This window comes from Peromyscus eremicus, chromosome 3 (genome assembly GCF_949786415.1).
Source record: "Peromyscus eremicus chromosome 3, PerEre_H2_v1, whole genome shotgun sequence".
In the NCBI taxonomy this organism is placed as follows: Eukaryota; Metazoa; Chordata; class Mammalia; order Rodentia; family Cricetidae; genus Peromyscus; species Peromyscus eremicus.
This window is the reverse complement of record NC_081418.1, coordinates 155350770-155639127: the sequence shown is the minus strand read 5'-3', so window position 1 is coordinate 155639127 and position 288358 is coordinate 155350770. Positions and strand designations below refer to the sequence as shown.

Here is a 288358-nt window from a genome sequence, read left to right as displayed (position 1 = left end):
TTTTCTCTTTGAATACATTGTAATAATTATCTTCAATATGATATACCTAATTAACTTTGCAGAAACCACAGCAGTGCTGTGTTAAAAAAGAATGGTTTCAGCTCTGTAGAGGGAGAAATGGAGGCACTGATAGGTGGTCCTCCGCCAGTCATTTCTAGCTATTGCACAAGACAAGGGCCTCTGTCAGGTTTGGAGTTGTCTTAGAATACACAGAGTCAGCCCAAGGTCACAGCAGAAGCAGCTGCTGACCGTGGTGGGTGTGGATAAGCACGGGTCAACTCTGGTTTCTTGAAGGTTTCAGGTCCCTTCTGGACTAACTGACATGCTTCTAGACTAACTGCATCTCCTCAGCCCCTGTGGAAAAGGACAGGAGGGCCTTTTGTAGAACTGCCCTCAGTGCCAGGCGAAAAGCATGCCAGAATTTTCAAGGAAAGTGGATTTCCCTTGTGTGTTCTGGCTTACGAAATTTGTCTCATTCATTTTAGGAATAAAATTGTCTCACCTTCTAACCAGCAGAATAGGCCAAGCTCAACAGCCAAAGGCTTGTTTCTCTGGGTGATTCTGAACACCTTGAGAAAGGGAGTTGGGTGGAAAACAAACGTATGAATAAAGAATCAGGAGGCTGACTCATCCTCCTGCAGTGAGCACTTCATCTGTCCAAGGGTTGCCCCATTGTGAAAAAATATTATTTTGTTTAGGATACAAAGTGTTGGTAGGGTAACAGAATCTGAGGCATCTTTATTCAAAATGGAAAATAGACAGGAGACAAGCAGAGCAGTGCCTCCACCCATGTATGGCTCAAAAGCAGGCTAGGGACATTGGCCCAGTCAGTAAAGTGCTTGCTTTACAAGCACAAGGACCAGAGTTCAATCCCCAGAGCTCTCATAGAAAAGATGGATGGAGCAGCAAGCCCTTGTAATCTTAGCAGTGGTATGAGAGGTCCCAGAGATGTCCAGTCCCTGGGAGCTCTCTGACCAGCTAGCCTAGCCTACCTGAAGAAATTCTAGGCCAGTGAGAGGCTATCTCAAATAAAAAGTGGAAGGCGCCTGAGGAACAACACCTAATGTTATCCTCTGACCTTCACACACAACCTCCACACACCAGGCAGGCAGATAGGGACCCTGGCAGTTAAGTTCTTGGGGAACCTAGATACACTATTATACGTTTCTAATACTGCTAGTTGGTGCTTAAAATCCGCCAGAAGTACCGCTCTTCTCCATTTATGTTTCTGTACATAGGCATATGTGTTTGTTTGTGTGGTCCTGTGGTCTGTGTTTGTGTGCACACAGAAGGATCCTCAGAGTGAATACATAGCAGTTTCTAAGTAAAGATCTGCATTAACCAGAAGATGCCAAAATGCCAGAAATTAGTAAAGATGGAAACCTGAGGATTATAGGAAAGCAAAGAAATCATCGTGGCTGGAAGTCAAGTCTTTTAATGTTTATCTTCTTCTAGGTGAAATCAACATGTGTTACTTTTTTTTTTTAAATGGAAAGAATCAGATGACATTTTCTTGTTGATGTGATAACTGTCCTGCTACCCCACAACCATGCAGCGGTGTTTCCACAGCACAGAGGGAGAGGTGTTCTAAGAGAACTGTGCTGAAAGGTTGTAACAGAGCTTTATGCTGCTTTGGAAGCCTGGCACCACGTGCTTTGTCTGACAAAATGCAGATTGTGAGGATACTTCAGCACAATAGAGCCACCATTTATATGCTTTCCTGTTTTGCTTTGCTGTTCTGGAGATCCAATCCAGGACCTGGGAGATACCAGGCAAGCCCTCAGCCACCAGCAACACCCCAGACAGTCACCTGTAATCCCAAGACTCAGGAAGCAGAGGCAGGAAGATCAGAAGTTCAAGGCCTTCTGCTTGAAGACCTATGTTACATAGCCATCATGAGATTCTGCCTCAAAAAACTAACAAACCACTAACACACATAAATAACCTATATTTAAATAACAGTGATGGAAGAGCCCAGAAGAGTTGAGGAGTCCCTCCTTAACAGTCCAAGCGGGCTCCAGAGGTTACTTCTTTTCTGTCATTTCACATAGAAGCTTTTGACTTTTGACTCTTATTTGTAAATAAACGTAGGCTACACATTTTTAGGGTCTGGGTCTCTCTGCTGCATTTACCAATGCTTCTTGGCAGTTCTCAATTCTCCTCCTGTGTTCCTTCTAAAACTACTTATTGAGTAACTAAGTCTTAACCAAGCAGCATGAAAAACCAGAAGCCCCAGGACTGAAATGACTGGGTGACAGGTTGCAGGGTGCACACACAAAATGACCTTTATGCTGTGTAAATTGTTCCTGGGCAAGATTTGAAAAAAATCCAAGTTTCCCAAAATGATTGCACCATACTTGAAACTTTCAGTCTGGAAGGAGGAAAACTTCTCGAGGGGCTGAATTCATAAGGGAACACAGTGTCCCATGGAACAGAAAAGCTGGCATGATATTCCTCTTCACTACCTGTACTTGGCCAGCCCCACGTCCTGATTTTGTTGAAGGTAGTGAGATGTCTTCTGTGATTGTGAGGAGCAAATGCAGAAACATGGGTTGTGTTGCCACACCCAAGTTTGTGCTTGCTTTAAACCAGTAGGCTGTGTTGGTGTTGCTCTTTAAAACAACTCACATATTTATTTATTGATCCACAACACTCACAAAAGAGCAAAGTACCTCAAAAGTCCCAATGAGTTTGTTATACTGTTTCTTGTGGCACAATAGCAAATACCTGGGATGCATTCCAAAGACACTAGGTTATCTCCAGAAATCTAGGTCTCACTGAGGACCAGCTCTCACAGTACTGGGAGGAACTCTGCAAGCTGCCAACAGAGAAAAAGCAATCAATAGTCCTATGCAGGTGGAATGCTGATGAACCACAATAATTACTAGAGCTATAAGTTATTCCAAAATGTGCAATAGTGACACTTATATCTTGGGGGTAACCAACATCCACCTGGATTGACAGCCCACTCAATAGCTGGTAATCCATACCTGAGACTGTAAAAGTAGTTGACTACCAATGGCTGGTGAGGCCATGGAACCTAGAGAATGATGTCACTGCCACTTTTCTAAACCAGGATCAGTTCTAATTGCAATCTAGGGAAGTAGCTTTATGCCCACAGAGTATATTTTTATAATAGATTGGGATCATTATAGAAAAGCCAAAATTGGTCAAAATGCAGAGAACAATGGTTGGTGGACTTCCTATCCCCAATTAATATATTTACAACACGGCCCTGCGTCTAAGGCTCAAGGAACATTGTAGAAGAAGAGGCAGAAAAATTGTAAGAGCCAGAGGACCAAGACATCTGCTTGAAAGTAATTGCAGAGAGAGAGAGAGAGAGAGAGAGAGAGAGAGAGAGAGAGAGAGAGAGAGAGAGAAAGGGTGCCAGTGTGGAGGAGAGGTGGAGCTGGGAGGAGCTGGGAGTTAGGGGAGAAGTGGAGGCGAATTTGATCAAGGTACATTGTATGAAAATCTAAACGAATTAATAGATTATTATTTTTTAAACTCCAGGACCAATTCCCAAGCAGACTGAAAGGTCTAGGAAAGTTTACAGATACTCATTTATGATGTAATTACCACCTCACTGTGGAATAATAGCTCAGGCCATTTTTGTTTGGTACCTGGAACACTAATGGGCTATCTAAATATTGGTGAATGATTAGGTGGAGTAGCATGACCTTTACCCTTCCTTCTGATTTGTTTTTTTGTGCTGTTTTGTGTTTTCTATTAGTAGAATACTATGATAGCCTACCCATGCCCTTTCTGTCGTCCACTGCTCCCTGACTCTTCTAGCCCTTCAACAGCAGACAAGCCCCACTCTCTGGAGGGTCAGCTTCAGCATTCCTGCCTTCTCTGTCCTATGGCTCACCACAATTCAGATGCAGCAGCTCATCCCACAGGGCACATAGGACAGGGCAGTAGCCTCAGGCTGTAAGCTCACACCACTCCCAGGAATCACTGTACAATGCCCCATGAATCTATGAGTGGGAGATGCCAACACAGTCCCCCTGGGGTCCTTTGCAGAACTATTGTGAGTGTGTATCTTAAGAGCACTCTGGGAAGATGGTTTGCTTCCTGGCTCTTCAGGGAAAGTCAGCTAGAGTGAATAATTGGTTCTGCCACATGAAGAGTATTGCTCTTCACAGAACATGGTAGGCTTGTAGAACGAGCTTAGAACCAAGGATTCACAGAACTGGGACCAAATCCTATCTCTACAAGCTTAGTAAATGGAGAATTTAGCTTTCCAAGTTTCAATTTCTTCATCTATGAAACGTGAAGACAGAAATCTCCCAAGGACCCTTGTGAGATTAAATGAGAGAATAGGAACAACCCCTGTGGATGAAGGGGTTGTTCTTGGCAAGTGAGCTTTCTGTCAAAACACTCCAAAAGCATATGACATTACCTGCATGCATCTCTTCTCTTCCCAATCCCACCACGACATACAATCCTAGTACCCCAGTAAGATGCTTCTAATGATTTTATTTCATGCCACAAGATTTGGCTGTATTTTAAATATAATGAACAATTTCAGCCTAGTTCGACTTAATTCCACAAATATCAATGGGAACACAGCTGTGATGGCATGGGACAGGGCAGGGAAACACATGGAGCTCATGGCAGGCAGACATCCTGAAGAGACTCTCCAAGGCTCTTCCAGTACCAAGTACTGGGGTCTCTCTCCATCCCTCTCTCTTTCTCTTTCTCTCCCTCCCTCCCTCCCTTCTTCCCTCCCTCCCTCCCTCCTTCCCTTCCTCCCTCCCTCTTCTCTCTTTCCCCAGCTAGCTCTCACTCTCCCTGCCCTAACTCAGTCAGGCTGGGCAGGTTGTCAAAAGTGATAGAACACCCACCCCAATCCCTGATGCTCCACTCTCCCACCTGGTCATCAGCTCTCAGAAAATGTGTGGCTAGCCTGAGCTCAAGTTAATCCACGCTAATAAGATGCTGTCGACCTCTGTACTGTCCTGGAGTCAAAATAGTTTGGCTTCAATTGAATTTAAGAGAGTAAAAAAAAGTTGGTAAATCTATATTGCTCCATAAACAGGGCCTTGCAAAGTCGGTTGCAATTCTGGGCAATTTTCTGTAATCATGTGTACTTAAGTGAAATTTACATTATCATCACAGCTGCTGCTATGGAAACGATTCTTTTAGCCTGCAGCTATTAGAGCCACCCCTGTGCCAGCACTCGGTTGTCAGCACTAAGGGAAGCAATTTAATCAGTTTCTTTTTACAGCACACGGCTCCTATTAATGCTTCTGCCTCCTATTTTGCTTTCCTTCTCTGACTCCTGAAGTTTGCCTCTGAGTGGAAATGAAAACAATTTCAATAATGAGAAATTTTAGCTTGTTGCTAAAAATATCCCCAGTCCTCAGCAGGGGAGGCAATCTCCCAGCCACTTGCAACAAAGATGACCTCTGCCAGGCTTGGCCTCCATCTGCGAGTGAGCTCCTTTTCCATGGGCTTAAAAACAAACAACCAGTTCATCTGGCCTCCCTCCTTGAATGGAGGCAGGGAACATTCTGTACAGGAAAGGCTTCTCCCATCAAACTGGGACCAGTCCCGACCGAGTACACAGAAGCATCTGATGCACCGTGAACAGGAGCTGCCTTTAATTACAGGTGCTCAAGTGGCCCAATTTTAGTGTTTTCAACCCTGAGAACTCAGCACATCCAGGTTATTCAAATGATCATAGTAGTATACTATAATATTTTATCATCTTAAAAATAAAATCAAAGACTTTTTTCCTACATGAAGTCTTCTCTCCTTTTAAATATAAATCTCTCCCAAGATTATAGAAATACATTTTCATATTAGAAGTCATCATGTAAGCAAAAGCTTGGAAATGAATGCCAAGTCCAGAAAAAAGTCATATTTTTAAAAGTTTCTATCTTTAAGGCTGGCAGTAAAATTTACATGGCTGAACCAGCACTCTGAAACATTGAAATCACATAGATCCTTACCCCAGGTATCACTACTGTGTGGGAGGAAGCATGCCACAGATTCTCTTACATAGAGAGAAACTGAGGAAAAACACCCCAAGGAGCTAAGAGGATTAAGACCCAAAGTCCCTTGTTAATCTCTTCAAACTGATAGTTAAGTTCTGACGGTAAAGACAGTGAGGCCACAGAACTGCAGGACAGAGTCAGAGGTTCAAAACTCCACCATCTTTCTACAAAGCAAAATGGTGTCTGTCTTGACTCCCCACCGTGCCTGATGCTGGGAAATTCATTCATTATCAGTTCTGTTCTAGTGTAGCCAGACTTATGCGCTTTATCATCAATAAATTCAAAGCTGTCCCAAAATGGTATTCGGTGGGGTATAGCAAACTGTGTGCATGGATATGAATGGAACAAGGAGATGTCCATCACTGCTCATGTGTGCCACAATGAATCTGGTTCTCCACTGTGCTGTCCCTGGGCATAGTGTTTTCTGCGATGCTGAGCTCCGACCTGCTGAGGGAACCCTTTGCCCTGACCCTGAGATCCTCCAGTCTTCAAGCTCTAAGCACATTGACCACTTACCTTGATGAAGCATTTGGCTGTACCCCAATCTCTGGTGGAGTGTGAGGTGCCCTGGAAAGATTCCCCATAAGCATGCTATGAACTTATTGAATTCCTCTCTCCGTTGTCCCAGTAGGTTATAGAACTTGGGACCTTGTCCACCCAACCCCCTGCTCTTGCAGGGTACTTTGGGAAGGTCTGACTCGAGCTTTCTTCTTTTCTTTCTTCTTATACTTCCTTAAACTTAAAGGTCTTATTCTAACCCAAGGAATTAGGAATTCTCCAGCTGTGTGATTTCCTGTGTGATATTTTATTAATTTATCCTTTCTGTAGTTAAATTTGATTGTCAACTTCACTGAATTAAGAAACACCTAGGGCATTAGGGAAGCATCCTTTTGTGTATATGAAGGTGGTTCCAGAGAAGATTAACTGTAGGGAGAGACCAACTCTGAATATGGTTTCAGAGTAAATAAAAATGTGGAAAAAAGGAAAGCAAGCTAAGTGCCAACATTCTCCTTTGTGGGATACCTGACCCACCAGGATGTGAACAAGCCATCTCAGGTTCCTTCTGCCAAGTCTTCCCCACCATGGTGGACAGCATCTCCTGAACCATGAGCCAAAAAACTCCTTTCTTTCTTAGGTTGCTGCCTATCCTGCAGACATGTGGACACAGAAAAAGAAAAGCAACTAACGCACCCTGTGAGGAAAAGATCTGGTTTGCCCTGACATGCTCCTGGTTATTTAACACCTCACAACACCACCCTGACACAAGAAGAGATTAGAGGTCATTAAGACCAAGTACTTTTACTATCTTGTTCTCCTCAAAGAATTATTATTGTTGTAAAACTGCAAAATAATGTAAAAAGGAGAAGTGCTAGACAGAAATGAAAATTTTAAGGATATAAACATTACTTTTATGTCAGTGAGCGTTGCCTTGCATGTTACTCCCGGCTGGTCTAGTACTCACTATATAGACCATGTTGGCCTAGAACTCACATAAATCCCCAAGCTTAAGCTTCCTGAGTGGGTGCTTGGATCACAGGCATATGCCACGATACACAATCTTATTTTGAGTTTTTCTTTTTTAAATTTAGGATACACTCTCCATACAACCTTAATTTTTTATTTTCATTCTTTTATCTTTTTTTCTTTGTTATTTTTTTAACAAAAGCATTAAAAGTGGACATCAGATTTCCAGAGTGAAGGATATAGATATTGCCCCATGGTATTTGGGTTGTTCTCCTCACGGCCTTGATTTTCCCTTGTTTCCCTTTACTTATCCCAGTACTTTACAGCCCTTTCTCTCCCAAACAGACAATACTTGAATCCTTCACAGTAAGGGATACATGGACATCTGTGAATCTACAACAGCTCCCTGATGGCAAGGAAGCTGATATTCTGCAGTAGCTGATTCTGCTCTGAGACCCTAAACCTCAAGGAGCGCATGCGGAAGACATGATCTAGCCAACCTCACACCCACTAAATCTGCTCATATGCCCTCCCTGAAGTTCACAATCTCTCAGAAGGCACACAGGGGCCGTTGTGACACCCACCTCACCCCTTGTCTTGTACTATCTTACACTATTATCCATTTGGTCCAAGGATGGGATTGTTCTTTTTAAAAATTTTGTAAGATATTTAAGGGCATACATCAAAAGTTTAGAGGTAAGATCAGCCCCTACCACCCGAAACCACAGCTAAAAGCACTGTAGTTATTCAAGACTTTTGTGAGAATAACAAAGCAGTGAACTGAGCAGGGACAGAGTCACATAGCTAGACCATCATATACTTGGGAAAATCAAGTGATAAGTGCTGGGATTTACAAAGATGCTCTCAAGAAGCATACATATAAGTAACATCCTACAGACTGACTAGGTTGTATCTCTACATTTAGGGATAGATAAATACACATATATGTGTGTAACAATAATTAATGAAAAAAAAGAGGCCCTGGATTTGAAAGAGAGCAAGGAAGGGGTCTGTGAGAAAGTTTTGATGGAGGAAGGAGAAGGGGAAAATGATGTAACTATATTAATCTAAAATATTAGAAGAAATAAATTTTAAAGATTCTGCTTTTAGCCAGGCATGCTAATGCATATCTCTAATCCCAGTATACAGGAAGCTGAGGCAGGTGGATTTCTGTGAGTTTGAGGCCAGACTAGTCGACATAGTGAGTTCCAGAACAGCCAGGGCTATGTAGAAGGAACCTGTCAAAAAAAAAGCCAAAAACAAAACAAACAAACAAAAAACCCCACAAGAAACAAAGCAAAACAACATAACCCTGCTCCCCTTCCTCAAATAAAACAAAACAGATTCTGCTTTTAAACAGGTCTATTCAGTAAGGCTTAACAGCGTGAGGGCTTTGGTGAGAGCAGCCAAGTGCCTGGCCACGCTCTCTCATCACACAAGCCCCTCTGTGTTTTGTCCAAATATGGCTTAGTAATACCACAGAGGGTGGAGGCCCGGCTCTCGAAGGTCGCACTCCTCCATGGCACACCGCCGAAGTGTGGTGCATTTCTCAGCTTTACTTACATTTTTGAAATATGAAATAAGTTTCTCTTTATCTCATTTACTGGGAAAGGATAAGGAAAGAGAAGGACTGTCCCCTAAAAAGGCAAAGACCTCAATTCAGGAGCATATCATAATCGTTTCCTTCCAAACCCATGAATTTCCTCTTTTATACAAATATATATGTTAGGCTATATCCTTCATAACATATTTTCCAAACTAATTTTGTTAGAAATTATGAGATCGAAGGCTGCACTACTCAGTGACCTTGGCGTGTTCTATGGTTCAAGAGGCTGCCATTGCCACACACCCTCATATTTTGCAAGAAAATTGCCCCTTTGAAAGGTGGATTGGCTTGAAACAATTTTTTTTTATTTTGTTTTTGTTAAGGATTGCGATTCAGTGTTTCCCGAGTAAAAGAAAAATCAATAATGCATCTCAATTTCTTTGGCTTCTACAACATATGAAATTACATATTCTAGTCTGGTAGCAAAAATGATACACAGCGTGGGAGAGTATGCAGTGGCACCACTGGCGACCCAGTTGCCCTTTATTTCTTATGTGCTAATAGGACTCTTGATTTGGGGGGGGGGGCAGTCAGAATATGCTTACTTTTACTCAGTGAGTCACAAAATTTTAAAGTTATTTTGTGTATGTGCAGGTTGCACACACATGGTGTGTGTGTGTGTGTGTGTGTGTGTGTGTGTGTGTGTGTGTGTTAGAGGATAACTTTCCAGAATGGGTTCTTGCCTTCTATTTTGTTGAGGCAGAGTCTCTTTTTCTGCATCGTGCTACAGACTTCAGGCTTGCCAAAAGGAGACAATAAACCATCTATGGAAGAACTGTATGGGTACCAGATACCCCGTTAGAGTGTGGATTTTCATACTCCCTCTGCTCTTAATTTGCTGATGGTCAAAATTAAGATGAAGCAAGCTAGTGATGGGTGAGGTTAGTTTCCTAGGCTCATCTGCTGAGCTGCTGACAATCTTTTTATTGGTGAGGGCTGTGGCTCTTTACTAGGCTGTCATCATCCTTTTCATCAAACTGTGCACATGACAGGGAAGGCCCCGCTGGGAAGCAGCCTCACTAGGTGGTCTAATTGCTGTTGTACAGGCAGTTGGGGCTGTCAGTTCCCCATGTGCCTACACATGCATTTATGTGAGGAGATATTCATGTGTGTGCTTGTGTGTGTGGAGGTCAGAAGGCAACCTTGGGGTGTCTGTCATTCCTCAAGCATCTTCTATTTTTATTTGAATCAGGATCTCACGTCAGCCTGGGACTTCACCAAGTTGGCTAGTCTGACTAGCTTTCAGGCTTCTACCAGTCTCTGCTACCATCTTGCCATCATGGGACTCTAATTGCATGCTTCATGTCCAGACTTTTATGACAGTTCTGGAGAACCCAAACTAGGTCCTCATGCTTGTAAGTCTGGCACTAGGGACCAAGATATCTTCAGTCCTTAGTCACTGGCTTTCTGAAGGCGTTAACTCATATGTTCACTGAGTTCTCACACAGATGCAACAGTTACCAAACTGGACATCATTGCATATTAATAGCCAGATAATTGTGAAGATCAAAAACCAATACATTTCCTTTACTACAGCAGTGTGTGATCCAAACTGCACTCCAGATAACTCTGACCAGCCACTGTCATGTGGAAGACAATGCAGAACATTCTAATAATTAGCCCTTTGAGTAACTCCTCTCAAAGTGAGCCACCCTACTCTGAAATAACTGCCTTATTTACTCAGATTTACACCAGCTCTGGTCAAGGCCGGTCTGCTGCCCACAGCTTCAGCATGTTCCAAGCAGTGAAGTACAGAAGCACAGGGGATGAGGCTCGTCACCAGGGGCTGGTGCAGCCTTCACCAGTTAATGATGTCCACTCTAACTGAGCCTTTCCTGATTGGCAACCCTCAGAACCACATCCCACTTAAGAGGCAAATACACATAGCTTAGGGTGACCGTTACTCTCAATTTATCAGAGACAAAGGGTTTCCCAACAGGCAGGAACTTCAGCACTAATATTGGAAGAGTTAATTACAGGCAAGTCTGGGTTGATATCTACGGTGGTATTTTATTTGTACTGAAATGTGATTTTAATTGTATGTTAATAAATAAAGTTGCCCGGGGGTCAGAGCTATTAGAGCCATAGCAAAAGCTGGGCGGTGGTGGTGCACGCCTTTAATCCCAGCACTTGGTAGGCAGAGCTAGGTAGATCTCTGTGTGTTCAAGGATACAGCCAACAGACAGTGACGAGGCAGTCATGTGGTTGGGTTTACAACCAATGAGAAGGCAGAACAGAAAGTCTAAATAAAGACAAACAGACAGGAAGTAGGTCTCTTTTGGAGAGGTCTCTTGGCTGAAGAGGCTAGCTACAGCAGGCAGGTAAGGCTCTTAGCTCTGATCTCTTGGCTTTCTTCTTTGCATTGGTTCTGTGTTTCTTATTTAATAAGACGGTTGGTTACATCTACAGATCTCCTATACAATATTGTATAAAAGTGTGTGTGTGTGTGTGTGTGTGTGTGTGTGTGTGTGTGTGTGTATGTGTATGTGCGCATTTGAACCAGGGTGTTGCTAGGGTGGGCGCTCTGGGAAGATACTTGGTATCAGAAGAATTGAAGCAGAAAACAAAATGGTTCATTCAACTAGGGAAACCAACTGAGGGTCCTTCAAGTTGTTTTCTCTGCCTCCATACATGTCACTTCTCTCTGGGTGTGTGCTTCACTCTCTTTTCTCTCACTTTTTATTGAGACAGGAAGGCCAGTGGGAGGGCTCAACCGAGCAGGTGATTCCCACCAAGCTCAGGACCTGAGTTTCCTGTGAGAGACACACATAGTGAAAGAATTGACTGCTGCAAACTTCCTCTGACCTCTGCTTATGCACCATGGCACATGAACACACACAAATAAGTAAATAAATAATGAATACATGTGAATACACAAACATGTAAATAAATAATGACTAAGAGTAGTTTTTAAAAACTCAGTGGAATTTTAGAATTGAATTCCACATAACATTAGACTTTCAGGGTTCCTATGTGAGAATCCAAACTTTTCAGTGTGTTCCAATACATTTGAGTGTCTAAGAATATTGCTTAACCTAAGAAGTAGAGTCTAAAAATGCTCATATTGACCCCAGGTATATGTCATAATCTGAAACTGTCCATCAATTGAAACTTCTGACTGTATTATCTGTCATCCATATGCTTTGCTGAAGAATGAAGGTGCCATGCAGGCTCTTTGCTTCAACATGATGAAACCAATGCTAACAAATGTAAACAGGGTCGTCTTCCTCAACTCCACCTGATCGTCCTTCATGCTCGTTCTCCTGAATGTCATAAACATTAGACTCAACTCGTTCTAGAACAACTACATAATTCATGTAAGACATAGACCTCAAATCTCATCAGCTCTTGGAAGCTCTGGCTATTTCAATGACAACCTTAAGAATTTGTTGGCCTATCTGAAATTCTTTTTTGTTTGTTTGTTTGTTTTTGTTTTTTTTCAAGACAGGGTTTCTCTGTGTAGCTTTGCGCCTTTCCTGGAACTCACTTGGTAGTCCAGGCTGGCCTCGAACTCACAGAGATCCACCTGGCTCTGCCTCCCGAGTGCTGGGATTAAAGGCATGCACCACCACCGCCCAGCAAATGTGTAGCCCAGGCTGGCCTCGAACTCGTGATCCTCCTGCCTCCGCCTCCTTCAGCAAAATCCTACCGGCGTGTGCCACCACAACCGGCCTGAAATTCTTATTGTGAGCTGTTCTCTAAATTATTAGCTGTGTTTAATGAAAACACAGTGTGTTCCATGGAATTAACAAGCCATTCTCAAAATTAACATGAAAAGCACAAAGTGTTAGCAAATTGCACCCTAGCAACTGCTTGAAGGCAGTAAAATAATTCATGTTTTAATTTTCTCTAATAAGCTGTTAGAAAAGCCACAAAAAATATATTTTAAATTAAGTTTTGATTGTAAATGATGTTGTGTTATAGTTTAATAAATAATCCCTGACCAGGGAGCTGTAAATGAATTTTGCTCATTGGTTAGAAGACATTGCTCAGATTCCCTTATTTACACTGATTTTACCCTAAAGAATCAGAAAGGCTGTATTATAATGTTTTTTTTTAATCAATTACTTTACCTTCAGATTACCTTTACTGATTCAGATATAAGTTTTTTCACTTATCATAACATAAAAAGTTTTCAGAAATTTCTTATTGCTTTGACTCTGCTCACACTCTTCCTGACACCATGCTCATGTTAATAAAATGTCGTTTTATTACAGGGTTGCATATCAGAACTTAATGTCAATGAATCTTGAAGTCTTATGGGGAAAAAGAAGCAGAGTCCTGGTCCACCTCTTACCACATATCTCCAAACTTCAACTTTGCAGATTTTCCCATTATGTGTAGATTTTTACCTTGGTGTGAACAACCTGATTTACTACCATTTGTTTTTATAAGAATTCAGTAGTAGTTACTACTCTAATTTTTCAATATAAAGACTTAGAAATCTTGCATATTGCCTTTAGCCTTGCTCCCCACATAAAAACATCCTCCCACCCATCCAATCCACAGAGCTGTGATTTGTGGTTATATCTGCACGCCAGGCACTGTTAGGATGACTGAGTAAGTGTTATTCACAGATGATCTATGAGAAATGCTATGATTATATTTGTTTCTGCCGTATGTGTGTGAGAGAGTGTGTGTATGAGTGTGTGTGTGTGTGTGTGTGTGTGTGTGTGTGTGTGTGTGTGTGTGTATGACTTGGTACACATGTGTTCAGAAGGGCAGATGGATGGGTGTGTGCTGTGGGATGGTCTGTATGTCAAATGCTCTGATTGGTCAATAAATAAAACACTGATTGGCCAGTGGCCAGGCAGGAAGTATAGGAGGGACTAACAGAAAGGAGAAAGGAGAGAACAGGAAGGTGGAAGAGAGACACTGCTAGCTGCCACCATGACAAGCAGCATGTGAAGATGCCAGTAAGCCACGAGCCATGTGGAAAGGTATAGATTTATAAAAATAGATTCATTTAAGATGTAAGAACTAGATAGCTAGAAGCCTGACACGGCCATACAGTTTGTAAGCAATATAAGTCTCTGTGTTTACTTGGTTGGGTCTGAGCGGCTGTGGGACTGGCAGGTGAGAGAGATTTGTTCTGATTGTGGGCCACACAGGAAAACTCTAGCTACAGGTGTGCTCACATGAAGGTTAAAGATCAACCTTAGATGTTCTTCCTCAGGTACCGCACACCTTTTTTTTTTTTAAGGCAGGGTCCTTCACTGCCTTGGAAAGTAGGTCAGGCTGGCTGGTCAACAAACTCCAAGGATCCATCTGTCTCTACCACTCCCACCACTGGGCTTATAAGTTCATGCCAGCACATTCGGACTCAGATCCTGTGCTTGCATGGCAAGATCTTAGCTGACACCTTATATATCTGTTTCTTACATGACAATTTCTTCCTCTAGAGTTAATAGCTCACTAGGATTGTTTTGTTATTTATTAATTGATATACTTATTAATCTATGTATTTATTAATCTGTTACATGGCTCTTAACTTGATTAACCAGTGAATTGTTTTCCAGAATTCCTTTTCCTCAATAGTTTCAGGTTAGAGTCAGCCCAAAAAGAAACTTGTGTGAGATATTGAATGTGGGGATGGAGCGTTAGACATTAGCTCTAAGAGATCTTGTAGGCAAAATTATGATAAATGCAGGAGAGCCTACTATGTCCCAAGAGAGCCCCTCTGCTCTCCATCCTGCCCTTCTGAAAAACAGTCACGTCAGATGTGATGCCAACGCAGAGGGAGAGCTTCCTGGGGCTTTCTGAGAATACCCCACCTCACTGGGGCTTCCTGGGCATCTCCGATTCCCTGCATAAGTGGTTAGGGCTAGTTGACACAGCTCTGATTCTTCTCTGCCACTCTAGAATTCCCATCTAGCCTCTCTTCTACTCACAGTCTAAGCCTGTAATTATCCCTAAACACCCATAGCAATTGTATTTTCCATGAATGAGTCTAACTGTCACTTCGTTGCTGACTCATCCAAATCTTGAGAGAACTATAAACTCTTCTTGATGTAAACAAGTGCTTAGGAGGACATTCATCTCTGCACCTTTTAGTCCTTTGGTTTGTTTTGTTTAGAGAACTCCACTTGGGTCCTTCTGTCCTAATTCTACTCAAGTTGGTTGCTATGGGCATCATGCCCATGTCCTATGTGGAATTCCTCTCCATCCCTGCCCTGGAAACTCACTTAAGTCTCTAACAGGACCCTGTCTTCCTCTATTTGACACGGTTTCTTGTTTCAGTAACCAGTCCACTGTTGTCTGCAAGCGACTGCTGAGCCTGCCTTCTCAAGGAAACCAACCTTACTTCCTGGAGCCTCCGTCTCTTCTGCCATTTCTTTGTGCCCTGTCATGTTAAAGCAGGGCTCCCAGAGTTGAGCACAGCTGGGCTTCCAATGGTACTGGCTAGAAGAGTGAATGCTCTGGGCAAATGATCTGGGCACATGTGCAGGCAGGGCTCATACTCTGACACTAGATGTTTGGTTTTTTGACTGTCTGACTTTGTTTTGCTGTGATTGATTTTTCAGAGTCTCATATATAGATTTAGGAAACCACATTTGTGGCCTGAGCAATCTCACTCTGTTAAGAGAATATTTATTCATTCTCTGCTCATGGTGCCCATGAGAAATGGTCTTGAGTTGTTCTGTGGAGTGCACTTTTCAGATGGTCTTCAAATGCTATCCGGGCTGGGTGTGGTGGGACACTCTGGTAAGCCCAAGGAGGATCTTAGGCTGAAGGCCAGCCTGGGATAAATACTAAGTTCAAAACCAGTGTGAGTTACATACCAAGACCCTTTCTCTAAAATAACTACTGAGGACATAACTCCACAGTAGTGCACTTGCCTAGTGTGCACACCACTCTGGGTCTAATCTCCAGTGGCGTGCGCGCGCGCGCGCACACGCACACGCACACACACACAGTCCATTTATTAAAAAGCCATATAAAATAGTTGGAATTTAAGATACAAGTGGAAATGCTAGCCCTTGACTAAGGATATGTATAAGAATGCTATTTAAAGGGAAAGCATGGGTCTGTTCCCTACCTCAGCAATCCTAAAATATAATTTTCTGAAAACTAAGGCATTTTATAAACAAAATCTATATGTTCTGTCCTAGAAAGCATGACATGATTTCTTTACATAGCTGCATATTTAATTCTTATCTTTAATCTCTTTCTGGTCTTACTACTTGTTTGTAATTGAAGTCTTATACAATTCCTTTAAAGAAAAATTCATGAAATTGAGTGTTTAGAAAAATCCAAAGGGTCGGGGGAACCATCCCCTCTCCAGGTTTTGCTTCAAGGGTGTCAGAGTTCTAAGTTGCCAGAGTTTGCTAAGTTGCAAACAGTAAGAGCAGGTCAAGGCCTAGACTGAAAAGATGAATGAGCAAAATAATTCCCTGTTCTTGCTGTCAAGATCCTTGGAAAATGATAAAGAAGACACATACATCTCTCTGACAGCCAGACTCTGTCACAATGGCACGCACCAGAGGCTTACAACAGAAGAAAGCAGGCTGGTGTGGTACTCACATTACAGGCCTAGCACTCAGGACGTAAGGCAGGGTTGCCACCAGATGGAGGCCAGTCTGGTTTATACATTGAGTTATATGTCAGCCAGGACTACCTAGCAAGACTTGCTTCAAAAAAACAGAAACAAACAAACAAAAAGAATAAAACAAAAGAAAAGGTTTGGTTTGATTCAGTGTTCAAGGTTTCACAGTTCCTTCATCCTGTTACTGTTGAGCCTGTATCAGGGCATCATAGGATGGGGAAAGCCTGTGGCCTGGCAAAAGTGCTCACCAGGAAGTGAAAGAAAGAGGAGAAAGACAGGACCAAGGTTCCCAAATCTTGTTCAGGTCACCCTTAGTGATCCTAAAGTCTCCCATGAGGCCGCAACTCCTAAAGTTTCCAGCTCAGAATCAATCCATGGCCTCCATCATAAAAGGGGGCTTACTTTCACAACTGAAAAGATTGCAGATCATATTCTTTCAACTATATAACATTCTAGAGAAGATAAAACTACAGAGAGTAAAGAGACCAGTTACTTTCAGGAATGTAGGTGGAGAAAAAAGTGGAGCCCAGGGAATTTAGGGTGATGGACAACTTTATATGCTGTTTGTTAAAACCCAAGCAAAGAATGACTCCTCATGTGAACTATTAATGATGATGATCAACAGTGGCTTGGGAATTATAATGAACACAGGACTGTAGCAGGAACCTTAAAAGTTCTTATTAATAAAATCAAACCTGAGGACAGTTATTGGGGTGAATGCTGGAAAATCAGAGAAGCAGAACAAGCCACAGCTTCCTCACCTTGACAGTTCCTCAGCTGATCCTGTTTCCTCAGACTGGAAGCTTCTGTGTCCTCATCCCAATGGCTCTCAGCTGAAGTACTGCTCGAAAGACTGAAGCTTAACCAGCTAAAAGCTTAACCAGCCAAATGCTTCTAGTTTCTGGTCTTCACACCTTATATATCTTTCCTTTCTACCATCACTTCCTGGGATTAAAGGCTCACTTTCCGGGATTAAAGGCGTGTGTCACCATGCTTGGCTGTATCCTTGAACGGATGGATTTCTGGCTCTGGGATGCTAGGATTAAAGGCATGTGCTACCACTGTCTATCCTCTATGTTTAATATTGTGGCTGTCCTGTTCTCTGACCCCGGATAAGTTTATTAGCGTGCACAATATTTCAGTGAACATAATACCACCACACAGGACCTTGCAGAAAGATAGGAGTGTGAGAAGGGACACTTGTGCATGTGAATGGGGCAAGAATACAAATGGAAACTACAGTTTTCAGTAATTTTTCTGCAAACCTGAAATTGCTAAGAAATTAAAATTGATTAAGTTTTTGAACCAGAGCTAAGTGTGGAAGCCATTTGGGATGAGTGGATAGATGATAGATGATGGCCTTGAATGGGGTTGAGTCCTGGAGGTGTCTGGTGCTGAAAGAAGGGAGTGGGAGACCATGCACATATCCACATGCAGTGTGCTAAACAAGCAGCACAACCAGAACCAGTTCTGTAGACCTGGAAAGTCCTCATGACAGAGCAAGCAGTGGGAAAACAGATATGACTTGGGGAAGTCAGTGAAGAGGCTGTCACAGGAACTGCTATGGATGTCTTCTCACTGCTTGTGTTTTTATTTCATGAAAATATTTCATCTTTGGGCACACATATAGCTGTGGATGGTCAGGAAGATGACTTCTGCTTAAGCTGTATAATTCTGATAAATAAAAATAATATTAGAATATTGTTCATAACTGACACAGGAAAGTAACAGTATTCTCAGTCACAAAGACAGATAATTTTAGACTTCAAAACAAATTTAAAACAGACTAGCTGCCTCTACAGAGAAAACACAAAGACAAATTCCCAGGTGTTTATTGCTAAATCAAGGTCAGACAAGAAGCAACCTTGGTAGACATAACCCTCTGCAGAAATTTTCTTTCTGCACGTACTCCTACCATTCAAGGTTCAGCCAACTAATTGTTATTGTTAAGTCCTGGATTTCAATGCCACTTTCTGTCTGGGTAAGAGCTATGTGCATGGCCAAGTGTTACTCACTGGTAGGTCAACGTGACCTTCCTAGCCTGAGAGAAATGGTGTGATTTCTTACCTGTATCAGTTTGGCTCTGTCTCTGATTGTTTACTTAAGAAATGGTTTGTGGCCCTGAAAATGTAACTCATATTTGTATAGAGTTTGGCTGTGAGAGGAGCAATGTGAAGGAACTGTGTAAAGAGCTGTGTAGTGAGTGAGTCAGTGTGTGTGGGTGTGCAGAGGGAGTTGAGGAGGGAGGATGAGGAGCTAGGCAAGAGAGAGAACAAGAGAGATTTTCAGAAAGGATTTTTTAAAGATGACATAGAGAGAAAGTTACCATGAGAAAGTGTGTGTGTATCCTTGTTTTCCCCTCAGATAGAAAAGGTCTAACCCTTGCCACATTCATGGATTTTTCTGAATATTCTAGTGCTAACTGGAGGCTGGCCCTCCAGTTACCAATAAAAAAATGTCATAATGAAACATTAGTTTGTATCCTGACATAAAATTAATAATAATGATGATGATGATGATGATGATAATAATAATAATAATAATAATAATAGAATCAAGGCAGGAAAATGTAGATACCTAGTAGAATAAATACCAAATGATGATGGTAGCACCTGAACTCTGATTTTCCTGAGTGCAGATGCTACTGTTTCTGCCACTAATACTAGGAACTAGCAAGACTAATATTCTCTGCAGGAGGGTTCAGTAACAGAGAAAGGCTGTGGGCAAGAGAACAGAGAGAGGATCCAGATGGAAGCATTCAATTAAGCAGTCCAAATTTAACTTAAAGATCTTTATCACCTGTAAATATTTAAAACTATAAAAGAAAACTGTTAGAAACCTTTTGGAATAAATAGAAATCCACTTCCACAATAAAAAAAAATTGTCTCTGGAAGCAACACTGAGAGCCACTCAGAGCATCCTGCTATCAGGGAATGATCTCAGAACCATATCTCTCAGTATGGAGAGATGTTCCATCAAGATAAGCATCCAGAAGCATGCCAGTGGCATCTCAAGGGTTTTTTTCATATGCAGTTTATTTTATTATAGCATTTTATTATAACAAACAAAAGTCTTGTTCAATTCTATATCATGGAATATTTTAGTATTTAAGTTTGAAATAAAAGACAAAAGACTAAAAACACAAAGTCTAAAATTGTCACAATCTAGACAATATAAATAAAGCAAGAAGAAAATTGGCTGTCATATTATCTGTCATATTTATATTGGTCATTACTAATGTGTAAGCTGATGATGTCATTGCTGAGCTAACCTGATTCCAATGACTAAACTCTCACTGTGTTTAATGACATTTTGGCAGATTACTTTGGATTTTATGTAAGTAATGGGAGAGATGATTTTTATGATTTCACCAGAATAATTTTATTCCTAGATTCACATTTAGCTGGCTAATCAGCATAATGTCCCACAGGCATACACACAAACTAACCTAACCTAGATATTCCCTCACAAATGCACCCAGAGGTTAACCTAACCTAGATGATCCCTCACAAATGCACCCAGAGGTTAACCTAACCTAGATGATCCCTCACAAATGCACCCAGAGGATAACCTCACCTACATGATCCCTCACAAATGCACCCAGAGGTTAACCTCACCTACATGATCCCTCACAAATGCACCCAGAGGTTAACCTTACCTACATGATCCCTCACAAATGCACCCAGAGGTTAACCTAACCTAGATGATCCCTCACAAATGCACCCAGAGGATAACCTCACCTACATGATCCCTCACAAATGCACCCAGAGGTTAACCTCACCTACATGATCCCTCACAAATGCACCCAGAGGTTAACCTTACCTACATGATCCCTCACAAATGCACCCAGAGGATAACCTCACCTACATGATCCCTCACAAATGCACCCAGAGGATAACCTCACCTACATGATCCCTCACAGGAGTGCCTGAAGGCTTGCCTCCTAGGAGATCTAGATCTTATCAAGTTGATAATTGACACTAACATCACACCCATTGAAGGACAAGACCTAGAGTCTCCCATGGCTGATTTCCTTAGAGTTCCTACAATGACTCTGTGAATCAGAAGAGACTCCACCTAATCCACACTGTCCTGAAACGTGAGTGAGAAAACTCTGGGAATGTTTGTTACAGCAGCTACTACTATAACTTACCATAACCAATACAAAACCTAACATGAATTCTTAATCTTTTTTAAAAGAAAATTCAAATGTTATTAAAAGACATAGAGGAGCTATACTGTATTACCCATGTAATGGTATCAATGATTAGAAAATTAATATGATCTGAGCGGCCTGTGCTGCCACTAGGTACCATGGTGAAGTCTGGACCTGGGCTATAGCTGAGGACCATATCTGGGTCCATGATCCTACCACAGCCAGGCTCTGTGTTAATAGCTGTAGCCAAAGTTGCCATCAAAGGCCACACAGAACCTACACTGCAACCCGTGGCCATGTTGGCGCCCCGGGGGCCATGCCACTGCCAGAGCCATGCCAATCTGAGTGGCCTACACTGTCACAGGTTCCGTGGTGTAGTCCAGACCAAGGCTGCTGCTGAGAGCCATGTCTGAGTCCTTGGCCCTGCAGCAGCCAGGGTCTGAGTTGATGTTCATTTCTCCTGCTACCATAAAGGGATATACAAATGCCAGGCATCTAGTCAGCCACCTGAGACCATGTTGGTATACAAGGGCCATGCTGCCACTGGGGCCATACTGATCTGTGGGACCTGTGCTGCTACAGGGCCATGATGAAATCTGGGGCCAAGCTGCTGCTGAGGGCCATGCCTGGGTCCATGGTTTTGCTGCAGCTGTGGTTTGGGTTGATGCTCATGGCCCATGTTTGTAGTGGGTAGCTGTTCTAGCTTTGACCTGGAAGTGCTACTCCCAGTGAGGCTTCCGGTAACTATCAAGCCTACCTAGGACCTGCCCCTGAGGTGGGGCTGAGACAAGGAGCCCTTAAGACCCGAGATCCAGATGCTGGATGGTAGACCGAGCAGAGTTTTCCGGAGAACACCACTGGACTGCACTTCACCTCTCCCAGATCCTGTAACCAATCCCTTTTCTTGTTGTAAGTTACCCCAAAATAAACCTCCCTTTTAACTACATGGAGTTGCCTTAATAAATCTCCCATTACATGTTACCACTGGGGTTCATAGGAGTCATGCACACTGAAATCCAAGGGCCTTGTTGAGCTGACCCCAGCCTTCACTGGCCCTGGGATAGCTGGCCCTGCCTCTCACTGGATACTACAGCAGGAGAGCTGACCCTACCCCTCATGGGAGAGCTGGCCCCTTGCATTCCAGAGAGATAGGCCCACCCCTCACCACAGATGTAGGAGAACTGGCCTAGCAGACTTGGCTTGACACCTCATCTGAAAGGGGCAGTCCCAGTGGCCAGACCGACTAGCTTAGCTACCACCCAGACCCACATCCTAGGCCTTGGGTCGGCCCACCCTAACATCTGTCCCATCTATGACCTGCTGGAGCATGTGAAGGGACTGGTCCTGTAGAAAGATAGCCACATAGGATCTCCATAACTTGGAGCATAGTAGGATATCCAAGAGGAGTTTGAGTGAGGGTCCAGTGATGATGGTATGCCAGAGGCCTTGAACTAGACCAATGACTCTTTGCAATGAACATTTGTGGGTGGGGATAATTGGACAAAAAGATATACTACGCGACACACCACAGCTCCCAATGCCATTAGGATGAATGAAGAGGTACTAGAGAGACAGGAAAGACAGAGGAGCAAGGTCAGGTTTTTGTTGTTGTTCACTTTTTTTAAAATTTTTTTTTTTGGGATTTCCTTTTGGGGGAGGGATGCTGCAATGGTGAGGGGCAGATATAGAGGGATGGGGAGGTGAGCAGAATTGGGGTGCATGATGTGAAATTCAATAAAGAATTATGTTATTTAAAAAAGAAAATTAATGCTGGGCAGTGGTGGTACAGGCCTTTAATCCCAGCACTTGGGAGGCAGAGCCAGGAGGATCCCTGTGAGTTCAAGGCCAGCGTGGGCTACAGAGTGAGTTCCAGGAAAGATGCAAAGCTACACAGAGAAATTCTGTCTCAAAAAAACAAAAAAAAAAAGAAGGAAAGAAAGAAAGAAAGAAAGAAAGGAAGGAAGAAAGGAAGAAAGAAAAGAGAAAAGAAAAGAAAAGAAAATTAATATGTAAATTCATGTGGGACTAGCAGGACCGGAGAAAACTTCAGCTACACAAAAATAATACATCATAGAAATGCAAAGCATTAATGGATAATCAAGTTAAAGGGTAAACAGCATAGAAAACACTGAAAAGACTAAGGAAGTATGTGATAGTATTGTGTTCCCCCAAATATTGTGTACCCTAATAAAATTATCTGAGGTCAGAGAACAGAAAAGCCACTAGATACTTAGGCTAGAAAATGTTGGCACTCATGCCTTTAATCCTAGCATTCCAGAGGCAGAAATCCATCTGGGATCTCTGTGAGTTCAAGGCCACATTGGAAACAGCCAGGCATAGTGAAACACACCTTTAATCCCAGGGAGTGAGCCATTAATCCCAGGGAGTGATGGTAGAAGGCAGAAAGATATATAAGGCGTGAGGACCAGGAACTAGAAGCATTTGGCCTGGTTAAGCACTTGGCTGGTTAAGCACTTGGCTGGTTAAGCTTTTAGGTTTTGAGCAGCACAGTTCAGCTGAGAGCCATTTGGATATGAGGACACAGAGGCTTCCAGTCTGAAGAAACAAGACCAGCTGAGGATCTGGCGAGATGAGGTAGCTGTGGCTTGTTCTGGTTCTCTGATCTTCCAGTTCACCCCAATACCTGGCTCAGGTTTGATTTTATTAATAAGAACTTTTAAGATTCCTGCTACAGAAGAGGAATACCTGCTCTAAGAGTGTTCACCAGGTGCTGATAAAGGGACTGTCAGTTCTCTCCAGCCCCAAGCGTTCAGCCCTAAACATACACACGCACACACGCACGCACGCACGCACGCACGCACACACAGTGTGCACACACACTAAATGGACTCTGGGTTTTACAGACAGATATAGATACGTGTGCATACATATATTAATGACCATAATTAAAGAAGAAGTCATGAATTTGAGAGGGAGTTTAGGGGGCATATGAAGAGTTGAAGGTGGGAGAAAGAGGGGTAGTAATGAGATAAAGTATTCATGAAATAAAAATTTTAGCAAGACCCTATCTTAAAATAAAACAAACTTTAAATAAAAAATATAAAATAAAATTTAAAGCTATTCAAACTAGTACAAGTTTGTGATTAAGAAAATTTAATTGAATAAGATGAAAATCAAGGTCAATATCCATGCACATATGCAAATTAGTTTATGATAAAGGCAGATTGGTGGATAAAGTTATAAGAGAAAACATATGAAAGAGAAATTTGATGCACTTTCCATTCAACAATAATATGTTGGCACTCATAATAATATGATTATCCAAACTGAAGCTCGGTCACCCGGCAGAAAGATAATATTAAGATAATTGATTTCCCATCACTATAAGAAAATACTAGAAATGACCAACTGAAAACTGAATGCTTATTTTCTCCCAGCTGGGGGTTCTCAGTCTGTGGCCAGCTGGCCCACCACTTTGGGGCCCATTCCTAAGCAGCACTGCACAGTGGGAGCATGCAGAGGAGAATCTAGTTAACCTACGGTGGCCGTGAGGCAAAGACAGAGACCCAGTGTCCAGAACACCATATAGACTGCAGGAGCATACCCCAGTGACCTAACCTCTTCCAACTAGCCCCACTCTTTAAGGTCTCAGCGCCTTCCAATAGAACCACCAGCAGACAACAGCCTTTAGTGCATGGACCTTTGAAGAACACCCATCCAATGTCCAGGGGCCTCCCATGCTTTCCTTCTGGAAGCAAACAAGCATAAGCCCTAGCCTGTGGGAGGGTAGATTTTCAGAAGAGGAAAGGAGCCCAGCGCTCCCCAGCCTTACCTTCCCCTTGAAGGCTTATATTCCAAACACATTCCAAAGATGCTTTATATCCCACAATGCTACTCAAGGGTCTGTCAGATGATGTTCGAGGAGTTCCCAACAGTCACAAGGAACTCAGCATCTATATTCCTCATCACGTGTGGCACTCACAATAACTGATGCTATTTTTCACGTAGGAACCTGGAGGAGATCCAAGTTAGAATTTTAAGATGAAATGATGATCCTGCCTTGATGTTGCCAGAAAACAGCACTTAAGGAATTTTCCTCTTCAGGCTGTTGAGTGTTGGCTCAACAGGTAGAAGCACTGGCTGTGAAGTCTGAGGCCTGAATTCAATCCCGAAACCCAGGTAAAGGTGGAAAGAACCAAGTGCCTTCACATACGGTTGTCCTCTGACCTCCACAGGCACACCAGTGTGCTTGTGCACACACACACAATAGTAATAGTAATAATAATAATAATAATAATAATAATAATAATAATAATAATAAAATTTTCAAAAAGGTATTTTCTTCCTAGATAATGAGGGCAGTTGCACTGGGTGCTGTATATCCTGGGCCTCCACATCCTTCTCTAAAAATATGAATATAAAAGTTCATTCAGATTAAAAAATCTAAAAGAAAACAAATTTCAAAACTCATGAGAATCTATGTCAAAATTTAGATGGAATGGATGGTTCCTTAAGTGACCCAAGTTAAAAAAAAAATATACCTAGTAAAGAAAAAACAAGAAACATAATAAGAACACAATTAAAGATATTAAGTCACCTTCTCCCAAAGGAACCAGACACAGGTTGTAAATGGATGAATGTCTCCTGCCCACCTGTTCCTGAATAACCACTCAGAGACTTATATTAATTATAAATGTTTGGCCGATGGCTCAGGTTTATTACTAGCTATCTCTTACATCTTAAATTAATCCATTTATATTAATCTATATTTTGTCATGTGGCTGTGGCGTTACCAGTTTGCTGACATGTTGCTCCTTGGGTGGCTGGCTGGTTGTTGTTTCCTTTAAAGTAACTGAATCAGGTATGTCAGTGATGAGATTGGGTAAATCTGGGAGATAGATGCATGTATGTCATTTCAATATTCTCCATATTTTCTCTGTGTCTAAATAATGCTGCATCTGAGCATCATGTGAAGGACAGAGTCATCTCAGCATGCAGAGGTGACTGCCGTGATTTCTGATTGACCACTCACAGTCATAAGCATCTAAACAGTTCGTCATACTGTGGTGCAGAACAGTGACAGGGTGAAGGGGCGTGAATTAGAAGTGATGTGTTCTAATGTATCTAACTAGCTGTTCTCCTGTGTAAATTAGAATCCAAACAAAAGACAAAAAGCTCGAAGTGTGCCCACATGGCTTGAAGAAAGCGCTTGTCCTCCATTTGTCTAATTGAATTAAATCTTTCCCTCCTTTGGTATTTTCTTCAGTAGAGTTCATGTGGTTTGTTGTTGTTGTTGTTGTTTTGGCTTCTCTGTAATGATTCATCAACCATATCTCAGGATTTGGGAAATAATTTCAGACAAACAATCACTCCTCAAAAGGAGAATGCCCCAAACCAGGACAATGAGCACTGTGGATAGAAAGAGGTACCCATGGCTTCTGATTTCAGGTTTCAGCTTGAAAGTTACCTTAATACCAAGGAAAACACAAAGAAACTAAAAGTTCTATAAGAGAAGTGAGACTAAAAGACACACTACTGTTCCCTAAAATGAAAGTGAGAGAAGAGAAGAGAATGTCACAACCAACCTGTGCACAAGCCTCCGTGTACCAATGCTGGGCAGAGAGCCAGAGCTCTCATGGACAACCTTGTGGAGGTTTAGTACAGGGTCAAAAACTTTATGGGGATCAGTCATGAAGGGCTCACATGCTTGCCAAGTTTTTTTGAGATAGAGTCTACTATAGTCTGGGTATGTCTCAAAGTTGCTATGTAGTAGTCAAGGATGAACTTGAATTTCTAATCCTCCTGCCTCCACCTCCTTGAATGCTAGAATTAGTGGTTCATACTACCATACCTGGCTGTGAATTTTTCTTCTGAGAGATCTGTCAAACTCTCACAGTGAACAGTAGGGAAAATTCCCCTATTTTTCCCCATCAGGATGAGGCTAAGAGGAAAAATCTCTACGTGCCATACAGCGTCCTCTCTTAACAAAGTCAACGCAGCAGAAAGTTTTCAACAGCAGCCTCTCTTGCTGTAGTTTTATCAGTCCATATTTGGTCCAGAGAAAGGAAACTTTAACCATAGCGGACCCTGGCCTTCCTGGCCCACTTATGGGCCTCAGGTCAGGGGATAGAATGCTCTTCAGAAGCTCATAGTCCAGAGGTACAGGATATGAAAAGACACAGACAAAATCCTAGAGAGTCTCCTTTTCTACCATTAGACCACCACATCACTAAAATGTGGTTTATAGCAGCTGTTATCAAGCCCCTCATGTTCGCTATTAAATCATTTGTATGTGTGTGTGTACATGCACATTCGTGCGCACACATGCGCACACACACCTACAAGCCAGAAACAAAGTAACAGGAAAGCCAGACACAAATACATCAACAGTGGTGGAATTAGACCTAGGGTTTTAAGTGACTGGCTTTCAAGGGCTCTTACAGGTTAATCCATGGGAAATTTAAGCTCCAAGATGAAAATTCTAAGACTGAACTAATCTGAAAAAGTTAGTACTTAAGAATACCATAGCAGAAATGAAGAATGCCTTTGGTGGGCATATTAGTAGCCTGCAAATAGCTGAGGAGAGAATCTCTAAGCTTTGGTGTACCTCAGTAGATACTTAAAACATAGCACAAAGAGAAGAGGGAAAAAAGCAGCATCTCTAAGTAGTGTTGACTACAGAAAGTGTAATGCCTATATAAATGAGAAGGGAGGAGGATAAGAGAAACACTTCAATAATCATGATTGGGGAAATGCTCACATATATATATGACAGTGACCCCCAGATGTGGGAATCTCAGAGAAAAGATAAAGCAGGACGGATGTTACAAAACTTCTACACCTAGGAACATTAGAACCAAATTTCAAAGACTAAGAAAGTCCTGAAAGAGGCAATAGCAAAGGTAGCAAACCCAGCTTCTCCTCACAAACCTCACTAGCAGGAAGACAGTGGAGTTAAGTATTTAGGTTTGAAAGAAGAATGTAAAAAAGGAAGAGGAAAGAAAACCTAGAATCCTGTTCCCTGTGAAAACGTCATTCAAAAAAAGTTAAGGGGAAAGGCATGTGTTCACCATCAGACAGATTGCTGTCCTTACCAGACCAGAATCTTTTTTGTCTTCTTTGTCTTCCAAGACCTGTTTCCCCTTCTGTGTAATTCACTAAGGATCCACTTAGCACTTGGAAGATTTGGGAAGCTGAGCCTCATGATAAAACCAAAGACAAGCACCAGAAAAGCCAAAAGAACACTGCTTCTCAGAACCACCTCAGCAGCGGTGTGCTGCCCTCAGAGACACCAAAGGTACCAACCATTTTGGCTTTTCTCTGCCATGTCCCATAAAGAGCAATTGTCACAGGGAACAATGCAATCAAATTACAAAACGAAACAAAAAAAGTAAAAAATAAACGATGGTATCTCCTAATGGTTGAAGTAAGTTACACTTTGTGTTGGCCATCATTCATAGCTTTCCTGGATGCAATGTGGCTGCAACGTCCTGGGTCAGACAGGAAACAAAATGACTTAACCAGGATAGAAGCCACTGTCTGGCCTGCACTTCCTGCTTTGGCCCTTGGCAGATCTTAGTCCTTGACTAAAAGTCTCCTTTTCTCTAAACCTTGTCTACCCTGTTCATTCAAACAATTAGTATCAGGAACAATCCATTGTCCCAGCACAGTACTCAGGAGCACTTGATCAATTCCATGGCCACCCTCTGTTGCTCTTGGTTTCCAGGATGGCCTTTGGACAGCAATGTGTATTTTACAAGAGATCCCACCACACATATAAAGATGAGCATATACTCTATTGACAATATTAAATCGTGCAGGCTGGTACTAGCACTGAGGAGCGGGTGTGAGGAGAAAGGCATCAACAGGGATGCTGTCATTCCAGAGTTTCCCCTTGACCATGACAGCTAATGAGAAGATGGTCTGCAAAGCTCTTAGAAAAGCCACCCTCTCCAGCACAGTGGACCCCAGAGTCCTTGAATGATGTGTTTGGTTTGGTCTGGCTTTATTTCTGGTGTAATTTAGTACATGGAAAAGTCCAAGGCCCCAGACGCAGAATGCACTGCTCTTCATCCACATGAAGTTAAAAAGAAACTACACTTTCCTGCTTATGTTATGCCAACCTGTCATTTAAAAAACGGAGTGAAATTTTCACTACCTTAAAGAAAGGCTGTAAAAATGCCCCTGTCTACTAACTTCAGGAAGAAGTTGTGCCACTGCCATTTCCTAACGTGGTGAAGCCCCTGCCTCCCACAGCCTCCCCCATCCTACCGGCTCTCCAGTAGAAGGCTGCTTGGTAAATTACAAAGAAGAATGTGGTCTTTTCTGATATTTTGGCTTAGGAGTCCCAAGCACAAACTCACATCATTGCTACTGATGAATGATTTTATTCATTTTCAAGTATTCGTTTTCTTTTATTCAAATACACTTTTAAAGACATGTAACATACCAGGAGGAAATGGAATATGTGTGTTTCAGAAGAGAGATTTACATGAATGACCACATCTACATTAAAAAGATTAAAAATTACCCTGGCTAAAATTCCATTTGAAACTGGACTAGTTTCTGCGGATTCCACCCCAGAACATCAAGGTGTGTGTGGGTGTGTTCTTGTTTATGGCTGTGTGGGTCTGGTTTGTTTAGGGAGAGGTTCCACTTCACACTGCCACCCACTCTGCCTCAGAACCAAAGGCATTCTGAGGCACCCCTGGTTACCTGGAAGCGAATCCACCACACTTTGGTACCAGCATGTCTCTCCTCCAAATGTAGTTCAGGAGCCACTAAAAGAAACCACACAGTGTTAAGACTAAACATTCCTGAGACTGCCTCAGTGATGGTGGGTTCAACAGCCCAGCCACTGAGAGAGCAGTTACTGACATTTTCCAAATAAATAAAGCAAACTAGTTACTTCGGGATGGAGTTCACATCTATATGATTTATAGTCCTGGGAGCTGGTCCATTGAGGCAGAAGGAGCCCAGTGAACCAGCAGTAAACTAGAGGCCACCCAGGCACTGAGAGCTCCCTCCAAGGATGGAGTTCATGTTCAGTCACTTATTGAGTCCTTCCTGGGAACTGCTTTTGACAGGGAGGCAATGACTCCTGTAACATCCGACGAGTCTGACTGGCTTGTACTTAATCACTGGGCCTCTAAATGGGTTAATATTAACAGGAAAGAAAAATAGGGATCCTATTTAGAGGCTCCTGGCAGCAATCAAACAGAGAAAAAAGTGATTTCTCCAAAATCAATGTTTGCTTTGCTGAGGGCCTCCTTAGGTGGACATTGGAAACAATTCTGTCTAGAGTTAAGTCACCCTGAAGCCTCTGGTGCCAGCCAGCAGCTCTTGGCCATCCAGAATCAACAGGTTGCTGTGGTGAGTGCTACCAGGACATGCTGATATAAAGGACTGGAAAGCTCCTATGGAACAGAGTTCCCCTGATAGATGCAGATGATAATATATGAGGAATCACACTTCACAGAGTCCTGTCTCCCTTGACCACCACCCTTCAGTCTCAACTCAGATACCATTTCCAAGGATTATCACAGCAAAGGCTATGCTCCTTGGATAGTCTTCTTGTGTCTTTTGTCAGGTACTTCTAAATCAAAACACATGTTCCCACATACACAAACATGCACACACCACAGAGTTTATACTGTATTGGAGGATACTTTATGATCATAGAGAAATTGAAACACACTTAACTTGTGTTCTTACAGCCATACCTCCATGCCTGGACACATATTCTACATGTATAGAGTTGGACAATAAAACATATAAAGGACATAAATTGCTTTTGATTCAATTATATCATGTATTTTCTGGCAAAAGGCCCAAACTCATGCAAATTGGTTAAGCATGAATTAATACCACCCAATTGTTCAATCTCAGACTTCCATTTGGATTATGAAGTGCCTAGTCAATTAAGTATAAGAAAATTATGCATAAAAAATGTATACATGTATTGCAAGGCAGCCAAATGAACTACATCAGTCTAATAGCATGATACATTTTTTAATGGTAAATGACATTAGTCATTTATCTTTCTGTTGTAGAAAATGAGCCAGAACTTGCTCCTAGACAAAGTTTGTGACTGCTGGTCTGGGCCAGGTGTTTTCAAGCATTTGGTCTGTTACCCAAAGAATTAAAAAATAAGAGCTCACACAGAATTGCAAAAGAATCAAGACACTTATTCACTCTGAACAAAGCGATAGTTCAGAGCAAAGAATACACTGTCAGGAATAATCACGGTCACAGGAGTAAGTGTTCTCAGGGTCCAAGATACAGCCTAGAACCTAGAGCCTCTTTATTCTCTCCAAGGGAAGGCAGGCTGTTACTATGGGGTGTGGTCTGAGGGGTTCTCTATTTGCATGCTCCTTCCCATAATGCATTTGATTGTAAACATACGCACAGCCAATTATTTGTAGGCGTGAGATAGTAAATAGGAGATTCTCCCTAAAAGGTGACTAGAGGACACAGTTTTGCCTTACTGTACATGTAACCCCAGCCAGTAGCTGGATAAGCCCTTCTATTCTGCATACCTGAATACAAATTATATAAAACTGTCTAAATTTTATTGTTATCAAGTGCAGAGAAACTTGTATGTGTAGCCTGATGCAGAAGGTGAAGGATGGGTGTCAAGGGAGTTCTGAGGTTGCTAGGAGTAGTATACGGAAAGGAGTATGTGTTCATAGTACATGAAGGTGTAGGATCTAGGCGCCAAGTGCATTACTGTAAGAAAGGGTATGTGCTTAACTGTAGGGAGTGAAGTAAGTCCTGAGTGAATATATGCTGTTGACATGGGCATGACCTTATCAAGAATCCCATAGTCTCAGGATAATGCAAAAGTGGTGAATCTCCCAGAATGAGGCTCAGGGAGATGGCTAAGTCTTCTCAGGGGTCCGAGAAGTGCTGAGTTTCCAGGATACTGCAGTTTCTTCCTCAGAGATCCAATCCACCATCATGGCCTTCTGTCTGTGTGTCCTTGTATCTGTCTTTTCTTCATTCCTTCACTTACCCCAGTGAGGCCCAAGTCCCTGGAGCCATTCAGTATGCAGCACATAATCTAAAACTGAATAAGGTTCCACCCCGGACCACCCTTACCTGTGAGTGCATCACATGGTCCTGGACCACCCTTACCTGTGAGTGCATCACATGGTCCTGGACCACCCTTACCTGTGAGTGCATCACATGGTCCTGGACCAGCCTTACCTGTGACTGCATCACATGGTCCTGGACCACCCTTACCTGTGAGTGCATCACATGGTCCTGGACCACCCTTACCTGTGAGTGTATCACATGGTCCTGGACCACCCTTACCTGTGAGTGTATCACATGGTTCTGGACCAGCCTTACCTGTGAGTGTATCACATGGTTCTGGACCACCCTTACCCGTGACTGCATCATTTTTGTCTTTGTTTCACCATTCATTAATACATTAATACAAATTTTTAAAAATTATATTTAGCAAAGGAAGTTCTACCTCATGGAGAAATAGAAGCATAGGAAGAGATGATAATAACAGAAATAGTTATAAACATTTCAAGTAATAATCAAATATCCATCTCAGTGAGGTATTCTTTGAGCACGCCAGGCACCCATGTGTCCTTGACTCTGTCAGATAGCTGTGTCTGTATACATACATGTGTCTGTACCGTTTATCTGTCAACCTGCTCATGGCACTCTGTTAAAGAGGCAGGGAAGAGAAGCACCAACAACGTAGCTCTGTGTCTGCTCCAGACACACTAACATTTGGAAGAGTCACATGTAGAAGAGTCCACACAGAGCTCCTTTAGTTCACTGGACCAGAGAACTCCAAACAACTTAAGAACAGCAAAGAACTTAGGCACAGGTAAGAGTGTACAAGTTACATGCAGGGATCAAGTAAGAACCATCCAGCAGGGTCGGGACATCAGCACACACCCCATGGGGTTCCCATGAGTGCCTTGAAAGCCAAGTCATGGGAGTGTGTCCATAATTATTATGGAGCAGAGGTCCTAGAGGGGCCATTACAAATACATAGCCTAGGAAGAGAAACATCTTTGTTGCAGTCTGTCCCTGGGATTTGGAGGAGGAGGGTTGTTACTGCAGTAAAATTTGGCTTATCCTTGCTGATCCAGGGAGAGTAAAGAATATTCCATTTTCCTTAGAAATATTCCCATTGTTATCATTGGCAGGCCAAGGTAGGACTTAACTGTGTAAACACACACACACACACACACACACACACACACACACACACACACACACACAGAATTACACATATGCACACAGATGCAAAATTTGTGTGTTTTCCTTCAATCTACCTCAGAATTATCTAAAACTTGGATGAACCTGTATATGATTCTGGAATGTAAGTGTTTAAAGATGTAAAATGGCTGCAAATCAGACGACCCTCCCTGCGTTTGACTCACTGAGAGAGCAGTGAAGAGCAAAGACTGAAGGTAGGCAGATCCAGTCGGGATCCCCACATCAGGAAATGTCATGACTTCTGGGGAAGTAGCTGGACTTTTCCCTTACTCAGAGAATAGGAATACTACTAACCCGTGTGTTGTGGGGCTGTCAGAAGGAGTAGATAAACTGGTGAACATTCCTGATCAACTGTATCTGATGCAGTCCCTATTCAGAGATGCAACCAACATCCATTCAAAATTATTCAGTAAAAAAAAGTTATAACACACACAACCTTTCTCCCTAAACAGTACAGCATTGACTGTTTATGTCACTGCCCTAGTGTGCTTCCTGTTGCAGTGATAACACCAGGACCAAAAGCAACCTGTGGAAGAAAGGGTTTATTTTACCTGACAAGTTACCATCCATCCCTGAGAGAAGAGGCAGGAACCTGGAGGCAGGAACTCAAGCAGAAACCATGGAGGAACTCTGCTTTCTGGCTTGCTCCTCATGGCTTGCTGAGCCTTATACAAGCCAGCACCCCCTACCCCCACCCCCAGGGATGGTATCACATCCCTGGACACTCCTACGGCAAACACTAGGAAAATGCTGTATGGACTTGCCTCCATCTGATGGAGGAAATCCCTCAATTAAGCTTCTCTTTTCCCAGATGGTTCTAGTTTATGTCAGGTTAGCAAAATGAACCGGTACAGTTGCATCCTGTATTATTAGTGATTGAGCAAGGCCATGGGTGTCAACGAGAGGATGCACAGGTTATGAGCAAGCGCTGTACACTTCACACACAGGACTTGAACAGCTGGGGCATTGTGTGTTTACCCAGGGACGATAGCATAAAATATGAATTAAGTAATCAACAAATGGCAGTAATCCCATCAAGAGACTCTTTGAAGAAAAATGACAATGGACAGAAAGTCAAGAGTGACACACAGATGCATCGAACACCTGTCTTGATTACCGAATGCCACATTGTATCCTGAGAAAGAGCTGAGTGCTGGAGCTTGAGGGGGAAAAGTATGTGGAAAATTTTTCAAACATTTTATTTATTCCTTGACAATTTCACATATGTACACATTGATTGTGTCCACCCCAACTTGCCCCCCGACTCCTCCCACATCTCCTCCATCTTCATATACGCCACCAGGTCCACTTAGTGCTGCCAGGAGCAGTATTGACTGATCTTATGAAAATGGAATGGAATGTAAAAAAGAAGATAACATACAAATAGACTGGGAAACAAGGGGAAAAAAACCTACTCTTTTTATCTACCTGAAGACAGACACTTAAGTTGAGGAAAAGAGTTTATGGGCATAAGAAGCCTGGAATTCTAACGACGGAGGTTACCATGAACTCTTCCTTTGGGGAATCATCCCTGTGGGTGCTCCTCAGCCTTGTGCTAAAATCCAAGTTTCAAGGTAGTGAGACCTTTAGGTGAGGAACACATTGAAACAACCTTGAAAGGAAGTGTGCAGAAAAACTGGAGATTAGATTGGGAAATAACGTTAGTTGTTCAGCTGGGAATGAAAGCTGTCACAGGAGTGGGAATGATTCAGGGAGAGATGCTGGGCAGCCTGTCCACCTGGACACTACAGTAGCTATGAAAGCGCGTGGGCAGAGAGAAATGGAGCTGGGGGCATCCTTGAAATGCGATTGAGGCACAGCCCGGGTGCAGGGAGAATCTTCTAAAGAGGTGCTCCTGTTCGGGAGAGAAGCCTTGTGGGAGTGAGTCTCAGCTGCCAGCTGAAGCTCTGCCTGGAAAAGGCTTGTCCGTCCCTCCTCTGCTCTGTGTGTGAAATAAAAAGTTCTAGTCCATCTTTTTGGTTATTTTCAGTGGGCCTCCATCCAGGGCACTCCAGAAATCAGAGAGATATCACAATCAAAACTCAGCTTGAGTACCACGTGAAGCAAGGCAGGGGTTTTCCGTGCACTGGGAAGTCTTTAAGAATTTGTCTCAAACACAGTGCCCGGTTACGTGAAGAAATTGATTTTTTTTAACCTTAAATAACTGTTCCAACTGTACATTTGCTCCATTTTATAAACATCAGAAGGGCCCCACTGACATCCAAATGAAAACTCCTCACCTGGGGCCAAAATGGCTCCACAGGAAAACAACTTCGCTACCAAGGAAAACTGTCCCGCCCCTGAGTTCGGGGGGGAATCTGGGCAGCAGTTAGAGTCTGCGCCTACCTCTGCAAAGAAGCAGAGAAGTTAATGCCAAGAGGCAATCGGGCTTCTAAATTGCAAGGACGCCAGCTTGGGCAACTGTTTTCCTTCCAAAGTCGCCCTGAGTGCAACCTCACCTCACACCTTATCTGTCTGCTCTCCTTTTCAACTGGCCCTGGGCAAACATCTCTCCCTCCACCCGCAGACAGTCCCCCTCTGCTGGCCTCCTGATCCCAGGTCCGGCTACAGAGAGCCCCACAAACAACATGCACTTGGGGCTCAATGATCTCCACGCCTGGCAGGGCCAATTTTTTCAGGGGGTCTTTATGGCTTGGCTCTTACTTCAGTGAGCAGCAAAGGCAAGTGTTCCTGAAAAACACTGAAAGGCCTTGGACAGCGATTGGTGGCTGAGGTCATTAGAGAGGACAGCCAATGGGGCCGAACCCCCACTCCTTTGGGGTGACGATCTTCTCCTAAAGTATGGTATGATAATGTCAGTGCCCACGTTACATTTTACAAGTAATTTGCCATTTTCTTCTGATTCATCAAATACTTAGCCCTGATTTTAGTCACCCTTTGGTTTGTAGATTTCTGTGGCCTATAATTCCTAATGAGCCCAAAAAGGACACAAAGCTAACATTTACCCATTACATCCACACAGAGTGTATGAAGAAAAACACCCCCTTTAGGAAAGACATAAATTCTGACCGGAAAAATTATTTCAAGGGAAATGGCATGTATCCATTCCCTTGATCGTAATGGCAATATTATCAAATTAGTTTGTGTTACCTCCAACTTTAATATTTTCATTTGGTTCTTTTTCCCCTTAAGTGTACTAAATAAGAATAATTAATCATAAAAGGAGTGTTACATCTGATTGAGGAAATTCATTACCAATGGCTGACAATGTAGGTGGGAGACTTCATGCTGCTGGGCTTTTTGTTGTTGTTGTTGTTGTTGTTGTTGTTGTTTTTCATGAATGAACCACATAAATGGAGCTACAGAAATATCACAGAACCAGAATGCTGAAAATTCAGGAGGAAAAGTTAGTTTAGCATCCACTGCCATCATCGATGAGCAAAGCTGAGAATGTGTCTTTTATTTAATTATTTATAAATTATTTAATGGCTCACCAAGTGTTCTGTAAACACTGAGTGTGCATCCAGGTCCCCAGATGGATTAGATAATCACCGTGGTATTGTACCCATCCCAGGAAGGGAAGCTGAGTCAAAGTGGGTTATTAAGACAGAAAATTGTCCTCCCAGTTGCCGGGTTCATTTCTGGGGTCACGGATAAGGAGAAGTCGTGGTTAGAGAGAGAAAGACTTGAGAGCAGGTACTCTGTAGCCAGGATGTTTGGTGTAGATGCCCGGTTCAGCCTCCTGGACACCTGTGTGAACAATGGGGAAGGGTTAGCATCTCTACACCCCAGTTTCCTCAACCATAAATCAGGTATAATAACACCACCTTCCTCAGGAGTCCATCTGAAGATGGTTTGAGTTAGTTAGAACTCACTTCCCATAGTAAAAGCCAACCCTGTGTAAGTGGTGAACATGTTTGCCAAAAGTATTGCTGGTGACATCCCATACTGTTATATAATACTTTAAGGAAGTAATGAAGACAGGCAGAAGGTGGACATTAACCTGGCCAGTTCCATGTCTTTCTATCCTTGGCTGGTTGAAATGCTGAGTGGAGGTCATTCTTTGTTCAGAGTCTTTCTAAAGAAAGCATTCTCAGTCAGAATGCCTCAGTCTCTTGGCTGATGCTAGCTCACCTTGGATGATGGACGGAAAACCTAATTTTATAGTGTGTTCACTGCATTGTGAATGGAACTTAGAAACTGGAAAGTATTTCTGTTTCTGAGAATTTGGTCTTTACCCCTGAGCCAAGCTTTGTGTCCTTCACACTCAGTGACCTCACTCCATGGTCTGGTGATCCAGGGTGCAAATGAACTTGGCACACACCAGGCAGACATATTTTCTCCACATACCCAGAGGTATTCAGTCAGTTCACTGTGGGCCACAAGCTCCCATCTGTCTCCATTCTTCAAAGCAAGATTTGAAGGTCAAATGAAGAAAATGTTCCCCTAATTCATCCAACTCAGACTGTTTCTTCAAAGTCGTTATGGGGTGATGAACATGTAGCTCGGTCTACTGAGTCCCTTTTCCCATTTGTAAAATGAGGCTGCCCAAAAGTCACTTTCCCTCCATGGGAGCTCCTGCAGCTGGTCCTTCAGGACCTTTGCATTTCCCAGATAAAGAAGAGACTCATCTGTGCTGTGGGAAGTTCTGTATGGCAAATGTGTTGCTAATTAGTCGATAAATAAAACACTGATTGGCCATTGGCTAGGCAGGAAGTATAGGCGGGGCAAGGAGGAGAATAAAGCTGGGAAGTGGAAGGCTGAGTCAGAGAGACACTGCCAGCCGCCACGATGAGAAACAGCTTGTGAAGATGCCGGTAAGCCACGAGCCATGTGGCAAGGTATAGATTAATGGAAATGAATTAATTTAAGCTATAAGAACAGCTAGCAAGAAGCCTGCCACGGCCATACAGTTTGAAAGCAACATAAGTCTCTGTGTTTACTTGGTCGGGTCTGAGGCTGTGGGACTGGCAGGTGATAGAGATTTGTCCTGACTGTGGGCCAGGCAGGAAAACTTTAGCTACACATCTGTCTGATTCCAAGGAATCTTTCTTCTAGCTTTAGGTCCTTTTTGTCTGTTTGCTTTATTATTTTCCAGGAAGCCCACAGCCTGGACCTTTGGACACCCTATCTTCACACATGATCTGCTCTCAGTTCTAGGCACACTCAATGGCCTATGAATTCTTTTCTCCCCCGACAGTTATTCCAAATCTCATCCTGACCCAGGTTTACCCATGGTGAAATACTGGTTTATATTCCCAATGTTTAGCTTTGCATGAACTGCTTCATTGGTGGTGGGTTTTGCCCTTTTTTATATAGTGTTTCTGCCCATCTGGTAAGTTGATCTATAGCCCAGGCTGGCTTCAAACACATAATGCTCCTGTCTCAGCCTCCCAAATGCAGGGATTCCAGGTAGGTACCACCAGACCTGGCGATGAACTTGTCTTGTCATAGAAAGCTGGAAGTGTTCCCTATTGAAAACCTGCTACGTTTCAAAATGACACCTATTTCCTGTCTGAGGTGTAGCACCTACTTAAGGGTCACAATGGAGCAACAGGACATCTTTGGAGATTCAAGACTCACCAGCTCAGACTTAATGGTTCTCAGGATGCTCCCAGGGTCATCACTCATACAAAAATGAGTAGTTTTCCAAAATCATACCATTAAGAGTTTTAGAAAAACAAAATGCATTTTAAAAATAAAACAGAAGTCAACACCTGTGGTGTTCCACTTTTACTAGTTTATAGCATTTTAACTTTCTGTTGTCAAAGAAATATTATGTTTATTGAGAGGCTAAGACCTTAGTTTACTCTGGATGATTTAAGGAGGGAAAACAATTACCTGTGGGGTATCGAGTAACCCATTGAAAGACTAGAATGGAAAAACATAATCAGAATTACAATACACAACAAGTGGAGTCAGAGCACCAAGGAGCCATGTCAGAGCTCACACTGTGGATTCCGTCAGCACTGAGTCATGTGGAAGAGGACAAAACAGGGAGTAGGCCTGACAGGCACAGCTTGGTCTCAATGGCATTACAAACCCGCTGGGCATCACTGCAAAACCATGCTAGTCACATTGGTCTCACTCTGGACAAAACATCACAGAGGTTCATCATAGACAGAACAACACCAAGCATTCTTCCCCTTGCCACACAGCAACTGCTGTTTCATTGCTCAGTAAAGCTCCGTCCTTCTCTGTCTACCTTCCATAAAATGTCATTGACTTATTAGTCACAGAATCACCTTGTCTTCTGGCAGTATTCTATCCAGAGTAAAGCCTCCCATCCTTGATTCTCTGCAGGAGAATCCACTGCCCCCTTGCTGAGACTTCCTGTAATTTTCATTAACAGACTGAACATCTTCAAAAGTTGTCGTCACTGCTGCCCCAAAGCTGTTGTCATCACCATTGCCTTGGGAAGGAATCCTGGCCCTTCCCACTTGATATGCTTCCAGTTCCAATTACAGATGAGCAGTTGGAAGGACTCAGTAAGGGTGGGGGAAATGTAGAATTGGTGTTTGGATTTCTCTACCTCCCACCAAGACCCAGAGAGATTGCTCAAGTGTAGGAATGAGGTTGAAAAGAAAAGGAAAAGGAGAGAAAAAAAAATGTGAAGAGGAAAAGAAAAAAGAGGAGAAAGTAGATGAAGTAAAGGAAGTAGAAGATAATCAAGAGGAAGATGATGGGAGGAAGTAGAAGATAATCAAGAGGAAGATGATGGGGAGGAAGGAGAAGATAATCAAGAGGAAGATGATGGGGAGGAAGTAGATGATAATCAAGAGGAAGATGATGGGAAGAAGTAGAAGAGAAGAGGAGGAGGACTAGGAGAACATGGAGGGGGATGAGGGAAGAAAAGGACAAGACTGACTTATATTTTCCGACATGCACCCTTCCATTTGATCTCTAGAGAGTTGGGGACAGAAGTAAAGCAAGATGGAACAGAATCTGTACCATCCTGTGTTCTCTAGGGTTCCTATGGCAGTAAGATTTGACCTCATACGTTTACCCTCACTGTAGTTAGACTTTCTTTTGGACCGCCAGCTCCCAAGTAATGAAATGGAGACTTTTTATTAATTACGAAACCTTGGCCTTAGCTTAGGCTAGTTCCCAACTAGTTCTTATAACTAAATTAACCTGTTTATATTAATCTATGTTCTGCAACATGGCTCGTTACCTCTCCTCACTACCACATATCCAACTTGCTCCGCTTCTTGCTGGAGCTGCCTCTCTCGTTCTTTGCCAGAGTTCCTATCTCTGTCCCAAGTCTTGCCTATGCTCTCCTGCCTAACTATTGGCTGTTTGGCTCTTTATTAAATCAATCAGAAGGTGCCTTGGCAGAGACACACCTCCACAGGGTAGGAAAAGATTATCCCACAATACTTCAAAGCCCAGAAAAGCACAAGCAGCTGGAGTTGAAACACGGTAAACACTTCTTGTTCAGGAGCAGCCTCACTTCTCTGTCAAACTTGAGCATCTCACATTCCCCGTCTCCTGAACTTTACCCACAAAAGTAAAAAAAGAAGCTAAGAAGTCCATCCTCAAGCTTATCTTCCTCATTCAATTCCAAACAGACAGCCCTCATACATCCAGTTGGCCACACTCAAATCATGGCATACCTTGTTGAATGGAGCAGAAGACATGCTGGGAAATCAAGGCTTTGAGGTGAGCAAAATACCAAAAAGAATGAGAGAATGAGTGAGAGGCAATACCTAAGGATTCAAGACACAGCTCATTTTGTGTTTTTCCTTTATGTAAACATACTAATATGTGTGAGCGGGTGGGCCTGAGTTATGCCTGGAAGATCAATCACTCACTTTCCAAAGCACACAGCCAGTCAGCACTTTGCAATAATTGTTAATAGTGTCTGATTAATCAATGGCCATTAGGTTGGGTCTTTAAGCTTCCATTTCAGCCTTGGTCTGTTCTTCACAGGTCAGTTTTTTCAGCGCTGAAGAAGTTAGAATAGTAAGCTGACAATCTTTGCAATCCAACAAAGAAGAGTTAGGAAAAACAGTGTAAGAAATAAATGAAACTAACAACACATACAAGTCCCATTTAATCCTTTCTACTCTCTGCCAGAATGCACATTAGCAGAGGAACAGATAAGTGTTTCAAAAACATGGTCTTGTGGCTACTAGCAGTCTTATGTGTCCTAGGTGGTCCTGTGGGCCAAATACCAAGACATTCAAAAATATCAAACTGTGTTTTTAATTTATTTTAATTTTGTTGTTGAATTTAAATTCAAATCAATATTTTAAAACTGTAGCCTCAGCAATGATCATTACTTTTGAGAGGATATTAATTGAAGAGTTGGGGTAGGGAAGGAGGTCCAGTGGGTGTTGCTTGGGATTCATAAAGCAAAGTTTTAAAAGGTTGGGAGGGTAGGGTCTATGTTCTTCAGTAGAGGGTGACTCATGGGAGTATAATGTAACACAAATTGCCAAATGGTATTATTAACAAAAAAAATCCAGAGCCAGATACTGGGGCAAAAGTTGAAAGATCAGAGAAACAGAACAAGCCATAGCCAAACTCACCTTGCCATCTCCTCAGCCAATCCTTTTTCCACGAATCCTCAGACTGAAAGCCTCTGAGTCCCCACCCCTGAGGGTCTCAGTTGAACCGCTGCTTAGTTCCTGTCTCCTTACGTCTTATATACCGTTCTCCACCCACTCATGTCACTTCCTGAGATTAAAGGCATGTGTGCTGAGATCTCAAGTGCTGGGATTAAAGGCATGTGCTACCACAGCCTGACTCTGTTCCAGGTGTGGCCTTGAACTCACAGAGATCCATATGGAAGTGATAGGATTAAGTGTGTGTACCATCACTATCTGGCCTCTATGTCTAATCTAGTGGCTGGCTCTGTCCTCTGATCCCCAGATAAGTTTTATTGGGGTGCACAATATGTCTCCTAAAATAAATAAATAGACTAAAATAGATAATAAAGACTCAGTAATGAGCTTTATCTCAAACTGTGGGGAATGATGTAAGGACCAATATGGTAAGATGGGTTGAATCTTTCATTGTGATTTGGAGTCATTTTGTTGATTATAAAAAAAGGACAATGAAGATAATTTGAACATGTAGCCAAGCAAGGTTGAGGATGAACATGTAGCCAAGCTTGAAGACCCTGATATCATTATTAGATGGGGGAAAATGGGTTACACCAGGGGAGTTCACAAAAAAAATCTTTGGGAATTAAGGTAATTTTAGGCATGTAACTTTTTCAGAAAAGCAGTTGTGCCAAACTCCCTATTAGTTAGTTCAGGCATGTCCAACCTATGACCTACAGGACACATGAGGCTGAGGAGAGCAATGAATGCAGACCAACACAAAGTCATAACCTTATTAAACATTATGAGATTTGGAGTGGTTTTTTGTAATGGACTATGTGGTTCTTGGGTGTGAACTTTGTAGGTACATCATGTCAACATGTCGAAAGGCTGGATACTCCTGGCCAGAAGTCGGGTTTTGCTGAACGACATGCTTCTAATATTGTCCAACTCTGCTTTAATTCTGGATTTTCAGAATGATTTTGTAATTGCAGCTTGGATTTATAAGTGAATATCAGCCAGAAGAATCAGGAATCCAAGGTTATTCTCATGTACACAGTTAGTTCCAGACCATTCTGTGCTAATGAGATCCTGTTCAAAACATACAAAAACAGGTTCATCAATCCTTGACTGATACACACACACACACACACACACACACACACACACACACACACACACACACACACAGTTTGGCACATGGGCTTCAAAGTTTTTTACTTTTAATTCATTCTTTGAATGATTCATAGAGCTTCAATGAACACCTAACTAGCGCTAGACAATGTGTGAAAGTCTGGAGACTCTATGGCTGTTTTTTTTGGAGAATAAATTTCCATGAATCAAATTTATAACACATGAATAAATGAAGTAAAGGTCACCTGAATCATGGATGACCAGCCTAGTTTACCTGATTCTGTGAAGTCCTTCCTGAAATAGGGCTTCTGTCTTCTGTCAGATCACCTAAGAGTAAACTTCTTTAAAAGCAAAACCCAGAACACACTCTTGTGATTAGCCTCTTAATTTGGGATCTGACTTTGAGACAGAGCAATAAAAGGTGGGAATAAAATAGATCAGAGAAGGAAATAAATTTGGTCACCACTAGTAGAAAAAATAATTGTCTTGTAAAAACTCTAAAGACACTTTAAAAGGTACATCTGCATGGCTTGCCAGGGGAAATGATAGGAAATCATTTCCCTAACAGCTCACATCCCAGCTTGGGCAACATTAGCTCTGGAGCAGTAGCTCCCTGAGCTTCCAAAATCTGCATGCATGAGAGTCAAGGCCAGGGCCAGGAGTGTTCCTGCCATCCCATCAAGGGAGCCTGAGCAGTCAATATTACCCAACAAAGATCAAGTACACAGCACCTTCAAAACGTATCTGGTGAAGTATTAAAAGCTCCAAGGTACTGGTTGTAACAAAGACACTTGTGGCCTTCAATGTTTGCAATAAGATGATTCCAGGAAGATTTGGGAAAATAGTACACATCATAAATATCTCTATGCACCAGGCGGTGGTGGCGTACACCTTTAATCTCAGCACTCAGGAGGCAGAGCCAGGTGGATCTCTGTGAGTTCAAGGCCAGCCTAGTCTATGGAGCGAGATCCAGGACAGGCACCAAAAACTACACAGAGAAACCCTGTCTTGAGAAACAATAAATAAATAAATAAATAAATAAATAAATAAATAAATAAATAAATAAATAAATATCTCTATGCGATTTTGTGACGATGGCTATTATTAAGGTATGGTGATGATCTTAGTTCCTAGAACCAGAACATCTGGCATGATCAGCTGCCATCTCTCCTACCACCACTTCTAGCAACTCTGACCATCACCCTCACCAATTTATCCCAACAACTTCTATCACTGCCTCCATCACCATCACCACCACCATTACAACCAACTCTACCATCACAGCCACCACTACCATTACAATCACTACCATCATCACAACCATCACCATCATCTCCATCACCATCATCACCACCACCATTATCATTATCACCACCAATTCTACCACCATTCCTTCTATACCTCCACCATCACCATCGTCACCTCGGTATCCACTGCTAACACCACACTATCTTTCCTACCACAACCACCACTAACTTCACCACCTCCCACCACTATTGTATCCATCACCATCACCACCACTACTTCTACCAGCACTTGTCCACTGTCATAACTACTTCCCCTTCTTCACCACCACCTTGACTACCTCCACTGCTGCTTTTCAATAATATAATTTCTATTGCATGATTCATAGTTTGGTGGTAACAAACTTGGAACTGCTTATTGAGGTTCCAATGAACTGGCAAGTATTAAAAATGATCATTTTGGGTTTATGATCTTACTAGGTAGGGTCTTCAGAGCCAGGTCTGCAGTTTACTATCTCTATCACACACTCTGCTACAGTGACAGCTAAGCCAATCTTCTTGAGCATGAGGCGGAGTGCCCATCCTTGAAGAGCCAGATCACATGGGACTGAGAAGCCAGCACTCCCAGCCTGGTGCTTCTTTTGTCCAATCACTCTGGCTTTGCTCTGGTGTGGCATGATTAGCAGATGCCTCTTCTCTCTTCTTTGCTCAAGCTAAGTGTCAACTTCCTGCCATGACTATGTAGAACAATCGGTTGCTTTAATATGTACATTTTCCCTTAACTGATTAATAGTTATTTTCTGCTGCACAGATCATGACAGGGAAGTTGACTCCAATTGGCTCCACCTCTACAGCTGAGGAGTTCCTAATTCCATGTGCTACTTTTTAAATGGTGATTTTCTCCAGTCTGCCAATTCCCGAATAACCACTCAGAGGCTTATATTAATTATAAATGTTTGGCCAGTAGCTCAGGCTTATTACTAACTAGCTCTTACATTTAAATTAACCCATAATTCTTATCTATGTTTAGCCACATGGTTTGGTACCTTTTCTCAGTATGACATTCTCATCTTGCTTTCTCTGCATCTGACTGGTGACTCTCTCTGACTCCACCCTTCCTATTCCCAGCATTCTTAGTTTGATTGCCCCACCTATACTTCCTACCTGGCTACTGGGCAATCAGTAGTTTATCAAACCAATTGAATGACAAATCTTTACAGTGTACAAGGAGATTATTCCACAGAACTGCTTTACATAAAGGCTTCTTCTGAGCAAGGATTAGTGAATCATGATGAGATCTTCTTGCCCAGCACAATGTTCAATTTATATTAACTAGGCAACAATATGGTTCATACTGTGCACATGGACTTGCAGGTAAAATCTGAAGGCCTAGTGTGTACACTGCACAGGAAAGAAGAGGCAGGGCTCCTGTTAGACGTAGGGCCAGTAGCAGCTGGCTCACATGGAGCTGCTGCATTTTTAACAGTGGAGCTGCCATGGTGGAAGCCCACTCTCCAGCATTATTGAGATTTCAAGCTGCTAGGCTATCACAGAGCAGAAGTTCCAAGCTTACTTTGACTTTCATATTGCAAAATGTTGTGTTTTTGAAATGTTTATATTGATTTTTTTTTTAATGAGAATTTCCTCCATCTTGTTTTAAGTGAAGATCATGCCCTATATTTTGGAGTCTTACATATCTAACTGCAATACTAAGTTTTGACTGAACAGGTACTACACCTGCCATGTCAACATGTACATTCCACCCATTTCCCTTTTCCTCCATATATTTTGTTGTTTGTTTTTTTTCTCCTGTTGATGCATCCACAAGACAAGAAACACCCAGGACCCCAGTCATCACAAGCTAAGGACTTTCCAAGAATACACAGTGGTAGGCAAATTGATCTCTCAGTGGGTCTTTGAAGACCTCAAGGGCTTCAGATTCTAATTGAGACAACATAGACATGGGTTTTCTCACTTGTCATCTGTGGCACAGCTTTGCTTTGGGTCCTATGATCACCACCAACCCCAGGCTATGGGTTGCATTGTATTCCAAGAGGTTTACCTAAGTCCTTGTTCCCAGAACCTCAGAATGTGATCTTATTCAGAACTAAGCTAATTTAAATGGCATTAGTTAAGATGAGGTTATACAGGAGGAGCATCGGCCAGAACTCAACAGTACTACCTCCAGGTGGAAACACAGAGTCACCGGAAGCGTTTTATGAAGATGGGAAAGAAATGGGAGTGGCAGTATATGCAAGGACACTAGGAAAGTTCTTGTGAAGATAGAGGGTTAAGTAGGATGGTGTGTCTACAAACTGGGGAGCCATATGGACCAGTGGTCCTTATCAGCAGCTAAGAGAGCATAGGGCAGAATCTCCATGAGAGATTCCAAAAGAATATAACTTGGCCAATGTCTGCCTCTGTCTTCTGGCCTCCAGCATTGGAAGAGAACTATTGTTTTCTGCTCAAGCCACATGTTTTGTATTAGATTTTATGTGAGCGCCGGGAAACTAATACACCCTGTTTTGTGCCTTCTCTTGGGCTCTTTTTCTCCCTTTTTTGTGTCCAGTTTTGATGTGTTAGTTTTTATTTTATTATTATCCCTTAAAAGCCTGTTTGTTTTCTAATGAGACACAGAAAGGGGATAGACTCAGATGGGAGGGAAGGTGAGGAGTAACTGGGAGGAGTAGAGGGAGAGGAAAATGTAATCAGGATATAATATTATGTGAGAAAAAAATATTATCAATAAAAGGGAAAACAGAACATAAACTGGTGCAGCTGGGAGATGGTTCAGCAGTTAAGAGGCCTTGCTGCTCCCAGAGGACCAACTGGGTTGTGTTCCTGGAACCCATGTCAGGCCACTCATCATTGCTTGTAACCCTAGCTCCAGGGGGATCTAATGCTTTCTTCTGGTTTCTGCAGGCACTGCACATAGGATGATATACACTCACACAGAACACACACACATAAATAAAAATAAACATTTAAAAATAATATAAATTGGCTTTTCTCAATAATGTGAGTGTTTGGAACCTGTATACTGTCCTGATCCCTTCTGTATTCTACCTGTTGTAGATACCAGAAGATTTAGGTTTGTACAGTTTGGATACATGCAGTTTATTGCAGTAGAGGACATTTGGATAGAGAAAATATGTATAGAACAATAAAGGACCATTTGGAATAAGTCTAATATAATGTGTGATATTAGTTTTGTGGTCTAAGCTTGTTTTATTTTCCCAACTCAGAAGCTGCATCTGGTGATGACTTCCATCCTATCCTCCAGACCTTATCCAAGTTTCTACCTTCATAATAAGCTAAATTGCCCTACTCATCCTTATATGACCCAGTAACCCCATCACAGTGGATTCTCACCACTCTGTGGCATGCTCTCTCTTCCTCAGGAATAATAGCATGGATAGAAGTCTATAACCTGGGGCTTGCCTCTCTGGAATGTTCACAACATATCTTCTTTTTGCTTTGTCAGCCCTGGGTATTATGATTTCTTGCACCTGCTGGTCGTTCTCTTCATCCCTGCAATTCGCCTCTAGTTCTTTGATCCCTCCCTCATGCTGAATCAAGTATGTTTATATATACATATGTGCATTTATGTTTTATCTCTGTGTAGCATATACAGACGCATGTTTTTTTTTTCTTTTTGACTCAGTTAAATTAAACCCTTTCTTACACATGCACTGTGGTCTGAATGCAAAATTTTCCCCATAGCTGCATGTGTTTGAACACTTGGTCCTCAGCTGGTAACTGGGACAGTTGTAGAGTCTCTAGAAGGTGGAGCCTTGCTAGAGGAAATAGCTCAACAAGAGTGGGTCTTGAAGGTTGATAATGTAACACTACTTCCTGCCCACTCTTACTTCCAGAGTGTAGACACAGTGCGACACCTGTTTGGGCTCCTGCTACCATGTATCCCTGATGCGGTGGGCTGCAGCTCTTCACCCTGCACCAAAGTAAATCCCCCTCCCATGAGTTTCTCTGTCACATATTTGATCACAAAAGGAAAATTAGCCCACCCTGTATTCTTTTTCCTTGGGGTCTTTTGTGTCTACTATCAGTACCATACCTGTCCTAGTTTACTACACTCTGATACCTTCCAATTCCTGTTTATTTAACAAGTATTATATTTGTGGGAAAAGAGAGAATGCTTCTTCTCATATATAGGGCTGGGCAGGGTCATCATTACCACAAAATCTAATATTTTTATAAAGAAAGTTTCCCATGACAAGTCTGTTTGTGTTATTTATACTCCTATGGGTACCATGGAACCTGAGACAAAATCTAGTATTTTTGTGAAATCAGTGTAAATCTCTATCAGTCTCCTAGAGGAAGGAATCAAATTAAGATAGAGTGGGGTAACATAAGCAGATGCTATACATTTCTGGTATAAAAAGTGTAGTTTTAAAAATGATAAAATTAGCATGCAAGGAAAATGCTTGCATTGTCTGACGTGCTTCCATAGAAGCCATCTAGGATAAGCAACTGGCTCTCTACTCAGTAGAACCTTCGTTAGGAATGAGCACACACAGATTTTGGAACTCTCTAGTGTAGCTAGAGTTTTCCTACCTTGCCCACAGTCAGGGCAAATCTCTCTCACCTGCCAGTCCCACAGCCACTCAGACCCAACCAAGTAAACACAGAGACTTATATTGGTTACAAACTGTATGGCCGTGGCAGGCTTCTTGCTAACTGTTCTTACAGCTTAAATTAATCCATTTCCATTAATCTATACCTTGCCATGTGGCTCGTGGCTTACCGGCATCTTCACATGCTGTTTCTCATCATGGTGGCTGGCAGTGTCTCTCTATACTCAGCCTTCCACTTCCCAGCTTTATTCTCCTCCTTGTCCCACCTACACTTCCTGCCTAGCCAATGGCCAATCAGTGTTTTATTTATTGACTAATCAGCAACACATTTGACATTCAGACCATCCCACAGCACTTCCCCCTTTTTTTTTTCAAAAAGGAAGGTTTTAACCTTAACAAAGTAAAATTACATATAATTTGGGAATTTGGGCGTAGCTTCTCTTACTACTTCCTGCTGGAGGGGGGCGCTGTATCTTATGGGGACACAAAGAAAATTTTAGAATTATGGAATAGTCCATGAGGCTGCATTGTCTGAGCCAGATGCCTTTAAACCATTCTGGATGTTGGATCATCTGGGCCATGGTGTCATCAGAGACCTTTCAGGGGGTCTTGGCTGGTCAAACCTGATGTATCTTAATCTGGAACAAATCCATAGCCTCTGACTTTCTGTGGGAACAAAAGCAGAGTCTCCTTTCCAAAGCAACACATCCTTACATCCAAATTTTGAAGTCAAGGTATCTTTAAAATATACATTTTGGCATAACTCAACAGCTTTTACAATCAAATGTTTTTCTGCAGTTAAAAGTCCCAAAGACAACACAATCCAGATTCTCTGTGTAATATTCATCTTTATGTGGCTTATTTTTATATTATTTTTACTGTCTCTTTAAAGGCTTTATTTTTTAAAACCATGTATTTGTTTATATAACTGTATATATCACCTTTTTTGTCTCTTTCAAGCCTATGTATATTTTACACACATTGTAAACTATTACATCTGAATCTGTCTTATTGTGAATCTATTGCTTTAAACTGCAGCAGCTGTGGCTGCTGGCTCTGCCCACCTCAGCTTCCCATCATGGCGGTGGCACGTCTACCACCAGCTCTGGGAGCCATCGTGGGTCCATATCTCTATCCAAGCAGCATGTAGCCCAGAAACCTCTTTGCTTTGTACCAGCAAAGGCTAAATCCACCATGCAGCTTAATGCGCCACTTGCAGAGGCCTCATTCCCGCCATACTGCAGATCAAGCACGCACGCTAGGAACCCGCCAGTAGCTCAAACCGGCAGCTGCCACTCATTTGAGAGAGACAATTAGGAAGCTGTTTTTAGCTCCGTTTTAGAAACTTTTCTCTTAGTTTTTAGGTGGAAACTCTTGCCCCACGTTGGGCGCCATTTGTAGCTAGAGTTTTCCTGCCTTGCCCACAGTCAGGGCAAATCTCTCTCACCTGCCAGTCCCACAGCCACTCAGACCCAACCAAGTAAACACAGAGACTTATATTGGTTACAAATTGTATGGCCGTGGCAGGCTTCTTGCTAACTGTTCTTACAGCTTAAATTAATCCATTTCCATTAATCTATACCTTGCCATGTGGCTCGTGGCTTACCAGCATCTTCACATGCTGTTTCTCATCATGGCGGCTGGCAGTGTCTCTCTATACTCAGCCTTCCACTTCCCAGCTTTATTCTCCTCCTTGTCCCGCCTACACTTCCTGCCTAGCCAATGGCCAATCAGTGTTTTATTTATTGACTAATCAGCAACACATTTGACATTCAGACCATCCCACAGCAGTCTAGAGATTGTCTTATAGAAGTGTGATTCCTGCCTCTATGATTAGCACAGCTTTAGCTTTCTTTTTCCCAAACCCTGCACGTCCTGGGATAACACTGCATAGGAGTAGATGCCCAGGTTTGGTGTGTAGGGTCTAACCTTTAGGAAAGCATGTGGGAGAGGAAGGAGGGTCTGTTCCTCCTGCCTTGGGTCCCCGCAGAGAACAAGGATTCTAGTGAATGCTTCCCCACAGCTGTGCATTGGCTGATTCTTCATGCTTCCTGGACTTACTTCTTACTTCCACAATCCTGCTCACTCTGAGCCCAGGAACCAGCTGAATGGTGAGGGAAGTGTTCCTTCTCAGGGGCCTTTCCTGCTGTATGCCCTGACCTCCTTGGTATTTTCACCACAGATTGGTAAAGCAGTCTGAAGAGGTACAGGTCAATGTCCACACAAGAGTGACCCTTCACCTGGCTAAGGTAGCTGTGGAATGAACTGGGCTCTCAGCTGTTAGGTAAACGCAGGCTATTCAAAACTAACTCCCATATGAAGGAGGCTCTTGTTGGGAATGAAGACTATAACTGAGATTTTATGTTATAAACATATAATACAGTTACTATGTTAAGCAAGTGTTGCTCTCAGGAAGAGATCCAAACTCATTAGGGAGGCCATGAAAGGTCCTGCAGATTTTGCAACTTGGACCTGGCTTCTGTGGTCACTCCTACACTATCCTCAAGAGAAACTAAATCAATGGCTTTTGGCCAAAAGTGTAGCTTTAGCCGTTTCTTTCCCCTTCAATACCCTTCTCAAGGCATGCTTCCACTTTCAGCTAGCAGAGCTCATGTCTTTTCACCTTTGGAGTCCTTCTATTTTATAATGTCCTCCTGGAGCCCCCAAAACATGACTATGATCCTTTGGATTAATGCCTAACCAGGCACTTGCTACTTAGTCTTTCTGTTAATTTGTCTATTCTGTCCATTGGTCCTGTGGATGGTGCTGTTCCCAGCACTCTGAACAGTATCCAACCAGTGTAGGTATTGATTAGTGCTGTGGGACGTTCTGTATGGCAAATATGTTGCTCTGATTGGTTAGTAAATAAAACACTGATTGGCCATTGGCTAGGCAGGAAGTGTAGGCGGGACAAGGAGGAGAATAAAGCTGGGAAGTGGAAGGCTGAGTCAGAGAGACACTGCCAGCCGCCATGATGAGAAACAGCATGTGAAGATGCCAGTAAGCCACGAGCCACGTGGCAAGGTATAGATTAATGGAAATGGATTAATTTAAGCTGTAAGAACAGTTAGCAAGAAGCCTGCCACGGCCATACAGTTTGTAACCAATATAAGTCTCTGTGTTTACTTGGTTGGGTCTGAGTGGCTGTGGGACTGGCAGGTGAGAGAGATTTGTCCTGACTGTGAGCCAGGCAGGGAAACTCTAGCTACAGATTAGTATACTGCAAATGGAGAAGTCTGCCCTCTTCCCCTCAGAGAGTTTACTCAAGCTACATTGTCCTATAATGAACATCATTGCAAATGGGGGCGTCTGTGACTCACCGTGTTTAAGGCCAAATGACTTCAAAGGGAAAGAATAATAAGAAGGACAGATTAAAGAGCAAAACAAGAGCCAAGATGCCGGGTTCCAAGTATACACCTGTGCCCCTGGCCACTCTCCCCAGTACCCTTGACCCAGCTGAGTATGATGAGTCTCTGGAAACCAGAAAGGAGCAGGTTGAGAGTTTGAGCATAAGGACCCAGCTTAAACCGGAGTATCTGCTTCAGTACAATGATCCCAAATGCTTAACACACACTGAAGATCCTGCCTTGATTCTTTGGACCTATGCAAGATCAGCAAATATTTATCCCAATTTCAGAGCCACTCCCAAGAACTCACTTTTAGGAGCTGTGGTGGCATTTGGGCCCCTCATCCTCTGGCATTATGTTTTCAAAACAGACAGGGACAGAAAGGACAGACTTACCCAGGAAGGATAACTGGACCAAACATTTAACCTCTCCTATTAAGTTTGGCAAGGATGACTCTATTCTTGCACAAATAAATCTTGTATTAATCAGTGAAGAAAAAAAAGCAAAACTCAATCTAAAATGTGTTTCCATTATTGGTTAAGTGGGAATCTCATACAATAACATTTCTTGCCCTCACAGAATCTTGGTGAGGGTACAGGAGATAACTCACAGTGAAGACTACAGTAGAATTCTTGGTAGTAAGTAAACATTACATATCGGTTTAAGGAAAAATAGTAAAGTGGAGGCTTAGGGGTCGTTTATCACAGCCTCATCCTGCCTGTGAAGAAAGGGCTTCAGCTGAGGTTAGATACCCAGTCTCTGGCAGAGCACCCATGAGCTCAAATAGCCCTCTCCTGGTCTGTACAGCCCTCATGTTCTTCCAGTGGAGGTGATCCCTGCCTCTGGCACACATGGAGCCCATTGTTCTCCATTTGGAGAAATTAAATTCATCTTGTATTTGTAATGATTGATTGGATGTGCATGACTCACAAGAGATGTATTCCCTTTCTTAGGAAATTTAAGCACAACAGTTGAATGCTGTTTTCCTCTTTGCCTTTGTCTCCAGACTCCACTCCCTGTGCATCAATTATCTGAAAGCCAGACCTCTCTGCCCTTCCCCTTCCTCTCCTCAGCTCTTTCAACTCTTCTTGTCCTTTGAAAAAATCCTAATTTCTTTCACATTCTAAGGGTTCTTGTATGAAAATCTGCAATCTTCTAGTGGCCTTTGTCTGCACCCAATCTGACCAATTCTCTGTGTTGGCCTCTTGGGATGTGATGTCATTTCATGCAAGAGTCTTCCAGTCCCTCACCCCAGGAAAAGGGGAGTCAAAGCCACCCCCTGACGATGCTACCCAAATACAAAATCCCTTGACCCAGAAGTCTGACTCATGCAGGTGGATAAGGGACATCACAACGTGCATGGGTGCTCACTTTCTTATCGTGCTATGGTCTGGCTCCCAAATGTAATAAGACACATACAGCAGAAAGGCTGAGCCTGATGGTGTTAACTTAGGAAGTTAACCAAGAAATGCTGTAAAAAGGACAGAAACAATTTTGGCAAAGTATGTACAGGCTCCTCTCCCTTATGCCAAAATGTTTAAGAAAAAGAACAATTGTTTGTGATGTGATTTTAAAAAGCTAGAAGACTACACAAAAAATAATGGATGTATCTGGAACAAAGAATGGTAGGAGCGTAGAAAGAAATGAAGCTTTCCAGTTAGTGCCATATTTATATATTGCTGTAATGTGCATTCCTTTTATAGTTTAAATTTACTTAACTAAAAATTTTTCTATTCTAGTATTAAACTGCAGATGATCAACTCAAGAGATTTGAGCAAAAATGTGCTTATTTTTCTAATGTGCATATAATGTAGTTGAATGAATTAACACTTTTAAAGGAATGTCACTCAAGGATCAGAGGAGAAAGAAAAGCTGAAGGGAAAGTAATCAAAAAGACATGACTGCAGCAACCTAAGCCTGAGGAAAGGAAAGGAGTCTGGCCACGGACTCTGATACCCTAGCCCCTGGCAACACGTATTTGGTTCCAACGGCAAGACCTCAAGTGTGAGGGACTTGCATCAGACTATTTTTGGCTGGTTCCATAAAATATGGAGTAACCAGGAATGGAGAGCAAGGGCTTTGCACTTGGATGGGCAGTGACTTCAAACATGGTTGATGATGGCAGCTAGACTGCCACATGCCTCTTCTCGCGTTTTCCTTTCTAACATGGTGCTTGGGGGGAACCCAGAACCTCATGTGTGTAAGGCAAGCACTGTGTCACTGAGCTGCACCCTCAGTGTGCATTCTTTCTTTCAGCAGATGCAGGGCAGACTCTAAATGGTTTATAGTGTGTGTAAAAATGTACGTAGGCTTGGAAGAGAGAGGAAAAGGAATATATGCAGTTATATAAAGAAATAAATAGTTTAAAAAAGTCTTTAAAGAGACAGAAAAAGTAATATAAAAATAAGCCACATAAAGATGAAAATCACACACAGAATTTGGATTATATTGTATTTGGAATTTTTAACTGCAGAAAGACATTTGATTATAAAGGCTGCTAGGTTAAACCAATATATGTATTTTAAAGGCATCTTGACTTCAAAATTTATGTCTAAGGATACATTGCTTTGGAAAAGAGGTTCTGCTTTTGTTTCCACAGATGATGAGAACCTGTGGATTGCTTTCAGGTTAATACGGTTTGATCAGCTAAGACCCCCTAAAAGGTCTCCAGATGATCCAACATCCAGAACAGCTTCAAAGCAACTAGCTGAGATGATCCATCCTCACAGACTACAGTAAAGATTTAACTATAATTCTTAATTTTTTCAGGATCCCCATAAATTACCAGCACCCCCATCAAGAGGAAGTAGTATGAGAAGCTATGCCCAAATTCCCAAAGTATTGTTTATAAATGTTTATTTTTATTTAAAGGAAGTTGATTATAAATACAATCTCTTTCTAAAGAAGAAAGGGGGATTATATATATATATATAGGATAGGATAAAAGGGTAGATTATTGAATCTACTTTTAAAGAGTAACAACTTGTTTAAAATGTTTTAAATTGCTATGAATTTTAGTTTATTGATACAAATTTAAAGTTAATTTTGTTATAATGTATGTATATTTTTACTCTTGTTTAAGGTATTATTACATTTATGCAGCTCATTTGAAATTGTAATGTATAATTAAGAGATACAGATTAATAATTAGTCATCTATGATAATCACACAGTAATGTCAGTTAAGTTTTCTAAGTATACATAGATATATTTCAATTAGGTAGGTAATCTTCAAACACTTCAAAGGCCTACAGAATATGACATTTAAAATGCTTTAAAAACTTAGACTTTCCTGGCATATAAGACACATCTGCTTCTGGCAGCACTGATTTACTTCAAAGAGAAAGATGGGCATTGAAGACACTCCATATGGAGTTTGTCTTCTTAGCAGAACTAGCCATTTGGGCAAGAGGCCGCTCTTGCCTGTACTGATTGACAAAATGTTGTATAGACTAGATATACAGGACTAAATTTTGCCAAAACAAAGTGAGATGGTCCTTTAAGTTCCTGCTTCGCAGAAGAGACTGCTAGACATTCTCTACAGGACACAGGGAGAAGCAACTGAGAAACTCTAGGCCTATAGGCTGAAGATGGATGCCGCAACATTGCAGAGGAACTTTGGGTGACTGTCCAGAGAGCCAGCTGTCTCTGTCATTTCCAGAATTTTGGAAGTTGCTTACAAAATACTTCCTGTTTACTTAGGTAATAGTATATCCTTCTGGGGTCTTTGATGGAGTTGAAAACTAGATAGTTATAGTTTTCTTTAGTTGTAATAAAGGATAAATTAGATACAAAACTTTAAACTCACAAAGATAAGATAGATAATTATTTTTACCAATTTTGTCAGATGCAAATGGATTGGCTATTGTTACTGTAATTCTTACTTAATAACTGTTTTTGTCTTACTATATTAAAGTTAAAACCTTCCTTTTTAATTAAACAAAATAGGGGAAATGCTGTAGTATAATGTTCTTGTACACTGGTTAATAAAACATTGATTGGCCAGTAGCCAGGCAGGAAGTATAGGTGGGGCAAGCAGATTAAGGAAATGCTGGGAAGAGAAAGGACAGTGTGAGGAGTCACCAGCCAGACACAGAGGAAGCAAGATGACAAGGCAGAACTGAGAAAAGGTACCAAGCCACATGGCTGAACATAGATAAGAATTACGGTTTAATTTGAATGTAAAAGCTAGTCAGAAATAAGCCTGAACTAATGGCTAAGCAGTTAGAAATAATATTAAGCCTCTGAGTGGCTGAGGGACCAGGAAGGACACAGGAAAACTTCTGACTACACTCAAGTACACAGAGAGGCTGTATGCTGTCTGAAGGCTATGTACACAACTCATAACCAGTGCCTTGAAGCCATCCCAGCCATGAAGGTGGAGACATACTTTGTCATGGTCAGTGAACGTCTGACCTTTCATGTTGTTGAAAACCTGCCAAGGCAGCCTGCTGTTGTCTCACTGCTGCCAGCAGCAGAAAATCGTGGGTCAAAACAAAGAACTTCATTGCTTCATGCAACTTCACTGCAGGCAGTGTGAGCTTCACACTGGTTTGCACTGAGTCTCTACTGTCTTGGTTTGTTCACTGCCACTGTGAGAAAATACTTTAATGACAAAAGCAGCTGGAGGGAGAAAGAGCTGACTGTGGCTTTCATTCCCAGGATATAGTCCACTGTGACAGGGAAGTGGAGAGCAGGAGCTTGAAGCAGCCGCTCAAACATCACATCCACCGCCAGGAAGCAGATCGGGATAGATAAACATACGCATTGGCCCAGCTGCCTTTCTCTGCTTATACAGTCCAGGCTCCTAGCCAGGGAATAAGGCCACCCGCAGTGGGCAGGTTTAACCACCTCAGCTAATACAATCAAGAAAATCCTCCACAGACAAGCCCAGAGGCCCATCTCCCATGTGATTTGTGATTCTGCCCTGTTGACAGCTGGAATTGACCATCATACCTGGGTTCTGTCCCTTGAAAGTGCAACTCTTGAAAATAACAAAATAAAACAGCATTGCTTAGAGGAAGGCGGTGTACACACTACAGGTGGACCTGACAGTCAGCATGGGATTACTGAATGAGAGTAAGCACAGGCTAGTAGGTATGTGAAGATACCATAGTAGTTGATCCACCTGGTCTATCTTTAGAAAAGTAGCCCTATAAAGTCCAAACTTTGATAAATATGTTTGCATTTATATTATAGTATGCATTTTATCTATGCATAGACATAAATTGTTTGTTGGTCCAGTGGGGAGGTGGCACTAAGAGTTAGATCACAGCAATAACTGGCCTGTGTGGATCTCTCCTGCCTCTGCCTGTGCTGACTATTCTCAGGGAAGGGCTATCTGTAACTCTGCCCACGCCCTCTACTTAGTGTTCACATCCTATTGAGTTTCAAGTCCTTCATCCCTGTTCTTCTAAGGGCCCCGATGTCCTTGGCCACTGATGCTCTAAAAATGCACAGTTGCTAGAGTGCAGCATGCTACACCAAGAACCAGGCAGCACTCACAGTGGAGCAAGCACTTACAAAGGGGGCAGTGTGGGAAGTGGAGACACTGGCAGGCACCAGCCTTCTCAAGACCGCAGAGGACTCTGGGTCACCCTTTTCCTTCAGTGGAGCTGACGCGGGAGCTGGGTGGGCACAGGAAAACTTTCAGCTACACTGAGGGATAACGTCAAAGGCAGCAAATGGCCCCAGCTGATGAGCTGAAACACAACAACATGCTTCTAATACCAAAGGTGGGCCAGCTCTCACTGCTCACAGTTCTACCTACTTACTTGGTCATGAAAACCTATGCAAGGTTTATAGCAAATATATCTTGTAAGTAAAATTACACAACTCAATAAAAATGTAGCAGGGCTTGCTTTACTAGGTCACTCTGGGTTGTTCTGCCCCACCCCCTCCTCCCCATTCTTATGCATCAGCCATTGAGCTGGAGCCATGACCTTGTGTAATATAATTCAATGGAAAAGAACTTTTAACATGTTTAACAGGCATATGAAATATTATTCCCTTGAGCCTTTGGAATATAAAAGTGGTACCATATTGGCAACTTAAATTGAAGATTCTTTTGAGTACATGGCTTTGAATGGAAAAAGACATGAAGAAAAATTGAACAAACCAGAATTTTGGCTTTTCTTTACAAAGTACAGTGAGCTCTGTTTACTTTAGACACACTGTGATAGAGGGGGTGACAGAGGTTCACTTCTGTGACAAGCCATGCATCTTCCAGAGTCTCCTTGACTTTCCAGGTTTAGATTCCCATGCCTTCAACTACTGTGTAATTAAAAATATTACAGAATGGATCCGTCTATGCTACCTCTGTCCTCCCCTTCTCTTTTGTCCCTTCTGGAACTCTCTGGAAAATACAGTGAAGTACCAAGTATTAAGCAAGCCACACCCTTTCTCCCACTGGATGGTCAAATGCTATTATTTTACTTTATTTGCTTGGTTTTCCCCCTCTAAATACAGTTAAAAAATTTCAAAGGTATCATGTAACTACATAGCATTTTTAAAAGTAGACCTATCTGAGCTGGGCCTGATGGCACAAACCCATAATCCCAGCACTCAGAGACGCTTTGTGGAGCACGCCTCTTAAGGACTCTGGTAAGCTTTTCCAGTTCAGTCTCTGTGCTCCTTAACTACAACATTCTTTTTGTAAAGTTCCTCACTTTTGATATTCTCAACCTCTGCATTTTTTTTTTTGGTTTTATTTAGAGTCTGTCTGTGCTTTCTTGTAACTCATAGAGCTTTTTAAAGACAGTTATTTTCAATTTCTTATCAGTCAATTTACAGTCTCCATTTCTTTAGTATTGGTCATTAGACATTTTTTTTTTTTTTTTACTGTCTTAAGTGAATTTTGGTTGTGATTCTTCTGGTTCCTGAGTCTTTTATGGACATTCGTTTGCTGTAGGATGTTCTGTATGCTGTGAATGTGCTGCTCTGATTGGTTTAATAAATAAAACACTGATTGGCCAGTAGCCAGGCAGGAAGCATAGGCGGGATAAACAGACAAGGAGAATTCCGGGAAGTGGAAGGCTGAGTCAGGAGATGCCAGCCCACTGTCCAGGGAGCAGCATGTAATGGCACACAGGTAAAGCCACAGACCATGTGGTGACATATAGAGTAACAGAAATAGGCTGAGTTTAAGTATAAGAGCTAGTCAGTGGTAGGCCTGAACTAATTGCCAAGCAGTTTTAATTACTATAAGCTTCTGAGTGATTATTTTATTTTATAAGTGGCTACAGGGCCCGTGGGGCTGGGTAGGACCAGAGAAAACTTCAGCCACATCTGTTCATTTAAATAACAAGTTTCTTTGATGGTCTTGTGGGTTGTCTTCAATAGGGGAAGGCCTTCACCTACTAGCCTGGCTGAAGATGGTGGAGTCTCAAATTTTCTGTGGATTGTCTTCACTGACTAATGTATATAGGTCCCTAATTAGATTTTCCTCCCTCCCTCCCTCCCTCCCTCCCTCCCTCCCTCCCTCCCTCCCTCCTTCCCTTCCTCTCTTCCTCCCTTCCTTTCTTCCTTCCTCCCTCCCACCTCCCCTCCTCCCTTCCTTCCTTCCTTCCTTGCTTGCTTGCTTTCTTCATTTTTTGGTATCTGGCTACTGCATCATAGGCCAGAATGTCAGAGCCTACTCTATTCCTCTCCCTCCTTGGGGAGTACTGTGGTGTCCTGTGCTTTCTCCCAATTTTGCTATATCATGCAAGTGACAGAGGTGCCTCTATCTTTTGTGCCTGGCCCCAGGTGTAAAAAAGAAGTCTGTTAAAAAAATAAACAAAAAGATGGAGGAGAAGGGTTGTAGAGATGGCTTAGTGGTTATGAGCACTTGCTACTCTTGCAGGGGACCCTGGTTTGGTTCCCAGCATCCACATGGAAGCTCACACCATTGTCTAGAATGCCAGTTCTAAGGGACTGATGCCTTATGGCCTCCTTGGACACTGTATGCATATGGTATGCATACATACATACACACAGGCAAACACTCAAACACATAAAAAATAAAAATAAATCTTTAAAGATTTTGGAATTTTAACAGATGCCTGCCTGTTCTCTCATTGGAGTAAGGCAAAGATCAGCTCAATGTGGTGTATGGGAGTGCACTCCACTCTTCCCTCCCTGCTGAGGGAGAAGCCGAGTCATCTCACCTCAGATCCATGCCAGCCTCACAAAGTGTGTGTCCTTCTGCTCTTGCCCAGCTGTCCTGTAGCATCATCTCTACTACACTGGCCGAGTCCGTGTTCCATGTGAATCAGACTGAAACCTGCCCTGTGGCTGCACAGGAGGCAATGGACACTGAGGAAGACACCCGATAAGTTGGCTGGCTTGGAAGAGGGGCTAATACAGTTGCTTGTTTCAATGTGGCTGATCTTGATGTGGATCATATGGAGCAATGCAACTCCTTAATGGATTCTGGGTCTCTCATATATATCCATCTCTATGTTATTAAATGTGTTTGTTGACAAACCAAGGATGTGGATGTCCTGTTCCACTATTGTGCTGACATCATTCCCTTAAAGTAGGACTAAATCACACACTTTATTCAAAATGTAGCATCTTAATTGACATTTAGGAGGCTCAGTATAAAAATAAAATAATGCAAAATATCATGTTAATAATTTTATATAGTATTTTACAATGACAATGTTTTGATTTAAGCAAAATATGATCTTTACATGAATTTCATTTTTTATTTTTACTTTTTAAAAATGTACTTATTAGAAAATAAAGTGAATATGTAACTCTATTTTAGATCTGTTGGTAGTGCTGGTGTGAAGTGCCCTAAGGCATAATCACAAGTTCCACAGCTAACAGAAACCACTTCTGGGTGACAGACAAGAGTGGGGACCCCTGATTACCCTCTATTTGGCCTCTGATATCCTTTAGTATTTGGGAATAGGGATTGTGGGAGCAACGAAAAGTCTTATAACAAAAGCAAATAATTTTTAGGTTTTACTTTTGTTTCTATTTTTGACTTAGGTTTTTGCATTTTAATATATTTGTCAGTTTGTTTTTATTAAATATGTGAGCACTGGATTTTATTTCAAAATGGCGGCAAGAGGGTGAGGGTGGGCACAAGGAGAGAGTAAACAAATGACACAAAACACGAAGCTCTATGTTGTGCTGAGAACTGAGTGAGGGTGTGGCTGGTGCTGAGCTGACACCTTGCTGCCTGAACACAGATAGATGCAAGCATTCAGGCCGAGGGCAGACTGTGGAAGAGCCCGAGTGATCGGAGGAGGGAGGAGGTAAAGCCAAGGGACAGAATACTTCTCCCAAGACAGTCCAAGACAGAAGCTGCCAATGGCAGCTGATGACAGGAAATCACAACGCAGCAGAGGAGGACTCCCAGAGTCAAAGCGGGAGGACGGACTGGGGTGTAGACAAAGGTTTATTCCCAGAGTCCATATTCTTTTCCCAAGAGGGGTAGTTCCACAGCACATGTCTTATCCAGAACATTCCAGATGCTCAGTTGCTGACAAATGTGTTTGCTCCCCTGGCCCTAGATTTCAAACAGGGCTCTCTTAAAATTGATCAGTTATGTTTGCTTTTTGGCTCCTCATATATACCTCATAGGAATTGGACTTTTTCATTTTTTACTCCCCACTGGTCCGGAATCTTTTAGTCCTCTCTATTGCCAGCTCCCCCAACCCATCCCCTTACAAGTTATGAGCAAATAGCAGGCGGGCTGATCAGAGGATGTGAATTTGGAAACAGTGTTAAACAGGATATCAAACATGCAATTCTCTTTAAAAAAATATGTGGAAAATTCCTTTTGAAGCAATGCAAATATTTGAATATTTGTATAGATACTCCTATAGAATCCAGTATGTGAAAACTGTTTGCATTTTGGAGACTGTTCAGGCGGCAGAGTCTCTGCCTTTAGAACAAGAGGCTGTTCCAAGTGGGCAGTGGTCACTAACTTGATGGAGCTGTAATACAAGCCTCCTGCAGCATTGAGTTGTCCTCACAAAAAGAGTGGAGATGAATAGACACACCAAGCTTCTTGGCATGCTGCTGCCAGGCAGGCTGTAGCAGATTAGCTCTACCGTTAACAATGAGTTTCACTGGGCCGAGGAGAGATGTTATGGAAACAGCAAGGAAAAGAGTGCACAGCCCCAGCCGGCCAAGACGGCATTGAGTAATCACTGCAGTGAGCAACCGAACTGGCACCGAGACTCACAGGACAGTTTATTATAAGGCTTTAACGTACAGTATCATGGAGAATCTGGGTGGCTCTTGCAATGGGATACAGAGCCTTGCTCTTCTTAGTCCCAACTTTAAATTTAGGACCAAGTCCCTTCTGGCTAAAATTAGTTGCCACTTGAGAACATTTAGAGGACTTGTCAAGGCAAGTTGGTCATCTCATCCCAGCTACCAAGAAAACTGACTTTATATGTGGAGCAGCTTCCAAAAAGCCCAAACCCCCAGTGAATATGCAAGGTCACACATAGGGGTAGGAGTCTACTACTCTGACCTGAAGGGAACCCCAGTCATCAATGCTTGCTCAGTGACCAGAAGAGCCTTCAGTTCTCTAGTGACCTTCAGGAGAGGTGAAGTTTCAAAGAAGTCAAGGGAAAGAGGAAGAAGAGGCAACAAGTGTTAAAATTCTTCTAAGACAAGTTTCCCAACCAGGCTTAAGAAAGGTTCACAATGGGGCCTTTGGAATGGCTTAATCAGTCAAGCGCTTACAGTGCCAGCAAGAAGACTTGAGTTTGGATCAAGCACACACATAAAAAGCTGTGCATGGTGACAAATACATGCAGTCCTAGCGCTGGGGAGGCAGAGGCAGAAGCATACTGAGCACACTGGCCAGGCCACCTGCCAAGTTGGTCATCTCCATGTTTGCTGAGAGAACCTGCATCCAAAAGAACAAAGTGCAGTGTTTGAAGAAGCCTCCTGATGCTGAGCTCTGGCATCCACAGGTACATGCTAACACATGAATATGTGCACATGCATTTGCTAACATGTGTGCATGTGCACACACACACACACACACACACACACACACACTCAGAATTAAAAATAAAATTGAAGAAGCAAACCTGACAAAAATAACAAGGAAGGGAAGTTTATTTTAGCCAATAGTTTGAGGGTAAAACCCTGTCAAGCTGGGGATGGCATGTGAGGCAGATGTTTGCATTGAGATGAGATGAGCGCTGGTGTTCAACCAGCTTTCCAAGACCATATCACAAGGGAGGGTGCGACCCACATTCCTCCCTCCTCAGTTAAACCCTCTGGTAACACACACACACACACACACACACACACACACACACACACACACACACACGGATATGTGTCTCCCATGGTTCCCAAGGCCAACAGGTTGACAATCAATATTAATAATCATAGCACCCAGGAGATACAGAAAAACCTCTGAGCAGCATTAAGTCCAGAGCTAGCCCCAAAGTCCAGAATCAACCAGTGTCTCTGCACTGCCCCAGTATCAGAACAGAACAGCAGACAGCCAGAGAAAACACTGCTGCTTCTAATTCTGTGGGTGTCCCCTAACTGCCCTGCATTCCTGCTGCCACCTGGAGGCTGGGAGAGCCTTCTTGTGGCTTTAATCCACACCATGTCCTTTTATACTTGTTACTGAGTACACCAACTTCTACTTATCCAAATGAAATGGACATAAGCTCTTAGAACTGTTCAGCCTGGAAAGGGCAAGGTAGTGTGAAGTCCATATTCCTTCGAGATTCCAGTTTCCTCTTTTTTTTCTGTCATCTTCTCAGGTCATAGTCATTAGATTAGGAGGAGAGGAGATCAGGAGACCCCACCTCTACCTAAACATCCCCATCACAGGCAGATTGCCAGTCAAGTGACTCCATCAAAGCATTCTTCCATGTTACAGAGGTGGACCGGTGCAGCTCTCTGCCTCATGGTGATATTTCATTCACTTTTGCTGGAAACCACCCAGAAACAAAATTTCATAGGAAAAAAAAGACTTATTTATGGATTGGAAAAACCAATCTACTGTCCTAACATAACAGGAGAGTAGGTCACATTTCCAGGGGCAGTTCAGTACACCGTGTACCCAACTGACATGGTCAGCAAACCCAAGAATGGCTTCATAGACTTGTGTTTTAGAGTCACAGTGTGGAGGATTCTGGGTAGTTCCCCACATCAGTGTCAGAGGGTGCAACAGAAGACATTGAACTACCTTCCTTCCTGGTCCCCAAAGGCAAGTCACTTCCCTTCGACAAGGAAAAAGCAAACATCCCACCACATCTGTAGCTAGAGTTTTCCTGCCTGGCCCATAGTCAGGACAAATCTCTCTCACTTGCCAGTCCCACAGCCCCTCAGACCTGACCAAGTAAACACAGAGACTTATATTGATTACAAACTGTATGGCTGTGGCAGGCTTCTTGCTAACTGTGCTTATATCTTAAATTAATCCATTTCCATTAATCTATACCTTGCCACATGGCTCGTGGCTTACAGGCATCTTCACATGCTGCTTGTCCTGGCAGCGGCTGGCAGTGTCTCTCTCACTCAGCTTCCACTTCCCAGCTTTATTCTCCTCCTTGTCCCGCCTACACTTCCTTCCTAGCCAATGGCCAATCAGTGTTTTATTTATTGACTAATTAGCAACACATTTGCCATACAGAACATCCCACAGCACACATCCTAAACCCTCTGGCCAGGAGCTACTGAAGTAGACTGCCAGCCTAGAGGCCAGGGGAATCTCTGAGGAGTGTTCGTTCATAGTTCACTGTAACTGCTTGTTCAGTGTTCACTAAAATATCGGTCCTGGGAGAGCCAGGAATGCATCTGCCCTGTTCGCCATTGTCTGACAGGTACCAGAATCTCAGGAGTTTCTGGATGTCTTAATGAGGAAATGAATGGGCACATAGCTCAGTAATAAAGTTCTTGTCACTCAAACATGAAGACCGAAGTTCAACCCCCAGAAATAATGGGTGTTGTGGCATGCACTTGTAATCCCCAGCACAGGGGTGGCAGAGAGAGGTAAATCCTCTGGCTTACCAGCCAGCATAGCACAATCAGAGAGGTCCAGGTCCCAGTGAGAGATTCTATCTCAAGAAACAAGGTGAATATTGCTTGAGGAATGACATTTGAGATTAACCTCTGGCCTAACATTCACACACACACACACACACACACACACACACACACACACACACAGGACCATGCACATATACCCCCCCCACACACACACACGCACATTAAAAGAAAACAAAAGAAGAAATGAATGAATGGCTCAGTGCTGTACTGCCCTCAGATGAAGTCTGAACTACAAATCCCTGAGTGGTCTCCCTGGAGGGTTAGTTAGTATCCACATCACAACTCCAACAGAATCTCACACACACATGAGGAAGCTCTTTATTAGGTGTGGGGGGAGGGGTGGGGTGGATGGCGCATGACAAGAGAGAATGGTCCAAAATTGTGGACAGCCCTACTGGGTTCCGGAACTCTAAGAGTAAAATGGCCCCTGGTGATCAGTCCACAGAGTGACAATGAGAACCTCTCACAGGACTGGGAAGCCCTGGACTGTTGTGTCCCTCACCTGTCATGAAGAACTCACACCTCTGGTTATCAGAGTCCAGCCACCACTGGGTACAAGAGATTAGAACAGGACACTGGGGAATCACGTACAATACTTATCAATAAGGACTTTATTGCTGTGGGATGGTCTGTATGTCAAGTGTGTTGCTGATTGGTCAGTAAATAAATCACTGATTGGCCATTGGCTAGGCAGGAAGTATAGGCGGGACAAGGGGAAGAATTCTGGGAAGTGGAAGGCTGAGAGAGAGACACTGCCAGCCGCCACCATGACAAGCCGCATATGAAGATCCCGGTAAGCCACAAGCCATGTGGCAAGGTATAGATTAATGGAAATGGATTAATTTAAGCTGTAAGAATAGTTAGCAAGAAGCCTGCCACGGCCATACAGTTTGTAAGCAATATAAGTCTCTGTGTTTACTTAGTTGGGTCTGAGCAGCTGTGGGACTGGCAGGTGACAAAGATTTGTCCTGACTGTGGGCCAGGCAGGAAAACTCTAGCTACACTTTATGCCAAAACAAACAAACTAACAAACAAAAAGGAAGGGAAAGGTCTGTAATCCAAGTCCACTGAAGGGCCAGGAATCAGCCTTGTCTTGCTTCTTAAAGTCTTCAGAATGTGAATAGGATTTTGATTCTTCTGCCTTGATTCAACTCTCAGAGCCTTTCTATCACCCAGCCTTCCTGCCCTACCTTGAAATGACAGGCCCAGGAGTGTCCTCCCCACTACCCCACTATTATTACTAAATAATTGCTTAGCATTTTCTAAAGGTAATTAATCTTGTCTTTGAAATGAAAGAAATCTCTAAATTGAACAGTATCATGAAAGCCATTCTTTCATGTAATTTGGGTTCCACCAGCCAGTACCAGCCATTAAGTACACCAATTTCTGGCTCAAAAGCAGCGAGGAGAATTAGCAGTAGAGATATTTTTAAATTAAAAAACAAAAACAAAAACCTCGGGGTCTTAATACTGTCAATCTCAATTTCTTCACAACAGAATGTCCTCTTGTATGATTGTAAGAAGCCAATGGCTCTGTGTGAACTCCACATGGTCACCTTGATAAAGGACATTTGTTCAAAGGGGTCATGTCAAGCCCAAAGATATGCAAGGGCTGTGGAGTGCTCACCAAAACTTAGAATTCTGGTTAAAACTGAATGTTTTGTTGCACCTTTAAAAAAGAAATCTGTTATATTACACAGATCTCTCATAGTCTACTCAATATCCATTAGCACGAGCCTGCTTTGTTGCAAGTCTTTCTGGTAAATGAGTGGTCCTTCAGGCTGAAATATCACAGGGCTTCAGGTGGTAAAAAACCCAGGCACAACTCCGCCCTCCTCTGCCTCTATGCAAGGGTGTGCCCAGGTCGCTTCAGACTGATGGAGATCAGCATTTTCCTCATGCAAAGTGGAAGGTTTGCAAGGTGGAGACTAAATACGCCTGGCATCTCATTCCGAGGGTTATGAAGCTCTGCACTAGCAAACCACTTTGTGGTCTAGTTAGATGCTCTTTGTGGTTCTGTGGTGATCTGGGAAGAGGTTTACCAGGAGGCCTTTATCACTCAGCGGCTACATTTCACTTTCTAGGTGACCCAGGCCCTCTACACAAATCAGAGGAAGGCATCCAGGACCTTTTAAAGGACCACCCAGAGACCCTCAGAGATGCAGGGAGTGCAAATCATCAACAGAAAGACATTTGAGAAAAACAAAGACAGGTGATCCCTTTGGTGCCCTCTAGGGGCAACTTACCACCAACAACACATGGAAGCAGGCCTGTTGGATGTGAGTGTCCAGACAAACATCTTGTCAGCGATTTCCTCATTTCCTCCTATGGCTTACCAGCAACCTTTCTACATTCTTCATGTTGATTATTTTATATGACCACAGGATCTCTTTTCTCATGGAAACTTCATCATAAAAGCCTGGACTAAAGAGAAAAAAAAAAAAACCACCACCAACAAAATGAAAGCCAGAGATGTTGGTCATGTCTATCAGTACTGTTTATTTTGATGCAAGCATTTGTAGGCAGTGCTTCAGCCCTGCTCTGGAAAGCTTTAAATTCATAAATATGTGACTAGAGGTGGTTTCACTGCCTTCTGAGATGGGGCGGGGGCATTCTCTTATAGGAAGCTTTAGGTTTAAGAACATGGTGTTTAGAGTCTAATTTGATTTCCATCCATGAATACCTGCCTTTGGGTAAGCTACCCAACCTCTGTGAAAATGGGTAAAATAAGGGCCTTCTTCCCTCATAAAACCTATACAAGACTAAGAAGATATGTCCATCACACATGTGCCACTGCATGTGTTACTTGAATGTTTCTAGAAACTCAGGACAGCAGAGGAGAAGAAGTTAAGGAATCAGATTACAAAGGTGTTCATCTTGTAGGGTGGTGAAGCTTCAAATTGGTGAGTCCCGGCACCTGGTTAACTCCCACCCTGCTCACCTCTCTTTGCATGGAGCAAACCACACAGAGAGGATAAGGCATCTCTCCTCAAACAGATGCTACTCAGTGTATCCAGGGACTAAGAGCTGGCACCAGACCCACGGCCTTTTATTTCATGCTCTCTAGGCCTAGTAACTTTTGCAGCCAATACTATTTGGCAAGGCAGATAAATTTCAAGTGGGCTTGCTGTTGCTTCCCTGGAGAGAAGTTTCTTGTTCAACAGCCTGATAGAATAGAGGGTAGATTATTGAATCTACTCAGAAAAATGAAGAGAAGATATAGATACGATACAGATAAAAAGATAGATTATTTAATCTACTTTTAAAAGACAATTACTAGTTTTAAATACTTTACATTGGATTGGATTTTTGTATATTGTATACAAATTATATATATTGAGATTGATATTGTTAGAAAATGCTATACATATATTTCTAATCTTGTTCAAGATATTGTACTTATATCATTCATTTAACAATGTAATGCAATTTGCTGATCCTTGAATGTTATTATTACCAACTATTAGGATAAAAATAAATGAAAGTTAGTAGTTAGACATTACAATAGAACTTGTATTCATATTAGGTATGTTTTCAAGATTGAACAGATATATTTTGGATAGACAGGTCATCTTCAAACTCTTCAGGAAATGATGGCAGAAAGCAGAAAGGTATTTAAGGCATGATGATGAGGAACTAGACGCTGGTTAAGCTTTTAGGCTTTTGAGCAACAAACAGTTCAGCTGAGAGTCATTGAGTCTGAGGAAACAGGATCACCTGAGGAATTGGCAAGGTGAGGAAGCTGTGGCTTGTTCTGCTTCTCTGATCTTCCAGCATTCACCCCAATACCTGGTTTGATTTTATTAATAAGAACTTTTAAGATCTGTGCAACAACAGCCCATGAGGTAAACATACCACAGAAAGATCTGTTGCTGGAAATGCTAACAAGCCAAATCCCATTAGTCAGAGTTGCAAGGCACAGGACAGATTCCTCACCTATAATGTGAGAAGAGACTATTTTCCATCTGCAGAATCTTCAAGTTGGTTAGTGCCTGTTGTCTAGCTATCCTCCCATATGAAACATTCCTTCAGGACTCAGAAAGTAAGCACAACCCACAAGACTCAGGAAACTCCAGAAACATATAGGACTTACACGTGTCCTCACAAGATTATACGAGCACTGGTGGAGAGCCCAGACTCCCTGACCAGCCTAGATGCTCACAAGTTGTGTAGAAAGCCCTCTCTGGAATGCAGCTTTTGTGAGCCATTAACTGTGCTGGAGGGAGAGTACAGGTAATACAGATGTGAGCCACCAAGGCTTCTGCAAGTAGCTCCAATAAGCTCACTGGTTCACCAAACCACACCTGAGTGGAGCCATTTGTCTTGACTCTTGTCGGGGTGACCTATCTGGGGTGAAATGACATTTGTTCATATTTCCTTGGGAAAAGCCATACAGTAGTGGATTAGTTACTTTTGCACTGTGTTGCTGAGACCAAAGTCCCTCACTAAAACAATGTGAGGGAAAGTTTATTTGGCTCCTGTTTCAGAAGATTTCAGTCTATTGTGGCAGAAAAGGCATGGTAGAGTGAACAGCTGGAGAAGCTTGTGGCAGAGGCTCTTCTTATTGGGGCCGGCCAGGAAACAGGCTGGATACAACCTTTAAAGGGCCACCATCAGGCTGCTAGACCCCACCTTCTTGAGGTTTCATAGCCTCCCCCCACCAGCTGGGGTGTAAGAATTCAAAACATGAGCCTGTGGAAAGCATTTCACATCCTAACAGCTAGGGAGAGGACACATAGCTGAGAGGGAATTTCAAGATATTCTGAACAGAAACTTGTACGCTCCTGCTGAGGCTAATTGTGCCCCATGCTGGGTGCTCACTACTTGACCGTTAAGTTCTACTCTCTGACAGAATGACTAGGAATTCTAGCACAGAGGAGGATGCTGGGAAAACCCTGAGAAGTGTGTTCATTGTCACTGTGGAGTGCAGATGGAGCCATTCTATGTTGGCCACTGCTTCTGAGAGTTCTGACCACTATAATAAACACACTCCATGACATATGGCCTCTTTCAGTGACCTCTATGTGAGTATTACAGATTCTGTCATCCAAACTGTGAAACCCCAGAGTCTTCCCAACATAAGAATTTCCCACTGAGTCTAGTCTTCACAAAGAAATTTCCAAGGAGGCAACAAAGTACTTATGACCAGATAGTTTCCATTGAGGAGTCTGCAGCTGCTAGGCTGGGGAAACTTGGGTCTCTGGGGAAAAAGGAAGAGTTTGTTGTTTGGGGGGAAGACACCATCTCCCTAGACTTGTTGAAGCTATGGGACAAAAGGAAAACACTGAGTTTTTCTACTACTGAGGAGCAGGTCATATGTATTTAAAAGAGATGCTTGATAGCTAGGCATGGTGGTGCTCACAACCCCAGCATTTGGGGAGTGTAGTTGGAAGGATCAAGAGTTCAAAGCCAGTCTCTTCTACATAGAAAATTCAAAGCTAGCTTGGGTTACATGTGACTCTGTTTTTAAAAGAGAAAGAGACAGACAGAGACGCTGTGCTTGTAACAAGTGTCCAGACATGTGCCTGCGTGGGAGTGTGGTTTGGGTGTGAGAGCATCTGAGATGCTGTCCGCATCCCCTTTCGGCACAGGTGTAAAAGTATTTCCTAAGTTAATTTCCTCTTCACACATGCCATAGATCAAGACGTGGAATTAACTGAGAAAGGTTACGCTGTGGAAGTTCAGTATTGTTTCTAAGACCGGAGCCATCATGCTCAGAGTTACAGTGTAAGCAATGTGAGCAGGGTGTGGTGGTGCACTCTGAAATCTCAGCTTTGGAGGCTGAGACAGGAAAATCTCTATTTGATGAGGTTAGCCTGGGCTACATAGAATGGTATGTCAAACTCCTGTCTCAAAACACATCAATCAATGAATCAACAGCAAAGACAATGAGACAAGTATAAGCCACTTTCCTCCCTATGAAAAGCTCAAAGTTCCCCTGTCAGGTATTAGATCATTTCTCAGTTGTCTTACTCTTCACAAGAACATGTGGGGAAATTGAATTTGCAGACATCTTTATCACAAAAGGACACACAACAAGTTCTTTTGTATAATAAAACACATATTTCTCATAGTATTCAGTACTGTACCCTTTCGATTATGGATACAGCATTGAATCCCAGTAAAAATAAATGCAATATCCCTTAGGAGAAGAAAGGCAGGATTTTAATGTGTGAGTCCATCAGCTCCATGGACATTCACTACAAGCCAGATATCACTGCATGTGAAGGGACTGAAGTCCACAGTGTCATGGAATCCAAACCAGGAGGGAAGACAACAAATAGGTTTAAATGCCACCTGCACACCAGCTCACACATGCATTTGGTTGTTGCTATGAAGTTGGTTTAAGTAAGTAGTTGGAGATGCTTTGAGAAGCCAGCAAAGCTAGACAAGGTTGACATTAAAAAGACAATGAACACAGATGGGGGGCCCAAAGTGAACAAAACTTCTAGAAGGAGAAAAGAAAAGAAATGGAAACATTTTTCACATGTATTCATGTCATCTCCCACGGGCTTGTTCCCTGGCTTCTGGTGACACATAGGAGCTGCAGCACTCACTGCTCCCCCAACACCTCCAGCCTCTGCTCCCTTGGGGCTCTCAGAGCTTCACCCCTGACTCTCCCCCAGTGTCTGCACTTTGGTCCTGCTTTGCTTTGCACTCTCTGAGCTTAACTTTAACCACTGTCTTGAATTCAAAATCCCTGCTTTTCCCACTCTGCCTATCTCTGAAAACTCCCGAACCCTCATGATAGCCTAACTACCTCCCAGGAAATCAATTATTTCAAGGTCTATCACTTGGCCAGCAGGTGTTAACATCCAAATTAACGGAGGCTGTCTAGAATGAGCAGCAGGCAAGGGTGGGGGATCAGTGGGAAGGTAGTTTTTAGTTCCTCTAGGATCCAGCTCTTTGAACTGTGGGTGCCAGCCCCATAGGAGGTACTGTGACTGAATGAGGGGCTCATGAAAAATCTGACATGTGAAAGTTTCTGAAGACAGGGTGACCAAAATTAAACCACAGTCAGATGCATCACAAATCTGAGGTGTTTCTGGCAGAGATGACAGGTGTTGGATCATGTGACTTCGCTGCAGCCTTGGTTCTAAACACCCCAAACTCCCACTTTGTGATTTGCATGCTATCTCACACGCAGTGCCAATGAAACCTACACCATGGCTCCTGGCACAGATGACTGTGAGCTGCATGCAGGGTTTGCTGTCTGTGCAAAGACTTCTGCTCTTACAAAAGTACAATGATGCAAATATAGGAAAATCAAGACTGAACTTCTCTCAATCATTCTGCCTGTGAGTATCAAATTAGTTTCTCTTTGGATCGCATTGTGTTTGAATGTTGGGTTTTGAAAATAGCTCTTAGGGTTGATTTAATATAAAAAATGTTAAATGAATTTTGTCTTGATACTAAGACAAGAATTCTAAAAGAATTTCAAAACTGGCCCTAATCATATGCCTCCTATTTGTCCTTTGCATTATACAAAATGTTATTTGGGGCATTAACAATCATAAAATCTAGGCATTCAGCTGAGAAATGTTAAAGATGGTCTGTTTCCTTCAATATCAAATATTCATCCATGATTTAATTCTTTATGTAAAAATAAATAAGCATGTCCATCTCATTAACATGCAAATTTGATTTCATTTAACAAATGGTAAAATTTACCAGTGTACTAACAAATTTTAAGGTGTATGATTTATTATCAATAAATATTAGATGTATGTTTCGGGATCTTTTTCACACTGTATGAAGATGTGTCACTGTTTCACCCTGCCTGCCTAAGGCACCTGATTGGTTGGTTCAATAAAAAGCTAAACAGCCAACAGCTAGACAGGAGAGGTTAGGCCAGACTTCTGGGCAGAGGGAGAAACTCAGGGGGGTAAATCTAGTGTTTAAGAGACACCAGTGAGACACAGAGGTAGTCAGACATACAAAATGGAGAAGAGGTGTAGCACGAATCTTAACAGTTCTTATTAATAAAATCAAACCTGAAGCCAGGTATTGGGGTGAATGCTGGAAGATCAGAGAGACAGAACAAGCCACAGCCACCTCACGTCACCAATTCCTCAGCTGATCCTGTTTCCTCAGACTGGAAGCCTCTGAGTCCTCATCCAGAATGAATCTCAGCTGAACTGCTTCTCAAAAGCCTAAAAGCTTAACCAGCCTAGGTCCTGGTCCTCATGCCTTATATACCTTTCTGCTTCCTGCCATCACTTCCTGGGATTAAAGGCTCTTGTTACCACGCCTGGCTGTTTCCAGTGTGGCTTTAAACTCATAGAGATCCGGATCTCTGCCTCCCAAGTGATAGGATTAAAGACGAGTGCTACCACTGCCTAACCTCTATGTTTAATATTGTGGCTGTTCTGTTCTCTGACCCCAGATAAGTTTGTTAGAGTACACAGTATTTTGGGGAACACAATACCACCACAAAGAGGTAAAAAGCCACATGGCAGAATGTAGATTAATAGAAGCAGGGTAATTTAAGTTATAAGAGCTAGTTGGGAACAAGCCTAAGCTAAGGCCAAGCTTTCATAATTAATAAGACTCTGTGTCATTATTTGGGGCTGGTGGACCAAGAAAGTCTGACAATAAAGATCTGCTACAGATATATGTAGCCTGCATACCCAAAGTTGCATACAAATCTCTTGGGCAGTCACAAATGCAAAGAGTTTAGGAAGTCTTGTTCTAGAATGTCCAAGTTGGTCTTTAGGAGAAAATATCCTTCTGTTGCCATTGTATTCTTTGACAAAGTGAAGACGGGTCAGTCTGGTCTTCAGATATCAATCAGGACTCCCATTTTAGAGAGAGGCAGCACCAGTTAACATGCTCTACCTGGGTTCAGCCAAGAAGACTGACTTGGAGAGGGAAATGGAGCTGGGAGACAAAATAACTCTGGGATTCCAGACTTTCTACCTTAGGAAAGGAGCTGGTCCTAGACATCGTCTTCACACTCAGTAACTCTCAGGAACACTCATCCTAGAGACATCACCACTCTTGCACCCCTCCCTATAAATTGTTCTAATTAGTCTGTTTCCTTCCTTGTGTCTTAAGCCTTCTGAGACAGGAGATTAGAAACACCGAGTGGACTGGGAGCTTAGGATCGTCAGAACTAGAGGTAGGAAGATAGTCAGGTGAACATTCATTGAAAGGGAAGAAGATCTCAACTCAGACACAGGATGCCAAAGGCAGGCCAGGCAGGAAGGGAAGCTCGTGCCTGAGCCCTGTCCACAGCTTCCCATTGTTTCCTTCAGCTGCAGCTCTGGATCATCAGCTCTCACCTCCCGGATGTTTGCAAGTGACACAAGGGCCCATGTCTGCCCTGGTTCTTACACGACGCCCAGCTATGGCGGCACCGGGAGGCATTATCCTTCTGTCCCTCCCATCGTTAAACTTGAGAATCGTGTTCCCAGTTGTGGAGAGAGGCCTGATTTCTCCTTGGAAGGAAATGTCTTTGCTGGAGAAGTCTGTGTCAGATTATCTCGTCTGTTAGCAGCAGAGCCCGAAGATAATGAGGACTATTTGACAGAGACCAACACTGACAAATGGTCCACATTTTTGAACTCATTTCAAAGTACAAATTCCTATTTCCTTTCATTTTCTGGACCTCTGAGAAACTTATAGACAATTTAATTGACTGCATTTGAGACAGGGAATTCCTAAAATGCTGGGTATAATATTTGGATTTAAAGAAAAAGATACTATAATAGAGGCCATTGTTCGAGTAAGTAGAGACAGGTTCGTGTATTCCAAACCTTGGATAACATATAAAGAAGATTATTGAGCCTGAATTTGAAAGAATTCTGTTGAAAGACAGAAAACAATCCACCAGGGGAACATGAGAAAGAATTACAGTGTTTGATAGACAATTGCTTGCTAAGACACATTTACTTTATATCACTTTTTAATGAGAGTAGACTATAAAACTGTTTAAAATTCCATTGGAAACATTTGGATTATCAAAATAAAACATTTAGATTATGGAACACAAACGTGTTTACTCTTGTATCCTTCCACGTAGATTGGATTACTCATGGAAGACAGTGGAAAGAATCTAAGACACGCTGTTTTGCAGCAGAAGCCCGACCGCCTTTCAGAAATGTTATAGACTGTGTAAACGGGCATGAGTCTTGGACAGGGCTAGCAGGAGCTGCCATGAGCGGGTGCAGAGGAAATCACAGAATGAAAGGGTCCACAGACAGCAGACGGAGCCTCTAGAAAACAGTGGTACACACAACATTCTTCTCCCTGGAACAATGTGTCTGTTTAACAAACACAAAATGTCTTTATTTTGTGTTTGTTAAATGCTCTGCTCCCTGCAAAAGTTTATTTGTAACCTGTGTGATAATTTATGCCCCTACAATGTCAATCTGGACCCGTGATGCTCTCATTTCCAGCACCTGAGGCCCATCTCTGGCCAAATGCAAACCTAAGTGGAGTTTGTCTAGAACAAAATTCTACTTTTTTTCTTTATTTGAAAGTTACATTTGGTTATTCATCTTAACACTAAAGAAGTGTTAATATTTCTACTGGCCTAGCTGCTCCAGCATCAGAATTCACAACTAACTGCCTGTGGATGATTCTCAGGCAGCCAATAACTGTTGTGGAGAATTCAGTGACCTGCCCTTCTCCAACAAGTATACTGATTCTGCTGCACAAGTTCTTAGCATGGGTCCTTGAGCAATTATAGGCCACGCCCTTCCCAACTATATTGCCCTGACTATATTGGAGAGGGTGACTTGTAAGTCATGGCACTTGTCTTGTTAGCCCAAAGGAACTAGTCAGAAATGTGCCTGTTGAACTTCTAATGCGGAATGCACTCGAATGCCATACCAGACACGCACTCCTTCATATCTGGGACTGCAGCACAGGACCCTACCCTGGCGGCCCTTACCTCCTTAGGTCACAGCGACATTCTCTTCTTCTTTGGTGTATTAGTTACACTTACTGTTGCTATAATAAAATACCCTGAGGAAAGCAATGTAAGGAAAGGTTGATTTTGGCTCAAGGTTCAAGCTAGGAAACATGTCCTGGTGGAAAACACAGCAACTGGAGCATAAGGCAGCTGGTTACATTGTGTCCAGAGCCAGGAAGCTGAGAGATTGTAGCTAGAGTTTTCCTGCCTGGCCCACAGTCAGGACAAATCTCTCTCACCTGCCAGTCCCATAGCCACTCAGACCCAACCAAGTAAACACAGAGACTTATATTGCTTACAAACTGTATGGCCATGCCAGGCTTCTTGCTAACTAATCCATTTCTATAAATCTATACCTTGCCACGTGGCTCGTGGCTTACCAGCATCTTCACATGCTGTTTCTCATTGTGGCAGCTGGCAGTGTCTCTGACTCAGCCTTCCACTTCCCAGCTTTATTCTCCTCCTTGTCCCGCCTGTACTTCCTGCCTGGCCACTGGCCAATCAGTGATTTATTTATTGACCAATCAGCAACACACTTGACATACAGACCATCCCACAGCAAGAGATGAATGCTGACACTGTTATTTAGGCAAGGACTCCAGCTCATGAAATGGTAGCACCTACAGCTAATGTGGGTATTCCCACCTTAATCAGCCTAATCTAGATAACCCTCCCTGGCTGCCCTGGGTCTCCTCTCCTAGGTGTCAGGCCAGCACAGTCTTCACGCTTTTTGGAAAGGCAGTTCTATTTCTCATCTGACAAACTTCAGCTCAGTTGTCACTCAGCTCAGCCTCCTCTGCTTTGAGGTCTTTTTCAACACCCACAGCAGACCCATGTGCCTGATGCGCCAGTATGCACTTTAGCCACTGATTTATAGTGTTTTTATCTTCTGTGCATGAAAATTAGAGTGCAGGCAGCCTCATGGGAATATGTCACACCCAGCACCGGGCCTGGCCTCAAGGAGGAGTGAAAAAAGTGTGAAATAAAAGGATGGATAGGCATGCCCTTTTCATTAATTTGAAATGACGTGTATATTTTTCATTAACCCAAAATGAGTTTCTCGCTTGGTATGGTGGTGCATACCTATAATCTTAGCCCTTCTGAGGTGGAGGCAGGAGGATGGGAATCCAAACTCATCCTTGGCCATGTACTAAGTTTGAGACAATCCTGAACTACACAAGACCCTGTCAAAAACAAGCTTCCTTGAGAGAAAAACTTCTTTTTTTGGGGGGGGGGCAGGGGGTGAGACAGGGTTTTTCCATATATCCCTGGCTGTTCTGGAACTCGCTCTGTAGACCAGGCTCTCCTTGAATTTAGAGATCAGCCTGCCTCTGCCTCCTGAGTGCTGGACTTAAGACATGTGCTATTGCTGTCCAGCTGAAAAAAAAAAAAACTTTTTTCAAGCAGAGGTAGCTAGAATATGATCTGGTGTGCCATAATTATGCATAGGGCTGCACAGTCACCTCTCCTTAGTCCCAACTGTCATGTAGGTGGGTTTGGTCCTAGTCCTGTGTTGGGTTTTCTCTGTGTAGTATTCACACATGGGACAGTTTGAGAGTCATCAAGATTGCCTTCTTATACTGGCTACAAATGGAATGTTGCATTATTAATTCAAATATCATAAGCTTTTTAAGGCTGAGAGTCCTCTTCCATGACTATGATCTAGCCTAGATTTATTTAGAGCCTTAGTTTTTTGTCTCCTTGGTGACCTGTGACTCCTCACACCAATCATAGGTATGTGGGTAAATACCCTATGTGTTTTGTTTTGTTTTTCATTATTCACGGTTTAAAAATGTATTGCTGGGCAGTGGTGGTACACACCTTTAATCCTATCACTCGGGAGGCAGAGGCAGGCAGATCTCTATGAGTTCAAGGCCAGCCTCGTCTACAAAGTGAGTTCCAAAAAGACCCTGTCTCAAAAAAAAAAAAAACAACCAATAAATAAATAAAAAATAAAAAGTATGAATTTCATTGAGCCAAGCTGTGTTCATCTACAACTGACACAAACAATTTGAGCTTTGGCAAAATGGTGTGTTAATTTAAGCCTCCTGCTTCCATTTGTGTACACATTCTGTTCTATAAATATTTTGAGAGAAAACCTAGACATGGTTCTGTAGCAAACAAAGTAAAGTATTTTTATTTGTGTTATAGATGTTGTTGTAGATCCTGTCCTTGTCGATGGACTATGGTTGGCTTTTCATGACTAGAATGGAACACCTGCTAATGTTACTGAAAAAAAGGGAGGGTATTTAGCCTCTGCTTTGAGGTGCTTTTAAAAAAATCTAAATAGCACAGTACAGCATCTGAGGAGCCAGGTCTCCTTGTGAATCATGTCAAAGGCGGGAGCATGTAGGGGAGGGGTAGTTGTACCTGGAGGAAGGAAGTCAGGGAGACTGCAGTCCTACAGTCCCTTCTGAGGGCCTACCTGCTGCAGCTGATTAGGACCTCTCATGAGGCCCTGCCTCTTAAAAGTCTCACACTAAAATTGTCACCCGAAGGAACAAGCTTGCCATATATCCTAGCAAGCTTCACACAGCATCCATTGTTTTCGTTGGTTGATTGGACAAGTCACACAGACAGGAAGGACATACAGAACACACCAACAGGAAGATGTGGTGGTATCGTGTTCCCCAAAATATTGTGTACCCTAATAAACTTATCTGGGGTCAGAGACAACAGCCACTTGATACTTAGGCTAGAAAATGGTGGCAGTCACACCTTTAATCCTAGCATTCCAGAGATAGAAATCCCTCTGGATCTCTGTGAGTTCAAGGCCACATTGGAAATGGCCAGGCATGGTAACACACGCCTTTAATCCCAGAAAGCAGCTAAAATCCCAGGGAGTGGTGGTAGAAAGCAGAAAGATATATAAGGCGTGAGGACCAGAAACTAGAAGCATTTGGCTGGTTAAGCTTTCAGGCTTCTAGCAGCACAGTTCATCTGAGAGCCATTGGGATGAAGACAAAGAAGCTTCCAGTCTGAGGAAACAAGACCAGCTGAGAAGTTGGCCAGGTGAGGTAGCTGTGGCTTGTTCTGTTTCTCTGATCTTCCAGAGTTCACCCCAATACCTGGCCTCAGGTTTGATTTTATTAATAAGACCTTTTAAGGTTCCTGCTACAGGAAGAAGAGTTTGTTGATGCTGCTGGCACATGACTTGGATTTGTGTTTTTCAACCACCCCACCCCCACACTTTTGTTTCCTTTTCTTTTGAAGCTGTGCCTCAAGGCACCCATAGTCCCCTGGGCATCACTGTTGAGGAGGACACACAGAATGACTAGGCCCAGACACAAATCTCAAGGGCCAAGGAACCTTGAACAGATAACTTCTGACCTTAGCAGGTGTCCATTCAGACAGGTCTGTTCACCCACCAGCTCTCAGGGCAAATCTCAGGATGCCTGAAGTAAGCCAGTATGCCATGGATTAGCCTGATACACCATCACGTTTGAACTGAACCAGAAGTTACCTGAAGGGTGAGGAAACTTTATCCTGCCCTTGGGTATTAATGGTTCAGTTTTACCTTTGACCTGCTGGGTGGATTCTGAATCATTTTTAGTTTTACATTTACATTTTCAAATCCAGGTCTTCTTTGCTAGCATGATATATCTCCCAACTTCAATCTGGATGCTTAGTTTTGGGAGTTGATGAGGTTATATTGTCTCTGTGGAACACCAACTCTGTTCCACCCCTGCCAGGCAGAGCAGCAACCCGGGGTGTGTGTTCTCTTTGCCTAAATACCATTAGGGGTAGAAAAGTTCTTGCTGACCAAGGTCGCCCATTTAATCCCTGAACAGCTGTTAGAAATATGTTCCTTTCACAAGGCTGGTGTCAGCTGAGGTCAGCTTGCCCTTTTCAGATTTGGATGAGAGTGTTTTCAGTTCTCATTCCTTATGTGAGCATCTGCTCCTTATGTGGCCAGCCCTTTAACAACCTTTCAGAGGCTCTGATACTTCTGATGTGTGGGTAGAGAGTTACAACCATCCCTGGCCACTTCTCTCAGAGGTTGATCACTCCATTTATGGACTCCTTGTCTTTCCCACGTATCCTCAGTGCTCTGTGTACCCCATGGATCCATCATTCTGAACATTTTTCTTCTTGTTTGGACGTGCTCTTGAGCCTGTGAGTCGAAGTTGGAGGGTGGTGACACGTCTTACAGGAGAATTCAGGAAACAGAGTTTCCAGTAGTGAGGCTGTCTTGCTTTTGCATTAGATTGCTGTACACCACGAGGCCTCCACCAGAACCTCTCCTGGATACTTTTCTTCCCAGTTCCACGTCTTCCCTTTGGGACCCTTTTCTTCAAGCCTTCCCTTTTCTGTTGTTTTTATACCATATTCTAGTTAACTTCTTCTACAAGAAGGTTTATTTTATCTTAGTTTTTCTCTAGACTTTGACCTTGAGACTGCATGCTCTACCTCTTGGGAAATCTGTCCAAATGTCTTCCCAAACATAACCTACTCCCTGAAAATCTTACACAGGCATTTACCCTGCATCCAGGTGGCTTCAGAAAGCCCAAGTCTGGTTGTGTTTGCAGCATGCTAGATGCCTTTTTCTTCTTCCCGCCAGCCTCACACATCAGTGCTGCTCTGAGTGGCCTCTCCCTACCTTGGTTACTCTATTTGCTTTGTTCCCACCACTGCTCCCTGGTACCTTCATTGTCTTGGATGCTTTATTTGACTCCTGCTTTTATTCATAGCTTTGAATTTTATTTCACAGCTACTGCTTCCCCAGGCTGCTCATGTATGAAACTGGTTTGAGTATCATCTACTCATCTCTGCAGTTTCTACCTTTGTTTTCCTGCACAGGCAACTTCCTGGACTTTCTCAAGGCCAGTTTGGGCACCACTATCATCTGTTCCTCTCACACCCTGATTTATCCCTGAGACAGCCCTTGGCAGCTCTGCAGCCTCATATTGCTTGGCCACTCTGTAGATTACCAGCTTCCGGAGGCAAATGCAACACCTTCCCCAAAGTCTGACCCCCCAGTGGGTGGCAGTTTGTCATTGGCTTAACACTTCTTGTTTTGCTTTTGTGTCATGTGATTGTTCACCCTCCTCACGTGACTGTCAGTAACATCAGCTTAATTATTGAAAAGGCAGCTTCTTCCCCCTACCATCCCATGCCCTCATTACACCTGCTCATCAGCAACACAGCATTGCTGAAGAAAGACAGTGCAAAAGGTTAGTAGCTCAGTAACTGATGAAAAGAATTCGTACAACAGAGATCTCTAGGTTTAGTGAAGAATACTAAACCGGGGGGAAAGGGTCAAAGGATGAACATCCAGATGTTCTAGTAAAGTATTTGATGTGGAAAGAAGGAGAAACCTGTCCAGAAGCATTGTAGACAAGACGAAGACAAGTACGTAAAGTCCTGCTCACCCAGCACAAAGCACAATCTGTACCTCTGCTGTACGCTGTGGTTCATGTTATGCATGAGTTACAAGGAAAGACACTCACCTGCCTTCCTACTCCTCATTTATAACATGACCTGTCTAACTTGGAAATAGCTTCAGAGATGAAGTTGTGGCATTAATTAGGGCTGAGGCACATCCAGAAATTTCTAAGTGGTGTTAGAAGTGCTAAAGGCCCTCTTACTTTATCTGGAGAGGCATATCTCATAAAAGCCCCTCAGTAGCCAGGCGGTGGCGGCGCACGCCTTTAATCCCAGCACTCAGGAGGCAGAGCCAGGCAGATCTCTGTGAGTTTGAGGCCACCCTGGTCTACAGAGCGAGATCCAGGACAGGCACCAAAACTGCACAGAGAAAGCCTGTCTCAAAACAACAACAACAACAACAAAAAGCCCCTCAGGAGCCTGAAAAGGAAATATACCCAAGATGACATGAGTGTTGTCACAGCTCAATACTCACTAGCATGTAACAACTCACACATTTAAGAGAAGAAACAAAATACCTCGGGACATGTAGTAAATAACGTTGCTTTAAAGATACAAAAATCCAAAACATAAGCCCCTAAATACTAGTATTAAATTTGCTATTAATCAAAGATGATAATTTTGAAGATTTGATCTATGGTGCAGGTTATCTTAATTTCTAAGCTGCCTCTGAGCCTTGATGTGGTTGGAGGCTGCTATGGAGGTGGATGTGAAAAGAGCTGCCAAGGCTGCACCCAGCCCTGTGTACTCCCTGACGGGGAAGCTGAGCCAGGCAGAGTTCCTGCCTGGGCATTCCTACCGAGTGAGAAAGAGCCGTAAGACTTCACTGGTGATCCCATATGACAGAAGAATTCTAGAGAAGAGTATCATGGCTGGGATGCTGAGGGTCTGCCCTACAAGCAGATTAAGGCAGGTTATTTCTTTTGATTTGCACCAGGGTATGAAAGTTAACACAAGAATAGTTAGGAAACAGGCCTGGCTACTGTAATGACTTCTGCTAAAGGAGACAGGAGCCTCTCTCCTGATACACACTGTACCCAAGTCCTGTAGAGTTGAGAGGGCAGATCTAGTGTGAGGACCCAGAGCTTCCCACCCTGATTCCCATCAGCTTGCAGCTCTTGTCTCAAGGGTAGGTTGCCAGTTTCCAACTCTGAGCCTTCCCTCCAATGTTCCAGCCAGAGGGAAAACAGAGGGGCTAAGAGAGGGCCCAAGGTGCCCCCTTATATGGGCATGACTCCCATCTCATTAGCTAGCACCAGTCAAGTGGCAATCAATTGGCAATGGAATCTTTTGGAGGGATGCCATGGGCTCAAGCAGTACACAGGATTTATCTTTCTAACAAGGGAACCCTAAGTGCTCTCCAGCCATGCCAGGGGCTCTGGGGTCCATTTTCATGTTTTCAGTAGGATTAACAGGAATGGGTTAGCATTTATCACTAAGTATTGCCATTCACAGGCCACGCTCTGCCGTGTGCCATTCCCACTGTGTTTTGTCATGGGATCAGTATTCGCAGTTATGGGATAGACTCATACTCCCACTGTTCTCAGGATATACACTTGGTGATACAGGGGCTGAAATCCACTTTGCAATTTTATTAGCAGAAGGGAATTTAGCTTCCCCTCCCTGAAACAGTTCTTAGGAGTCTCAGATGGTATTCTCATCTCCCAGGCATAGGGACTCCCTGAGACAAGTGTCATCTAAAGCACCAACCACCCAGTTACTAGCAGTAACAGTAGTTATTCTATCATTTCAGAAGCATTGGCCTCAAAGTGTGAGGTCACAGTCACTGGGTTGCCAACTACAGACCTGGAATAATAGCACAGTGCACATGACCACACCCATGCTAGGTCAGTAGACAAGCCGCACTCTCTCTCCTGTCCAATGAGTGGGTGACACAGGCCAAACTCAGGGGAGGCCTCCAGCTTGCACAGCGGACACTCTACTAGGGTCAGCTCCCCAGCTCCACCACAGACAACATTTGCATTTAGTGCTATATTACCATCACTACTCCCACCTGCCTTTCATGCTGGGATCCTCCCATTCCCAGGAGCCAAAGGAAGAGAAATCTGATTGGCCAGCATGACAGCATATAATGTACATAGCCCATCAGGGAGCTTCATGTGGTCTTAGTTGAGAGATCTATGGATGTGCTAGGGCCTTGTGGGGAGAAGGCAGCAGAGCTAATGCTAACTCTTGAGTTTGGGGGCTCCCATGTGGGCTCATAACATCCTGTCTGATACCGCTGGAATCTGTATCATAAAAAGAAAGTACTTCAGAGAAATCACTCACACGCTCTGCTTTTTTCTTTTAATCAAAAGGGATGAGGTTGGAGATGATGAAACAAATTCTTGGTGTGTATATAAAAATCGTCTGACTACTGTGTAAAGCCTGCATTCTTGGGGAGTTTGTGATATGACAAATGACTTCAAATAAGCTCTTGTGTATAGAAGTGCATCCTGTTCAGGGCTTTGGGAATGCCACTCAGGAATGCTGTATGGATGTGATTTAAACCAGCCAGGAATATGGTGTCCTACTCAAATACTGGAGTGAGCATGAGACACAGCAGATGTTCCTAGCTGAGGGAGGAAGGAAGGGCTGCCTCTCCTGAGATAGGCTCTTTATAAGTGAGGTTCTGCTGTACGGCTCAGGACACAGTGAGAATGACTTACATCACATGTTTGAGAAGAGAGCTGTGGTCAGGCTGCAGAGAGCGGAGAGGAGCCAACGGGTAGCCAGAGGCACGGACAGCAGGCTGGGTGAAAAGCACACTGTGCAAGGCTTGAGGATGTGGCTTCCACCCCAGGGCAGTGACTAGTTACCCAAGCTGTGCCACCGTGAAGAGTACGGGAGTGGACACCATCTTTCTAGTTCTAAGAACCACTACTGAGGTATCTTTCAGGGCAGTTCTGAGCCCATGTGATTTCTTGCCTACTCCAGGGGACATTTAGCAATGCCGCAGCTAGAAGTATCAACAGAGGTAAATGTTCTACTGGCATCTTGGGGTATGAGTTAAGAGTACAGCAAGACACCCTAATTTACAGAGGTCAGAGGGCTGTGGAGGTCGCCCAGTGGGAAAGTGCTTGTTGTGTAAACATAGGATCTGAGTTCAAGCTCCTGCACCTACGGAAAAGCTGAGCACAGTAGCTCACACCTACAATCCCAGCACTGGGGAAGCCGAGAGAGGGTCCCTGAGATGTGCTGGCCAGCCAACACAGCCACATGTGTGTGTTCCAAGTTCAGTGTGAGACCTTGTAACACAAACTAAGGTAGAGTGTGATGGGGAGATGTGGGACACCTGACAATGACCTCTGGCCTCCACTGGCATGCACACACACAGACCTGCACACTCAACCAGTGACCTGAACTAGCTAGCTGCAAGGACAATCTAGTGATGAATTCACATCAGCTAATTATTGTCATGTTACTAGGGCAATGGTTTTTAAAAAATACTTTTAAGAGAATCTGGAATTTTGGATATTTATGTGAAATATCATGCATTTAGAATGTGCTGACATTCTTAAAAGAAAAATAAAACACTCTGGGGATCAAGGAAAGCAGGGCTTCCAGTCTTCAGGATGTCATGTGTTACATCCACTTTAGCTGCAAACTGTCTTAGTAATTAATGAGTGTGGTTTAGCTGAAGGTGGGGATCCTTCCATTTGCATCTAGTTATCTGAGCCAAAGCTCAGCAGGTCAAGGTTAACCCCTGCTGTGCCCACACATCTGTGTGGTGAAGTGGATAAATCACTAAGAGAAATACTACATTATTGCAAAGGCCCAGGCTTAGAAGCCAGGTGTCTTAACTCCAGGTCCCAAGATCTCTGAAAAGGAGGTGAGAAGATGGAGGAAGAGAGTGACAGATGTGTTACCAAAGGCTCTTCCAGATGTGTCTGAGAAGCATTAGCTGTGATCTGAGAATTAAATGTCAAGGCACATGAGGTGTTCTGTGGCATCTCCAACTGTGAGGTCTGTGTTGGAGAACCACAGAGCACTCTCTTGCCAACTGGAGGGGTGGGTGCCTGACAGTGTCACAAGGGGCCTCGAGTTAGAGCATGGGGCTGGCTCAGCGCAGCACAGAGCAGATGGGGGCTCACCAGGGTGCTGACACATGTGTTGTTGTAACACTGAAAGGTCAGAAACCAAGTTACTGTTCTTTCTTCACATGAACTAGTGGTGTTATGGTGAAGCTGTGAGGTCAGCGAGATGGCTCTGTTGGTAAAATGTTTGTGGCATAAGTGTGAGGACCTGAGTTTGATTCACAGAACCCACATGAAAAAAAAAATACCCCGAAGTGATAGCACCCTCATAATCCCAGTGCTACCCAGGCAGAGGCAGGAGGATCTGTGGGGCTTGTTGGCCAGCCAGCCTAGCTGCGTCAGTGAGCTCCAGGCCAGGGAGAGCCTTGTCTCAAAAAACAAGGCTCAGAGTCCTGAGGAACAACATCCATGGTTGACCTCTGGTTCCTGAACATACAGGCACTTCTTACCCTCCAGAGACATACAATAATACAATAAAGTAAATGATAAATTATAGCAAGATAAAGCCCCAGGGCTAAGGCTAGTTACATGCTCCTACCAGATCTGTTCAGGGGCTAAGAAGGCTAACTCCCCTTACAGATCTGAATGAATTTCCTTCTCTCAGTTCTCTTTGTTAAGCATGCTTGCTACTGGAGGTTACAACAGAGTTTTGCATCAACTTCCAGAAGATTCTTTTCCTGTTAATGATCATGTTTTGACTGGCAGGCTTTCTCTGGGCCCAATGTGAGCATCATCATGATGTCTGGGCAGAGAGAGGGCACAGCTGAGGTTGCATGCTCCTGACCGTCACTGGGCAGCCTCAGAAGGCTCCACATTTTTCAGTGTAATGATAGAGTTTTAGTTACATACAGGATGTAATTACCAACACTTATTTGCAATAGAAGCAGTCCCATGTGCTTACTTTTCCATTAATACGACACTGCCCTTTGTGGAATGCATGTACCACCCTTTCCTTAAAGCTCAGTTGAAACCATACCCCCCCTTGGGCTACCCAGCCGGCATCTTTCCCTCTGGTGTCCCATAGTTCCCATGTTGGCAACATGCTGTCTGCTCTCCATCAGTTGGCATGTGACAAGCTTCTTGAAGGACCATTCTCGCATTTTTCTCCCTCCCTGCAAAACAATGAATACTTCCTGTGTGACGTTCACCCCCACTGTACAGTCCAGTGTTTCCCACTAGGAGTGTTCATAGTTGTGGGGCTCTGTGAGGGACGGGGCTGACAAATGCTTTCTCATTTCTCTGTGATTAACATTTTGAGGAAAAGCCACGGAAGAGCAGAGCAAAAAGCTGAATGGCCAAAGAGTTGGTTGGGAGACACTGCTTGGGGTGTGAGGTGGCTGAGCCTCGTGGGGGCTACCTTCCCTTGTGGAAAATCCATCCCCAGAGATGGAGAGTGAGTTACAGGGACATTAGCTGTTCCCTCTCTCTGGGCAGTTATTAATGTCAAACATATTATTTGCAAATTAGCCAACCTGAAAATTAGCCTATGTGCCTCCGGAGTGACAAAGGAGCGTGGCTTGTAAGTTCCATTTGGAAAGTCCAAGAAGTGGGAAAGATGCGTTCCCTCTTAGCAGTTACTTTAAATGATAATAGCTTCAATTTTTGAGCACAGCTCTTTCAAACATTGCCCCAAATCAACAGAACCTCTGGGTATTATTTATGAACCATTGTGGCATGCTTGTCTATGCAAGATTAGCACCTTGACATCTTAGTCTCTTAACTGACTGTGCATCCTTGTGCATCCTTCATTTACTGGTCTGCAGGAGAGAACTGCATTTCCCCCAGCCTGCTAGAGTCTGCAGAAGACTTAGGGGGAGGAAGTATTCAGCCGGGATGTCTGTGGACCCAGAGCCTGGTGAGAAAGACAAGAACTGTCTAGGAACTTAATTAGGTCAATTCAGGGGAAAAATCCAAAGGCAGTTCTAGAACTTTCTAAGAAAAGAGCAGCCTTCTATGGCTGATAGCTGAGGATGAGTTATAGCCCCAGCAGAGAGGGAACACTGACATGGGTGCGTGGTATCAGCTGTAAAGGGTACTGGAGGGAAGGAGGTGGTGACTTGGAAAGGTTTGGAGCTGAGAGAAAGCTGGGTACCACTTCCCTAGTGTTTAGGGGTTGCTTGTAGGTGGTTGTCTCTTTCTATCCCAGTCTGTCTCTCTGTCTCTGTCTGTGACTCTCTCTCTCTCTCTCTCTCTCTCTCTCTCTCTCTCTCTCTCTCTCTCTCTCTGTGTGTGTGTGTGTGTGTGTGTGAGAGAGAGAGAGAGAGAGAGAGAGAGAGAGAGAGAGAGAGCGCGAGCGCAGAGGCTGACATCAGATGTCTTCCTCCATCGCTCCCCACCTAACTTTTCAAGGCAGGTGTCTCATTGACCCTACAGCTGGCCGACTGGCTAGCCTGGCCATCCAGCGAGCTCCAGGGATCTATCTCTCTGTCTCCTCCTGCCCAGTGCTGTGTGCTGTGACCGGCGCACACTGCTGCTCTGGGCTTCTTCACACAGGTGCTGGACATCTGAACTCAGGTCCCCAGGCTTTCATGGCAAACACTTTACTGACTGAGCTGGACCCCACCGCCTATTCTCCCTGTGCATCACAGAAGAAATCTTTCCCCACATCTGTGTACTTTCTATAAAAACACAGTGGAACCAACTGCCCGCCAAGTCCTCATGAGTGACCCCTTACTCACAGTGGATTGCAGGCTGTGTCCTTTCCTAAGTTGTTTCTATGAATAACCTGTGGGGTTGTGCAACATGCAGATGACACATGGAAATCAGAATTTGACTTTTATGTAGACCGAAATGGGTTTTACCTATTTTAGCCTCCAAATGGCTTGGCAAGGGATATAGCTTTCTATCACTTTCAGCTACCTGTTTGGTACAACCTGGCTCTGTGACTCATGCCACTGTGGCGGGCTGCATCCCCCAACCTAGAGCATTCTCACTGGGGTAAAAGAGTTCAGTCCTCAGGAAGACTGAAAAGTAGCCAAAAGGCTGAAAACAAAAGAGGAGGGGTAATTAGGTGGAGAAACATTGGCTTTGGAGTCAATAGGACAGGGCTGGTTCTGCCATTGACTAACCCATCGACCTCTGGCAATTCAGGGAACAGCTGTGACTCAGTTTTTGACTGCAAAACAGGATATTACTACTTAACTTCTGATTAAATGATTGTGTGCAAAGGCTGTTTTCTGTTTCAAACATTGTCCTGCCCTCTGCACCCCTGACTGACGGACAGTCCTTCTGGGCTGCCCAGAACACCTGCCTTGCTTTCCTGACATCCAGTCTTACTCAGCACAAAACTCTGAAGTGATAAATCTTGATTTTATGTTCCTAAACTTGTCTTTCCACATCATGTCTTAACTTTTGAACCACAAAATAGCTGTTTTATTTGGCGGATTTTTTTCCTATAACATAATCATATTTTTAAAATTAAGAAACACTTTGAATCAACAAAATAACAATTGTGTATGTTTATGTGACATAATGTGATAATCCATGTATATTTTCATTGTAGAATGATCAAATCGAGTCAATTAACAAATCTGTCACTTTAGCTCCGCAGCATTTTCTTGGTGGTAAAAGCACTTTAAACCCCTTTTCAGTGATTCTGAAATGCACAGGACACTAATAGTTTAAAATCACCATCTGAGCAACAGTGATGGAAACTTGAGCTAAAGTGAAATGCTAGTTGTACCTTCCCCTTTCCCAGCCACCCCATCCTCCCTTATCTGTTAAGTCACCTTACAATGAGCCCATGTGTATAACCCCGTTCGGTGCTTCTTCAAACCACACAGCAGGTCAAAGCTTTCCCGTCACCTCTCTTTCTATCACTACTGTCCGGCTTCTGCTACCAGCCAAGCTTAGTTCTCCCTTGAGGTTCTTGACATGGTGATGAGGTCAACATTAAAGATATTTGATTTGTTCTTTTGACACAGTCCAAGTCACGTCTGTGATGACTTAGACACATTCCCTCCATTGTTTGAGAATAATGTTTACGCATCCAGGAAGAAGTGCTCAGACTTCACTGTGTTAGAACTATCTGGAGCATTCGGAAGGATGCCTTCCTCAGAAGAGTGTGGTTTGGAGGCTGAGGTATGACCTTGGGAATGTGTAGCATCCAGGAAATTCTGCTGTATGGACCCTAGCTGTAAGTCACTCAAGGCTCACCAGTGGCCAGGCCTCACCCCCGAGGACTTCCAACCACCAGGTTCCACCCACAAAGCTCTCTAACTGCCCTAACAGCTGGACCCAGCCCCCACATTACAAAGTAAAAAGCCCAAGCTCAGGATTTGAAACCCCACCAATCCCTGGACTCACCCCAAACTCTGGACTTGGAATCCATTCTCTGCTGCTTCTCTCCAGACAGAGGCAGCTGCCCTCCTGTGTCCCTCCCAGGAAATCTCTTGTGTGATAGCTGCTGTGCAGTGTGATGTTCCTTTGCTCCTGACTGCCCGGATACCTTTCCCTTCAGAGTGAAACACTTGAGGGAACCTTCCCAATTGGAGCAGAGCTGTAACACTTCCATTGGGAAGCCTGCCCCCTCAGAGCTGCAACATTTGCACTAGCCAACACCCCTAAACCTTCATTCGAGTAACTATGGTGATCCCAAAAGTAATCTGGAGACTCAAAACCTTGACATTTTAAAATGAATGTTTTACAGAAATGATTACTGTCCAAAGAAATTTTTATATTCATAATGCAAAGCTGTGGGGACAGGTGAATGGAAGTGTTCTCATGTCTCACTTTCCTGGAATTTAACAGGACACCACAAGCCTCTCCAGGGAAGGGGTGCAAGGAAGAAAGAGACAGTTAAAAACCATCACAATGCAGAAGAGCACAGCAGGGGCAACACAGATGCCTGTGTGGTTCTGAAACACCAATTCCTGCTTAGGAAGCTCAATGAAAAGAAGCGAACTCCACACGGCTCTTCTACATCGTGATATTTCCACACAGGCCAGGACAGAGGATGTGCTGTGGACACCCGGGCACACTTGGATAGAGGCCATTGTGTCAGTTCATTTCAAACTACTATTCATTGTAGCTTAAGTTTTCCTGCCTGGCCCACGGTCAGGGCAAATCTCTTTCACCTGCCAGTCCCACAGCCTCTCAGACCCGACCAAGTAAACACACACAGAGACTTATATTGCTTTCAAACTGTATGGCTGTGGCAGGCTTCTTGCTAACTGTTCTTATAGCTTAAATTAATCCATTTCCATTAATCTATGCCTTGCCACATGGCTCGTGGCTTACCGGCGGCATCTTCACATGCTGCTTGTCATCGTGGCAGCTGGCAGTGTCTCTCTGACTCAGCCTTCCACTTCCCAGCTTTATTCTCCTCCTTGCCCCGCCTATACTTCCTGCCTAGCCAACGGCCAATCAGTGTTTTATTGATTAATTAGCAACACATTTGCCATACATCCCACAGCAATTCATTCTACAAAAGAAGAAACCGAAACCACTTGTCCGAAACTGACTGCACCCGAGTTCAGCCATTTCCTAAGCCTTCTGGAACAGTGATGAGCTGGGTAGAGGAAATTACACAGACCAGCTCATTGTCTGAGTTTTGGAATTTGGGGAGAGGAAAAACTCAGTATCAGGTCCCTTATCTCTCTCTTCTCATCTTTTTAAGTGCACATATTTGTATATAACATTTAAAAAGACCACCAGCATGGCAATGTATAACATTGTATTTTATATGTGTGCACACTCCGTTTTCATCTTTCTCTTCCTTTTCTCTTATCTCCTCTTTACTCTTCCTGCCCTCTCCTTGTTGCCCCCCTTCTCTCTGACCTCTAGACAAGATCCCACTCTGTATCCCAGGGTACCCAGCCAGGCCTCGATCTCCTACTTCAATCCTCTGGGTGCTGGGATTGTGAGTGTGATTCATTGTGCCCTGCTTCTACTTTCAAAATACCTTTTCCTGTAACGTAAAAATCTTTCAGCAAAATCTATCACAGAGAATGGTCAACACAGCTGAACAAGTATTTCTAGGCAATGATTTAGCAAGCGGGTCACATTCTCATCATTTTTCATCCCTGAAATTGGGTACTGTGCCTGCAGACATGAACAATGTCACTGAGGTTGATGTGGTCATGAATTATGCAGTGATATTCCAAAAGAACTAACTGTATGGTGGCCATCATCCCACAGCAGTGCTGTTGGGGACCATCTTCTCTGTGGCACCCTGGCTGTGATGGTTTGATCTCCAAAGTCTCCACACAGTGATGGCGTTCTGACTTGGGCATGGTATTTATCATTCCTGTGAGTAGACTGTTACTGTTATCTCTAACTGCCAAGGCAGAGGGACAGAGTCTACCCTACATCCCACAGACCAGGGAAGAATGGCAATGATAAGACCCGAGAATCCCTTCTACAGTAATGTCTGTGGTTTCCAAGGAAATTCACAACAGAGCAATGGCCTGTTTATGGAGGGAGAGTAGAACAAATGAACAAATGAGTTAATTACATCTTAATAAAAAACTTTCAGAATCAAAAACTGTGATAATGGAGGTTTGGGTACTGAGTGGTAGGTACATTGCTCTGAGGAAGATGCTGTTCCACCGCTGGACGTGCAAACTTCAATCATAGGGAGTGAATGATTTTTTTCTTGTGGAATTATTGGGAAAACTATCTAGTGATAATTTGTATTTATACTAGGCCAAAGCTAGCTGCCGTCTAAGGTAGTCTCTGGTCATCTCAGTCTACGTGTGAAAAGGTTGAGGAGACAGCTCAGGCAGCAAAGGGCTTGCTGTGCAAGCATAAGGACCTAGGTTCAGTTCCCAGGATGCACACAAGGAAGACCATGTAACTCTCACAACCCCAGCACCATAGAGCAGAGAGAAGCAGATCCTAGGACTTGCTGGCTGCCCAGACAAGCCTAATCTGTGAGCTCCAGGCCAACGAGAGACTGCGTAATAAAAATAAAGTAGATGGTTCCTAAAGAATGACACCCAAGTAAAATATCTGGCCACCACATGCACCAGAACACATATACATGCAGATAGATGTACATGATTGTACACACACACATGCTCACATACAGATCCAGACACACACACACACACATGTAACACACACACAATATACACAAACACTTACATACATATATACATATACAATGTATACACATACACACACACACATAAAGGCTGAGAACTGAGTTGATTCTCTAAGGGTTCTTTACAGTGTTGTGTCTTTTTCAATACCAGATCTCACATGGATTAAAAAAAAAAAATGACCAACCCTGCACCTGACATATAAAGTCGACATCAGGAATTTAGACCTAAATTGCTAAGATCATTTGTCATCTCTAGTTTCCTCCCACAGAAGTAGGATTAAGCTCAGAGGTCTGGCCATTGGAACTGGCTAGATGTCCTGAGCAAGAAAAAAGGCCCTGTGGATTTGTGAGAAATTGAAGCCAAGCTTCATGTTTGCCTCTGAGTAAAATGGTTTCTAATCATAGTTAATCTTGCTTGGATGTATTTAGGAGAGCACACGGTACCACCTGCACAGAAATCTCCAAGGCAGTACCCTTGGGACATGCTGGGTAGGCCAACCCTGCCATTCACCTCCAGACCTGGGGGCTGATGTGTAGACAGAATGAGTACTTTTGGGATGTGCTGAGTAGGCAAAGCCTGCAATTCCTCTCCAGACCTGGGGGTTGATGTGTAGACAGAATGTGCAATTTTGCAACTGGCTGAGCCAGAAGAGGATTTAATATTACATTCGGAACTGTGCTCAAATTGTTAAGAAACCTTCAATAAAATAACACTGCAAATCACACTTGGTGAAACCAGCTGGCAGAGGCAACAGGCTGGAATTGAGGAACACAGCAGATGGGACTTGCTGCTCCTTACATGTTTTCAGGTTCACACACTGGGTGGCTTTGCTGTCTACAAGACAGCCGGTTTCCACCCTCCCACTCTGCTTTGGTTTGACGCAAGTCCAAGTCCTCAATCGGACTGCGTCTGACTGTGGTCTAGTTCTGATTAGATTTTGTCACCACTCTTTGTGGCAGACAGGAATCCAGTGGCTGGGGGAGGAAGAGGGAAGAAAAGATGGATGGTGTTAAGTCTGGTGAGGTTGAACACACCTGGTCACAATGCAGAGACCATCACATCAGGGAGTATTGCAACCAGAGGTGCTTGGTCCAGCACCTTCTAGATAAACATTCAGGGATGAGAACATTCCAGAATCCCAGATTACTAGTTCTAGATATGTGCCTGTGTGCTGCAGTAAAGCACTGTTACGAACTCAGTGTGAATGTGTTCAACAGATATTAACAAATAATATGAGCAGATATTAGAAAAAATTTACTTAGAACTAATGGGCATCTAGTGTTCAGTCATCTTCAAGTAAGCTTATATATGGCTTCCTAGAAGACTGTCAATCAGAACAGATGGGCCAATAGAAAAACAAACTTGGCCCAAAATTAATACTCCATCAGTGCGGAAATGGTCACTTGCTGCTTCCTTAACTTTAAATGCTTCATCCACAAACCAAGATAGCAGGGAATGAGCATAAGCAGAATAATTTTGAATACTTACAATTCATTAGACACTATTTTCCATTCAGACAAACTTCATTTGTAAGCTGAAGGGTTCATTAAGGTTACTAAATTTCTATCTTCCATCCTTGTCCCTCCGTGTGTGTGTGTGTGTGTGTGTGTGTGTGTGTGTGTGTGTGTGTGTGTGTGTGTGTGTAGAGAGAGAGGATCTCGTAGCCCAGGCTAACCTCAAACTCACCATGTAGCTGAGGCTGGCTCCAATCTTCTGCCTCCACTTATCCAGAGCACTGGTATCACAGGTACGTACCATAATGCACAACTTTCTGCTTATTCATTTCAACTGAGGGTGCCTGTTCTCCAAGCAAGTGTTCCTTCAGCTTTAGAGAGAGAAGACTCTGAGGGACAGAGAAAGCCCTTCTTTTGGAGACTGAACGAAAACACTGCTCACTCCAGGGGTCATCTGGAGGGAACTTTGCAGGCCTCTTTTGGTCCAGTTTGGCCAGAACTAGACAGCAAGACCCTGACTCACATCAACACAAATGGGTGGCAGGAAGAAACACAATCTAACATAGTAAAGATACAGGAGACAGAGTGTCCCTAGGAAAGGACACCTCCATATTGATACTCTCAGTATGATCACATCATGTAGATGTATATAAACTTAAAAAAGACCCCTCACAACCTTGTTTATACACTTCAGCTCCCACAGCCCAAACACTGAGCGTTCCCTGGCCACATACACAATTCTCTACAAAAGTCACCACTGGGCAAAGGACAAGGAGAAAGGATAGTGGGAGGGTTGCCTGTAAGTGTTCACTTTCTCTGTTCCAAGTGAAACAACCAACTCGTGAGCAACTATGTCATCTATGAGAGACATCACTGTACTTAGGACATTGAATCCTGGTCCCCAGGAGGCCTTAAATGAGAGAAACTCTCATTGGAGAAGAATGCAGAGGAGAAACAGGAGGCAGATTAAGTGTTGCACCTCATAGAGAAGAGGGGGAAAGGAGGCTCCAGGGCAGAGACCACACATACACTGACTGGAGGTTTGTAGGACTCTTAGCTGGTCAACTTTATCTGCCCAGGTGTCCTTTCATGGTTGGCAAACATGTCATTATTATACATACTCTAGAGACAAGGCACCACCAATGCCTGACATTATTCATTGTCTGGGACCCAACAATCCACAATGAAGAACCAGTAAACACATCTTTCTGGAGATGTTAGCTAAGCTCTCAGGTAATCATGCTACTTAAGGGATTCTTGGGGCAAGTGTAGAACAAAGCTCATCTGCATTCTTCTTCAAAAGCCTAGAGGAGAGATCATGAAGGCTTTGGGTAGGAAGGGCACTGAGATGGCTAGGGGAAGTAGATGACTCAGGCTATACTACGGAGTGATGTAACCAAGAGTGTGTGTGTGTGTGTGTGTGTGTGTGTGTGTGTGTGTGTGTTGATTTTCTGTCCATTGAGATTAAGAACTAGAGAAGCCCTCAGAGGCATACAGCAATGAATGTATGAGAATAATTAGCAATGAGAAGCAATGACTCCTTGCTGGCCCCACACAGAAACAAAAGCAGTGTGAAGCTGGCTTCTCTGCTGCCTTTCTGTGTCTCCTCTTCTCTGGGCCAGATTCCTGTTGGATCTGCACAACCATGTCAGTCACATGAATAGTCTGCCTAACACCTCATTCCCATTTAAGACGTTTCAAACCTGTTGTCACCTTGGATTCCAGAAGACCATACATAGGACAGACTAGATAGTTCCCTAGATAGGAACTATCATCTGTGTTGGAGAGGCTGCAGCCAGAAGCAGGTCCCACTGCAGGGACCAAACTGCCCCCCTCTGAGATGACAATGATTAGATTAATAATCTATCAGCCCACTTTGCAGGAACAGAACTGGACCAATGTTGGGCCAGGCCATACTAGTTGTTTAATTTCACACACCTTTTGTCCTCTGTCCCAATTCTCTCTAAGCTCACAGTTCATGTCAATACTTGTCAACTTGGGGTCATCTGTATTCATCCCTCTCCCCAAAACATATTAATTAAATCCTGTTCGTTTGCTTTTCACTATCTCTCCTCTCTTGATTGCAACACCGGGATAGGTGGCAGATTCTTGCCTGCTGAGGGCTTCAGAGTCAGGGCTTCTGCCCTAAACCCAGGGATGAAGATTCCTGGTTTTGATATGATGAGCATCACAGGACATATTAAGTAGGCAGTTAAATGGAAGATTCAGAATTAGAGAGAATGCAGTTAGATACAGATTTGGTGGCCACCAGCACATGGAGAGCGTTTTTTATCATGGTGTCAGTTGAGATCACAGTATGGAGAGGATGAGAAGTGAATGAGGGGGCTGGAGAGATGGCTCAATAGTTAAGAGCCCTTGTTGTACAATCGAGAGGAGAGAAATTGGGTTCCCATTGCTCTAACTAGTCAAGGGAGTGTGATCTCTTCTAGCTCTGTGTGTGTGCACCCACACCCCTAAATAAATCTTTAAAAATATGAAAGAAATGGATGAGCTTAGCAGCCCTACACTTGGTGTTAGAGTCCACCCAGCACTGCATTATAGTGGTTAAGGAAGCTTTTGACTTTGCTGTAGACTATTGTAGCTGGAGTTTTCTCCAGTACCACTAGGGCCCCTGTAGTTCAGCAGCCCATTTATAAAAATAATCACTCAGAAGCTCATATTAATTAAAATTGCTTAGCTATTAGCTCAGACTAACTATTGACTAGCTCTTACATCTTAATTTAACCCATTTCTATTAATCTATAAGTTGCCACAAGGCTTGTGGCTTACCGGTACTTTTACATCTCGCTTCCTCTGTGTCTGGTTGGCGTCTCCTGACTCGGCCTTCCTGTTCCCAAAATTCTCTGCTTGTCCCGCCTATACTTCCTGCCTGGTTACTGGCCAATCAGCATTTTATTTATCAATCAATTAGAGCAACACATTCATAGCATCCCCAGCAGACTATATTTACATACAATGGAGAATGTACTTGTGATTGCAAACAGGCATAAAACGTTATTTCTTGAGAGTAAATCCTCTTCCTGTGGAGAACTGGCATCAAGGCACAGGGTTCACACAGGAAGAGCCCTTGAGCACAGAGGAAGAGTTTCATTCATTTAAAAGTGAAGAAATCTTTACTCTTCAGTGATAGTTATTGTTCTGAACTTAGAGTCAGGTAGACCATTTCCTAAAATCTCAGACATGATATCTACTGAGTTTATCTCATTTTCTGTAGCTGGCAGCATATGCTAGATTTAAGTTAATTTGTAGTGTGTTCCTCTGCTTTATAAGAAAATAGAGCACATTAAAATGTTGATAATTTTAGCTTTCTATATGACTAAAAACAAACCTTGTCTAAAATATTACAATATGTAATGAATTTTAAAGGCTAACTCACTGTGAAAGTTAATATTGTCACCTTGACAAGATCCAAAATCACCGAGGAAACACGCCTCTGGGCATGCCTGTGAGGGATTACCTAGATTAACTGGACTGGGAAAACACACAGTAGCTATGGACAGCACCACTGCATGGGCTGGGGGTCCAAACTGAATAAGCTGAGCACCATGTCCATCCCTCTCTGCTGTGTCCAGCCTCTCAAGCCCCGATATGTGATCCCCACCACGGTGCTGTACCCGGAACCCTGAGTCAAAACAAACACTTCTTTTCTTCGGTTGCTTGCATCAGACATTTTGTAGGAATGACAAGATGAACATAATACACTAATAACTATAAATTTAATAATTTAATAAGAAAGTAGTCATCATTTGTGTAGACTTCTAGCATTTATATTTTTGGCATTTATGAGAAATAAACACCAAAAAATTACAGTGAAAATAGTTTATGAAGTTCAATGCTGTTCCCATGACCAGAGTTACTAACATTTTTAGAAAACAATACCTCAATGAAATGGGCAAAAACTCAACATTCATTACATACATATCTCGCCACAAAGAATTTTCTAGAATCTGTCTCAGTAAGTTGTGTTAAAGTCAGCGATTTGTACATTCTGTGGCTGTATTATTATTTTTTCTAAGTTAGCTTTCAGACTTCCGACAACTGAATGTTCGCCAGCACTGAGTCAAATTTTCCTACCTTCTGAATGAGCGTGCTTCTTGATTTCTGTGTACTCCCCACACAAGGCCAGTCTGTATCCCATCTGGGAATCAGAGACGGATTCAGAAAGGCTCCTGTCTAGGCTCAGCCTGTCTTAAGCAGCACTTGTATACCTTGTGCTCCAATCTGACCTGATGCTTTCCTTCTCACACACGCTTGCCATCCCTGGGCTCTGTAACAGCCTACCTTGGATAAGAAGACCTTCCAACACTGCTCCTCAGCCTCCTTGCTTGAACTGATGGAGCACTGAGCTTAGTCTCTCAAGGGGAGATGCTTCCTGGGATTTCATATAGAAGTTCTCATATATTCTTCCCCACTTGTGGTTCTGACAACCTTGTGAATTTGAGCAGCACATTCCTATCAAGGTAATTTAGTCACCAAACAACACTGGGAGATGAAAAACTTGCTTTAGAATTTTCAGGCCCTGGTGACTTATCACAGGCTGGCTACTGTTATATATAGGTGGCTCCAGGTTCTTAGGGACCTCATTTAGGAACATCATGATTTTAGCTAAATCCCATTAATTAGTAGACAGGATCTATTAGCTGACTATTAGCTGATTAGTCATTCTGAAGGTGGAGTGTTTTACTTATTGATTTAGTTATTAAGTCACTATACATTGAGGTCACTAGAAGTAGCCACCGTAAAACGCTTTAGTGATGCAACACAAAAACTGATGCAGGGAGACAGCTCAGCACATAAGAGCACTTGGTGTGCAGGCACGAGGATGATTTCAAATCCCCAGCTCCCATGTGTAAGTCAGGTATGTGCATGTGTGCATGTATGTGTGTGGCAGGGGGCGGGGCAGGATGGCTGCCAGCCTAGCTGCCAGCCTAGCTCTAGGTCGAGAGACCCTGTCTCAAGAGAATGAGGAGGAAAGTGACAGTGCTGGACATGTGATGTCTTCCACTGGCCTTTGTGCAAGCTGCACACACGCGTGTGGACACACACTTGATACCGGCTCTCTCTTCAGGAGGAAGACAACATAAAAAGGATATAACCTCTGAATTATAGTAACAATCACATTTAATCAGAATAATTAATTATTCAGATGATCCACATGACACAGTGGTAATGACGGCAGGCAGGCTACTGGGGAGGGAACCATACAGAGCCCGGGAAGAGAGCAGACAGAAGTGATCTGAGAAAGACTAGTGCTTCCCCTCTGTGCACAAAGACCAGGGACTGACGGCCAAACAGGCTTTTGTTAGGGGCCAAGTGTGAAAATGCGATTGTTTTAAAATGAAATACAGTTTTAGTTTGTCTGGCTTTCAGTGTCTGGCAGTCTTAGCTGTGAGCTCTCACAAACTGCTTCTCCTCGCTGCCTGACATTGGTGATATTGCTAAGGTAAAGGGCCTGGGATGCTGTTGCTCTTGCTAAGGTAAAGTCCCAGTGATGCCTACAGTGTGTGGTCCATGGCTGTACATGCTTAGTGCACTGGCTTTCTGGGTTGTCAGTAGTCTTTAGGACACAACAGAGCAGTTTATTGGCATGAGAGTGGTTTAGACCCAGCTCTTCTTTTCTTGGTTTCAAAAATGCCTCCCAGACTTATGCATATCTCTCCTCCTTTGAAATTTACTATATAAAACTTTTTTTTTCAGTGAACAGTGCTTTTGTTTTTACTGTTAAAACACAACACTTTCTAGTTTAATCCAGTTTAATTGTAAAACTATATAAAAACATTCATAAGAAGTTATAATTATGGACACCTGACTCTGCAGTATAACCAACCCCAGGGCAATTGCTGAGTCAGCTCCTTGGACTTTTAACATGAGTCAGCACTTAGCTAAGGGACTAGACTTTAAACCACCACTGATTCTGAGTTGACAGCAAATGTCTAAGCAAGGCTCTGTCTGCTCAGTCTCAGTGACTTTTTCAGTTTTGTCGGATGAGATATTGATTCAATGATGTATTCAACATTTCTTACAAAAAAATCTGAGTCTTTTCACTCTAGTGTGGACTAGTATGTGGAGACAGTATGTGCTGGTCTCCAGGGATTATGGGCAGGGCTCTTTGAACAGCCTTCACTGGTGTTTCTTTGGTGCAAGTAAATCACATGGGCTCTGGCCAGCTTAAAGGGAAAGTGGACCCATACACTTCAAGAACACCTGGGTTATATCATAGAGTCCAAGACTTAGAACGTAAGGTGTAAGCAATCTGACCTTGGAGGAGAACATGGCTGCCTCTCAAGGGTTCAGTAGGTGACTTTCCAAATTAGCTTTTCACACGAGTCCCGGTAAGGGTCAGGTCTTCACCTGCAGGTCTCTCAATCAAGGAGTTAATGGTTTGTTTGCCTGTGGCAGTCATCCCTGTGTTTTGTAGGGTTTATCACTGTGTACCGATGGCCATATCAGCAAGGCTCATTACGCAGAGTACCAGCAGTGTTTCACAGTCTAAAAATCACTTCTCTGTCATAAATGTGGAAACTGAGCCTTTAGTGCGCTAGGCTGTGTGTCTAAAGGTCCAACTTAGAATGTGGCCAACTTAGAATACTACGACAAGCTAGTATATACACACGAGGTGCTGCTCATGGAGGGAGCTCAGCAGCCTGAAAAAGCAGAGCCCGTGTCAAAAGGCTGGAGTTTGAATCCCACATGAGAAACTCAAGACATGTTCTTTTAATAAACTCTGACATGTCACCTCCTATCCACGGTTACTGACATCATGTGAAAATGTTTGGCACAGAGCTTACAAAGACGGGAAGCTGGGGGTCTTTTCCACTGAAGCACAGTAGTGCCACATCTGTAATCTGAAAGTAATATCATCTGTCAAAAAGGCCCCACTGAACCTTTTACTTCTTTATTCACCTGAACTCAAAGGTAGGAAAGAGCCAGAGGACAGGCTGAGGAAGTGAGGCTGAGGTTTACGTCTCAAGGACAGAGTCATACCTTTGCAGTAAGAAGTGCTTGATCATCTAATTCTCCTGGTGTATGAAACCAGACATGTTCTAGGCTCTTTGGATAACCAGAGCAAAACTCACAGTACATTTAATTGGAAACATACTTGAAATGTCACTGAACACTATTAGCTAATTCAGCATCAAGAATCCCTGCACAAACATCGGATGTCACAAATAGAGTTCCAGGCATCTTTGAGAACATCCTCATGGAAAAGGTACCACAGCAATCCAAGTGAAATAGCATGGACCTGGTGGGTGTCCCCAGCACCCATGGGCTGACAGATCTAACAGATTCCAAGTTATTTCAGAGAGCAATTACTTTGTATAGAAAGCAAAGCTGGAAACCCAAGAAGAAAAAGGAAAGAGTATCCTGTGGTGGTCAGGGGTGAAGCAGAGACAAGACTAGACACTTGCCTGATACCTTTGCCCTCTCTGGACCTTAGCAACAGTGACCTATGCCCCACATTAACCTAAGGCTGGCTGGCCCATCTGAGTGATGTGTGATAATATCTGACATTTAATTTGGAAAGAGTCAAGTGACCTTAAATACTGGGCCCAGATGTACTGGCTTGTTTCTAAATTCAAAACACCCTCCCTTTTTTACTTGTAGTAACTCAGGCCAATGGTTTGCTTACTCCAAATTTTAAGTTTCTATGATAATAATTATAAGATTCTTGGTAAATATTGTCACTATTTAATGGGAAGTGCTCACAAAACACAATCATTCATGGTGCAGAAATTTGAGAAAGAAATGATACTTATAAAGAATTAATAGACTGCGGCCTGGCACAGTGGACCATGCCTTTCCTAACACTTAGGGGACAGAGGAAGGTGGGTCCCTCTGATTTTAAAGCAGGACTTTACACAGCAAGACCCTGACTCAAGGGGGGGGGGGAAGAAAGGAAGAAATAGTAAAGAGAAATAGAAAAAACCATGACAAGAAAGCAAGTTTTTGGAGTTTCTTTTATTATACTGAGAAATCCCAGAGAAGTACAAAGCCCCTGAAAGCAGAAGCATTTCAGAGACACAGCATCTGCATAGGTACACTGCTGTCAGTTTTGATGTTGAAACTGCTCATGATTTCATACTGGAGCACACTGCTCATGAATTAAGAACACCCCGATGAACCCATATGTCTGATATTTGATTAAATTCCCATAGATGTCTAGAATTCCAAGTTATGTTCTTTCTATAGATTGATTAGATTATGAAAAATGATTTTCAGGCCTCTGAAGAAAGGCAGGAAGCAAGCCTGTGCCGCACGCCCAAAGTTTAAATGTGGCAGCTGCTCAAAGCCTGGTCAGCTAGTGTTGTTTATTTTTGATAAATCAATGAAAACGCACAGATTCACCTTTAGAGAAGCGGTCAGGTCAGTCACAACAATGACCACGTCAGTGCTTCTATCCACTCGACTCCTCAGAAACCAGCGAATGTGTAGTTACACTGTAGCAGGAATCTTAGAGAGTCTTATTAATAAAATCAAACCCGAGGCCAGTTATTGGGGTGATGCTGGAAGGTCAGAGAGACAGAACAAGCCACAGCTACCTCACCTGGAAAACTTCTCAGTTGGTCTTGTTTCCTCAGACTGGAAGCTTCTGTGTCCTCATATCCCAATGGCTCTCAGTTGAACTGTGCTTCTCGAAAGCCTGAAAGCTTAACCAGCCAAATGCCTCTATTTTCTGGTCTTCACGCCTTATATATCTTTCTGCTTTCTGCCTCACTCCCTGGGATTAAAGGTTTGCTTTCTGGGATTAAAGGCGTGAGTAACCATGCTTGGCTGTATCCTTGAACACATGGATTTCTGGCTCTGGAATGCTAGGATTAAAGGCGTGTGCTACCACTGCCTATCCTCTATGTTTAATATTGTGGCTGTTCTGTCTCTGACCCCAGATAAGTTTATTAGGGTACACAATATTTCAGGGAACACAATACCACCTCATTACACAAATCACCATGAGGCTTCAAAAGGTAATCTTTTACCAAACAGTGTCACCAGGCCACCTGAAGCTGTATTGTTTACCCCATGAACTTTGGGTAACATACCACTTTTCCATGACTTTGGGTCATATATATTCTTCAATTCTACTTACAACAAAATAATAGAGAATAAGTTAGATCCATTGATGGTTCTTCTAGATACTGCTTTGGCTCATCCTTGACCTGGAAACCAGCTGTTTAATCAGAAAACAAAAGCATCTTTCTAAGTCACAGCATCTACTAGAAGTCTAGTGATTGACACAATGGCCATGGCAAGCAGCCTGTCATGTTCCCTTTATTCAATGCCAATAGGCTCCATGGACCTTAGAGTACTCAGCTGCTTCTGGGCGCAGGAGAGGAACAGCTTCAGAGTAGGCAAGCTTAATGACAGGGACGGGTTGGCCAGCGTGTCTCTATTCAATGTCAACAGGCTCTGTAGCTATGAGAGCACTCAGCTGCTTCTGGGCGCAGGACAGGAACAGCTCCAGGCTGGACAGGCTGCGTTGGCGGGTGACTTGATCGAGCTGTTGATTGTTTAGAAAGAGGAAGAGAGAGAGAGAGAGAAACTTCAGTTGGGAGGAAGCCAATATGATGCCAATGAGAATCACCAGGAGGGACTTTCTGTGTGAGAAGACTTGAAGCCCAGTGGGACTTCCAACCATCTTGCCCATGCAGTCACTGTCACTGGCCTATTATCTGGGCTGTGAGAGTGCCAGTATGCTCCCACAGCTCACTATGGCCTGTAGTTACCGGAGAAGTTGTAGGCAGACTATCAGAATGATTTTATAAAATATGAGTACAAATATGCTGGTTCTTAAAAAAGAGATCAAAACCCCTCAAAGATCCTATTGATACCACAGATGCACAGAACAGAAAGGAAATCAATCAGTTACATCACGCATGGAGCCAGGAGGGATGCTGAATGAGGTGACACCCTCAATTAGCCAAGTGTTGTGGGGTGGAGAGGACTATGTTTAAAAAAAAAAAAAAAACAACAAAAAACAAAGAAAAAAACTGAAGGGGTTGAGGAGACAGCTCATCAGTTACGGTCAAGAGTAGGTACTGCTTCTGCAGAGGACTAGAGTTCGGTCCCCAGTACCCACAAAGAGAGGCTCATAATTGCCTGTAACCCCAGTTCCAGGGGACCTGAGGCCCTCATTGGACTCCGAGAGTACCCACATGCACATGCCTGCACCACACAGACACAAACACATACATAAGTAAAATTAAAATCAATCTTTAAAAAATATTCAATAACGTTGAAACCTGTATGATCTATTTCTCCTGTTAGGAGATTTTAAATTAGGGTTAATTCAGTAGATCAATAGTGACCTAATGCAGTGATCAAAACCAGGTTTAGCAAACACAGTGATCTGGATGAGAACGTTCTGGATAAAGATGATGTTGCTAACGGTACAGAAAGAAATATGCTAGCAATGAGAAGCTGGTGCCCACAGTTTAGACAAGGGGAGCCTTCAAGAGCACTCTGTGGGGTTCTATTTTATAATGTAAACCCATCATATCCTTCTTATAAGCAACCCTAAATCCAAGCGAGAGTTCTCTATCAAACTGCACTTAATAATCCACTGAAATTCAGGATGATTAGAAGCTGGAAGACAAAACTTTCAAAGTATCCAAGAGTCAGCTGACAAAGAATATAATTTAGCAAAACAGTTGCGTAGAGGGACTGGGCTGGACAAGACTCCCTTCGATTCTGGGAAGCTGAGGTTTTCATAAATGTACTGCAGAGTTCCGGCTCATCTTTCCTTCTCAACCTTTTTCTTCTTCCTTTGTCATATGATGCCTCTGGATAGCTATAAAAACAAACAGACATTCCTCCTATTCACAGGATCATAAACAAGAGGACCCTCGAAGTTTTAGTTCCAGGTGAGCAGAGACATGGTCTGCCTTGCAAATGATTGTCTGGAAGTGTTAGACACTTGTCTATTTTTCTGAGGATGACTGAACTGATCTGTGTATAAGTCCAACAAGGGCCAGGACACCTACTGGGAAATGGCTGTGTATCCTAAATTCCAAGAACGACAGCAGGTCCAACCTCATCCAGAAGTTGGGATACTAAAAAGACATTTTAATATGTGCAGGGCATGCGTATGTGCGCGCGCGCGCACGCGCGCGCACACACACACACACACACACACACTGTGCTGTGTCTTTGAAGCAATAAGAAAATTTAAAATCCAAGTGTACACCATTTATATGAGAAAACGTTCAAAACTATCCTGGACAAATTCGGTATGTGGAATTTCTATGGCATATAAGCTGATTACTCAGGTAGTAACAGGTGTGAACCAAGTTGCTTTCCAGAGTGAGTATACCAAGTCATCAGTCCCCAGCTTGAGAGGACCCTGTCCTCATCCTGTTCTTCAAACAGCTGCATCATTCCCATGGTAAGTTTACAGTTTAACACAGCTAGTAGATGTTTTAATACTCTACTACATGTAAGTCTGTGGTGGGATTCCTTGATGGATTATTGACATGGGAGCCCCACAACATTGTTGGTGGTGCCACTTGTGGATAGGCAGTCCTGGATTCTATAAGAAAGCAGGCTGAGCAAGCCTGTAAGCAGTGTTCCTCTGTGGCCTCTATATCAGTTACTTCTCCAGGCTCCTAACCTCACTGCCTTCAGTGATGGACTATGATGTGGAACTCTAAGGTGAAATAAATCTTTTCCTCCCAACCTGCTTTCAGTCAGTTAAAAAACAAAAACAAAAACAAAAATAACAACAGAGCAACAGAAACAGTTACAAAGACCTATGCAGAGTGCAGCTTGTAGCAACTGCTCAGGTCACAGACTGCTATCCAGAAGATGAATTGTGCTCTCTCTCCACATGTGCAGGTATCTGTCTTCACAGTTCTCCACTGTCCACTATGTTCCTGGCCTTATCTGTCTCCACACAATGTTACACTATCTTACTACAGGTGTATAATACATCAATCTATCACATATGGTCATTTTAAAGGAGGATTAACCAGTAGACACTTGTAACAAAATTAACATTTGAAAGGAAGAGACCAAATGGAGTCTTCAACTAATTTTTCAGAAAGCACCAAACAAGCAAAACTCAGAAGTGTATTATCTTCAGATGTAAACACAGGCAGAGGAGCCTTCCCTTTCCAGGTGGTTTGGAGGTGGCTTCATGGGCGTTCACTTCACGTATGCTCCACTATCCATGCCAGCCTGAAAATGGAAAAATATCCACAACAGACATGATGGTGCATGCCTGTTATCCCAGCACTGGAGAGGTGGAAGCAGGGGTACCAGGAGTTCAAGGGCAGCCTCAGCTACATCAGGAGTTTGAAGCTTTGGGGCCAGAAGACTCTGCCTCTAACAAAACCACAACAAACAACAGCAACAAAACAAGAAAAAAAGCCTCCCAGAAAAATCTAAAGCTTAACCAAGAGCTCCATTCAAAACAAAGCTGATGCCTCTTCACAGGCATCAGATACAAGTATCATCATCTGAGTAAGGTAACTCACAATGCTTAAACTGGCACCCACTAGTCCAAACCTCCAGTGAGTGCCACCTTACCCGAGAAGTCTTTGCATGCTAAGATGGGTTCACACTGGATAAAAGTGGGCCCTAAATGCAACCAGGGATGCCTTCATAAGAGACACCAAGACACAACATAGAGGGGGTGACAAGGACCATGGTATCCCCTGTGCCTGCAAGGAGAGCCTGGCTCAGACATCTTGGCTTTGGGCTTCATGCGTCTGTCATAAATTGATTGAGCAGCCTTTGACAGCTAGCTAAGGTGGGGTCCACTCCCTGGGAGGCCTCTTTGCCACTGCAGCTTCTTATCCTGTGTCCTGTGGGGACCTCTGTGTCACACTGGCTTCTCATCCTGTGTCTTATGGGGACCTCTGTGTCACAGTGGCTTCTCATCCCGTGTCTTATGGGGACCTCTGTGTCACAGTGGCTTCTCTTCCTGTGTCCTATGCAGCTTTGCGCAGTAATGTATTCTATTTTTACAAAGGGCTTTCTGCTGAGTTCGGGAAATACAAAATCCAAATGATTCTATTAAATTTTTATTACTTTAGGTATTAGTATACCTAAAGGTCATAGGTTTCATTTTGGCATTTTCGAACATAATTTGGTGATCTTCCTGTGACCTCTCACCCTCAGCTGCCCCCATGTTCATGTCACATGTGTTTCACTACCCACCTCCTTTCCACACAACTTCTTTCTCCCATTTGTGGTCCCTGTTCAGGCTTTATGGCCTACCCCCTCAGTCCTAAAGACACACATATTTGAACATTAACTGTTAGGATGAGTACATGACAGAAAACATGTGGTACTTTCCTCTCTCAGTCTGGGTTACTTTGCTTCATAGAATAATTTCCAGACCAATCCATTTATTCTGCAAATTTCACTTTTCTTTATGGCTAAATAAAATTCCATTGTGGATCTACACTACAGTTTTTCATTATCCATCTGTCAACAGATCTCTAGGCTGATCTACTTCCTTGCTGCTATGAATGAAGGAGAAATAAACAGGGATGTACAAACACCTCTGTGGAGGACACGGAGTCCTTAGGGTATGTGTCCGGATAAGATGGAGTTAGGCCATATGAGAGTTATTGTAAAGACTTTTCTGTGAAACCTCCACCAACCATTGGATGGCCCTTCTGACTGGAATGAGATAAAAGAGCAAAGTAGTTTTAATTTGCATTTCTCTCGTGGATCAGGACGCAGAACCCTTTAAGTACTGGCTGGTCATTTGTGTTCCTCCTTTGGAGAACTGCCCATTCTGTCAGTCCACTAGCAATCAGTAGGGTTTTCTGTTTGCTTGCTTTGGTGTTTAATTTTTGTAGTTATTTATATATTCCAGACACTGAGCCCTTATCTGCAGCATGACTGGGAAATACTTTCTCCTATTCTGAAGGCCATCTGCCCTCACTTCTGATAGTTTCCTTTTCTGTGTGAGCTTGTAAATCTTAAGTGCTCACACCTGCCAATTCTTAGAGCTATTTCACATGCTCCTGGCATCAGGAAGTTCTGCCTGTGTCTATGACTTCCTCACATGTTCTTCCCATGTTTTCCTCTAGCGGCTTCAGCATTTCAGGACTTAAATCAAGGTCTTTGGTCCAACTTGAAATGATTTTTGTGCACAGTGAGAGATACGGATCTAACTTCATTCGACGATCTGACATCCATTTTTGTCAACCCTGCTTGTGAAATCAGCTGCCCCCACTCCACCCCATGTGTCCTGGTGTTTGTGGGTTCACTTCCTGATCCCGTGTCCCGTCACTCTGTGTCATGCTGTTGTCGTCACTATTGCTCACATGGCAGTCTGAAGAAATGTACTGAGGTCTATCTAGCAGTATTCTTCCTGATTAGTACTTTTCTCGCTAATTCATGATCTTTTGTGTTTTCAAATAAATTTTAAGACTTTTCCCCTAGTTTTGTAAAGAATGCTATTGGGACTTTGAGAGGGATTTCACTGAATATGTATATTACTTTTGGTAATATACTATTTTGTGATATTAATTCTTCCAATCCAGGAGCATGAAAGGTATTTCCATGATCTAGTATCTTCTTCAACTTCTTTTTTTTCAATGTCTTTTCACTTTCTTGGTTAGGCTGATTCCTGGGTACTTTATAAAATGTTCCTCTTAAATATTATTACTAGCCTTTGGGTATAATGAACATTGAGAAATGTCTTAGGTAGGGTTACTATTACTGTAATAAAACACCATGACTAAAAGCGAGTTGGGGAGGAAAGGGTTTATTTCATTTTACACTTCCAGGTAATAGTCCATCATCAGGAAAAGTCAGGACAGGAACTCAAGTCAGGAACCTGGAGGCAGGAACTGAAGCAGAGGCCATGTAGGAGCCTTGTTCACGGGCCTGTTCCTCATGGTTTGCTCAGTTCTTGTCCTTATATCATCCAGGATCACTACACCCAGTAGGTTGAACCCTCCCACAATCATTAAGTAAGAAAATGCCCCAAAGGCTTGCCCACAGGCCATTCCGATGTGAGCACTTTCTCAACTGTGAGTCCCCTTTCCCAAATGCCTCTAGCTTATGCCAAGTTGACTAAAAACTAACCAGGATACCAAGTCCCTGGATGCCTATAGAACAGGTAATATTTCCCTGACTTTTTAAACTTTATAATCCATGTATGCATAAAGCAAATTTTGAAAAAATATCCTATGACCTTATTTCTTCTGAAACAGTTCTTTTAGACCTCAAACAAATTGCAAATACATGGAGAACAGCGTTCGATTGCTTCTGGGATCATACAGTTATGGATTTTAATGGTGAGATTGAACTGCTCAGTCTAACTTTCCCACATCACAGTATGTTATTAACTGATGCTTAGTCGTTAAGAGTCTAGGTTTGCATTCTCAATAGTCCTCTGCACGTAAAACAAAACAAAACAAAAAAACCAAAAAAACCAAAAAAATAAACACACAAAACAAAAACAAAAAAGCCACTTCTTAAAAGGACATTTAAATACATCTGAGTTTGGCTGCTGTATATCAAGGAGAGTCTTCTGCCTTTATTTTTGATGAGATAGGTTCTTCAGAGGCTCATTCCAAAAGAACCTGCTCAAAGGCCAGAGAGACACTGAAAAGCTCTGGATGATGACAATACCCCAATCTGACTTAAGATCATGACCAACTTCCAGATGCGCCACACACACACACACACACACACACACACACACACACACACACACACGGACGGACGAATGGACCCATGCACAGCTGTAAGATTCTGGACCATCCACAAAGGGCTGATAAATGTGAAGACATGGAATTATTCTTCTGTGTGGTCTGCATTGTGATGCTTTGCCACTTCTGATGAATATCACTACCTTTCCTTCCCTTGTTTCTCCTCACCAGAGTTGAGAAGCAATCAAGCTTTGTCTATAACATGTCCAGTTGCTTTAATAGAGGCTTCCTGGTACAACATGAGGGCCATGCCTGCTGTAAGGAGTTTCTCTATTAAAAGGATTTTTCTCTATTGTTAGATAAATAAGTATGATGGTAGTTAGAGTCCACAGTGTACATAAAGCTAAAGGTCAGACACAGAGCCCCTCTCTGGGAATGTATCTGTGACATTACTGTAAGTCATGATAATAGAGACTGAATCAATCAGGGAAATTAATGTCACATAAGATACATGTTTAGAATAAATCAGACTCTCAAAGATTCAACAGTCTGGGCAGTGGTTTGACCTTGAGGCATTGCCAGTAGCCTTCATCTTGAACTTCAGAGTGTGTGGGTCTGGCCTCTTCATCAGAACACTCACAGTCCACATCTACACTCTGTGATGACACCCAGCTCAGAGTTTATGTCTCCAATGCATCCCAGAAGTCACCACAAAAAGAAGTCCTGTTCCAGATGGACTACAGATGCTCATTGGGAGTAAATGAAAAACGGGTAAGTGGGTCCAGGGAGTCTAAACTGCACTGGCCACAACTGAAGGGCTGTTGTTTTGTTTTAAGATGTCTTAGGGTAAAAACTTCTCTGTTCTGGAACCATCTAAATTAAGTTCTTCACATCTAAGCAGTCTGCACTTTGTCTCAAATTATTATAGAGCCCACGGGGAATGCAAACACTCACTTCTGCACTCTAGAATCTACATGCATGCACACACATCAGCATATAATCTTGCTCAACTTTACAGGCTCAGTAGCAATGCTTGGCCAGTAAAGAGTGCCCTGCAGTAGACATGGAGTAGGCAGGCAGTACGTTCGATGTCAAGAACACGGCTCCTGATGAGAGGCTCCAGGGAGCTAAGGAAGAAGCCTGGTTCCAACAGTTCTAGCTCTGCCAATGGCAATGACAACACGCTTACAAAAAGGAAAGCTTACTCCTGCTTCCCACAGAGCCTCTGGCTCATTAGCCTGGACACCACCACCTGGAGTGTTTGAGGAACTGGCCACTGATCTCTTGAGGACCCAAGGAGCTGGACACTGATTCCCAGAGAGTCTGAGAAGCTAGACATGGCTTTCCTGAGTGTCTGAGGAGCTGGACAGAGCTTCCCAGGGGGTTTCTGTCTTGTGAGCCTGCTCCTAAGTCATGTCATGTTTTTATTCTCCTGGCAACTATATGAATAGGGCAATTGAGGCTTAGAAAGGTTATGACTTGCCCAAATGCAAGAGCTGGGACTTAACACCAGGTGTGTGTGTGACACCCAAGCCTATCCTCCAACCCCAACACGGCACAGCCTTCTCAGATAAGAGCTTCAGTTATGACTGGGGGCCTTGGCACAGGGTCTATTTTGCTATAAATACACAGGGGCTCTTTCTGTTGCATTACCCAAGTGCAAATACCTGTCAAGGTGCCAAAACCTGGCAGATGCAGCTATTAAACAATACAACCGTCTTCCCTCCACAGAGGATTCAGAAAGTTCCAGAAATTAACACACAAAAGGGCCCCTGAAAACACACTGGAAGCATTTAAAGAAAATTCAGCTTATTAATACACCATGAAAAGAAACATTGCCTTAAAAAAAATCTGGAAATGCCAGCAGCTATACAGAAAAACAGTGTAAAACTCCCTCCTGCCCCAGTTCCTAAGGAAACAAAGGCTTTCAATTCAGTTGTATTTAATTGTACTGTGTGGTACACCTTGCAGTGCACAGCCATCGTAAGCCTGGGTGACCTCTGCTCATTCATTTCTGCATTTTTACTACCAGGAAAGAGGCTGGGTAGCCTGAGACCAACATGTGCTGGGGTGCATACTTGGCTAGGGATTCTAATTACGTAGCGCCCCAAACTGAGCCCACAAAGCACCACTGAATTGAGTGGAAGTTACTGTGAATAGATTTTCCCCGCTTTGAAACACTCTTCATCTTTGGGGATTTTACAATGTGTACATGATTGTGAAATCTGATCACTGTCAACTATACCAACCACCTGGCACATTTTAAACAGACTTATGCTCCCAAGGGAATAACTACCTTCCCTGCCATCCCTCGCTGAATCGCTCGCTGCTGCCTCCCGGCTAGACCTGGGAATGGAGAAAACAACAACCCCCTCCATCCAGTACAAGTAAAGGATGTTTGCTTTCATTCCACGCTAAACTTAGATAATACTGAAAACATAGAAATAAAAAGAGGGGCAGCATCTGCTCAGGCAGGGTTTATGGTAAAACTTGCTAAGCCTGGGCAGAAGGCTCCCATCTTCTCCACCAACAGGCTTTAAGGGGAATTCTAGGAACAATCACACATCTCTGGGTTACTCTTTGTCCCAGTGTGCTGTCTGCTGCTGTGATACACCATGGCCAAAAGCACCCTGCGGAGCAAAGGGTTTGTTTCAGCTGACAGCTGTGGTCCCTCATGAAAGGAAGTCAGGGAAGGAGCTGAAGCAGAGGCCACAGAGGAGTGCTGCTTACTGGCTTGCTCCTCATGGCTCTGCTCAGCCTGCTTTTTTACACAATCCAGGACCGCATCAATCATTAATGAAGAAAATACTCCCACAGACCTGCCTACAGGAAATCTAATGGAAGCACTTTCTCAATTGAGCCCCCTCTTACCAGATAACCCTAGCTTATGTCAAGCCCATAAAACCCAACCAGGAGCACATGGTTTCTATGGTTAGCAGAAGGAAAGGAAACGTCACCGGAGCTCAAGAAAGTGTCTTACAGGGGACATCTGCTCTTCCCCAGTTCTGTTCTTGTATTGTTCCTCACCCCACCTTCTAAAATGTACTTGCTGGAGACTGAACTGGCACTCCGGGGCATGAATGATACAGTTAGGTGCTACGGGCAGAATGAGTACATAGAGTACCGAACAGACTGGAGAGAGTACGAGATGTCTGTGCCTCTCTCACTGTAGGTTCCCGAGTACGTGGCTGCTGCGTTCAGTCTGGGATCCGGGATATTTAAGTGTTACATGATAGGGGAGCTCACTTCCCAGAAGTCAAAGTTTAACTTTGGCTTTATTTTTTAAAAGATATTATTCTTGGGTCTGTTGGAGTATACACAGGTGTGTGTGTGTGTGTGTGTGTGTGTGTAAGAGAGACAGAGAAACAGAGAGAGAAAGAAAGAGAGAGTACCTGCTCATCAGGTCCTAAAGAGCATGCTGCACTCCTTGTATGTTGGTCCTTGAAGCTGGAATTAAGGGCATCTATGAGCAACTTGATGTGGGTGCTGGGATCTAAACACCAGTACTCCTGGAGTTAAGGGCATCTAAGAGCCACTGATGTGGGTGCTGGGATCTAAACACTAGTACTCCTGGCTGAGCAGCAGATGCTGTAGAACTGAAGCCATTTCACCAGCCTTGAAAACTCAGCTTTTAGATCATGAACAAGACCATGGGGACAGGCTCAACATGTTAAATGGATAAGACTGGAGCTTTTGCTGAACTGGAAAATTTAATTTGGGGGTTGAACAAGCAATCATTAGAACATAATTTTGATAATAATTGAGGAGTCTGAGTTGGAGAGAGATCAAGATCAAGGAAGCAATGATGCTTCTTTGTCTTCTAATGTCTGTTGGAATTTATGAACCTATGGTGAGCCTGGCATAGAAGCCCTGATACGTGGCCTTTCCTCCTATTTCAGTCCTGTTCTTTCTTGTCAACTAAGTAACTCTGACCTACTACTAGTTTGATTTTTATGCATCTCACACAAGCTACAAAGAGCATTCCCAAAAAACAAACAAAAACCAGCCTCTTCCCCATTACTGTATTCCCAGATGATAAGACTTCCCACTTCTCTTTTATATTTTATGGGTGAAAAGGATGGAAAGAGAAGCTGGCAAAACTACTTAAACCTTTGCCTGTAACCAGGCTCTCCCAACATTCTAGTCCATTGGTACTGGGAGATAAGATTAATAAGGGGTAGGAATACTCCTGGAAAATGAGTGAAAGCCAGGCCTACCTTCCGGTCACCACTGTCTGTGGGTGCAAGTTTACTCTCTAAGGACCCAATTAAGGTGATAGAGCAAAGACAGGCAAACTCTTTTCTTCTGTGCCCTAATGTAAACACATGACATTACACAGGGAATGGAAGGGTGAGTCCTCTAAAGAACATGTGGCAAGTCACCTGAAGACCACTGCCAGACGGAAATCCCATGGTGCAACTTCTCTCAAAGACAGGCCCTTTTAGGGTATCAGCATCATTGTGCTTAGATGCAAACTAAAGATGGCTTTGGCAATACATATCCAGGTTCTTGTGAATGAGAGATACAGTTTAAAATCTTTGGGAAAGGCCAGTACACAGAACACAGCCATATACATTAAAGTCTGTTCAACATCAACATGGCAAGCTGCCAATCTAGTCTTACGGTTTCTGAGCAACTAGAGATTCCATCTACTTCTTGAGGAAAATATAGCATAAGAGGCTCTAACAGTTCCCATTTCATGGATCTTTAACCCAGTTGGGTTAGGTATAAAAGAAATGGGGTAAAGCAGGGATAATGTCTAGGGAGGAAGACCACCATTATGCCTCACTGCTCACCCAGGAGAGCACTTGCTAAGGCACTTTCCTCAAATGTAGGAGAAAGGCAGGGTGACCAAAGTTCAGCAGTTCATAGCTTAGTCTAAAAGGCACCAATATGGTGCTCGTTCTCCCAGGGGTCCTGATCTGAAGCTGAAACACATTTGGGACTTGCTCAGGGGAAGGGTGTGGCTCCCAGGAGTGTTAGGAATAGTTTTTGCATCTATCCTGTTCAGAGGAAATGAAATCACAAGTGCCGAGTCATAGATGGGCTACATCCCAGAAGCCACGGGCAGCTGGCTGGCATTTCTGAGCTTTGCGAGACTGACTCCATATCACTCACCATCATTTCAAAGGGCTTCCTGAACTGCAAATGCCAGCTGTTGATTTAAAACTCTTCACAAAGGCTGCATGGGATCAGCACCCAGCTTCATGAACTCTTTTCAGTGAAAGGTGAAAAGAGAAGGGAAACATTGACCAGACTACGCCTTTTGTTCCACTTTCCTGTTCTACACACAGGAAGATGGAGGCAATGGAAAGCCCCCATCTGAGACTGTGATATTGCTTACTTGTAACCCCAGCACCTGGGAGGCTGAAGCAGGGGGATTAGTGTGAGGCCAGCCATGGCTACAAAGTGAAACCCTGTCTCAAAAATCAAAGCAAAACAGAACAGAGTCCTTGTCTGGGAATCAGCAAAGTCTGGCCTCATACCAACCCCCTGAACAGAGCTGGTTAGTTACCACTCTAAAGAAACTCATCGAGTTCTGTAAAATGAATGAGTAACACAGCAAAAGACTACTCCACTCCCCAAATACATGTATGTAGAACCTTGGAAAGATGGTTCAACAATCTGTGCTGCCCTTCCAGAGGACTAGAATTCATTTCCCATTACCCACGTGATGGCTTACAACCCCAGTTCCAGGGGGATTTAATGCCCTCTTTTGGTCTCTCTCTCTCTCTCTCTCTCTCTCTCTCTCTCTCTCTCTCTCTCTCTCTCTCAATATATATATTCAGGGGCACAGTACACAAAAAAACAATTAGTACTTTTTAAAGTATATGAAAACATTTATGAACAAAAACAACTGATCAGAAAAAATATCTCCAAACACTCCTAAGTGACAAAGACTGCGAAAGATGTCAGTTGTCCAGATCAAACAGTAAAGCTACAGGAGGGGCTGAGGAAAACATCCTGATGATGATGATGATGATGATGATGATGATGATAGCAAAAACAATATCCCCGAAAGGCAGCATTCTCAAACCTGCATCTCAGTACTCCGCTATTTTAGAACTCCTCACAGGCAAGAAGTAGGGACATAATGAATATTAAGGGTCATTATAATGCCTGATTATTCTGAACATATACTTCTAAATGACACACACCTCAAGATAACCTTTAGTAATAAAGGAAGTACATTTGAGAGACACATTTATCAAATAAGATATCAAAACTAGTTACAAATGACAAAGATTTTAAGGCCGACTAACTACTAAATTTACTTGATAGACAAGCCATACACAAAGTTTTGAAGTATTAAAAAAAAAAGTATGTATTTTATAGGCAACCAAGCCATACATAGAAAACGAACAAATTTACTGTAAAAATAAAGACTATTTGGTTTGCAGACAAAACCACTTCTTCTTCTTTTCTTCTTCTTCCTTCTTCTTCTTCCTTCTTCTTCCTCCTTCTTCCTCCTCCTTCCTCTTCCTCTTCTTTTTCTTCCTCTTCCTCTTCCTCTGCTGCTGCTGCTTCTTCTTCTTCTTCCTCTTCTTCTTCTGCTTCTTCTGCTTCTTTTGTTTTGTTTGTTTTTCCGAGACAGGGTTTCTCTGTGTAGTTTTGGTGCCTGTCCTGGAACTCGCTCTGTAGCCCAGGCTGGCCTCAAACTCACAGAGATCCGCCTGGCTCTGCCTCCTGAGTGCTGGAATTAAAGGCGTGCGCCACCACCGCCCGACGCAGAACTGCTTCTAATTCTGACCACAGGTGTTTGATCCTGACATGGAATAAGTTGGGTACAATTGTACAAACTGAAACACAGCAGGAGGGAGCTAATGGAAATGCCTGACCACACCACTGTGGAGTAATAAAAAGTGGGTGACTCAATGGGAGCATAACACAGACTGCCTAGTCACAAATGAAGCGTGTTTGCGACTAGTAGAGAGAGACGCATGGATGTAATTCCCAGACGAAACACAGTGCTGGGGCCACCATCACTAATCAACACCACAGCTGCAGGGGACCCGTAACTACAGGTGCCAGTAAAGATCTGCATGTGTTCTGAGAAGTTCTTCAAAGGACAGGATTTCCAGTCCATGGTGCTTCTGTCCACTCTTTTAGGTTTCTTATCTACACCCTGCCATCACCAACTTAAAAATATGCTAATGTATTCTTTTTGAAGATACATAACATTTACATTGTTCCTGCTCTTTATGAATTTCTGTATGTGTCCTCCAGCCCTCCTTTCATGTCTGATACTTTATCTTAGCCATAAAACACCAGGGGATGATTCTATCTTACATCCCAGACATGGATATGTTCATTTTAATTAAAAATAACTGCTATCATCATAAATCTATCCATCCTTTCTAGGGATTAAAATGATATGTGAGTACCTTCAACACAAACTCAGATATTACAGTAATTAAAGGTTGTTCAATTTTAATACACATTTTATTTGACACATTTACAGTATTTGATAAAATATTCAAACCTCCATCAAATTCACTTTCTCATTTACTTTTTCTGATACCATTCTCTTCATTTCTTGCTCAACTTTTTTTGCTGTTCGCTGTCTGTCTTCTCTCAGAGGCTCACCCACAGCACGCCTTTGTGCTTCGAATTCCCTGTGTCTGGGATGCTCTTCCAGACTTAACCACTCTGCTCATGTCTCTTCTTTCTTGGCTCAGTTCACTAAGAAGGCCTCCCTCCCAACATTCACTCACTGTGTTGGTCTTCCCAAGGCCATCTCAAAATATCATATTTTGCTTTCTGTCGATGTTACATAAGCTCTCTAAGGAAACAGGGATTCTGGCACATTTACTTCTACAGTTTCAAGGGTTAAAGTACTCCTTGGCTCAGTGGGCATGGTGCAGCTGGGGCAGCTTTGTCTAGGCTCTATGTTTGGGTCCACATCTAGAAGACTAAATGGCTAGGTGCTTGTTATGGTTTGAATATGAAGCATTCCTCAAAAAGACAATGTATGCATTGGTCCTGTTACAATGCTCACATGTTGGAAGTTTGGTTATGATGTGATACTCTTATGGGAAGGGTTGGTTCTGATGTTTGAAGGTGGCACTTTGGGGAAGCAAGTATATCATGAGAACTTTGAGCTCATAAATGGATTAATTCACGGATGGATTTATAATCTGATAGCAGTACCGGGTACTGGTAGATAAAAGAGGTACACCTAGTTAGAAGTAAACTTCACATCATGTGAATCTCATTTTCTCCAGGATCACAGTTTAGCATCTTTTGGTTCACAGCTAAAAGTCCCTATGGTGGGGGTGACTTTGTCTATCAGCATATGGCAAATGTTTGTGGAGGGCAAGACAGGATATTTTAGGCTTTAAGAGTCACTGAGCTTCATTTACCATGGTCTCCTATTCCTTGTTCTCCCTCTCTGTTGTTGATCCAGCTGGGATCTCCCACTCACCCAAGCTCTCTTTCCCTTGACCCTCGCCCTTCACTACCCCCACTCATGTCCAGGCTGTTCATGTAGATCTCATTCCATTTCTCTGTCGTTGGGCGATCCCTGTGTCTTTCTTGGGGTCCTGTTTTCCAGGTAGCCTGCCTGGTGATGTGAGTAGCAGTCCAGTCATCCTTGTTAAGAATAGGAAGAAACAAAGTGCTAGAGAGGCCCACAGAAATCCACAAAGATACCCCCACAACAGACTGCTGGCAATGGTCGAGAGACAGTCCGAACTGACCTACTCTGGTGATGGGATGGCCAAACACCCTAATTGTCGTGCTAGAAACCTCATCCAACTACTGAGGGATCTGGATGCAGAGATCCATGACTAGGCCCCAGGTGGATCTCTGGGAGTCCAATTAGCGAGAATGAGGAGGGTTTATATGAGCGAGAATTGTTGAGACCAAGGTCGGATAAAGCACAGAGACAAATAGCCAAACAAACGGAAACACATGAAATATGAACCAATGGCTGAGGGGTCACCAACTGGATCAGGCCCTCTGAGTGGGTGAGACAGTTGATTGGCCTGATCTGTTTGGGAGGCATCCAGGCAGTGGGACCGGGTCCTGTGCTCATTGCATGAGTCGGCTGTTTGAAACCTGGGGCCTATGCAGGGTCCCTTGGCTCGGCATGGGAGGAGGGGACTGGACCTACCTGGACTGAGTCCACCAGGTTGATCTCAGTCTGTGGGGAAGGCTTTGCCCTGGAGGAGATTGGAATGGGGGGCGGGCTGGGGGGAAGGTGAGGGGGGCGGGAGGGGGGAGAACAAGGGAATCTGAGGCTGATATGTAGAACTGAATTGTATTGCAAAATAAAAATTAAAAAAAAAAAAAAAAAAGAGTCACTGAGCCACTGTTATAGTAACCAGTTCTGCTCCTGGGCCTTGCAGACAGCCACAGATAACATAGACCACAGGGCCACAGGAGTCCCTCAGGGATGCTCCTCCACACAGGGCCACAGGAGTTCCTCAGGAATGCTCCTCCACACAGGGCCACAGGAGTCCCTCAGGGATGCTCCTCCACACAGGGCCACAGGAGTCCCTCAGGGATGCTCCTCCACACAGGGCCACAGGAGTCCCTCAGGAATGCTCCTCCACACAGGGCCACAGGAGTCCCTCAGGGATGCTCCTCCACACAGGGCCACAGGAGTCCCTCAGGGATGCTCCTCCACTGTCTCAGTTCTGTCATATTTTAGCGTCATCTTGAGTGAGATTCCGACCTTTCCTGAAGTTTTGTTTCTCCCCTACAAAGGGAAGATTGTACAGCTGACTTCTGGGCTTGCAGTAAGGGAGAAACACGACAGTGTTCTGGAAACAAGGTCTCTGGGGAGTCACACACACCAAATGCACAGCAGCTGTGTTGAACACGCTGTCTTGCCGTCTCCAGGGTTGATTTCCCCTTTCTAGTGGCAACTCCAATTTCATTTGGGGAATTCGTTCTTTCTCTGTGGAATGCAATTAGGAGTCTGTTTGTCTTTCCCAACTAATCCAATTGGATTAGAGACTCTGGAGAAATGAGGGCTGCTGCTGCTGCTCCTGCTGCTGCTGCTGCTGCTGGTGGTGGTGGTGGTGGTGGCGGCGGCGGCGGCGGCGGCGGCGGCGGCTAGCTTTGTCCATTCTTATTTGTCATTCAGAGGCCATCATTAATGTTGCTGCCTCTAGTTTCCAAGCCGTCTTGCTTCATTTCCTCTTAACAAGTCTGGTGTACAGATGCCAATCAACTCTTTCAGGAAATTCCCACTTCCTAGAGTTGGGCTGGTCCAGTTTCTAACACTTGAAAGCAAAGAACCAGGACTCCGAATGGCTGTGTCTCAGCATCAACTCTTTAATTTAATTAATGTTGAACTAAATTAAATAGAAGTGAGATTTAGTGACATCTCTGCATTCACAACCACCTATTGCTTTGCTTCTGATTTCAGCCCCAATACACATCACACAAGGCAAAATCTACAAAGGAATCCAATCCTCCTCCAGAGAAGCTTCCAGAGGCCCAAAGATGCCAACAATTGGCACTGACTGCTCTCTGTGGAGGCCTGGGCATAAGGGGCTTCAAGGAATATAAGGCCAGTGTTCAAGGCGCCATGCCACAGGCACACCTGAGATCTTAACTAGGGGTCTCTTGGATCTGGAGGCCAGTTTGGGCTATAGCATGTGTTCCAAGGCAGCCTGAGCTAAAATGTGAGACCTTGTCTCAAAAACAAGCATGAAAAAAGAAAAAAACAAATAACTAAAAAGGTTGAAACAAAATTGTCAAGAATAAAATGTTTAGAAGCAAATGATTATCATACAAAACAAAGTAATACTAGTTTCGTAGAGGGCATAGAGATTCTGAATGTCTATGTAATGTACGTCCCCTTTCCTAGAAGTATTTCACCACCTGGTGATGGGGAAGTAGGTATTTCCAGGACGTCACTGTCTTCTACCAATGAGCAAATCTGCATCTATGGGAAGTGGGGAAACCAAGGTTTGAAAGACTTCAGGTATTAATGATCCAGCTATTGAAACAAGCAATGAGCTGATCTAATGGAGACTTTTTGGTTTCCAGAAAGACACTGTAGGCATCCTGTGTTAGTATCTTATTCTTATTTATAATTTAAAAACATCCAAGGATCCCCATTTCAGCAGGTGCTTTTTATACCCATGATTTAAAACCTGTAGAGATCTAGAACATACTCACTTCAAACTTGACACTCGTTGGCAGGACAAACATACATGAACACATAGGTGTGCACACTCATGGTTCTCGGGCAAAGACAGGTACATGAACACACGCAAAGGCATCATACACATGTGTACACATACAGGCATGAACACACACAGGGGCGCACACACACAGAGGCACACACCTTAGTCCCTGTGGGGTGTGTGTAGGGATGAAGAGCAGGCACAAGGACTCCCAGTTTCCTACATAAAAGCATTATTAGCTCATTCTTTCCAAGGGCAAGTTCAATGTCAACTACTTTTTAATAAACGACATGACAGGCTTTTCTCATTTTGTAAACTGGTCTATTTTCCATTTTAATCAACCACACACAAACACACTTGCAACTTTATATATTTAAATATATATTTATATATTTACTTCTGAGGGTAGTCTCTCTCCTTAGCTTTGGTTAGTGGCTACTACCCTAAGCCTCTGTATCCTGGCTGTGAGTTCTGGGTGTACTACACAAGCTGGACCTTGGCCAGACATTGCTGACCAGCATACCTAGTTAAGGTGACTTGGTACTGATGGTATTCGTTCACTGAATGATAAATTAACACAATGACATGAACACAATCTCAGACAGTGGCATGAAAGAGAAAAGAACACACGTGCTGCTCGGTAGAACAGCACTGCTATGGAGAGGGTAGCTAATGGAGACTGTTCTCCCAGGAGATTTATCACTGGCTGGATAAAAACAATTCTTCCTTCCCACCACACTTCCATGGAAGAATGGACTTTCCCACTGACTTCCTGGAGTACAGAAGGCCCCCTGACCTTGGGCTCAGTCACATGACTTGCTATGACAGGTCGGATCCTACACAGTCAGCTTACAGTGTTAGTGCATTGGGTAACATGCTCTGGGTAGCTGGTACGAGTACTAGACACTGTTCAACCAGCTACCTTCCTTTGCCTAAATTCAGGGGCTTTTGATTCCTGAATGTTTATGCTAGCTTCACCCTCCTCCTGACTACTGATGGAGGAGTCTTAAGTATAAAGGAAGTGAGAAAGTCATGTTGTACCCTGGTAAGAGGAAACAAGAAGGAATTTTTACTAACTATGAAAGTATATAATGAAAAATGTATGTATAAAACTGTTTTTCTTTCTTTTCTTCTTCTTCTTCTTTTTTTTTTTTTAAAGACAGGATTCTAAAGAAACCAATAAACTCAGCTAAGAACAGAAAGAGGGTATGTGATAGTTCTGTGGCTCAGCTCCATACCAGGCAAGATATTTTCACTTTCAACATATGAAACGTAGAAGAAGAAAAACTGAGCCACAGAAATGGGACAAACGCTGAGGGGAGCAGCAGAGTGACTACAGTGCAGGTCACACTAAATCTTAAATGAATCAGCATGCTAACTGATAAGGAAAAAGCTAAGCAATACCATTACCCTGAAGGCCCAATGGCTTCCAATCAATAAAATAAAGAGGGAGACATTGAAGTTCTTGACAGACAGCAAGGAAGCCGAGATTCAATGTTCTTGTACAGACTATTAATGGCATTAGACAAGCAAGCACTAGTGGGATTAGTGCAACCATTTCTTCAACTCAATGACTGAAGGAAGATCCATCCCAAAGTATTTTACTTCAAATACAGATATCAGAAAGCCTCTATTAAAAGACAACATCTGGAAAAACACAAATGGACTGGAAGGTTCTGTGTTTGAAGATTAGTTAACACCTCGGCTGGAGCTGTTAATCTTAAGATCAAACAGTGAGGTACAGAAAAAAACAGACAGCTAGCAAGTCTACCTCTCACACAGCTAGGACCTCAGCCAACCCATTCCAGGCTTTTCCTGCTGCCTTGTTTCTCATCTCTGTCCAGTTTTACACTTAGAGCAGGTGCTGGAGAAAGCAGCGGCCACGCTAAGGCAGTCTGCTGGTTGTCAGCTAGCTGGCTGGTTTTTAATGAACCCTGGGCCTTAGGCATGCTGGGTGAGCACTCTGCCACTGAGCTGTATCCCCAGCTGAGGTAACAGATTTAATGCAGCAAGAACATAGAAAAGGAAGAAAAGAGAAAGAGACCCCCTGATAACAGTCAGCCATAAATACAGAGAACAGAGATGTGCAGAGGGCCAACAAACATGCTGAGATTTACCCCAGTGCATTCTGTGGAAAGGTAAGTTCGCCAAGCTCTTTATCCCACAGAGCTTTGTGGTGACCCTTCAATGAGGAAAACTGTTGTGACCACTACACACAAAATAGCCCCAAATTATAGTGGTGGTGACTGTTGGTCAAGGCAAGACAACAGTGGAATCACAGACACATGGAAACACCCATCTCAACATACTTTCCTAAACTGCTTTTTTCTGTAAGTCCGTGGAAACAAAAGCATTATCCTATCAAACACGGTAGAACCTCTGGAGGTTGCTACACAACGTAGTCATTGGCTACAGAAAATTTCCGATTACTTAAAAAAGAATGACACTGTGGTAGCCAAGTGGCAAACATTTGCTAAGATGCCTGACAGTCACCAAAGCTCTGTTTTAATGAGAATGAACCCCCCACCTCCCAGCTTGGCTTCAAAGGATCAGTTTTAGGATTCATTGAGAGGATAAAAAACTAGAAATATTTCTACAGTAACCATGGTTAGTTGGAAGAAATTCCCAAAGTATGTGGTGGCAATCTGTAATATTTTCTGATTTCTGACACCCTTCCTATGGAACTCCCCAGCCCCATGAAGTTCAATTCCCCTACATCAAACTGAGCAAGCTTGGTTGTCTGGCCTGCTCTCCTTCTCAGATGCCACTAACTGGTCACATGAGCAGAACTCTAAGTCAGAAGTGAGCACTGAGGTCTCTGCACAGGTACCTGTTCTAAGATGTGGATGTGGCAGATTTAGCTGAGCAGTGGATTTTCATAATTTCTAATGTGACAGCTATAGCAAAGGAAATGTTACCTTTAGCCCATTCTAGGTGTAGATTCTGGTACTGCCTATGGTAATTTAGCCTTAAGCTTGGTTTCTAGCCTTCCATTTGGCTGAGCACTCACTGTCCTTCTGAGAATCCTTGTGGCTGCTCACCCAGCTGGTGGCAGCTTCTGTGTGAACAGACACTAGAAACTCGGAAGAATAAGAAGGACCTATGGTTGGCTCTCTGCTTCTGTAAGGCTGGAGGGCTAATTATCCAGGTGATATTGGAAACAAGTATAAAGTGTGCAGCCCAAAACTTTTGGTAGTCTGTAATAAATTATTAACTTCAGGGCTTGCTGAAACTTGGGGAGACCCTGTAGAGGAGCAGAATTCAGACAAAAATGGTTGTGTCCATTTCTCAAGGCAGCTTTAAAAAGAAAGAGAAAGCCCACAGAAGCCAATTCTCAATTCTAGGCAAGAGGCTCAGCCAGCAGTCACCGTTAATGTGGAATCATGGAGCCCTGCCCACCTTCTGAGGGTTGGGGGCACTTATGGTCATCCTGCTTTCAATGTGCACAATGGGATGCTGTGGGGGCCAGACTGGGAACAAGGGTTACAGATTGGGAAAAGCACCCAATGGTAGAAGCCAGAAAGAAACGGTGATTGTCACTACCAGAAGGGCTAGGCAGTCACAGAACTCAGACTGCAGGGACCACTGGCTTCGGGGAGTCCATCAGAGGAATATACCTACAACAGTCACTGAAAGAATTCAGCTGAGTTGTGACACATCCAGGAAGTTTGAGTCACACAACAAAGTCATGTGATGCCTTCTTCAATTCTAGTCCCAAATCAGTTAGGGAGAGGAGCCAAGGCTCATCCGTGCTAGGCAGCACTCTACTGTGTAAGGCACAACCCTAGCCCAACCCAGGGGCTTCTGAGTGGGAATATCCACAGTGACGACATCACACAGGTGAGCTGCAACTCCATCTTGGCCTTGCCTCTGCAAGGTTTGAACTAAGTCAAAACACTGGGGACCTGGAGAGCTGCTGTAGACCCTGGTCAGGAAGGAATCCAGCAGCATCAGAGGAGGAGATTTTTTTTAAGGTAATTATGCTGCATGTTGAACCCAGCATGGTCTAACACACAGACTTGCGTCATTTCCAGAAAATACAGTGGGTACTGGAGGGGAGTGAACAGTGGGATACTTAGCTATACAACGACTCAGATGTGAGTTCTATACCAACACCCAGTACACAAGGTTAATAAGGCAAATGCTTTTCATGCATCCTCTAAACAGGGAGCACATAGTCCTCTAGGACTTGTCTCTCAGACAACATGGAAGCATTTAGGGTTGCCAAACTATAGTGTTTTACACCAGGGCTTACTATGTTGCACCAGATCTCAGGATACAACACTGTGGCCTTCTATCTGCAGGTGGGAAGCAGAAAAATAGGTGCTGAGGAATACACATTCTACCCCCACAGAAAAAGTTAGCTTTAGTGGTGGGACAGATAGCTCAATGTTGAAAGGCAGGTGCTGTCAGAGGACCTGGGTGTAGTTCCCAACATTCACACTGGGTGGCTCACCACCTCCAACTCCATTTCCAGGGGCATCTGACACCCTCTTCTGGTCTCCATTAGCACATTCATACACACAGTGCACATAAACTCACACAGACATACTCTAAAGAAAAAGAAAAAAATTAAAATGAGTTTACAGGATGTAAAGCAATGTGAGTACTGGGCTTGAGGCACACAGCAGAGGATGATGGACTTTCATGGGACCACAACTGAACCAACTGGCTGAATAAATTCTGCTGTGTTAACTTTCCCTGGGGTGACACAGATGAACTTCTAATCAGCCCAGGTGGGCACTGGAGTTATACTTAAAAAGTAGAACCTGGCCAAGTGAACCACAGCAACTTGTTGTTTTCTAGATTCTTGACAGACTTCTTGGCTGTAGTTCTCAAGATGCTTTGGTTCGTGAAACCCAGATTATGTTGGCTGGACACCTGAATCTTCCATACATACACATTCTACCTCCATATAAATATCTCTTCAGACATCAGCTTATCTTCCCCCGATTCTTGGCCAGGTTCACTTGAAGATGTTGCCCCACCTCACACTGAAGTCACCAGTGATGAGAAACACCCACAACCAGAGAGCTGCACAGCCTTCAATAACAGTGTACCTGGCCTGATGTAATGGTCTGATAGATGGATAGATGTCATAGCATGGCCTCTATTCACATACCTGTGAACATTCCCAAGAGTCTTCTTACACAATGACACTTCAGATCAAGAACGAAGGTCAAGAAATGTGAAACGGAGGCAGGTTTAAGATTAAAGTGTATTTTATAAAAGAAACATTCAAGGAAGAATTTAGGACAGGAATCAGCATCTAGAGTCCACTTGTATTGATACTGAAAGCTGCAAGGACCCTTTAAACCCTCACAGTTCGTTGGCTTTACTAGCTTTCCTCTAAATAAAATTTTTTGTGCTTCACATTTAGGGAGGGTGCTCACTGGGGCCACTTAGCAAGGTAGCTCCAACTAGCTGACTTTATTGACTCTCAACAACTTCCCATAGGGCCAGCTGACACGTACAAAATGTTACATAGTTGGAATGTAAAATTCTAATGGTTTAAATGAAAATGAAGGCCCACGTAGGCACTAAAAACAAGTCACCAGAAAGTACAACTGTGAAGGATTAGTCCCCACTCCCACGTGCTTCAGTCCAGAAAAGCAATCTCAAATACAACATCCAAATCAAAAGCCGAAGCGGATCCTGTGGGTCCCAACACTGACATACTCCTGAGTTTATCCTTTTCTGACTACAGAGCTGGTCCAGGCCACACAGAAGAATGATTAATTAGGATGAAGGAAGCAGGGGTGGGGGAGGGAAGCAGAAAAATGGCACTGCTTCTGCAGGGATGTATCAATAATGTAGAGAGTAACTCCTGTAATGAAACCAATTTATAGTAAGAACTGAAAAGTCCCCAACACACTGAGCAGCTGTCAAGGAGCACGTCATTCACACTCTGGGTAGAATGTCACAACTGTGAGGGGAGTTAGAGCAGCAATGTGTTAATATACTAGACAAGAAACAAGGCAGCATGGTGACGTGACATGCTCTCTAGAGTTGTCTGTAATTCCAGTAACTGAAATTATCAGAAGTAAAGTAAGTTCACACTGGCTCAATGTTGCCTGTAACAGCTTAAGATGGAAGTGAAACCCCCGAGAACTGCAGCAGAGCCAGCCTTAAAGAGACCAGCTATAATTAAGACATTCTGACAATGTCTTGGCCTCAAATCTTTGAAGTAAAGATAATTGCTCCTTACTCCCTTCTAAAAATCTAAATTAAAAGAATCCTCCCAAGTGAAGGTTATTTTCCTGGAGATGATTTTGAAAACACAGGCCATAATTCTGGTTCTTAAGAGGAAAAAATAATAATCTTTTATTACATTTGGATGAGATTTTATTTTTAGAAATCACCGCCTGGCTGTGAGTGGCCGCTGCTTGCTGGATGCTATTCCCACTTCCTCCCTCATGGCGAGCTCATGTGTACCAGTCTGAACTTATGGGATGGGCTGGAACTCTTCATTCTAGCCGAAGGGCTATTGGTTGTTATAAACCACAAATCCTTCCTCCCCCAAGAAGTGTCTGATCTTTCCCATTGCATTTCTCTGCAACCTCCTTTATAAAAAACAAAGCCTGTGGCACTACTGATGTTTGCTGTAACAGTTGTTATGGCAGTTTATATGACAAGGGAGAGACTTCTTCAGAACATGAGCGAATGACAACTGCCTAGTTCCATGGTGAGAGAATTAAAGGGCTGACTGGCAGCCCTTGGACACCCGATCGAAGTCAGTGCTGCTTCAATAACACATGGCAGGTGTTCTACTCAGCTGCTGCAGCACGAAGCAAAGCTGAGTGTTCCTGGAATTTCACAAACAAGCAGTACGGTGGATCTGGCCCATCCCGATCTAGAATAGCAGGTACCGCAAGAGTCTGAAAGCACAATTTAAATTCAGCAGAATGCAGTGTGATTGCCAGTCAGTGTGCCTGTGGTGCACAGCCAATTCTCTGGGTAGACATCTGGCCTAAATGTCCCAGGCTTTTCTGTGTGCAGTTCATTCTCTGTCCTGTCAACACAGTACAGACAACTAAGCCTACTGACTAGTAGACAACTAGTAGATACTATGGAAAACTTTTGGAGTGCTATGCTAAAAATTAACAGTTTTTCTACTCCACACCAAATTTACAAAACTGATATAACATTTTCCCTTGACCTTAGAAGAACAGGTTTTGCAGAGGAATTTTTAAAAATATGATTGGGCTGAATATTTATTTATAATCATTTTAAACACCCAAAATGTCTCAATATTAATTTATTTTTCCAATTAATCACAAAAATTCTTATTGGTAGGATGTTTTGATTACACATTGTTTTTTTGTGGTACAGTACTGTGTGAACAGTGCTGGAGAAATCTGAGCATGCACTGAGACTTCTTAACCAGTGCATAAAGGTTACTCTATCATCCTAGCTGTTTGGACTAGATGAATGACAGCTGTACATAACGTTTAACAGCACCTCTGTTGATGACACTCATAGGAATGAAACAAAAAATGCCAGTAAGACTTTTCACAGTACGAGTTCAATATTAATTCTAGTATCCTGGGTATATTTTTAACATTCAATAGCATTGAAAGATTGATCAGAAAGTTACTGATTTAGACACATAAAAAAAGCTATTACCTCTTTTGGTGACCTGTATTTTACACTATGGGAAAATTTAAGATATTTGAGAATTTTAGCATTTTGAATCTTCTATTCCATATTTCTCAGTCCTATAAAAGTAAAAGCATATGGGGAAATGTGGAGTGAAGAAGTGTTCATTTCAAACTTTCAGGGCTTTGGGAAAGGGTCTGATGATGCTGAAGGACCCACAGAGCAAGGCCTAGCTCCACAGGAGACTTCTACCAGCAAAGACTTCTCAAAACTTCAAGACTATTCTAGAGACTAGAATTCAAGGCCAGCTGGAACCAAGGTCTTCAGGGTTTCTGAGGAGTCTGAGTTGAAAATTGTAAGCTTGATTTAGGTTTATTTTTTGGTTTTGTTTGTTTGTTTTTAAAGAGCTAAAGAAAGTTAAGGAAATTTTTTATCCTGACAATATGTTATTTGATCAAAACAAAACAAAACAAAAAACTATCTTCCAAAGGAAGAAGTGGAGATGAGTTGCCCCAATTACGTTTTTTTGGAAAGAGACAAGAATAATAGGAATTTGCTAAAATAAAACAAAATGAAAAACATTTCCTCTAAGTTAGTTTATAAGCTCTAGGTGTGCCTTTCAAACATTTTCTAAGTCCCAAGATAATATATTAAAATTAACTTGACACAGTAAATGTATTATTTTAGAAGGAAATACAGAATTAAGGATCTAAATTTTTCAAGAGTGACATAAAAAGACGTATTAGCAGCTGCTGCTTTCACTGTGGGCATTTTCATGGACTTTTCAAAGTTAGCTTTTCCCTTTGCGAAGACAAAATACCCAGATACTCAAAAGTTTCTCACAGTGTCACCAATACAACTGCAAGCCTAAGGCAAGTGATAATTTTTCTAATTTTTCTACGGTAAGAGGGCTGTGATCTCCCGGGAATCGGTAACAGGAGTGGGATAAGGTTTCAGAACTCACATGGTAAACGACAGAGCCAACACTGAGCTGAATACACATTTCAATCAGCAAAACCCACCTACCAACAAGTGGCTCCTGGATATTTTTATTAACGAGCTGAAGACAGTGCTCAGAACAAGTACGGACATGGCACAGGGTGTACATCCTTGCTCTAGCTGCTGTAGCCTATCACTAACGCATGACCACAACATGCAATAACACCAATACCCAAGAAAGAAAGCTGGGAGAACCTTATGGTGCAAATGGGGCCTGATTCTGCTGCGCCGTCACTGACACTGTTGTCGATGAACTTTACAAGTCAAATCAGGCTACTTCTCACAAACAGGTAACTGACAGGCCTTTAACAGATTTGGAGGAACACAGGTCAAATGGCCTAGCCCCTAATTAGTTCTTTTTAGACATTAAATTGACATATAGGGGTTAGAGGAACCTAAAAAAGGCATTCTTAATCTTAACCAGATACTTTTATGGTAGCTACATAATACAGAAAAGTAATACAGCTTTGAAAAAAAATTACCCCCAAATGATCTTGTAAATGTGCTTTGCTATAATCCCTGTGCAGATTTACATCTCAAATATAGACTGATTGATTCAGGAAATTATATTAGGTATGCAGAAACAATCTGAATGTCTATCAACGGACAAATTAAGAGAAAATACACATACAACATACCACTCAGCCTTGAAGAAGAAAGTCTGTATCATGTGACCCACCCAGGAGCCTTGAGGGCATCATGCTAAGGGGAACAAGGAAGCAGAGCACATCCTGTTATGCCGAGTCACTTACACTGTGGTTCAGAGGAGTCCAATTCATAGAACTGGGGGGAGGGGAGGGGAAAGAGGCAGCCACCAATGAGCCAACAGCACTTTCAGTCAGAACAATGAACAACTTCTACTGAGCCACTACGACACCTTGGAGACGTCAGACTACTGAGTGGCAGATTTCATGCTGAGTGTTATAACCACCAAGGAGAACATTAAAGAACAAAAGATGACAGAAAGGAGGGACCTATAAGAACCCCTACATTGATTTTAAATCTGTGTTTCTTCACTATTCCAATTAATCCATGTGTATCTGCTATTCCTTCTGGGCACAGCTCATAAACTGGATTATCTGAAATAACCTCTGTGGGAAACACTGCCATATAATTAAAATACCAACTTCACTTTTGGGTTCAGAATGTGAAAATCTATCACGAATCAGGGTGAAAACACTTAAAAAAACCCAAAGCAAGGTGCTAAAAGATATAACCACATAGAGTGCTTCTGTAGGTGACTACTTATCTGGAAACATCCCTTATCAATTTTGTATTCTGATGATAAACTATTTGCTGAAATCTAACAGGACTCACAGAGACGAGGAATTTTCTTTGCACCATACAGACTTGACTTCAAGCTGGAAGTACAGGCCTGGAGTGGCCCTGACCCTCACTGCATTCTTAGTGCTTTGTTGCTAACTAAAGGTCAGCAGCCAACATTTTCCACTCAACCATTCAGCCAACAATTAAGTTTAGACATTATGCACCAAATTTCCTTATATACCGTTCCGCTTGTATGCTTGTTATGGTGTAGAACACCTGATAGTTTATAGTATGTATCTGCATGTAGTATACAGGAATTACCGTATTCTAAATGCATATGCTAGGCATGTAAACAAAACATACGAAAACACTTTAGTGTAACATATTACATCCTTATTACAGTGATTACACATCCCATTTAACAGTACTTCTTACATTGCCTATTATACTCAAGGTTTGTGGAAAGACAGTAAGTAAAATCTGTTCTACTTTCCAGTCCCTGCAGCTTGTTTTCTGAATTCTGACCAGCATGCTCTAACCTGCTCTGAAACAGAACCAGAGCAATGTGATATTTATTTGCTGACTCTAATGAAATCTGTTAGGACCACAGTCAGGTTAACTCAAGAGTGTATGCAAGTGCCTACAAGAATTAAAGGAATCTACAAACACAGGGCAGCCCCTCTCCAATCCAAAACTATCTTCCTGAGTGCTCATTGTTGCTTGGTTCTTGTCTAATAGGATATCTAGAAATAATTGTTTAGTATATAATTATTCGAGAAAATAACCTCCCAAGAGATTACTAATTTTATACTAAGGGTATTTTTCAATATCTCAACACCATATGACACGTGAAAGCCTCTGTTGTCACAGAGGTACAAAGCAGGGATCCGCATAGGACACTTACCCTTCTCTGCTCCCTCACATACTCCACCAGCTCGTCTCTTGTTCTCTTTACTGCCTCCTCCATGGCCCTTTCACTTCTCTTCTGCTCCTCTATTATTGCTGCTTTGACAGCTTCCTGTTTGGGGATGGAAAGCACGGTCAGTATGGCATGCCCAAAGACACACTTGTGCATTTATATAAACGAAGGGCTTTTTTTGGGTGCAGCTCATTCTGTTACAGGCAATCTTTAGACTGGAGGGTGCCCCTGTAACAGCTTTTGGTAACAGAGGCATTGGGAGGAGAGAAATGGAATTAGCCATTTTCTGATGGAAGTAATGAACCTAACAGATGCCACTTGCTTCCTCAGCAACCTGTCACTCCTGGTTTCTGTCAGATTGCCTTCCTGTCCTCTGCACCCACACAAACTCAGTGTTTACTCTTCCACTGCAGTCATCAGATGTGGTCTGCATAGCAAGCTTTATTACAGACACCTTGGCCTCATACCAGGTCAAGATGCTGAGAGCTGGACACCAGGTGAAACTCCACCCTGTTAGCTGCTATTTGAAATGAGTCCTCTAGGGAGGAAAGAGGAACTCACTGTCTTACTGAATTGGGTATCAGAAACCTGAGGGATTTCAGAACAGCAAATAAACAGAAAAGGGGTGAGTAGGTGATATTCTAAGACTTCTCAGAAAGCAACATTATTTTCTGCAAAATAGTACTTTACTCTTATATTTTTAATTAAAAATAAATAAAATAAGGATGTAACGTATTACACTTGACTGAAATGAATGCTACAAATCACAATTATTTAACTTCCATCTATCCACAGATGTCAGGACTGGGTAACACCATCAAAGAGTATTCTCCTCACTTTTGATTCTTGAGATCTATGCATGTTTTTTTTCTCTTAGTTTTTCCTCAATCAGTTTAGACATGTATATATGACCCAGAAAATATAAAACAATAATGATTCACTATCACAAGTCTATTTACTGTGGGAATTTTGTAGAATGTAAAAAAGTGTGAGCATACAGTGATATACATGCAAACGTGTAAACATGCAAATGTGTACAGAGAACAAGGGGCAGAGTAGGAAGGAAACTGGACATAAAGAGTCAGATCACAGTATGTGCTAACTACTATCTCTGGGAGTTTTCAACTGAAACATGCTCTGAATATTTTCTTAGGCTCTTATAGTCTTTTATAGTATGGTTTATATTCCTTTATACAGTTGCACAATGACTTATTTTTACCAGTTTTTTTTTAAGATTTATTTATTTATTAATTATGTATACAGTGTTCTGTTTGCATGTATCCCTGCAGGCCAGAAGAGGGAGCCAGATCTCATTACAGATGGTTGTGAGCCACCATATGGGTGCTGGGAATTGAACTCAGGACCTCTGGAAGAACAGCCAGTGTTCTTAAACTCTGAGCCATTTCTCCAGCCCCTTTTACCAGTACTTAATAAGTAAATCACATTTATCATGTAGTTAAATTTTTTATTTCTATGCATATTAAATGTAATTAAGTATCATTTTAAAAGTTACATGTGGTTGTAGAAAGGCATAGAAAGCGGGTGATTATAAGATGCAAGGGTCAGATTTCAGATGCCACAGAGTTCTCATCTGTGGTCAGCTGCCTTCTGCTCATGTGTTCACTTGTCAAGTTATCTGCTAAGGATCCAGTAGTGCCTGTAAGACATAGTTCCAGATCCTGGAGCCTCCTCTCCCCTTCTCTCGATAGGCTGTAATTTACCCACACAAACAGGAAAACAGAGAAACAGAAGGACAATGTAGAAACAGAGATTTCAAAAGACACTAGGGCCAATGGGTGGTGATTACCCTAATTTTAGGAGTTGCTAGGAGAGATATCTCATGTCTGTTTGCACAGCCCTTCTAAGAGAAGACAGGGTGTGGCGTGTGAGAGGTGCTTGCTGGACACTGGATACTTGTTACAAATAAATTTGTCTGACAGTTCTTGTGGGAGTGGCAGGAGAGGAAGGGGAAAAGCCAGGCAGACATCAAAGATCCTAAAAGCTCAAGCCACACTTGTGACCTGGCCCAGGGCTCCCAGGAACCCAGTGCACTGGCTTCCATTCCTGCCATGTGGGTTGGCAAACACAGGCTTGGTCAACTCCCCACAGTTATCTCAGCCTCTCCCCAAAGTCAGCATCTGCCCGATCGTCCCCACAACACTCTTCAAACTCACTCTTAACTATCCACAGAGAAAGGAAAAGCATGCGTGAATTTTCATTCCCTCCACTATGGACGAGGGCCAGCCTGTGTCCACACCCAGCCAAGCAAGCAAGGCAGACAACAGATCTGCCTGAAGTTAGATTTTCACTCTCTTAATACATGGAAACAAGATGTTTCAGTATGGTAGGTGGCGTGATTTGGTGTAATAAGTGCTAACTGAAGCTGGGTGTGCAAGGTTTGGAACTGACAATGTTTGTGTAGGGGAGGATTAGCCAATGCTGTAGCATTAAGGGATGGGGCCTCATGGAGGTACCTACATCATTAGGGAATTCTAGAAGGGACTAACTAGTCTTGTTCTAGTGGGCTGTTAGTTCCTGCAAGTTCATCTCTGAATTCCTCACTTCCTGTCTCACCATGTGATCTTTGCTTTTACATAATTCCTGCTGTCCTGCCACAGGCCGGAAGTGGCACTGCCCGGGAGTGACTTCTTCTTTTCATAATTTCTGGGATCAGTTACATTGTACCTGCGCATGTATACACACACACACATACACACACACACACACACACAAGTGGTGGGTATGGAAAGAGACTGGTCAATGCATACAAAGCTATTTTCAAGGAGGACAGAGTTCTGGTGTCCTATGGCACAGTGGGATAACTACAAACAAAATATTATAGTGGATCTTTCAAAACAAAAAACAACAAATGTAAAAATGTGAGGAATATGTCAAATACCTTGATTTAACACACAATATATACATGTGCTGAGACATTAGAGCCCACTATAATTATATGTGGAGTTATTATGTTTCTATTAAAAATGAAAGTAACAGATACTTGAATGTCTCAAACAGGGGGAACTAAGTTCAAGGCTAGCATGGGCTACAAAGCAAATTCAAGGCCAGTCTGAAAAACATGGTGAAACCTTGCCTTAAAATGAGAAAAAGAGCTGTGGTGTAGCCCAATGGTAGAGCACTTTTGGGCATGTACACTGTCTCAGTTCACTTTGCCTATCACTGAACAAAGTGAGTCAAAGTAGAACTATCATCAGTGTCTCATCTGCCCAGCTACAGTCAGCAGTGTGCAAACTGTGAAGAGTCATGGGTACTCTGTATGCTTTCCTCTGTGTCAATACACTTCCATTTCCACACAAACTTAAAGCTCAAACTATGGTTCAGAAGAGTTTTCTAGAATCCAGAACCTAGACCCCGATGGAGTAAAAAGAAAACTTTGTATCTCAAAATCCATGTGCTGTGCAACAGCCTTTCAGGCCATCGTGAATTTGAAGTAATTAGTCTGCACTGTAATGAATGACAAAAGGAGATGAAGAGAACACAGGAGGTCCTGGGCAAGCCACCAGGAAACCAACATACCCCATCAACTCAGAAGCTTACTGACACAGGAGGCAGGATGGGAGCACTGGTGACTCAGACGATGGGGACCCTGAATTCTAAGTAAGCAAAATGCTGTCCTCAGAAAAAAAATCTTATTCTTTGTATTAGTGAGTCTACGCTAAAAAATTAACTTCTTTTACTATATTGATTTTCATCGACTACGTGATAAACATCCCTTCATTATATGAGAACCTCCACTTGGTTGAAACCCTGAAGGATTTACTCTCTGGCTTGTTATGGGAAAGCGTTTGCCAGTACCTGTTTCGGCCATGGTTCTCCATGTTGGGGAGCTGGGCTGGCTCAGCTCTGCTGGTCTTTGGATCTGTGCTCTCTCTGTATCTGACTCTCCGTATTTGTCATTAGCTGCTCCATTGAACATGACTGTCTATAACTACAGTGGCCTAGAAAGAAGGGCCTCAAAGATGGGGGCCACTCTCTTTTGATGATCTCCCATCCTCTAGACAGGAAGATGCTTAAAATTTATTTTAGGAAAGCCAGATGTACTACTTTGCAAACAAAGAGTACTTTGAAAACATGGAGGACTCCTAGGAGAGGCTCAGGGATGATGCAGCTACTGTAGCCATGCACCCAAGTTCTCTTCCATTTGTCTATGGCCTTCTCAGCAAAGTCAAAGGCACCAGGGACTTGTGGATTTTCTAGACGCTGTTAACCCCCTGGGATCATGTCAGCCGCATTCCTGGGACCCTCTGCATCTCTTTTCATCGGAATCTCTAGATTCTAGACCTACACACTGTTTTTTGTTGGCTGATCCTTCCTTTGGCAGACCATCTCTTCTAGGAGGTTTTTTGCCTGGGCATCTGCTTTGTCTGAAAATGTTTTTATTTTACCTCATCATATAGCTGGTGATCTGGGTTTCTAGGATGGAAATTTCTGCAGTTTTAAAAACTTTGAGAATATGATCCCAGGCTGATTCCTCATCACTGGTACACTGGTTTAGTTTTCCCTCTGGAGTATTGTACCTTTTGACATTGCAACACCTTGTAATACAGAGTTCACTCTAAGAAACATACATTTGAGTTTTTTAAAAATTGCAAAAAAAATCCAACTTCTTAAGTAAATTTACAATTTTGTATTAGGCCCAATTCCTAGCTATCCTGGGGTAGTGAGGCTTGTGGGACACAGGAGGGACATACTGTCCGGAATCTAAAAGAATGTATTTGCTTCATTTCTTAAGTTTCATTATGAACCTGGTTATAAGCAGATCAGACATGAGTCTCCATAATCTAGAAAGCTACACCTTCTAACTCTAGATTTAATAAGTGATGAAGGATTAGTAAAGAGTTACAACTTCCCAGTTTTGCTTGATCTAAGTTCCATAAAGCTGCAGGCCTTCTGATGGACTGCCTGGTGCTGGTTCTAAATCAGCATGGATTTACTTTAGCTTTTTAAATTATCACATGATCATTCCCATTTTTAAATCTTACACATTTTTAAAATTAAAGTATATCACTTCCTCCATCCCCTTTTACCCTCTAGCACCTTCCAAGATCCCTCCTTACAAATATTCTCCCAATACTCCCAAACTGATAGCTTCTTTTTCTTTATTATTATTACATATATGTATCTTACATGTAAATATATATATATATATATTATATTTATATATATAAATACAATCTGCTGAGTCTCTTTTTGTTGTTGTGTGGTATGTTTTCAGGGCTGTGCTGACATATGCCCTTCTGTATGCTGTGAATATGTGTTGTTCTCATTGGTTGATAATAAAGCCGTTTTGGCCAATGGCAAGGCAAAATAAGGAAGGTTAGGGGGTACAATCAAACTGAGGACAGAGATGAAGAAAGGCAGAGTCAGGAGATGACGAGCAAGCAGGACATGTAGAAAACGAGGTAACAGGCTATGTGCCATGTGGCTAAACATAGGTAAGAATTATGGGTTAAGTGTAAGAATTTAGCAATGCCTGAGTTAATGGCCAAACATTTATAATTAATATAAGCCTCTGATAATTTGGGAAGCAGCTGTGGGACAAGGCAGGACAGAGATAAGCTTCCATTTACAGGACTGACCACTCCGCACTGTACACCCCCTAAGAAGGCTCATCCCTGAGAGGGGCTAATTCTCCTTCCACCAGCAGCCATTAGTTGCCTATAGTTCTTTGTCCAGGGGTGGGACTCAGGAGGTTTTCCCACTTTCCATTTCAGCACATCTATTACTATTGCCATTGTCCTGGTCTTGTTTATGCAGCCATTTCTAGGATAGATGGTTTCTCATCAGGATTCCTGGAATTCTGGCTTTTACAATCTCTCCGCCCCCTCTTCCACAATGTTGTCTGAGCCACAAATGAAGATGCTGTGCTACACATGTATCCACTGGGGCTGGGTTCCCACAATCTGCTGATCTCGGCACTGGTCCAGTTATGGTATCCTGTGATGGTCTCCATTTGCTGTAAACAGAAGCCTGTTTGATGAGGGAAGGCAGCTACACTTATCCAGCGAAGGTGTCTCAAGGACAAGGAGGACCTCAGGCCATGGTTCTGAATGAAGGCTTGTGCATTTGCTGATGGTGGCAGGTGAGGGACCAGATGGGCTACATCTGTATATTTAGACTCCTCTCTGGAAATCACTTACAACTTCAACTTTTGACTTTTGAGTTTGATTATTTTTAATATATGTTCTTATTCTCTTGCTTTAAAAGTACAGCCTCCTGGACTGGAGAGATGGCTCAGCAGTTAAGAACACTGGCTGCTCTTCCAGAGGACTCAAGTTCAATTGTCAGCATAGACATGGCATGTCTATAAAAACTGTAACTCCAGCTCCAGGGTTCCAACACTCTCTTTTGGCCTCTGTGGGTACTAGACATACTTGTGCACAGACATGCATTCAGGCACAACACCCATACAAATAAAATAAATTAAAAAAAAAAAACTTAAAAGGAAACACAGAGTCTTCTTTGTCTGGTGTGCACGCCTCTATCTCTGAGGAATCAAGGATAGCTTTTAATAACTTCTTATCCCCCAAATCTTTCCTTTACTCTCTGTGCTCACAAGCAGCCGTCTCTTCAGACTTGACTCTCTTGTTTAAAGAGTCATACACTCTCACAGGATGACAACCCAGAGTTTGCAGTTGCAGCCTGTGGCCCAGGTCTTGAGAACAGAGCCATCTGGCTGCTTGCTTCCCTGGGGCCATTTCCTATAACAATGTACTTAGGTCTTTCATCTCGGGCTGTCCAGATTCCTCAGAAAAACAACATTTTCCAGTTCCCATAGCCCTCAGCATCTGAGAACTGAGATGGGGGTGGATGGGGAGGTGAGGTTCTCAATACTCAGCACCGAGTGCTTGCCTCTGCTGACCCACTCCACTTCAGGGGAACAGCTATATTTCAAAGGGGCTCCTGCTCTTGATTCAAGACCTTGCTTTCTTCCTTACAGTCCAAACCTTCCCTCTACGTAGTTCCCCCTGAGCCACAAGCTGGAAAGTCTCTCAGGCATCCTACATTGAATTGGGTTTTAGAAAGGGGAAAATATCACTGAATCTCCTACATGCTCTTCCCACTGGGGCTGCGTTACTGCTACAGTTTTTAACAATTTCAGACACACAGAAATGCCTCTGTGTGACACACACAGAGACAACAGTTCCTACAGATGCAAAGCACAGTACCCTTAGATGATCATCAACTTTCACCTCACTTCACCCATTTTTTCACTAATGTCCCTTTTCTGCTTCAGAAGTAAGCTGGGGCAGGAAGACTGCACTTAAATGCCACACCCCAACTCCCAGCCAAAACGCAGCTCTTAAAGTTACAGGACTCCATCCTCATCCCAGTCGCCAGGTTTGTTCTTTTCAAGGTTTGTTTTCTTCAGTGTTTGTCTGTCCATCCTCCACCAGTTCAGCCACCACCACATGAGCCAGGAAGCCCTCTTCCTGCATGTTAAATATCCAGCCATTTCCAGAAAGCATTTGTGAACACTCTCCTGTTTGGGTGTGTCATATTCAAGGCTATCTCATGAGTATTACCAAGAATACTTAGCTCTTATCATTAGTTATTACTTTTCAATTTGGCCTCATTCAAAATTTCAGGACATTGGTAAAATGCAGCTAACACACAACATGATGACCTCTAGTCCAGTTCCCAAGGTCTCCTGTTGCCACCTGGAGCCCAGAGAACATAGCCCTTGTGGTCCACATCTCCATCAGCAGCTGGCCTTGGAGAACACTTGCTTAATCCCCTGGTTTGATTCCCAACACCCACATGGCAGCTCACAACCATCTGTTACTCCAGTTCCAGGGGATCCAATACCCTCTTCTAACTACCATAGGCAAAAGGCAGGCATGTGGTGAACATACATAAAAACAAAACACTCATACACACAAAATAAAATAAAAAAAATTTAAAAACAATACTAGGCTAGAGGGAACTATATATATGATGATATATGTATATATAAATATATCTTTATATATATATATATATATATATATATGAAGATAATATTCTATTGTTACTATTTTATTTATTGTTTATTTTGTTTTTGTTTTTTGAGTGTGTCATGTACTAGAGCACTGGTTCTCAACCTTCCTAAAGCTGTGACCTTTAAGTACAGTTCCTCATGTTGTAGTGACCCCTAATGATAAAAGTGTTTTCATTGCTACTTCATAATTATAATTTTGCTATTGTTATGAATTGTAATGTAAATATCCAATATGCAACCCCTGTGATGGAGGTCGTGACCCACAGATTGAGAACCATGTGCCCAGAGGATGATTTTAAACTCCTGACCTCATGCTTCCACCTCTCAAGTGCTGCTACAGGAGGGCACCCCCATACCAGGCTATAGGACTACAGGAGGGCACCCCCATACCAGGCTATAGGACTACAGGAGGGCACCCCCATACCAGGCTACAGGACTACAAGAGGGCACCCCCATACCAGGCTATAGGACTACAGGAGGGCACCCCCATACCAGGCTACAGGACTACAGGAGGGCATCCCCATACCAGGCTATAGGACTACAGGAGGGCACCCCCATACCAGGCTACAGGACTACAGGAGGGCACCCCCATACCAGGCTATAGGACTACAGGAGGGCATCCCCATACCAGGCTATAGGACTACAGGAGGGCACCCCCATACCAGGCTATAGGACTACAGGAGGGCACCCCCATACCAGGCTACAGGACTACAGGAGGGCACCCCCATACCAGGCTATAGGACTACAGGAGGGCACCCCCATACCAGGCTACAGGACTACAGGAGGGCACCCCCATACCAGGCTATAGGACTACAGGAGGCACCCCCATACCAGGCTATAGGACTACAGGAGGGCACCCCCATACCAGGCTACAGGACTACAGGAGGCACCCCCATACCAGGCTATAGGACTACAGGAGGGCACCCCCATACCAGGCTACAGGACTACAGGAGGGCACCCCCATACCAGGCTATAGGACTACAGGAGGGCACCCCCATACCAGGCTATAGGACTACAGGAGGGCATCCCCATACCAGGCTATAGGACTACAGGAAGGCACCCCCATACCAGGCTATAGGACTACAGGAGGGCACCCCCATACCAGGCTATAGGACTACAGGAGGGCACCCCCATACCAAGCTAAGCACTTTCATTTTCAATGAACTACTTTTCCGGCACAATAGGAAGGTTCTGATGATTAAAGAGGCATGGAAATGGGGATGACAGGGGCAATCTGGGACAAATCCTAACCCTCTGGATGCATAAGGAGAATATGGTTTTCTCTTTGAATGAAGTGGGTAGCAGTCATACAGGAGGGGAAAGGCTGGGGCAGAGAAGACAAGCTGGGCTCCTAGCTAATCTTTTCTTCTGGATTCTACATTCTTAATAATTAAGAATGTCTGAAGCTGGAGATATCTCCAGCCCCGCAGCCATTCAGACCCAAGTAAACACACAGAGACTTATATTACTTATAAACTGGCCGTGGCAGGCTTCTTGCTATCCAGTTCTTATATCTTAAATTAACCCATTTCTATTAATCTACAAGTTGCCACATGGCTTGTGCCTTACCAGTACTTTTACATCTCGCCTCCTTTGTGTCTGGCTGCCGACTCCTGCCTCAGCCTTCCTCTTTCCAGAATTCTCTTCTCTGTTTATCCCGCCTATACTATATTTCCTGCCTGGCTCCTGGCCAATCAGTATTTTATTTATCAACCAAACCAGAGCAGCACATTCACAGCATACAGAGCTGTATCCACAGCAAAGGTCACTGAACTTTGTCCATTACAAATAGGTACCCATCAAATAATTCAGTAAAAACTGCAAAGCGAACAAATCCAAACCCAAGATATCGGTACAGCATGGGTTTGGGGTTGGGAAAGTATCTCGCTTGGGAAGCCTGGACAGAACTGTCACTTCCTTAAGAAGGGTTAGGGGGCAATGCTCAATCTCTTTGAGAAAATTTAAGCCCTGATTATAATATCTGAGGATCTGTGGCTTCTAAGAAAACACAGCCCCCAAATTACAGAGGCTGTGCTTGGTTGTAAGCCACGCAGAGGCTGCAGCATCAGATGGGGTTCCTCACAAGCACTGTGCTGCAACAGTGAAGTAAACGAACTCTGTCGTTGGTGCCTGGGGTCTGTTACAAACGCATTTCCCTTCCTTCAGCAAGGATCTTAACTTATGTGGAAATAAGCCTGGGTTACAAATCTTCCTTTTAACATCTCTAAAAGGTGCACTCTGTAATAGAATGTGTCTTAACTTAGGATGAAGGCCAAAGTGAAACAGCCCTCAAGTGAGGTCTGCGGAACGGCGGGTGTGTTTCCTGCCTGTGTGCTCCTGCCTCCTCAGGTGATGCCAGGTGAGCATGGAGAGCTCTACAGGCAAACTCTGCAGGCAGGCTTCTTGCACTTCCTTTCTCAGAGGTGGCCTAGCACTCAGGCTTGCTTACTTGAGGCTTATTCTCCCAATGTCTACCCTTCTGTCTGGACTCAAAAGCCAAGAAAAGATGTTCATTTCCATTAACGTGGTTCATTCAAGTCTCCCGTCTCTCTGAATGGCTGGGCTACACAAAATCTGGGGCCAGCCTCCGGGGACCCACACACGCCTGGTACTGCTACAAGAGTTGGCAGGAGTGCTGTCCTCTGTCACTCAGCTGTGCACACAGGAAACTCAGCATCCAACAGGATGGAAGCTCTGCCCCCAAACAGGGGCGACTGTCACTATCCCTCACGAAGTACAAGCATATGTGCAGAATCACTTCCACTAAACAGTCAATCTGAAGCAAACTGTGCCATCTATAGTTAGAAGATGGCCACACTCCATAAAAAAAAGTAAGAGCCCTGTCCCATGCTTTAAACAGCACCCATGTCTTATCTGTTCCAAACACTAACCCAGACGAGGCACCCAACTTCAGATCAGGTTTTTTCAAGAATTTTAAAATTATCACACAAAGTATAAACCAGAGTCACAAATACCTAACATCTCAAAGGTGCCACCTCACCACTTCCGAGCAGAACCTGTTTTAGTTTCTGTCCGTCCTTCCCCTGCCCCGGCTGTCTCTGCTTTCACGCTCCGCTATGTCCTTTCTGCCCTTCCCCTAGCCCCTCAGCATCTTTTCACCCTCATTTAGCCTCTACTTTTTAGGTTTTATCCACATTTTCTCCTGTTCATATACATACAACCAAACATTATTGAGCGAGGATCCAGACATGAGGGAGAATGTAAGAGCTTGTTTGTTTGGGGTTTGGTTGTATTTCTGAGTTTGAGTTTCCTCATTTAATATATTACTTCCCAGATCCATCTGTTTACCTACAAATTTCATCTGTACAGCTGAGTAAAAGTCCACCGTATTTATATACATTTCCATTACCCATCATTTGTTAATTCCACTTCCTTGTGATCATTACAGTCAATAAGGGTATGCAGGTGTCTCTGTAGCAGGATGTAATAGGCCCAATCTCTTCTCCAGGCTTATCTACAGATTATCATCAGGCATCAGATATTTAATACAAAACAGATTTTTAATCTCAACAAAACTTGAGCCTTTTTCAAAACTTTAATATAATAGGAATTTGTTCTTAAAAACCACACTTTACTAAGAAATGGCTCTGAGGATTGATAGGTCTGGCCAAATGAAACCACCACCACAATTCAGTTTATCACAATTCATATTATCACCAGACACCAGACAGAAGTTCCCAAGGCCCTGGTAACTACTGTGTAACTTCTACCACAACATTCTCTCTCCTTAAGAATTCATGTGAGTGGTACCATATAACCTGCATATTAATTCTCCAGTTCTCACTTCCTTCCTATAGCTAAGGAATTCCCCACCAGTGACTCTGTCAAACACATAGTTGTGATACTTTTTTTTCTCTATCATAGCCCACAATACTACATAAACTTACCTTGTTTACTATGGCTCCTTCTCAATTGACCTTATATACTTCACAAGGGCCAGCTCTGTGTAGCAAAACCTTCTCTAGAACTGACAACATGGGGTCAGTGCTCAGCAAAAATTACAGAGTAAATGAATAGCAGGAGAATAATGCCATCTAAGGGCTTTCTTATATAATTATCTATTCCTATCCAAGACAAATCTGTACTTCATACTAAAGATGAGAAGCTTGGGGTGGAGAAATGGAGGTTGGGGGTGGGGACAACTTGTGGCAAACTTCAATGCCTCTAGAGATAGGCAGCCTGGACCTGACAAGGTCAGATGCCCATTGTGATGTGCTATAGAACCCCTGTATCTTCACGGTGGTATAGGCAGGTGGGGCTGGGGAGATGGCTCAGTCATTAAAATGCTTGCTATGCAAGCCTGAGGACCTAGATTTACTGAGGTTCAACCTGCAAGAACCCAGATAAAAATCTAAGCATAGTAACATATGCTTGTAATCCCAGCATGCAGGAAACAAGCAGAGATAGGACACCTCTGAGGCTCCCTGGACAGTCATTCTAGGCCTAACCAGAAAGCCCAGGAACAGGAAACAGTCCACCTTGAAGGGGGTGGGGTGGGTGGGGGGGACCGACCTGACCTCCAGCTTCCAGATGCTCAAACATGAACCTCCATAAGAAGCGCACACACTGGGGGTGATAACAGCACCTGCCTCATAACGTAGCTGATTAGGATGAATGTAGTGAAAAAGTAAAAAGTCAACTCAGACACATTAGCAACTAACTGGAAAAGTGCATGCCACTCACTGGAAGTGATGAACCAACGCTGGGATGGTCATTGCTGATGTCAGGACAACCACTAGCAGCTCCTCTTAAGACTTCTACTCCCCACAGGAAGCCTATCATCTATTCCTCCCCCAATCCTTAAAGCAGCTTCTTTGTCTAGAATAGTCTATAAAGTCATGGAGAATAAAGCTGCCCGAATGACCCCAGAACATGAAGACCATCACTGTTCTCCTTGTTTACGATACAATCATGTCCTGTCAACTTCTGTAACACGTCCTATCTGAGGGGCTTTCCAAAGGGTAACAAGGACATTAGTTATACATCTAAAACTCACAGCTACAGTGCTCCAGGGTAGGAACAGAAAGCAGGGACACGATTTCAGATTCCTATCACTAATAAGCCAAGGGGAAGTCTATTTATAAGTTATATTTCTGACTTAGCCACATAACTCACTTAGAAAAATTAATTTAACCTGTGGGAAAATTTTCAGAGCAGTTTATAATAACTCATTGATTTTTTTCAACTAGTTTTCCCTGGGGAATGCAACTAATTCATAAAGTGACACCTACAAATTTATTTTAAAATTTGGGATAAGGCCAGTTGTGGCAGATGTGCCTGGAATCCTGGCACTCAGGAGGTAGGGGCAAGAGGATCAGGAGTTGGGGACATCCTCAGCTATTTAGTGAGTGTGATTCCAGCTCTGTGTATGAGACTGTGTCTCTAAAAAAACAATAAAACTCTGGGTTGAATACAAGGAGGTCACAGGAAGGAGCTTCCAGAAAGTCTATTCTTCAGTGGCAGGCACTGTGTGTCATTTCTAAATGTCTATTTAAGCTGGTATTTTACACCTATAATTTTATTTCTCTTATTTTACCTATTAGATTCATTAATTTACTTTTCCCTTTATATTGAGAGTTTTAGAAAAAAAATCAAGATATAATCACATCATATGATGCCAGCAAGAGTGGAAAAGGAAGCCTTGATCTCGTCCCATGAACACTCAGAACCAACAGCAACACAGGCACAAACAGCTCCCATGAGAAGCCACACACACTGAGAAGTTCATTTTCCCTGGGTGAGCATGGAGTCAACCACATCAAAGCTACCAGGACATGGTGACAGGGAGCCCCTTTGCTTAACAAATCTGCCGAGGGGAAGGTGGTGGACTGCCCGCACCCCACCAGTCTTCCTGGGAGTGCTCATGGCACTGTCTCACCTGTCAGCAATGACAAGGCATGACAAAGGCTGTTCCTGAGGCCCGAAGAGGCAGGTAAGAACGAAGATGGCGGATGGCATTACATCAGCACAAGAGCAGTCCCAGCTCTGCCTGGAAGAGAACTTCATGGTTCCTTCATGGGAGAAGAGCTGTAGCTAGGCTTTGCCTTTGCAGGGCTATCAGGGAGGCGAGCCTCTACTCTACTGGGGGTCGGGGGCAGGGGAATGAAGTGAGACAGCACATGCCAGAAAGACAGACAGACAGACAGACAGAGCTGACAGGATACACATAGCTTCTCAGAGGCTGTGCTTACCTCTGATCAGGCTGACGACTGAGGAAGAATGGAGAAGCTAGCTGGTTTTTCTAATGTACAAACAAACTCAAAATATTAAAAATAAACATGGAACCTGATCCATGAAAGGTGACTTCAAGGAGAACCCACCTCACCCTGCCAGGATGGGCACTGTAGGAAGACAGGTCAAGGGTCGAGAAACAGGAACTGTGTGCAGTGCTGATGGGAGTGAGGTCGGCAGTCACAGGACAACCTGCATGATGAGCCTCAACAGCACCTCTAAGCCTATCATATGACCTGGGCATCCGAGGCCTACACAGATGCACATAAAAAGACTAAGAGAATTCAGTGACTAATGTGTAAAGCCTGGTGACTCACAGGAGGAGACATCAGCAGGAACTAAGGCAGAACTGATGACAGGTCCAGCTATGGACAACAGAAGCTCAGGGACACTGAGAAACGTTCAGGGCATTTCTGTGCTAATAACTGGCTGCTGTAGAAGACACAGTGACATTTCCACATGAAACCTCTACGTGATATCTGATGCCATCAAAAAAAGCCAATGGTACTCTTTAAGACTATGCTGGAATGTGTGATCAGATGTCCACTAGTGTAGAGTTAATTGTAAGAGACTTCTGTTCCTGACTTGTCTTAGGACAGGACATTTTCTGGAACACATTTGGTGAGCTAGACATTTGGACCTCCTAGGACACATGGGGGTGGGCAGAGATCATATACAAAGCTCTCAAATAAATAAGGTCAGACAATTTTTAAACACATGACTCAATCAAACTCAGGTTGTGAGAGAAAGTAACTATGGAAGACACATGATCTGGTGTGGTGGTATTGTGTTCCCCAAAATATTGTGTACCCTAATAAACTTATCTGGGGACAGAGAACAGAACAGCCACTAAATATAGAGGCCAGAAAATGGTGGCACACATGCCTTTAATCCTATCACTTGGGAGGCAGAGATTCACCGGGATCTTTGTGAGTTTAAAGCCACATTGGAAACAGCCAGGCATGGTGACACACGCCTTTAATCCCAAAAAATGAGCCTTTAATCCCAGGAAGTGATGGCAGAAAGCAGAAAGGTATATAAGGCATGAAAACCAGGAACTAGGCTGGTTAAACTTTTAGGCTTTTAAGCAGCAGTTCAGCTGAGATCCATTTGGATGAGGACACAGAAGCATCCAGTCTGAGGAAACAGGATCAGCTGAGGAATTGACAAGGTGAGGTAGCTGTGGCTTGTTCTGCTTCTCTGATCTTCCAGCGTTCACCCCAATAACTGACACCATGTTTGTTTTTATTATTAATAAGACTCTTTAAGATTCATGCAATAATCTGGTGGCACAGCCATATCTGAATGGAATGGCAGAAGTCATAAGGCCAGCACAGCTGCTTGACAAAGATCCAGCAGAGCTGAGCCACATGATGGCTGCCATGCCACTTTTGGTTTTCATCTCCACCTGTTGCATACTTGGGGCACTTTTAATATTTGTACAATTTGGGGATGTTGGGTTGATGGAAAATTCCTTATGAATTATTTATGCCTTCTCCCAGGAGTACGGCTTCAAAGCTTCCCCAGGAAAGCCTGAACATACTATTTCCCCTGCTTTTAGGGAGATATCCTTATCTACTTGAAGGTCTTCCTTTTATGCCTTGGAGGTTGTGACACATAAAGAAGCCAGAGGTCTCTTCATGAGGCTAAGAGACATTCTTGAAACATCTGTCTCTGTCCTTACACAGGAACAAGATATTCAAAACAAAGTAAACTTAAAAAGGTCAACAAGATTTGGTGGGCTAGAGGAGTTGGCCACAGTTCAGATTCCAAGCCTCTTCCCACTATACACTCAGATAATTACGTGTCATATACCTCTGCCCTACATAGAGACATATTGATGAGCAAAGTATGGAGTGGAAAGATGGTAAAAGTATGAGATGTCAGGACCTCCCTCTCTTAGAAGTTAGCTCATGCAGAGCCACTATAATGTCATATGACCAAGGAACAACAAAATGCTAGGATTAGACATATAGACAATATGATATAAATGTGAACATGATTGTATTATGCCAGAATTTGAATAATAACTGCAGCAGCCTTAGCCTGAGGATTTTCCAGGGCACTTTGACCACTAAGAGTTAATAATACACTGCTTGGGACATGGCAAAATGCCCAGGGCAGCTTGAAGATTTTTGTTTTGGTCTGGTGTCCTTGAAGCAACCAAAGCTATGAGTCTGTGAACAGACTTTCATATGCTTCTAGAGTCTTAAAACTGAGTTATGGGGTTACTGAGTAAGAATGATAGCTCTGTTTATTAATAATATCAGTACTTGAGGGAAAATGATTGGAAATGATAACTCTGTTCTGTCACAGATTATTAATGACTAAAAGATGAGCAAGAGGAAGTGGAACACATGTCCAAAAACAAAAATGATATGATCTGTGTTTTGGAACATAATGGATGTATCCCTGCTTACTAAATTTTGTATAAATAAAGAAGCATTCTGGCTGCTAGTCAGTCAGGCCGCAAGATTCTCCTGACTACCATGGCCTGGCTCACTTCCTTCCCCTGCTGACTCCTTACATCCTCTGCTGGGACCTGTCCACTGCCAGGGATGGCTCCTGGCAATCTGGGCACCAGCACTCCTGGGAGCAGCAGGAAGAGTCATATGCAGCAGGTACACCTGCTCTGGGTAGGGAGAAAAGAAGGTGCCATTCTAAAAGTTCATGAGCAGCCTTCGGAAGACCTGAGGTTCTCAAGGAGCCCAGGCACTCGTGATACAGAAGACAATGGCTTATGAATGCCGTCAAAAACTGAGTTCTTCATGATGCAGAATAAAGTCTTAGTCTTTTAAGCCATTATTAGGTATTTCTGACTGATTCTCTACCTATCTGTGGATTTTATTTTCCTGTTTCTTTGAATAGTTTTTAGTTTCTAAACAATGCACATTTAAAATAATACAAAGCAGTGACTCAGAAACAGATCTTTTCTCTTCTTCTATATTTATTTCCCACCGTGTGACTGCTAAAATACATTGTTTGTTTGTTTGAGGCTGTCTCACGTAGTAACTTTTGGGGATTAATTCTGCAAAGCCTGCAGTCTTCGTCATATGTTTTACTGAAGTTTCTTATTTGTGCTTTACATTAGTGATCTATTAAAAGGTGGAGGCATAGATTTCCTTATTATTTCGAATCACTGAGCTTTCCACCTTTTTCCAGAAGGTTTCCTTGCTATAGCAACCTGGACACAGTAATTACAGCTCTACATCCTACCTAGTCTCTACTCTCTGCTTTCTGAATCTCAGCCAGAGGTCAGCGGGTCACAGGCCCTTCTCAGGGTGTGTGTGACCTTAGCCAGAGGCCAGAGGGTCACAGGCCCTTCTCAGGTGTGTGTGACCTTAGCCAGAGGCCAGAGGGTCACAGGCCCTTCTCAGGGTGTGTGTGACCTTAGCCAGAGGCCAGAGGGTCACAGGCCCTTCTCAGGGTGTGTGTGACCTTAGCCAGAGGCCAGAGGGTCACAGGCCCTTCTCAGGGTGTGTGTGACCTAAGCCAGAGGCCAGCAGGTCACAGGCTCTTCTCAGGGTATGTATGACCTTAGCCAGAGGTCAGTGGGTCACAGGCCCTTCTCAGGACATGTATGACCTTAGCCAGAGGTCAGTGGGTCACAGGCCTTTCTCAGGATGTGTGTGACCTTAGCCAGAGCTTTTCAAAGCCATTTATGGAAAATGAGTTTTTCCTCTAGATTTTTCCTCTTTAGTGTTTTCTAGCCTCTGCTTTACCCCAACAGGTATTTCTGTAGCTGAGACGATAATCATCACCATCCCTGTCACTGACAAACTTCCTAGACATAGGGCTTTTCTATGAGGCAGGATGGATCTGGTAGGAGTTGGGAAGAAGAACGGGAATATGATCAAAATACACTGTATTCACAAATGAAATTCTCAAAGAATTATTAGAAAGACTGTATTGAAACAGTAAAAGTACTTACTACACTGAACAATAAAAACAAAGAGCAGGTTTTCCAGGAAGCTGCAGAGCTGGTCACATAACAATCCTCTAGGCATGCAGCTTCTGTGGGGCTGCAAACCTGGCACCTCATGGGGGGCTACAGACTGGCTTTCACAGTTAATGCCCTGTCCAAAGCTGCACTAAGGAAATGGAAATGTAAGGAGCTGGTTAGAACTTCAGGAAGCTAGCTTAGGAATATTTAACCATTTTTTTCTTGAATAAATATTTGGATGGGTACAAGAATTTGGAAAAATTTGGATAACTTTTACTAATATTTTCCTACTTTTATGAAGCTGATTTTGGTGGTACTTAATCCATCAATCTAACAGGCCTGCTTAGTCTTCCTTTCAAAGAATGTTAATATTTGCCTAATTCCTTTTAGATATATAAAATTTACAATTTAAGTATTTAATCAATTTGGGATATATTTTACATAGAAAGTGCAGAAGGCAATGGGAAGCCAATTGCAGTATTTTAAAAAACTTTCCTAATTAAAATTCTTTTGAGAATTTAATAAAAGTAAAATTTGTCTTTGCAGAAAAATCTGCACATATGTACAGTTTTGTGTAATTTTAATAAATTCTTAGACTACCTAGGCCTTCTAGGGAATACAGACTCAAAGCATAGAATCTGTCACATGATCACTGTATGTATCAATCCTAGGAGGGACTGGGTATTTCTGGATTGGTGTCTGCTTCAATGTTCTCCCAGCCTGTTTGTTCTTAGATGACAGCACAGTTTCAGCTAAACTGGGCACTGCTCTGCTCTGCTCTCCTCTGAAGCACTAACCTGTGCACAGTAAGCTCCTCACACCTCTGCAGCTTTGTTTTTTCATGCCAACTTACCACCAAACACTTCACAGGACTACCAAACACTTGACAGGACCACTGAACACTTGACACGACCACCAAACACTTGACATGACCACCAAACACTTGACACGACCACCAAACACTTGACACGACCACCAAACACTTGACACGACCACCAAACACTTGACACGACCACCAAACACTTGACACGACCACCAAACACTTGACACGACCACCAAACACTTGACACGACCACCAAACACTTGACACGACCACCAAACACTTGACACGACCACCAAACACTTGACACGACCACCAAACACTTGAGACCACCAAACACTTGACACGACCACCAAACACTTGACACGACCACCAAACACTTGACACGACCACCAAACACTTGACACGACCACCAAACACTTGACACGACCACCAAACACTTGACACGACCACCAAACACTTGACAAGACCATCAAACACTTGACACGACCACCAAACACTTGACACGACCACCAAACACTTGACATGACACCTTTGTCAGCTTCCTATCATCTTTTAAAAGGCTGGGTTACTATTTTTCTACTACTGTATCTAACGAAATGCTTTTCTACTACCATATCTAAATGGCACTGGGGAGAAACAGGAAGTCACTTTAGTTATTAATACAGCAAAGAGTAAGTTTGATTGTAGCCTCTTATTTGATTATCCTAAATAATCAGGTGAGGTGTGAGCTTCACAGAGCTTTTCACAAAAGCCATGTTTCTGCCACTTGCCCTGAGTAAGAGTATAGGCTTTAAGCAATGGAATGTCAATTGTATGACTAACTGAAGTCAACACGTGGAAATTACTCAGAATGCATCTGATAGGCCAGCACACTCACATTGCTTCCCTTATGGCCACTTCCTGCCCACAGTTCCCTGTGTGCAATCAGAGAAATTCACATTCAGATAGACAGGCTCGAGCAAAAGCTTACATTGCTAAGAATCTCCATTACATTCTCAACTTACAGGGGGCACATTTTGTGCTGTTTGTGTTTTGGTCTTATGTAGCCCAAGCAGGCTGCAAACTTGCTACACAGCTGAGGCTGGTCTTCAACCACCGATCTTCCCGCCTCTATTTCCTGAGCTAGGATTACAGGTGGGCACTGCCATGCCCAGATTTTGAGGCGACACATTTTAAATGGTATGTTGTGCTATACCATATAGAAACCTGACATCCTATAGAGAATATAGGTCTTTTTATGTATTTGTCTTTTATTCAAGCACCTCTGTCCATACAAAGCCTGAATTCCTGGTAAAACAGAACATGCAAGTTTGACTACGGAAATGAAGCTTCGGGAGATCATGGGCAAAAGTTACTCTGTATGGAGGACATGCTGGTTCACTGCACATTTCCTCTCAGGAGACCATGGGGAGACTTGTGAGGTTATGTTAGTTATTGCTGCCAACTAAAGATTACACAGGTATACAAGTCAGACATAATTTATTTGAATCAAACTGTTTTTCTAATCAAATACATTGTTTACTGTGTGAATGTGCACATACTCCTGCATGCATGCACATGTGTATGCATGAAAGGTAGGAAAGGGGAGAAAGAGAATGAATGAATGAAATGAATGTGGGGTGCTTAATAGTTAGAGTGACAAAATAGAAACATAGATTCTGATCTATCTTAAATAAAAGAAAAACATAAAATATGTTATAGGATTTTTAATACTAGGAAGGTAAAAAATTATTGAATATTAAAAAAAAGGTCAAAATAGAAATACTATGATAAAAATAAAATACCTGCCTCCCAAAAGTAAGGTAGCAATAGCAAGGTGCTTTGTCCTCTGAGGGATGGGGACCAAGGAGCCACACTTCTGGGTGACTTACCTGACTCATCACTCGCTGCTCCTGGACGGCGGCCTGGATAGCCTCTGCTACCCTTTCTTGATCTCTTGCATGCTCTGCCTTCCACATTTCCCGTTCTTCAGCATGAACTTTTTCCAGATTTTTCCTTTCTTCTTCCACTGCTTTGGTGATGACATCTTTCATAGCTTCTTTCTCAAGCTTAAAACAAAACAAAAAAATGGCCAAAACAGAAATGTTAGCAATAAGTTCAAACCCCAGACATTAAACTTAACACAGAGTCCCAACATTGCTGCGTTTCTGTATGTTACATAAAGACACACTGCATTCAATCATTTTGATACAGATTTCCCCCCTCACCTCCAGATATTTCTCCACTTTAAAGAAATCAAGCCTTAGCTTAAAGCAGTAGGCATCAAAAGGTAGGTCTTAAAAGTTATTTATGGGGGCTGGAGAGATGGCTTAGCAGGTAATGGCACTAGCTGTTCTTCCAGAGGACCTGGGTTCAAGACCCACACCCACAGGGCAGCTCACAACTATCTGTAACTCTAGTTCCAGGGGATCCAGCATCCTCACACAGACATACATGTAGGCAAAGCACCAACGCATATAAAATAAAAATATATTATTGTTTAAAAGTTATTTACAATAAGGAAGAAACTACAGTAAACTGAAATGTGTCTTTCACAGTCTGTTACAACATAACTCTTTGCTGTATTTTCAAAGACTCCTGTAATTCACATGATTTCTAAACTGCTGATATTTGGAAAACACGGATTCACCGCGTTGCTCCTTCAGAAGTCTGCACACTTCCTTGTTACCTGCCAGGTGAATGTCGTACTCATTTGCACGGTCACCACTCTCACAACCAACCTCCCTAAGTCCTGGAAAGCACATGGGGACTTTCCAAACTATTACCTTTGCTCAGTCTCCCTCTGTCTCCATCCAAGCCAACAGCTTGACCTTTTGTTCTTCCTGGATCCTCTCTCTGTTCAGAACTTGGCTCTCATCAGCTACTCCTCACGTGTGTTCAATTCATCATAGACTTCTGCACTTGTTTACTTTGGCTTTTAAGCTGTTTGTCCATTTATTCGGCTCCTATGCTACACTGCACATGCCCTCTACCAATGCTCTCCTGTGTCTAGCATCCTATTTCCCAGAAGCTAATGCCCATTTCCATTAATGACACACCTAAGCCACACAGCGCCACACACCTTCCTTAGCTACAGACTCAAATTTAGAAGACTAGCCACTTCTTCAGGCTCACTTTAAAGGTAATTTATTATTTAAAAACATTTTAATGTGGACATTTTACAGCCATGATAAATTAATTAGTTACTCCTTGCCTTGTTGATGAGTAGGCATTTTTTTATCCAACTGTAGGTTTCATAAGGAAATGACAAAAATCATAATAGTTCTGGGACCACCACCCTCAACAAAGTGAGATTACATATGCCATTCAAATAGTTGCTATGGCTACTGAACCTACTTCTAAATCACAAGCATATCTGTTTCTCTCTCTCTCCTCTCCTCTCTCTCTCTCTCTCTCTCTCTCTCTCTCTCTCTCTCTCTCTCATCCATCCAGTACTAGAGGTAAGTATCACTGTTCTAACATAACTATTTTAAAATAAATAATAATCTATGTTCAATGCCATCATCTTACAGAATATGAATTAACAGGAATATGAATGATCATACTGAAAGTAAAAAAAGTGACAAAAAAGTGGAATTTTTCTGTAATGAAGTATTGTTCTGCATTGTGTTACTGTCAGTGATAATGATTTTCATTCCGCTGAGAAAGAATGCCAGCATTATGCACAGGCATACCTACCTTCACAGCTGACTCCAGTGTCTCTTTATTCCTCTGCATTTCTTCCTGCAGGCATTTTCCCAGTGTTTCCTATGAACAAGAAGAAAAAGGGAGGATTCAGCAAAGGAAGGTAGTTGACCCACCCTTCTCCTGCTGTGGGTACCCCAGGCAGTAGATCCACCCTTCTCTCCATTGTGGGTACCCCAGGCAGTTGATCCACCCTTCTCCTGCTGTGGATACCCCAGGCAATAGATCCACCCTTCTCTCCACTGTGGGTACCCCAGGCAGTTGACCCACCCTTCTCCTGCTGTGGGTACCCCAGGCAGTAGATCCACCCTTCTCTCCATTGTGGGTACCCCAGGCAGTTGATCCACCCTTCTCCTGCTGTGGATACCCCAGGCAATAGATCCACCCTTCTCTCCACTGTGGGTACCCCAGGCAGTTGACCCACCCTTCTCCCGCTGTGGGTACCCCAGGCAGTAGATCTACCCTTCTCCCGCTGTGGGTACCCCAGGCAGTTGACCCACCCTTCTCAAGCTCTGGGTACCTGAGGCCTTACCTTCTGCTCCTGCGACTGCTGATCCAAAGCTTCCTGGATTTTTCCTCTTAATAGTTCCTTCTCGTTGTCCAGCACTTCCAGGAGCCTCTGATGCTACAAGGAAAGACACCTGAGGTATTGTTATGGCTCTGAAAATCGACCAGTAAGAAGAGAGAACATCTGTACGCAGGTAACCAGTGATCACTGGAGGAAACACAGAAATATTGGCAAAATGAGGGTGGAGGGTGCAGGAAACCCAAGCTGGCAATTCATCCAACAAAAACCTTAGCTTTCACCCCATGTAAGTACACAGGGTCAGAGACAACATCCACTTAATTTTAATTACACACACGAAAATGCCAAGTTCAATGCCTGCCTGTGTTACATACTAAAGTCCAACCATGCCTCAAAATACAACAGGCCAAAAAGAAGGCTGGGGCATAGCTCCATGGCAAAGTGTCTGCCTCCCATGTACAAGGTCCTGATTTCCATCCCCAGCACCATAAACAAAAGCCACATATGAGAAGATATACAAAGATATACATAAGACAAACAGACAGACTGAAAATTGATACATGTGAGGTTAGGGAGATGGCTTATCAGGAAAGTGTTTGCATGTAAGTGTGAGAGTTTGAGTTTAGAGTGCCAGTACTCCTGTAAATGTTGGGCGAGTGTGCTGACACACTTGGAATCCCATTGCTCAGGAGGCAGGACAATGGAATCCCCAAGGCAAGCTGGCTAGCTAGGCTAGCCAAACAGCACAATTCTGGGTTCAAATGAGAGACCCTGCCTCCATATATGAGGTGGAGAGTGAAAGCAGACACCTGATGGCAATCTCTAGCTTCCACAGGCTGCACACATATGTGTATCATATACACATGCCCACACATATGCACGTGGTGATATTTTATATATGCTCTAACAAATAAAGCTTGTCTAAAGATCAGAGGGCAGAGCCAGCCACAGAGTTAGCCATAGAGGCTAGGCAGTGATGGTACACACCTTTAATCCCAGCACTTGGGAGTCACACACCTTTAATCCAGCACTTGGGAGTCACATGCCTTTAATCCCAGCACCAGGAAGGTTGCAACAGGACGTGATATGGCTGAGCAGAGAAAGGAATATAAGGCGGGAGGAGACAGGAATTTGGTGCCCTTTGGGATGAGGACTCAGTGCTGTGGATATTGCTCTGTATAAATAAAACACTGACTGGCCAGTAGCCAGACAGGAAGTATAGGCGGGACTAGCAGAGAGGAAAATTGAGAGAACAGGAAGGTGGAGAGGAAGAGACTGCAGCCGCCACCAGGACAAGGAAGATGTAAGGTACCGGTAAGCCATGAGCCATGTGGCAAAGTATAGATTAATAGAAATGGGCTGAATATAAGAGTAAGAGCTAGACAATGATAGGCTTGAGCTAGTGGCCAAGCAGTTTAAATAATATAAGTGTCTGTATGTTTATTTTATAAGTGGCTAAGGGACTGCCGGGGTTTATAAGTGGGACCCAGAGAGAAAACTCAGCTACAGACTCAGGGCCATTCAGTCTGAAGATTCATGGAGACAGGATCTTCCCCTTTCCGCTAAGGAGTTGGCGAGGTGAGAAGTGGCTGTGGCTTACTTCCTCTGATCTTTCAGCATTTGCCCTGATATCTGGCTCCCGGGTTTTTATTATAAGACCAATTAGGATTCATACTACACATTCAAACACGCATGCACACATGCCGCATACACATAAACATGAAAACAGATAAATACAACTCTCGAGGAGAAAGCTAACCATTTTAGGCTTACAGAGGTTTGGTAAACATAATTCAACAAAATTTCTAGAATTAAAAATAAATAAATAAACTATCAGTCACAAATAACTTTACAAACAACCTTTCCTTGAAAAATTCTTATGTCAACAATGTGTAGTGACAGGTGAGCCAACCCTCCTCAGTGGCCAACAAGAACACGAACAGGACATGTGCACTAAAATGCCAATGCCATGCTGAGAAAATGCACCAGAAGGATGCTTCTTACTCCACAGCACCCAGTATAGCACACAAACATCAACTCTGGCCTGATCTGGACAAAGGCAGACTGATACTGTCACTTGAAATGAGCTCTTTACTTACTTTACTTACCACAGGCAAGGCGACAATAACTGTGACTCTCCCTGGGACCTTACACACACTCATGCTTTATATGAGGTGGGGCAACACTAAACACTCACACTGTCTGCTGGGCTGTCCCACTCTCCTCATGCTCCAGTATGCAATCCGAGCCTTAGTGAGGGTGACCCCTTTTCATGTATTCATGAATTCTTCAACAGTTTTATAGACTCATTTCCAGAAGGGTCAATTCTCTAATAACTCTGTTAATAACTATCAGTTCTACCTAGTTATGACCTATAGCAACAAAAGCTACATAATTAATATTCCACAGAAGGCCTCACTCACAGCAATCAGTCTATAGCAGAATTGATTTCATCTGTTTATTCCTGTCCTTTCCAAAGTACTCTTAAAGTAAGACAGAATTAGTGTCCATTCTCGTTCACTCTATGATTCACAGGAAGAGGAGAGGAATGGCAGACAAGGATTTTTAACTCACCATGCTTATACAGATTGAAGACACACTATCTGATATGTAGACGTTAACTGCATGTATCACTAGTTGATTCATTTTATGACTAAGTAGAATTCTTTTGTATAAATACACAGTAGGTTTACCCATTCTACCATGGATAAAGCAGTCACAAATGATCTTAAAAACTCATCTTTATTTTTCTTACAAATATCTACAACCTGGTTCAAGGTAATGTCCAAAGCTAGGCTGACTTCAGTCACCAGCGGGGCTCTGAAATGTGGCAGTGTCCCAGAATGTCTGTCTGCAGGTGCAGGCACTGGGTTGCATAGGCTCAGCAGCTGTGGTGAAGGGCTGACTCTTGCTTCTCACTACGGAATAGGTGATGTGCGATGGCTTTACCCCAATTGCTCTGGTTAACAAGACTTGGCTTTACAGCCCTATAAAGACATTATGAAAATTAACTGAAACTATCCCAGCAAATCTCATCCAAGAGGGATCTGTTACATTTTGCCTATTTAAGATACTATACTGCTTTTTAAAACTGCAGTGCAAAGTTTGCTAAAAAAAAAAAATTATATGTATTTTACATGAAAATATAAAAATAAAAGTTATAAAAATCATTCAATTGGAGAAATAAGTTCTACCTTTACAGAGTAGAAGCTGGGTACAAGGGTGTCAAAAACAATCTTTTAAAACACAGCCAAAAGGAAAGGCATCTAGGAATAGAATGCCATACCTCCTTGGAAGAAATTATCCCAAGTGAAAATGCTCCCTGCAGACTCAAATATCAGTATAGAGGTTCTGTGGTTTTTACCCAATCCTGAACATGTGAAAAACAAACAAACAAACACCTTCTTCTTCCTTGGAATGTGAATGTAAGTCACAAGACATGTCTGAGACAGAGCCACCCCGTCACACATGGTGCCCCTTCTATACTGCAGCTTAGACTAAGCCACCTTGGTGTTCATGGCCAGGCATACAGTTACCTACAAACCATGCACCTGAAACCTCCTACTATTTTTCCATGTTTGGGGTGGTGGTAGTACATATTCTGTACAACAGTCTCTGACCTTCTCCAAGCTGCTGACCCTACACACACCAGGTGATCTAGAAGGAATCTTAAGTGTGTGCTCCCACACTTATTTCTGTTTGATATGAATGGAAACACATGATAATTTAATAAGCATCTTACCACAATATGAGTTACAGTCAGTCACTCATTTATGGGCCAACAATACTGGGAAAGAAACCTTATAGAAGATAAACTGAGATTTCATCTATTTGAAGAGGTTTTCACAAAACCAGAAACATCAACATGCTTCTCACTGTGAACAAAATCAGACCATTATATGCCTGTATTAGCAGATTTACTTCAACCAACAGTCATGTTCGTAACAAGCACAGGAAAACACCGGTGAACAAGTGGCTCTGATTTAAACAGGGCTTTTTGGCTTTCCAGAATGAAGAAATGAAGCATGCACTGAATTCCAGAGTGAAGAAATGAAGCACACACTGAATTCCAGGGTGAAGAAATGAGGCACGCACTGGGAAGCCAGGCAGCACTTACACAGCAGGCTTCCATCTTAGACAGCCGTTTTATTACATCAGAGGATCAGACGCACTTCAAACATGAAGCAGTCTTTGTCTCAACAACTTCTAAATGAAACAGCTCTTGAAAACTCACCTCAGCCCTGTTCTATTCGCCTAATCAGCAGAGTAAACTCTCCCAGCAGTCGAGAAATGACTCCAGTGTGTACCAAGCCCAACAGCAGGTAGCTCGTGTCTTGGCAGCGTCCTGTTTGTGTGACTGTGACAAATACTTCAAGACATGGAAGTCAGATGCATCAGGAATTTATATGTCACTTGTGTAGTCTCCCTGGTCTCATGGTAATGCCTTCAAGGCTGTGTTCTCATTGTTGAAAGGTAAACTGAGGTACTAAGCTCACTCAGCTCCTCCAGGCCCTGCTCTCAGTACTGCCTTGCTAAGAATTATCTTGCAACATGCATTTTGGAAGACACAGACATTCACCCCATGGCAGCTAGGGAGGGGGAAGGACAGACACAGCTGTCCAGGCAAGGGTTTTACTCCACACTTAACTTTTCAGAAATCACCTGAGCTTTCCTTGGGAGGCATAAAGAGCTTGTAGTTCTAACTCCCAAGAAGGCATCAGAAACTACCTGGTAGCTGAGGATTCTCATGCTCATCTTACAAACTCCACTTTCATATTTTACACAGCAATATCCCTAAACCAGCTAGAATAAGACTTTTTAAAGTCAGTTGAGAAAGGAATGCTTTAAGCCACATTAAGTGTGCAAAATAGCACAAGTACTGTGGCAGTGTGTTTGGCAACATGGTTACAAAGTTAACATGGTTCCCTCATACAGCCTATCAATCATGCTGCCTTGAAGCTTACCTGAAGGAGATGAAAACTCACGTCCACACAAAGATGTGGACACAGTTGTGTGCAGCACTATACCTAACTGCTAAAATTTACAAGTATCCAACATGCCATTCAGTGTAGAACAGATAAACAAAACCTGTTTACAAAGCACTTTATGAAAAGGAAATAGCAGCAGCAAGGAGGTGTCAGATCCTAAAGGCTTTCAGCTAAGAAGCCAAGCTCTATCTCACTGCAGGGCAGACTAAGGAGACCACAGACATCGCCAGTGCTTCTCAGGGCTGTGAAGGGCTGGATTCAGGCTGTTACACATTTGTGGAAACTCTTCAATGTGCACTTTCAAGAGTAACACTGAGGGGAACTATATCCTTGGTGTGACACTGGGAAGGTTCACGGACAAAGGTGCTGCTACGAAAGCCGACTATGTAGGAAGTTGTGATGAGCGGCTGCACCAGGCAGATGGGAACTGCAGTGTCTATAGCCTAAAAACAGTCATTAGAACGAAACTGTTCATCAAGTGAAAAGCTCAGATACCCACTGCTCACAAGGGGTTCACCCTGAAGCAGAAGCGCGGGAACCAGTATGTGGAGAGCGAGACACCAAAGCAAACTTTAGAATACCTGACACGAAACTGCTTTATTAATGACACATGGGGTGGCGCATCACTGGAACCATGATATCCAGAGCACAGCACAACTGTACACGTGCATGTGCCTAATGACACATGTCCATGGCATGTAAGGGGAAGATGGAGAGGGCCATATGGAAGGCTGACTCATCTCATCACTGGAGCAATGAGTTTTCATGTGCTTTATAAGCAACCCGTCAATCCTTCTCAAGAATCAATGCACTGGGCTGTGAACATCAGTCTGTAGCACAATCTGACCACAGTGGGCTGGACTAACAGATGCATACCATGAACAACTGCTGAGAAATACACACTTTCCAAGGAGTGATGACATGTCAAAACTCAGTGTTGTGCACATGGGATGTACACATGTATGTACTCACAGACAATATTATCTGACCACAATGAAATACTTAGGAGTCAATTATGAACAAAGATCCTACCTACATTTAAAAAATATTATATGGGGGGTGGGTTTTTGTTTGTTTGTTTTGAGACAGAGTTTCTCTGTGTAGCCTTGGCTGTTCTGGAACTTACTCTGTAGACCAGACTAGCCTTGAACTCACAAAGATCTGCTTGTCTCTGCCTCCCAGGAGCTGGGATTAGAGGTGTATACCACCACTGCCTGGCTTAAAAATATTCTAACTAAAATTCTGTACTGAAACAGATACACTTTTCAGTTGCAGACAATTGAGGTACTAGAAGATCTATGTCACACACAATATAAGCAGCACTCTAGTTAAGACAGCTCCAAGACAGGGGTCCCAAGAGGAAAGAAATGAGCCAGATTCATAGGTTACAATCAGCTGGGATCATATTTCCCAACTTAGCAACCTTATCAGCAATTCCTCCTTCATAGGGTAAGGGTGGTAAGGGTGCGCAAACAGAGGTAAGTGCCCATCACAGGAGCAGAGATGTGACAACCATCATGCCCCATACAGTCTTCCTGTCGGGATGGTTACCTCACCAGCTTCATTTCATAATTCTGAGTTTTCTTTCTAAAATACACACGTGCACATGCAAACACATCTGCACACAACATAGAAAATTCAGTAGAATGTGTATACACACACACACACACACACACACACATACACAAATGATAATTCAAAAATAATTCTTCCTGAGATTTAAGGAAGACTTGAACAACAGTAGGTACTTCGACGGGACCTGAAGGACTGGGTGCTGACTGGCGGAACAGTGGGCCTCTTATGGCTGGGAAGAAAGCATGTTTCCTGGTCGGGGTCTGCTGCAGTGTTCCTCACACCAAGTCTACCATGGGGCATTGTTCTATGAATATGGACAAATCCACACAGCCTTGCAGTAATCACTTAAATGGAGAAAAAAAAACATGGCACAGCAAAACAGTCCTTATGCCTTTTATGCACATACATTTTTCAAAGAGATCAAGAAATACCTTTAATTGGGATTGACTGATCACTTTTCTAATTTTGAATTATATCATTCTATGAGACATTTTTTTAAACCAGGAATTTCTTTTGAGCTTCCAAAATTTGGGTTAGTTATTTGTGTATCTTAAAGAATTTGAGGAGAGCAGTGCACGGTGGTCTATATAGTTAATCCTGGAAATCGAGATACAGAGGTGGGTGGATCTCTGTGAGTTCCAGGCTAGCGTAATTTATATAGTGAGGCCCTGTATAAAATTTAAAACAACAAAGAATCTAAGGATGACTATAATAAGTGTTGATATGATTTCATCTTGTGCCAGTTAGTACTTCCAACAGGTAGGAAACACAATGAATATGAACCACAGTCTGGAATCCCAGCCCTGCAGATGCCAAAGCAGGAAGGTCGTAGGGTCCAGACCATTGAGAGCTACGTAGGGAGTGTGGGAGCCTGAGCTACATAGCTAAACCCTGTCAGAAGTGAACTAAAAAGCAAAAGCTTTTTCTACTTCTTAAGTACACTTTAGCTGTGTGGTTTAATGAAAAGAAAGGCACTTCAGAAGAATGAGTGGACGGCTTTGAGAAAGATTACATTAGAATTAGAGTGGTGGAAGGAAACAGTTACGAGTGCTAACACTTTTATAAAAGAATGTAAGGGTGGCTGTAATTAATGTTGATCTAATTTCATCTTACCTTAAAGTAGCATTAATATTACATTATAATATTGTATAAGATAACAGCACCTATCATGTAGGATTCATACTGCTTTGCCAAGATCATTCTTGCATGTCCTCCTGTAATTTACTGAAAACAGGTCCCTTGGGGAGCCAAGGAAGCCTTGAGCGAATGTGTAGAGAGCTGGTAAAGTTCTGAGTAAGTGTGCATTGCTTGACACGGGCACAGTCATGTCAAGGACCCCAGTGCCTCAGACCTATGGGAATGGCAAAGACTTCTGGTCTGAGTGTGAATGTTGACAGTGTGTGCAAGGACTAGTCCCTGCAGCTTCCTCCTGGATGATGCAACCTGAGACCTCCCAGGAAGAGACTAGCCAGCCCCTCCCCTGTGCTGCTTATAGTAACTGTGGGGTTATGACATAGTTCGTGCCTTTCATCAGCTCAAACACAGCCCACCCAATCCCAGCTTTTCTGTTTTGTGTCTGTGCGCCTCTTCTTTCTCCTCTGTCACACTACCCTGATCAGGTTTCCAGGACCAAGCTGTGCATATATATATGTAAATTTTTTAAATATAATTTTTATATTTTAATATATATTTAGTATTTTTGACCCCACTGTACTTTGTTCTCATCTCCAGTGTAGTATTTATAACTATGTATAATTCATTTTATAGCTGACTCTATGGCATACTTGCTTCTTAGAGATACAGAATGTCCTATATTTTAAAGTACAGAACATGCTGTATTGAAAGCTCTGAGAGTAAATTAGCCATATATTATACAAACAAGTTTGTGGTCAAGTTTTAGCATATCAACATGACTGCCAAAATAACCCAAGAAAAGTGAGAACTAGGTTAATTCTTGACTGGCAAAAATAAGCAACCATCTTTTCATGAATCACAAAGGGGAAAAGGCTACTATCCATCTAAACCCTGCACAGAAACAGTGGGAGTAAATTAATCAAGTAAGTCTCCATGTGCAACTGAAATTTCGAGGACTTAATAGGAGCCTCCCTAACCAGCTTGTCTACAAGACTCCCAAGTGGAGTTCACTACCCAGACCACCTTGAGAAATAGAGGTGGCTAAGGTTTACACAGACCAGTAATGCACTAAATGCTGGCTCAGTGGAAAACCAGGCCAGAGGTACAAAATAAGATGACCAATAAAAAGATTTAAACACCGACCTCCCTGCTCCAGGCCTCAACAATGAGATGACAGTCATGAGGTCATGAAGGAAAAAGATGTAACAAAGCATGAGCTATTCTCATACCAAGTGGACTGAATGGTCAGAATGTGTGGACTGTGTTAAGACTGTGCTGGGAAGAATGGACACATCTTTGTCTTTATGTCTTTATTAGCTTTAACAGCAGCAAATACCTTAGTACTATCAAATATCTTCAACCCCTAAGTCCCTAAAAAAATCTTATGTTCATATAGAGGAAGAATACAGAAACTAAAAAGACTGCCTTGGGCTAGAGGTGTAGCTCAGTGTGAGAACAGAGCCTAGTTGTGAGACCCTGACTGTACAGAATATGAAACATCAACAAAACCCACTGTCTCTTTCACTTCTACATGTGAGAAACATGCTTTAGCTATAAAAAAATGGGGGGGGGGTTCAACCACAATATTTTCTTTACTATAGTAAGAAAAAAATGTATTATATAGTTCCTCTAGCAAAATATTTCAATGAAGTCTCAGTACATACAGTGAGATAATTATGAACAGGAAGAGTGGACGGATGGTCTCAGTAACAAACAGCCTGCTCCTCACACAGAGTCACACCAGTCAGGTCTTAGGCAGTGCAAACTTTGTACCAAGGGTCATCACATTCTGTCTGGAAGAGTTCTAGAAATTTCCATTCCTACTTCTCTCCAAATCTGTGTGGCACCAATGGCCTATTTGTAGGTCTAGTCTTTGGAAGTGTTATCCAAGACAAGTACTGAAGTTTGAAATCAACTTATGGTGTGAAACTGCTAATAATTCAGCAATCAAACTATAATAATTTGAAATTTGTTACCAGTAATATTTAAATATAAGTATTAAATGAGTTAATACAGCAAAATGTTTTGTGCAAACTGTACAAGGGAATCACATATGTCATTTCTAGACAGAACAGATGTGATTCTGATAATTTTATAATTTGAACTTAACCTATTAATTTGCTCTTCTGTTGGTACATCAAACATAGCACTAAAGGCTGAGAATGAGAAGTCTGAGGAAGCAGAGGACATCAGGACCAGCTGTAGATGTAATAAACTTCTTTAGGGGATTATCAGACAGAAGTAAAAATAACAATGATTAATACATCTTATTCACAAAGAACGCTTGAAAACTGGCAAGGAAAACAGATAAATGTCAGTGGGGAAAGTGCTACTAACAGGCAAATCTATCAAAGGATCAACCCCAGAGTCAACAGGCACAATAAATTCAAGATGGAAATGAGGCATCACAGCAAAGAATGAAACACCAGCAACTGGATTATCTAAGTCTGGGGCAACTGAGGATGTGAAACTCAAGTTTGTCAGAATGAGACAGCAGTCCCCAAGGACTTGTGGTCCTCACCTACCACCTGCTGTCTCCTACAGAAGTCTGGCAGGTAATAGAGGGGTCTGTGGAGAGACAGCCTAAGGGGACTACATGGACGTCTGTTACACTACAGGGCAGAAAGTGAAAACACAGTGGAATCATAGCACAGACTCATGTTAGAATACATGAATGTTACTCAGCAACAGACGACAGTAAGAAGACATACTCATTCATGCACAGGAACAGTTCAGGATTTTATTTATTTATTTATTTATTTATTTATTTATTTATTTATTTATTTATTTATTTTTGGTTTTTCGAGACAGGGTTTCTCTGTGTAGCTTTGCGCCTTTCCTGGAACTCACTTGGTAGCCCAGGCTGGCCTCGAACTCACAGAGATCCGCCTGGCTCTGCCTCCCAAGTGCTGGGATTAAAGGTGTGCGCCACCACCGCCCAGCCAGTTCAGGATTTTAAAAACATGCTTAAGTGGCTTTCAGAGTAGTCTAGTAGAAAATAGGGAATGACTTCTATACATACCATTTTTGTGAAATAAACATCATAAAACACACTGTGAGTTACATATTCAATTAAGGACAGACACAGTAGACATTTTAAAACTGTTCCCCAGCAGGAGAGGAGAGGCTAGAGAATTAAAATAAACATTAGACATACACAGTCATCTATAAGCTTGTGCATGAACATAGAGAGAAGGGAGAGATAGAAAGAAGGGGAGAGAGAGGAAAGGGGAGGGAAGGAACATTGCTGATGAGCAGCATATGAGAGGAAATTGTCAGAGACAGCCCAGAATTAACAAAATAGTTATAAAATAGATAAATTGTGCCAAACCTGGCTGGGGTATAACCATCAGAATAATGCGTCACTCAGATTCATGTCTTCCAAGGGGGTGGCTAACAGTGACTCTGTGAAGCCCCTGTGTTAAATTATCCTGGTGGTTTTGTCTTGTAAACTTGGACAAATGACTGCAGGACCATTCTATGACTAATTTATTTCCAAAGTCCTTTAACTTTCCCCCTACCCTGCTTTAGAGTCACAGACTCCTTGGTCTGTGAGCTCATGAGAGATCACGCCAGCCCACAGGTGGGCTTCTGGCATTTCTGATATAGGAGTAAACAGGGGAAGCTGCCTGGGCACAGATGGAAACTGGTGGCATTCCAGAAACTTCTATTATTCCAAGTCCCTCTTCACATGGAGGAGTGTTGTGGGAATTCGGTTTCACTTACAGAGGAGAGTTGACTGTGTTACTATCTTGGGTGGAACTGCATATTCCTCATGGAGGTGTGTTCTTGATTGTCTGAAGTGTTTGTTTCCTTCCAGCAATATATAAATATGAATTTTAATGAGTTGCAGCAAAATGCTTCACACACACACACACACACACACACACTGTATATAATGTGATCATATACACTTTTCTGGACAGAACACATGTAATTTTGTTAATTGTATAATCTGAACTTAACCTATTAATTTGCTCCTTTGTTGATACATCAAAATGTTATAGTTTCTCCCAACAGTTAAGGTGAATATAGACTCATGCATATACAAATAAAATCAACATATCTAATGAACCCTTATGTCTTCATACAAATATTCAGGGTTCAAATGATGAGCACTGAAATGCTTGGCTCAAGAGAAGCCTTATGTATAGTGGAACAATTCTTTCTTTAAATTAAGGGTCCAAATAATAAAACTAAGCTTCTTAACTCAACCTTACGAATTCTGGACTATAAGGTACCAAAAATAACAACTAACTCTAATCCCTTGTTTGGCGTGGAATCCATTAACACAGACCTTTCTCCTGTATCTTCATCAAAATCATGATCAACAAGGACCTCCAGACAAAGGAATGGAGAGACTGTGGATAGAAGTCACCTCCCAAGATAACTTCCAAGCTCAGCAGCCATCTCACTGTCTTTCTGTGATTTACTTTTGATATTTTCCTGCTGAAAGCTAATAAGCATTTCACAATAAATTACTTCAATATTAATTTCACCCACAGGAGCACTCTAACAAACATATTATCCTGAAGAGACATTGGTTTATACAAAGTCTCAATATTTCCTAAATTGTTAATGTAAAAACAGTAAAATCATCAAAAAATATTCCTAGCAGAGGAGGGAATGGCCACCATCACACACCATGTCCATTTTTCTGTCTTTTAGTCAAGTGGGAAGTGTTAAGTTGCACAGGAGAATGGCCACACTCTCACTCAGGAGCAATGGTGCCCTGTGTTGACACTGGGGACACCGGGATCTCCACTAAGCAGGACACAACGGGTGAATCAAAAGCAGTTTCCAGAATCACAGAAACAAGAACATGTGATCTCATCACTCAACATGTTAGAGACCCAGGCACCAACATTCCAGTGAGGTCACCTTAGTTCCTCCACAGGGAGGAGAGCTGCCACCTCTAGGGAACTGTCACTCATTGTCTCTATACTAGGCTGGGGGATCAGAGATCGCTGTTTTAATATGAAATTGGATAAATGTGGCCAATGCATCCCAGTGTGATAGGAGGTTCATGTTTAACCCTAATTCTAGGATAATCTAACAAGCCTAACCTTTTTCCTACATAATAAGCTTCCAAACAGGAGTGTATCATCAGTACCATCAACTGCTCTCTGCACTATACAGATTCATTCCACTAACTCTGTATTCACCATCCTTGAAAGACACTGCAATCTGACCATGAAATGATTAAGTTCGAAACCTCTAGTATTTTGGGGAACTAAATTAATATTATAGGAGCCTCAAACTAAATTAGTGTTTTTAACTCTTAAGACTTGATGTTTAAAGACAAAATATTAAATGCACACAGCACAGCTGGGTTTGGCTCCTTCTAATACTCTACCGATACAGAAGCTTTTAGTGTAAGACCCTAATATTCATTCCCCTGAACTGCACTTTAGATAGTGCTGCTATGGTGCTGTTTTTAAGACTTCCAGTGTGTTATTCACAATGTGGAAATGAGTCTTCTCTGCCCCAACTATTCACAAAACACTGAGCAGAATAAAGACACACTCAAGCTGCATTCCACCACAGACCCGACTCCAGCTGACACCCATCCACACAGAAGCCATTCCATTGCTAGTGGTCAGCTGTTTAAGTCCATCTTCTCACACATTCTGCTTCTGTCCACAGGGTTTCTGGAAGAACTGCCTGCAGTACAAATACGCCCTAGCCCATTTTCTAATCTGATGAGCCTAACCGGTCCCTCAAAAGGTTCAGATAGGTCCAGATATATTTCTTTAGCAAAGTATCTTTGGTTAGAGTTTCTAACCTTTTTTTTTATAGCTTACCATGTGAACACTCTGCTGTTGTGCAGTTATTTTCTCTGGGATAAAACATTCTATCTTGGAGGAAAGCTCCTTAGAAACAGGATGTTCTAATGGGGGGTGGTGGGGTGGTGGGGTGGTGAAACAGTCCATCCTCTATGGAAGCTCTTAAGCTCAGCAAGTACACAACTAAAAAGTTTCAGGAAGTCCTTGAAATTGACTTGATGCTTCTTCCAATTCCCATGGGGTCTTCATTTATCATGGTCTCTTTTTCCTTGTTCTCACTCTCTGTTCTTGATCCAGCTGGGATCTCCCACTCCCCTAAGCTCTCTTTCCCTCAACCCTTGCCCTTCATCACTCCCCCCACCCCACGTCCAGCTTGCTCATGTAGATCTCATCCATCTCTCTGTTGTTGGGCGATCCCTGTGTCTTTCTTAGGGTCCTCTTTTCTAGGTAACCTCCCTGGAGTTGTGAGTAGCAGTCTAGTCATCCTTTAAATGAAGACCCCATGGGAATAGAAAGAAGCAAAGTGCTAGAGAGGGCCCCAGGAATCCACAGATACCTCCATAATAGACTACTGGCAATGGCTAAGAGAAAGCCCGAACTGACCTACTCTGGTGATCGGATGGCCAAACACCCTAACTGTCGTGGTAGAACTCTCATCCAATGACTGGTGGAAGCGGATGCAGAGATCCACAGCCAGGCCCCAGGTGGAGCTCCAGGAGTCCAATTGGTGAGAAAGAGGAGGGATTGTTGAGACCATGATTGGAAAAAGCACAGGGACAAGTAGCCAAACTAGTAGAAACACATGAACTATGAACCAATAGCCGAGGAACCCCCAACTGGATCAGGCCCTCTGGATAAATGAGACAGTCGATTAGCTTGAACTGTTTGGGAGGTCCCCAGGCAGTGGGACCGGGACCTGTCCTTAGTGCATGAGCTGGCTGTTTGGAACCTGGGGCCTATGCAGGGACACTTTGCTCAGCCTGGAAGAAGGGAGGAGGGGACCGGACCTGCCTAGACTCAATCTACCAGGCTGAGCTGAATCCCCAGGGAGTCCTTGCCCTGAAGGAGATGGGAATGGGGGGTGGGCTGGGGGGAGGGCGGGAGGAGGGAGGACAGGGGAATCCATGGCTGATATGTAAAATTAAATTAAATTATATAAAAAAAAGAAATTGACCTGATGATGTGCTGTGGGATGGTCTGTATGTCAAGTGTGTTGCTGATTAGTCAATAAATAAAACACTGATTGGCCAGTAGTCAGGCAGGAAGTGTAGGCGGGACAAGGAGGAGAATAAAGCTGGGAAGTGGAAGGCTGAGTCAGAGACACTGCCAGCCGCCACGATGACAAACAGCATGTGAAGATGCTGGTAAGCCACAAGCCATGTGGCAAGGTATAGATTAATGGAAATGGATTAATTTAAGCTGTAAGAACGGTTAGCAAGAAGCCTGCCACAGCCATACAGTTTGTAACCAATATAAGTCTCTGTGTTTACTTGGTTGGGTCTGAGTGGCTGTGGGGCTGGCAGGTGAGAGAGATTTGTCCTGACTGTGGGCCAGGTAGGAAAACTCAAGCTACAATGATGCATGAAGCCCTTCCCTATACAAACAGTAAAGCTGGCCAAGGGAGAGGGTCAGACAAGCTGAGCTGCCTGAAGATGTTCAGATCACCTGAGCTGTCTGAAGGTGATAGCTGACTCCAAATTGTGCAAGTGGTCCAGGTTTTCAGCTATCTGTGAGCTGTTACCTATGCTGGGGTGGGCTGTTGGTGATGCATTTGTCTTTGAGTCATTTCTGCTCCCATAACCCCTCACCCACATTCCTGTAAATTACCCCAGCAACTCACTGGTTCACTGACTCGACCTGGGTGGTATCCGTGTTGTAGTCTGTCATTGGATTATTTGTTTACATTTCCCCAGGAATAGCGTCATACAGAATCTATAACAATCCTTACTAGCACTGGCTTGAATAATGTGCCTTTCGGAAGTGAAGAATGCTCTCTTCCATGTTTAGCTGCAGGCACTGAGGCCACTCTTCAGGTCACCTGAGGACTGCAGGCCATGTTTCCCAATTTCCTGTGACCATTCCCTGACAAAAGTCCCCTGAACAACCCTGCTGCTCTCTCTCTTTGACAACATCCACTGAAGACAGGAATCCATCTTTACATAGAGAGACTCCACAGTGAAGAAACTCCCGGAAAGGCTAAGCAGGAGGTCCATCTACTTCATCCTCTCACGACACAAGCATGGTGCATGTCCTGGCCTTCTTCACAACATGAACCTGACTTCTCTTTACACTTTGTTTGTTTTTAGGAGGATGGTGACTCATCTCCCTCAAATAACGCATTCAAGAGAAATGGGGACAAGTATTTCATTAGTGGAGAAGGCTTCATTTTAAAATAATGATTTCTTAAATTTCTTAAATTTACTGTATGCAGAGAATAAAGCAAAGTGAAGTCTGCGGTGGAGGAAAACAATCTCTGGCTAGCCGCAATCTGCTCACCGTATCCCTACGTATACATTTGGGACAATAATTAGCAGTTAATAAAATGTGTTTTTCCTGGCAGACAAATGGTCGTGGGGCACACTTTATCTGCCTACTTTATGAGAATGAGACCCAAGTGGTCCTGACAGCTAAAAATGGACAAAAACACCAGCAGAACTTAGACAAAACTGCTGTTTTATAACCATTCTATAGAAAATTAAGAAAAAATGAGCTAGTGACACTTGTCATTAAACAATTTTTAAAAAGTCTGAATTCTGATACCAACAGTTTCATCTCATTTTGCCCACGGAAGTATCAGTATGCAAAAGTAACAACCGCAAGCAAATCCCTGAGTTAGATAAAACCTAAAGGGTTTTGTTGAGTCTGAATGGGAGCGAGACTATCACCCTGCTGTGTGATTCTAGCACTCTGCACTACAAATCACTGCTCTACTTAGACAGACAGAACACAGGACAATGCTAGGGTGAGAGGGTGACAGACTTAAATAGAGCCTCTCACCACCTTTGTGGACTCTGCTAATGGCTATCTAAGACACAGCAGACAGGAGCAGACATGTGCAGAGAGAAAAGCCCTGGACGTGGTGAAGCATCCTTAAGACAGTCATATCAACCACAAGCAAATGAACAGAGCCTTAGGGATACATCACTAAGGATGCTCACCAAAGCACCTTATGAACAGGCTGGGAAGATGGGAAGAGGTAAGTGTTGATAAAAAGCATGAAGCCCTTAGGGTCTGCAAGAGGACTGGGAACTCAGGTCTTCTACACTAGAAGTACTTTTGTGGCAGGAAAGTACTTAAGGCCTTCAACCGATTGGAGAGTTTTCCTTTTCCTCTCTAAGTCTGTCTGTGTCTCCGCACACGCACACCCTTGCACACTCCTCTCCACACTGTATTTCCCCAGGTACTCCCTGATGCCTCTGTGCACACCCTGCTTGCAAGTTCCTTTCTGGACTATGAAGTTGGAGGAAAGCTCTGATTGTGGTAGCTTCCTGTCCTTTGGAAAGGACCACTGCTTAAGTCACAGCTCAAACTCTGCTGAACCTATTATATTTTCTCTCCCTTTTCAGCCTTAATTTCCTCGGTAGTACAGTTACATTTAAAAGCTATTTTATATCAGTACTTTCCATTTCTATGATATCAATCCCACTTGTCACACGTTCCTAAATACATTCTGCCTGAGGAACAGAGTAATGAAATACCCTTTCATCTGCTTTCATGCCAGTCTGATCCACTGAGTCACAGTGTCAGGCGACACAAGCTCCTTCAACTTTATTTCATAAAATTAATCTATTTAAGGAAAATAAGTTGTCATGATACAAGTCTACCTTTTCCTTGGTTTTTTATTTATATTCCTTCAGTCTTGATTAACAATATTTATCTTCTCAAGTTCTTACCAATGCCTGCACCACTGCAACTGGGAGTGGGTTAAAGGAGAGACAAGGACAATGACATGTGCCAGGCCTTGGGCAAGGCAGAGTATGGCTGAGTCCACCAACCAAGACATACAGGGTGCTCTAGAGAGGACAAACCACAGTGTATCCAACAGAGAGCCAGCAGAGAGGGGCACAGAGACAGAGCAGACTCAAGAGAAGGAGGCTACAACATCCAACATTCACCTAAGTACAGAAGAGTCAGTGTTCCAGCAAAGGGAAGCAGAGAACTCTAGGCAGCATTGAACAGGGTGCTCCAAAGGACATGACCCTTGATAACAAACAGCTGGGGACTCACCTGACACCTATGTAAACAAGTCCAGAGTAGACTGAACCATTCCTGAAATGTAATTAAAGCCCACGTAAAAACATAAAGAATGCTGCTTAAAAGATAAGACCATCTAGGGCTGGGGAGATGGCTCAGCAGGATTAGTTCTGATACCAGAAGTGCTGTAAATGTGGGGTGGGTATAGCAGGTCTCTTGTATTCCAGCTTTGAAAGACTGACACAGGATTCCCAGAGACTGGCCAACACAGAGAGCCCTGGGTTTGACTGAAAGTCCCTGCAGCAAAGAATAAGGTGGTAAGGTGGACCCAGGTGTGTAGTGGTGCAGGCCTTTAATCCCAGCACTTGGGAGGCAGAGGCAGGTGGATCTCTATGAGTTCAAGGCCAGCCTGGTCTACATAATGAGTTCCAGGACAGCCAGGGATACACAGTAAGACCATCTCAAAAGAACAGCCCCCACACTCAAAAAAAGAATAAGGTGGAAAACGAGAGGAAGATTTCTGACATAGCCTTGGACCTCTGCACACATGAACACACAACTATGCACACATGTGCAAGCTCACTCAATGCATGCAACATGCATATACATCAACTGCAGTTAATCAACTATCCAATATTTTATTGACAGAAAATGATGCCTTGTTTGCCCACCTATTTACCCAGAAATTAATTAACTTTTGAAAGACTGTATTTGGTAGAAGGTAAGGACAGTGTCTCACCATGTGGCCAAGATGACCATGGAAGAAAAAGAAGACTAGTCAGCACCCAATAATTCAAAATCCAAAACGGAGACAGAAAAGACATTATTCAAAGGCAAACTAGAAACCATGGGACAAAGGCAGCGGCCACTGTCTTCTTAGTTACACACCATGCAGGCTTTGAGAGTGACACCTCGGTGGCAGGCTCACACTAAGAAGGTCACCGACTCTGAGGAAGATGAAGTCCAATTTCTAAGATTATGAAAAGGTACTGTTACAGCAGAGAAAATAATGCTGGAAGCTAGACTCTGCTGTCTAGGCAGGAGCCTGACACTCACTCCTCCACAGTGCTACTGTGGAGACACCGCCCCCGATAAAGGCAGGAGAGGAAAGCATGTATAGCGGAAAGAAACTCCTCGTACTTCAGAATGGCATGGCTTCTATGGTGAAAACCACTGACAATCTCCAAAGCCAGTTTCATTTTTTCTTCACATTGATGAAGTGGGCCATGGCCCCACTTTCCTTGTGTCCTGCTCATCCAGAAAGGACAGCAAGCTTACTGTCAGTGCCTGGTCCCCTGGGTCACAAGTAAACACACAGAGGCTTATATTAATTACAGACCATATGGCCTGCGGCTCAGGCTTCTTGCTAGCTAGCTCTTATAACAAAACTCAACCCATTTTTATTAATCTATGTCTTGCCACATGGCTTCGTGGCTTACCGGCACTTTCACATCTTGCTTCTCCTGGTGGCGGCTTGAAGCGTCTCCCTCACTTTCCTTTCTTTTCCTGAATCTTCAGTTCGAATTTACCACCTAACCTATTCTGCCTTGCCATTGGCCAAACTAATCAGAGCAACACATATTCACAATGTACAGAAAGACTTCTCACAGCAATACAAGGTCTGGATTAGAACAATAACAAAATACCCAGAAGGTGATAAAAGGAAATTAATATAAAATAAATTGCAATCACACTAAAACATAAAGTAACCACAGAAATATCAAAATGTGGACAAAATCTGTGCATATGCCTTGTCCCTTCTGAAACTCATACTGGAGTTTGATCCTCCATGATGAGGCCCTAAGACGGTAGAACTTTAATCACTGTGGTATCTACAGGTAGCACACTTGGAGGCTAACAGAACTGGAAAAAGCAGGAAAGTTGAGTGCTGTTGTCTTTATGAGAATAGAAAGAGACCAGACACAAATGCACACATGTTCTCTCATCTCTCTACTAAACGGTCCTACCAACAGCTTTAGAACTCTGCCAGTAAGAACACCATCCCCCGATGTTTCTAGCTCCACAGTTGGAGACTAAAACAAACCTGTCTTCATTTACACACTTTCAGTCTGTACATTTCGTGACCCGCAATAGAAAATGCACTAATTCACCAACAGAAGTTCTCAAAGCAGGCACACAGAGAGCAGACAGCATCATTCAAGCACTGGAGGAGTCAATGCATCTTCAGTTTCACTGATTCAACATAATTCAAACTGCAATACCAAAAGACTTTGCAATAAACAAGCTAATTCCTAAATTTATATACTCATACATGAGTTAACAAGAGAAAAACACTGTTGTATGATTGTGTCATTGTGGCATTAGTACAATTCAATGTACACAATCCAAGAGGATCTAACACAACTACCTCACAAGAAGTCTTGGTCATCAAGAAGTAGTAAACACAGGAGGCAGGCAGCTCCACTGGGATGGTACAGTATCCTGGTTGATGGTACAGGATTTGATTAGCAGACAGAGCAGTCTTTAATGACAAAGTATAACAGATACATTAATTAGTGCCCTTCACAAACAAATATCACGCACTGGACACAACCATAGATGATGTTCACACCACCAATCACCATCATTACCAACTTCATGAGTGATGCTTTGTGCTATAATGTTATCATGGTTACGGCATACCTATGTGGTAGAGGTCTTACAGCTGAGCACACAGTGGCATGAAAAGGAAAGAAAGACACACAAAGTTATGCTTCTAAGTAACGCCAATTTACAAGAATTTCTATTGCTTCAGAGCAAATTATATCACAACTTCGCAAGATAAACAGGAAGAAGTTGTTGTTTGAAGTTAATTATATAAAAGTGTACTGAGGATTTTATCAAAATAGCTTTTGTGGTATGTAATATTGGGAACCAGATTCATCATAAAATATGTCAATAATTTCAGTACTGCCAAATTTATTTAAAAAGAAACACATCTCACTACTGCATATTAACACAGATGTTTCCAAGCAGATTTTTTTGGGTAGTCATCTTCAACTCAAAATTTTATCTGTATTAAAATGTGTTTTTTGGTATATAATTAGATTTCTTAACACAATTTACATGTGGAAAGATCATATGAGAAACCATAATGTCACAAATAATATGTTATATAAGATTACCAATATATTTATAGTTACTTCATGGCTAGGTGCTTACTAACAATAAACATCCTTTAAAACACTCATTTTAAAATCCACTTTACAAACAAATAATATTTTAAGCTAATACCTAAAATAGATCCTAAGAAATGAGCCTTAACGTTGACTTGGAAAATAACTTAAGAATCTTCAAACACAAGTAGAAGCCAGAAAGTATTATAGGTTCAATAATAAGATGCAACTATATGGCCGGGCGGTGGTGGCGCACGCCTTTAATCCCAGCACTTGGGAGGCAGAGCCAGGCGGATCTCTGTGAGTTCGAGGCCAGCCTGGACTACCAAGTGAGTCCCAGGAAAGGCGCAAAGCTACACAGAGAAACCCTGTCTCAAAAAACCAAAAAAAAAAAAAAAAAAAAAGTAAAAAAAAGTAAAAGATGCAACTATATGCTTCCTACAAGAAACACCTTTGAAATAATTAGAGAAAAATTCATCTAGAATAAAAACATAGAGTAAATTATACCCAACTAACATAACCCATAATCAAAATAAAAGTGGGTCATCTGTATATCTCATTCTAACTAGTATCACCAGAGTAAGAGATGGGCATTTCATAGGAGGATAGGGACATCTACATGAAGGAAGCATAGCAATTCTCATGAGTGTGCCTCAACTGTTTGTATGTCAAATGTTCTAAAAAAGGCTAAAACCTGACAGACAAGCACAGAAAACTGAGCTAATCTATAAGCATGGGTCAAGTGTTTCAGTATCTTTCCCTTAACAACTGCCAAGGCAGGCAGACAGGAAATTATAATAATACACGAGTCCTGAACAGGACAACCAAAAGGCTTATCAAAATGATGGCATTTAAAAAAAAAAAAAAGTCCACACATTCTGAGCCATCAAACAGACCTCAAAATTACATCAAAACCACATGAAGTATGCTCTCTCACTACATCAGAATAAGACTTAAAATCAATAAAAAAAAAATACATCTGCAAAACATCAAAATATCTGGAAAATAAATAAGATACTTCTAGACCCAGTTACAAGACAAATTAAAGTCATTCTAATTGAAAGTGAAAACATGATTTTGAAAATAAACTCCCCCCTCTAGAGCAGGTCCACAAAGCACTGAAGGAGGACTCCACTGGTGATGACCTGAGGCCCCAGCTGGAGACCTAAGTGAATAGAAACTGGTATCCAACTACTCTGAAAATTTAAATAGTAATTTTAGTGCTGTGGGATGGTCTGTATGTCAAGTGTGTTGCTGATTAGTCAATAAATAAATCACTGATTGGCCAGTGGCCAGGCAGGAAGTATAGGCGGGACAAGGAGGAGAATAAAGCTGGGAAGTGGAAGGCTGAGTCAGAGAGACACTGCCAGCCGCCACGATGACAAACAGCATGTGAAGATGCCGGTAAGCCACGAGCCACGTGGCAAGGTATAGATTAATAGAAATGGATTAATTTAAGCTATAAGAACAGATAGCAAGAAGCCTGCCACGGCCATACAGTTTGTAACCAATATAAGTCTCTGTGTTTACTTGGTCGGGTCTGAGCGACTGTGGGACTGGCAGGAAAACTCTAGCTACATTTTAGAGTAGAAATTAGTTACACAGAGATAAAAAATAAAAAAGGAAGTCAATAAAACCAAAAATCTCATCGACTGACTCTTTGAGAAGTTCCAAAATATTAATCAATCTCCAGCAGATGAGCAAAGAAAATGAAACATTACACAAATTACCAATATCTGAACACAAGAGACATAACCAAAATTTCCACATTACTAAAAGGACAATCGAAAATGTTATGTTAAGCCTCAACACAAATATACTTATTCAAAGGAAGAATGTGTAGTCAGATGATTAATAAAATCCTACATCTATTTCTAGAATAAAAGCACCTATTTGAAAGGAGCTCAGCTTAGCATAGAGCTTTGCCACAGGCAGCCACAGCTAGAGTTACACCCACGGTGAGAACAGGAGGCTAGAGTTGCATCCAAGGTGAGAGCAGGAGGCTAGAGTTACACCCACGGTGAGAACAGGAGGCTGGAGTTACACCCACGGTGAGAACAGGTGGCTGGAGTTACACCCACGATGAGAACAGGAGGCTAGAGTTACACCAACGGTAAGAACAGGAGGCTAGAGTTACACCCACGGTGAGAACAGAAGCACTTTCCTTGAGCAGCACAATCAAAAGGCCATGCAATCCACTTCCTCATCTTCAACACCACAGAACTTCAGTTGGCAAGGAAGAAGAAGCCACTCAAGTGGTCTGAATGTGAAAAGTCCCCATGGATTCAGGCATTTGAACACCTGGTCCCTGGTTGGTAGCACTTTGCAGGGAGGTTTAGGTGGTACACCCTTGCTGCAGGAAGTGCGTCAGTAGAGGGATGGGCTTTGAGTGCACATGAGTTCCTCCATTTTCAGCTGGCTCTCTGCCTTGTGTTTATGGTCTGAGAGTTTGGTGAGTTAAGCTGTCCCTCCATCATTAGACCCTAACCCTTTAGAACCTGAAGCCCAAATAAACTCTTCCCTCCATACATTGCCTTGGTTGTGGTGTTTCATCACAGCAAAAGAAAGTAACCATGTCAACATCAAGAATAAAAGGGAAGATGCAAAAAATGTCTTATACCCAGAAATCCCATGGATTTTTAGCAGAAAACCTGCTAAAACTGATAAGTAATATTTGATCCTTAGAGGATATAAAAATGATAGAGTGCATTTTTATGTAGTAGCAACAAGCACTAACTGGATAACTGAAAACAGGGGGAGAGTGATGACACAGATTTCCAATAATGAAAAGCCTGAAATGAAACCAATGTGCTGACTCTAAACACTGAGGAAGTGCAGCAATAAGCTAAAACCCTAAACAAGCAGCAATGTACCCTGTTCACACACAGGCACACTCTGTGCAGCCCCTGAACAAGCAATGATGTACCCTGCTCATACATAGGCACACTCCAAACCTAACTCAGTCCTAATCAACAGACCAACCTGCTTTGTCATAAAAATTCACAGTGCTTATAAACTTTACTCAGAAACCTAAGACATCAAGTAGCCAAGCAATTCTGGACTACAAGAAGGATGTGGAGGGCTTTACACTTCCTGGTTCAAGACCAGTAAGACACCTGTATAAATAAAACACAGCATCTGAACAGGTTCGGAACACAGGAGAGATGGAAGTCATTCGAGTCCACATACATGACAACTGTTTTCTGACAAACACATAAAGGAGATTTAGATATGGAAGATTATCTTTTTTCAGCAAAAGAAACTACAAAAGTGTATTGTGGTGGTTTGAATGAAATGACCCCCTTAGGCTCATAGGGAGTAAGTAGCATTACTGGAGGTCTTGTTGGAGTAGGTGTGGCTTGGTTGTAGAAAGTATGTCATAGGAGGTGGGCTTTGAGGTTTCAGAAGCTCAAGCCAAGCCCAGTGGTTCATTTGCTCCTCCTGCTGCCTGAGAATCCAGATAAAGAACTCTCGGCTTCTTCTTCAGCACCATGTCTACCTGTATGCCACCATGCTTCCCACCATAATGATAATGGACTAAACCTCTGAACTGTAAGCCATCCCCAGTTAACTGTTTTCCTTCATAAGAGTTGCTGTGGTCATGCCATAGTCTCAGCTCAGCAATAAAACCCTAACTAAGACATGTACTGATAAATTTAAAAAAAGGAATCTGATCTATTTCAAACACCACATACATAAATCAGTTTAAACTGATATACCTCAATATATTTATGTACTCCCAAACCACCAAACTACGAATCATTTAAAAGAAAATATTTTTGAGACTGAATTAGGTGAAAGATATTTATAGAAGTAATCGAGACAAACATGAACACAGGTCATCTCTGGTAGGTGTCAGACAATGTGGGAAGCCCTCTATGCTCCAACCCATGGTTGGTGGGGTTTGTTTCAGGCACCCTCAGCCCTACCATAACATGCATAATTCCGTCAATTTGAGAAGTCCAAATACAGTGTAAAGAAACACACCCAACTGTCATTTGGCTTTGCCTTTAGCAAGCAGAGCAGACTATAATAAAATAGTAAGAGGCCAAAGAGACTACTTGTTACCCAAAATGATCCTCTGACCAAATATTCTCTTCTCTCTCTCTCTCTCTCTCTCTCTCTCTCCCTCCCTCCCTCCCTCCCTCCCTCCCTCCCTCCCTCTCCTCTCTCTCCTCTCCTCTCTCTCTCTCCCCCCCCGCCCCTCTCTCTCTCTAACAAAACAGATCTCTATTTGAGTCTACTTTATCCACAAATCTCCATCAAATGCTATACTTTATTTTATTTCCGAAATTATTGTTAATTTTCTTCCTATCCTATTGAATAGGACTTTTTAAAAAGCTGCTTCCAACTTCATTTTCCAAGTTTTATGTTATAAAACATTACAAGAAGTGTTTTACACACATTACTGACTACAGAACACCTATAAACGCTCTTCAATTGATGGCTTAATTAATGTAAAGTAGCTTATTGTTTTGGCTTTTAAAAATAGTGAAAGAAAAATGTTCAAACAGAAACTAGTATACAAAATAATCAAAAACTCCAAGATGGACAGGTTGTTTCCCTGTTGAGTATAGACATATTTTGTTTTTCTCTATCCATTAATAATCAATTTTACATTCTGAACATCATTTATAAATCTGTCACAACAGTCATTCAGACGCTTTGAAGCACTCAACAATCTCTTTGCTTCCGTGACTTTGTGAAGCTTCATATAACCCAGAAATGGAAATAAGAGTAATCGTGGATTGGGGGAAACCTGCGTAGTGCAGACCTGTGGCCCTATTCCAAGTCCACCATGAAATTATCAAGCTACTCAAGTGTACTTTTCCTCCGAGATACATCAAGGGGCACAAACACCAGGGAGCTGATGGGGAAGGGACAGTAGCCTAGGGAAAGGGAGGGAGAGGGAAGCAGAGGGATGTGTGGAGGTGCATGGTTAATCAGTACCTGAGCGTGCAGCAGCTCCTCACACCTGTGAGCTTGTTTCTCGATTGCAGACACATACTGTTTCTCAATGGCGTCTAGCTGCTGCTTCACTGAAGACTGCAGAAGTGCCTAAAAACATGAAAAAGAAGAAGTTAGTTGGACCCGACAACCCCGGAGCCGACTCCTGGCATGCGGGTGTCTGACAGCTCTGCGTCTCAAGTGGGCAATCCGCACTCCAGAACCCACACACACGACACGGCGCACTGACACGGACATCAGCATCTATCTTCAGGTTTTTATTGCTTCCCATACTACACTTTTTTGGCTCAAAGTCTACACACCTTCTCCTTAAAAAAGTCAAGCCATAGAAAATGATAAAGAGAGTAAATAGTTCTGTTAAATAGAAATTCAGTTCAGTAGAGACCACACAGGATGAAGAGCAAATGAAGGCTGGTGGGGGGTGTGGGGGGAAGGAAAAAAAGCCAGACATATTTCACTGGCTGACAAAACTCCACATCCTCTGGACACACTGCAGTACCCATGGGCCAAGCATGATCTTCAAGACCACAAGGCAAGTGGAAGCAGATGGCGGCTCTGAGCAACTGAGACACTAAAACCTGCCCCCCAGGATGCTCATGCCCCCAAGATGAAAGGGTGGAGGTGTGTGTAAGCCAGCCATAAAACAGTATTCATAGGGGTAGCAGGGCTCGTGAGACAGAACTGCATAATGTGGACACCGGAAGCCAGGAAAGGAACATCTCACCACTCTGAGAAAGGCAAGTTGGCAAGTGTTGGTGCCAAGGCACCCCTTCCTGGACATGTTTACAAGACTGCCAGCTCTAAGCACTGTGTGATTCTACCATATTCTCATAATATCTGTGTGCTATTTATAGATTCTAGCATCCTAAATGCGCACAAGGGCTCTTCAGCAAACGCTCTGCTGTTAAACCTATGGTATAATAAACTACTCACAGTCAGAATGGCAGCTGAAGGCAGACACATCTTATGGGAAACAGACCTTTGGCATATTCACCAGCAAAAGAAAAGTGAGCCAAATCGCCTAATCTTTGTTTTGAAAATAGACTTATTCAGTTGGAAACAACAGGCATCAAAATCCTAAATAAACAGGCATGCATTTTATTTTTTTTAAACAAAACTAAAAATATTTTTTAAACCTCTGGATAAGTCTCAGATGCTCAGAAAACTGGTTCTTTTGCAATAGGAGTTGTAACACTGCTGTCTCAGCCTCATATCATGTCATAGCAGAGCAGAGGGTGAGGCTAGGGCCCAACTGTTGGAAGGAAAAGGATAGAGTGAGTGCTCACCCATGGGGAGATTGCTCCTGAAGCTGCCTCAGTCTTAGGCTGAGAAGCATAAGGAGTGATGGACAGAGAAACCAGAATTAAGTCTCTGAGCTGGACTAGATGCTGTGAATCTCTTAATTTTCCTCTAGCAAAATTTATTATTTGTTAGCTTAAATTCTTTTCAATGTTTTCTTTCATTTGAGACAGGATCTCATTAGTAGTCTTGGTTGGCCTGGAACTCATTTTGTAGACCAGGCTGGCTTTGAACTCACAAGATTCACCTGCCTCTGCCTTTCAATTGTTGGGATTAAAGGTGTGCCAACCACACTTGGCATAAAAAACTTTAATTAAAGAATGATATAGACAATTTGCTTGAATAATTGCAGGTCTTTTGTAAGGCATGCCTCCTTGTTTTGAGATGGGGTGTCAGGTAGCCCAGGCTGCCCTCAAGCTCACTATGTAGCTAGGTTACACTCCTGTCCCTACATCCCAAGTCTGGGAGGACAGTGTGTAGCCCCATGCTTGGCAAAACTGTCCTTCTCCTCTGGAATGTGTAATATGACAGAACTGTTCAACTGAAAGAGCTGTTTTCACTTCCCTACTTGCTGTGGTCCCAAACTATCTCAAATTCAAGTGACTAACTCTAATTTCTAGTCAGTTACATTTTTAGAAAGACAGAAAATAAAGCAGTCTCTTCCCATTAAGGAGACATCATCTGAACAGCCTCCACCTTCACCAATGCGTCACATGACCCCTCTTCTTTTGAACACCAGTTTTTGAGGATGAGTCCCTCAAGAGCTGCTCAGGAATGAGAAGAAAAGGCCAACATCCCGGCCGCATGCACACAACCTCCTATCTGCAAGGTAGGCAGATGGCACATATTACATTTTAAAGACCTCAGGGACCAGAAAGACAGAAAAGAAGCACTCTCTGATACCTATGTGTGTATATTGAGGCCTGCTGGTAAGGCTCAGCACAGCAACTGGCAGGAGGAAGCCAGAGGCCAGAGTGGAGGCAAATGCAGACAAGTAGAGGTGAGGTAGTGCAGGCGGGAGACCCTAACAGACCTCAAGTTACTCAACCTTGGGGTGGTCAGTGCCTCAGCACTCATGCACCCACTTGTGTGCCTGGCTTCCTGGGTTACTGTATACAACAACAGCTGTCTTACCATGTGAAACGCTCATGGATTTTAAGTCAGAGAAGGTACATTAACATTCCTAAATTGTCTTCTGTAACCGTCTTTACAGATAACGGCATGGAACAAAGGCTTCAGTCTGGATTTAAGATTTCCAATTCATTCTGGCTCCTGATTCAAGTTCAAATATGCAGTCCCTATGACCCAGTTAGGAAAAGGCCATCCAGACCCCATGTGCTCAACCTCTGGGGAGAAGAAAAGAGGCCTCATGTCAGGAGTGAACACCCCATGTCCACAACAGATCTGACTCCATTTCATTTGACAAAAATGAAAAAGAAAAGGAAAAACTATTGTCTAAGTTTTTTAACTCTCAATTGAGACATCAAAGATTTCTCCGTTTTTCTTCTTCTTCTTTTTTTTTTTTTTAAAGAACAATGCCAGCAAGGTCACACAGAGGCTGCAGGCAACGTCTGTTACCATTTTGGGTGTGTGGAGAGGTGCTGGCATTCAGGCTTTTCTGTAGACTGAGGACCAGTGCTGCATTTATACACAATTCAAGAGAGAAATGTTAGCTGATGGGCGTCGATCTTAGCGGAAATTCAATACAGTCTAGCCATGTTATAAAGTGCTTTGGAGGCTGTGAAAGCCAAAGAAAACCTTCAGGACAGAGGGAATGGTTCCTGCTGGCCTTGCCATTACAGGATTCTAGTAACATAAGAGCTGTTACCTCAAACACCACAGAAGTCTCCCAGTGAAAATTTCTTTTGTGCCATGGACAACACATTAAAATTAAGAAGTTTCTAAAATTAAGCACAGCACAGAGGCTGTGCATGTCTGCCTTCCAGATACTTCAACCTTTTGAAAAGCTGCCACATGGACCAGCCTCCCTCTCTGATGCCACAGCCTTATTCCTTGTGACTTGAATCACAACTATGGTTTCAATTGAAAGAACAAAGAAAGGAAAGCAAGATTGATTTCTGCCTAAACAGCCTCCCTCCTCATGAGTCCTCAGAGAATTAAATAAAGTACTTGGTTACTAATGCAGGAAGCCTGAAACAGAGGGGAGAAGGCATTGGGGGGTCAGCTATGATGCTGGAATGGACAGGTCTGAACGTCCCAAGCAGAAGCAAGCCCTACATCAGGACAGGAAGGACCTGGCTCTTACTATAACTCCTCCTCCATCTGTTTACCTGCATGTATCAACATGGTGCCTGTGTCTCTGCCATCAGCAGTGGTAATTGGGAAGAACTACAGAACCTCCCTTTGGTGATGATGCTCTTTTATAATGGTGGTGTCTTCACTCTTCTTATGGATGATGCTCCGAAATGGGACTACTCTAACAATTTCCTGACTGTTTTGTGTTTTAAATTCCTCACTGTATATACATAAAATAGACTCCTGGAAACAAATTGGTGTCAGCATTACTTACAGTAGTTGCTAGATTTAAAATCATTACTTTTTTTTTTTCCAACTTGGTGGGATCAACTCATAAAGTATAGGTCTCTCAGGAGAGAAGGAACGGTTCCTCACATGGAACCTTATCAACATTGATTGCTGAGAGGCTGGACTCAAACCAACTCATTAGATCAGCACCAGAGGACACACCTGCCTTGATGTCTTAATTTATTTATGAGGAGCAAAGTTACCAGACACCTCTACAGGTTGTTTAGAGTTATGAGGCAACAACACATAACAGAAGGGACTGCATGAAGGCCAATATCTGAAATTCTTAAGACCTGCTGACTTAAGACTCTTAGAAGTCAAGGATCACTTCCCCAGAACTGAAGCTTCCCCAGGATTTAGAATCAGCCCACACAGAAGTGGTGGCCACACCGTCACTCAACACTTACATGACTAAACCAGACTGTCACTAACTAGCATGAAAGAATCTCACTGTTAAATAGTGTGAGCTGGCCTGACAGCCTTGCCATCAACCCCAGCTGGTCTTTACCAACAGACTTCCTCGATCGGGGAGCGGCACATGGATATTCCACAAAATCACAAAACCAAGGTGTGCTGATTGCTGGTAATGGGAGTGGAGGGGAGTCACAGGTCACTCTCCACTGAAACTCCTTCTCACCGCTACAAAGCAGCCCGATCAGACACAGAGAGTTTAAGTTCTAAAAAGATAGTCACCTGTTTTCAAATTTTTTAAATTATTCATTGTGTGTGTTAGTATGTCCAAAAAAACAGTAGCTTTAGTAAGACTAATCCTTTAATAATATACAATTGTACAGAAAAGTTCATGTTCTCACACTGGGAACACACAGAAAGCTAGCTAGAAAATAAGAACTAAAATACAACTCAGCCTTTCTGATCTTGATAGTAGGCTACACACTAGTTAGAAACAGGATAGACAGTTAAAGAGTTTCTTGGTTCATTACATCTCTGTTGTCTGTCCTCAGAGTCTATTACACAAGAAAGAACAAATTTAATCACTTCTCTCTATATCTGTCAAACAGGCAGGAAGTTTAAAAGAAAATATACTCTTGTAGATGGCTGTCTTTATAGAGATGTCTATCAGCATACCCTCTCCCACACTTAGGAATTCAATTTAGAGTAAGAATGTTAACTCTCATCAGTTTCTCTCTGCTGCCAACAGCCATGGCATCAGTCCCATCACACTAAATGGGATGTTGATGACAAATGAATAAATAAATCTATGCTACAAACATGTCCATTCTTTCATCCATTCCAATCACTGCTTCTCAGGCACTTTCTGAATCTTCAGTCTCCACAGACCTGTCCTAGTGAGAGCTCAGGGATGGCATGACTGACACATGACACTGGTCAGGGCTGCCAGGAAACATGTTTTTACAGATGCCACTGTGTAGTCCCTTCTCTTACAGTATGAGCAGAGATGGACACGGTTGGATCAGCTTGGGTTCAGGCTGCCCACTCCATCAGAACATGCCTGGCCTCAACCATGTAAATAAGGAAAGGGGGAGCAGTACCTGTGGATTCATTGTCCTTCCAAGTCACTGACAGAATTTTCAGGGTAATAAGCAGAAACTGGCAATCTACCCTAGCTGGTAGAATAAGACGGACAATGATCAGATCAAATGCTTAACAATGAACAGTACTGATCATAAAAGGTTAAAAGGACCTTAGAGTGAACATTGTGATTTGTAAAGTGAAGGCAGTGTGGGGGAAGCAGGTGCGGTGCACTTAGGGGACAAATGACAAGTAAATCTCGCTCATTCTCAAGTGTATTATATTGGGGGTTCTTCCCGGAGATCTGCTATACAGTGAAGGAAGGTGATAGAGGGAGGAGGAAGGGAATGGAGAAGGGAGGAGGACATGGGGGAGGGAGGAAGGAGAGAGTGAGAAGATCTGTGTCTTCATCCAGAAGTCTCCCTCCTGCCCTATTACCAGGCTGCTACTTACCAACAACACAGGCAAAGCCATAATCTATAATAGAACAAGCTTTCTTCCAATGTTCCCAGTGCCTTTCGGTTTTGGCCTGACTAGAAAAACCACAAGAATAGCCTGGCATGTGGAGTTCTGGCTCAGCTCTGTAAACTCAGAGGCACAGAAGAGCCATTCTCAAGTACTCAACCTTTCTCAAACTTCCAGTGAGGTTAGGTCTGGTGGGAGGGACGAGGGAGGACAGGCCAAGGCCTGAGTCCCAATCCAGTCACTCATATCGAGCAGCAGGCTGCTGGGCCAAACTTCGCTGGCAACAGCAAACAACATTAGTGTCCAGGAAAAATCTGATCACATGATAAAACTTGGAATTTATGAGAGTCCATGCTCAATCAAATAACTAAAAGCTATAAATTTATTTCATACCTTTGGGCTAACAGAATGGTGAGATTCAAATAAAAGTATCTTAAATTTTACTTTTCCCATCTTTGGATGAAGACCCAGAAACATCTAATCAATGGAAATTACCCAACAAAGAGAAAACAAAGTTGTTTCTCCAATTGGAAAAGAACTTTATATAATATGGAGTAACTGTACACCCTGGGAAAAAGTCTCCTAAATGCAGTATGCTCTCCCTTACTAAAAGGCACAGTCATCTCAAGAGCTCAAATACAGTACTACCAGCCAGTAGAGGCTCTGGAAAAATGGATGCAGCAATCATGTGATTCTCGAGGCTGGCACATAACTGACACTGATTTGCTGTAATTCAACGCAATGCTTACCAAAGGAATTTAAGGCATATTCAAACTAAAAAAAAAAAAAAAAGCAAAAGACTTAGGCTCCCCAAAACATGGTTTAGTTACTATGGGAAACTGGAATACTCAAGATTGAGTCAAGATTATTCCAGAACAACTTTATGCAGAAACCTCACACCATTTTCCCATTGTAAGTAGAGAAACTCCTGTGCCTCAACTTCAGTGCATCTCACTGAGTGCCTGAATAGTGAAGGGAGTGGGGATCATCAGAATATTCTAATCATGAGAAAAAGAATCTGCCTATGTACTGTTTTTTCATTTAATAGCCCAGTGTTTACAAGTACTATTCATGCACTCAGTAAGGAGTAGACCTTGGCTTCTGGATTATGTAGAACTAAAGATATCCTTGGCTTCTAGATTATACATAGAACTAAAGATGGCACATGGAGTTAAGCTTCAGAAATAGAGAGAAAAGTGGCACTATGTGCCTGTGGAGAAGACATCTTCAAGTGTATAGATACTCTAAGGTCAGGGTAAACTGGCTGGTTGGTTGGTGGTTGTTTGGTTGATCAGTTGATTGGTTGACTGGTTGGCTGGTTGGCTAGCTGGCTGGTTGGTTGCTTGGTTGGTTTGTTCATTGGCTGTGTGGTCAATTGGTAGGTTGTTGGTTGGTTGGTTAATTGATGGCTGGTTGACTAGCTGGTTGGTTGATCGGTTGGTTGGTTGTTTGGTTGGTTTGTTCGTTTGTTGGCTGACTGGGTTGTTGGTTGGTTGGTCAACTGGTGGGTGGGTTGGTTGGTTGGTTGACTGGTTGGCTGGCTGGTTGGTTGGTTAATTGATGGGTTGTTTGGTTGGTTTAATTGGTGGGTTGGTTGGTTGGTGGGTTGATTGGTTGGTTGGTTAATTGGTGGGTTGTTTGGTTGGTTTAATTGGTGGGTTGGTTAGTTGGTTGGTTGGTTGTTTGGTCAATTGGTGGGCTGGCTTACTGGCTGGTTGATTGGCTTGTTGATTTGTACATTTGTTCTGATAGAGGATTTCAGGAAGTAGTCCAAGTTGGCTCTGAATTTACTATGCATCTCAGCCTGGCCTGGAATTCAACAAGTGTCCTTCTTTAGTCTCCTGTGTGCTCCCACACACAGCCAATAAAATGGGGAAGGAAAAGGTACCCTCCCCTGATGTTTGGCCAGCATCTAATTTTCATTTCACAAAAAAACCAAAAATGATAGAGAAAATGTAGAGCCACCCATAAATATGCCAAAAAATACAACACATCTTTACAGTTACAACTTGTTAGGCATGATCTGTGAAGAAATAAAAAACTAAACTCTACTTGGGATTTTAACTCATCGAGCAGGTAAAAATTCAAGGTTTTAACACTTTTGTCCAATGTGATCTTCCAAAAGCCTAAACCTTCTAATTAAAAGATATTTAATTATTTGTTTGGATAGGATGCAAACTACTGAGATATCTCACTGTCCCCTAAATATTTTATTTAAACAACAGCAAAAGAGTGATTTAATTCCAAAATTAGATAAAGTGAACTAGACAAGAGAACAACTTATAAATGCCTCTACAGAATAAAATTCTAAGTCCATATTTAAGAACAGCAAGAAAAAAAAAGTCTTTTACTAAACGATCTTTAAGTAAATACTATGCTAGGTTTTAGTTTTAAAAAAATGTGGGAAAGGGCAGGGCTGCAATTGAAAAAATACCCTCTATACAGTAGCAAAACAAAAATTTTAAGCAAAACAACATGTTCAGATCTTGTGTCAAGCTGGAATTTTCTAATGAACTAAGTGAGCTTCAAGTGAGATAAAATAAAAGCAGCATGTTTGACTAAGTGTCTTGAGAACGTCCCCTCACTGTTAGAGCAAGCTAGAAGCTGGATTTCAACACACTGAGTCAACTAAGTGCTTCCTTGGAAAATTCTTCCCAAAAGTTATTTAGGGAAAAAATAAAAGCCATTTTTGAAGTGGAGTTAGCACTGAAAATTACTTTACCTCAAGTATTGATGGGCACCGTGCTAGCTGGACTGAGGCATGAGGAGAAACTTGGTAAAGAACAACAGAAAGCAAGTGTCTCTGCAGAAGGTGCTCTCTCTTCAGAAGTCAAGAAGACACCACTAGGTCAGTAAACATGCCGTACTTTCTCCACACATGGCTTTCCTTGGTTCTCCCCTGGGCTGTTATACTGACCCTCCTTCACAAAAAGCTCTCTGACTCCAGAAACACAAGGCTGGAGTTTGTTTGTTTGTTTGTTTTTGTTTGTTTTTTTTTTTTTAAAAAAAAAAAACCCTGCTCTCATGTAAGTCAAATCCTATTTGCTTAGCTACAATCAAAACTCAAGTTTTTCTTGGTTTTCCCCTTAACTTTCAAGAACAAGAAACAGTCCATATACTCACTCACTCTCCCTGAGTTTATGTCATTTCTCTTATATGTGGTTTCACTGGAAATCATGTGTACGAACAAGTGGATACAGACCCTTAAGGCTCAGTCAATAATGGGATAAAAACATGAGAAATAGCAACAACAGGCTGAAGCTGAACACAGTGACAGAGAGGAGATGCAAATGGTCATGGCTTACAAGCCCTTGGGGAAGCAGAATAATGTTCAAACTTTGAAATAAAGACACAGGCCCTAGCTACACCTACTGGTCTAGTTTCCTGGGAAGACACCTACCCTAGCACACATGTCTCTGACAAGCAACACAAGGTATTTACCATGACCTTTAAAATCTGAGAACCAAAAGTTACATGTAACTGTGCTCTGATCCGTAAACAATTGCTAAGGTCACTTTAAAACAAAAAGCACAACTGTGATATAACTACCTATGTCAGGAAAGGCAGACACTCTGATCAGTGTCTCCAGCAAAGGTCCTGTGCTTCTCAAAACTACTGGTCCTGGGGCAGCAATCACATCAGACAAATGTAGATGTAACCAACCGTGCCTGTATGTACAGCCCTCCAGGTCCTCTATGGTTGAGGTTAAAGGCGTGCGCCACCGCCGCCACGCACTTGCTATGGCTCTAATAGCTCTGACCCCTGGGCAACTTTATTTATTAACATACAATTAAAATCACATTTCAGTACAAGTAAAATACCACCACAGACAAAAGGATTCCGAGACTATCAAATAAGCAAATGAAGAAAAGCTTTCCTGCTGCTTGTGCTCAGCAATCTCAGGCACCAGACCCTAGGACCTTTCAGGATTTACATTTGCTTCACTCTGCTAAATCCTGAGAAAAAAAGACATTCAAAATCAGTGCATAATTCGTAATAGCCAGAACCTGGAAACAACCTAGATACCCCTCAACCCAAGAATGGATAAAGATAATGTGTTACACTTACACAATGGAGCATTACTCAGATGTTAAAAACAATGACATCAGGAAATTTGAAGGCAAATGGATGGAACCAGAAAAAAAAAAAATCATCCTGACTGAGGTAACCCAGAACCAGAAAGACAAACATGGTATGTACTCACTCACAAGTGGATATTAGCTATAAAATAAAGGATAATCATGCTGCACCCCACAGACCCAGAGAGGCTAGGTAACAAGGAGGGCCCAAAGCAGGATGCATGGATCTCCCAGAGAAAGGGAAATAGAAAAAAATCTCCTGGGTTGACTGGGGGGTACAAGTGGGGATGGGAATATGAGGGATCAGGTTAGGGGAATGGATGAAGGGGGAGAGTACTGAAAGGGATGACTGGAAGTGGCAGGGGGCGGGGTAGGGGGTGGGCAGTTCAGGGTCAGGTGGAAACTTGGTACAAGGGAACCTCCCAGGAATCTACAAAGATAACCCCAGCTAAGGCTCCTAGCAATAGTGGATACTGAACTGGCCATCTCCTGTGATCTGATTGGTGACTACCCTAACTGTCATCAGAGAGTCTTCATTCAGTAACTGATAGAAACAGATGCAGAGACCTACAGCCAAGCACTGGGCCAAGCTCAGGGAATCCTGCTGTTGAGAGGGAGGCAGAGGGGTCAAGAACATCACAAAGGAACCCATAGAAACAACTAACCTGGGCTCACAGGAGCTCACAAAGTCTGGACCAACAGCCAGGGAGCCTGCATGGGACCAACCTAGGCATTCTACATATACATGACAGTTGTGTAGCTTGATCTACTTGTGGGACTCCTAGCAGTGGGAGCAGGGGATATTCCTAATGATTTAGCTGGCTCTTGGGAACATATTCCTCATACTGGATCGCCTTCCCAGCCTTAACACAAGGGGAGGTGCTTAGTCTCACCATAACTTGATATGTCATGCTTTGTTGATTCCCGTGGGAGGCCTGCCCCTTCTGAACAGAAACAGAGGAGAAGTGGATAGGGGTGTAGAGGGGAGGTAGGAGGAGGGAATGGAAAGAGAGGAGGGAGGGGAAACTGCAGTGAGGATGTAAAATAAATAAAGATAATTACGTTATGTTTTAAAAAAATCAGTGCATAAAAGGAAAATATACAAAACTCAGTAGACACTATGGGGGAATCCACATATTCAGTACACTAGTCTTCCCAGTTGGTTTTCTTCTGCTCTGTAACAGACCTTCCTGTGTCTTTCTCATGCCCTGGTGAACTACTGAATTTCTAAATGAATAAAAGAATGTTGGTTTTTAAATAGGAGCCCAAAAGGATTAAAGGCTGGACTGGGCCACCATCTCCTGTTCTCAAGTGAGTTTTTCTGAAAAGTTTGCAACAAAAATCTGTACCACCCTATTACAGAAGTAAAAGAGAGTCATCAGTCATAAAATAATGAAAGGACACTCACATGCTGGGAAACTGACATGCTGAACACACTAGCCAGCATCTATCTACTAGGGCTTATTACCTATATGATAGGTTTGTTCACCATGTGTACAATATCCCATGACCATGATGCATCTTTACTCCTTGTATATTGAAGACAATAAATGTCATAATCAGAGAAGCTGCCTCAAGGTCACAGGAGTCAACAACAGAGTCCAGCTCTAATATACACGTCTGATTATAAAACTTCTGCTCTTGGGCCACCAGGTCTACTACTAGGAGCACTTAGCTACAAGGTACAAATTGTGGTCACTATAAAACATTCCTTACAATAAATGTCTACAATATTATGCAGAATCTCCATAGACAGCATAAAATAGAACATCCAGCTTATTAATATAGAATGACTTTAAACCTTAAAGTCATTAAAACATGGGATTGGCTTGCTTATATTCTGAGGATCACAAGAACTAAATTCCTCTCATTTCATAAATCCAGGAATGTTGCAGAGTGGATCAGAACTTTCTCTTCTTAAAGAAAAGTTCATGGCATGGCATGGCATGGCTTATTTCTATATTAGGTTAAACAAAACCAAACAAAACAAAAACCGAAAAACAAAACAAACAAAAAAAAACAAAAAACACTACAGGTTGCTTCATTTGGACATTTTAAAAAGTGACATCTCACCTGAGCAGTAGCAGATAAAGAAGCCAAGCTAATACAATAACCCCCGCCCCCATCTCCTGAACTGGTCAATAAACAGAACAAAAGACTGGAATATTCAGCCCTAACCCAGCATTCACATCGCACTCCTTAACCCAAGGCTCAGGAATCTTCGTGAAAGGGGGGTTGCAAAGATGTTTTTAAAAGCCAGATGGGGTGGACGACTTCAAGGAAATTGCTTTCTAGACACAACAGTGCAGAAGCAGTAAGAACTCGCAGAGACTGTGTTAGCACAAGACCCTCCTAAATCTGGCCAGAGAGAATCCCAGCAGAGAGGAAAGGTGGACATGCAATCTCACCAGCTGAGAAGTAGTTAGCATCTGACAGCTGCTGGGAGAGGGAGAGATTCTTCTCCAATGATGGTAGGCTGGTGGGCTGACCATACACCAGAGCAGGCCCAATCCCAAGACGAGTTGGCCACACAAACCAGACTCAATGGGGAAAGAAGGGGTAAAAAATAATCGCAAAATTAGGTGAGAAGGGAACAGAATGAAGCTTTAAAGGATACTGGTGAGAATATCTCGGAGGGGCAGAGTGCACCATAGTAAGAATCACAGCTCTCTAATGTTTCAATCTCAGAGGAAAAGCTGACAGAGCAGCTTGTCTACACAGCCTATTTCTAGAGCACCTGCTGGAAAGATGCTACAGCCCCAATGTATCTGAGCTGTTTCTCCTCAGTGGACTCAACTCCCTTGTGCTGGGATGGAGCTTACCAAAGAGTCAGGAAGGAGAGAGGCATGTGGACACAGCCACACGGCAGTTCATGGGAACAAATTTATGGTATCTGAATAGAAACTCATTATCCAGGATATGACAAATTCAGTGGCACTCTGTAGGTCATTTGATTAATTCCCAACACTTTTCATTAAATCACGATGGAGCACACTGGAACTTATGTCCTCCTTGAATATTAAACTGTGACAACAGTAGAGAAGTAAATGCAACAAGCAGGTCTCAGCCACGTTCCTTCAAAAATGACATTTGCAAAGAAAATCACAAAATGCATATCTTATCATGACTTATCATCTCATTAACTACGAGTGTTGAGAATGATACAAACATGCTTGTTGAAAAAGGAATACTGCGGAAAAAGGAATACTGGAGAGATGGCTCAGCAGTGAAGAGCACTGGCTGCTCTTCCTGGGGACTTGGGCTCAATTCTCAGCTCCCACATGGTTGCTTACAACTATCTATAACTCCAGTTTTAGGATATCTGTAGCTATCCATTGGTGAACTCCATACCTATGGTGATATTTTAATTGTACTGAAATGTGATTTTATTTGTATGTTAATAAATAAAGTTGTCTGGGGGTCAGAGCTAAAAGCAAGCCACAGCAGAAACTGGGCGGTGGAGGTGCATGCCTTTAATCCCAGAACTTGGGAGGCAGAGCTAGGCAGATCTCTGTGTGTTCAAGGATACAGCCAGCATGGAGACACACGCCTTTAATCTCAATACCAACCATAGAAGACCTGGAGGTCTGTATAGATGGGCAGTGATGAGGAGGTCATGTGGTTGGGTTTACAACCAATGAGAAGGCAGAATAGAAAGTCAATACAAAGGACAAACACACAGGAAGTAGGGCTCTTGCTGAAGAGGACAAGAAGCAGCAGTGAAGGGTAAGGTTTTTAGCTCTGACCTCTCGGGCTTTCATCTCTGCATTGGCTCTGTGTTTCTAATTTAACAAGACCGTTCATCTACACATACCAATACTATATATCACTGATATTACATTACCATAACCTGTTACTAATTAATTATACACAAATCTGTAGATGTAACATAGATTTAGCTAATTTAAAAAAAGAAAGCAAAGTACATAATTTTTTCAAAGTTATTTAGTATCTTAATATTTTTCCTATAACAGGTAAATCCACATCAGAGGTAAAGACACTATGGCAACTAGCTAATTAATTAATTATATACTATTTTACATTAGACTTCACCTGCCAATAGTCTCAAATATTTTGAGTCTCACAAATACAACACAATATTTAGTGTAACTCTGTAATCATTGAGTACACTTTCAATGGCCACCTACTCCACTCAATGGCTTATTCACCACTAAGGGTATGGTCTGGATCTGAACTGTCCCACAAAGGCTCGTATGTTAAAACCTTAGTGTCAGATGATGAGACCTGGAAAATGACTAATCATGGTGGTCTAATCTCTCAATATTTAGGGTAGCAACTAGAGGAAGTAGGTCCCTGAGGACATGTCCTTCTAAGACCCTGTCCTTCATCTCCTGGGCTGCCAGAAAGTGGACATCTCTGCTACACATACTCCATCATGACACCCAGCTTTATCTTGGGTCCAAAGCAAGGAGTCAACAGACTGTGAATGGAAATCTCCAAACCATGAGCCAAAATCAACCCTCCCTCTCAGTGGGTGTGTTTAGCCATGGTCTATGACAGTGAAGAGGTCTGACAAACACATACAGCTAGGAGAGGTCTGTAGCAGGAATCTTAGAGAGTCTTATAATAAAATCAAACCCGGGGCCAGTTACTGGGGTGAAATGCTGGATGGTCAGAGAGACAGAACAAGCCACAGCTAACCTCATCTGGCCAACTTCTCAGCTGGTCTTGTTTCCTCAGACTGGAAGCCTCTGTGTCCTCATCCCAATGACTCCCAGCTGAACTGCTTCTTGAAAGCCAACTGCCTAACCAGCCAAATGCTTCTAGTTCCTGATCCTCACGCCTTATATTTGTTTCTGTTTTTGCCATCACTCCCTGGGATTAAAGGCTCGCTTTCTGGGATTAAAGGCGTGAGTCACCATGCTTGGCTGTATCCTTGAACAGATGGATTTCTGCCTCTGGAATGCTAGGATTAAAGGCGTATGCTAACACTGCCTATCCTTTATGTTTAATATTGTGGCTGTTCTGTCTCTGACCCCAGATAAGTTTATTAGGGTGCACAATATTTTGGGGAACACAATACCACCACAGAGGTCTATAACCTGAGTGTGATTCTGCATACCCAAGAGTAAAGCTTTCCCTGGGGTTTGCAAAGTCAGCATAACCTCCTGAACCTACCTTATACTCATCCACAATAATGCTCAGTGCCTCGTGCCCAGCCTTCCTCATGTCTTCCAATTCTTGCTTATGCTTTTCCTGAAAGGGAAAAAGAAATTGAATCCACAATTTGTTCTTCATGTTTGTTCCACAATCATAATAAACCAGTAACTTTTCCTTTATACCCCTGTGGCATGCAGAATGCTGAGTCTGCAGGTGACATCAAGGAGAAAGCGGATTTGTTGGCTTGTGTTTTTTTAGATAAAAGTCCATCTAAAACATGGGCATGCAGAGAAGCAAGGAGGCATTTGTGAGACAAAGGCAGATGGATCTCTGTGAGTTTGAAGCCAGCTAGGTCTACATAGTGAAAGACAGTAAGTCAGAGCCGAACAGTGAGACTCTGTCTCAAAAATAAAAAAAAATAAATAAATGGAAGTATTTGAGTATTATTCTCCAATAAACATGTTTGTTTTCTGCATAGAATTCAGTAATGTGTGGACTTTTATGTCTTCCATTACTCCTTCTATTGAAAATAAGATACCTTAATCACACTTAGTAATCCTGAAATGCCCATTCTGTTTTCCTTATGCCCAGAAAGATCCCAGCACAATTGCTGTAGAGCCTGGACTTCTGAATGGTATTAGAGTCACAATAGAAGCACTCCTACTTCACAGAGCACCTCAGCCCAACACTCAAGTCACCTGGCCACCCTATGCTGCAGATGCAGATGTGATGGAGACTCAAAGACTAATGACTAAATAGATACATATGTAAATGAGGAGCTGTACAATCAACAGCAACATTTGCTTAGCTATCATAACTATTGGGGTGATTCAGTTAGGGTTCATTCTTCAATACCCAGGCTAAAAATTATTTTTCAATATTTACTTGTATATTACATTGTATATTATTTTTATATTATATATATTATTTCAATAATTATTTTTCTTTTATGCTTTGCCACTGCCAAGCCTACTAAAACTCACATGAATCCCTTCTAATAAATTAATCAAGGCAGAGCAAGGGCACCCTTTGCCACACAGATGGTGCACAGCCATCTTTTGATTGACAGATTGGTAAGGAATAAGAAAACAATGAAACTGTGTGGGCCAATCAAACATGACATTCTACCTAAGATAAGGTAACCAACCGATCTTGCCTTTCAAATTCTTCGGTGGGGCTCAGTCTAGGAATAGGAACTGAATTTGTTAATGTCATCTGATTAAGATACTTCCAATGCAGGCTTGACCAGCACTTTCTCTGAAGCCATGGGTCATAATAACTAAACCAACCCCACAGGAGAAGGCAGCACATGCACCTTCAAACAACACACAAGGAAATGAGTCCAGCAATAGATCAAAACAAGGGACAGCATGGAAAAGCCCAAGGCTCTGAGGAGCAGAGCACGCTTTGGTCCTGCTGTGGTCTAGGGAACTGTGGGAGCCCGTTCTCGGGTTCCTCGTGGCTTTACCCAGCAGGTCTGCATAGATGATTAGGACCACAGGCCTGAGTGCAGGTGTCTGAGATGGTCTGCACTTGGCTGTGCTAGGGAAGGAGGTCATTTGCTCCACCCCTTGGTGTCTCTATAAAAACCCTGGGGCAGAGACAGTTGGGGCCTGTTGGAAAAGGTTCCAGGTCCTCTCGAGGCTATCCTTTATTTTCTATCTGTTTATCTCCGCAAGATTCTCTGCAATAAATCCTTCTATCTAATATTTCCTGCTGCTCGCACTCAAGAAAACTCTGGGGAGCTGTGGGGTTGGTGGGTAAACGCCCCACAGGGAACCACCCAGGTTGGCCTACTGTAAACCAGGGCATGGAAAGCTCAGGCTGTCACACACATGTCCAAACAATGAGATGTGGTGCAACACCATCTCATGCTTTCCATTAGCTGTGACACAAGACATTCCTTCAGGGTCTTTGTTTTTGAGACAGGTTCTCCCTCGATAGCCTAGGTTAATAATCTAGGACTCACTATGCAGTCTCCCAGGCTGGTTTCAAGTTGACAGTATTCCTTCATCTGCCTGGTAAGTGCTGGGATTCAGGCTTGAGCCACCACACTCAGCTTCCTTCTGACAAAGGTCAGGTCTGGCTGAGCCCAAAGGGTTCCCTACTCCTTGCAGAGAATGTAGTCATAGACTTAAGGCATCTGGCACTTTGGTTTCTTTATACACTTGGTGACAAGTAATAGCACATGACCAAAAACCCGGGAATCTTCCCATGGGTCTCAAAAATGTCATTTTCAGACAAATGTTGAATGGTGAGAAATAACAGATCTAAGGATCAGTTTAAAAGTATCATGCAGAACTACAAACAGAAGCAAAGCATTCTTTGCAAAGCTGTGGAAGCATTTACGTTTGTGACCTCAGTAAGACTGTCCCCTCAGCTTATGGTAAAGCAAATCTCCCAGTATTCCTGACTGAATGACCTTGACCACTAATGGCTGCCTCCACATACTGCATACATTTCATCCACAAGCTTAGAAGGGCCTTGCTGAGTCTTCCTCAACAAAAAGAAGAGACTAAAGCAAATTCCTCCAAAACTTTTACTAACAAATAAAAGATGGGGTTGTACAGAGAACTCCACATCTCTTCACAGAGGCACAGAAGTAAGGAGCTCATTTTCCTACATGCTAATTTACAAAGGTTTTCATTTAGACATGACAACCCCATATCCATATCTAAACCCAAACTGTAAGGAATTAGTAAGTTAGCAAATGAGGGACAAAGATGAAAACATCCACTCCTGTGGAATTCAGGGTGATGCCTGTGTCTCCCTCCTTGAGCACAGAGGCTCATCCATCCACTTGCAGGCTCTAAGGTGTGAACAACTCCACCCCCATGAGGAGCCTAGGAAGCCTCCTGTGAAGCTGCCAGGCATCAGATTAGCACCATTTGGGATGCTAAATTCTTCAAAGGCGGATCCTTGAGAAGACATGCTTAGAGCTAATTTAAGCTAAGCAGAGGGGGAAGATGGAAATGGAAGTTAGAAAAGGAAAACAAAAAGAAAATGGCAGAAGGAATGAAGGAAGAGGGAGGAATGGGGGTGGGGAAAAAGGGGGAAGAGAAGGTGAGAAAGAGGGGGAAGTAGTGGAAGAGTCACCATGCCTAAGGAAAGCTGCACCTCTCTCCTGGTGCAGAGATGACCACCTCCAGCCCTCCCTACCAGGGGATCAGAGCATGGTATTTAGCCAACCAACAGCAGAGCAAAGAGTCCCCAGGAAGTGAGGATGGCTCACTGGTAAAATGTCTGTTGTAGAAGCATGAGACCTAAATTCAAGCCCCAGGTCCATTACAACCTGGTTGTACTGGAGTGTTCCCACAATCCCAGAGCTGGGGCTTGCTAGACAAGCAATCTCAAAATCAGAATGTGATTTAGGAAGACAACAGATATCAACTTCTGCCCTATACACACATGTGCACTCATACATAGACACACACACACACACACACACACACAAAAAAAAAAAAAAAAAAGAAAGAAAAAGAGAGAGAGAGAGAGAAGGAAAGAGAGAAAGAAAGAAAAATACCTGTGCACATAAGACTTTTAAAACATCATTCTAATCATTATGGATACAAACCTCTCTATAGATGCTGCAATGTTGCATGGCTTCTGGGGGGGGGGGGGGGGGCGGGTGAGGACACTTTCCAAGTCTGCTGTAGTTTAATCCCAGTGGCAGGAGCACACTTGTAACAGTTTCTCCAAATAGTTAACACTTCAGTCATTATAAAGTAGCTGAGCAAGAAAAATCACTTCTTCATGCTTTGGCCACTTGTCTGTATTGGGTGTTTCTGTCCACAATATTATCATTTGGTTTCATGTATTTCAACATTCTAAAATCCCAGCTTTGATACTCAGAGTGATCTGAAATGACCTCACCCCCAAAGACATGGTTCAGGTCATCATTCTTGTATCTTCCAATGTAACTATACCTGGACGATGATAGAATGTGACCAGCTTGGAGTTAGTGTGAACCACAAATCCAACAGATGGGATCTTTGCAAGGGAAAGGGAAGGAACATGAGACAGAGACACTAGACTATAAGGAGGACCGTGAGTCTGGTAGGTCGACTTGTCAAATGCTAGTTGTCACCTTCTGTATACTCTATATACTCTCACGGCCCTCGGCAAGACTGAAAGGCAGTGAGGACAATGTGGAGAACAGTCACACTGTAGCAAGCCAAACACCCTTACAAGGGAGTCTTCAACAAGATCTGACTAGACAGAGGCGGCATGAGAAGGACAGCAGGGCGAGGCCTGCGAGAACTGTGGGATGCGAGAGAAAGAAGCCTACACCCTGAAGAGCTCTGTGCTGTTGTACTGTAATACGGACATTTCCGAAAAGTGACGACGACAAGGGAAGAACGTTGGGGGAAAGGCCAGAAAACTGGTGCAAACGTGAACACTAACAGTGCTTCTGGGAAGGGCACAGAGGAAAATGAAGAACATGATTTTGAAAAATAAAAGTGACTTCTGCCTTTAGACAGAGTGGTAGACATTGTAGATGAACTATAATCTACTAATGGGCAGAAAACCATTTATAAGTAATGTGTTTCCGTGTGTGTGTGTGTGTGTGTGTGTGTGTGTGTGTGTGTGTGTGTGTGTGCAAAGGCTTGATGGCACAGCCTGGTTTCTCCTTGCTGCTTTTAGTAAAATATAAGAGTAAAGAAAAACTGAGAAGGCAAATTACTAAACATAATACAAGAAACAGATGTTTAGGGCAGCAAGGGGTACAGGGACAGTGCCTTCAGCACCCTGCAAGCTTTCTGGGCCTCTGGCACAAAAGCAGCCAAATTATGTGTGCAGCGCTCCTGGGCGTAGGGAGCAAAGAGAACCAAGGCTGAAGGAGGAGGAGCACAAGTCCAAAGACTCTGGGTTCCATCCCTAGCACCACAGTCAACCAGTCAATCAACTGATAAATCAAAAGTCAGTGCTGTTTTCATTAAATTGTGACTAGAGTTTGGTAATTACCTTGTTTAGGTCTTACAGGTAGAGCTGAATCCCTAAATCATGAAAGTTGAGTTCTGTGTTCAGTAACAGTATCCAATACACACAGATCCAGGGCAAGGTACATGCCACTCCCTCTCAGGACAGAAAAATGGCCTGCTGCAAGGCACATTAGGGGAAGGGCATGTGGTAACTCACGTACTTAGGAAAAATGACAGCTTGTGGGAGGGCGCAGTGATCCCAGCTTCATAGACTGTCAGTGTGGGCCCTTCCTGGCGTGAAGGGAAGGACATAAATGAACAAGTATGTGCTGAGGAGAGAAAGAGTGGGCAACTCGTGGGTTGAAGAAAGACCAGGAGTCTACAACTAAGAAAGCATCACCATCTCTGAAGGCAACATGTGTTCACACCACAGAGCTGCTCACAGGACCAGGCAAGTTCACACCAGTGTGCTCACACCACAGAGCCACACACAGGACCAGGAAAGTTCACACCAGTGTGCTCACACCACAGAGCCACACACAGGACCAGGCAAGTTCACACCAGTGTGCTCACACCATAGAGCCACACACAGGACCAGGCAAGTTCACACCAGTGTGCTCACACCACAGAGCCACACACAGGACCAGCCAAATTCACACCAGTGTGCTCACACCACAGAGCCACACACAGGACCAGCCAAGTTCACACCAGTGTGCTCACACCACAGAGCCACCCACAGGACCAGCCAAATTCACATCCGTTTTCCTTATCTTCCTTTTGCTTTTGAAGAAAATTGGAAATTCATAAATCAAAGTGATTTCTTAAGCGGTCTCAAAGCAAAGACCACACATTCTAACACAGTTTGACACTGAGTAAGCATGTTACATATGTGAACCTGTGCTTTGAAATGTGGGAAGAAGAGACCCATCAAAACGGGAGACAGTGTGTGCTACCAAGAAAATATCTTCTCCTCTGTCTGTGGCCAGAGATGGTGTTTCTACTAAGAAGTATTTACTAGAGTTTAATCATGTTAAAAGGAAACAAAAGGGTTAAGCATATCTGCTGCCATAAAATATCAAAATTTCCTATTTTTTAAAATAGTCAAGAAATGATTAATAAGTGGCCTTTAAATTCCAAACTACATATTTTTCTGTAATATTTGCAACTTGTTAAACTCAATTTTGTACAAATACTACATTTTTAGTATAACTGAAGTTTCACTAAATTACAGCCCCTAAAATTTCAAATTTTCCTTTTTTCCTTTTTTGGGAAATATCTATTGATTCCAAATAAAATAACTATTTTAGATATGAAATTAGATTAACAGAAGAAACTATCTGTGACAAAAAAAATGTGTCCTATCTCACAAATGCAACTTTTTTCCTCTCTCAACTATTCTAAGTAATTGGCAAATCAACAAAAGCATTAGCTCTCAGAAAACTCACGTCAATTTTTCTCAAGTTAACACCAGAGACACACAGAAAGTTCTGAGCAGAAGCAGAGGGTCTACCTTGAAGGACTGAAAGTCCCTGGTGCCCCAAACATGTCAGGTAGCAACACCGTTGGCAGGAGCACCAGCAGAGAGGTTTATAAAACGAGACACTATTTCCGTACATTCGTACTGTTTGCCAACAAAAGCGGCCAACAAACAGTGGAATACCTCGTAATTATGGAACCAGGAAGACCATAAAAGTAAAAAAGCCAAATTCCTTTCTCTACATATTTTATAAAAGATATATCTACAGGTAAAAAAGCAGAAATGGGCGAGACTTTTTCTCTAAGTTCATGTTTTCTCTCCCCACCCTCCCTACAGAGGAAGATGGCTTGCAGGATCTTTGGTTGTTTAGAGATAGTTAAATGTGCATGGCCTGGCAGCTTCCTGTTCAGCTTGCCCCCTCAGTCTATTCTAATCGCTCTCATCTCCGTCAGTGGGTCAGCTGCTTCAGCAGCAATGGAAATCTACCACATAGGGTGCCTGAGACCCTTCGTGAGTTTCTAAACTCAGGACAATATCCAAACAGCCAGTGAGATGGTATCATCTTCTTCTCTCATGGATGCAGTGTAATTTTCCAGAAGTCCTAGGTCTGGTGATATCACCAACAGTGTGGTTTGTAAGCACAGTGACATGTTGATCTAGCTGTGCTTCAAGGCTGCTGTGACTGCCAGTACCATGTCCTTGTGCTTTCTGAAAATAGTGTTACCTGGTGTCTTCATGGGCTTCCTCTCTCTGCTGTCCCCAGCACAAACCTGGGACCCATCACTGGATTGAAACCCTCTATACCAAAGCTCTGTGCTCAATCCCCACTGCTGGAGCTCTCCTTTACCACCTACAAGCCAGTGACTTCAAGGTCTTATTTGTCCTTGGTTTTCTTCACTGCATGATTAGCAACTGAAAAACTACAAATCTGTTTGTTCCCTGTAAGCACTCCTAAAATGTGAGTGTGTAAATGCAGGAGTTTGTCTCCTGGGCTCAGGGCTCTACCAAAGCCTTGTGAGTAGTTCTCAGAATTTATTGTGCATTTGGGAATTAATTAAAGAAGTGTTCATAATAAAATAATGGCATTTAAATTAATACCTATAAAAATTGTTGATAAATATTTAATTTTTAAAGAGACCAAAGAAAGTTCAATATATAATGTTCAACAACTAAAATTTGGTAGGAGCATAGGAAAACATGCCTTTAATCCCAGTACTCAGGAGGCAGAGGCAGGTAGTCTCTGTGAATTCCAGGCCAGCCAGGGCTGCATAGTGAGACCCTGTTTATAGAAACAAAGCTGCCCTCCAATGCAGAGTCTGGGAAGGCAGCTACTCGGGAAAAGGCTACCACACAAGCATGAGCACTTGTCAGTGCTGAGTGGTGGAGACAGGTGGCAGCCAGACAGATGAGCTCCAAGTCCAGGGAGGGACCTTGCCATACAAAGTGGGTAGAGGGTGATAGAGGATGACATCTGCCATCAGTGTGTGTCCTAGACACACACACACACACACACACACACACACACACACACACACACACACAAACTCTAAGCTAATACTATTTTCTAAGTTCCAAACAAGTCATTTAAAGTGTAATTTAAATGGGCTACTGGTAAGAGCAGGAGACAAGCGGAACAAAAGCCACCTGATCTGGCCTTTCAGAAAGCCTATGGAATCTTATGTCTATACTTTCAGAAAGCCTATGGAATCTTATGTCTATACTTTCAGCCTCTGGCCCAGCAAAAACTCCTCTGACAAGTTACACTAAAACTATCAAAGTCAAAATGTGATTTTTTTTCTTAAAAGTTTTTTTAGCATTACCTTCTTTTATGTGCATGAGTATTTTGCCTGCACATATGTGTGTGCACCATGTGTGTGCCAGGTGCCCCCAAAGGCCAGAAGAGGGCCTTAGATCCCTGTGGATCTGGAGTTACAGCCGGTTGTGAAGCACTCTGTGGGTGCTGGGAAATAAACTCAGCTTTATAGAGGAAAGGTCCTCTATAAAAACAACTACTCTTAACCACAAGACCATCTCCTCGGCCTCCCAACTGTGCTTTGCTGCACAAACAAATGCAGACAGGTTCGGGGTGTAGCTCAGAGGTTCAGTGCCTGCATAACATGCACAAGGGACTGGGTTTGACATCCCCACCACCACAACTACCTGCAAAAGAAACTAGCTATACAGGGACATGGTTTTAGAGCAGAAAATAAAAAAAAAAAATCCAGATGTGCAAGCCCACAGAAATGATAGGGCTCATTCCCATGATAGAATACTACCGAAGTAATGTTTGTATCACAAGAAAGCAGGAATGTGTGTTATGCCAGATTAACAATAGATATGAAGGCATGGATCAGACCACAGTGAAAATATTCACTAAGGACAACAGGCCAAGCACAGAGCTAGTGTTTGAGGAAACGTGAGGGATAACACTGATTCTTAGCATTAAGGGCAAATCTACAAGGGCCAACATCACCACAGAAATTGTGCCATAAACTGAAAAAATAGTGCAAGTCACCACTGCACATTGAGGACAGCTGGCCTGGAACAGCTTCATCCAACGGTGAACTGGAAAACTATGTTACAAGCACGTAGATACAGCACTCCACAGCCCAAACCCAGCCTTTCTTACAGAAAAAGCAAAAGTTGTACACAGACTAACAAATGGGAAACACCTTCAGTTAGCAAAAACGTACAGACTGAAAACCCACGGGCAGGCTCAAAGAACAGCTGTCAGGTTGCAGTTTAAGGAGAAAAATAAAAAAGGTTTTCCCACAAAGCACTGTGGTAAGGCTCCTTCTCATCTCCCTTTGAACCCACAGGAGCTGGGAGACTCCAGGGTCAGCAGGAGGCCGTCACAAGACCCCAGAGAGCAAGATAGCAGCTTTGCTTTTCTATGTCCAACCACATGATTATTCTCCAAACCCTTGCCTGCCTTCAGGAACGGATCTGCTGTGCTCCCCAGAAGCAGTAATACAAAGAATCTGGACACAACTTCTCAAGCTTTAGAAAATGGCAGCCTAAGCCACCCCTGCCCAATGCTGGCCTGAATGAAATGCTCAACTTGAATTGTTAAGCCTTTCTAAGTTCCCTTTTAGAGATAATGCAACCACAATTACAGAAGTTGCCACGATATAACCATTGCTGAAATCTCCAAAACACACCATGGAAATCGGAAATCTGTTTATCCCAACAGAGCTGAAGGAAAACTGTTTATAGAGCCATCTCACAGGAAGCTGGGTTTCTAAGCTCTGCACCTATGAGCTCCTGCCGATCACTAGTCACTCTCTGCTCTCAGTGCACCAGGCTAGATTTCACCCTGGAAGTATCCTGAATTAGGGACTTAGTGACTTGGAGTTGTCTGTTTATTTTCCCCATTTATTGCTAAGAAATTAGATTAAAGAGTCTATTTTTATTTCCCTGGGAAGGGATGTGGGGAGAGAAAAGCACAAGTGAAGGAATTATTTTTGTACTTGTAATCCACCCCTCAAAGTAACTTAAATTTATTCTCTAACAATAAGCCAATTATCATTAATAAGAAAACAAAGGTATCTGACAGACACTCTGCTGACACAAGACGTGCACATGCTGCGTTTTCTCCTTCTGGCTCTCTTGTAGGAAGCACCCTGTGGCCACAGTAGCAAGAACAGGCGTACCTGGAGCTGCGGCTCCCAACTCAGGCGGTCCTGGCTGATCCATTTCCAAACTAACAAAGGCAAGTGGAAAGGAGGGCTGCCTGCCTTATACTGGAGTTCTGTCCCAAACGAAAGAATTTAATACAATACAAAATGGCCTTTAAGTTAAATAGTAAAGGAAAGGGTGTGTGTGACATTTTGTCTAAGCAAGTGATGGTGGTGAAGCCCCTTTGCACCAACTGCCCTCACAATGAGCCTTGCAGAGCAGGTGCTCTGTCAGGGGCACAGCCATACCTGAAGCTCCTGCCGGTTACCTGCCTGCTCACAGGCAGGCCCAACATCCTGCCTCTCCCTGTCCATCAAGCTAAAGCCATGGGACCCACTTCCAGGATGCCACTGAACTGAACTGGATTGGGTTCCTTACATCATTAGGCAAACCAAAAGATCAGAAACCCAGAAAACCATTTCTTAGGGGAAAAAAAAAAGTCCTGAGAACTAAATACAAGTGTCAAAACACAACAAAAAAAGTGACCTCCATAATGTGTGCTCTGCAGATTGCTCTAACAGGGAAATGCCTGGCTTCCACAGAACCCGACACTAGGGAAGGGAGGGGAAGGGGTACAGCCTGACTTGGAAGGCAACTGAACTCTCCGGGAAAAAGGAACTATTTATCTGTAATTCCAAGAAAAAACACCTGTCATTGAATGTCTGAAAATACCTGTTTTAAATAAACCCATTTTCTCTTTTAAAACCACTCCTTCTAACTGTGCAAGGCCATCAAGCTAAAGAAAAACAGACCCCACTTTAAACGTGAAAAGGCAACTCTTCCAGCAAAAGACTTGCCCACCACCAAGTGCACCACATAGACCTTGTTAAGTGACCTTCTGAAGTTCCACCCCTACTTAAGATGTTAACATACACATACACACACACACACACACACACACACACACACACACACACACACACACCACTGCAGAAGTCACTGGGCTCCAAAAACCATGAGCACTGATGTTTGCCTTTGAAAACCACAATTGGGGACAGTGGTGGGGGTAGGTGGCACAGCAAATTCAAGGCCAATCCAGGGCACATAGTAAGTACTAGGTCAGTCCAAGCTACAAAGTAAAATCAGTTGTCAAAAAATAAAAATAAAAATTATGTATGTGAAAACAAACCATAATAAACCATTGGATATATGCTTAATTGTTAGTTTTATCAAAGTTGGGATTCAAACTTTATGCATGTGTTAGGTAAATGCTCTACCACTGCATTACACCTCCCCAGCCCTTCAATATGGTTTTAAAATGGTAATAATTAAAAATGCAAATATTAAGAACTGGCTGAGTACAGAAAAGGCCACACAGTAATGTATCCATAACACAGAGAAATATTCTGATAAATTTGTAACATGCCTTCTGATTAGGCTTCATGAAACTCTACACTGACTGTGTAAACTGAGATGTAGCTAAAGTTTTCCTGCCTGGCCCGCAGTAAGGACAAATCTCTCTCACCTGCCAGTCCCACAGCCGCTCAGACCCGACCAAGTAAACACAGAGACTTATATTGGTTACAAACTGTATGGCCATGCCAGGCTTCTTGGTAACTGTTCTTACAGCTTAAATTAATCCATTTCCATTAATCTATACCTTGCCACATGGCTCGTGGCTTACCGGCATCTTCACATGCTGTTTCTCATCATGGTGGCTGGCAGTGTCTCTAACTCAGCCTTCCACTTCCCAGCTTTATTCTCCTCCTTGTCCCGCCTATACTTCCTGCCTGGCCACTGGCCAATCAGTGATTTATTTATTGGCCAATCAGCAACACACTTGACATACAGACCATCCCACAGCACTGAGGTAAGGAACAGCTAATGCTTTCAGGCTGTAAAGAACAGATTTTTAAAGTATAAGAGGATAAGGAAGCATGAGACCCAGGAAGAGTATTTCCACCAACACAAAATGGTAGAAGTGAGGAACAAAACACAAGGCACCAGCAGCCCCCTCAGTCCTCCCAGACCACCACAGAGTCCTCCTATGACCGTCTGCTCAGGAAATGTATTTGCAATTGCAAGTCAACACATCAGAAGCTTCTTTAAAAAAAAAAAACCCAAAGAAACAAACTGATGAAAATGTAGAGTACAGGGGCTGGAGAGAGGGCTCAGCAGTTAACAGCATGTGCTGCTCCTGCAGAGGACCTATGTAAGGCCCCATGCCAGATGGCTCACAATCTCCTATAACTCCAGGTCCAGGCGATGACACTTCTTCTGGTTTCTGTGAGCACATGTGCACACATCCACATAGAGAAAACACATTTTATTTTAACCAATCTCTAACAAAAAGAAATTGTGGTGTGGCCTAAATTTTAGGAGAAAGTGACATTCTTGTTTCCATGGTGGCACTGTGAACAACCAACATTTCCATGATCTTTTCAGCACTGTGCTTTTGTATTTTTGTGTATGTTATTGATGACTGTCACTGTTTATGGTGGCCCTTAAGGTCCCTATGCACTGAGCCCGGGGCTGTCTTGCGTTCATTAGTGCCAGCAGGTTAATGTACAAAACACTCACACCAGGTTTGTTCAGACACTGATGCTGCTGCCAGCTGGGCCAGGGCTAACACATCAACAGTATACAGTAAGCAAGGTGACTTTAACAGGAATGCACATAAAACAGGTTAAACACTGATCAAACGAGGAAGACGACTCTGGGATCCACACATGTGCAGAGGCCAGAGGGCAATGCCCAGCCTCTTCCTTGGCCTCCCTCCACCCTGTTTTCTGAGAAAGAGTTTCTCACTGAACCTAGAGCTCACTGATTCGGCTTAATGGGCTGGCCCACTGGCTGAGAGGATCCTCCCACCTCTGCCTTCTAAGTGCTGAGACTTCAGGTGCATGCTGCCACAACCAGTCGAGATGCTCTTTCTGCCCCTTCAACACTGCACTGACCAGTCACCTCCCCAGCTCCAAGGCTACTTTGATAGTAACCAGCCATTCACATTCCCAGGCTTCATTCAAGTTGATAAAATATTAGATGAACTTTCTGAATAAAAATGAAGACAGACACTCTGAACAGGGGCTTCCTCTCACTTCTTTATAAGAAATAGAAAGGTAGAAAAGGACTTTCAATCACCATTTTAACCAATACTTTAAAAAGTCAAGGTCAAGTTCACTGGACTTTTGCCTTCCCTCGACACCCTGGCAGCTGTGTCACGGCCCTCTGCATGGTTTTCAGTGTCTTCCTTAAAACACAAGCTATTTGTGAAATGTAGCTAACTACATTACTAAACATGAAAGCCTCCTCTTGCCCAAGAAGCTGACTGTGTCTGTCTTGACAAGCTAACACGCTATCCTGTTACCATGCTGATTTCTACTAGCTTGAGGGGTCCTTACTGAAGCAGGAGGCCCCACATCTGGCTTACCTAGACTTCTGTCACAAGTGTGCTTATAGTGTCCACACAGTTTAGCCATACACCATGTAGATGTGATTTCCTAATACGTGCACGTAGTTACCACCAATCCTCCTGATTGGAGGGCTAACATTACTGCAGACAAACCATGAACTGTCTCCTAGTTCTGTAAAGAACACTACAGAGTAATAGTTCCAAAAATAGACTAATTTGTTATGACTATCATTGCCATAGTGTCCTGGGCTTCAGAAGAGGGGGAAGAGGGTTCATATTTCAAGAGCTGTGGCTTTTCCACAATGTTTAAAAGGCTCACAGCAAAAGCTACAGCAGCATCATCACTTCCATAGAACACAGCACTCCAGCTTCCCCTGCCCTCTGTAACGTTAGCCCAGCATGACTCTTTTTCCTTGTATGAACCTCTGTCAGGACAGCTGTGTTGGCTGCAAACATTCGGTCCTGGATGTTCATCCTGAGACCATGGACAACCAGAAACCACAAGCCTGGAGTGAAGATAGTACTCTGTCTTTGGGGTCAGGATGCAGTTTGGCCTGTAGCTCACCACTTTTTACATTGTGGAAGTGAAATAAAAGTAAGAAAAAGATTCAGGTTTAACTGTCTTTGCCTCAGGATTATTCCCTGATCTTTTAAACAGATGTCAAAGAATCTAGATTACAATCCCCAAAGATGCATTTAACTCAGACATCTAATTGAAAACATAATTTCTGATCTGAGAGCAGAAACTTTTTATTTGAGAGAAATTCAGAAGAGCAGGCTCGCTTGGTGTTCGGCTTCCTCAAGAAACAAAGATTACCTTCTCAGAAGGCTTCCTTCTACAACCAGTTTCACTCTGTCTCCTTTTTGTAAAGGGTGAAAACCAGCTATGGGCATTGCTCTACCTCAAGATCAGGGCACCCATCTCCCACCGGAAAGAAAGAAGTCCCAGGAGAGCAATGGCCTGTGAGTGTTGAACAACCCTGGTATATTCCCATCACTGCACTCTTGAATATCTCTGCAAACTTCCACTGTCCACACATGCTAGCTATGACAGTCCTTTGAGCACTAATTATGTATGTCCCCTCCTACATAAATGCAAAGTGTGCCAGGTAGATATGGAAGCAATGACACTAAATTAAACACAAGCAGCCTGGCATGGTGGTGCATGCCTTTAATCCCGGCACCCAGGAGGTAGAGGCAGGTGGATTTCTGTGAGTTCCAGGTCAGCCAGGGATACAGTGAGACCCTGTATCAAAAAGAAAAAAAAAAAAAAAAAAACTAAGCACAATGCACTGAAGTATGCAGACAAGGGTTTTGCCCACAGAGAGCAATGGAGCCATAGACTCTTATCTGCAAGGTCAGTAGAGAGGGCCCTGCCCCATGGAGAGCATCTGCAGGGTGTGACACAAGAGGAAGGATTTAGTGGTAATGAAATTCACTCCACGGCACTATAAACTAGCACTCTAAAATGAGTAAAACCAAGGAAAGTCAACCAAGGGACAAAGGAGGAGAAGTCCAATCCATACACCTTGCTTCCATGAAGCCTCTTGGTCCTGGAAGTCCCACACAACTCAAGCATCTGCACAACAGACAGCTGACTACCATGGCAGCCTCTGCAGTGTGACTTCAGGAAGGCCTCTTTATTCCCCATTCAATGCCACTGGATGATCCAGGTATGAAAAACATACACTTTTATTCTCCAAAAGACACATTTTACAGGGTTAGTGGAAAGTAAATGGGTTACACTTTTTCCTAAATACCATCATTTCTGACTATCTGAGGGTTCCGTCAGTGACTACCACTTCAAAAACTACAACCACACGTGGGATTTTTATTTTATTATTTGTCTTTTTTATTTTCCCCCCAGAGCTGAGGACTGAACCCAGGATCTTGAGCTTGTTAAGCAAGCGCTCTACCACTGAGCTAAATCCCCAGGCTCAGGGACTTTTATTTTAAACAGCTATTTTCAGGTAAATAGTCCACTACTGCGCAATTTTAAAAAGAAAGCTAAGAAGGTATTTGCTCTTAGTTTATAAATAAAAAAAAGGTGTTTTTTTTAATCTACTGATTTCATCTCTTAACACCTTTACAAAATACAGCAACTCCTCACAGCAAAACTCCCTGGTCCTCTGGATGTTACAATCTTTCCACCCTGCTTCTCTGCAATGTTCCCTGAGCCTCAGATACAGGAGTTGTATTGTAGATGTATCAGCTTGGACTGGGCTCCACAACTCTGCATTTTGGTTGGCTGTGGTTTTCAGTAATGATCTCTATCTAATGTCAGAAGCTACATTCCAAGAAGTGTCTTTTTGGAAGATGTTATATAATAGCATATACTGGCTTGAAGTGAAATAAACATTAGCAATATTTCTATCACAAAATTGGTGCTGAGGAGACGGCTCAGCAGTTAATAGCACTAGCTGTTCTTCCAGAGGACCTGGAGTCAATTCCCAAAACCCACAGGGCAGCTCACAACCATGTGTAACTCCAATCCCAGGGGATCCAATGTCCTCTTCTGGCCCATGCAGACAAAAGTCCCATAATACCCATTAAAAAAAATAATTAATGAAAAATTCCACAAGTTGTAAATTCACGTAGTTACTTTATACTGTGAACTAAAACAGTGTCCTAATCTTACTTTAAAATTGGTATCGACCAAGCCAAGCACAGATGGATAAACTGTGTGTTAAATGGACAACTATAGTACAATCTGAAACTTAAAAGTCAACAACTCTGCCCCGTTTCTTAGACTGCTTGTGCAATCTAATGAACTTCCAAAGACTGGACAGTTTAAATACTAAGAATTAATAGCTCACAATTCTGGAGGCTGGAAGTACAGGAGCAAAGGGCCAGGCCTTTTTTGCATGGTTAGTTTCTGCTGAGGGCTTTTCTAGTCTCGTTACAAGGCCCCCAACTATCGAGACTCCATTTATACCTATCTTCCATAGATTCCAACTCCAACACCAGGGGGAGGCTTTTCTACTCCTCTATCAGGGTCCTTGACATGGCAGCTCATGTCAACAACACACATTCATTCAGGACTTCACTCACTCGGGGCTTCCTCCATTCCCTACAGACAGGAAGCAGTGAAACATACAGCAACGAGAGCCTAAGTTTTCAAGAAAGTCACAGGAATAGGGTAGGGTCATCACCAACTTTAGCCAGAGGTTAGAAAAATGCCGTCTCATGAAGTAACTTCAAAATTAGTATGACCTAAATAATGACCTTCTAACAGTAGCCCCTCATTCCCACAATGCCCTTGTTCTCTCAGACAGACATGCTTAGGCATGCCTTCTCAACAGTGAACATTTAGAGGGCAGAGCACCTCAAACCAAGTACGGACACAGCAAACATCCTTCAACTATTTCCACATTCCATGCTTTCAACTGAAAAAAGTCTGAAATTTAAAATCCTTCAAATGATCATAATGTAAACACAGCACTGGGAACCCTTTCCCAAAGTTTTCTCAGATATCTAAGCTTGGGTGCAACTTCTTGCCATATTCTGACAATGGACACAGACTCATCTCTTCCTCTATGTTCTATATGAAACTCTGTAATTGAGGAGAAAAGTCTCTGTGGTGTAGCCACTAGATAAACTATATAGATTTTATGAGAATTTGCCCCAAACTCGTCTCCACATCCACTACTGAGGTCTGTGGCTTTGCTCTAGAATGGCTGAGGTCAGGGTCTAACCTCAGATAAGTAGAGAAATAGAGCGAAAGCCTCCCTAGGGACTGTAAACTGGTGTTTTCAAAAATAACAGGTTCCTTTGCACTGGGTGAGAGCAAGGCTTAGCCACATTACAAGTCGGTGTTTTCCTCTCGTGGCAATGTCGTTAGACACAATAAAAAACAACCTATAACGAACACTTCCCAAATGACAGAACACGACTACTGAGAACAAACCCCGCACACCTGATGCTTCTCCGTGACACACAGCAGTGGTTGACAGGTGACAGTGGGGCACACAGACATCCCGGGGCAGGCGCAGTGGCTGTCAACATCCAAATCACACACTATGAGGCCCACCCATCAATGACTACAACTCTGTCATTTAGATATGTTTGTGCACAAGTCTTTACAGAAACATCAATCTCAAGAGGTCCTGGGTTATAGGGCCAGGAAGCTTCTGCATCCAGCACTGAGTGAACTGTGATTTAAATGACTGAGAACTTTTAAGACTACATGAATATACAGCAGGAATGTATTTTTGCCAGAGACATCATCTCGAGAACTTAGAGACCTCTGTGTAAGGCAGGTTCAAACTGGAGCATTAACTTTTTCTTACAGAATACTTCCCTCTTTAACAATTTAAACTGTGGAACTAAGTGCCAGCGTGTGCTGCTGTGATGTACCTTCATCAACAGCCCCTCCTGGGCCGTTTTGCAGACTCTGACCTGCCACTTGGTAAAAGCCTCACCTTCTCCCCATGTTCCCTTTTATGCCTTCAAAACCAGCACCACCCGAGAGACACTTACACACAACCAAGTTCATCTGCCAGCACAAAGCACAGCCTTGGCCCAGTTTGGACCAAAGATTCTGTATGCTGATCCTGAGGAATCAATTCCTGAAGAACTGACCTCAGCAGTGCTGGTCTCTTCTGGATGGCAGCTGATAGTGCAGCCTTAGCTGACTAGTACTGGCTGTCCCAGAAAATCAAAAGTTTCACTTCAGTGGCTCCTAATTCAAAACAATGGATACCCCAGTAGAGTTTGTAAAGGACTCTCAAACTTCACTCTGAAATTTCACAAGCCAGGCCTCTGCTGCCCGCACTGCTCTCAGCATCATCTTCTACATTCTCACAATAGTTCATTAGGCTCTGAACACTTAATGGCTTCTCCAGACCAAACTTCTTCCACAATCCTCTCACAAACATGGTCAGGTCTGTCACAGCAATAGTCCACTCTCTGGTACGAATTTCTGTCTTCACTGCCATGATAAAACACCATGACCAAGAGCAACTTGGGGGTAAAAAGGTTTCCTCAGATTATACAACCATATTACAGTCCATCATTGAAGGAAACCAGGGCAGGAGCCCCAGGGCGGGAGCCCCAGGGCGGGAGCTGAAGCAGAACACACAGATGAGGGCTACTTCCTAGCCAGCTCCTCATGGCTCACTCAGCCTGCGTTCTCGTATCACCCAGCTCCTCATGGCTCACTCAGCCTGTGTTCTCCTATCACCCAGCACCACCAGCCCAAGGGGTAGCACCACCCACAATGGATTAGACCCAACTACAATCATCAATCAAAAAATGTACCACGGATTTGTCCAGGGTACAGTTTGGTGGGAGCATTTTCTCAATTAAGGTTCCCTCTTCTAAAATGACATAAAAACTACCCAAGCACAGCAGGTGTCAGCTGATACACCACAGGGCAACTTCCTTCAGCATTCTTCAGTCAGTAAATGTGCTGTTTTCAGGTTCCTGTGCAGACTTGGTTAATTCCCCACACCTGAGATTACCAAATGAAAAGTCTAGGACTATGAAACCACCGATTTAATATACTCTTATAACCAAAGGCCTCAAGATAATGTGACTATAACAGAGTCAGGCAAAGAGACCAAGGGTTCAACACTTGGATATTTAAAGTATAATAGTGAGAATAATCCCCACTCTTAGGAAGCTTGACAAGTCTGTGAAGTCAGGAAAAGAACAGGGGTGGTGACCTAATGCTATAAAAACCCATTTATATACGTAAACCTAAGGTCCTTGAAATACTTCACTTTCCCATAACATTCTGGATGTTTTTAATTTTGCTTTAATTCTCAAGCAGAAAATATTCAATCTCCTGTAACTATAAAGCACTTTTGTAGAAAAACGGATGGGGAAGAACGAAGTCTTACGATGTGACAGCGTCATAATGGAGGCATATTCACTTGAAAATTAGTTGCCACAGAGAACAAGAAGCCTGGTCTTTCAAGACTTACACTGAGACCTCCAGGCTGGCCATGGCTCCAAGCTGACAACTACTAGAAAGGAAGCCTTAGGAAGTGGCTGAGTCCTTTATTAACCTTTTTTAACAACACAGCATTGTGACCTGCTTTCTGAGTAGGTAGCAAATCTCCCTGGTGCTTGTCGAGGTGCTGAGCCACTGCTGAGTCACAGAAGGGAGACCTGGGACCCATGCTGGAGAGAGTAAGGCACACTCCACTCAGTTCTAGGAAAGCCCCTTCAGAGTCTAGCAAGATCAGCTGACTCACTGACTCCCTCTCCTCCTCTCCTAGGTCTCTGCACACCCTAGACAGGGCAGGAAAGAGGGAGGTGTCCCCATTGTTCCCTAGCTATCACATCGGTCTTATTTCCACATACCCTGCCGTTTTCACACTTCCCCACCTATCCTAGTTATGAGCATGTATCACAAAAATAGAACGCTGCAATACTTCATATTTTAAACAGTCAGCTAAAGTTCAATACACATTCCATTTGTTAATTACTCTTTCTTGGGTCAGTCAAAACTTGTGCTAGCATGCATCCCATGCTGACCTTAGGATGGCAGGTTTCCTTAAACTTGAAAATTAAAAGCCAAATATTCTGAAATCATGAGAAATGATTTCTAATTTTCCTTGTAGTAAGATTTTGCTTTCTTTGTTCTATATTGCCCATATTTTCCAGAATAAGCATATTGTTTTAGAACTATACACCCCGGCATTTCTTTTGGAGAAGTGATTTTGATCCACACGTATATTCTACTTTTGGCACATCTTGGAATATTTCCCACAGTTTGCTTCATGTTGTGGACACTAGAGACCCAGCCAACACTCTACCGTCCTTGCCATCTTAACAAAATAAACCGGCTCCTCTTTAACTCTCAATATATTCAGAAGAAGCACATGTTAGATATCTGAGCATAAAAAAGCATGGACTGTCCATCCTACTCTATAGGAAATGTGAGTTGGACCATCCACCCTATTCTACAGGCAATGTGAGTACCCAGCCCAAGGCCAAACCTGGAACAAGCTCAGCAAGTAAGCAGCAAGCAAAGAGACAACAGGTATTTCCCAGTCCAAATGCCCCAGAGTTTGACACTCTTCTACCTACAATGACTTCCCAAGAGTATAAAGCATTACCCTAACAAACAAACTCCATTTCCCCAATTTCTCCAAATCTCTATTTGCAAGCATCTTCTATAAGCTAGTGCACTTTAGCATGGAGTCAGTGATCTGATACCAGCATCCCAAAAAGTCATGACAACTGAAAATGCTGCTTTCCAGTTCCTCCCAGACTAAATGTAGACGACCACTCCCTTCAGCATGTCCCTCACTCAGGACCGTCACTGAACACGTCTGGAAACAAGAGCGTGTTTAAGTAATTGCTCACCTGAAGCTCACGGTATCTGGCTTGAAAGGACACAGCATCCTGCTCCTTTTCCTTCAGGAAGTCTTTCTCCAGGACACTGTGCTTCTCCATCAGCGAGTCCACATCCTACAAGAAACCCAAACACAAGCTTGCAATGTTCCATGGCATAAAATACTTCTTCAGTAAACACAGAAAATATTTGTCAGGGAAGAAAATTAGGAAAAAATGCTTAAAGTCTAAGAATTACGTATGTAGGAAACTACCAAAGTTAACTAATTTCTAGGCCAATATCAAATACTGACATAACATTAAAATTCATAAATGTCTAAGAGTGGGGCTGGGGAGGCAGCTTAGAGGGTAAAGTGCTATCTGTACAAGCATGAAGGACCTGAGAGTAGACCCCCATATCCATATAAAAAGCCAAGTGTGTCCATAGACATCTGCAACTCCAGAACAGAGAGACAGAGACTAGGGTATCCATGGAGTCCACTGGCCAGCCACCTTAGTGGAAATGGCGAGCTCCAGGTCAGGAGACACAAGGTGTAGAGTGATGGATGAAGACTTCCTGGGCTGACTTCTAGCCTCTACAGAACACATGAGCATGTCCTACATGCATACAACAATGTATAGGCACCCACCACAAACACAAAACAAGGAGTAAATAAGAACAAGAGTGTCGCAATGAGTACAATGAATAAAACCCAATCTCTGAAAGTACTTTTGATGAACTGGCTAAGACAGACAGACAGACAGACAGACTTATGGGTGGACAAATGGACGGAAACAGATAGAATGAAGGATCTAGAGAGATGATAGATAACTGACAGATGATAAATGATAGAAGACAGGTAGATGGATAGACAGGCAGATGGAAGGACAGAAGGAGCTGAGAGCATATACCCGTCCCTTCCCTGAACATCTGTGTTCAAACACCCCAGGAGTACCTGACTTCCCACAGAGATAAGGTAACACAGCAAACCTAAAATCCACACACCAAGTATAACACTGCCTACAGAAACGTAAGTCATAGAGGAGCAAAAAATAACAAAAAGCCCCAGAGAAATCTGTGCATGCCTTAGAACTGCATTCAACCTCCTTTCAGTTCATGTGGGTCCCTGCTGACACCAAAGTCTCAGGATGCTCAAGATCCTTATAAAAAACAACAGGATATTTTCATATAACCTACACATACCCTACCATATACACTGAGATCTTCAGCTACTTTGGAGGTCTGTAAACATACACCCATAGCAAATAGAAGATGTGTCCCTGATGTATGGTTGGTTGAATCAGATGCTGAACGCATGGGTGTGCCAACCACTGACTAGAGACTTTTGTTCAAGGTTTATTTACTTTTTATTTATGTATGTGTTTGCCTGCATGTATGTACATGCACTACATGCATACAGGAAAACCTTGGAGGCCAGAAGAGCGCATGGAACTGGAGTTACAGACAGTGAGCTGCGATGTGGGTGCTAAGAACCAAACTTGGATCTATTTGCAAGAACAGTAGGGTTCTTAACCACGCAGCCATCCATCTCTCTAGCCCATGACTAGCAGCTTCTAATAAAGTGCCTCCACTTACTATCTGATGTGACTGACCTGAACCTCCACCCCAGGGAAGACAATACAGTCTTTCATGAAATTTTAATCTACTTTAGGTTGAATTTGATATCAAATTGCTATCATATACAATTCTACATTCCCAGGCAGATGTACACACACACACCTTTTTAATTCTCTGTTTTTCCTCTTCAGATGCTTTCAGTTTAGTCTCCAGACTTGATATTTTTTGCTGTAGTTGTGAGTGGGACACGTCGGCTCCAGGACCCTCAGGGTCATCCTCCAGTCCAAGCGCTCCATGGGTTGTCTCATCCGTTAAGCCAAGTGGAAAAAGTGGTATATTCAGATGTGTGTGTGCTGACTGCTGAATCTAAACCATGTGTTAACAGACAGAGAAAAGTTAGACCATCCTTTTAAGGAAATGTTCAAAGGGTATTGTAAACCACATTTAGAATTAAGTTGTATTGCAAGCAATGAAATTATCTCCCCTCTAAGTGAATCAACAGAAGACTTCAGACTATTACAATAGCCTGATCTTTGAAGCGTAAAGAAAAGTCCTCTTATATCTACAGTACTCACTACTGCATTGCTGCTAACACACTAAAACACTTAAAACCTTTATGTACAAAAATGCACAGTTGAGCATAGACACATCTGAAACACATCCATTCTGAAATGTATACACAGACCTAGGATTCATTTAGAATTAATTGCAACTCAGAATTTCATATTTATTAATGATGCTAACTTATCAACTTCTAACAAAGTTAACAGGTTACTTAAAATTGCAGTTGACATTTTAAAACTGAATTTTGGAACCCTGCCTCCAGTATCCAGCATGATATCTAGCTCTGCAAATACCTAAATGAATACGCTATGATGATGCTGTCTTTGGAGGCTTTTACCCTAAAACTGAAATAGATGCTCCTGTACCTAAAAAACATGTTAATACTCCAAGAAAAGAAAAACAATTCTAGTAATTATTTCCCTTTTTGAAGTTTAACTTTGAATTTAAGTTCGAAATGCAAAAAAAAATTATTCTTTTTTGTTACTATTCTCTAAGTCCAAGATAACATATGCAAAGGTAAGTCCATTTTAATAACCATGCACAGCTGTTTACCACAGTAAAGCATCAACTTTGGTGGCAGAAATGCCACCAAATGAGTACAGGCAGGCTGGATGTTCTTCCAATGCAATTTCACACACAGTTAAATTGTAATGTAGGCAAAAAGTCAGCTGTGGAGCCCAGCTCTGTCTCTGCAGCCTGCTAGCAATGTTCTTGTAGGAAGTTTACCCTGTGTGCCTCAGTTTACTTAGTGAAACCCAGCTCTGTCTCTGCAGCCTGCCAGCAATGTTGGGTTTTTTTTGTTTTGTTTTGTTTTTTTAAAGATTTATTTATGTATTATGTATGCTGTGTTCTGTCTGCATGTATGCTTGCAGGCCAGAAGAGGGCATCAGAACTCATTACAGATGGTTGTGAGCCACCATGTGGTTGCTGGGAATTGAACCTGGGTCCTCCGGAAGAACAGCCGGTGCTTTTAACCTCTGAGCCATCTCTCCAGCATGTTAGCAATGTTCTTGTAGGGAATTTGCTCCTCTGTGCCTCAGTTTCTCACCTTTCAACAGGAGAATCAATGGTACATTTCTTTCTTTTAAGATTTAATTTTACCTGGGGGAGTAGGAGTGTCTGTGTGTGGATGTCTGTGTGTGTTTGAGGTAGCATCCCTTGGAGCTGCTTGATGTGAGTGTTGAACCAAACTCAGGTCCTCTGCAAGAGCCCTATGTACTCTCCACCGCTGAACCCTCTTGCTCACCCCAGCAGGACTTATCCTGGTGGCCGGAAGACTACTTTGAGGAAGGAGTTGACACTCAGCATTGAGGAACTCCTCAGGAATTTACCCAGGAGGCTCTGGGCTCTGTACTAGCCTTTAAGCTCAGTGGATGTTTATGGAATAAGTCCTGCCAGCTAGCTTTCTTTTTTGAATCCAGTGTCCTCTGGGCCCCCTAAATGGAGCCACGGGCCTGAGTACTCAGTCAATTTTAATAAATGAGACACTCAAAGCAAACTTTTATAACTAAGGTACTTAAGTCTTTTGCAATCACATCACAAAACAGTATTATATAGCATTTTTTTTTAAATTCTAAGTCTTGGCTTCAAAATTAGAATATCCTATCTACTACAGAACTAACCCTTTGGAAAATTCTATTTTAAAAATAAGTAAGGGCATGAATTAAGTCAAGATGCAGTTTCTACAAGCAAGCTTCCTTCTGAATGACGACAGCACTCACCTGAGCTTTGGGGACGGTCTGACTCACAAGGCCATTGTCTGCACGCATATCATCTGGTGCTGAAATGATGGCATCTGGAGGGAGGCGGCCAGAGGATGGCAGTGAATGGTCATGGTCCAGAATGAGCTCCGGAGAAGCTGGTGAGAGACACACTCCGGATACTGAAGACAGAAGCACAAGAGGGATGTTAGAGACCAAACAGAGATGGGTAAGCGGGTAGGAAAGAGTGCAGGAGTTAGAGTTAGGTGCAGTGCAGTTGAGAAATCCAGACTTTATGGCTAATGTCTAAAATCCAAAGAAGTGTTTCTGAATTACACACGATGTCTCCATGAGTCGTAATCAAACTACATGTTTTAACGTCTTTAACACACATACTAGCCTAGCCCACTGGAAATGTTCATTTCCCAGCAGAGAAAATATTCAACCTACAACATGGCACATCCACTCACTAACTCAGGAGAGCTGATTGAACTTTTTTAAAAGGGCACTGGCCTGGTGTGGCCAGGAGTGCTGTGAATGTGGAAGGTGCAGGGAGACACTGTTGCACACTGGTGACCCTAGCTCCAATCTAGCAGAGCTCAACAGCTAAACATTCACTATGGAAAATAGAGACGAAGGGAGGACTGCTGTAAAAACCTGAAGTTCCTCTTTGTAATAATTTTTTTAAAGTTTTCATGTTAAAGTCAATTTTCACTTACTGGATTGTTTCCACAAAAGTAATGTTGTAAACAATTTTGCTATTAGATCCATAATAAACCACTGTTACACTGTGATTAAGGCTCTCTTTAGAAGGTTATGGAAGCAGCTGATTGACAGGTACAAAAAAAGACAAAAATACAAATAAGGAAAAAGCAGATATTTATATTATTTTATTTTTAAATGCTTCCAAAATTCAAATGAATCTAATATGCTTTGAAATTTAAGGAGTCATCTTCAGCAGTCAGCTCACTCACACACCCAAGACCTAACTGCAATGACCTTTATTCCACATGGGCATCAGTAGCTCTGTCCTCGGGTCCTACCACAAACTGAAGGTGGTTCACAATTGCGTGTTGCCCTGAAGAAAGACACATAGAAGGCAGTGAGTACTAACGAGCTAAATGCACAGATTTCTGATTGCTATTTTAAGGAACTCTTAATTATGTAAAATTTTATTGTATCTAATAATGTTGTGGCTTTGTAAGAGTATGTTACACACTGGATAAGAGGGTGGAGAAGATGTAAATATAGTAACCATGCATGAAATTCTCAAAAGAAAATTAACTTTAAAAAAGGAAATCATTTAGCTGCAGAATTAACTTCTTTCTAAACTTAAATCAGTGTGCACGGGTGTGTGTGTCTCTGTGTGTATGAGCGTGTGTGTGTGTGTATGTGTGTGTCTAGCTGCACAAAGATGTATTTCAATTTTTTCAACTCAAACACAAAACAGTAGAACTTTAATAAAGATTGAACTTGCCATATATTTTTCAGAATTTTTCCCAAATCCTCCCTACATATGGCTAAAGTGAATTCTCTAAAAATGTTAAAACATTCCAACTTCTCATTCTGAATTTTAACTGATAACATATTATGAACTCTGAAAAGCATGAGCAAAAGTATTGCCTGGCATCACAATATCACACTAAGCACAGAACAATGGTGAGTAGCCTGTCCTCCTGTCCTTCCACATCTTCTGTAAAGCAGACAAAACTACAAAGCAAGCTTATGATATTAAATGTCCTGGACACGATGTGTTCACAGGCAGACTCTAAGCAGTGCCACCCTTGTGCTTTCTGTCAACCTGACACAAGCTGGAGTCATCTGGGAAGACAGAAGCTCAATGGAGAAAATATTCCACCAGGGTGGCCGTGGGCAAGGCCGTGGGCAAACCTGTGGGCAGGGCAAGGCCATGGGCAAGGCCGTGGGCAAGGCCATTGGCAGGGCAAGGCCATGGGCAAGCCTGTGGGTAAGCCTGTGGTGCCCCTTCTTGTTTGTGGTCCTCTGTGGCAGAAGGCAGGCTGAGTGAGCCATGGAAAATGATCCAGCACACAGCACTCCTCCATGGCCTCTGCATCATCTCCTGCCTCCAGGTTCCTGCCCTGACTTCCCTCAGTGGTGGACTGTGGTGAGGATTTGTGAGCTGAAATAAACCCTTGCCCCCTCCAATTGCTTTTGGTCATGGTTTTTTATCACAGCACTAGAAACCCTGACCAAGACAGCCCTAATACTGGAGTATTTCACCATCCCTGTCTTCACATCTACAGTCATGATTGAAGACAAGATGCCATGTAGTCCTAAGGGAAATTCTTCAAACACTGAATATCCAAGTGTGTCACATGAAAAGAAGAAAAGAGAGGGGACAGTAGGTAGAAAAGCTGAAGGATGGGGAAAGGAAGAAAGTGGGGGAGGGGGGGGACAAGAGGCGAGAAGAGGTTACAAAAGAAAACGACGAGGGGAGAGGAGGGCCTGGCTCTCAGACAGCACCACCACCCCACCTTCCGCTTCATAAGCACACTTCCTCAGCAGATTGCAGGCCATCTCCACCCTCCTCACTCCCATCCAGGCCAGTCTCCTGCAGCTGTTACTTAAGGTGCTACTGGTCCTTTGATGAACACTCACTCCACTCTCGACTTCAAGTACACACACTTCCACTTCCTTCAACCACTTTCAAGCCCATTATTAAACCTCCTATGACCCACAATGAAAACCAAATTCCCATCTCGAGAATCAAGTGCTCCCTGGCCCTCTCACACCAGTCACTCACCTGATTACCACAGGATCCATTTAGATGTCCCACAGGCATATTAGCCAGCTATCACTTCACACAGCCCAGATCAGCCTCATGGTTCCCTCTCCATTAACTTCAACACTGGATCTGCCAAGCCAGTGTTACCTCACCCAGTCACACTGCGCTGCTAGCGCCCACAGTTCTGCCACACTGTTCAGTGCCTCTATGACATCACAGTACCACTGCACAAACACAAGCCAACCTAGAAGCCCACCCTGGCTTCCAATGTGAACACCAGGCACTTTAGACAAATGACACAAACCCTTCAGAGTCACGGTTTCCTCTTACAAAAGTGGGAAATGACATGAACCTCAAACTTACATTTGAATGCTTAAATAAGCTGACAAAGATACAGCACTTAACTAAGCAGAGTCACAGGGTGTACGAGGAAACACAGCAGCAAATGGACACCAGAATGGTATATTCTTTCCACACACAGAAGACCAGCGTTCCCAGGATCATCCCACCTGTCCCATTATCCACTTAATCACAATGTAATTCTAATTACCTGCTTTCAATTAAGAATATTATTGGATTTCTAAGAAATAAATGACCTTAAAAACATTACTTACCAGAATCTACAATGTACATAAAGCAGTAATTAGGGATGTAGATGTTTATACATACATACACATTCTAGGAACTTTAAAAAAAAAAAAAACTAATTCTTTACAGATCAAACTAAAGAAATGGAACAGAAAAATTAGAGTATGAAAAGAGAACTGAAAAGGATAACACAGGCATGAAAAAGGATTCATTAAATAATTGGTCTAATTTTTAAAATTCTGGGTTCAAAAGCAGAGCTAAAAATAATAGCAGCTAATCCAATGGGCAAAATACAAATATACACAATTAAATAGCAATAATCACAGCTTTAAAATAGGAAATTTCCCTTATTTTATCTTTAGACTGCTAAATAATTTTAAATTTTTATCAAAATGGCAAGTGCTTAAAGAAACACAGTTCTCGAAGTTGATTGCAAAGTTAAAGCAGGTCTCCAGGAACACACCTATTTCTGGGGGAAGTTAAGCCATCAGGCAATAACCCCAGAGACAAGCATGAAGCTCCAATGACATCACAAGGCTTTTCTCCCCAAGAGCCAAACCTACATAATCCCAACACTCTGAAATAAAAATGAAAGAAAACCTCATTAATATGAATGCATCAGTCAAACCCACACAGGCAGTGAAGGGGCTGCACAGCGGCTCTGAGGAAAGCATCTGACGCCAAGACTGGCAGCCGAATTCATCCCAGCACAGACACAGGGAAAGGCGAGAACAAACTCCTCCAAGCTCTCCTCCGACCTACACACACACACACACACACACACACACACACACACAGAGTCACGTGACCCCCCCCCACACACAGAGTCACCTGAATGACCACACACACACACACACACACACACACACACACACACACACAGAGTCACCTGACCCCACACACACACACACACACACACACACACACACACACAGAGTCACCTGACCACACACACACACACACACACACACACACACACACAGTCACCTGACCACACACACACACACACACACACACACACACACAGAGTCACCTGAATGACCACACACACACACACACACACACACACACAGCAACAACAAAAATTGAATGTATTTTCAAAAGGCAGCAAAAATAAAAGCTTTTAGACAAAAGATTCTCTATGAAAGTAAAAGTTTAATTAAATGTTAGTGAACAAAATCCCAAAGCATATTAAAGAAACAGAACCCAGCAAACAAGTACCATTTTATTCAGGGACTAAAATGCTGATTCACTATTTGAAAATTCCCTAACACTCCACTAAGCACACTAAAGAGGATGACATGATGCATCCAACACTCTGAAAACGCCCCTGCTAAAACTGAATGTACTTCATCAACCATCTCCTCTCAATAAATCTTCTCAATAAAGACTGCCCAGTATCTCCATGTCCTTTAACCAAAGGAAAACACAAATCAAACAGTTAAACCAAAGAGCTCAGAGGACAGCATGCAACAGAAAAAAAGAGGGAAGCCATCTTGGTTCCTAGCCTGAATCTTGGACCATAATTTATTCCATAAAGCAGCAAGAAAAACTCAAAAAATGCATCAGTGGTATTTATATGAAAAAGTGGTTAAAAAAAAATACCAGAAGTGTTCAAAAGTGGCCTAGAGGCAACATGTAGCCCAACACAAACCATGAACTTATTTAAATGCTGAGGGCTTTTTACATATATAAATATGAAAATATATGCAATATGCATGTATGTATTCTTTAACTAGATGACAAAATCCTGTTCCAACATCAAAAGGCTGTATACCCCATGAGAACAATGACAAAAGGAACTACTGTTTTTTAGTACAAGATAAAAAAAACTTCATAAATTTAGTAAGCAATGTGAGGAAAACAGTCACAAAAGATACAAAAGGAAAGCTTTAGGCCAAGACAAAGGAAGCCCTGGAATGATAAAGACCTCAGCACCATCCAGCTGCCATCCTTCCTTGGTTATGTTATAGGCTTCCTGTGCTCCCTGTGAAGTATCAACAGGCTTTTCAATGGGGCAAAATAAATGGACAACACAGGCCATATGAACAAGCAGCCACTGGGACAACAGTCTCTCTCTTCCTCACTGAAATCAGCACCCTAGTGTGCTGCCAGCCTCATGGAAAACTCCTGTGTGAAGTTGCAGTGAAATGTAGCAAAACTTGAGTCAACGAAGATGCTGTAAAGCAGATCAGAACACCCTAAAAGTGACTCATCTGGGGAAAACAAGCACAGAAGAAATATGGCGGATTAAGTCACTGAGGTCATAAAGATGGGATTTTCAGCCTTTTGGAAAGAGGTAAGACACAGAACAAACTCCTCATAAAATCAAAAATTTAGGGCCTGAGAGACAGCTCAGCAGTTAAGAGCACTTGCTGATCTTCCAGAGGACCCAGCTTCAATTCCCAGCACCTGTAATGTGGCTCATAACCATCTCCAGCTCCAGAGAATGCAATGCCCTCTTCTGGCATATGGAGGCACTTGCATACATGTGTGCATGCACACACAAATACAAAGTAAAAAACTAAATAAAATCTTTAAAAGATCAAAGAGTGAAGTATTTTAAAAAACAAGATCACATAAAAATTAGACTAAAACAGGGCTAAGGTTGTCAAGTAATGTAAAATGTCAAGAAAAATGTCCTAATGTCCAGGTATTAAAAAAAAACCAAAACCAGAATTACAGAATATACAAAAACTTTTTTGCTTATCAAAAATTGTTCATTACCATTAAAGTGCAACAATTGCCAATTTAGAAAAAGATATATGCAAACGCCCCCCAAATAAAGCCCAATATTCTTAATATGTAGAGAACTTAAAACTGACAAAAACTTTGAAAGATTTTCAAATTATAGACTAAGCAAATGAGATGAGAAAATAACAGAAGACAAACTTTAGAGATGTTAAGGGGCCAAGACTCTAGTAGGAGGAAGAAACAGAAGCTAATAGACCCCGTGGGCAGACAGGTGGGAATTCTGTGGGAAGACAGGAGTGAATGCTTGAGTCTCTCCTCTCAGCATCAGCTTTAGGGACTTCTGAACTTTGTTATCATTTCACACACTCAACATAATATATATTATATAAATTTTATATATGTGTATGTGTGTGTGTATACATACAAATAGTTAGCCAGAAATAGGGGGACTGAACCCTAAGATAGACTGCAAGAGACAGAAAGTGAACTACCCATACTGCAAATGACCGTCTAGTCTCTTCTCTGTCATTGTGATAAATGCCATAACCAAAGCAGTCTGGGGAGGGAGGATCTGCAGGCTTACAGGTCACAGTCCACAAATGATGCCAAGGCAGGACCTCAAGACAAGAGCCTCAGGCAGGACTGAAGCGGACATGTGGAGGAAAGCTGCTTACTGACTTTGCTCCCCTGACCTGCTCAGCCTAAAGCCACCTGCCCAGAGATGGTACAACCTATAACGGGCTGACTCCTAGTCTATCAATCAGTAATCAAGACAATGCCCCACAGACATCCCCACAGGCCAATCTGATGGAGAGAATTTCTCAACTGACATTTACTCTTCCCGAGGGTGTCAAGCTGACAGCTGAAGTAATTGGGACAATACCCTAATCATACTGTAAGGTGGGGGCACTAATGTACTTTACTTTGGGACATAGTACTGTCACTATATGTCTTCAGTGTAATAAAGTCACAGTAAATGAATACTGAGGCAGAAAAGCAAAGGGTGGAGAGAGGGCTCAGCAGGTATAGGAACCCCCTCCAAGCCTGACAAGCTGAGTTTACTGGTACAAGGTGAGAACCAACTCTCACAAGCTGTTCTCTGACCTCCACATGCCCTGTTGTATATACACACAGAAACGAGCACACATAATAATAAATACATAAATGTAAAAAGTAAAAGGGTCAAGGAAAAACCCTAAAAGACAATTCTTCAAGAGGAGGGGGAAGGGGTAATGGAGTGAGGGAAGCCAGGGAGGCCGAGAGAAGCAGGGTGTGTGGAGTGTTAACTGTAACTCAGTTGAGCAAAGTTTAACAGGAAGATCAGGGACAAGCAGCAGGGAAGAGCATGCTCCGGACTGACCTGTGCACAGGGAGACTGGGGCATGGGCATGGGGAGTTCCATAGACAAAGACACTGACTAGGTTTTGACCAAAGAAAAGTATGAGGTGAAGTTACACTTGCAGAGATGGAGAATATTCCAGAAGGGGAGAACTCCAGAACAGGAAACCAGATGCAGGAAGACGCTGGGACTGTGCTGTGGACCTAACTGCACATTTCTGAGCCATCAGAAACAGCAAGCATGACACTGAGCGCGCTCAGGCACATGGTACTGTCACACAGAAGAACACAAATGTATACTGAACCCTGTGTAAACCAAACCTGAAGACAAAGAACCCAGGCTGTAGGTGTTATGGGCAGCAGATGAGATGCTCTCGGATGGGAACCCGGGCTGTAGGTGTTACGGGTAGCAGATGAGATGCTCTCGGATGGGAACCCGGGCTGTAGGTGTTACGGGGCAGCAGATGAGATGCTCTAGGGATGGGAACCCGGGCTGTAGGTGTTACGGGCAGCAGATGAGATGCTCTCGGATGGGAACCCGGGCTGTAGGTGTTACGGGGCAGCAGATGAGATGCTCTAGGGATGGGAACCCGGGCTGTAGGTGTTACGGGCAGCAGATGAGATGCTCTAGGGATGGGAACCCGGGCTGTAGGTGTTACGGGCAGCAGATGAGATGCTCTAGGGATGGGAACTTGATTAACAGAGATGGAAGTGGGGCTGAGGCAAGAAACATAAAAGCAGCTGACACTACCACCAGGGTCCGTGTTTGCTAAACGTAGAGAGCTGAGTAACCAAAAGGAGACATGACTTAAACAACATGACACCAAGGACTGATTGCCCTCAGTAAAGAAATCACACTATCAAGCTATTGCCCACAGAAAATCCATGTGGTATGTGAAATTCTAAAGGGCTCAGTCATGTAAAAATACATTTCGATAATGGCTTTTTCAGGTTGAAAATATTAATTAATTGTAGTATCTAGTTTGCATGGACGCTCACAGAAATGTTAATATTACTTACCAAATAAGAGCAGCCATCACTGTGAGTCACAGGCTTGCAAAATACAGCTTTAATTAGCTTAAGGGAAACTGACATGTATCTCTGAAAGTGAATTTCCAGTAAATCTTAGCAGTTAAGTAAACATAATTATAAAATTAAAATTCTAAAACAAAAAGCTGAAATTTCTCTAAATGATACACATAAGAGGTGTACATGGACCTTTAAAATATAAATTCACATATAAATTTCAACCTGCACAGAAAGGCTTACAGCCCAGGCTGTGCTACACAGGTTGTTACTATGAAAACATCTTAACTAGCATTTTGAACAGGCAAAACAATGAACAGCTTTTTAAGTAAATTTGGCCAGTTGAATTTCTGTACTTTCAAACTCGAAAATGTGCCCCTTTGTGAAAACAAAAATTAACTTGCCCCAAGATTGAGAAAGTCTACTGCAACTTGTCATCAAACTGAGTGAGGCCAAGATCATGGTGTACCCTCAGCCATGCTCAGGTGACCCAGGATATGTGAAGTGAATCTAGTGGGAGCAGGGAAGGAAAAGAACTCTACAGAAAAGAGCAATTCACACCAGAGTGCCACCCTCACTACGGAAGATAGCTGTGTTCACCACAAGTGATTCACACCACAGTGCCGCCCTCACTACAGAAGACAGCTGTGTTCACCACAAGTGATTCACACCACAGTGCCGCCCTCACTACAGAAGACAGCTGTGTTCACCACAAGTGAGTCACACCACAGTGCTGACCTCACTACAGAAGATAGCTGTGTTCACCACAAGTGAGTCACACCACAGTGCCGCCCGCACTACAGAAGACAGGAGCTGTGTTCACCACAAGTGAGTCACACCACAGTGTTGACCTCACTACAGAAGACAGGAGCTGTGTTCACCACAAGTGAGTCACACCACAGTGCCGACCTCACTACAGAAGATACCTGTGTTCACCACAAGTGAGTCACACCACAGTGCCAACCTCACTACAGAAGATAGCTGTGTTCACCACAAGGGATTCACACCACAGTGTCCTCCTTACTACAACAGGACAGTAAATGCACATGATGCAATCGCTTTGAACAGAGGACTGCTACTACTTAGTTTCACAAAGATGAAAAGTTCTTAAACACAACTAAGAGATGTGAACTTACAGTCTCAGGGTTTGAGGATACAGAGTTCTAGAATCATTCGCTCATACGGTTTCTATGGAGTCCGGGGCACATTCCACAGCTGTGACCTGCACTCTGACACACAATGGCTTGGCCAGAGACTCACACCCAGACTCGGATTAGCAAAATTCTCACTTTGTTTTCCACAGCAACATTTCTTCACTTTCAACAAAATTAACGGAAGTCAGGCAGCAGCAGACTGATAGAGGGGTTTCATTTTACTTTATTTTATTCTTCTTTTTGTTGACTTTAAAATTTCTCTTTCCAGTGAACAGAAGGCTAGGTACCCAGCTAAAATACTCAAAGAAAGCAACTAAGTCAGCCAAATTGAACATAGATGAAAATAGTCAAGCAAAAAAACTAAGCAAAGGAATTAACCAAGATAGATAAGCAAATTTTGCCAAATTCTGTAGACTTCAGCTTGATTTTCAGACCCTTGTGTGTGCAGAAGAAAAGGGTGGGACCCAGCCACATATTTCCTTCATTCACAGACCTCAAGATGGACATGAGCTGGGAGCAAGGAAGTGAGACCCTGTTCTGCAGCAACATCACTGTCAGGGGAGTCAGAGGAGAGGAGGAAAGACAGGAGGAACAGGGGCAGAAGGAGGAAGCACATAGACACTATCAAAAGTGGACTACGTGGGACACAAGGACAGTGGGGAAAAGCAGAGGGGGGGCAGAGGACGGGGGGCAGAGGACAGGAGGGGACAGAGGACGGGGGGACAGAGGACGGGAGGGGACAGAGGACGGGGGGACAGAGGACAGGAGGGGACAGAGGACAGGAGGGGACAGAGGACAGGAGGGGACAGAGGACGGGAGGGGACAGAGGACAGGAGGGGACAGAGGACGGGAGGGGACAGAGGACGGGAGGGGACAGAGCACAGGAGGGGACAGAGGACAGGAGGGGGGACAGAGGACAGGAGGGGGGACAGAGGACGGGAGGGGACAGAGCACAGGAGGGGACAGAGGACAGGAGGGGGGACAGAGGACAGGAGGGGGGACAGAGGACAGGAGGGGGGACAGAGGACGGGAGGGGACAGAGGACGGGAGGGGGACAGAGGACGGGAGGGGGGACAGAGGACGGGAGGGGACAGAGGACGGGAGGGGGGACAGAGGACGGGAGGGGGGACAGAGGACGGGAGGGGACAGAGGACAGGAGAGGACAGAGGACGGGAGGACAGAGGACAGGAGGGGACAGAGAACGGGAGGGGACAGAGGACGGGAGGGGACAGAGGACGGGGGGGACAGAGGACAGGAGGGGACAGAGGACGGGAGGGGACAGAGGACGGGAGGGGACAGAGGACAGGAGGGGACAGAGGACGGGAGGGGACAGAGGACGGGAGGGGACAGAGGACAGGAGGACAGAGGACGGGAGGGGACAGAGGACGGGAGGACAGAGGACAGGAGGACAGAGGACAGGAGGGGACAGAGGACGGGAGGGGACAGAGGACGGGGGGACAGAGGACAGGAGGGGACAGAGGACAGGAGGGGACAGAGGACGGGAGGGGACAGAGGACGGGAGGGGACAGAGGACGGGGGGGACAGAGGACGGGAGGGGACAGAGGACGGGAGGGGACAGAGGACGGGAGGACAGAGGACGGGAGGGGACAGAGGACGGGAGGGGACAGAGGACGGGAGGGGACAGAGGACGGGGGGGACAGAGGACGGGGGGGACAGAGGACAGGAGGGGACAGAGGACAGGAGGGGACAGAGCACAGGAGGGGACAGAGGACAGGAGGGGACAGAGGACAGGAGGGGACAGAGGACGGGAGGGGACAGAGGACGGGGGGGACAGAGGACAGGAGGGGACAGAGGACAGGAGGGGACAGAGGACAGGAGGGGACAGAGCACAGGAGGGGACAGAGGACAGGAGGGGACAGAGGACGGGAGGGGACAGAGGACGGGGGGACAGAGGACAGGAGGGGACAGAGGACGGGAGGGGACAGAGGATGGGAGGGGGGACAGAGGACGGGAGGGGACAGAGGACAGGAGGGGACAGAGGACGGGAGGGGACAGAGGACAGGAGGGGACAGAGGACAGGAGGGGACAGAGGACAGGAGGGGACAGAGGACGGGAGGACAGAGGACAGGAGGACAGAGGACGGGAGGGGACAGAGGACAGGAGGGGGGACAGAGGACGGGAGGGGACAGAGGACAGGAGGGGACAGAGGACGGGAGGGGGACAGAGGACAGGAGGGGACAGAGGACGGGAGGGGACAGAGGACGGGAGGGGGACAGAGGACAGGAGGGGACAGAGGACGGGAGGACAGAGGACAGGAGGGGACAGAGGACAGGAGGACAGAGGACGGGAGGGGACAGAGGACGGGAGGACAGAGGACAGGAGGGGACAGAGGACGGGAGGACAGAGGACGGGAGGGGACAGAGGACGGGAGGGGGGGACAGAGGACAGGAGGACAGAGGACGGGAGGACAGAGGACGGGAGGACAGAGGACAGGAGGGGGGACAGAGGACGGGAGGGGACAGAGGACGGGAGGACAGAGGACGGGAGGGGACAGAGGACAGGAGGGGACAGAGGACAGGAGGGGACAGAGGACGGGAGGGGACAGAGGATGGGAGGGGACAGAGGACGGGAGGGGGACAGAGGACGGGAGGGGACAGAGGACGGGAGGGGACAGAGGACGGGAGGACAGAGGACAGGAGGGGACAGAGGACGGGAGGGGACAGAGGACGGGAGGGGACAGAGGACGGGAGGGGACAGAGGACGGGAGGGGACAGAGGACGGGAGGGGACAGAGGACGGGAGGACAGAGGACAGGAGGGGACAGAGGACGGGAGGGGACAGAGGACGGGAGGGGACAGAGGACGGGAGGGGGGGACAGAGGACAGGAGGACAGAGGACGGGGGGGACAGAGGACAGGAGGGGACAGAGGACGGGAGGGGGGACAGAGGACAGGAGGACAGAGGACAGGAGGGGACAGAGGACGGGAGGGGGGGACAGAGGACAGGAGGGGACAGAGGACGGGAGGGGACAGAGGACGGGAGGACAGAGGACGGGAGGGGGGACAGAGGACGGGAGGGGACAGAGGACGGGAGGGGGGACAGAGGACAGGAGGGGGGACAGAGGACGGGAGGGGGGGACAGAGGACAGGAGGACAGAGGACGGGAGGGGACAGAGGACGGGAGGGGACAGAGGACGGGAGGGGACAGAGGACAGGAGGGGGGACAGAGGACGGGAGGGGGGGACAGAGGACAGGAGGACAGAGGACGGGAGGGGACAGAGGACGGGAGGGGACAGAGGACGGGAGGGGACAGAGGACAGGAGGGGGGACAGAGGACGGGAGGGGGGGACAGAGGACAGGAGGACAGAGGACGGGAGGGGACAGAGGACGGGAGGGGACAGAGGACGGGAGGGGACAGAGGACGGGAGGACAGAGGACAGGAGGGACAGAGGACGGGAGGGGGGACAGAGGACGGGAGGACAGAGGACGGGAGGGGACAGAGGACGGGAGGGGACAGAGGACAGGGAGGGCTTGGGGGGCAGTGACAGATGAAAAGAGAAAGCAAAAATATAAGTAACTGAATGGACAATTTTACTCAAATTAGACGATGACAGAAGATGGTGAACGGAAGCTGTCACCATGTTCTTCTCAGGACAGGTCTTCTGGAGTCCCGCCTCCTCGGCAGCAGAACCTCACCCTACTCACCCTGAACTGATGTGCTCTGCATCTGATGAGAACTATTCCTCTTCCCCCTTCTGACAGGCTCCCCTGATCCTTGTAGCTGCCTCCAAAGCACCACTGGTTATACAGCCCAGCAGTACTTTTGTGACCATTTAATCTGGGCCTATTTCACTAGCATACACACCCATAAGGCAGACAGAACTGTCTTTGTTCCCTGCTGTACTTCTGTGCTTAATACAACCTACAATTAAATGTGGGGCCCTTGCTTCACATTGGAAAAGAACCAGCAGGAATCTAAAAAGATCAGGAGAAATAAAACCTGTGAGCATCATCAACACACCGCACGAAGGCAAACACTCTGCTTAGATCAGAAGGCAAAGGGCTGAAAATTCTTGAAGACTGATCCTTCAGGGACCTGAGTACCTGGTGAATTCATTGAATGTTTATTCAATAAACGAACTAACAATTCAACAACTTCCTTCAAATGAAAACAAATGGCATTTTGTGCTTAGTTTTAAGAGAATGTTAGAAAAGAAAAGCGACCACTGACTGAGTCTGCTGAGTCCTTACTAACAAGCGCTGCTGGGTGATGACAGGGGATGGTGATCAGTGTTCTCACCAGCCTGCGCTCAGTCAAACTCAACATTTTCTCCAAATTGACAGAATCACTTATAAAAATTTAAGCGTGGGGGTGAGGGGGGGGTGTGTTTGTGGTGTGATGTGGGTGTGTGCATGACACTGACAGGTGTTTGTGTGATATGTGTGAACACTACGGCATGCATGCCACACTCCATAACAACTTTTTACTACGGTTCAGGCACAAAATGACTGAAACTTCAAACCATCTGCAGAAAACACTTCTGTAGAACTAAGTTTAGGTAAAATTTTCACTATTTCTCCACAGTTCAAACATGTATCTCTACACACACATATTCCTGCTTATTTTCTTAGTATATTAGGCAATCTCTATGTTATTTATCCTAAAATTACTTTGCATGGTCCAACTAGCCAAAACAATCTACCTGAAGTTGTATACAATAAAACTAGCCTTCATTAAATTCAGAGAGAGAGAGAGAGAGAGAGAGAGAGAGAGAGAGAGAGAGAGAGAGAGAAGAGGGAAGAGACAGAGAGGAAAGAAAGATTAAAATATTTTCCATGTTAATCTAAAGAAGGGAACTTTCAGGTTAGGATCTGAACTGAGCCCCTCACATATGTTTGCCCAGCACCCAGCACTGGGCTACATGCCGAGCCCTCCCTCCACTCTTTATTTTGAGACAGGGTCTCACTAAATTGCTCAGATTGGCCTTGAACTCATGATGCTCCTTCTTTGCCTTCTGGAGTAGCTGAGATTGCAGGCCTGTGCCATCAAGCCCTACTTCAGAAGTTATGTGAAATGATTACCTCTTCACATCAGCCATGCTTTAATAAGAAAAAAAACTGAATATTTATTAGCTGCAAGGCAAGAGTATCAAGTAAATTAATACAGAAGTCAAAAGTGAGATCAAACGGCTTCCACTAGACCTAATAGCAATACTTAGATCAAGTGAAATTTTGTAACTGCATAGTTCATATGATTTATTCAGAAGAACATGGTAATCATAGGTGCAAGCCTTTAATACACTGCAGAGGTTACTAAAACACTCAGAGGAATATCATAAAAATAGGTCAAATTATAATCACCAAAATCATAGCTAAATAGATGACTTACACTTCAATATTTTGGAATCTACAAAAATGAAAGGAAAAAACTTTAAAGTAAAATTTCACAAACAACAAACACCCTGATGGGCTAAGTTCCAGCCCACTGGGTTCTCACCGGAAACCAGAGTGGGTGCAAGAAGAAGTGGTCACAGTCCCCTGGAAACAGCGTGATGGTGGCTTTGCTCAGGCAGGGAGCAAAGCAGAGAAAAGCAAAAGGGTCACCACATTCAGCTGACGGCTGATGGGTGAGATGCGAGACAGGATGCGGGGCAGATAACCACAGAGGGGACAGGAGATGCGGGGCAGATAACCACAGAGGGGACAGGAGATGCGGGGCAGATAACCATACTGAGGAGACAGGGATGGTTTATAGGATTCCAGAACCTCACGGAATAAGCCAGCTCTCAGTGGAAGGGCCAGAAATAAGAAGAGCAGACAGGAAGCTCTGAGACTCTGGGATCACAAACCTCAGAGGGGAACCAAGAGGAGCCTAAAACTCAACTTTGTAGCACAAAGTGAGAGTTGACTCAAACCCCCATTAGCAAAAATGACATGCACAGGACAAGAACGGAGGGCTGGGCCCTGTATCAGTCAGGGTTCTCTAGAGCAGCAGAACGTAAGAATGAATCTCTCTTTCTCGGGGATTTACTCGAATGACTTACAGGCTGAGGTCCGGGTGATCAAACAATGGCTGGCAGTGAACAGAAAGTCTAAGAAGCAAGCAGTTGTTCAGTCTAAAGGCTGATGTCTCAACTGGTCTTCAGTAGACACTGGAATCCCAAAGAAGTAGACTTACTGCCAGTGAAGGAATGGACTCACTAGCAAGGCAAGAGCAAGCAGGAAAGAGTAAAAGCTTCCTTCTTCCATGTCCTTATGCACAGCAGAAGGTGTGGCCCAGACTAAAGATGTGTCTTTATCGTGCCTCGAGATCTGGACTAAAGGTGAGTGTTTTCCTATCTCAAAGGTCCCAACTAGAGGTGGAGCCACCTACTTCACACCAAGCAAAATTATCTCAGAGGTGTGTGTGCCTTCTATTTCTGAACTCTAGTTTACTCCAGATGTATTCAAGTTGACAACTAAGAATAGCCATCACAGGCCCTGACCCCTCAGCCAGATGGCCTTACAGTTCCCTCTCTTCTCCACCTTGCTCCTTAAGAATTCCAACTACAGAAAACTTACTGTTTCTATCTATGCTAGGCTTGTAAGAGGTCAATACCAGGATGTGGGAAACAAAGAAAAGGAGGAAGAGAGGAAGGAGATGGTTCTGTCTACTGCAATGGCCAGCTCTGGTCTTTAGAATCCATAACAGCAACTTTAGACCAGATGTGAAAATTCAAATATATAAAACAGGATCACTTTCTCCTAAGTATTAGAATCTTCCACTTGTATTTTTAAGTGTGTATCTGTTTGGAAAGAATGTAATTGTGACATTAGTGTCACATCACTTGGTCCATGCAGTTAAAATCAGGCACCCCGACTCATCTAGAGTAAGCTTTGTAAATCACAGAGCTGTAACCAGAAAAAAATAAAATAATAAGTTCAGGACTCAAAGTCAGGAAGTATCCTTAAAGATCACCTGGCATTTCAGTTTACACACTGGCTAACAGAATTTCAAAAAAAGCCAGTTGGAGTTGGAGACAAAGGGTCACTGTCACAGTAGGCTTCAGTTGTTAATTTGACACACTTGGGAAGAGGGAACCTTGCCCGGGAATTCCCTGTTGGATTTGCTTCTGAGCATGTCTGTGGTGCATTTTCTTCATTGTTGATCGATGTGGGAGGACCCAGCCTACTGTGGGCGGTGCCAATCCTAGACTGCGGTGTAAGAGTGGAGAACAAGACCAGGGAACCAATCAGTAAGCAGCTTTCCTCCATGGTCTCTGCTTCAGTTCTACCTCAAGCTCCTACCCTGGCTTCTCTTCTAATGCCCCCTCCTCGCCCACACAGGCACTATGAACACATATAGTACGTGGACCTATATGTAGGCAATAAACCCATACATATATAAAATAAACTAAAAAGAAAAGAAAACCCAGTGTATGAGCTAACAAAATGTCTAAATGGACAGTAAGCAGGAAGTAGAGAAAGTTTTAAATGTTACTCACACTACTGTTATCCAATGTGGGGGTTAAACCCAGTCCCCCAAGTCAGGTCCAGTCACACATCCTCAATAAGTCAATTAAAAGAGTCAAATTAGAAGTAGAGAGCAGAAAAGAGCTTTACTCAAGACAGCCATGTGGGGAAGAGGGAAACGGGGGGGACAAGGGAATGACATCTCGGCAGTCTTGGTCAAGGTGTGGCTCCAGTCTGTCTGTCAGGTGGTCTGACAAGGTGTTAGAACTGTGTGAAATCTCCTTTCAGGGAACAAGTGCCCCTCTTTTCCTTCTCTCAGCACCAACTTTCCGGGAAATTCTCATTTCTTGGGGCCCATTACTTCACTGGTCTCTCAGTCAGACTGAGACACAGAGTCTCTCCAAAATGCCGTCTGCCAGGCCGGTTACACTGCCTGTAAGACACAGGTATGTGAACAAGCAACGGGTCACTTTCCAATCCTACCACAGATGCAGATCAGACCAATGAATCTAGTGCTTTTTACTACCACGTACAAACATGCAAACCGCACACAAAAAATACACAAAAAAATGTGTAGACTCAGGTCTTGAGCCCTCGAGATGCATAACACAGATCCCCTGGAAAAGCAGGGCCAGTGAAGAGAGGAGCGGGGATTAATAAAACAACCGATTTGCTGTCCTAGGCTTTCCGGCCAGGAGAGTGGAGAACGGAAAGACAGAACCATGAAATCAAAAAGGCATCTGTCTTCCAGGTTCCCCTCTGCCAAGGTCTTGAGAGGAATGTTTGAACTTTCCTGTTGGCTTTGTATGCAAATAGCTCCAGATGGGAAGGAACCACATCTAAGTCACTTGCTTCAGCATCTGCTGGTCCAGTTCCCATTATTCCTTCTGCAGGGCCGGCTTGTGACAGACAGTTTAGTCTGCCCTCTTTATAAGCTGTTTTGAAGGAGCTAATTTGGATTAAAGTATCTATCTGGAACACTTGTTTTTCCCTTTGATGGTCACTGAATTCTAATGTGGTCTGTGCAGAGCTGCAAGGAACTCAGAAGCATTATTGGAAAGGACAGTATTCAAGGTTTGTGCCTCCCACCTCGCCTTCTACACAACTTACATTTGACGGTCAAAAGCAAAAACCGAACAATCTTTTGCCTCTTAAAAGTGTGCCACCCACATTGTACAAAATGGCTTCATAACACGTCCCGACCTAGTATTCACTGTAGGCAACTACTATCAAAGACTTGAAGCTAAGATTGGGGTAGAAGGTCTGCCAACACGGAAAACGCATCAGGGGAAACGTTCTGTCCTCCCAGGCAACAGCTTCCACAGTCAGTCAGTGAAAATGAAGTCCGCAATGCACAGAGCTGTGAGCCTGACACTTCAAGAGCCTTCTGAATCTGTGGCAAAGGAATGAATCAATGGTGAACACAGAAACAACCTAAATAAATTCCATGAATTCTGAAACTCTGGGTCTGCTACAAAAAGAGGCACATTAAAGAAATTTAAAAAAAAAAAATTTATACAGATACCAAACCAAGACAATGGAGTACTAAGAACTGAGCAAGTCAAGTACAGACGAGTCCTTCTTTCTGTCACAAGAACACAGGAGAGGGGTGCAGGGGAGGGGAGGGGCAGAGGAGAGAGGGGAGCACAAGCAGCATGGAAGGGTAAAGCAGGTGTAGAGATGACATCACCACACAGGAGCAGTCAAGGTAGACTCCACACCCCAGGATCTCCACAGAGAAGACATCACCACACAGGAGCAGTCAAGGTAGATTGCACATCTCAGTGTCTCCACAGAGAAGACATCACCACACAGGAGCAGTCAAGGTAGATTGCACATGCCCACATCCCCAGGGTCTCCATATATACATAAGCTTTCATACTCGCATGTGCAAGTGTTTACATGTGCATTCTATCAGGAGACAATTATTAATTTCAGAGAAACAAAAGGAGAACAGTGCTCCTTTTATAGACATTAAAAAATAATTATTTTGCAATTTCATAAATAAGATTTCTTAGTTAAAAAAAAATTGTTACTTTCCTATATTCTTATGAGCAACCATGTTGAATGTTGTTGAATTATCAACCACACAAATCCTGAAATGGTTTTCCTTCAGAAAAAGTGTTAGAAAAATAAATGACCAACGAAACACAGGAGACAATGCAACCATTATTGCTCCTGGACCTGCGGTAAATTAAAACGTGAACGAACATGCACTACTTCTGTCATACAGGAGAAGCCAGGAGATAGGAGATCAGCACAGTAACTGCTCTATGCTTCCAAGCATCTGTGGCCTCTTTAAAAATAAAAGCCATTGTGCGTCATGTGCATGCAGGCAGATGCCTGCCATCGCACCCCTGGAAGTCAGGGGACTATTTCTGCCACGGGCTCCAGAGGTTGAACTGAGGTATCAGGAGACAGGTGTGTTACTCCCTGAGCCAGGTCACAGGCCTTGTGACTGGGGCATCACTTCCAGGTCATACATCTTCCATATATCACTTCCATAATCCATGGAAGTCACCAGAACATCTGACTCAGACACAGAAACATCCAGCTCTTAGCAAGTACTGAAGGTTTCCAAGATTGATATATTTTTGAAGCAAAGTTTAGTTTTCTGCTCTTATACCTTATCACTAAGACTATTTAATTATTTGCCTTGGATTGAAAATAACCAAGAAGAGATAACTGCAAGTAAATCTACTCACCAGTCATCAAGAATCACAGAGCACTGGCTCAAGGTATCACTACCTTCCTTAGTGGTTGTACTTCCAAAGAATTCAAACCAATTTTCTGCCATAAAAAGACTAAAACAGGCATATAAAGAGGAGTCATACACAAGATTATAGTTAAAGATCACATAACAACCATCCTCACAGTGTCACTATGCAAAATAGCCAGAGGTAAAAGGAACCCAAGTGTCTACAATGAATGAATAAAAAATGGGATATTAGGATTAACAGAGAAGGAAACTGGGACAGATGACGCAACATGAACGAAACTTGAGGGGTTGTTCTGACTGCTCTAAGCCAGTCACAGAGCTGCAGTCTGTGAAATCACCACGCACACACCCAAGGATTCAAACTCAGAGACAAAGCAAGACAGTTGCTGCCAGGAGGGAAGGGGAGGGGGAGGGGAGGTCACAGGTATTTAATAGTATGAAGGTTCAGCTATACAAGGTACAGTATAACCTATACATTAAAATAACGAAGACGGCAAACTTCATCACGGTTTTAAATATGAATTAGGAGACATGAAGCACCAAGCAAGCGGAACAAAACGACACCATGACAGAGTTTCAGGTGCTGATCACAGCACAGCTAGAAAACGGCCTCAAGGAAGGCATCTCTTCTCCTCGGCCAGCTCTCACTTCAACGCTGTGGGCTGCAGTGAGAAGGGGGCCGTGGTTTCATGCTCACCATCTTCCATTACATTCTCCAACTCCCATAACATGGGTGTCACTGTGCATTTCAGGTTACGTGACCGTCAGTCTTCACTGTCAACCTGACTAGATTTAGAATCACTGAGGAGGTACATTTCTGGGTGAGAAAGTTTCCAGAAAGGTCCAACCAAGGAGGGAAAACTCACCCTGTGTATAGGACAGGGCAGGATAGAATGGCAGCACCTCATGGTTTCTCACATATTCAAGACTGAATACAGAGAAAATGAGCTGGACACCAGCATCCACTGTTCTCCACTTCCTGCCTACGGGTGCACCATGACAGCTGCCTCACACTCTTGTCACCATGACAGACTGGATCCCCTCAAATCATGGACCAAAATAAGCCCTCCATCCTTAAGTTGTTTCTTATCAGCTACCTGATCACAAGAGAAGTAACCAAGATGGTCAGAGGCTGCACATGAGGAGGAGGATGGGGGCAGAGGATGTGTGCAGGGCGGTGTGGTGCGGATCCTGCCACTCATCCATCCACCGTCAGTACTGCCTGTCAGTGACACAGCTTAAGGTATTGGAACCCCCAAAGAACTGCAGGCTATAAACAGACATTTAAAGAGAGACATAAATTATCCCCAGTGGGATAAACTGTCATCTAGCCCTGTCATCTAGCCCTGTCTTGAAGCTGTGCACTCACTAGGAAAACAAACCTCTTATACTCACTACTTAACAAAAGTCTTATCTTGACCCTGAAAACAAACCTTTCCATCTTCCCCAAAATATTTAAAACTTAAACCAAATGTTTAAGTTGTTTTCTAAGATATATCCATGAAAACATTTTTTCTATATAGATGATAGACAGGTATGGTGTAGAAGGGACTATCATGCCTAGTAACCCACTCACGTCACCCTCCTGGAAATGACCTCCACGAAGGTGGATAAATCCTGTAGCCTGCATCTACCTGCATCCAGCAGCAGCTGTATAAAAGAGAAGCAGAAAGCCACAGCTTCAAGGTCAGCCTTTAGCCAGGCCTGCTAATGTCATTTCTGCAAACCAATAAGGAAATCAGAACACCATCTTCAGATCTGAGTTTTTTTTCCAGGGAAGTGAGGGAAAGAGAGAGAAGAGGGATGAGAGAAGTTGCTGGCTCATCAGCCTACATATAGCCTCTGACACCAGGGACAAGAGCTTCTTGGAGACTGCCTCTCACATCCAGACACGGAAGGAACTTCTCTTCCTCACCTCACAGAATTTGGCGTCTCCTTCCACTTCCATTCCCTCACTGTGAGCATCCAAACTAAGACACAAAGCTACAGCATCTTACAACGTCTTCACATCATTACACAATGTCTTCTCCTTGTTCTTGTGAGAAGAGCAGCATTGAATATGGATGTGTGGATCTCTACAGTGAGACACTGAGCCCTTAAGGCTTATCCCCAGGAGTGGCAGAGCTGGGGAATATGGTGGTTCCGTTGTGACTTTCTGAGAAACCTTCAAACTGACTTCAGGAGTGTCTGCACTAGTTTGTGTTCCCACAAGTAGTAGCTAAGAGTTCCTTTTTCCTCTGTCCCCTCCAGCATCCCCACCACTGTTTTCTACATCATAAGCATTCTGACAGTGTTACTGGGGTTTCAGAGTGGATTTTATGTGCATTTCAAGATAGGTAGGATATTGAACACTTTTTGAAAATATGTATGGGCCAACTGTTATTGTTAATTTGTAATACTTTTGAATGGTTTTACTATAAAGAAACTACTATATTTGAATAGTAATGGACATCATAAATTAAGATGTAAAATGGAGTCTGCCATGCACAGACGACCCAGGAAGCTTCTCAACACCTTCCTAAACCAAGATAAATTTGAACAATGTATGTTGTACTTAAGGTTCGTTCAGTGTTCCTAATCTCCTTTTACAACCAGCCTCCAAGCTAGCATTGAATGTACAATGCGATTCATACTTTGAAAGAAAGAAAATTTGGATTCAGGATGTATCTAGGACACTACATTTTCAGATCAGAAAAAGAGCAAAAAAAAAAAATGAGAAATAGGTTTTAAAAGTAGCAAAAAAATCTTTAAATGCAAGAAAAAAGAATCCCATGACCAGGAGGTAGTACCTGCAGGAAAGGTGGCCCAGGGGACAGCAGGGGACATTGCTTGGTTTCCACTGTGTTCACCATCAAAGGTCTCTGCGGCCTGTAAGACAAGGCAAGACCATCTGAAAAAACCTGAAGAGCTGTACTTTTTAATCAGGAGTCACACACTCGGCCCCACAGGCACACTCCTGCGACACGCCACTCACTCACTCTCTCTGAACACCTCCCTGCTCCACCCCTGCACTGGCCCCACCTACAGTGCCCAGGCCCCGGTTCCCAGGTAAAGATTTCCTTCCATATCCCAACAACCTGATGCCAATGAAATGTTCATTTCAAGTATCTTTCATCATGTTTTCACTTGTGAACTTTACATCAACTATTCTATTTTAACTCACCACATTTATCCACCCATGTAAAAATTTCCTTAAAAACAGACTGAGCAAATCTTTTATTTAAAAAGATCATTTAAATTAGCGTAAGATTTAGAGACTCTGAAAGAGCAGGTGAGCTTGTCTTCTTGAACAATCTACTCTGGTCTGCTGAGCACTAAACACTAAAGAATTACAAAAGCCAGCATTTTCGATAACTGTGCTCTCCTGCTTGGGGGCAGCTACTTAAGACAAGGTTTATAGAGAGAGCACAAAGTGTTCTGTCTCTCAGATAACCATTAAAGCAAGATTATGACTGAAGTCAGAGCCATGGTGTCATAATTTTGATTTCTATTCTGCAATGAGTTGCCAGGCAGCTCAGGTGGCAAAGGACACAGTCTGCAGAGAGCAGAGGACAAGGCCGTGCTGTCCACTGGCTGTGACAGTTAGTACACTGTACTGAAACACAGGAAAAGTCCTTCCACTCTTCCACAGCAGGACTGAGAAGTAAGACACCAGGTGAAGACATGAAACCACGTTAGTTAATGCTGCCTCTAGTGTTATGAGGACTGACACACTGAAGAGACTGAATTCAGTCGTCACCTGTGAGAGCAACGACCAACTGTGGCCTTTCTGTGGGTCTACTATGCTTTAGACACAAGAACACGCTTGGATGGGCCCTTAAATAACAGCTTCCAAGCACCAAAGCAAGCCATAGGATAGTATGAAACACATCGTGTCCTCAATATCAACGGAATTTTAACAAATTTTTAAATGTTCCATTTAACATGAATAAGATTCAAAATCACAACCTATTAAACCAAAGTATGAAACACTCAAATGAGCTTTTTGAAAGGCAGTTTGGGATGAGACATGGAATGCATACATGTCTACACTGGCTGCCTGCACATGAGAACATGCATGTCAACACTGGCTGCCTGCACATGAGAACATGTGTGTCTACACTGGCTGCCTGCACATGGAGAACATGTGTGTCTATAGTACTTGCCTGCACGTGGAGAACATGTGTGTCTATAGCACTTGCCTGCATGTGGAGAACATGTGTGTCTATAGTACTTGCCTGCACATGAGAACATGTGTGTCTATAGTACTTGCCTGCACGTGGAGAACATGTGTGTCTAGTACTTGCCTGCACGTGGAGAACACATATGTCTACACTGATTGCCTACATACTGGCAGCTATGAAAGACAGATAGAAAATGACCTGCTGCTGAAAAGAACTACATTATTCTTCCTTGAATGGGAATCAAGGCCTTTCTCTTACTAACATTAATTACACTCCCTAACTTTTACAGTTTTCTTTTTACCAAATCCAAACTAGGTGAACAACTAAAAGAAGGAAGGAAGGAAGGAAGGAAGGAAGGAAGGAAGGAAGGAAGGAAGGAAGGAAGGAAGGAAAGAAGGAAGGAAAGAAAAGAAAAGAAAAGAAAAGAAAAGAAAAGAAAAGAAAAGTCCCCCTGAGTGTGCGCAGTGGATGGTTCCAAGACTTGAGCCCTGCATTTGACTCTTAATCCAGAGATTTTCCTACAAGACTACATTGGTTCTGTAAAAATAACTGGGTTATAAAATATTCCAATAAAATGAACACATACTGAAAAGGACCAAGGAAAAGACACTATATTTTCAGCTAACAACGCCTACTTACAAATGTTCCACCAAAACCTGAAAGAGCAACGGAACAGCACAGCATGATCAGCCCCCTGGACATCTATCTGTGTGTCTCACACAGGAAATCCACTCATTACAGGTGCGAACAGGGCTGTGACAGGCTCTGACTCCCATTCTGACAGATGTGTCCCCATCCTCTTCTGACAGTCTGAGTTCTTCCTGATGCTCCACCAGCCTCATTAATTACCCTGATTTAAACCATTCCTATGGCAAGATCAATGCTTCAGCAACAAACCACCTCAGTGTCTGGGTGGATGATGCCTCTTAATTCTCCTTGTTTTCAATCTCTGTCTCAGAGTTACATCAAAAAAAAAAAAAAGGTTCAAAATGGATCATGAGGGTAGAGGTAAGAGCTCAGATGGTAAACTGTTTGCCTTGCAAATACAGAACCAGAATTTCTTCCTCAGGACCCATTTTAAAAAAATCTGGGCACGGTGGCATGCATTTGTAATCCCAGTGCTCGGAAAGCCGATCCCTGAGACTTGCTAGCCAGCCAGTATAGCCTACTTGACAAGTTCCAGGCCAGTGAAAGACCCTGTCCAAAAAAAAAGTGACCAAATAAGACACATAAGCAGTCATTCTCTGGGCTCTAGACCCTTCAGAACATGCAGCACACACACAAAGAACAGATCAAGAAAACAATGAAAGTAAACACATTTTTGTAATAGTTTGCTGTTACCCAAAGTTAAAAAACAGAGGATATGTACCTCAAAGCCACCAAAGTCGTCATCCTCCATTCTTTAGGCAGCACCTGAAAAACAGAACAACAGAGATGAGTCACCTGCATCAAAGCACCCCTGGGACTTAAAGGAATACAGACTCTGAGTTGTAAACCAAAGCTGTTTCATTTGGATTATGAAAGGCCTTCTTAGACTGTATGTGTGCATTTTTTTATCACTTAAAAAAACAGCTGGTAATTGGTTTTTACTTTCTGGCAAAATTAGCAATTTCTGGAACTTTTTCAGTAACCATGTATTTTGCCATTTTCTGTTGAGACTCCAGGAGTGGAAAAATATTCTTTTACATTTTAATTTGCTTTTCCCAAAGTGGCGCTAGGCCCCATCAGTAATGCTTCCTGCTTTCCGAGTCTACTCCTCAGCTGTCTGGCAGCATCAGCACAAACTCCAGTTAAGAACAGGACTGTGGTGAATTTTTGGAAATCTGTCCCCACCACAAAGGTTCTTCCCTCGGTTTCATGGCCGGGCTGAGTTAGATTTTCAAAATTGATCAGCATTTTTGAGCTGTGGCCACGACTTCTGGAGCATTTGATATGTGTATTTTTAGCTGAAACTGCTTTGCACTTCTGGAAAAATGTGGAGCAAGTTACTGGGCTGATCAAGGTAAATCAAGTCGTGTGTTCACGAGACAGGGCAGAAAACATGAGAATATCCAGGATCCTTCACACCTTCACTCTCGAGTGGGAGAGAGAGAAGCTGCAGCATAGCATATACTGTGCTTCTCTTCCTAAATACACTACAGAGGGGTCAAGGGTCAAGCCTTAGCACCTAGGCCTCAAAACAAAGCTGAGGCTTCGGCTCACAACAGAAAGGAAGGAAAATGCCTGAAAAGGCAAAGGAGCAACGTTAAATGTTCTCTCCCTACAACTGAGAACAGGAAAGCAGAAGCTAAGCACCATGTGACGCCCAGCAGGCCTTGTCTCCAGGTCACCAGCAGCCATGCTCAGCTTCTTGAGAAACACTGATCAACAACTCCATCAAGAAAACTCCATCCACTTCAAAAAGTAACAGCAAAGAAATACACTAATCACAGATTGTTGTCACTAGGCCAAACAAATTCATTCTCACAAAAAGTAGACAGTACAAGGAATGTATGTGGATGGGAATAAGATAATTTTATAAATAGCATTGAGTTACTAGAGCTTCTATCACAGAGGAGACAGCACTACTGCCACCATTTGCTCACAGCCTCACAGTCTGATGACATTTCTCAAAAGATGTATTTCTTTTTATAAATTTAGAAGTTAAAACTAAGCTAGTCATGTATATGCAGCACCAGACTTCTAAGAACTGTCGATGGTAGTTAGTCTGAAATGACGTCACGTTAACCATGTCTCAGGTGAGGAAAATCCTCCTCCGATTACATCTGTCAGGAAGGAACTATGGGAGAAGACGATAATGCATCCTAATAATTAACAGTTAAAGTGTAAACACCACAACTGTCCTTTGACATCGGCACCACAACTTCCGGAGCCAATTACAAACTATTTTTAGCATCTATGAATGCCACCAGACTCTGGTGTTCACTTCTAAAGACTGTGGAGTTTTCAGAGTTAATGCTCCTGTGTTTTCACAAGGCACATCCTGACACAGGACGGGAAGGGTGCCAGTGAGTCCACAACACGAGCATACAGCATGTTCGCCTGCGGTAAGGAAGCAGATTCCTAAGTTCTGATTGAGCTGTGCAAAACAGCAGAATGGTGACCACTGATGCTCTAGGCTCCAGCAATTCCTACACACCAAAGAAGACAGGACAGAGTTCCTCTTCTATATCATCAAAAAACTAGTCACATGTTTTATTTAAGCGTAAATAAATGTGTCCTAGATATCTTAAGACATAGTGCTACAGAAATGCTATTTTAAAGCCAGCGTCTTTCTCCAAATAACTTAGATTCAAACCTCATGATAGTTTCCTTTTGAAAATTTAAGAGAAGAAAAACAACAGATGTTTTTTGCTGCTGATTGTGTATATGTGTGTTTTTTAGAAACAGGGTCTCACTATGTAGCCCTGACTGGCCTGGAACTTGCTATGTAGACCAGGCTGTCTTCAAATGCACAGAGATTTGCCTGCCTCTGCCTCCTGAGTCCTGGAATTAAAGGTGTGAACAACACTGGTTTTTAAAACTTAATTTTACAGTGGCCTGAGAAACAGCTCAATAGATAAAGCATTCGCCACACAAGTATATGAACCATTGTTTAGACCCCCAGAATTCACATAAAAACCAGGCAGATGTAAAACTCTTTTTGTAATCCCAGCATGCAGGAGGTAGAGAGAGGGAATCCTGGGGCAAGGTGGCTAGCTACACTAGCTCTGGCTTCAGCAAGAGAGCCTGCCTCAAAAATCAGTGATCAAAAATGATGCCCAACATTTACTTTGGGACTCCACACCCCCCTACACACACATGAACATGCAAACAAGCAGCCCACAATACACAAACAGACAAAAAGAAAATCAATTTACAACATACAAAGGTAAAAAAAGTAATACTTAAGAAGGAAATAGCACAGAGGTTCTTGATGGATTCTGTCACTTGAATACATTCAAACCTTGGTTTTATCTAAAAGTGTCATGATAAGGCTTTATAAAGCATTTTTGTGTTTAAATTTTGTGTTACAGCATTAGAACTAATGATTACCAGGATGTGCCAACACCACGTAACACCTAAGTCACGGAAGGATGAGACTCTAATTCAGAGCTATATCCCATTAGTTCAGGGACTCGGACTAAAGGTTTTCGTAATATCTAGGTTCAACAATCTCAGAACTCCTTATATGTAGCTAGAGTTTTCCTGCCTGGCCCACAGTCAGGACAAATCTCTCTCACCTGCCAGTCCCACAGCTGCTCAGACCCAACCAAGTAAACACAGAGACTTATATTGGTTACAAACTGTATGGCCGTGGCAGGCTTCTTGCTAACTGTTCTTATATCTTAAACTAATCCATTTCTATAAATCTATACCTTGCCACGTGGCTCATGGCTTACCGGCATCTTCACTTGCTGCTTGTCATGGTGGCGGCTGGCAGTGTCTCCGACTCAGCCTTCCACTTCCCAGAATGCTTCTCCTCCTTGTCCCGCCTGTACTTCCTCCTGCCTGACTACTGGCCAATCAGTGTTTTATTTACTAACCAATCAGAGCAACTTAACTTATCTTGCAAATTAACTTATCTTGTTGCTTTATTATTTTAATTCCCTATTCTGCCATCCTCAGTATTTAACAGAATGATGGTACTTTTAAAGTATGGTTTGAGAAAAAGAGACCAGAAAGTAAAACATGTACACAGACAGTACATCACATCCTCTGGAGTCACTCCACAGACGTCTCTGAGAAGCTGGTGTGGAGGAACGCACACATCCAAGGGAAAGCACACAAATATCAAACAACATGACAACTCTTGAGGAGAACACTGCCCAGTGTGGGGGAAATGACTTCAGAGGGGACCTATCTAGTTGGGAGTATCAGGACATACTCCAAGTTGGGAACATCAGGGGACCTTTGAGACAGACTGAAGGGACTGGACAGAAATTTCAAATAGAACATTTAAAACGTACATTTTATCCAAGTTTCCACTGAAAAGTCTTCTTTTAAAAAAAAAAAAAAAAGACGTTACATTAAAATGCTTGTGTTTGCTCCTAAATACAAACAAGGTTTAAAGAACAAATAAGGTACAGGAGAAAAGTGTGAAGTGAAGGCAGGGAAGATGAATTGATACCCATGAGAAGGGGAGCCTCAGCCCATTTCCCTCATGCTATCCACAGAAGGCTCAAGAATGGGCCACTAGTAGTTGGTCAAAGGTGAGACTCAAAATCCAACCAGAGTCGGGGCTGCACCTCAATCCCCTCCCCAAACCCATACAGCTAGTCACTTGCAGCTCCTCCCAGCAGAACACAGGTTTACTCCACTCGCTGCACTGGAATGGGAGGTCAGATTACCCAGACACAGAGTTTCCCTTTAGCTCCTGACTTCATTGAAGGACAGGCCAGCATAAAGGCTAAAAGGAAGCAAGGATGGTGTCCAGCTGCCTGGGTTCAAATCCCAGGTCTGACAAGCACTGTGTATGGTGGACATGTAATTGTTACTACAGGGGTCACTGGAGAGATCAAATCAGCTAAAACAAGTGAAACACTTGGACTAGGAGCCCACCCCAAGGGTTACTGCACACATTCACTCTCCGTGCCTCCATCTCACACATAAACAGGATCCCAAGGATAACCAGAGATGGAATCGCAGCAAAGACGCAGACCAGACAACCACACAGACCGTGGAAGAAAGCAAGTTCTCAAGCACACACAGTGTCCCCAGAGAGCTGCCAAGAGGAGGTACACCAACGAAGTAAGAACAGGGCATCCTGTTTGTGAGGGAAGAAAGGGGAAGGAGGTGAGACTGGAAGGTCTTGGAAATTTAAGTTAGGATTGCAGAATTGAAGAATTGTGGAATAGAAAACAAAGGGCAACTCCCTTAAAATGAAGCATATAGAAGAAAAATGGAAAGGGAGTAAAATACAAGAGACTTTCAGTCCAGGTTATGCTATCTAATCATTAGGAATTCTATGAAGAACACAGAACTATGAAATCATCAGCAAAATAATTCAAGAAAACTTGCTTTTATAAAACTACAGTGTAAATAAGAGAACACACACCAGAGCACAATACAATGCATAGAGGATCCAACAAGCTTCCGGAATGTGAGAAAGGCTTCACCCAAGCACAGAGGCTTCATGCAGCATCACAGGAAGGCAGAGGACAGTAGTGAGTGGCTTTTAAAACTCAGAGGGAAAATGATGTGCAACACAGAGTCCTATAACCAGCCAGGCCAGTAACTCACTGAGTTCAGGAAAGAATAAAGTCATATCCACACCACCCGTAAGGTCTCAACACGAGTTTTTATGCTCTTTCTTAAAAATGTCTTGTGGAGCTGGGGATGTGACTCATGGCAGAGTGCTTGCCCAGCATGCACAAGGCCCTAAATTCTGGGTTCAATCCCCAGAGCCACAAAAAGACAAAACAATAATTGTGGAAAGCAAAGGTGGAAGACAAGGAAGAAGATATGAGAATGGAAAACAGAGCCTCTCAGGGTGAGTCTGGTAAACTGCCTCCATTTCAGGGACATCCAAGAAGACCGGACACTCAGAAAGCTCCTGGGAGGCACTTCAAACAAAAGAAATTAACAGACCACCTCAAATGGCTTACCATCGTGAGTGGAATTTTCAACACTTTGAGGCAAGTTGAGGGTTGCATTAGTGAGTACAGTGCTAGTCAACTGAAAAGAGAAACCAACAAACTGGACAAGGAAAATAAACACCCCAGTTTTGCACTGAACAGTGTATGACTGCAGTGATACAAACACTGGGTAGCTAACTGTACCAAAATCACCACGTGACCACTGAGAGAGAGTAAGCAGAGGGTAGGGAAGGCGGATTACATCTTTCCTACTAGAAGGGTGCAGGTCTGCAATGGGAAAATCAAGATGCAGCCATGATACGCATGGTTTGGATACATTTGTCCAAATACCTGCCCCTGGGAAACACGGCAGTGCAGGAAGCAGAAAACACAGGTGGACGCTGCTTCGTAGAAAAATAACTTTTACAACTTTAAATTATGGGCAGAAAAACAAAATGTTACGATCCAATCTACCTAGCATTTCCATCCAAATACTCAGCAAAAAAGTCAAAGCAAGTTTGTTTATTTCAGAAACTAAAGCAAAGCATACACGTTTTAAAACAACATTTTACCAGTAAAGAAATTGGATTGTTTTTATGTTCCTCTGCTACATTTTCCCACATTGCAAGTATTTACACACAAATAAACTATGCCTCTGACATCAGAGCTGCTCAAAAGCAGACAACCAGAAAGTCTAACAGAGAAAGAGCCTTCAGAGGCTACATGTGGGCTACTGGTGTCTCAGAGGCCCTTCTGCTGACCACAGGCCACAGAGTACCTAATGCAATCATTGCCCAACAGGAAAAGGCTGGCCACTCTCTCACAGACCACACCCCTGCCTGGCCGAGTTGTTCTCTGTAACTTTCTGACTTTCCAATGATTGCAGGTGAGGAAGAAGAAACATGACAAACAGGATCAGCGGCAAAGACTGTGCATTCCAAGTCTCATGGCCTGAGAGCAGGATGGCCGGCTCATCACCTGAGGGAGTCCAGGAGCACAGGGTGTGTGGCCTTTACTTCTTAGCATAGCACCTCACACTAGCAGCTGCTGGACTATTAATTCAAAGAATACTTTTAATTGGTGCTTTGGGAATGATGATTGATGAGAAAAATCTTCTAGTCCCTTGTCAGTCTCAGCTTCAAAACATGTGACAGAGTCCTTTCTCCATTTCAGTCCTCACAATTAAAAGCAAAACTACACCAACATGTCCTGGAAAATGCCACCATTGTGTCACAGCAACAGACACATGAAGGCATCAGTGCTGAGGATCCCTTGCTGCCCCCACCCAGTCTCCCATTCCTTCAAACCGATGGACCATTCATTACCTGTTCTGCATCTACTACTAACAAAAGCACTGTTTTATTTCAGCTACTCTATATTACACATGTTTGTGAACATGTATGTGCAGAGTCAAAGGACAGTTTACAGGAGTTGTGGGTAAATGCCTTTCCCACTGAGCCATTATCACTGGACCAAACTGACAACTCTGTGTATTGTAAGCATCCTCTAAATTGTAAGCTAGTTTTTTACTTTTTTAAGGCAGCTTTTGATGAAAAAAATTCTATTTTTAATAACCAATTTTAATCTTTTTAAATCTTTTGTTTTTGCATATTTTCAGATATATACCTGCACTTGCTACAAAGGAAACTAACATTTTTAGACATTCAAATGTTTAAGCTAGCTACAGATTAATATTTACATTTAGTGAAACCAAAGATCTAATTTCTTTTCTAAAAAAATACGAACATTTTTCCCCAATTTCCTTTATTATAAAGTAACTTTTTCCTTCATTAACCTGATACTGTCTTTATCATACAACACATTTATTGCTGTGGAACAATCTTTGTACACTGTAAATATGTATTACTCTCATTGGTTAATAAAGAGCTGACTGGCCAATAGCTGGGCAGGACAGCCAGACTAGGAGAATTCTGGGAAGAAGGGCAGAGTCAAAAGAATCGCCAGCCAGACTTAGAGAAAGCAAGACATGCCAGAGAGGTAAATGTCACGAGCCTCAGGACAGCACATAGATTAATAGAAATGAGTTAATTTAAGTTGTAAGAGCTAGTTAGTAATAAGCCTGAGCTTGGAACATTTGTAATTAGTGATAAGACTCTCTGAGTGGTTGGGAACAGCTTGTGAGACAGAAACTTCCACCTACAATTTATTTTGGAACAAACAGACCCATGAATATGAGTGTCTATTTCTAGCTGCAGAATTGTTTTGATGGAAATGACACCTGTACAACACTGAGGAGTCCTACCCGAAGCCTGGTACACATCACTAAGGTGCACCATGGCTTATCAGTGAAGTCTGTCATTTTCCTGAAGGAACTTTTGTGCATCTCTTGTCAAGTTTACCCGATGCTCTACGATTCTAGTGTCTCCTTTTACGTTACCTACCAGTCCGCTGCTGTTACATACCAATGCCACTGACTTAACTATGTAGTGCATCCATCTTCCCCTGGTAAGCTCTTATTGGTAATAATTTATCTGCACATTCTTTCATGGTTCTTTTATATGCAAATGATCATTTTGTCTCCAAACAGCAAGCTTTGTTTCCTTCATTACAATTCCCACGCCCTCAGGCTCTGTCCCTCCTGTCACTGTGCATGGGCCATGCTCTCCACTGCCGTGCTAGGTGCATGATGTCATGTAATGGGCTGCACTTGCTGAAGATAACCTCAAAGCCCTCTCCTAACCCATGTGTCCTTCTAAAAATGGATGCTAGCACTGTCTTCTCCCTGACCCTGGGCATATGTGCCCTCCCTAACCAAATGGAAGACAGCCAAGCAACACCATGTATGGGAATGCAGCATCCTCTAGCGTCTGGACCATATCTTGTCTCTGGAATACAGATGCCAGGATGCAGAAAGACCACAGGAGCCCACACAGAGACCACTTGGAGAAGCCATGTTTAGGCTTTCCAATTGATTGCCAACCACTGGCATCCGATCTCAAGATATAGGAATGAACATAATTTCAGATGATTCCAGTCCACCAACCAAGCCACCTCCAGTGACCAAATCATCCCACCTGAGGAACTAAAAGGGAGAGCGAGGCTGAACACCATTTTCGACAGCCCACTCCCTGACCTCGGAACCCTTGGTAACGAATGCTGTTTATACCACACATTAAGTTGGGTGTGACTTTGCCATTCTTGGTTACAGGGAATCTTCTACCCCACAGAGAAAAGAGGTCTGCTGACAACAGTTTGGTTGGTCCCTAACAGGATAAAAGGGGTCTCTCCTTTTTGGAATTTGCTGAACCTCATCATCAGGAATTCACACTGCCTATCAAATGAGATTGTCACACAGTTCTTATAGTCTTCTGTCACTCAGGAGTTGGGGTCATGGAATGATGGCCATCCTGGCAGAGCTGGGATAAACCATCTGGTATCTGGACTGTTTTCTTCATTTGCTAATATCCTGTCTTAGATCTCTAGACCACACTGAACCAGGAAGTCCTTCTCACTGTCCTTTTTCATAGACTCTTCATCTGATTTAGATATCAGGTTTGAGCTCGGCCCTGAGAACTGGCTGGAAATTGTTCCTTTTTTCTGCAATTAAAAGAGATTGCATCAGAATGGAATAATCTATTTCTCAGAATTCTGGTAGAAAAAAAGTAATAACTCGCTTAGCAAACCATCTGAGCCTGTTTGCTTTGTGGGAAGATTCAGTTTCTCGTAATTATGGGACAATTCAGACTTTTAATTTCTCCAGAAGTTTTTGTAAGTAATATTTTTTCTAGAAAATCTATTTTTAAATAGTTGGCATACCATTATTAACATTATTCTTGTTAGGCACTTTTAATGTCTGATTTATCTGCTGTTCTAGTCTCTTCATTTTATATACCTTGAGCAATATGTTATTTAAATGGTCTACATCCTATGGGTCTCTGCTTTGTTTCACTTTTTATCTCATTTAACTCACAAAGTTGAAATCTTTGTCACAGTAACAGCAGAGCCAAGGGCTTTGGGGTCTACCAAGCTAGGGAGGGGATAAACCCTAGTGTTTTACTGGGAAACAACTGGGAGTGATTATGCGGTCAGATGTATGTGAGCAGGGCTTAGTTTAGTCTACTTTAGAAACACGAGTCATCTGGCCTAAGAAAAGGTACGCCATTTCATGACATAAATTATTTCAAGATTCAAAAATTATTGATGGGCAGGGCTGGGGGATGATACAGTGTTTAGAGTACTGCCCACTCTTGCAGGGGTCCAGATTCAGTTCCCAGCACCCACATGGTGGTTCACAACTGCCTATACCTCCAGTTCCCAGTGATCTACACCCTCCTCTGGCTTCCACATCCACTGCACGAACTTGGTTTATAAATATTCACGCTGGCAAAACTTTCCCCCACCTAAACAGTAAAGCATAAATAAAACAGTAACAGGCATAAATTATAAGACCAACAATAACACAAAAGAAATGTTCAAAATTAAAGTGATGAGGTAGACCCAGAGAGTGAATATAGCACATTCTATGCGTGTGTGTGTGTGTGTGTGTGTGTGTGTGTGTGTGTGTACACATGCACACATGTGGGTATCACAGCAAGAGAGTGGAGGTCAGAGGACATGTTACAGAAGCTGGTTTTCCCCTTCCATCATGTAGGTTCCAGGGATCAAACTCAGCAGAAAGCACTTTTACCTGCTAAGTCTTCTTGCCAACCCCCAAAACTTGTTTAATGGAACCAATTTGAAAATACAATGGAAAGACAGATAGATGCATATAAAAGAAGAAAATTGTAAGAAAAATAATTAAAGTGAAAAACGCCAGTGATTCAAGATACTGTAAGAAAAAGCATTTATGGAGCTATCAGTAAAGCTTGTAAAACAGAAAAGTGTAAATACAGAACGAGGTGTATCAAAACTGAAGCACATGCAGGCACGGGCAAGCACTCACACACACCCACACACGTACGTACACACAGACACATGTGTACATACACGTGTACACACACACACACACACACACACACACAGAGGAGAGACAGAGAGAGTATTTAAGAGGAAAAAGAAAAGCATCCATTCCTGGGCTACTGGGTGCTGCCAGAAAAATCAACCACGCTGAAAATAAAATTCCAAAAAGAGAAGACATTGAGAATGAGATGAAGAAATACCTGAAAATGAGATGGCCAAAACCATCTTGAGATTAATTAATAACAAACTACAAACCAAGGAAAGCCAGACACCCCAACAAAATAAACACTAGATGCTCTCATCACCCTAATATGACACGAATAAGATAAAATCCAAAGAACCCAAATGACACAGCACATGGGACATGAGCCATCCAGGCCCCCAAACAGGACCTGAGGATCTCCCTCCCATCCCTCCCCTCCAGAAACATTTGTTACTTAGTCCTCACACATTTGTGTGGATTTCAAGAGTTAAAATGTTAACCATCAAGTGACTGAATAAATGGCAGAGTTAAACTACCTTGGAAGTGACTGGTTTGTCCCAACCCTGGACTTAAGAAGTACACTATTGAACTAACCGGCCCAGAGAACTAGACTGGCACTTAAGAAGGTCACTATTAGACTAACCGGCCCGGAGAACTAGACTGGCACTTAAGAAGGTCACTATTAGACTAACCGGCCCGGAGAACTAGACTGGCACTTAAGAAGGTCACTATTGAACTAACCGGCCCGGAGAACTAGACTGGCACTTAAGAAGGTCACTACTGAACTAAACGGCCTGGAGAACTAGATTTGAACCCAAATGTAAACACTGTACACACACCTGAGACATAATTACAAACTGTCTTATCACATTCTACCCTAAAAAAAAAGAAATCCAGATCGTGGAGTTGTAGACCCACATATAATATTTCTCTAATTTCACTTTCAAATGTTGCCGACACTTTGTCCAATTTGATTGTCAAAATACTGTAGAAACACTTCACCATAATCCACCTTTTCCATTTGCATTTCACTGTTTCTAGCACACAGAAATACATCTGACTACATACACACTTCAAACTGATTTACATCCAATGTGCTACAAAATACAGTGTTACGTTTCTAAGGACCTTACAATGGCATTGTGCATGGCTCCATTACTGACCACTACTCCACCAATATGCGAATTTAGTTATGTGCCAATTATTAAATATCTAAGATGCCTTCACGCATTAGTTTTGTTTTCTTCTTTTAGTTCATAAATTTAATGTAAACTCCCAGATTTTGAGCATTTAACCCAAAAAATATGGACTGCCTGTAAGATCATGTAACGAAGTTTCCAAAGGAGCTAAACTTTGTTACCATAGAACTTGTAAATCCTTTCAAACATTATCAGTGTTCACTTGGACTTTAAAGCAGGTATATGAGCTGAGAACAGAAGAGGTGGGCCTCCCCAACCAGGAACACAAGTGGTCATCCAGTGCTGACCGTCATCATGAAAACATACACACTAGTATTACACAGACTAAATAGCTTATATTTACAAGTGTGTGTGTGTGTGTGTGTGTGTGTGTGTGTGTGTGTGAATACATGCAATAATAACTGATTATGGAAGCTGTGAATTTGAAATAGAGTTGGCGGGGTGGGGGGGATATGGGAGGGTCTGGAGGGAGAAGAGGAAAAGCAGAAATGTAATTATAACTCCAAAATCACATACAAAAACAGATTTCACACACATGCTAGCTTTGACACTGCAGGTCTTAAAGTAACACACATTTTTCATCATCTTGTATTTTTCTCCCACAGGAACTTCTGCATGAAAATGTGTCCTGGTTAGGACATCGACCTGATTTATTCTTTCCAATGGCAACAAGAATGCATTGTGTAAATCTCCAATGTGAACATATTTATCTGACAATTCCCCTACTGACAGACACAAACTATGTGTTCAGTTATGTTACTACAAACAGAAACCCTTCCATGCTGAGTATGTTTCTATGGGCTGGACTCCAATAAATGGAAATGCTAGGTCAACTGGCATATGTATTTTTAATTTTTATAGCTAGTGTCATATCACTTTCCAAAAAGGCTCAACTAATCCACATTTCCAACAGCAAAACATAAAAACAGCCGTCCTCCTCTGCCATTAGAACATTACTGTTCCCTCCTCTCTCTCCCCGGTCCCTCTCCGGCTGTCGACACCAGTCACTAGTGAGTCTGACGCCTTTACATCTTTTCCTATTGCTGGACTTGTGGGTTTGCTTCGTGTGTTCTTCGCTCATTCCCTCTGCTGCTGTTTCTTTTCTGTCAATATATCACAGGTATCAAACCTGTCTTTACACTGAAAATATTTTACCAAATGCACTGTTTGTATTTCTTACTCCAAAGTTAAGTTCCATACAAATGTCTTTTTTTATTCACAGCTTGCTCACCAGAGTAGCTAAGGCCTCTCTCACCCAAAGAATGTACATATGATCTGCTGCATTCAGCTTGTTGTTTTTATTAAGTCTTTCCATGTGGAAATGGTGTGCTATGTAAGACAGCAATGTAATCTGACTTTTTCCCAAATCAAGGTCAGAGTCAGTCTGTGTGTGTGTATGCGTGTGTGTGTGTGTGTGTGTGTGTGTGTGTGTGTGTGCGCGTGCATGTGTGAATCTCTCAAACTGAGTCTCCACATGTTCCTGTATAGGCATGGCATCTGTCTCAAGACCCTCCACCTGGTCTCCTACTTCACTCTCTTCAAAGCTACACTGGTTAGATCTTGTCAAAAAGCTCAGGTCATCTGGGAAGACAGAACCTCAACTAAGAAAATGCCTGCATCAGAATGCCCTCTATGCAAGCCTGTGGAGGCATTTTCTTGATTAATGACTGATGTGGGAGGGCCATGTCCATGGTGGTGACGCTAACCCTGGGAAGGTTGTCCTGGGTTGTAGCAGAGAAAGCCCTGGTAAGGAAGCCAATAAACAGCACTCTGCTATGTTCTCTACTTCAGTTTCTGCCTCCAGGTTCCTAACCATAAAAATTTTAATTTTACATAGTCACTCAGAAAGTCTATAGCTTATATATTTTATATATAAATATATTTAATATTTTATTTATATGTTATATATGTTTATATAAATATATATAATTTTATATTTTATATAAAATTAAACAGGAGAACTTTCCCATGAAACACCTCTATCTTCAGATATAAAATACTTACACAAAAAGGGGAATAAAGTCAATGGCTAGAAAAAATAATTTATTTCTATGAATCATGTAATAGAATAAAAATACATAAGAAATTTAATGAGTCATTTCCAATAACAATGTTTTACAAGTCACTGGAAATAACCATTCTTTGCCTAGAGAGAAGAATCTCTTTCGGTTATAGTGGAATTCACATCTGAAAGCAATTCCTCTTGGCAATATCATGGAAGCAGGTGCCAATACCAATCACAAGAGAGCACTTTCATTACTGAAATATTTTAAATATTTAAATATATTTAAAATATAACCACTGCCATCAGTAATTACATTCTATTGATACTGATTAATAAAATATATAAATCAAGGGGTCTTGATTTATATATTTCTAGCATCTAACTAAGCATGACACAAACTCCATAAATATTGACAGATGTCAAAAAGCTGCATTAGCTCAAGACGGGAGTTCAATGGAGAGGGGCTGCCTAGCAGGCTAGCACGCACAATGCCCATGGTTCATCCTCAGTACCAGGAAACAAAAATTGAAATGAAGGCAAGAATTTGAAGTGGGGGAGGGTGAATTCAACCTCTATTCTATACTCTGGTAAAATATTTGGGTTCAAAATCCAAAGAATAGAACATATGACAAATGTTTTAAGTCATATAAATACTCTTTTCATGACCACCTACTCTACCCTAAAACTACATAAACTAAATTACCAGGCCTAAATATCAGACAAATGACCTTGTGCCCACTTTGTACAATGCTTTTAAATTAAGAAATAAAGTTCTATTCACAAGGTGAGTTCTACAGGTGGATGACAGTGACTATAGTATAACAGTACTTAATGCCAATGGAGTGTCCACTTCAGAATCTGAAAACTACCCTTTGTGCTATGAATATTTTACCACAATTTTTAAAGAGAAAGATGGCAGGAAGAGCTGAGTCATATGTACCTGGCATAAGTCCCCCTGAACTCAGGGTCACAGATCATGATGAGTCTGAGGATGGATGGCCATGGCCAGAGATGACCTATCCCAAAAGCTTTCTCCAACATCAGCTGAGAGAAGCCTCTCTCCACATACCCTTCACTGTAACAAGATGGAAACCTGATAAAAGAATGAAAAATAAACAGAAATGGAGGTTTCTTCCCTCCAAACCTGAAAGATGATCTCTAAGCATAAGAGTTTGCTAGTTAGATCAACTTTACAACAAAATAAATAAAACAATGACCTTATTTCCCATATGAACTGGCCCATGTAAATACCTGATGGATAGCCACAACTAGCAAAACTTGGCATCATGAGGTCACAACGCACTGCCAAGGGAGGCGCTGTCACTCTAGAGACGCAGTGATGCCTGCTGGGATCTCTTATCCACAGGGAGTATGTATGCTAACATTTCTGACCACTGTTCAGAAAGTTTTCACGGCCGGGCGGTGGTGGTGCATGCCTTTAATCCCAGCACTCGGGAGGCAGAGCCAGGCGGATCTCTGTGAGTTCGAGGCCAGCTTGGGCTACCAAGTGAGCCCCAGGAAAGGTGCAAAGCTACACAGAGAAACCCTGTCTCGAAAAAAAAAAAAAAAAAAAAAAAAAAGAAAGTTTTCACGATTGGAGTAATCATTAAAAGCCACGGCATTATTTCAGCAAATTAAGCCAGTTAAAAGGCACACTGTACAAGTCCATGTACCCAACTGTCATACAGACCAAACTAATCCACATAGCACAGAATCCCGGAAGCCAGGAGGCGGGAAGAAAGATGGCCAGGATGTGCTACAAAGGAAATAAGGTAAAGAATGTTCTAGGACATGAGAATGTTCTTTTATGAGGCAAGTTTATCAGAATTCAAAAAGATATATTCACACAGGTGTTTTACAATATATAAATGAATGTTAATACTTGAAAATTAGGGAGTTCATGAAGGGCAAAACTCCAGAAATGAACTGATGATATTTATACACTGGGGAAAACGGTGTCTTTCACACCAGAATTACACATGACTGAGGCAAACACTGACAGGCAGTATGGCAACAAAACATAGGCCATCACTTCTAACTTAAGAAGTTTTTAAGGTGAATCTTAATTATTTAAGCAAGCACAGAGTCGGGAATGGCTATAAGACCTTGTGCCCTGTTTGATCTGCCCAGCTTCTCCCCTTAGGTCTTAGCAAGCTAGCCCACCAAACTCATGACACTAAGTGCAAGGCAGGTATAATCTGGTGCAATGTTGAACTTCACTTTTTATTTCAAGTGCAGGAAAACCTCCTCTCTTGGATTTGTGTTTCTAAGAAGATAACTGTTAAAAACCTGATAGTATTTTATACAAAGTCCTTTGTTAAAAAAAAAATACTGTTAATTTTAAACTATACCTGTAATTTTGAAAATATGAAGAAATCTCAATGGTTTCACAGTCCACCAAGTTCTGGCATGCAATCTCAGAATTCTTCCCTAAACTTCCCACGAGTGAGTAGGAAGGAACTGTTTAACAGTGTACAAGGCACTTGTGTGGCTGTTCCATTCCCTGGATCCTATGGCAAGCAGAAACCAATGCAAGTTAACAAGTGTCTGTCCACAGCCAAGGCTCAGAGGACGCAGTCTGTGGAAACGCACCTGACAGAGATGGTTGGTATCTGCCTGCCTTCTGGGACCACCTCAGTGTTAACCCTCAACTGCTGGTTCCCAGTCCATTCCCACAATCCACACATCAAACTCAACATGACACCACACAACACTGATGCAAAAACTGTTATGAGGATCAAAAAAGTAAATTCACAATAGAGTTCAATTTCTAGGAGTGCCTTGGAGCCTGTGGTACGGTCTCACCCACAGTAACTCACACAGCAGCAACTGAACCAAACACTAGGTCGTGCTGAGCTCAGCCTGGATCTCAACACAGACGTTCCTGCTTCAGGGGCTGTCGGTGCCAACGCAGCCAGCACACTGAAAGTGCCCAACAGAAGCGCTGCTGACTTCAAAATCAGTCTCAAGTCAACCAGAAATCTTCCTCCCTGATGGCTACAATTCACAGTGCAGGAAGGCGCTATGTGGACACAGGCATGAGTGCACACACAGACACACACACACAGCAGATACAAACACAGACAGACACAGACACACAAGCACACACACATACAGAGACACACACACAAAGACAGACAGACACACAGACATACACACAGACATACACACACAAGCACACAGACAGAAAGACACACACACACACACACACACACACACACACACACACACACACACACACACCCCAATACTTTTACCTGACAGCTGGACCCTACATGTTACAACAGAGATCTGCCAGGCGAGATGTGCTTACTGAGTCAAGAGTGGTACAACAGTTAGGGGAAACTAGTTGCTTTCTGACTGGGTTTGAGGTGTGCTCCATGGGTGGGAATTTCAAGCTGGGTACTCAAAAGCCCATGAAGGATGTGGTGGTTTGAATGAGAATGGCCCCCATAAGCTCATATATTTGAATGTTTCATTCCCAGTAGGTGTTTGGGAAGGATTAAGAGGTGTGGCCTTGTTGGCAGAGGTGTGGCACGGAAGGTAGGCTTTGAGGTTTCAAAGGCCCATGCCAGGTTCAGTCACACTCTGCCTGACACACCTGGATCAATATGTAAGCTCTCAGCTACTGCTCAGCACCATTCCTGCCTGCAGGATGGTCACAGTGCCTCTTCAGATCGATAGAACAGTAAGGAGGACAGACGGTAAGTGCTGTGGGATGTATGGCAAATGTGTTGCTGATTAATCAATAAAACACTGATTGGCCGTTGGCTAGGCAGGAAGTGTAGGCGGGGCAAGGAGGAGAATAAAGCTGGGAAGTGGAAGGCTGAGTCAGAGACACCGCCAGCCGCCACCATGACAAGCTGCTTGTGAAGATCCTGGTAAGCCACGAGCCACGTGGCAAGGGATAGGTTTATGGAAATGAATTAATTTAAACTGTAAGAACAGTTAGCAAGAAGCCTGCCACGGCCATACAGTTTGTAACCAATATAAGTCTCTGTGTTTACTTGGTTGGGTCTGAGAGGCTGTGGGACTGGCAGGTGAGAGAGATTTGCCCTGACTGTGGGCCAGGCAGGAAAACTCTAGCTACAAATGGCGTCCAACGTGGTGGCAAGAGTTTCCACCTAAAACCTGAAAAAAAAAGATTCTAAAACGGAGCTAAAAACAGTTCCTAATTGTCTCTCTCAAATGAGCGGCAGCTGCCAGTTTGAGCTACTGGTGGGAATGAGGCCTCTGCAAGTGGAACATTAAGCTGCATGGTGGATTTAGCTTTTGCTGGTACAAAACAAAAAAAGAGGTTTCTGGACTACACGCTGCTTGGATAAAAGCATAGACCCACGATAGCTCCCAGAGCCGGTGGTAAAGTACCACGGCCATGTTGGGAAGCTGAGGTGGGCAGAGCCAGCAGCCACAGCTGCTGCAGTTTAAAGCAATAGATTCACAATAAGACAGATTCAGATGTAATAGTTTACAATGTGTGTAAAATATACGTAGGCTTGAAAGAGACAAAAAAGGTGATATATAGAGTTATAGAAACAAATACATAGTTTTAAAAAATAAAGTCTTTAAAGAGACAGTAAAATTAATATAAAAAATAAGCCACATAAAGATGAATATTACACAGAGAATCTGGATTGTGTTGTCTTTGGGATTTTTTACTGCAGAAAAACATTTGATTGTAAAAGCTGTTGAGTTATGCCAAAATGTATATTTTAAAGATACCTTGACTTCAAAATTTGGATATAAGAATATGTTGCTTTGGAAAAGAGTCTCTTTTGTTTCCACAGAAAGCCAGAGGCTATGGATTTGTTCAAGATTAAGATACATCAGGTTTGACCAGCCAAGACCCCCTGAAAGGTCTCCGATGACACCATGGCCCAGATGATCCAACATCCAGAATGGTTTGAAGGCATCTGGCTCAGACAATACAGCCTCATGGACTATTCCATAATTCTAAAATTTTCTTTGTTTCCCCATAAGATACAGCGCTCCCTTCCAGCAGGAAGTAGTAAGAGAAGCTACGCCCAAATTCCCAAATTATATGTAATTTTACTTTGTTAAGGTTAAAACCTTCCTTTTTGAAAAAAAAAAGGGGGGGGGGAAGTGCTGTGGGATGTATGGCAAATGTGTTGCTGATTAATCAATAAAACACTGATTGGCCGTTGGCTAGGCAGGAAGTGTAGGCGGGGCAAGGAGGAGAATAAAGCTGGGAAGTGGAAGGCTGAGTCAGAGAATGACAAGCTGCATGTGAAGATCCTGGTAAGCCACGAGCCATGTGGCAAGGGATAGGTTTATGGAAATGAATTAATTTAAACTGTAAGAACAGTTAGCAAGAAGCCTGCCACGGCCATACAGTTTGTAACCAATATAAGTCTCTGTGTTTACTTGGTCGGGTCTGAGTGGCTGTGGGACTGGCAGGTGAGAGAGATTTGCCCTGACTGTGGGCCAGGCAGGAAAACTCTAGCTACAGGTAAGGTCACAGGCCATAGGGTAGGACCTGCTATTGTTACTTTCCTAAGTGATCAGGTTGTGAAGTTGCCTTCTAAACATTTATAGCCATACACATGGACCTGGGCCACTCTCATCCTTGGTCAGAGAAGCTTTCTGCAGTGGACAGCAGTCCATGGAGATATCAAAGTACTGAGAATAAGAGACTGAGTGTTCAGCCGTACATGGGTCATCTTTACCACTGATGCCCATTCCCGAAACAGCATTCCTCACGTATCTATTAGTTGTTTTTACACACTCCTAGGGAAGTCTCAGTTGTGGTGTTCTGCACACTTACTCATTAGACAATTTGTTCCTCTGTTGTTCGACTGTAGGAACTGTCCATTAACTGAGAGCCTCAACCGTCCTCAGAAACACAATTTGCAGTTTCAACTTCCCAGTTTGCAGGTTGACTTTTCATTTTGTTCCATTTCCTCAGCTCCATAGAAGCCTTTTAGCTTACCACAGATACCTGAACTCCCAGGTTCAGTGTTCATAACAGCCAAAATATGGAAACGACATACATGTCTACCAACGGCAAAGGAAATGTGAGAGGGAGAGACGGACTGAAATGGAGTACCACTAAATGCTGAAGGGTGGAGGACAGCGAGGCAGCTCAGGAGGGGAAGGTGCCTACAGCCAAGCTGGATGGCCTGGATTCACCCCCGGGACCCACACGGTGGGGGAGAGTCATCAACTCACACAAACTGTCCTCCGATGTTCATACATATGCCTCATGGCATGGGCGTGCTCATCCACCCAGATAGACAGACAGACAGACAGATAGATAGACAGACAGATAGATAAGCAAAAAAAGTGGGGGATACTGACAGAGACAGAGTAAGAAATAGTGTTACTAGAGACAGACAGTGGGGAGGCAGGAAGAGATGGGGGAGACTGAGGTGGAAGGACAGAGGGTAAAAACAGGCACAGCATCATGCATAGGGGAGACGAAGCCAAAATTGCATCACTGTGCTAGAAATCCGGGTTCAGTAAACAAGCCCCAGAAAGGAACTGAGATAACTGAACTGATGCTAACCTAGTTCACCGTGATAACATTCTGTAAAATAAAATTCTTAGAGAGAGAGAGAGAAATCAAACAAAAGAACGATGCCCTGGAAATCAGGAAGTGAGTGAGTACACAGATAGAAACACGTCCGATGTTACAGAAGTCATGAAAGCACAGATCACACTGTGGCTCAAGGCAGCCCATGAGCCTAATTCCCAGTACCTGTCTTTTCAGGATTCTACACTCCCATATCTAGTGGGCATTGTCCTTTTAGTCTGTAAAAAACTTAATTCCTACTGAAAAGCTGTAAAGAGCAGAAGTGAGGAGTAGAAAGTCTTAGAAGGTAGCACACTCGCCTATAATTCAGAGAAAACCCATGGGTCAAAAGGCTTCAACAAAGAAATATGCAATCTGCATCTCCACACTGCAGAGTGGAGACTCAACACTCACCTCCAAGTCCCTGGAATCTGAGCCCCACCTGAGCTACACACAGAAGCCAGAAGCAACATCACAGAAATGTTTGAGGCACTGACCTGCCTGTCCTTGAACTAATCGCAAGCAAAGAAGGAACCAGGCATTTCATTTAGACTAATCAGCACAGAAACTGGGACAGGCCACAGGGAGGAGGGCTTAGATGCCTGAAGCAGAGAGAACCTACCAAGGGAAGGGCTGACACTTAACAAGCAGTAACAGCAGCCAGCACGGGAGTCCTTGTTTGCTTTTTTCAAAGCCTGAGAACCTTTACAAATTATTACCATAAAAAGGATGAACGAAATAAAGGCCACAAAATGTTCTTTTTCAGAAACCAAAGGATAACCTTCAGGTTATCAGGATAGTCTGTAAGTCCAGGTGGAAGATGGATCCGATTTGCTCTCATCTTTGTCACAGAAATGAAATGTAAGTGGATGCTTGCACACCAGCACCCTACGCCTGACAGGATGGTGAGAGGCCCCACGGCGGGGGAGAGTGCCGGCCAGCCACGCAGTCGGCCTGTGGCTCCAGTCCCAGCTCTCCTGCAAATCAGTGTCATCACAGATGTCACCTAATCCAGCCACAACTCAGCTTCCTCTGTTGAAGGATCTTATTCTGAGTTAGCTCAGATTTCTGGCTAACTCCTAATTAGAAATAATGCACACTTGTTAACGGGAAGATTTATGGAGGCTATTCAAAGCTGTAATTCTGGGCAAGCCAAGTCCCCAAAGCTCTTCCAAGATCATGATGACACATGAAGCTTTTTCCTACAGAACCCAGTTTCACAAAAACTTTCGCTGTGGCCAGAAATGTAAATAGCATGATGTTAGAACTTCTAAAATAACTGAAGAATTTAATTCAATTTCTCTTTAAGCCCAGATTCATTATTAAAACGGTGCAGTGTACCTACACACACAGACCCTCACTGCTGGACCAAAGAGTGGAAAATGGCAGGAATGAACCGCTCTGCAATTCAATTAAAGAGGAGATTTCTAACCACGAAGCCCAACCGAGGAAGAAGACGATGGAAAAGAACAGTGAAAAGCTGGGACACAAGTCACAACCAGAAATGGAAATTTCTATAGTGTGAGAAGTGGGGGGTGTCTCCCCAAGCCAGCCTACAGGATTAGAGAATTAAACTTCCATGTCTTGTTGAATTTCTCTTAATGGTTGTTGATTTAGGCAAAATACATAGAAATAATTTCCACACCAGGTTGCTGACAGTGAGCACAGGGGAATGTGAGATGAACAGACTTTGGCAGAACAGATACAAAATCCACTGGGATGACCCTGGATAAAGCACAGTGGCTTTAGCAACCATGTTTTGACCTGGAGTTGGTTCTTCTCAAAATTATTAATAATGAAAAATACTTACACAGGATATACAAGATTGCCAGGAAAAAAAATGAACTTCTTTGAAAAAGCCACCCAGAAAAACCACAGGGGCACAAAATTAAACAGCCGGTCCCTCATCTGTGGAGTGTGCAAGCTCCCTGAAAAAAAAAAAAAACTTGTAGCTGGGACTAGTCCTCACACTAGAAGATCATGTGTGGAGATACCTGACAGACAGCTCCCAAGAAACAGACCAAGCACACCTATTGAAGGCCTGCGGTTCAAGAGGAGTGATTTCTGCAATGAGAACTTCAAGTTTCAAGAGACTACCTGTTTCTCCAACCTAGATTTCCATCAACAGTGGGATGGACAAAAAATGTGGCACCTGGACACATGTGGAGTCCGTTCAGCTGCACAGAATGAATCACAGAACCGGAGATCATCAGATTTAGGGAGACAAGCATGGCATCTCTCCTCTCATCTGTAGAATCTAGACTGAAATTTACATACACACATAATGTGTGTGTGAATATGAAATTATCTGAAGGGAGAGAAAGGAGAGTGAGAGGTAATGGAATGCACATGACAGGGAAGCAGAGGTAAGGATATGGGGAAGGAGACTAGGAAAAGTAGGGAAAGGGAGAAGAGGGAAGAGAGGGAGGTTCAAATAACAAGTGTGTTGTTTTTCAGGGTTTGTATGTGTGTGTGTGTGTGTGTGTGTGTGTGTGTGTGTGTGTGTATGTGTGTGTGAATTTAACACAATCTAGAATCATCTGGAAAGTTTTCTATTTCATGCTGACCTTTTCTCATCTCTGTAGGGGGTTGTCTTGATTACTAATCGATGTAGGACAGTCCTGCCCCTTGTGGGCAGCACTATTCCCTAGGCAAGGGGTCCTGAACAATGTAAGAGAGAAGAAAGCTAGCTAAAAGCAAGTAAGGATCCTTGTGTTTACTCATCCTTTGCTCCTGACTGTGGATATGCTATGACAAGCTGATTGAGTTGATAATGTCTTGATGTCTGGACTTTCTTGAAATGCTACACTGTTAACTTTTAATTGAAGGACAAATGAATCCATTTTCCGCCAAAGTTACATTTTGTTGGAATGTTTTATCACAGCAAGGGAAATTATGAAACGTAATATGAACCATGTATGTATGCTTTTACATACACATATAAAAATACCATAATAAAAGCCATTACTTTGTATCTTTGTGAACTAACTTAAAAATTACTTTGAAAGCAGCCAAGATTTTAAGAGGTTAATTTTTTTTTCCTTCTTCCCAGTAAAAATCTAAATAAACCTTAAGATTTGGCTCAAAAAAATCCTACATAATATTTCTATTGCAGTGTTAATGATATATAAGTTTCATCTGCAGGGCTGACCCTGGAATTCTAACACTACCATCAACAGCAGTGGCAGCAGCATAAGAGAAATTATGTAAGATTCTTGTAAAAATAGCATGTTTAGGTGCATTCACACAGAGGAGGGAGTAAATAGAGAAACCAACTGTTCGGGAAACAGGGAAAGAAGGGATGGCTGCTGGACGCTGCAACACTAGACGCAGGGATGGCGGCTACGGGACACTGTCACAGGTACACCCACCAAGAGAGGGGACCAGAGAAGGAAGCCGCAGGAGGTGGGAGCCAAGGCTTCTCTGGAACACACCTCTGCTTGGGGTTGAAGGTAGAGTTTACACAAAAGTCCTTTCACAGGTAGAAATCAGACAGACTGGACACAGCAACAGAAATGCAAGCTTACCCTGGAGTTGGCATCCTTTCCTCTCAGGAGTGCAGAACCCAAGAAAATACAGCCACACTCACAAGCCACAAGTCACATGTGCCTGTACACACATCCTTCACCATGCTTTCAAGTTCCTGACACAAGTCCATAAAAACAGAGGTTTTTCCCTCCTTTCGGCTCTGTGGGAGGTGCTGACTTTTCTCTTTGATATGTGGGCAGAGTCCGCTGTCAGAGCCTGCGTAACTTTCAAGAGCACTTACAAGTTCCAGAGGAAATAGAGGAAGAACGGAAAAAAATAGATGTTTCCAGAAGAACCCATTTTAACCTGAGCGTCTCTAGTACTCTCCCCTTACAGAGCACGTTACCAGTGGCTGTTACACTTGAACAAAGCCTCAGAATGCATTAAGAGCCATTCAGGTGTGAGTGCAGTTATAAACTACAGCTCTAACCCAGGGAAAGAGATGAGGCCACAGACAGGAAGCCTGGCTTTTCTACCTGGTGAGGAAGAACACAGACCTGAGAAAGGACAGAGGGGAGACTCACTTCTTCAGCTGAAGGAGACCTGTAAGTACACACAAGAGCACACACCCTGCACAAAAGCGGTCTTCAGGGGAAGAGGAGGCAACTCTTCTCAGGCTGAGGATGCTAGATGACTACTGGCATAAACGCCAGAAAGCTCAGCTACTGTGAGGCCAAGCAAAGCCAGGAGAGGCAAACAGTGAAGCGTACAGCGCATGTTGAGGGTGGACTCGATTTTGTCTTGCTTTGTTTCTGTTTTTTATTTTTACGGTGGAAACTAAACCCAGGGCCTGTGCATGTCAGGCCGTGCTCCACAAATGAGATGCTTCCTGCCTTCTCAGAGCTCTAGTTCTATATAAAATTTAATGGCAGATTGAGGGAAGAGATTTGCTTTTTATAAAATACACATTAATGTAAAAGAATGAAAGAAAAAAGAATGTGATGTTAAAATACACATTTTCTACACAGCAGCGGCTAACTCTTTACCTGGCCCTGGAGCACCCATCAAAGTGAAGCAGAGACTAACAAGCAGTTGGTTTAACTGCCAAGCTTACAAAGCCGACTGCAGCTCCGAGGCCAGAGCTCGGGCTGGAGTGCAGAGGAGGCGCGCTGAGGGAGGCTCTGACCAGCCACTCAGAACTCGCAAGGCCAAGAACCCAAGCTTAGCAACTCTGGATAGAACAGAGTTCTGAAATCATAGGCTGGGTACTCAACTACTGACAGAAGAGAGGACCAGGCCTAAGAGCTCTGGCTGGAGAATAAGTCTTGTTAGATAAGGTTATTAAAGGGTGTTCATGTCAGGTTAACCCTTCACTACACGTATTCCTTTATGTTGTTGTTTTTTTTTTAGTAGGAGAAGCTGTAAAGCACACACGATTCCACTGCTTGATGGACGCCAGGCGGAAGTAGTCACTGCCCTAGAGCAAGAGGAGGGAATATCCCCAAGTCCCATAGAGAGATGGTGACCAACGCTGGTCTGTGAAAGGATACCAGTGCCACTGCTGACAATCCATCAGGCAATTCAGGCCTGCCGTTCTCCACAGACCTGCAGAGCTCTGTCAGTCATGCAAGTCTTCAGCTATCATGGCCACAGCTGCTTAAAACAACTCACAACTGCTGAGAGAGGGGCCCACTCAGCCACCCACACCTGGAGATTCTTTCCCAGTCGTGAGAATCACCACCACAACTCCATGACCACAACTTCAGCACAAAAAGCCGAACACAAAACTAGAGACCACAGTATATGTCCTGTTCCTTTAAGAAAGAAAACTACAGAGAGATGTGGAAGAGCTGAAGGAGGCACATGGGACTGCAGGAAGAACTAATTGAAGGAAACACCTAAGGACTAACATCATATACACACACGGCAGATTGTGAAGACAGAATCAGCAACAATGGATATCCAAAAAGGTGGAGAGAATGCACGCTGAGAGCACAGAGCATGTTCAAGTAGCCTGGAGTGTGACTACAGCCTTTCCAAAAATGCAAAGACACTAAATGAAAAGTCCAAAAAACGTGAGATCCAAAAGGCTAAGGCCCTCAAAGAAGCCATGAAATAGTGCAGTGTGTACCGGTCTAATTGCAGAAAATAGAACAGTTTAAATAGTCCAGAAAAGGGATACATTACACACCAAAGAATTAAAGTAAGAATAAAAGCAGACTTCTTGCCAAAACCCACATAAGCCAAAAGCAATGACAAGGTGTCATGCTCACGTGTGATAGTTCGTCTCCAGTCAACCTGACTGAGTTGGAAAACACCAAGGAGGTTAGTAATGTGCACTTCGGCATTGGGGAGGCACACCCCAGCTGCAAGCACAGGCCTACACTCTTTGGTTCCTGTCCACCAAGAGGTGCTCCACTACGAATTCCTGCCACCAGGATGATTTGTCTCACCAGAGTTCCACAGCAATGGTGCATACCATGCACACACTGAAACCATGAGCCAGAGTTCTCCAGGTATTTGTCACAGTGACTGAAAGCCCGCTAATACTTAAGGGGAAAACATACGGCAGTATGGAATTCTTGAAGAGAGAATCTTCAATCAGACAAACAAAATGAGGAAGAATTATCTGCCACAGATCTGCACTTAGCACATAGGCATTTCTCCAGGAATAAAAAAATAAAATAAGGGGCTGGAGAGATGGCTCAGCGGTTAAGAGCACTGCCTGTTCTTCCAGAGGTCCTGAGTTCAATTCCCAGCAACCACATGGTGGCTCACTACCATCCGTAATGAAATCTGGTGCCCTCTTCTGGCCTGCAGGTGTATATGCAGACAGAACACTGTATACATAATAAATAAAAATAAATCTTTAAAAAAAAATAAAATAAAAAATAAATAAAATAAAATAAAATAAAATAAAGCCAGACTGAAACGTGGACCTCACAAACAGAACTAACAGAACTAGCATTGCTGTGCTAAACTTGGCAGACATAAACATTTTAAATCTAACTGGCTTTATAAGGTGAAAGTAAAAATTCACTGTTGACTCACAGAATATAAAATTTAAAGATTGCAGAACTGCATACCAATACCACAAAAAGATGAGACAACAGTATTTTAGAAAGTAATTTTACTATACAGTAAAAATATGCAGTATAAGTTTAAATGTATACTATAGTCTTCTGTATCACTTCAATAACAATTAGCAAAAAGATATGTCAACCAGCCTTTAACAGCCATAAAATGAAATTATTAAGGAAAAACACTCAAACACTCTGAGTGAGGAAAAGGAGGAAAGAGGCAGAATACGACACACAGTGCAACACAGAAAACAACTAGTAAAATGGTACTCAGATTCACCCAGAGTGCCAACTGCATGGAGTACAACTGATCTGACCAACTGAGTCCGCTGTGGACTGCAGACTTACGGTGTAAGAATTGGCGTTTTATAAAGGAAAGGAGATGAAATTAAAGGCTAAAGAGCTAACACCATATAAGTGTGGTGGTATTGTTTCCCAAAATATTGTGCACCCTAATAAACTTATCTGGGGTCAGAGAACAGAACTGCCACTAGATACAGAGGCTAGAAAATGGTGGCACACACGCCTTTAATCCTAGCATTCCAGAGGCAGAGATCTACCTGGATCTCTCCACAGCCAAGCCTTTAATCCGAGCATTCCAGAAGCAGAGATCTACCTAGATCTCTCCACAGTCAAGCATGGTGACTCACACCTTTAATCCCAGGGAGTGATGGCAGAAAGCAGAAAGGTATATAAGGCGTGAAGACCAGGAACTAGAAGCTTTTAGCCTGGTTAAGCTTTTAGGCTTTTGAGGAGCACAGTTCAGCTGAGATTCATTCTGGATGAGGGCACAGAAGCTTCCAGTCTGAAGAAACAGGATCAGCTGAGGAACTGGAGAGATGAGCTGGCTGTGGCTTGTTCTGCTTCTCTGATCTTCCAGCTTTAACGCAATACCTGGCTCCAGGTTTGTTTTTATTAATAAGACCTTTTAAGATTCGTGCTACATACAAGCACTTCTCAAAAGACAATCTCATCCATAAACACATATGCACCTAAAGAGCATGCTTCAAAACACAGTGTGGAAGAACTGGCAAGATGGGCAAGTCAGCAACCACAGATAAAGGTGGATCTTTCTCAGTAGTTGATTAAATATGGAGGAGGAATCAGTAGATATACAGAAAACAAAGCACTATTATCAACACCTTGACATAACCAACATTCCTTGGGAGTAGGTGCTACCCAACAAGGTCAGATTAGGCCTTCAAGCACATACACAGTGTTCAAAGCCAGATGATCTTCTGAGCCACACAAGTCTCAATTTGATTTAGACAGCTGACATCATACAAAAGGTCCTCACTACCACAGCTGAAATACATTGAAAATCAGTAAAGATAAAATTTGTCAAGTCCCCAAATAACTCAAAGAAACAACATACTTCTAAATAACTCATCATAAATTATGAGGAAATCACAAGGTACTGCACAGTGAAGAAACTAAAATGGTAGAACAAGTGGATGGAGAGGGGTGCTTTGAAGGAAATGTGCAAATATACTAATATTGTGTGCACTATTTAGAAGATAGTAAAGGATTCAATGAATGATCTAAGAGTTCTCCTCAGAAAGTGTGGAAGCACAGAACAAATTCCACCCAGAAGTCAGGGTCTCCAGACGAGGAAAAGGGGATTGGGGGAAAGAGAGACAGACAAGAGACTGACTACAGACTGGCTCACATGATCATGGGGTCTAAGACGTCTTGAGATCTGCAGTCAGAACACTAGAGACCTTGAGAGATGGCACTACAGGCCTGAGCAATCAGTGATCCTGAGTCCAAGTTCAAAAACAGACCAGAAGGCCCATTGGTGGGGAACAGTGCATCTCCCGACACAGCTCTGTCATTCTACTCGACTTTCCATTAACTGGATGAGGTACACTTGTACCGGGGAGGGCAACAGTAATGTTATCCAAAAATACCCTCAGACACACCCAGGATAATGCTGAACCAATTGTCAGCATACCCCACAGCCCAGTCGGCTTCACACAGGACACTAAACATCGAATGTGCAGCGTACCCCACGGCCCAGGCAGCTTCACACAGGACACTAAACATCGAATGTGCAGCGTACCCCACAGCCCAGGCAGCTTCACACAGGACACTAAACATCGAATGTGCAGCCTTTGTCAACCTGTCACCTGTATGCATTCTTCTAAGCCATTCAGTCTCCCACACAGCACAATACAACCATCTTGCACAGAACCGGAAACACATTCACTCCCTTCCCAAAAGAGAAGGTTAAGACCCTGAGTGATGTTCATTCTTCTGGTCCTCAGGCTCCAGTAACAAATATTACAGCACCAAAAAGACTTAAATACTATGAAATAAAGTAAAAATATCTCATGTTACATACACAGTGAGGCAATAGAACAAGAAAGCAAAGGTACCTGCTTTACATGTACCACAGATTCGTAAGAAAATGCACATGCAAGCATAGCTCCTGCCTGTGTCTGGACCTGCTCACAGCTGTACTGATGACTACCATCTTCACCACCCACTCATGGTCCCTTCGCCAGCAGCAACTGCTTCAACTGGCTATGACTACTTACCTACCAGGACAACCCTAACCCCTACTTCTGACGCGCCAAGGCCATAACCGTGCCAGTCTCTGCAAACTTTAACCGCTGAGCTTGGCAGGATGAAGAGCGACCCTAGGGGACTGCCTGGACCCTGGCTCTCCGTGCCTCCAGTACAGAACAGCAATTTGGTTTCTCCTTGACAGGACTCACCCAGACAGGCACACTCTCCCCTTTGCCTACAGATGCAGAGGCAGGGACAGTCACTCAGGAGCAAATCTTAGTCTGCTCAGCAGAAGCACTCCTGTGCCTCCCACTGCAGCGTTCCTCTCCCAGAACTCAGACCCCTAGACCAGCAAAGGTAAGACCACAGGAAAGGAAACACAAGTCTTGCTAGTGGGTCACTAAAATAATAGTCAAGCTCATCTCCATCTTTGATTCCTAAATCCTAGAATCCGCACAAGAGGAGGAGCAGTACAGCGCACTAGGTGCTGACAAAGAGTAGAGGCAGATTCCCGGGGAATCCTGCCTGAGCCCTTTTAGGTTCAGCCCCCAAACTGGTATTGCAACTGAGCCTTCAGAGGACTACTCCACTATTCTGTCAAGCCATCTGATTTTGGAAGGCATGGAAAATGATAAAGTCAGTGAACTCTGTAAAATTGGGTCCACTGCCACATTCCTGTGGAACATGGTAGTCCATGAGCCCCATTAGTTTGGGTCCACTGCCACTCCCATGGAAGATGGTAAAGTTAATGAACCCCATAAACTTGGGACTACTGAAACACTCCTTGGTCATGACATGAGTTCCTCGATCAGATTTACCATGAAACAGCTGACCTGCAGCTCTGTGCAGAATATCACAGCAGTGGTTAAGGAATTCTGTGTAACCCATGAACAGCAGTCCTCACAAAACTGCATGTAGGAAAGGACATCCATGTCGACAACAAGAACAAAACTCTGCCCTTTCCATAATGTAAGTGGTCCAAAGGAATCAACCTGCCACCAGGTAACTGGCTGATCATCCTAGAGCCTGGCACTGTATCAGGGCCTTCATATTGGTGGGTATTGCTGGCATACTGTACATTCAGCACTGGACACACGCAGGTCAGCCTTAGTGAGTGGGAATCCACAGCGCTAAGACATGACTGAGAGTTATGTGGAACCGACAGACGCACAGTGGATGCAGAATAGGCTGGCTAATACCACTTATGGATCTGCCTCTGAAAGGAGAGCAGACCAGAAAACAGACCATCCTATGCACATAACCACTGATCTCTGCTGACACCACCCCCTGGAGAACAAGTACTTGGGGCACAAGTATCTTCAGGATGCTTTGCCCATTCTGTTCATACTTTTTTCCCAGGGCTCCTTTCATCAGTTTTCTAATCCTGTTCTCCATACACCACAGACCACCTAGCCAAACACTGGCCACAACTCATAAATCAGTCTGTAAACACACACCAGCTCTTTTCCTTCTAGGCAAATCAAGTAACTACCACACGGCTCACAGCTCTGCTTCTGGAAAGATTAACCAGGACCACTACCCAGAAGAGTCCCAAAAAGGCACTTTACATGCTAAATAACAATGTGGGGGGTAGAGCCTAAATGTCACACATATCAGGACTCAGTCTTCTCTTCCTCTGTTAAAGAGTATTAGGAAACTCCCCAGAAAGCCATAGGTGCAGGCTATGGGGGTCAGGGGGTGAGTATAGCAAAGTGGGGATGGTGGGCATTAGGACCACTTCTTCCTGGTACTTACTTGAACCTCAACAGCCTAATCCCAAGTGCACTCCTTACATCTGGTAATGGAGTACTGATGATGAAGATAAGAATATGAAAGCTTAAAGTCTTCCCGCTCGCTCTACTGTATTGATTACTTGGAATAACCCACTGGCATTTTCCAACACTGGTTTGCCTTTTATATAGGACAAGTAGGAGAGCTGAATAGCGCATGGTAGCAATCACTGCTCATATATCTTCCAAGTCCTTAGGGATTCACTGATCTTGAATGCCTCTTGAAATGAGATACTACTTTGGATGTACCATCTTCTACCAGGGCTTTGCCCCTGCAACAGCTCATTCCATTGGCCCAAACAAAGAGTGGGGTCCAATGAGAGTCCAAAACAAGAACTACTCCACTTGAGTATTCCAAAATTAGGGATATAAAACACAGGATGAGTTTGGTGACCCACAAACCCCACTAGAAATAACTAGGGCCAAACACAATGCCATTTTGAGTCTCTAAAACTATCAGAGTCCAGTAGTTACCCCAAAGGTCTGACTATGTTCTTTACCCAGAGCACAGTTGCCTGGTAAAAGACCACTGGTCCCTTGGAAAGGCTGGAGGTGAAACTGAAAGTATAAATTGGATGGGTGTTGGAGGGATATTGCTGAAAGGGAACCAGCCTGCCCTTCATTTAGAAGCTATAAACTGCTCAGGTCTAGAACTGGCCAAGGGCTGTGATGTGCTCTTTTATTATTCTGCTTACAACTTATTTCACCTGACCTTAAACTTTCTGCTTATGCAGATCAATTCTTTATTTTGATTCTGGGAACACCAAAATCAGTAAGAAAGGGACACAGGTCTGCAGAAGCCAGACTATTCTGCCTGTTTGGCTCTGCTGAGCATCTTGGTGACCCCCCCCAACCCCTATCTCATTTTTGGCAGCTGAGTGCTCTGTGTTCAGGATCCCCAATTCAGTGGCTGCACTTCCCACTCTAAGTTCTGCCCTTCAAGTACACCACCCAGAGTTCTCCTAGGATGTTGGGGCTCCACTAAAATATATATCCCAACAATTTCAGTGAGATCTTTTCTTAAGGCAGTATCTCATGTAGCCCAGGCTGGCCTTGAACTCCCTATGTAGCCTAGAATGACTGAACTTCTGATCCCCCCACATGCTGGGATGATATGTGCCATCACTCCCAACCCCAGTGAGTCAATCTTAAACAACAAACAGGCTCACATTCCCATCTCCCAAAGCCTACATATCCCAATTGGCCATCACACCACAGCAGGTGCAGAACTCCCAATCTGCTCTGGAAAGTGCATTTGGGGCCATGTTGCAGTTATGCTGGGGGACAGGGGACCTAGTACCACCATTCTTCATAACTCCCCAAGCTGAAGTGCAGAATAATCTCTGCTTAATACACGCACATCAATAAATTCACTCTGATCGAACTTTCTTTCCCCGTCAGGCCATACCCTGGGTATCAATTCTACCACGAATGCCTAAGACTTCTCTCGGTGTGAATGATGAAGCTCACACAGTCCTTTCAGAGCACAGCATGTCCTCACAGGGCACACTTTGTGCTTTACCTTTCTGGACTGACTGAGGCTTCTAGAGACAGAGTGCTGGGGGGTCCTGAGCAGCCAGCATGCCTACCATGAGGTCTCCTCGACGGCACACAAAATTAATTCCCCAGGAAGGACAAGGACAGGTCCATTCATCGCAATTTAGGGTTCAGTCCTCACCTTCACTGGGTTTTGTCTTATCTCCTGGTGCTGTGGAATATTACTTTAACTCTGTGAGGATGTGTTACACTTGCTTATGTTGTAGAATATTAGTTTAACTATGTAAACGTATGTTGCATTTGTTTGTTACATTTGTTTAATTATGTAAAGATGTGTTGCTTTGCCTGCGTAAGGCACCTGATTGGTCTAATAAAAAGCTGACTGGCCAATAACTAAGCAATTAATGGATAGGTGGGGCTGGTGGGCAGAGAGAATAAATTGGAGGAGGAATCTAGAAGAGAGAAGAGAACACAGGAGAAAGAGAGCGAGACACCTGGGGCCAGCCAGGCATCCACCAGCCAGCCAGACACGGAAGAAGTAGAAAAAGTAGAACATACAGAATGAAAGAAAGGTAAAAAGCCCTGAGGCAAAATGCAGATGAAGAGAAACAGGTTAAATTAAGTTATGATAGCTAGTAGGACAAGCGTAACATAAGGCTGAACATTCATAACTAATAATAAGTCTCCATGGAAGCTGGTTGGCAGCCCAAGGAAAGCCTGCTACATCCTGGTTCCAACTTTCAGATCTTATCAAATATATTCAGGGTGGTGTGTCTCTAGACTCCGATCTGATGGCCTGGACCCCATAACTTCACAATCAATACTCTACTGTAAATATCTGATGTTTTCTCACCTTCCTTACTATGAAGTCCTGGAAGAGCCAAGGCAGTGAAACCTAAGTAAAGACTCAGTAAAGACTGCAGATGTGAACTGTGCATCCCCACACCTTTCAGCTTCCCACTGTTTAATTTTCACACTGTTGGACAGTTCTCGTATCCTACTTTATGCACCTATCAAAGGTCTGACCTGCTAATAGTGTCTCTTTAAAAGAAAACAGACTTGTTCACCAAGAGAAACACATGAAGTACTTGCCTGTTCACATTTTTCCAAGATGATATAAAACTTATTCTAACCACTAATTTTCACTTCCCCTTGAATTAAAAATACCAGAATCCTCAGCACATATTTTTCATGTGATTCTGACTTTAGCATGAATCACCTGTAATTTTTTTCACCTCCACACCTAGTAAGTAATTGAGCCCAACTCTAATAACACTGCCAACATATATAAACCAAATCCATCCAGTAGAACAATTACTCTCAAATGTTACATGAAAAAGTCCCTTTCAGAAATACACCTTCATATCTTAACTCTGACAACACCCAATCCAAAAGCAGTAGCTAGGCATGGTCTTCTTTGTCACCTGACACCTTGGTGAGCCAAGGATTCCCCCACAATGTTCATGTGCTGTAAGGTCAGGGTACTATAGACATGCCAGCTGGCCCTGCTTCTCTACTGAGTCAATTAATGTCATTAAACTCAAACAATGTTACCTGCTGGGAGACAGGAATGACACTCATTATTACTAAAGGAAGTTTCTTTCCTTATGAATACAAATTCCTTAAACTGTGTAAGTCTTCAGTAGTTGTTTTTATATTTTATACTGAACCTTAAGCAGCTATACCAGCCAAAAGATGGGTACTGCCATGGTCATCAACAAGTTAAAAAAAAACCTAGCCCCAAACTACATGATTGAAGGAACAAAAAGGGCGCACCTTGGGGCTACCTAAGTCTCTCTTGTGAAAACAAGTCAGGTACACAGGTCCTCTGTATCCGTCAGCTCTGGAGGACTGTGAAACTCTGAGCTTGTGATGGTCCCAGGAGCTGTCAATTCAATCTGTAAATAAGGAAATGCATGTCGGGACGCATCTCTTAACCACATCTGCAGACCATTCAAGTCTGCCTCAGTGATGAAGACGATCACACAAAAGGTCACAGACATGCACAGTGGACAGAGCCACCTTCGTATCAAGGGTCTGCAGGCAGGAACCCCTTCTGCAACAGTAGACTCATCTACTCTATGCTCAGTTATGACACTCAGATTCCACTACAAGACAGGAACATTCTATCAAATGGGAAAAAATCAGTTACCTTCAGCAACCAAAACATGGAAATATACAAAAATACACCTAGATATATTCAGCAAATCAAGGGGGGAAATGTGCTCTGGTTGTCTTTTACTGGGAAAGTCCTTTTGCAGGAAATCCAATTTCCCATAAGCAATACGTTCAGGCATAGGACCCAATTCAATAAATGGTTTGTTTTGTTTTCTACTTTTCCTTTGTACACAATGACTCTGCAATCCACAAACCTGAAACTGTAGTAACATCTGTGTAAGCTAACTGAGCTACACAGAAGCAGTGTGATCTACTAGCTGGTGACTCTTGTTTAGGATACAGTGTTTATTAGAGTTAACAGTGTTTCTGTACTGCCTCATCTGATCTACTTCTCACTCAGCTAAGGACTAATCGTTCCACTACTCTGGAGCCACCTTGCTAAAGGTGGGAGCTGATTCTAGGTTTTATCCTGTGGACTCATCTCACAGCACTTAAGACAATAACTAATAATGCCAAATAAGTGGTTTAATACAAAAGGGAAATTTTTACATATCTGAACTTGAATAACCCACAAATGATTTCTTCCACAAAGCTGAAATATACATAGTTGATGAAGAAAATGGGAGAATATGACTGGTAAATCAACACTAAGAATTTGGACCATTCAAATGTTACCCCACAGCGGAAGGAGGAAGATTACCAGAGGAACTCCAAAAACTTCACAGTACTTGAACAACGGTGGCAAAAACTGCCAGTCAACTTTCTCATAACTCAAAATTAACCAAAGGTTTGCAATAACCAGGGAGCATCACTGTCAGGAAGAACAGAGGCTCTGAGACAATTCAGTCCCTCCTACCCTCATCCTGCTCTCCCCAGCACTGGTGACCTGAAAAATCCAACAGGTTCAAAGCACAGGAACCCCAGCAGCCGGGGGCCACCCAGGAACCCTTCCAAAGATCCATTCTCAGAAGCTGCCATTCTTGACCTGTCCAGCTGTTCCCTGGAAATGCTGCCCCTGTGCTTATCTGCATTTGATCTGACTCAGGTTGCCAGGATAGCCACCTTTCACCAGAACAGCCTCTGCCAAAAACAAACAGGGCCAACCTTCTTAAAACTCAGCTGCCAGAAGCGGTGGTGACAGCTACACACACAAGCTACATATAAAGATAAGAAGTGGAGGAGTAACATGTTCATGTGTAATTTTTAAAAGATCCAATATTTTCCTGAAAATCTAAAAGGCCCAGTTTGTTCATTGTGGTGGTATTGTGTTCCCCAAAATATTGTGTACCTTAATAAACTTATCTAGGGTCAGAGAACAGAAAAGCCACAAGATACTTAGGCTAGAAAATGTTAGCACACGCCTTTAATCCTAGCATTCCAGAGACAGAAATCCCTCTGGATCTCTGTGAGTTCAAGGCCACATTGGAAACAGCCAGGCATGGTGACTCATGCCTTTAATCCCAGAAAGCAGCCTTTAATCCCAGAGAGTGGTGGTAGAAAGCAGAAAGGTTGATAAGGCGTGAGGACCAGAAACTGGCAGCATTTGGCTAGTTAAGCATTTGGCTGGTTAAGCATTTGGCTGGTTAAGCATTTGGCTGGTTAAGCATTCAGGCTTCGAGCAGCAGTTCAGCCGAGAGCCATTGGGATGAGGACACAGAAGCTTCCAGTCTGAGGAAACAGGACCAGCTGAGGAACTGGCAAGGTGAGATAGCTGTGGCTTGTTCTGGTACTCTGACCTTCCAGCATTTACCCCAATAACTGGCCTCGGGTTTGATCTTATTAATAAGAACTTTTAAGATTCATGCTACAGTTCATAAAGCTGTATAGATGTTCAGGGTGTGTGCACAAGCTGGAGAGAGACCTAAGACGGCCCTAAGACTGCCTCTGGCTCTGCACAAGCAGCAAATGCAGGCTAAGGCGGTTACACAGTGCTCCCAGGAGCACTGCGGGCATGCACCATCATTCAGGGATCCTTGGCAAAGACTAGATGTGTTAGTTCTATGCATTAATGAAAATAATTGTATGTGGCCAATAATTTACGCAGACTTCAGTGGCCACACATAAAAGACAGAGCTTACATAATATACCAAGAACTAATACACAAACAAAAAGCAACAAGACCAAATCCAGGGAAGAGAAAGGGCAAATACCCAGAGAGCTCATTTAATATATTTTTACACATCCAGTTTTTAATAAAAGAGCTGGGACAAACAATAAATAATGAAGTACAGTGCATAAGAAACACAGGACAGTGCATACAGACAGATGCAGAGGGCAGCATCAGCAGAAAGACATACACCCTGGACTTACCAGACAAAGCCATCAAAACTGGCAACCTCAAAATTCTTATAGATATACTTTCAAAGAGTTCATAGAAATTGTATTTTAATAAAAGGGAAAAAACAACTTGATGTTAATTCCAATGGGATAAATTATAATTGTACTGACAATAAGAAAACAATGAAATGCAGACATAGGGTATGACACTAGCCAAAGCCGTTGCAATCAAGTTACAAAATCCCCCAGATATATTGTTACTCATACTGTAATACTTCAAAAAAGGGATTACATATAAAGTATTTATAATTTTGCCTAATAAACTTCCCAATGAAAAACAACATGAGGGGGCACCAAAATGTAAGCAGCACCCATCTCAGAATAATAGTAGGGATAATTTCCTACCTTAACTAATGATTTCTACAATGAGACAAAGCAATACAACAGTGATTTATGACTGAAATTTAAAAGCTCTAAGCAAACCAGGAGTCAAAGATAACTTCCTCAATCTGATCAAAATGGTAAATAAATAAATGACTACATGCTTTCTTTAATGTAAATTATTAGTAACTAATGTCTCCTGTGACTACTTCTTCAACATAACTAGAAGTCTTAGCCAGTGCAATGAGATAGGAAAATGCAAACAGTCAGGAAAATATGAAATAAAACTACCTCTATGGGTGGAATACATGAATATGCAGAAAATCCCAAGGAGTCCACAAAAGTCACAAGTACTAATAAGTGAGATGAACAATACTGTAGGATTCAAGAACATGTAAACATCAACATATGTATAGCAATAATTAGAAACGTGTAAATCCACAGAGACCATTTATGATAGCACCAAACAAACAAACATACAAATGTAACGAAACAGGAATAAGATGTTTATGCTAAAAGCTGAAAAACAGTAGGAGAAACCTATGTTCTGGGTAAGCAGAAGCATCAACTAGCAAATTACAAGACATCTAAGATGCCAGTCACCCCAAAGTGATTTATAACTTAAATGCAGTCCTAAACAAATCCCCACCCTCTTCTGGAGAAGCGTGCCTCTAAGCGTGACTCTAAGCTGCCTCTGAAAATTACACAGGAAGAAAAGGAGCTATAATATCTGAAACAATCTGAAAAATAACCAAGCTGGAGAATTCAGTCTTCCTGATTTCAAGACACACTACAAAACTACATTGCAGAGTGGTTTGCATCAAAGGAGAGATACACAGAATGAAATGGAGAACAGAACAGAATGACCAGAAAGAAACGGAGCCACACATACTCACAATAGTGCCAAAAAATACCTTGCTGAAGGACATTAAGAATGATTCTCCCAGATGCTGCCAAATGTGTGCATAAGTAAAAGAAAGTGGGCAGAGAAAGGTACAGTCTATACCTCACACTATAAACAAAAAGTAACAACAGATCCTCAGTACAATACTACCTAAAACTACAAAAGATCTGGAGGAAAACAGAAATTCTTTGCAAACTTGGGTCGTATGCAAATCATTTAAAAAAGGAAAAAGAACCGACGCAATGGACTTCAAAACTGAAGTTTCCCTCACTCCTTTCACATGTCAGGAAAAGGAATAAATGGCAGACTCAAAGAAAACACTTGTGAACAAAAAGTAAGATAAAATGAACAACTGTGAACATATACACAATATATATCACATATATACATTACATAGGCATATAATTAAGATTTATGTCCAGATTGAACAAAAAATTAATTATATAATAAAAACTCGATAAAATGACAAAAACTTTGAACAGATGCCTCACAGAAGAACATACGAATGACAAAAAGCGGCAAAGGAAAATGTCTTGTATATTAGTTAACTAAAAACTCACATAAAATCATCTGTGAGAACCAGGCATAGAGGCACACAGCTGCAATCCCAGCTTCAGGAGGTGCTGGCACAAGAATCAAGAGTTCAAGACTAGTTTCAGCTACAGAGCCAACTAGTGGCCAGACTGGGCTATTTGCGATCCTGTCTCAAATTTAAAAAAAAAAAAAAAAAAAAATGAAAAGCCAATGAGTCCTGCTAAAGCAGGAGCCTGATGCACAGCAACGTGGACCATGAATCAGGCGCAGCACACAGCAGCCACCATGGAAAACTGTGTGCTAAAACGTTCACCATGCACCTGCCACCTGGCCCAGCACTCCATATCTCAATATTTAACCAAAGGAAATGAAAACTAATGTCTCTTAAGACTTAAATATGAATGTACCTCAAAGTGCATTTTTATAGAAGCTTCATTCCAAAATACAAAACTTAGAAACAACCTAAATGTCTACCAACTACTGTGGCCTACTCACAGAAGGAAATACCACTCCTCTTTTTAAAGGAGGCACGATGTGCTGGTTGCAGGCACCAAAATGGGTGAGCCAGAAAAGCATTCAGTGAAAGACTGTTGGTGCAACGGTTTGTACTGTGCCGTTCCACTTACACAATTCCAGAAAAGGGAAAAAGGGACAGAGAAAAAAATCTGTAGCTATCCAGGATGATGCCAATGAGCAAACTGGTGATGTTATATGACCAGGCATTTGTCAGAGTGTATACAAAGACACACTAGTTTAATTAGTGGAAGGTTTGCCGTAAACTAAAATGTGAAGGAAACGTCCTATGAGAAAATGTGCCTAAATCCAAGTCAAATAAACCAAGTTACTGGAAACTGGAGTAAGAAAGGAGACACACAGAGAAACCAAACCCCTAAAATGTTACCAAATCTATAAGCAAAAGGTATCATCACTAAGAAATAGATACACATTGATACAGAGTGGCCTTTCAAAAGTTTACATTGTACAAGAAACGAGAAAACTTAATGGAAATTTATAAGGAACAGGTTGCCAGTGGAAGCTGTGATTGTGAACCTTAGAATTTACTTTTTCCTTCTTTTTCATAAATAGAAACATCTCACCCACCTCAATCCATTCCCATTTGGCTGTGTCATCAAGAAAGAGCCCTTCAAAGTTTTCTTTATTCATAAAAATTCTATATAATTTACAAATCTGACAGTAGCTGGGTGTTCAATATAAAGTGACCCATTAGGCAAATTCTAGTCTGTCCATTCAAGCTTGAGACAAGTTAATTAGTGATCGTCTCTTTTTTCACTGCCACACACACAGACAAAAGAACAATGTTTCTCTGATTTTCCAAGCAGTTTCCTTTTTCTGTGAAGTATTAAGATTAAAATTTTTCTTTAAAACTCAAAATTCCTGGGCTAATTACCCATTAAGACGATAGATTTTTTTCCATTTCATAAAAGAGGTACGACTTAACTTTCTCATTTTGTTTTGTTTATTTCATTTGGATTATGCTGTTGCTAGGCAACCAGTTCACATTTCCCAGCCCACAGAAACGCCTCCTAACCATCCTGGGGACACCAAACTTCCTCACCGGCCAATTCTCCACAACTATAGCACTGCACCAAGAAGAAGCGGTACCAGCATCTTCCATGGGCCATTTATCCCAACAGGTGTGGAACAGACAACCCCAAAGCAACAGAAAGTGTGGCTGAGAGGACCACAAGTGCAAGGCTCTGCAATTCTCATCGGTTGCTGTCACGCCTCTGCAAGCTTTTGCCTTAAATCTTGAGGTGAGATGATTGCTGGCCCACCCAGTAACAAGACGGTAATCCCTCAACTACACAGCATGCAAACGTGTTCCTGAGCCATCCACCGATCCGGGCGGTAAAGATTCGGGGCGTACGATATGTCCGTGTGCGCACAGTGGAAGAAGTCGGGATTCGTGGGGGTGGGGGTGGGGCACTGAGGCACCTCAGCTGATCCCAAAGCCTTCAGGTCCCCAGCGCGCTGAGAGTCAAGAGCACTGCGGCCGCAACAGCCCGGCGCTGCTGGAGAAGCAGACGACTCGAGTGCAAAGCTTCCTCCGGAGGAAGCGGCCGCGCAGACGCTGCATCCAATGGGGGGGGGGGGGGGGGGGATACAGAGGTCGCGCACTCCGCAAGGTGCTTGTCTCGGGTGGGAACCCGAAACGCGGGTTTGGGTGTGTCACGTGATCGGCTCTCCCGGAGGACTCCCAGTACGCACGCCAGCAGCGCGGTTTCCTAAAAGCTGAGACCGGAAGGGGTGCGCCGCTCGGCGCCGGCGGGAACCGAAGCCGCCTCAGCACTTCCGTTCCGCTGGAGCTACAACCGCGGCACGGCCAGCACGCGAACTTCCCTCTGCACTCGGGACCACGCAGGTGCAGGTCCATACAGGCGAGGGCGGGAGCTGGACGCCTCCCGACCCCAGGTCCCGTGAATCGCCCGGCCGAGGCCTCGGGGCTGGAGGTGTCTCTGCCGTTCCCACCCGGGAACGCCCCGCATGCGGCCGAGACCTGGACCCTGATGGCGAGCACTCATTTACCTGCTCCCGCCGCCGCCGCCACAGTGCTCCCCGCGCTGCTGCGCGCCACACCCCGCTCTCAGACTCGAGCACCAGGACACGGGCCAGCACCCCCTTCCAGGTGACTGCGGACCCAGGTACTCAAGTTGGGGCTGCCCACGCACCAGCGTCCAGGACCTCCTCACCGGAAGTTGATTTCCACCAAGGCCCGCCCAGGCCTGCGCGCGGCGCTCCTGTCACCCTGGGCGCATCACATGACCCCAGGCTGAGACAGGCTGAACCTCATCTGAGGAGAAGAGAGACCTGTGAAATGGACTGACCTGATTTACACTGCCCTGACTATCCTCAGAAACTGCATCATGCCTTATCTTTTGTCTTGAATGGTTGCTCCATTTAAAACAAAACCATCCACCAAATGTTCCTCCTATCAGGGATTCAGCAGACTAGGCCACGAGAAGAGCCTTCTACTTGGGTGATCCTCAGATAATTGCACTCTGCAATAGATTGGCTTTGGCTTACGCTTTTCCTGGCCTTCCTCAAGAGCTACCTCCTATTTAAAGTTCTCATTCTAAGTGAGAGACCCGTACAACCACCTGCCAAATCAGAATGTGTCTCCTATTCAGAACTTGAATCTGCCATAAGAAGACCCTTCTAATCCCTTCACCACTTACAAGCAACTAAAAATGAGAACTGAATAAAGAACCTGGCTGTATGACAGGCTCATGAAACCTTTGGTGTGACATCTGATCCTAATGGCTTAGCAGAACTCCTAAGTTCCTGGATGCTGAAAGCTTATCTAGACTGCTATGAATTTTGAAAATCTCTGCCCTAGGACTGTAGTTACTGTGCTCTCCAATCTGTCATAGCGGTTCAGCCATACTCTGATAAAAACAGCTGAACCGTGACATCCTTATCTCAAAGCCTTCAGTCAACAGCTTCTCCTGAAGGGAATGCACACATACTTGATAGATTTTTATTTGAAGGAGAGGGTGGTTGTGTAGAGTGCTTTGCCTGTTATGTGGAAGGTAGCACACAGATGGTTTGGACAACATTCACTTAACCATACTTATTGAATGTATACCATTTACTTGGGACTAGTAAAATGTTAACAGTCGGGGAGTGAACCAGATACATTCAAGATGTTTTACTGTCTAGTACTCTGGGTCTTTGAGAGTGAGTCTCTGGACTGCGTCTATTCATATAAAGGGCATTCTTAAACATCTTGGGAATTGCTTTTCTCTCTTCCACTGAACAAAATTGATTGAACTATATATAATCTCTAAACTCAAAGTGGAAAGTATCAACAGCTGACAAGCCCCCACTGAGCTGGGAAACTTGAAGTCATTAGTGAACAATTGTAATGTCCAGCAGGTCAGTATTACAGTGCAGTAATACAGAGCAGATCACCTCTTCTGGCCCTTTTTCTATCCCACTCCATTCTTTACACAAACAAGTGTATTTCTGATACTGGAATTTGATGCTCTCTTACACATATTTTTTTTTACTCTCTGTTGAGCAACAAGAAGTCAAGGGCCACCTCTTATTTGTACATCCAGCAAGCTGCTTCCCATTTCTCTTTGTAGATTGGACAGTCTAGTGGTTAGAAAGGGAAAAGCATTCTGTAAGCATTTCTTAAACTGTTATCAATACCTCTGTGTCAGCTTGTCTCTTCTCTTTTTATGCCTGACACTCTAATGACTTTGGCTTTCCATAGAAATATCTATATGCTTACTTTGTCCCACCTAATCCAAAATTCAGTATTACATGTATTTAAGAGTAATGATAATAACATCCATAGAGTATTCTGTATGCTTATAGCATTGGACAAAATAGAATAAAATTATATTCTCTTAATTTGTACAATAAATCTACAATCTAGGTATATTAATTTAATCACTTCAAATAGGAATACAAACTCAGGAAAGGTAATTTAACACGCTGTAGAGCAAGATGGAAAGCTAAATTTGCCCAACAGAATGACCATTCCCTACAGCACACCACTCCACTTTTCAAATCACTGTTTATCAGTTATCAGAATCTCACCTTTGAAATTCCTCATAGTAATCTGTGTATTTTTAACTTTAAATTTTCAATATGCTCACACTTAAGAACTCATCACTGTGATCAACTTTAAACTATTTTCATAACTTACAAAGGAAACCCTATGCCCTTCAACTGTCATCCCTTCCTCCATCTCTTCACAAATCACCTCAGACCTAGGCAACATTAATCCACTTTCTGTCATGTACACATGCTTCCTCTGGACATGTCTTATACATATGAAGTGTGACCTTTTGTGCCTGGTCTCCATCACTTAGCATAGTGTTTCCTGAGTCCACTTACATGAATAATACTCCTATGGATGGTCTTCCAGAAACACTGTGTCAACTATTACCTCCTGGACAGATACTGGACATAAACTATAGTTGCTGAGTCATATGCTAACTCCACC

The 288358-nt window shown here is 43.1% G+C and overlaps 2 protein-coding genes and 1 long non-coding RNA gene across 8 annotated transcripts; 2 read left to right on the top strand and 1 right to left on the bottom strand.

The window, feature by feature from the left end:
* Window positions 1–51862: 51862 nt before the first annotated feature.
* LOC131906222 (NADH dehydrogenase [ubiquinone] 1 beta subcomplex subunit 4-like) lies at window positions 51863–52222 on the top strand. The gene has a single exon (XM_059257008.1). The coding sequence runs from the start codon at window positions 51863–51865 to the stop codon at window positions 52220–52222; it is 360 nt and encodes a 119-aa protein (XP_059112991.1).
* Window positions 52223–86119: 33897 nt separating this feature from the next.
* Window positions 86120–245037, bottom strand: Ccdc91 (coiled-coil domain containing 91). 6 transcript variants are annotated; one of them, XM_059256398.1, is made up of 12 exons: window positions 244994–245037; window positions 242251–242329; window positions 219808–219968; window positions 217685–217888; window positions 215977–216081; window positions 195249–195326; window positions 180214–180321; window positions 154477–154569; window positions 153939–154007; window positions 152132–152308; window positions 131226–131339; window positions 86120–86293 (listed from the first exon to the last, which is right to left on the bottom strand). In XM_059256398.1, the coding sequence occupies exons 1-12, from the start codon at window positions 245021–245023 to the stop codon at window positions 86135–86137; spliced, it is 1377 nt and encodes a 458-aa protein (XP_059112381.1). In that variant the 5' UTR covers window positions 245024–245037; the 3' UTR covers window positions 86120–86134. The 6 variants fall into 6 exon arrangements, with proteins under 6 accessions (XP_059112381.1, XP_059112383.1, XP_059112384.1 ...); XM_059256400.1 differs by lacking the exons at window positions 242251–242329; window positions 244994–245037 and adding exons at window positions 220786–220864; window positions 229315–229355; XM_059256401.1 differs by lacking the exons at window positions 242251–242329; window positions 244994–245037 and adding exons at window positions 220786–220864; window positions 228173–228193.
* On the top strand, window positions 154536–158761 carry LOC131905530 (uncharacterized). Its single transcript, XR_009377989.1, has 2 exons — window positions 154536–154645; window positions 158480–158761. It is a non-coding gene; the product is annotated as an uncharacterized LOC131905530 (long non-coding RNA).
* Window positions 245038–288358: the final 43321 nt, after the last annotated feature.

What these genes read in the sequence shown, in the direction of transcription:
- LOC131906222 (XM_059257008.1), top strand. Translation starts at nt 51,863, where the DNA reads ATGCCGGGTTCCAAGTATACACCTGTGCCCCTGGCCACTCTCCCCAGT.
- Ccdc91 (XM_059256398.1), bottom strand. Translation starts at nt 245,023, where the DNA reads ATGGAGGATGACGACTTTGGTGGCTTTGAG. An exon ending in CTGGGCCACCTTTCCTGCAG is followed by an intron (nt 219,969 to 242,250) that starts GTACTACCTCCT and finishes TTCTGTCTTCAG; the next exon opens with TATCCGGAGTGTGTCTCTCA. An exon ending in TTATTGTGGATGAGTATAAG is followed by an intron (nt 180,322 to 195,248) that starts GTAGGTTCAGGA and finishes TCATGTTTTTAG; the next exon opens with GCACTTCTGCAGTCTTCAGT.